General features: G+C 41.0%; 4 protein-coding genes and 1 long non-coding RNA gene across 27 annotated transcripts; 1 reads left to right on the top strand and 4 right to left on the bottom strand.

Moving 5' to 3' along the window:
• Positions 1-8,019: 8,019 nt before the first annotated feature.
• On the bottom strand, positions 8,020-67,172 carry LOC134536664 (uncharacterized). Of its 3 annotated transcripts, none has more exons than XM_063376490.1 (9): positions 67,033-67,171; positions 55,066-55,218; positions 36,276-36,381; positions 36,074-36,174; positions 29,738-30,668; positions 28,217-28,423; positions 21,091-21,208; positions 13,957-14,059; positions 8,020-8,445 (listed from the first exon to the last, which is right to left on the bottom strand). In XM_063376490.1, the coding sequence occupies exons 1-9, from the start codon at positions 67,073-67,075 to the stop codon at positions 8,438-8,440; spliced, it is 1,770 nt and encodes a 589-aa protein (XP_063232560.1). In that variant the 5' UTR covers positions 67,076-67,171; the 3' UTR covers positions 8,020-8,437. The 3 variants fall into 3 exon arrangements, with proteins under 3 accessions (XP_063232560.1, XP_063232561.1, XP_063232562.1); XM_063376491.1 differs by having other exon boundaries at positions 66,899-67,162; XM_063376492.1 differs by lacking the exons at positions 36,074-36,174; positions 36,276-36,381 and having other exon boundaries at positions 67,033-67,172.
• LOC134536662 (uncharacterized) lies at positions 49,467-53,626 on the bottom strand. Its single transcript, XR_010075834.1, has 2 exons — positions 52,715-53,626; positions 49,467-50,481 (listed from the first exon to the last, which is right to left on the bottom strand). It is a non-coding gene; the product is annotated as an uncharacterized LOC134536662 (long non-coding RNA).
• A 33,848-nt stretch (positions 67,173-101,020) lies between the features above and the next one.
• LOC134536661 (lysosomal acid glucosylceramidase-like) lies at positions 101,021-142,692 on the bottom strand. Of its 11 annotated transcripts, none has more exons than XM_063376482.1 (13): positions 142,233-142,674; positions 141,368-141,466; positions 137,465-140,524; positions 132,435-132,509; positions 127,061-127,273; positions 114,525-114,657; positions 111,672-111,828; positions 109,718-109,881; positions 108,968-109,199; positions 106,841-106,985; positions 105,580-105,641; positions 104,966-105,234; positions 101,021-101,510 (listed from the first exon to the last, which is right to left on the bottom strand). In XM_063376482.1, exons 4-13 carry the CDS (start codon positions 132,481-132,483, stop codon positions 101,384-101,386), a joined length of 1,551 nt encoding a protein of 516 aa, XP_063232552.1. In that variant the 5' UTR covers positions 132,484-132,509; positions 137,465-140,524; positions 141,368-141,466; positions 142,233-142,674; the 3' UTR covers positions 101,021-101,383. The 11 variants fall into 11 exon arrangements, with proteins under 11 accessions (XP_063232552.1, XP_063232548.1, XP_063232551.1 ...); XM_063376478.1 differs by having other exon boundaries at positions 140,290-140,524; XM_063376481.1 differs by having other exon boundaries at positions 140,290-140,524; positions 142,479-142,674.
• A 1,419-nt stretch (positions 142,693-144,111) lies between these two features.
• Positions 144,112-233,084, bottom strand: LOC134536659 (Bardet-Biedl syndrome 7 protein homolog). 5 transcript variants are annotated; one of them, XM_063376474.1, is made up of 16 exons: positions 233,015-233,084; positions 230,996-231,119; positions 229,621-229,744; positions 204,428-204,542; positions 197,276-197,405; positions 194,813-195,009; positions 193,440-193,632; positions 190,909-190,993; positions 187,940-188,048; positions 175,465-175,582; positions 174,360-174,512; positions 172,731-172,933; positions 157,290-157,454; positions 153,513-153,622; positions 146,619-146,837; positions 144,112-145,117 (listed from the first exon to the last, which is right to left on the bottom strand). In XM_063376474.1, the coding sequence occupies exons 2-16, from the start codon at positions 231,104-231,106 to the stop codon at positions 144,987-144,989; spliced, it is 2,163 nt and encodes a 720-aa protein (XP_063232544.1). In that variant the 5' UTR covers positions 231,107-231,119; positions 233,015-233,084; the 3' UTR covers positions 144,112-144,986. The 5 variants fall into 5 exon arrangements, 4 of the variants coding, with proteins under 4 accessions (XP_063232544.1, XP_063232546.1, XP_063232545.1 ...); XM_063376476.1 differs by lacking the exon at positions 233,015-233,084 and adding an exon at positions 232,852-232,987; XM_063376475.1 differs by lacking the exon at positions 233,015-233,084 and adding an exon at positions 232,865-232,987.
• On the top strand, positions 233,065-287,897 carry LOC134536658 (coatomer subunit beta). Of its 7 annotated transcripts, none has more exons than XM_063376473.1 (20): positions 233,259-233,417; positions 237,446-237,480; positions 238,151-238,242; positions 241,262-241,491; positions 245,417-245,586; positions 249,787-249,994; positions 253,293-253,430; positions 253,878-254,070; positions 260,016-260,164; positions 260,549-260,689; positions 265,947-266,081; positions 266,240-266,379; positions 268,002-268,204; positions 270,836-271,005; positions 271,433-271,718; positions 273,499-273,660; positions 281,393-281,538; positions 285,770-285,859; positions 285,970-286,122; positions 286,680-287,897. In XM_063376473.1, exons 3-20 carry the CDS (start codon positions 238,152-238,154, stop codon positions 286,752-286,754), a joined length of 2,880 nt encoding a protein of 959 aa, XP_063232543.1. In that variant the 5' UTR covers positions 233,259-233,417; positions 237,446-237,480; position 238,151; the 3' UTR covers positions 286,755-287,897. The 7 variants fall into 7 exon arrangements, with proteins under 7 accessions (XP_063232542.1, XP_063232540.1, XP_063232543.1 ...); XM_063376471.1 differs by having other exon boundaries at positions 285,770-285,871; XM_063376468.1 differs by having other exon boundaries at positions 249,787-250,018; positions 285,770-285,871.
• The last annotated feature ends 461 nt before the right edge of the window (positions 287,898-288,358 follow it).

Genomic DNA, 288,358 nt, shown 5'->3' with positions numbered 1-288,358 from the left:
GACCATTTTCCGTTGGGGCGTTTGCCATTTTTCTCCGCCGCACCTCTCATGTCCGGACAGAGAGCATTCTATCTGCAATTGCTTAATTTAAATAACGTTAGCACATAACATTTGTATATTGGCTATTTGTATTGCTCACGAGTACCTGTTTACGTAATTCTTTCATTCGTAAATCTTGTTATGTGTTGCCCCTCTAAATTCATATGGGGCTTGATTTAAAGAATAATAAAGTTGTATATTTTTGTATTTCTGATATTTACGCTTTTTTCTTTAGGTTTTTTTTTTGGGGTTAATTGTTCTCGCACAACACGTCTGGCACTCTGTCTGTCCCTTTACAAGGGCCATTGCTTTTTTTATGTTTCTAATTGTTAACGTCATTGAGGTAAAGTGAGGTGGATTTCCCCTTCCCTTTCACGATACTTCAATGCTGCCACCCGGTCCGAACACCGAACATCCCTCGCCACTAAACATCTGTTTACGGATCACGACCGACGCCAACCAAACCGACCCACCATCTGACACCACAACTGACGTCGACCAACGGGTCATGACCGTTCAACGTCAATCAACCGAAATGACCCGACGATGACAGCAAGCAGTAGACGAACTACACCCGACGTGGAGAGACCAGAACGGCCGGATCATGCACCAAGCGGTGAGAGAGGCTGGGTCGTGGAAGACCTACGTGCCCCCCGAGGTACGCGAGGCCGTCCTGAGGTTCTACCACGACCACGACCTGGCAGGACACCCCGGTACGGACCAGACACGACACGCGGTCTCCCAACACTACCATTGGCCCTGCGTGGCGCTGGATGTGAAGGAGTACGTCCGGGAGTGCGAGGTCTGTCAGATCCGTAAGGCCCGCCGACACGACGGGGAGCAGCAACATCACCCACGACAACCGACCCATGCCTTCTAGACCATCGCACTTGACCTGATGGGGCCCTACCCCAGGTCGCCCAGAGGGAAGAGGTTCATTCTCGTCGTGACGGATATGTTCACAAGGTGGACAGAGGCATATCCGTGAAGCAATGCCAGTGCGTCCACCATCATCCACCTCATGACGCAGGAGTTACTGCCTCGGTGGGGCTACCCACAGTCGGACTTGACCGATAATAGCAGCCAGTAAATCGGCAAGCATTGGTAGGACTGGTGCGCGCGGGAGCATATCCAGCACCACACCACCCCAGCTTATCATCCCAGAGCCAACCCCACTGAGCGCAGGAACCAGGACTTAAAGATCCAACTCCGACTGATGACCACTCAAAGTGTGACCAACACCTCGCCGACGCCCTGTTCCGCATCCGCCGTTGTGTAAACGCAGCCACCGGCCACACGCCCGCCGAGATGGTGCAAGGAAGTAACCTGCACCTCCCAGGCGAATGGGCCACCCACGGGACGCCGCAGGACGGAGAAGGTACGGAGGAACGCGAACAGCATAGGACAGACATGTATGAAGATGCACGACGATGACAAACGACCTACTCGCAGAAGATCACCTCCAAGACCACACGGGAGCCACCCCTAGTCCGAGCGGGAGACCAAGTTTACACCCGGGTCCACCCGCCGTCGGCAGCCCTCCGCAACTACTGCGCCGGATTGGCACCGCGCTGAAGCGGGCCTTACAAAATCCAGAGATGCGTGGGCAGGACAGCATATCTGGCCAGACTCGGGGGACGGCGCATCCGGAAGATCCACCGCGACGATCTACGACTGGCCACGACACCGGGTGAGCTGATGCCGGAAGAACCCGACCACGACGAGACAAACGACGACATGCACGATGACGAACAACCGGTAGCAGGCGAGCCCGAACCGGCTACCGGAGAGCATGACCACGACATCCAAACCAGGATACCAGAAGAGGCCCTCGACGACCTGGAAACACCAAGTGACGCACAAGATCCCACGCACGAGACGTCATGCCAACCGGGACAGATAACCTGCCACGGACAGGTGACCATCACCGACATCTCACTGAGCGACCCGGAGGGCCCATTGGGAGACACTGCCACCGTCGTCGACGAACCCGACGACGTGGTACTCGGCGCCGCCGGACAACTACAACTCTGTGCGGCTGGGCCAGTGATCGCCCACGCATCAGAGGAGAAGGGGCAACCCTACCTGAGGGCACCACACCCGTCGTGGAGGAACCCGACGAGGCAGGAGAAACCTCGGGTATACCCGAACGAAGGAGGCAACCTTACTCTAGCAGGCCATCCAACAACCAGGACGCGAGCAACCGCCGTACAACCCCGACGGAAGACCACAACTCGGACGCTTCACAACCCCCCAGGTGCGCCCGACGAACTGCCCACACGCCAAGTGACAAGACCCACCAGGGACAGGCGGCCCCCGGGGTACCTGGCCGAGTACGACCTCGGGAGGGCCCAGAGGGGCCACCACGGCCCCCACAACCCCGAGGGCACGACGGAGGAAACTCGACCACCGGTGGACACGCACTACCACCTGCGACCGCCCAGAGCCCCAACCACCTGGACATGCTGTGAAAACTAGGACACCACACCACCACGAGACCACAATACTGGACACCACCACCTCATCATGCCTCCACATGACCCCACCAGCCGCAGCCACCAGGTCCAGAGCGCCGGCCCCACCAGCTGCAGCCACCCCAGGTGCTAGGATGGGGAGTCAACGACATGCTAGGGGTGCAAACCGCCGCAGAGCCTGATCGCGTGCAAGACCGGGCTTCTTCAGTGGGGGGTGTTTGACGTCGTACCGTCCAAAGGCCATTAGCCCGGCCTCAGCCCGCAGTACTGGCTCCTGCTGCCGGAACGCACCCCTTGCCAAGTCTCCACCCAGTTGAGACGAGCGGCGTAACCTTGGCGCATGGAGGGAGTGTCTCCCCCTCTGCACGCCAACCCGAGACAGTTCTGATCAGCTCGCGGCCCGGAGCGGACGTGCGCGTACCGTGGGGAGCCTTCAAGTTTTATCTCTCCGATTCTTCATGACTGGTAACTATAGTCATCCCAAATACCTTTTTCAACGCTACTCCGGGTAGGTTTTTTTTTCTACGGTGCCATGATTAACCTGGCCGTCGCTACTTTCCAAGTCAAGCCACCGAGTCTAGGGAACACGCAGGGGCCGATCGACCCACACTCGGTTAGACGACAGAGCTAGCCTGGCGCCCTCCCGGAAAACACCCCAATTTTCACGTACAGCTCCTTAGACTCGCCGCGGGAATCGCACCCGAAACCCCGGCTGATGGCAAGATATGGAACAATACCGCATGTTATAATAGGCTTACTGGGGAAACTCACCTGTAAAAAATCCAGTAAACACTTTGTGTACCTACTGTACTGCTTGAGACCTGTTTCATAGGTAATTGTAAAAACCAGTGCATTTCCCAAGATGTACCTACCAATTTCATTAAGTCACGAGCTAAGATATGTTTCATTAATTTTTTTTGCTTATGTAAATTGCACATTTTTTAATTACATTTCTAAACTGCATCTAGTGGATTTTTTCTATGTAAAAGTAGGGTAATTCCGAAGGAGCCTTTTTTCCCCTGAATAAAATAAAAAAATATTTTTGCACCATAACAGGTTTTTCAATTTTTCTATAAGAGGGCATTGTAATACCTTAATAGTTACCGTATTTAACCATTTTAAGTGGTTAGATTAAGTACATTAAGAATACTCTGAAATTGTGCGTATGGTAGGTTAGGTTATGTCAGCCATATTAATAATACTGATATTGTGTGAATTTTAGTTAGGTTAGACTGACAGCATTAAAAATACTTTGAAATTGTTGAATGATTAGGTTTGGAGGTTAACTACATTATAATGTAGTAAGGGTGGATGGTTGGGTTAAGGTTGCAATATTTAAAATGGTAATTCCTATGAAACCATTTAAATGATATTACATTTTATTTATGTAGCATACCTAACTTAATCAATGAACCACATTACTTTATGGTATTTTTAATTTAGCCAACCATACTAATTTACCAATTATCACTATTTTAAAGAATTTTAATGTAGTTAACCTACACCAAACAACTATTCTCAAAATATCACACTTTTTAACTTCAGTAAAAAGTATTCCTTCAGAATTAGTAAAGGCAGTAACTTATCGACGTCCCCTCGCCCTAAGGTCCCTAGGTCCCTGTCAAAGAATGTCCTGAAACTCGCCCCAATTGCCAGCGCAGCTCCAGTCGGAGAGATAGTGGAGTTCAGGCCAACGTGGCCGGGACCGGAAAGCGTAGGACCGGGAGGGGTTATGGTAGAGATTGGAGGTTCTGGTGGAGGTAGTACGGAAAAGCACTTGATGTCCGTTTCCACGAGTGGGTTTATTTCGCGGGAAACCCTATATCGCAGCCTGGCCGACACGTTGCAGGACCAACGTTCTCCCTTGCCGCGACCCAGACTCCCGAATTACAAAATAACAAAGACGCGACCTTGTTGACGAGATATATTACTGGAATGCCTGTCACAGCCTGGACGACCATGTCGTGTGTCGGACGTTTCATCCACGCTGCGACCCGGACTCCGTAACGTGCTACTTCTCGCGGAGCGGAGCGAAGCAGGTCTGCTCCGTGCGGTAGCCAGCAGGCGACTGACACTCCGCCCGCCCGCTACGCACTGGCTGCGAAGGAGGGGAAGGGGAAGCGGGCCGGCCTGGGAGAAACGCGACTCGCGGCGGGCCAGGTTGCGGTTCACATGTTACACAAGTACTGAAATAACATTACATACATAAGATAAAAATACAAATACAAATGAATGACACAATACAATACACAACATGATACAAAATACGTGGGCAGTCCAGGGCGCACGCGGGTGCGTCCCTCATCGAAAACACTATCACTGCACTGGTAATGCAAGAGGGCGCTGACGAGGCATAACGGCCTGAAGGAGCCGGGGAGACACTTGGGTCGACGTCATTATCAGTCAATTTTTCTGTTGGAGTTGTTTTTGTTTAGGTACTTAACTGAAATTTCAAATGTTTCTTCATAGGTATAAAACATACAACAAAGTACCCTAATCAATAAGTTACATTGGCATTTTTCTGATGTTTGATTTAGAATCAAACAATATCATTGTGGCCTTTAACAAATGATAACTTTCAAAGCAGACAGTAATTATGCATGTACTAGATTTTATTTATGCAAGGAAATTTCTCATCTTTATTAAATTTCAAGGTGATCCTGGATTTTAGACTTCTGAGAAATACGTGCATTATAATTTAAGTGGAACGATCGTGTAGGTTAGGTAAGAATGGCAAATAAAATTTGAATTTCTATTTCAAAAGGATTTTATGCATTATTAACGTAGCTGAACTAACCAATCCAAGGCGGAGAGTCAAAAGTGTTTTCTTTGACGGTTATAAATGATAATTTTCTCAAAAAATAGGCAAGAATAAATATGTTACTTAAATTTCTATATGGAGAAGGGGGTCGGAAGAGAGCATTTGAAGACAATATAATAAATTTAGAAAGTAGAGGCTCCTGGAAAATAGCAAATAATAACAAAAGTGAATTGTTTTAAAGGGATTAAGAAATTAAATTTTTGCAAATATAAATAATGTAACCTCAGATTTTACATATTAATGTAACTGACATACTCAAGTTTTCATTTGAGCTATTATGCACTTTATTTCCTAGAGAATATACATATGTACTTAAAATATTTGATTAATAATAAATAAATTTTAAGACAACTCTTTGTTATTATTGTTCATAATATTATCACACGGTGGAACCGTTTGTGCTGCCAAATTTATTTTTATTAAAAATATACCTACATACCTACAATGATTAAAATGAAGCATATGCTAAGCTACAAAATTGTCATATACGTACTCATATTTATGGTGCAATGTTTATGTATTATCAACACACATTGCCTAGGTTTAGTTAGTTATTGCTGCAAATGGGTAAAAAAACCTGGTGGCAAGCATAACCCCTCTTTCCCTCTTTCTTCTCCTGAACTGAGCCACACTAGCCAATACACACTCCTCATCTAACATACTCCAATCCCCCATCGTTCTTACAACCATAGCATTTTTACCTTAGCGTTCTCCCTCCTACTTCTAGGCTCCCCCATCGCAAATACTTGTCTCCCCAGCTCTGCCTCTCCCTCTGCCTTCTGTCCTTTAGTATCTCTCACCCCATTTCCTTCATCATCTCTGTTGGACTACACCTCACCCTTTTCATGGCTACCACTTACCCTTCACCCACCTAGCACTCTCCTCTCAAACAGTGCTGCATACTCCAGCATGGGACGAACCATTGCTGTGTATGCCTTTTCTTTTAATAAACTAAGCACTCTTCCCAGCATGCCCAGTGCCTGTTTGCACCATGTGAGATAAAGTGTGTATAAAAAATGTAACCCTCTCCGACATTTTATTTAGTGTGGTTTATATATTTGCTTATTGTTTCCATCTTAGTGAAATGATAAAAAAATTTTTTTAAAATTTTTCTCTTTTTACATACATTTTGTCCTGATCACTCGAAATATGTAAAAACAAGGTTCTACTGTAAAGCAGTACACCAACTATCATTTGGGATAAACAGGACAGAACTTACACAATTTGTAAATTTCTGGATTTGTAATGGGCTAAAAAATGAGATAAAAGGGACGGGTCTAAAGGCACGTTAACCACAGTGTAAAATATTTTCAGATACCATTAACAATAATTTATTGGTCTAAACTATAAAATTTCTGAAAAGTGTAAACGAACGGTTAAGCTAATTCCGTATTATTTTTCACATTTGGTCAGACATTTACCAGGAAACAAAGCTTTTCTCCACTTTAACAACAAAATATTTTGTGTCACATAAAGTATTAAAAGAACATTTACGTAAAAATAGGAAAGAATATCAAATGCTTAGCAGCATATAGTGTAAACAAACCCCACAGATATTATGACAGGATACAGATGAAGCATTAGCCGTCAGACGTGAATTATCCCCCCCCCCCCCCCCCCCATTTTTTTTAATGATCTTCACATACAAATATGGCAGACATTTGTTTATATTTGTATCAGTTGTTTTAGTGTGCTTTTATAAATGACTAGTTAAGCTGTTTAGAAGAAAATTAATTCAAAATATTAGTGGTTATATGCCCCCCCTCCACACACACACATGTATATGCATGTACAGTAATGGTTGCAATACGTTATTTTGGGTGATGCAAGATGGATCTTACAACACCTGAAACTAAAAACCACAGGAGAAGTGATGCATGTTGAGAATGATAATGTAATTGTCCGAACCCCCTGTTGAAATAAGTGTTTTGAATACACAAATTATAATTTTATTAATTTGTTCCTCCCCCACTTTCCTGAAAAAAATTCCTGGATCTGCCACTTTGCACATGGTCATCTGAAAGTACATACCTACACTCATGTGCAAACAATTCCCTGTATCCAAAACACTTACAAAAAAAAACCTGGTTTGGAGACAGCAATGTAGCATGCATAGAAAGGAAAAAAAGATAACTTACTAGTGTATTTTTAAGCTAATGTATAGTACTACAGATATAGTACTACAGTAGATATGTACATGACGGGCAAGCTATGAAAAAGGTCTAAGGTGCAACTGAGGAGTTTGCATTGAGTTTCTTCCTCAGATTGATGTTGGTTACCATCTGAATCATCCCTGAAAGGTTGTAACATCAACCCCAAAACAGTCAAAGTATATATTAACTCATAGCAATTAGTATCATACCATCATGAAAAGTACTAAAAATAAGGGATTTAAAAATAAATCTTTTAGCATTTTTCATCTAAAATTTACCATTTTGTAGCAATTTGGAATTTAAAATAATCAATTTATAGCATACTTCAGCACATGTATTTTTCAAAAGTTTGATTAAATTGTAACGGAGAAACAGTTTGTAAAAATTATGGCTCCTTGTAAACTAATTTAAATTTGTGTAAATTTAATGTCTTGTTATTTAGCATATTATAACCGTTAACTGAACATTTGGCATCTATATGCATTTAGAGCTATTGCTATTTAAGTTCATTTTTGATTACAAGAAAAGAAAGTTTAAAAGAAAATATACTAACATATCTTTATTGAACATATTTGTAACCAGAAAATATTGTCACTGAAAAAAGAGCTACTCTTTTCTGTCAAGTGTCTGTATTAAAATGTACAGAATCTTGAAGTGAACAAATATTCAAAGTCTGGACACATTTTACCAAACCGATGAAGTGTCAAATTTCTATGTCCTGCAGCAATTACCTAATCTAAATAACAGTTTGAATAACTTCAATTCATGTGAGAAGAAAATAACTTCTCTGAGGTGCACCGAACCCTCGAATACCAATGTGCACAGCACTGTACTCATTTCTTCGACAAACAAACCACACAGATTTAACACCATAATATCACAATCACACAAATAACCATGATGAGACGGGCGAGGAACACAGTTTCACAGCATGCTGTTGGCACCCGTGTTCACCAATCTGTAAATGCAACAAACACCTGGTTAGTAATGTACACCGCCACCTTAGATAACATATTTACGTACTTTATTCTAGGGAACACCTTTTCTTTGATTTCTGAGTTTAGAAAATTTTGTTGATGGTATCTTACATATGACAAATTTATTTGATTTCAAGTTGCATGTATTTATTGAGCTATGAGGTATCTATTGCTAACAATATTTATGACTACATTAGCAGGCCAACTAATCAATGTGTTTGTGTGAGCACAAATAGAGTTGATAACTCAGCCAGATGGTAATTCAGGATGTGTCACAAAAAACATGGGCAGAAAGTCAACTGTTAAGTTAAAATGTTGATGTCACTAGCACATAATGTGAGGCTGGTGTTTACTTCAGAAACACACTGAGCACTGGACATTTCAAGGAATAACCTCTCCTTACGTAAGGTTAAAGAAGATAAATACCTAAATGATGAGTTGACCAGGAAAGTCTGAGCACAAAACCTGCTGGACAGAACTGTGGAATTAGCAAACTACTTGGAAGAACTAGTGCATCATAGTTAACTTTCACTTTTTTTAAAAAATAATAATAATAATAATAAAACTCTCTTAGTTATGTTAGTTAAACTGAATATCATCTTACATTTGTAACAACTTAAAAAAAAAAGAAGATAGAAACTTTAGGATCACAAGACGGATGAATCTTAGAATTCACTCGCCAGTCAAAGTAGGTAATAGTAATACTGTAGTAATAGTAATACTGTTCAATTTTCATGGTTTTGAAGTAACTGTGCCAATAAATTACTGCATTATTTGAAGTAGCGCTGTCATCAATTCAGAGTAATGCTCATTTTCAGCTACGTGAATTATTCATTTTCATGTATGCACGACGACAACGGCACTAGGGTAACATTAAACATGACGCAATGAATATTAAATATTACTAATTAACAAACAATGGTCTATACTTTTTCCTTAATAGCTATTTACTTTATTTACTGACTGTTTACTTTAGCTTAATTAACATAGTACAGTGGTTTATACTCAAAAAATATCTCCAAAGCCCAAGTGTTCAGCCACTGTTTAAATCACGCCAGACCACAAGTCAGCAGCAGCTCTGATGAGAAAGGCCAGAAGCTGTCAAGAGCTGGTTTATCTCGCACCTACCAGGTTTTGCTCGTGCAAGTCACATGGTTAGCCATTTAATTCAGACATGAATGTCAGCATCAGGAATTATGTTAACAGGTTAAATAACCATTCTTGTTCATAGAAAACATTAAGTTTATTATTTTAAGTATGTTTATTTTCTAAATGTAACTCAAACATTTATTTCAATATAAATTTAAATGTACCTATTTGACTAATGACCTCCCATTTCCTGATGTGAAATGATATTCGTTAGTAGTTCCTGAGCGTACCAGGTACCAACTAGCCTAAATCAGTGAACCATGTGGGCCAGTTCACAAGTTGAGCAGAGACTTGTCTCTGGGCATGACGTCACCTCATGGCTGGTATTAGTGATTTGTGTCAAAAAAAGCGGCAATTCTGATTCTCAGGTTCAAAAACAATAAAGAAACTCATTTGATAGCAATTACTACCTTAAAGTTGTACACCGTACTAAACAGGCAAACAACTGTGCAGCAGCACACCAATATGGGTGATGTGAGAACAATGTGTGGTGGTGAAGGATATAGTAGATAAATGAGCAGGTGTACAGGATCATTGAGAATGATTGCTGAGATTTTCAACTGTTTTTTTAAAGAAATAAGTATTTAATTAATATACATGTGGGACATCTCTAATATTAATATTGCTTAAATTTTGAGATGCAGCTTAGTACAATTAGAGATAAAAACAATTTTTAAATCTGGTGATTTCTAGATTGTGTTTTATGCCTTATGGCCACACATAAACTTTCCTTGTTCTGTAGGGATATGTTAAAAAGAGTTTGTACGCTAAGAACAAAATGAAAATCCAGCTCCTTAAAAAGAGGGCTGCAGCAATTGCAACTGTAACTGTGGACATAATTCAGAAGATGTGGCAGGAGATTGAATACTATCTATACATCACCAGAGCTACAAATTGTTCTGTTACAGCATTGTTCATTAATCAAAACAAAGCAGATAAAAGTTAATCACGCTAAATACTACCATTTCTGTTACTTTGTGGCAGTGTAGGTAAATCAGATTAAATACATAAATAATACCATTAACATTATATAATGCTGTAACGGTGGATCTTTTGGTTTCACAAGGACATGAGGAATGAACAGAAACAAGGTGTGATTCCGTCTGAATATAATTACTCCATATTTATTTAAGGAAACTTATAACAGATATTAAAATGTGTTAAAATACAATTTCAATTACGTAATTAAAGAGCTCTCTGATATGTTAAAAAAAATATGGGCCGGCCCTAAATTAGATTATTAAAGGTTTCCATTAAACATAAATAAACAAATAAAGAAATACGAGTCTCAAACAATCCCACTTTAAATTCTTGAAGTTCAGAATGAAAGTTTTATATAATTCTTATTTCTTCGAACGTAGTAATTTAAAGGTGATTCCAAAAAGTTCAAACATACTGTAGGACCGAAGTTCGGTGGCTCGCTGCCCGGAGTTCAGCAGTTAACATGTTGCCAGGGCGCCTGTTTGTTGAAGAGGAAGAGCGTGAAATTGCTAAGACTACATCAGGCTCTTGGACCCTGTCTGTGAACAGTCTGAATCAAACATGATCAGAACTAGTACACAGACAGTTAGCAAACTGGGCAGAAAATGCCCGCAAAAAGATAAGGGGAAGTCGGGAAATAAATCTGATAGTAACTCACCAGACAGGGAAGTTGCCGTCTAGCTTCTGAAGCGTAGCAAGTCCGTATCTGAAGACCGCGGATACGCGGCAGGCGCGGACGTTTCCATCATTTCAAAAAAATTACTTAAAAAAAATAACTACCATACTGTGTACTGTACAGACGGACTAAACTACTTCAAGAAATAAAAGGGATAGCATCCCTTGTCTAATCGACTACATCGTCGGTTACGGCCGGACAGAAGTCTAGTGGTACGTCTTGCTGATCCGCCGATCATCTCAAACAGTCCGTCTGGAATCGCGATGCGAAGCGGAAGGGCCACATCTCGTAATTAAAAGGTAATGCTCAAACAAAAGTTGGTGGGGGAGACTGGGGAGACTGAGGCGTCCGGACCGAAAGGTTCCGAAGTTCTCCGAGTGGGAATCACAAAAAAACTCTTTGACTTCGATATCTCGGAGTTGGTAGCACTGGCCGATTTTAGCACTACCTGTTGAGGGGTGTCTGAAACAAATAGGGATCGACTCGCCCGAGACGTTTGCTAAAGCCTGGGGCTAATGGCGCAGTCGGTGCTGCTCTCTGACGGCCTACAGGGGAAAGAAAGAGGAAGGTTGGCAATGTCGCCACCAGGTGTCGCGGGCGTTAGCTCCACGAACTGGCGACAAGAGAAGAAGTTACTATCTCTGCCGCTAGATGTCGTGTGTGGTCCATATTTGCACATATTTTTTCTGTGGCAAATCGTCCTTGGTCGGCCACTGCCTGGCAGGGTTCACATCAGGGCAATGATCCTGGGCTAAATTCTGAGAACTAAGGTGGGAACTGGGGGGTGAGGGTGGACAAAAAACGCAACGAGGCTGGGAACGAGCGTCCTAACGTGACTTTCTAGGAGTGAACCTAAGACATATGCGTGACGGTAAGCGCTGTTCTAAGCTTGTCTCTGAGAAAGGGTAACAACTCGTCCTGAGCTGTTGTGCGCAAATTTAGTCATGCAGGGAAATAATGTTACAGGCCGGGAACGTGACTGCAAGTGGGTGAAATATCAACCGGACTGCTAACAACGTCTTAGACTTGCAAAAGATCAGATTGGTCCCTGAGAAAAGGTGCCTCAGGCTACTGCAGCAAAGTTTAACTATGTAGAGTACACCAGCCTAACAAAGTGTAAATCACCCAATAGTAACCAAATTATATTGAAAATAAAATTTCCAACAATAATTAAAATTATAATAAAAATTAAAAAAAAAATTGCTGAAATACCTCATTTCCGGCACAGTTCTCATATCAAAGTGTACTAAGCTAAGACTAAAACTTTTAACTTGTTGAGTTGAGTGTATAGTTTTTTTTTACATATAAATCACATGTTATTTCTTTCTGAAACCTTAGTATAGTATTTAATGACAGTCTATGTGTAAATCTGAAAGAGACATCCAAAATAAATGTTTCAATAATAAATAAAAAAATACACAAAAAAATAAAAATTTGCATTTAGTCATTGTTTTCATGAAGCAGAGTACCTAAATATTAGATAGAGAAACCTAGCTTGAATTTCAAGGGAAAAGTACTTCCTGAATGTAAACCTACCTACATTGCTCAATCATAAGGCTAAGTGTGTACATATTGCACCACTTGTCATTTTGCCTCACATATACACCTCTAGCGAGGCCGGCCAATACACAACATACTGTGTTTTATCGCATAATCATCACACATTTTATACTAAAATAAAGTTTGAAATGTTGGGGTGCAACTCTTATGTGAGAAAAGAATGTTTATTGAGGTGAAGTTATTCATAAAAATAAAACCTATTCAAGGAAAATATATTTATTTAAAATGTAGAGTATACAACATCATGCCAAACAATTAAAATTAATATAAATCATGAAACAAAACAAAGAAAAGTCGAAAACCGTGCGCTAAACATGAGCCGAAACTAACGCATAGCTATCGTCGTAGAACACACTAACCACGAAATAGTGTGGGCTATAAAATGTAGCTTACTCTGCACTAGACAGAGTTTGCATGTTGCATGCTTTCTGCAAGCTATCGATATTTGACTACAAGCATGTACTCTATACGGGCATCAACGTAACCAAACATGAATTGTGCCACCTAGCGCTGGCTACATTTTTATAAGCAGTAGACAGCGGCGACAAAGACGAACAGATAAAAGTTATAACATTTGAAAAGTCTTTAAAAGAAAATTTACACTTTCGACAACTTTGTATTTCTGTTAAATAAGTAAGCAGTAATATCCGAACGAATAATAGATGTCAACATCAAAATACATCCTTTTATCTAAGAAAAGTTCATGGGCAACATTTTACATGGAAAAAAATAATGTATATCTTGCTTAGAAAGTGACAGGACCAAAACATTTCACCATATTGGATGTGAAATCGTACTGTGGGTACAACTTAAGTGAGTTTTACTGCAATTACGGTATTTTCCCATTATAACTACCAAACTGCCTGAAAGCAACTTGAAAAACAATAGCTGTTGCACGGTGCTTTATTCTCAAATTTTTACTACCTACACAAAGCGTTCGGAATCTCATAGTAGGACAAAAAACATCCTTCAACATTTATGAGAGAACTTTTTTTATCCAAATTTTGATGCCCTAAAATAACGATGCAATGATTATGCGATAAAACACGGTATTGTAAAACTCCTTAAGTATGCAGCACCCACGTAAAAAAAATACTGCAGTCAAGGATCAAGCTCGAAATATTACCTGTTGGAGATGTACTTCTGACAGGAAACTTATCTCGATGCCTTGAACATTCATTCATTAACCTTTTCTTCTCTGCTTCTGTCAAGTGCAGCCCTTCGTACAACTGGGTAAGAACAAAATCCACACAGTACTAAATGAACGACAAACAAGATAATGCACAATGTGGCTAACAGTTAAAAATTCTGTCAGAGTTAATCCATATCAAACCTTATTACAATTTAAATACAGCTAATTCTGCTTTAACATCACGGTAATAAAAGTTACACACACAAAATGCCTTCAATAGTCTAAATGAGGAAAAAAAACAGGGCCATAATTCTGCCTGTAGAATGGGCAACAACCATGCTGTCTTTTCACATTTTACACAAAAATAATATTTTTTTTTTGAGCAGTGAAACAGTAACTTCATTAATGTTAAAGTTCACCAAAAAAGCACACAACACAATAATTGTTTCTGAACCAGAAACATACAGTGTATTGTCATACATAGCTTCTCTGCTTGAAGAGGCCGAGGCGGTCGAGTGCCCGGATCACGTCACGGCCATCCCAGTTGGATTCACGGCGGGGTCGCAAGTGGACGGTCACTGCAGTGCGCTGATGGTTTTTTTTCCCCACCCCATGCCAACCATTGGCATCTCATCACCCTTCACTGTCTCAGGCCTCAATGACACGGAGCTTGTCAGCCCTCTCCTTCTCCATTTTACTGATTGTAAGAAATTAAGACATTTATCAGCAGGCAAGCACGCTCCAGTGAAATGACACACACCACGCTGCAAAAATCATAATGTGGCACTTTACGTAGGTCTAAGTACGGTTCACACAATATGAACATTTGAGACAAACTCAAGAAGATCATTCCTTTCAAGGGCATTCCATTTGAATTTAGGAAAGCCTGGCTTACAACTTACCCAAAGGAAAACATATTAAGACAAGTAGAAATAATATGACCAATACCTGCACGTCACATGTTTCACTGTATACACGAGAATTAAAATGCAGTATTTAACAAGTACCTATGTTGAGGCATAAAGTATAACTCAGTAGCACAGTTAAAATAACCAATTTATGTATGAAGTTAGTAAATTCCCCCCCCCCCCCTTTTTTTTTTGTTAGTGAGAAAATGAGACAGCAAATAAATGTTCATTTTTGGCAGGAACAATCATTCCTGTTAAAGCAATACCAAAATTTTAATATATATATATATATATATATATATATATATATATATATATATATATATATATATATATATATATATATATATATATATATGAGTCGTCCATTTCCAAAAGTGCCTAGTTGCCTAGGGAATAAATTTTCAGGAAACGAGAAAAACCTGAGTTATTTAACACTCAAGAGTTAATTTATGACTGTTATGTTTATAAAGGCTGTAAATAAATGAGAAACACAATTGACAAGGTCTAAGGTCGGTAATTATTGTATATAAAGCAGTAATAAACTGTTTTAATATGCAACTAGGCAGTTTTGGAAAAGTTTTTTGTAATTAGCTAGTTTTGGAATTGGACCTTTTGCAATTAGCTTGTTTTGGCACTGTAAATGCAACGGGTCAGTTTTGAAAATCAAAAACAACAATGAGACTGAATGTGATGTTAATAAGTTTAAAACAAATACAGTAATAAAAAAAGTTTTACTAAACGCATTAAAATAACACAGAATCATGTACAAAATGTCAAAAGCCTGCAATAAGTTATGCAAAATGTTACTGGCTTAAGTATAAACAAAAAGAAAACCTACTCAATCAGCCTATCATAAATCTGCCTCAAACTCTTTTATTTTTATTCTAACATTATTTTTAACATGCTCTCATATGCCATCAACTTAGTGTGTTAATAATTTATTAAGGGCTTATAAAAAAGAAAACATATAAAGAAGTCGCCCTTAGTTAAATCAAAAGAAAGAAAAAATTAGCAGGCTAAATGTTGCTAAAAAAAAAGTGTTTTCTTTTTACCCTAACATACTATATACACTTAAATTAGAAACTTTCAAATCAATACTACATGTGCTTGGTGCTTATGAAAATAAAGGTTATTTTATGAAATTATCAGAGTTTTGTTCTAAAATTAAAAAAAAATTGATAAATGCTTTTATAAAGTCTTTTCTCATTTTCATCAACATCGTGGGGTTTCAGTTGTTCTTGTTTTGATATAAAACTCTAAATTTTCTTTGGACGACCAATCTGCGCCATAGTGCTTCTCCAACAGTTTTTGAATGTCACGCAACTTGTCTTTGTTGACTGGCATTCCAACTGGTAAGATCAATGGCTGCATATGTTTGACTAGTTTGTCCTTCTTGTTGATTGGCAGAGCAACTCCTTGATCACTTTTATAAAACATCTCCCTGCGAACTAGTGCATTCTTTTTCTTGCTCCTAGAAATTACAAAGCGCTTGCACTTAGACAAAGTAAAAGCCCATGATCTGAGGGGTTTTAGGGTTTCAGAACAGCTTGACTTCCAATCAAAACATGAGAAATATTTTCCTAACTCAAAAACTGTCCCTAAAAACTGTCCCTACTTCTTTGAAAGCATTTATGTACTGGGCAGGGCTTGTTATGGATTCCATTTTTCTAAACTTTCTTTCAAGCGACCAAAAATCCTGTCTGCCGGAAGAAAAGAATGTCCAGTGACGGGAAAGTAGACATGAATTTTTTTCACATTTTGAGGCAAATTTTTAACAAGTATGTTACTCAGCATTCCTATCAATATAGAATTTTTGTTCTGTCCTGCGGCTCCATCTGCATGCAGTTCAATTTCTTTGGTATCTTAAAGTGTGGTATTCTTTAGGTGATGATGCACAGCAGATAGAATTTGATTGGACCCTCTATAATCGTCAGATTCAGCCCATGTATAGATGAATGTGTTTTTATTAGTCTGTTTGTCCTTAGAAGAGCCTTCGCAAATAGTCAGATTATATTGGTACAGTTGGCGAGAATAGTAATTGCTTTGGTCAGGCAACTTTGGCAAAGGAAGTTTCTTTTGGCAGTCAAACGAAAACTTTGTTACACCTATGTTTTTTTTTCTGAGACTCTCATAAAAAGCATTTGCTCTTAACTTGTGAACACGTAGTTCGGTCATCAGTTCAACTTTTTTGTTCCCTTGTGAACTTTTGATTTTGCTTTTTAACTGAAGGCACATGGAGCATCCAACTGTTACTGGAGTTATAAAACTTAAATTATACTCCCTGGTGACTATGGACCTAAAATCTCATACTCCACGACAAGCTGTTGTGTAGCACTATCATTATAAGCTTTCCAAAGTTTGGTGATTGATAAATCACTTGATAAATATTGTCTTTTACATTCCCTTTCCCGGCAGTAGTGAGATTCAAGAGGATTTAGAGATTCAATCAAAGCTTTCACTGATTTATGTCTGTTTGAATACTTAGCTTTCCTCCTATCACCACCGTGATTTTCTTTGGGGCTCTCTCCAGTAAGAAGATTACACCGGGCGATCCGCTGAATCCTATTCTTAGAAATTGCAAGTATATTTAAAAACTTTTTTTGACAAACCTGGACATTGTGTTTTCCACTTTATAGTCTAAATCGTGGCACATAGTACTTACTTACATCCACTCTTCTTATGACAGTTTCGTCACCATCATTGTTAGCATTACGTTTGGGCCTAGCAGAAGTTTGACTAGAAATGTACTTCAGTAAAAAGCAATCTTGTTGAACTTTGTCAACCAAAGAGTAGAATTTTTGATGAAATCTTCTATTATCCTGCAAGTTGAGGCTGTTGCATTCAAAAATAGACTTTTTACCTGCATCATGGTTGCACTTGGTCAAGGTTGGTAGTCACTTGGAAACATGTCTTTGCCACTTCAGTACATTATTTTTCCAATTACCTGGGTTCAGTTGTTTCTTTCTACTTTTATTTCCACTTACACTTTTCACAACACCTTCAACTCTCACTTCTTCTTCAACATTTGCAATATTTAAACTCATTTTCTTTTACAAGATCACTAGACAAGACAACATAACATGAGATATAACCTCATAGAAATCATTCAACTTTTACTCAACAAAGCTGAACAAAAATAAATGATTCCCTAAAAGAAGCAGGTTAGCCAACAGTTATTATTATTATAAAGTGTAAAAATATAGGTCTGCACTATAAAAATGTCCCCCAGTTTTTCAGAATAAACACTTTTGTGGAAGCTTACAATTAGCGGGTAGGGCTCTTTTTTACTGCAACTAGCACGTTTTGGAAATGACTTCATGAAAGCCGCCATCTTAGATGCTAGCAAGTAAGTAGTTTTGGAACAGTATCTGAGTTTTCAACAAGACAGTTTTGGAAATGGAATGAAATGCAACTAAGCCCGGTTTGAATTTGTACTCGATTTCCATTCTTTTTTTAAAACAGGATTTAGAAACTTTTGCCACTGTAAAAGTAATTTAACATGTGTATTTCAGTTGTGCCAAAATCATGCAATTAAAATCTCACTTTTCCAATTTTGTCAATTAGGCACTTTTGGAAATGGACGACTCTATATATATATATATATATAATTTCGTTTCATCATGGAAAAATCTATGCAGAACATTCTGTGCGTCATAGGCCTAATTTAAAGTCTGGAGTAGCTTATTGAACTGTGAAGTATTAGCTGCTCCAGACTTTAAATTAGGCCTATGACGCACAGAATGTTCTGCATAGATTTTTCCATGATGAAACGAAATAAGATAAAGGTAATAATTAAGGACAAGATTATTAATTATTAAATCAATTTCATAAAAAAAATAAAAAAACCAGAAGAATTCAGGGTTTGTTTTTGTTTTATAAAAGAGTTTTAGTAAAACTTATGCACTAAAATAAAGGTAAAAATTATATTCTCCATTTTTACGATAATATAATTTGTAATAAATATGTCTAAAAAAGATACATTCAGAAAAAAATACATTAGCAAGCATTTGTGGTTTAAGAATAATCAAATAAGATATGCATTATATAACCAATTAAATTAATTCTTCTCATCCATGCACTTTAAAACAATTCTTGTCTGGAAATAACATTCCTTGGGATTCAAACATTTAAAGATTACTTTTTTTTATATGATTTTAATTAGGTTTTGGTTAAATTCTACCTAACAGAACTTGCATTTCGGCGCTACATGGTGTATAACATGAATTTCGAAGGTATGCTGTGTGCATCGGTGGCTGGCTTCAGTGCGTGGACTCCCACCAACTGTTTAGTGAATTTTAATAAAACTCCTGGTCAAAAATCAGGTCCAAAGCCAGGTTTTGGTATCTTTTCAAGTCCTTTATCGGAGCTGTGCTGCTATCTGCACATGACGGTGGCAAGCTACGTTTATGATTCAGGCAGCGAATTCTAGCGGCGAGTGCAGAAAGTATGTGCGTAACTCGTGTCTCGCCAGTTTGGTATGTACTTGAAAAGCGAATATTTTATTTAGTGGTGCACCGATATGACTTTACCGATTACCGATTCAATTACCGATTATGAGAGCAATAATCGGCAGATACCGATTCAGTTACCGATTATAATGAACAAATTTTTTTAAGTGTAATAATGCACACAAAAATTTTTTATTCCCATGTGAATTTTATAACAAGATTAGGTAAAATTGAGAATACAGTTATAATAACAGTATAAAAATATATAAAATACACTATTAAGTCATTGAAAGGGGAAATTAAATTAACTTCTATTTAAATATTTGTTATTGTAAACAACTTGAACTACAGTCTAATAATTGTAATTTACAATGGGTACATAAGGTTGCATCAAGAAATTACCGTTTAACAATGTAAACATGCTGCTTTATTTTGTTCACTTGAGTTTATAGAAAAATGTTTCCACACTTCACTTTTTTTCTCCCTACTCGCCATCTCACTATAATTATATAAAAATGACTAAAAACCAATTCTAGCACATGTGATTGAATTTATGTTGACTGAATATATAAAATTATAAATACTTTTTCACTTTTCACGACACATACAAATAACAAACGGATAATGTTACCAAAGACGCCCATAACAAGTTTGTAAAACGCAGTGATAAAAACTAGAAGGTATCGGGACCACGATTTTGAACCGCTACTACGACTCGAAAAGATTGATTGTCATAGAATCCACTGCAACTGTTTGTGGTATTTTGATTGCGTGCCATATATTTTACTTCTCTGGCTACACGTAATGTACAAGGCCACTAAACAAAAGATGAAACGTAAATAAACGTGTAGGAAAAATGCATTTTTTATTGTTTGAGGCAATGGGATTTATTAAACTTAACGAAATATCTGTAATTATGATATGACACAGTTAGATGAATTTTGTAATATATACAAATATTACCGTTTTTCGTCCTAAAATGTGTAACAAAATATTACCTACTTAATTACGACGGGACGGAAATAATCGGCAAAGTAATCGTTAAGATAATCGCCGATTACGATTAATCGGTAAGTACCCATAATCGCCAATTACGATTCATCGGTATCCGCATCGGTGCACCACTAATTTTATTGATCAGTATATTTATCAAACTCTGCATTATTTAAAAAAATTCTACTCTAAATTTTGTATTTAAGTTTTTATTAGAAGTTCATTTGCAACATGTACAACATGAGAACACATTGTTACCGAGGTTAGATGTTTATACATCACTAGCGAGAACAGAAAAACCCGCTTACATTTTTTAAATTACTTATGTTTATGAAAAAGAATAGGTAAATAACGTCATTATAACTGTACAGTAGCCCAGTGGTTTGTGACCAATGTCTTGGTGCCAACCGTCACCACTCCTGCCAGAGAGCAATCATGGGTATGCTGTGCTCTTCATCGCTCGTGGTTACTTACTAGCCACGTGGCAAGGCCCGGGAGCTCCACGTGTTACCACAAAGAAACATCCCACTGATGGTATACTTAACATGCCCCACGCAGGGCACGAGCATTCATTGTGTAGTTCCAACATGGTGATGAAACACTAACATTCTTGTAATGAACTTTTCTGAACGGTTTACAAACAATGAACACAGTTTTTAATCTTTAAAATCATTAGTTTGAACCAAGATTCAAATTTCCCTCATTACTGTTTGTAAGACAAAAGTTGTTCTGCTACTTTGACATTTGGATGATACTTTCAACATGCTGACACTTACCGCTTTGCAATCGTGACATGACCAGCCCTTCAGCCTGCTGCGTGCTGCCTTGCCACGCACCGCATCCCGCTGGTAAATGTAGCTCGGGCTTCCTTTAGTGCGCTCCTTATCAGGGACTCTGCAACCAACAGGAGCTACCTGTATTACATACATGCCCAACACTTCAAACAAGACCCTTTCCATTCTTTATGTCCACAGATACGCAATTACGTTTTATTATAGACCATTCCAAAAGTCTATATATATATATATATATATATATATATATATATATAATCGGCGTACTTTGAACATTTTCAGACTAAAAAATTACTGCATAAATTATAAAAGCAAAAAATGAAACCAATTTAAATCATGAATAACCAGCTTGGCTACAAATTGAAAGTGGTATCAAATCTACACCACAGACACGATGTCCACAACATAGAGACAAAATTGCAATGATCACCTACAATATGATATATATATATATATATATATCAGGAACTTAGCTAGAAATTTCAAGTGTGGAGCTATTTTAGGTCTTATCGAGAAGTAAAAGAATCAAGAAAAGACTTTTGTAAAAATTACAAACTTAATTAACACACTTGAAACCACTAAATATTCAAGCTTCACGATTGGTTTTTGGTTACGAAGCATTATAAAATTTTCATTACATGTTTGCTTTGAGTCCATTATTTGTGAACCTGAACAAAAGTGTGACTGGTTGAGTTTGATATGAATTTTTGGGTTGGGGGAAAAGGCATTTTTCAAAAGTTATTTAAGATTTTTCATTAGTGTGAAAGTTTTTGTCCATGATAATGTTGCATTTTTCACTTCTATTTCAATTTTCAAAAAAATTTGTCTCCTCTTTTGCTTTGCTCAATGCTGAACTGCAGGACACTCTGTAGCATTGCACAATGATTTGTTATATACAGATATTTTTTTTTGGGTCAAAAGAATATTAAGAATAACTTTGATATAAAGGATGATAATTAATATGTAGATAAGGATAATTGTTCAGATCTGTTAAGAATTGTTATTAATTACTTTGGTTAAATTTCCTGGAAAGCCTTAAAATACTTATTTCCTTGAGATACTTAATTATTAATTTGAGGGTTAATTCCAATCCATAATAATTAATTTTGATATTTGATAATTAATTTCAGTAGTTGTTTTGTTTAAAGCAGTGAAGATCATAATTTTACAGGACATGATTTTTAAACTAAATTTCTAATACGGTATTAATTTCAACCTTGATTACTAAATTTTGAACATTGTATTTAAATTTGTTGGGTAATTTTAAATTCTATTGGATATTGCTAATGTAATATTTCGAGAATAGTCTGGAAGGTACAGAAGGAAGAGCGGACAGGCGCGACACCCTGGCGCCAGAAAGTTATTTTTCACCTTGTAAATGCGTGTTTGGGATTTACACGTCATATGGACGCACAGCTGTAGCGACCGTCTGGTAGGTTCTCTGGAGGCTACCACTAGCCAGCCAATCAGGGCGAGCCCTGGCATGGAATGATGCGCCCTTCCGAATTTCCTTATATGGTCATGTTTTGGAATTATGTGCGCTGATTGGTCAGTTGGCCAACGGGGTTGCCTCCCTTGTGTTCACCTTTACAAGGGAAGGTAATCACGTCGACAAGTCACAAGACATCATGGAAAGTTACTAAGAGATAATTTAACGCCTAGGGGCTGGGGCCAGGCCGTATTTTTTTAACCTAAGTTCATTTTTTTTCGGACTATGTAACTAGAAATTTAGGCCCTAGGCGTCGGCATCGGCTCGAATTCGTGTGATTACGGTCCACGATCGACGGTATCTTGAGTTATGTAGTTAACCAAGGGACATTACTAAAGTATTTTTTTTTTTTGGCGAGTGACAAGACTCCTCGACCGTCAACGGCAAGATGTATGGTGCTGTGGTATGTATTTGGACCTCATACTATCAAAATTCAAAGACATAGTTAAAATTTGTATAAGAAAAGACAAAAAACTGTGCAAGTAACGAAGTTTTCTAAATAAATTAATTTGTAAAATTGTGTACGGAGGCCATGTAACGATGAGAAAAAACATTTTTTTTGAAAAGATATAAACAAAGGTAATTTAATAAACTCTTTTATTTCCAAATAACGTAGAACGCAGCCACCGTAATGAAAAATTCCTAAAGAACATTGTTTGTCTTTGTTTTGTTACGTTTCTCTGTGTGCTTAGCCGGGCCACACATACAACGTAACAACTCTCGAAGATCAGGGTCTTGCAGTGCAACACAAAGTGGAGGATCCAGTGCTGACTCACCAAGTGTGTTTCTCTTGTACTAGCTTCATTTCAGAGAAGTCTCTATCAGTCATCTGTGCGAAGCAGAATGACTCTGTATGTCTGTGCTAACTTAGTAATGTTAGGAAACAAACTTGTGACAGTTATGTCATTGCGAAGGAAATGTACATGTTTAGTAGATGATTTCTTCTTGTTATCAATGACCTGTGTGTTGCTTAATCTTACACCTTATTTTTCTTCAAGACCACACATCTTGCAGACAAGTGCATGGTTTTGTGTCCATGTAAACCTATCAAATGGTGTTTCATGAAATTTTTTGCACAAGAAACAAAACATACTCACATCTGTATCACAAAAAAGCCATGCTCTGTTACCCTCCCATTCACATCAAAAGGTTACACCTTGTTTTCTTCTTTCTACAGTGTTTTAACTGCTCTAGTAGAGCTAGTTGATAGGCCAGTATCACAAACAGAAAATTCTGCAGGTTTACGTCTTCAGAATTCCATTGGTGTTGATTCAGGTGTCAACACTTTTTGATGTGACATTTCCACCATTTGGAAAAACCTTACAATTTTTCTTTGGTTGAGAACTGAAAAATGGTGTGATAATTTGGCTCCCCTTTTGAGTTTAGACACGAATTTTCCAAGCAAAAAATGTATTCTATACCTTTTATGTAGCGATTGCTCATGTTCAGCCACGAAAAAAAGTCCGGCATTACCAAAGAGATGTTACACACAAAAAAAGGAAACATTTGCCATCAGATTGACACTACTTTCTATTTGGTGGCATTATTTGCTGGAAAAACACACCATACAGGTTACATTAATGTCTATTACATATTAACAAACTTGTGTTTTCTGTGTTCAAGTTTTGGCTGCCTTATGCATGATTTTGAAATTAATTTTAGCTGCTGTGAATCATGAAAAAAATCACATGATAATACAACATATTTAAAGCCAATTAACGAAATCAGAAGTGCAGGGTGCACACACATACACAAAGTTCAATACAACTTATCTGAAAACATTTTTAAATCAACATTAAAATAATCTTTTGTCTCAGCTATGTAGTCCCTGATATGACCTGGCATGCAGACTATAAGCAGGCAAAAAAATGGGAAATGTATTTCTGTATTTAAATAGAAATTTATGGAACTTTTGATGTATTTTACCGAAAGATTTGTGATTGGCAGCGACAACCATGTGTTTAAAGAGTGATGCTCTTATTGGTTGGGCCATTTGGCTGTCTTCCTCCTGCATGAGTGAAGGCAGCCATGTTGACTGGCACTGAAGTCTCAGCAGCACCAAAGGACAGTTGTGTTCTTGCTTGTTCTGTGTTAGCAAAATGTTTCTGCCAACAGCACAGTCCAACATCTAAATTAAATGTGATGAAGCATTGCAGGCACTATTCTGATAAAGAAACCTATGTTGTAATTTTGATATATTTTCAGATTTTACAATCTATTTTGCACTATGTAACCTGGGCACTTGGGGTTCTTGCAGAAAGTCACTTTCCTTGTTGGTTCAGACACGAGAGAACTTCATCATCATTTAAGCGTAGAAATTAGACCCTTACCTTTCTCTGCCAAGTGATTTCTTTGTAAACATTTATTTTGAAAAAAAGGTATTTAATTATTTTATCTTAAATACATCAATATTTGTGTGACGGAAGTACTCTTCCTTTAGGAGCACCAACACTCTTACAAAAATATGTTTTCCCAGTCCAAACTTCCAAGTTTACAGCTTAGCTCTGAGGCTAGGGGTGTCCAAGATTAACACACCATCACTGTTACCGCATTTATCAGCGTGTGAGTCACACATTTTATCCAGATTTTTAGTTTAAAAAAATGTAATTGAATATGTGCGTAAATAACTAACCAATGTTGGTTTTTTACATTATTAATCAAAATATCTCAGCAGTGGTGAGAAGCTCCATGAGCAGCGCAGTCTGTGGCAGTGTTCACGGTTCTCCTTCCCTCTCATCGTTGTACATGTCCCGTGAACTGGCACCCACTCAATTAACTTGTCTATCTCGATAGGTGTTCATGGCACAACTGTGCCCAAACATTGTTTTTGCATGAGATTTTCCATGCTTTCAACTAAACATTCCATGACAAAACTGTAGCCATCATTGGTGTTTATAGGTGCTCATTTTATACCGCCCTGCACTAGTTTTCCGAATACGTGAGAGCTAATTTTTAGAAAGAAAAAAAAAGAAAAGAAAGTGTAGCTTTCACCCTGTTCTCTCTCCACAGCAAAGACATGGGTAAAAACATAAATTACAATAGACAAAAGGGAAACGAGGGTTTAAAAACCAGCAGTAGTCTCTTTTGTCATTTTGTTAGTTAGGGGGTCGTAAATATGAAGGGGTGGGGGGAGAGAGAAGTGGGCCTCCTCACATCCTCCCGTAGTAAAAAGACAAAGAAGAAACAAGGGTCATTTAAATAGTACAAATTGGCTCTTAGGCTCATAAATATTTTAAACCCTGTTCCTAATTTTAAAACTAGTGTTGTATTTATTACGCACCAGTCGCCCAGCCGGTGCTGGCAAGTGACGTGACTTGCTGGACTAACATTCGGCTGGAGGGGGGGATGGGGGGGGGGGGGGAGAGAGAGAGAGAGAGAGAGAGAGAGAGAGAGAGAGCAAAAAATACAATGAATAAATTGATGGATGTGTGGCTTCCACGTGCTTTAAAACTTAAAAGACTTAAAAACTGAAACTTCACACTTCAATAACCCAACTGAAAGATAAAACAAAATATTAAATTGTTATTTGGATGATCAAACTAAAAAAGTAAATTTTCCATGCTATAGTTGACGAGAATTAAGCTAAAAGTAATTACATATTTTTTTTAATATCAATCCTTTGCTTTGTTTATTAGTTCATGGCGCCTATGGTTCAGAAATCGAGACTGGATAACAGCAACCAAACATCAATGAAAGGCTAATGAAATCTTAACAGTTTTTAACAAATCTTTGCAAATCTGCAAGTAATATTTATTAAATTCCTTGTCAAAAATCATGTAGTATACCCAAATCTCTTATATTTTCATGCTGTAATTGCCAACAATCATCCCTTACTTGTACACACACTGTAATTGCAACATCCTTCAAGCAATCATTACTCGCTCACATGTTACCAAATAATAAAATAATTAAGGGTTTAATAGTATCATACTACTGGTTACTGAAGGCAGACACTGATTTGATATTGCCATTAGACTAAACCAAATAAACCTAACAGTGAAGTAAGTACAGTAGAATCCCGCCGATGCGACCCCCCTCTGATGCGTCCATTCCGTTTATACGACCGTTTTGTGAAACAGTGAAAAATTTGAGCAGAGAAAGTCAAAAGTTTGAGTAAAATCGGCTGAAAAACAAATCTGTTACACTTTGTTGGGCGCTATGTGTTCACGTTTATCTTGGCGAGCGCTGTACTGCAAGCAGGCAGGCATACAAAAGACGGCTAAAAATAGATACCACCCCTCTAGACTCTCCACTAGCCAATACCGGTAAACTGCGCGCATCACCCGATAGTATCTACGCGCGCGTCTATTGCCGTCCCGGTTCCATGCCTTTGTCTTGCGACTGGTTAGTGTGATGTGATCATGCCAGCTGCATCTCAGGTGTCACTGGCCACACAAAGCTGTGTTCACTGTGTTAACGACATCGCCAGGTGTTTGGTTCTCGGCTATTTTTCTATAACATCGCTGACTTCGCACGTGCGCAGATAAACAAAACAAAAAATTGCGTGGAATTATGCTATACACCTCGGACTTGCATACCCCGAACAATGGGTTCCAATAAATACTCACGCTAAGTGAACTCGCATCACGCGAGTTCGGCTATGCTAGCCGGCTGGTGGTTATTTTCGTTCAAAACGTGGCGAAGGAACTTGTGTGGATCAGGTAGAAAACATTCGGCTATAAACGAAAGATATAAGAACAATGCTATCCTGAAATGCTGTGACATGTTTTTGGAGTAGATAATCACAGCGACAGACCGACAGGATGCGCTCCCGTCCTTGCCGTCAGCGATGTTTATTTTGACAGCTCAAGCAATTATCTATTCCAAGGCCCTTCACAGAGTAAAAAAAAGAAAAAAAAAACGTTGAAATGCAGACAGAAAAGTAACTATGCAGTAAAATAAATATATTTACGGCCCTGCTAAATTTTTCTATTCAATAAAATTTGAGGTATTAGTGATTTTTCAGCAGAAACTGCTGTGTGACTGATAAACAAATTGTATCATAATAACTTATAAAGTATTTATTAACGGCAAAGGACAGTCGTATAAGCCCATAAATATATTTATTTTACCGAGAATGGACTATACAACCTGGCTTTTGACGCACGCTGTGTGAGAGGGGAGGAAATTGTTGACAGTTTCTCACGCAGAAGGTTGAAATAAGGGAGGGAATATGTTGAAATGTTAGTTGAAAAGGGGAGGGGGTGTTTTTACATGGTTTGTGGCTCTGGGAGGGATGAGCCTTGAAGAATTAGCAGGGGATGGGAGAGGTAAGCTTCGTGTCACGTCACGTCACATATGACGTCAAGCCGCCGCTACCGCCAGCCTGGCCGGAAGAGTTTCTTATGCTCTCGCAGAAGCTACCACAGCGGCTTTTCGTGCTGGCGGGTAAGATAACATGACAGCTGAGACAGCTTTTCGTGCGATAGTGGACGCGCCGAGCTCGGCTAGACACTGCCTGAGCGGCATTCACATTATGTATCCGACGATGCGGTGACACCCCGAATTCTCTATTGCGACAATTCCATTTATAAGTCCGTTTTTCCGGAAACCGTGAGGGGTCGCATCAGCGGGATTCTACTGTAACTGTAAGAAATGCACAACCCTGGTGACGGCTACCTGTCGGGGGCAGGTGTGGCCAGGGGCTCCACCCCCAAGCCGGGCCCTGCCGGGGCGGCCATGCCCAGCTCTGCCAGCAGCTCCTGCGTGGTCTGGGAGCTGCCGGCCCTGACGCGCTTCACGTCACCCCCGCCCGCCGCCGGGAAGAAGGTCTCGTCCGGGTCGCCGCTCCTCTTGGGCACCTCCAGTCTGCCGGCAGCCCGGCTCCTGCGGCCAGCACGCACTCGCTCAGCCTCGCGGGGTGGCAGCCCTTACCACCTTCCTCCCCCATCCCACCACATGCATGCACGCACGCACTCGCTCAGCCTCGCAGGGTGGCAGCCCTTCGCACCTTCCTCCCCCCTCCCACCACATGCATGCATGCACGCACTCGCTCAGCCTCGTGGGGTGGCAGCCCTTCGCACCTTCCTCCCCCCTCCCACCACATGCATGCACGCACTCGCTCAGCCTCGCAGGGTGGCAGCCCTTCGCACCTTCCTCTCCCCTCCCACCACATGCATGCATGCACGCACTCGCTCAGCCTCGCAGGGTGGCAGCCCTTCGCACCTTCCTCCCCCCTCCCACCACATGCATGCATGCACGCACTCGCTCAGCCTCGCGGGGTGGCAGCCCTTACCACCTTCCTCCCCCCTCCCACCACATGCATGCACGCACGCACTCGCTCAGCCTCACGGGGTGGCAGCCCTTACCACCTTCCTCCCCCCTCCCAACACATGCATGCACGCACGCACTCGCTCAGCCTCGCGGGGTGCCAGCCCTTCGCACCGTCCTCCCCCCTCCCACCACATGCATGCACGCACACACTCGCTCAGCCTCGCGGGGTGGCAGCCCTTCGCACCTTCCTCCCCCCTCCCACCACTTGCATGCACGCACACAAGCCTGTGTGAGCAGCAGTTCCTTACGTCTCATCAAACTAACTTAGTCTCAAATACAAATATATACATAATTTGAATAGTTAGAATAAAAACATTTTTAAAATTGCACTTTAGTTTTTTATTAATTTAAGTAATGATTATATAATTCACAATCTAAAAAAAAATCATAATTCAATTAATTCTATAAACTATTTAAGTTATCAAAAGTTGTTCCACTGCTACGGGTATTTCTATTTCATGATTATAAAACAATAATGTTCCTGCAAAGAATGCATCCTTCACATTATTTTGCAGTTATGGAAACTGATTACGTGATTACTGTTCGCTGTTTGCAACTTTAACACATTGAAAATGAGTACACTACATGGCTCATTGTCAACACTCACAATAGATATTTTACGTTGTATAAAACCACTTAATAAAAACCTTCATTAATGCAAAGTGACAAAATTTGGTACCTTCAGGTTTTTATTATTGACAGTACAAAAGATGTATCATTTTCAAAATATGATGCGAAATTAGCTAACATTTTTTGAAGGTTTGGAATCTAACCACAGTATGTACATGTTAAGAGAACATCTTCTGCCACTGTCAGCGAGATTGGACTGCAGAGTCGAGTTAAACAGAGGTGCGTGCTGTCACTCACCTGCCGTGTGAAGCCCCAAGGGAGCTGTGCAGAGACTTGGCACTGGATGAGTCGGGGCTCTCTAGCACCATGTCTTCGTTCTCCTGCATCCTCTGGTGGTCTTCCAGGGATTCCTGGAGGACCTTCTGCAGGACGTGGTCGAACCCGTCGGGCTGCCCGGGCACGGCCAGCGTGGACGTGTGCCGCACGCCCCCGCTGAACTCCTGCGTGGAGCACACGTCCACCCTGCTGGGCCGTCGGGCGAGCGACAGCTTGGCCTGCGTCAGCCTGCGGGCAGGCGGCTTGCCGCCTCTCGCGGAGGAGGTCGCCTCGTTGCTCGGCTTCAGGACCCACGTGCCCGCCCGCCTTCCGCAGGGACCTCGCGGCTCGTCCTCCTTCAGCAGCGACGGACTCTTGTCTTCGGCCGGCGGGGCACCACGGGGCGTCTCGGAGGGCCCAGCATCACCGGCTTTCGTCGGTGTCCGGTTTGATGCTCGACCGATGACGGGACTGCGGTTTTCTTTCGTGATCTTGACTTTTATCAGCTGCTTCTTTGGTGTCACCTGTTTATCAGACTCTATGTTCCGAAAGTCATCTGCATTATCGTCATCTTCTTCCGCCAGAGTTTCGGGAATAATAACGTTCACTCTGGGTTTCTCCGGCGCCAGGGTCTCCGGCACAAGCGTCATGTTATCGAAACACTTGAACGTTAACGTGTCGGTACGTGGTTTGCTCTCGGAAGAAACTATTTGGGCACCGCCAGCCACTTCCTCCTGTTTTCCTGGTACATTCTCGTCCACCTTATTTTGCACGGCCTTCTGATCCCCAAGGCTAGGACTCTCGTCATGTAGTATCTGCGTGACAACCGAGTATGCATATGCAAGCTGGCTTTGGTTTGCACCGTCTCCATCACTGGGGAGTTTCTGAGTGCTGCCCACATTCAGGATACGTGCTGGAACACCGTTCACATGTCTTTAAATAAGCACTAGCAAATATCTCACAATGAAACAATGCAAATACCCACACTGTCTCCAGCAATTATGTTGTATAATACCTAATTAAAAATCTATGACCAATCAACCAATTTATACAAATATGTTTTTGAAGTACATAATATTTTACTAAAGAATATAAACATAAGGACACAAAGACAGTGTTAGGTTTCGTTTAACGAAATAAAAAGGTTTTCTTTCTTTTTCATTCGAGAGTTTTATTGTCCGAAAGACGAAACAACCGCATCCAATCACTTTCAATGTTTTGTTCACGCATTCGACACGTACATCCGCCTGTCGAGAGTTGCTCGCAGCTCGGGCGAATAAGGATTAACGAAAATTAACGTAGGTTAAGTCCTTCAGTAACATCTTACTGTAAGTACACGAAATCAGTACGGCCTCAAACCTGGCCGCACCTGGCGAAACACAGTCGCCACGATTCTCCTACATATTTGGCGAGAAGCCACCGAACACGCCCTCCTTGTGCAGCGATCGACAGACGACTGTACATGTCGAATGCGTCAACAAAACATTGAAAATCATTGGATGCGGTTGTTTTGTCTTTCGGACAATAAAACTCTAGAATGAAAAAGAAAGAATACCTTTTTATTTCACTAAACGAAACGTAACATATGGCGCCCCACGTTGGGCGCCAAATGTTACCACTCACCCCCTCCGGCTAGCTCAAATTAGGTGATGAGTGGAACATACAGATTGCAGGTCACTAAGAAAGAAGAAATTAATAAACAATGTTCGATGTATTACCTGGTTTTAATTATTAATTTAAAAATCACAAAATATTTAGCGCAACACAGCACACAACAAAAATTTAACCAGTACCTCCATAAAGGGGAAAAACACATAGACTTATTACAAATTACATTATATTGCCCGGATAAGTTCCGGGCAGCGAACGCTGGACAAAACACTTTGTTGCCTCGCTGTGAGCTTTGCCTATGACCTATGACTACGGTAAACAATTTCTAATTTATTGAAATGTCCGAAGAGAAAAAAAAAAGTTGTTAGGCGTCACATGGACCATAGCCGTTAAGTTGTAGTTCAATATTACATTGTTAAATGATGCGAGCCATCGCCCGACCACGACCTCTTGGCACGGGCTCAGACAACGACTGATCTTACAGCCTTCTTTTCCTTCGTGCAGGCAGGGTCCTGGGCTCGCTGACGTAATTTTCAGCCAATCACGGTGCATAGCAACAGAAGCTCCCACGAAATGCTTACTTCTGTTCCCATGACGCAGCGATTTTGTATCTTTCTCGCACTCCCGTGACTGTGACTCACACGCCTAGTGTGTGAAACAAAGTCTCGGTCGTGGAAATAACGAAGGAAAATCACGTCAGCACGCCTTCCCACACAAAGAAACCAGCAAAAAAATTACTTCAAAAATAAACTTATGAATTTTAAAATTATAAACAATAAACCTGGTGAAATACTTTACGTGTAACTTCGAAAAAGAAAAAAAAAACTTTACATCATTTGAAAACCTAACCTCAAATTTGAAAAAATAATTTATGACAAAAGATGAATGCATGAGGAATGCATGAGGAAGGCTGTAATCTGGGTTGTTACAACAGTAATAATATGTTTCGTTTCACTAAAATTTTTGAAAACACTTTCTTACAACAATTTCCACATAGATTACTCTGTAATAATTGATAAATATTTATGGTTAAGATGATTTTTGGAACATTGGAGGTGAAAGTTTAAATGAGATGGTAGAATACACTATCTTGGCTTTTTGAGGTTGAGCTGTCCTGAAGTGGTAGGGCTCTACATATACTTGCCAGGGTCTTCTTAGATGGCCAATCATGAAACATGGTAGAAGTTAGAAGAATATTGATTACATATTATGACAGAATGGCTAAAACATTGATAGCCACCCAAACAGCTAGTAATTAATATCACAAAAGAAATATGCACTGCATTACGTTCAGAGAAACCAGAGGAGCAGGCATTACAAAAGTTAAAGTTTTGTGTACTGTTTCCATATGCATTCAATTTTTGTAACTTTCTGAGTTATAAAACTGGAGCATGTTTAACAACCAATGACATAACATATTCGTAGCAAAACTCAAAAGTATTTATACAACTGTTGTGTCCTTTCGTAAGTTGGCAGCAGTGCGACATGTTGTAAACAAAAGGTGATTATGGCGGGACGCGGCTACGACGGGCGCGGCAGGTCTTGTGTTGTGTGTGAACAACGAGGTGCAATATGAGTACCATGAATGCTGCGATGTGCGGCGTTAAAGTCATCTACATAACACTGGCGACGAGGTCGGAATAACGCGTTTTCGGGTCGCATCGGGCACGTGATAATCCGCGGCAGCATAACCTAGATGGCGTCGTGGAACTCGTTTGGTGAGTTTGTTCCGGGCCGGGATGCCTGGCAGACGTACGTGAACGGGTGAAATACCTGTTTATAGCGAATAAGATTACGGACAAAGAGGAGCAGAGAGCCATATTTTTTACGGTATGCGGGGCCGAATTGTACACTTTAGTGGCGTCGTTGTGCCTGCCGAAAGCAACCAGTGAAGTGGATATTAAGGACATTTTAGCAGCATTGTCCAATCATTTCAACCCCAAGCCGAGCGAAATCGTGGAAACTTACAAATTCCACAAGCGAGATCAACAGGAGGGTGAGTCCATCTCAGAGTATATGGCAGAGCTACGGCGTCTGTCGGCCCACTGTAACTTCACAGATTTGAACAGAGTGTTACGGGACCGCCTGGTGTGCGGGGTGCGCGACAGGACACTGCAGCACGCAATGTTGGGCAAGGTTGATTTAACCTTCCAGTCTGGCCAGGAGATGGCGACTGCGGCCGAAGCAGCGGGTCGGAACGCAAGTGATCTAAGAGGGGAAGTGAGCGGTTTGACGGGAGCAGTAAATCGGTTAGGCCTAGGTACCTCCAAGGACCAGCACACCGGACAGAACAAGTCTAACCTGGTTTGTGAGGACGGGCCACGCAGGCGCACACTCGAGCGGCAGGCTTGCTGGCGCTGTAATGGATTGCACAGTCCAGAGAATTGCAAACACCGTTCCTAAAAATGTAATTATTGTTCCAAGCTGGGACACCTTGAACGGGCATGCATATCGAAACAGAAACACGGTTCCAGGGTGCAGGGGACATCAAGAGGGGCCAAAACAAACCCTAGTAGCGGGGCTTTTCATGTAGCGAATGGACCAGATCCAGCCGGCGAGCACTCTAGCCTGTAGTCTCTACCAGTTACAGGCAAGCACCCCCAGGAATCACCCGCCATTCAAAATGTGGGTACAGGTGGACGGTAAAGACCTAGAAATGGAGGTGGACACAGGGGCCGGATTTACCGTTATAAGTAGTGAAACATTTGAGAGGTTATGGCCGAGCAGACCAGAGCTTAAGGCCGCGAATCTTCTTCTCCACACTTGGTCCCAGGAGAAGCTGCGGGTACTAGGGGCACTGGAAGTGCGTGTGCAGACGAATGTTGCAGATGTACAGTTGCCACTCTTAGTGGCAGATGGGCGTGGACCGAGTCGACTGGGGCGGAGTTGGCTAGAGCCCCTCGGAATTTCAGTGGAAGGGGTGCACACCATGCACTCGTTAGCAGCAAGCATAGCCGCACAGCACCCCAACATGTTTGTCAGCGCAGACCTGGGGCACTATGTAGGGCCCCCAGTGAGCATAGACATTGAGCCAGATGCCAGACCAATTTTTCGTAAGTGTCGGCCTGTGGCATTTGCACTGCGCGATGCCGTAAGCAAAGAGATAGACAGACTCGTGGAACAGGGAGTGATCGAGCCAGTAGCATATTCTAAGTGGGCAACACCCATTGTTGCTGTATGCAAAGCAAATGGTTCTGTCAGATTGTGCAGCGATTACAAGTGTACTGTGAATCGGGTGTGCCAAAGCGAGACTTACCCTTTACCAACTACAAATGAGGCTTTTTCCAAATTGGCCGGTGGTAAGATGTTTTCTAAATTAGACTTGGCTGATGCATACTTGCAGGTGTCCGTGGGTGAGTACACCGCCGACCTGCTGACGGTAAACACCATGAAAGGTCTCTATCGGGTCAGGCGGTTGCCCTTCGGCATCAAGTGTGCCACGGCGGTGTTCCAGAGACTGATGGAAACCTTACTAGCAGGGATAGAAGGAGTTGCTGTGCTGTTAGACGACATCCTCATCATGGGAGCGACCGCTGAGCAACACTGGCAGCGGGTCAACCAGGTCCTGGGTCGGTTAGAGGCAGCTGGGTTACGATTGAAGGAGAATAAATGCGTGTTTGCCGCACCATCCGTTAAATTTTTGGGGTTCAGCGTAGACAGTGCTGGCATACACCCAACAACAGCCAAAGTGGATGCTATACACCTTGCACCGGCACCCACCTGCAAAAGGGAACTACAGGCTTTTTTAGGGCTACTCAACTTCTACAACCGTTTCCTACAGGGTAAGGCCAGCATAGCCGAACCACTTCACCGTCTCCTGGATGCTGGGCATAAATGGGAGTGGACTGAGGTTCATTAAGAAGCTTTTCACGCTGTAAAAGAGCTTCTTCAGTCAGACGCAGTCTTAGTACATTACGATGCAACGAGGCCTGTGTCATTGACATGTGATGCTTCAGAGTACGGCGTGGGGGCAGTTCTGGCTCATGTGGAAGAGGACGGGAGTGAGAAAGCCATTGCTTTCGGGTCGCGCACATTGCACAAACATGAGCATAACTACGCAAAAATAGATAAGGAAGCGCTCGCAGTAATGTTCGGGGTGGTAAAGTTCAGGCAATATGTGACAGCGAGACCCTTCACAATTATCACAGACCATCAACCCCTGTTGCGGTTGCTGGACCCCACCAGGCAAACACCAGATTTTCTATCGCCGAGGTTGCTACGTTGGAGCCAGTTACTGTCCATGTTCGATTACAGGATCACATATCGGCCAGGACAGAGCACTGCGCATGCGGATGCTTTAAGCAGGGTGGGGGAAATATTCAATCCCCGGGTCAGGAAAAAAAATATATATATATTATTTAATTTTAAATTGGAAGATAATAAAGGAGAAAAACTGACCAAAAGAAAACAAAATTAAAAATTAATAATAGCATTGTAAGTCACGACTCACGAGTACAAAGATGCAGAGAGACTGCTGTTGTTTCAGTAGCAAGGGTGACAAATTATTCCAATATAGGATGGCAATAAGACAATAGGAATAATATTTTACACTCAAGGTAACACTTACTATCAAGGAGCATTTCCCACAAGGGATCAGTTATACTGGAACCTTTACAGTGCTTCAAACATATGCTGTGTCCAGTAATAATGAACTACAGCACTGAAACTGCGAGAGTTAAACCATACAAAGGATTGCCACAATGTTACCAATAGATCTCATCCGCTCTTCATTGAGAAGGGATTTCTTCTTCTGTGCATCAAGTTCATTTTCCAAAACCTTGCAACGCTCACATGGCTTCTCAGTCTTGCTGGAAAAAAAATCAATTAACAATCAAAACTAAAAGTTTAGGAGGAATTAGTGAAAACAACACAATCAACTGCTCTTCTTGAAAACTAATGTACCACTCACCTCTTCAGTTCACATTCAATTCTATTCAGGTCACTTAGGGTCACTTGAAGACGATTCTTCATCAGCTCACATTCGTGTTTTGTGTTAATATACTGAGCTCTTAGACCTGTAATCAAATGCAGTTATTAGATATGCATATCTTATGACTAGTGATCGTGTTCTGTACACTACGGATTAACAAGTTAGCTTTGTTTTAATCCAATCATAATATTTCTAGACGATAGCCCATTGGTATAAATGAGAAGTTGTAATGATATTTATCCAAACTCTCTCTCCTGGTCAATAATATAAATTCATGCATGAACAGTGTTATAAACTAAAAAATAATTCAATATAAGCATTTCATTATTTTTGAAACAGATAATGTTAAATTTTCGTGCTATAATTCTCTTCATTAGTTCATTTATCCCAGATAACTAACCAGATTTTAGGCACACATTGCCGTTGTCCGGGGTCTCGGGCTCGAGTCCCGGTGTGGCTCCTAGTGGGAAAAGGCGGTTCTTGATCTGTGTTGTCCGGGTGGGCGCCAGACTAGCTCGTTTCTAGTCGTGAATTTGGGGTCGTGGATGTATGTGCCCCTGCGTGGCCCACTAGGGCCGGCGGCGGTGTTGCGTGAGATGATTTTAAATAAGAGACGTGGAGTTGAGGTGGTGGTGTCGTACCTTTTATTCAGGGGAGCGAGTCGTACACAATACAACACTCTACAGAGGTCCCCGGGGGGTTTTTACTTGTTATTCCGTGGCGCCGTATTGTTTGTGTTCCGCGTTACGTGGCCTCGGATGCTGTTATGTCTCAGACGTCTCACTGGGTACGCAGGTAGCGTAATTTCGTAACACAAAGGCGGGACACAAAATACACTGAATTAAGGGGGCGCGTACAGGTTACGTGGCACTCGTTACTCGGGTAACGTAAGTTAGCAATACAAAATACGGGATACAAAAATACACTGAATTAAGGGGGTGCGCACAAGTTACGTGGCACTCGTTACTCGGGTAACGTAAGTTAGCAATACAAAACACAGGATACAAAAATACACTGGATTAAGGGGGCGCGCACACGTTACGTGGCACTCGTTACTCGGGTAACGTAAGTTAGCAGTACAAAATACGGGATACAAAATACACTGAATTAAGGGGGCGGGCGATTGGAGACGGCCAATCCCGTATGCAAATGTCTCGGCGCGGGTGTTGTGCCCACTGTGGTGAAACACGCACCGCAATTAAGTTTGTCCAAGTTCCCTTGCGGGTTTGTGGTCAGCGCCGTGCGCGTGACCCTAAATAAAGTTCTGTACGTTGCGGGAGACGGCCCGTGCCGTATGCTGAAGAGCAGCCCCGCTGACCAAGTGTGGTGCGGGGTGTCCTTAAGTTGATGCGGCCGGATTAGGTCCTGGACCGAAAAAAGGGACCGGGTACTCACGGAGAGGTTAAGTAATAAAAGGGGTTTTGTTAATTAGTGACTATATTTACCGGACGTTACTTTCAATGCAGACAAAGGATGTTGCCTCTCCGTGGGACGTAGGTCCGCCCCGGTCCGTGAGCTGCGCTGAACTGCCGAACTGGCATGGCGTCCGAGGGAGGCTCGGCCTCTCTCGCGCCAGGCGTGACCTCATTACGCTAGACTCCAAACGGGTGTGTCTGGAAGAGATTTTATTGTCGCTAAAATCCTAATTTAATGTTTCAGGAGGAATGGGTATGGTTCTTCTCTTGTCTACTCAGGTTTTCGCGGTTTTGCCTTTAATTGCTGTTCGGCTCGCCTGACTCGGGTGGGCCATGGCCAGGGGTGTGTTCCGTTAGCGGGAGCGTATACTGGCGGGTGCAGGTCGGGCTCTGGGGTGGTCGTCGGCCAGACGACGTCAAACGCCCCCCCCCCTGTGAAGCCCGACCTTGCGCCGCTTATGGTCCCGCTAACATGGGGCCACCCCTAGCTCCGGCCGCTCCATCCTGGCGTGGTTCGCGGCTCAGCAGCTGGTTGGCTCCGCGTACTGGACCTGGAGATCGTGGCCGACTGGGCCAACGTGCGCGCCGCCCCGGTTGCCGTCGTGGCAGGCGTGCCGGGGGCGGCGTCGTGGCGCCTGGGTGGGGTCAGCGGCTGATAGGGTCAGCGCACTGGACCTGGTGATCGTGGCCGATTGGGCCAACGTGCGCGCCGCCCCGGTTGCCGTCGTGGCAGTTGTGCCGGGGGCGGCGTCGTGGCGCCTGGGCGGGGTCAGCGGCTGATAGGGTCAGCGCACTGGACCTGATGATCGTGGCCGACTGGGCTAGCGTGCGCGCCGCCCCGGTTGCCGTCGTGGCAGGCGTGCCGGGGGCGGCGTCGCGGCGCCTGTGCGGGGTCAGCGGCTGATAGGGTCAGCGGCTGATAGGGTCAGCGCACTGGACCTGGTGAACGTGGCCGACTGGGCCAACGTGCACGCCGCCCCGGTTGCCGTCGTGGCAGGCGTGCCGGGGGCGGCGTCGTGGCGCCTGGGCGGGGTCAGCGGCTGATAGGGTCAGCGCACTGGACCTGGTGATCGTGGCCGACTGGGCCAGCGTGCGCGCCGCCCCGGTTGCCGTCGTGGCAGGTGTGCCGGGGGCGGCGTCGCGGCGCCTGTGTGGGGTCAGCGGCTGATAGGGTCAGCGCACTGGACCTGGTGATCGTGGCCGATTGGGCCAACGTGCGCGCCGCCCCGGTTGACGTCGTGGCAGGCGTGCCGGGGGCGGCGTCGTGGCGCCTCCTAGCTCCGGCAACAGCTCCACCCGGGTGGTGCTCGCGGTGGCCGCAGTTGGTAGGGCCCGAGCACCTGTCCCGGGTCGTCCCACGCCGAACATCCGGGAGTCGACTCGTCGAGGTGGCCTTGCGGCTGACAGGCTCTGCGCCCTGTTCCCAGGTCGTAGTCGGCCAGGCGAACTGGAGGTCTGTGGGCCCGTCGGGGTCGTTCCGCGGGCTCGCTGGCGGGTTCGCTTGTCCCCAGTCGATGTCCCGGTCCGCGGAGGTTCTCCTTCGGCGGCGGTTGACAGTTCGTGGACTGGTACGGAGTCCGTTCCCGTTCGGGTATGGCGGCTGATGCTGAGGCGGCGATCTCCGGGTCGGTCTCCCCGGGTTGCGTGACGATCGGCGTTGGCCCGTCGTCGTTGCATGCATCGGATTGACCTATGCTGTGCGACAGCTCGGCGATCTCCACGGCCTCTTCGTCCTCGCCCCGTGGGTAGTATTGCGGTGGGGGGCTCTCGTACACCACGCTCCCCTCCCAGGGTACCACTGCCGTCTCCGGTGCGTCCTCGTGGACCTCTTCCGGCTCGTCTGGCACGTCGTGGGCGGGGTCGCCCCCGGTGTCCCCCGTGGCCGTGCTAAGTGCGTAATCGTCAAGGTACGTGGGCGGGCGCCGCCACCGCCGTGGTTGTGGCCTCGCCTCGTCGTCTGACGCGGCCTCTGCGGGTGATGTCCCGGGCGTGTCCGCGGGTTCGTCGCGGGGCCTGTTGGACGTGGTGTTCGTGAACACCAGGGTGCGGTATGGGCGCGGTTCGGGTTGGCTCCTAGCGGGGGTCGCTTCTGGCGAGTCGTCCTCTTCCTGGACTACGTCGCTCTCCGGCGTACGGCGTCCGTTTTCGTCCGGAGTGGGGGGTCCTGCGTCTCCGTCTGGGTTCCTCTCCCCAGGTAGGGCGGTGAGCCGGATGTCGTCCCTGTGCACCTTTTTCAGGCGCCGTCCCTCCGTGCGGACTAAGTACGTCGTCCTGCCTAGTCGTCGCCGTACCGTGTATGGCCCGCCCCAGCGCGGGGCCAGTCCCGCGCAATAGTTGCGGGGTGCGGCTGAAAGTGGGTGTAGTCGCGCGAACACCTGATCGCCGACCTGCACGGCGGGTGGAGGATGATCTGTGGTTGGGGTGATCCGGTTGGCGTACCTCTCCTGCCTACGTCTTGCCTCGTCGTGCAGAGTCACCCGTCGTTGGTCACGTTCCTCCGTTGTCTCGTCGGGGTGTGGAGTGCCGTGTGTGGCCCATTCTCCCGGCAAGGGCAGGTTGTGGCCCTGTATCATTTCGGCCGGTGTGCGGCCAGTTGCGGCGTTGGTGCGGCGTCGTACACAGAAGAGGGCGTCAGCCACGTGCAGGTCCCACTGCGTGTGGTCCGCCCCCAGCCGGATCCGGAGCTGTGCCTTCAGTTCCTGGTTCCGGCGCTCTGTCGGGTTCGCTCTCGGGTGGTAGGCGGGCGTCGTGTGGTGCTCGATCTGGTGTTCGTCGCACCAGCCCTTCCAATGTCGCCCCAGGAACTGACTGGCGTTGTCCGTCAACACCGACTGGGGGTATCCCCAACGTGACAGGAACTCCCTGGTCAGCAGGCTGATGATGGTAGGTGTGCGCACGTTCCCGCATGGATACGCCTCCGTCCACCGCGTGAAGAGGTCCGTCACGACGAGGAGGAAGCGTGTGCCGCGCGGCGTGCGGGGGTAGGGGCCCATTACGTCTAAGGCTATCGTTTGGAAGGCGGTGGTGGGTTCCCTGGGTCGTTGTTGCTCCTCGCCGTCACGCCGCCTCGCTTTCCTCGCCTGACAGACCTGGCATTCGCGCACGTACGTACGTACGTCGTACGTGACGCGGGGCCAGTGGTAGTGCCGGGTGACTTCTCGTCGTGTCTGATCGGTCCCCGGGTGTCCAGCGAAGTCGTGGTCGTGGAAGAACCGAAGGACCGCTTCTCGGGCTTCCGTCGGGACGTAGGTCCTCCAGTCTTCCTGGTGTCCGGGTGTGTGAGTCTGAATCAGGCCGTCTATCACGCGCCACGCCTCGTGTCCGGCGGTCGCTTGCTGGTGGCGTCTTGCCGCATCTATTGACGTTTCCTGTGCTCGACGTACCCGGTCTTGGACGTCGGCCACGGTGTTGGGTGGGTCTTCGTCCCCGTCCGCATCGGCCGTGATGCGCGCGCATGCCGAGTCGTGCGATGCGTGTCCGTGTGGTGTGTCCGGGGGTAGGATCTCCTCCCAGTCGTCCTCGTCCGTCAGCTCTGTTCGGTCGTCGGGTTCCCGCGACAGTAAGTCGGGGAGCTGGTTCTCCATGCCGGGAACGTGCTCGACGTCGAAGTCGAACGACTGGAGGAATAGCGCCCATCGTATGAGTTTGCCTTTCCGTCCCTGCATCGTACGCAGCCAGGTGAGGCAGCTGTTGTCCGTCCTCAGTGTGAAGCACTTCCCCTCCAGGTGGGGCCGGTACTTTTTCATGGCCCAGACTACGGCTAGGCACTCTTGCTCGTTGCTGTGGTACCGGCGTTCGGCTGGTCCGAGCTTTGCGCTAGCGTAGTCGATGACCTCGCGGACCCCGTTCGGGTCCGTGTGGAAAAGCACCGCGCCCACACCGAGTGCGATGGCGTCGGTCTGAAGGTAGAGGCGGCGTCCGGGGTCTACTCGTGTGAGAGTGTGACAGCGAGTGAAGGCGGCTTTTATTTCTTCAAAGGCGCGTTGCGCGGGTTCGCCCCAATGGTACCGTGCCCGTGGTGACAGGAGGTCGGTCAGTGGTGCGATGGTACGGGAGAAGTCGGGGATGTACCCCCTGAGCCAGTTCACCAGGCCGATAAACCGTTGGAGTTGCTTCCTCGTCCGCGGTGGTGCCGCTTCAGCGATCTTGCGCAAGTGAACGGGTTGGGGTCGGTTGCCAGCCGCGCTTACTAGGTGGCCCAGGAATTCGACCTCCTGGGTCCCGATATGACACTTGTGGTGTGCGGCCGTGAGATGGTGTGTGGCCAAGCGTTCTAGGACCAGCGCCAGGTGTCTGGCGTGGTCCTCCCACGTCTCGGAGAAGACGATCACGTCGTCGAGGTACGCGATCGCAAACCGGCCCAGGTACCCCTCCAACACTCGGGTCATCATTCCCTGGAACGTGGCCGGTGCGCACTTTAGCCCAAAAGGCATGGCGCGAAATTGAAACTTCCGCCCGTCTGGTATCGTGAACGCGGTTTTCCCCCTGTCTTCCGCCCGTATGGGCACTTGCCAATACCCAGCCTTCAGGTCGAGCGTACTGAAGACTTTCGCGCGGCCGAGTCCGGCTACGGCGGTGTCGACGCTGATTTGAGGTGGGGGTGAGCTAATCGTGATCGCGTTTAGCGGCCGAAAGTCGACGCAGAAGCGTAGCGAACCGTCTTTCTTTGGGGCTAATACGACGCAAGCATTGTAATGACTGTTGGACGGTTCGACTACCCCGTCGCGAAGCATGTCCGCCACTTGCTCCCGGATGGCCCTCTGCTCCCGGAACCCGTAGCCTCTCGGGGCCTCGTGTACTGGGTTGTCGTGGGTGGTAGGGATGTGGTGTTCGGTGATGGTGGTGCGCTTCAGTGGGTCGGCTACCGCGAAGACGTCCTGCCTTTCTGCCAACATGCGTTCCACTGCTGCTCGGTACTCGTGGGGGACGTTGTGGCGGAACTGGTCTAAGGTTACTTTCTCCCCCTGACTCTCGGGGGTAGTGCCTATGGCGTACACCGTGAGCCGCTCGCGGGTGCCAATGTAAACTCGTCTAGGTTTCATTTCGATCACCGCATCTTGTCTCGCTAACCATGGTTGGCCTAGTACTATCCCTTTGTGTAAGTCCTCTACCACTAGGGCGGTTACCGTGGTGACGTCGTCCCGAATGCGTACCTCGAGTTCGGCTTGCCCCACTGTCCTTCCCGGTTGCGTGCTGGTTGCTAACCGTAACTCGGCTTGGTGGGGCTGCAGCGCGCCGGGGGGTACCAGGTGGGGGGCCACGAACACGTGGCTCGCGCCCGTGTCTACCAGGGCCGCCGTGGGTCGCCCGTTGACTTCCACGGGGATGCGGAGTAGGATGTCGCGGGGACGGATTAGCTGGTTTAGCTGCGGTGTGGCTGTTTCCGCGGCGGGTGTGGGTTGGCTCGGTTTGCTTGGAGGCGCGGGTTTTACCGCCGTGCCCCCGGGTGGGCGTTTCCCGACGTGTTGGTGACGGGTGGTGTTTGCCGGCGTGGGCAGTCGACATGCCAGTGGCGGGTACCTGCGGGGCAGCCCAACTGGCATCGCGGTAGTGGGGGTTCCTGTTGCGTCGATGTCCCATCGGGCCTACCAGGTGGTGGTGCGTCCTCGATGGCTCGTCGCGGGCGGTCGGGTGTGTAGCCCCCCGCTTCCCGGTTCTGGAAGCTGGCTATTCTCTGACCCATTGGGCGTCTGGCCAGGTCCCGGTCGGTGTTCGGGGGGTCGTAGTGCCGCAGTCCCCGGATGTTCCGTTCCGTGTCTATGGCTTGTCGGACGTAGTCCTCGACTTCCTCTGCGCGGTAACACCGCATGAACGGTTGCAGTTCATTGTGTAGGAGGGTGGTAATGGTTGCGAGCGCGGTGGCTGGCGCGGCGCCGGGTGCTACTCGATTGAACAGTTGCATTTTCTTGGCCAGAAACTGCTCGACGGGTTCGCCGTCGCGTTGGCGTTCGCCATAGAACTGTGTCGTGCATTGGACCAGTGCGTGTTCCGTGTCAAATCGGCGGTTGAACGACATGGCAAACTCCTCCCAGGGCATGCCGAAGCGTCCCCAGATGTTCCACCATTGGCGGGCGGTCCCCTTCAGCTGTTCGCTCGCTCGCCCCGACCACTCATCGGTCGGTATTCCGGACTGTGCCAGTCTGACCTCGCAGTGTGTTAGGAAGTCTCTGGGTACTTCGTGCCCTATTCCGCTGAACTCGGGTAGTGCTAACTTCCCTGTTAGCACGGGTTGCGTGTATGCATCCCCGTGTTTGGTCCGGTGCTTGCGCTTGGTGGTGGGATGTATTTGGGTGCCGGATTGGTCCGGGCACTCGTGAGGCCCATAGTCGGTAGTATGCCTCCCAGTGTGACGTTAGCTTGTGCCTCCGTCTTAAGCGGTGCCCATGACCACGGTAATTGGGTGTGCGGCTCGCCGAGTAACGTCTCGCTCCAGGGCTTGCCCCAGGTCTGTTCGGTGACGTTGTCCCGGGTGTTCGCGCATTGGCATGTCCTGTACCACGGCAGTGATCCCGTCAATAGGTCTATTTCCCTTGGTAATAGGCAACGCGTGCACACGAGGTCTGTAGGTGGTGCCTGCATGTTGAGTTGTATGTTGTACGTTCAAGTTCGCCGTCTGTGACGGGCTGTTTGTAGTCTGGGCGCGTGTTGTAGCGCGCGGGTTTGAGATCGGCGGCGGGCAGGTGCCCGGACAGCCGCACAAAGAGGAGGCGAAAACGGTCCGCGCGGAGTGGGGGTATCAGGATGGTTGCCCGAAGCGGAGAGCGTGAAGCGGGGTGACGAGGTAGGGGTAGGTGCCCGGACAGCCGCACAAAGAGGAGGCGAAAACGGTCCGTGCGGAGTGGGGGTGGTGACGTCGCTCCGTTGCTCGCCTCGCCGTGATGACGTGCGGGGGTGGGGGTGGTTGGAGTGTCCTTTGTCCGCTCGCCTCGTCGCGCCGGTCTGTCTGGCCTTCGACCCTTCCTGTGTCCAAAATGGCCGTTTCGTGTCTCCGCTGTCGCCTGTTGGTGAATTTATTTCGAAAATGTCCAGAAGTGAAAAAAAAAAATTTTTCACGTTATTTTCTGCCCCACGCAGCGGGCGCCAAATGCCGTCGTCCTGGGTCTCGGGCTCGAGTCCCGGTGTGGCTCCTAGTGGGAAAAGGCGGTTCTTGATCTGTGTTGTCCGGGTGGGCGCCAGACTAGCTCGTTTCTAGTCGTGAATTTGGGGTCGTGGATGTATGTGCCCCTGCGTGGCCCACTAGGGCCGGCGGCGGTGTTGCGTGAGATGATTTTAAATAAGAGACGTGGAGTTGAGGTGGTGGTGTCGTACCTTTTATTCAGGAGAGCGAGTCGTACACAATACAACACTCTACAGAGGTCCCCGGGGGGTTTTTACTTGTTATTCCGTGGCGCCGTATTGTTTGTGTTCCGCGTTACATGGCCTCGGATGCTGTTATGTCTCAGACGTCTCACTGGGTACGCAGGTAACGTAATTTCGTAACACAAAGGCGGGACACAAAATACACTGAATTAAGGGGGCGCGTACAGGTTACGTGGCACTCGTTACTCGGGTAACGTAAGTTAGCAATACAAAATACGGGATACAAAAATACACTGAATTAAGGGGGTGCGCACAAGTTACGTGGCACTCATTACTCGGGTAACGTAAGTTAGCAATACAAAACACAGGATACAAAAATACACTGGATTAAGGGGGCGCGCACACGTTACGTGGCACTCGTTACTCGGGTAACGTAAGTTAGCAGTACAAAATACGGGATACAAAATACACTGAATTAAGGGGGCGGGCGATTGGAGACGGCCAATCCCGTATGCAAATGTCTCGGCGCGGGTGTTGTGCCCACTGTGGTGAAATCGCACCGCAATTAAGTTTGTCCAAGTTCCCTTGCGGGTTTGTGGTCAGCGCCGTGCGCGTGACCCTAAATAAAGTTCTGTACGTTGCGGGAGACGGCCCGTGCCGTATGCTGAAGAGCAGCCCCGCTGACCAAGTGTGGTGCGGGGTGTCCTTAAGTTGATGCGGCCGGATTAGGTCCTGGACCGAAAAAAGGGACCGGGTACTCACGGAGAGGTTAAGTAATAAAAGGGGTTTTGTTAATTAGTGACTATATTTACCGGACGTTACTTTCAATGCAGACAAAGGATGTTGCCTCTCCGTGGGACGTAGGTCCGCCCTGGTCCGTGAGCTGCGCTGAACTGCCGAACTGGCATGGCGTCCGAGGGAGGCTCGGCCTCTCTCGCGCCAGGCGTGACCTCATTACGCTAGACTCCAAACGGGTGTGTCTGGAAGAGATTTTATTGTCGCTAAAATCCTAATTTAATGTTTCAGGAGGAATGGGTATGGTTCTTCTCTTGTCTACTCAGGTTTTCGCGGTTTTGCCTTTAATTGCTGTTCGGCTCGCCTGACTCGGGTGGGCCATGGCCAGGGGTGTGTTCCGTTAGCGGGAGCGTATACTGGCGGGTGCAGGTCGGGCTCTGGGGTGGTCGTCGGCCAGACGACGTCAACATGATAAGGGTTTACCATACATTTACTTATTTAGCAATTTTAATATGAAATGAACAGTACCCTTACTTACAATATGATGTGCATATGACAATAAATACTTTACCTTAATATGATAGCTTATTGTGCACCATCCCGATGATGTGTTGCCTATAAATGTGGTAGGATGTTTAAAACATATGCTGCATCTCATTTTCAGAACTCAGAAGTAATAACAAAGGTGTCCCTATCAATTAGTAAATTTGGTACTTACATCCCAGATATGCAGATATATATATATGTAATTGAACAAATAAAAGAAAAATATTTGTTATTCTGCAAAACAAGAAATACCTACCATAAAGTTAATAATTTGCTAGAAAATGTGATAATCTTCAGTAAAAAGCATTCCAAATAAAATGACACCCAAGATGTGTAGATGTAAGTAAAAATGAAAGAGAATAATGAAAACTGAATTGCAACACCTGACAAAGAACATTAACTTACACGTAGCACTCAATACACTCCACTTTTATATATACAAGAAAATAACCCTTGAATGTTCTGTTTAAAGTAACACACTAGGAGTACTACTATAAGAATTGTTAAAAGCAAATTATTACCAAAAAACCATGTTTTTAATCAGCCTGATCAGCAAAACATGACAAGACCGATTTTTTTCTCTTTTGCAAGAAAGTAAAAACTGTTTGGCAATAAAATGTTAATTCTTTAACAGATACTGTACACATTCCTGCTAAAATTATGTCCAAGAAATGTAGATAAAAAACAATGAATACATCAAAATCAATAAAAAGTAGGATCACAGATCAAGCGAGCATACGGCTCCAAACCTTGCAGCGCGTGATAGGTCCCACATTTACTTTTCCATAGATGTTTATACATAGTTATTGAATGTTAATGTTGTAACAAACAGCTGTATTTGCTTTAAAATATTGTCACGTGGCACCTAGCCGGTGCCACCACCATTTCTGTCACGATCCACCTTCAGAGGGGGGGGCGAGAATCGTAGCTCTTTACATAGAAACAACTCGCTTGGCATCAACTAGTCTTAACTTCATAAAATACTTTACTGTACCTAGGATCATAGGTTCGTCATCCCGTACAGGATGTCTGGTGAGAGCTGAACTAAGGAGATTTTGCAAAATAACATAATACTTAATTAAAATTATTTTATTCTTAAAGTCAAATACTCAACATCATTTTAAAGAACATTTAAATAGCAGGATTACAATTTAAAACAATAATCTCTTTACTTCCTTAACGATTGAACGACCTTACAAGAGAGAGAATGAGAGAACTTCACTAAACACTTCCCTAGTCCTTCCGAATACCTCAAATCATAATTAATACTTAAAATTAAAACAAAGATAAGTCCATACTCACATTTTCCGAAAAGCCTTTCTTGATCGATTACTTTAAAAAAATAACGTAGGGGCCTCTCCTGCCCTTGAAATCCCGAACGAACATTACATTTTAAAAACTATGACGCGTGACCCCTGACGAGGGCCATAGCCTCCGCCCGAAAGCTTGACGACTACATTATGACCTAACTTAAATTAAACGACTCGTGGCCTCTGGCGTCGACCATAGCTTCCGCCCGAAAGCTTGAATTCCTACATCACGAACGAACTAACAACTCGTGACCACAGGTGAGACGCATAGCCTCCGCCTGAGTGAGCCTGAATTCCTACATCACGAACGAACTAACAACTCGTGACCACAGGTGAGACGCATAGCCTCCGCCTGAGTGAGCCCCGAGTCACCAATCACTTGCGCTTAAATTCGCGCGCCCTGCCGCGCCTACCATAACAAAAGCTCGTTATTGAAGTCAAATTTACTAAACAACTAACTAGAACATCTGGGAAGACTACCCCCCCTCTACCCCAATGTGCAGGCCACACCGCGCGGCTTGTTACGACAGCGCGCCCCAGTAACTGCGGCCCGTGGCTGCGCCAGCGTGCGGCCAAACAAACAAACAAAATTCTGCAAGCCCGCAGCGCGCCGCGCCGGCCCCGTGCCCCAATTACATGGTCACGCCACTTGCGCTGACGAGTGAACAGAGCAGCCAGCCCAGAGTCCCGTCAGTAAAGTCCCTAAATTTGATTTCAACAACCCTGCAAAATTTCAACCCGCGACATAACCCTCCCCTCACAGAGCTCGAGCCCCATCGAGCTACCTCAAAATTACAAATTGTCTTTTTCCATTAAACCATAACTATAAATTCCTCATTTCACAAAAATAATAATTTTCTTAGTTCCTTGCTGTCTGAACATACATCTAGATTCTGCATAAGATTTATTTTAAAACAACAAGTATTCATAAAATTAAATGTAAAACTTTTATCTGGTTTGTTCTCACAGGAACCTTCAGAGGCTCGAGTTCTCAATTCTAAAAAAATTGTTCTGTTAGTGAAGCTCTCTTTACAAATTAAATTACTGTTCTTAGTTTCTCAGTATTCGTTAAACAATGTGCAAATTCTTGATAATTATTATTATTTTTTTTTTTTCGGTTTCCGTTTATTACCATACTTCTTTCGTTCTTCAAAAAAAATTAAGTGTCCTTACAGTGTTTCAATTAATTAAACTCTTATCTCGTGAAGGTTGGTGCAACTCCTCGAAGTCAGTGTTGTCGAGAAGAGTAGCTCCCTGGGCTGGCCATCAGCAAACACCACTCAACTCCAACAGCTACTGGACTGGCTTCCAGGGCAGCTCACAACTTCCCCCCACATCTGCTTCGGAGTTGCGCCATCCTCATCACGAACAGATTACAATTCTGAAACATCATCAACAGGCATTACCATCACGCCTGACAAATACAAAACTAACTACTAAACTGCAATCGATGGGCAAGGATGCAAACACACAAAAAAATAAAATTAATTAATTCAACTGCTAACATAAAGTATCCCACCCTTAGCATAATCTAATCAGGCAAATAATTTGATAGGAAAAACTTAAGGAAGGGAAACATGACCTCCAATGATTTTCCCTAACTCTTGAGTCTTGATCTTCTCTATACAGCAAATAGTCCCCACGAAGTAACTGGGTTGAAGGTCAGTTCACATGACCCACCCATAACCTCTTCTACTCTTCTTTTCTTCTGGGGGCAACCACAATGCCCACCAATCTCTCTCCATGGTGCCGAACCAGCTATCCCATGAGAGTAAACAACGTAGTCAATAGAAGCGCAGAGGGGAAACACCAATCTCTGGCTTGTCGAGTCATAAAACTGCTTTATCTTCTTCTTCTTCTTCTTCTGAGTAAAACATCTGATTAATCTTGCTACTATTCTTCCCAACAATAAAAAAAAAGTTCATCAGGTATCTTCATAAAAAAACATTCTAACTAATAATAAGTCTTCTTTTTCTTCTTTTTTTTTTCTGTTAGATGTAATAGAAGGCCATGTTAGGGAGGTTATAGGGAAAAAGAGTGGCCAATTCCCACCCCATCACCCACCTAGATCATGACTAATTAACTTTTAAACTTTCTATTTCAAACAAATAAAAAAAAACATTTTTTTATTCAAACTTTTAAATTATAATTACTTTTACTTCATAACCTCAAAAGCTAATCAATAATTCTAAATGAAATTGTGATTTACTGCATCCTTGTTCCATCCGATCTGTTTGTTTATAACCTTTCTTGTAAAGTATAAAATTTTCAAACATTACTAATTCAAAAAAAAATTAAATTCTGGTGTCCTTTGAGTTACAATTAACTTTACTATTTCTTAGCTTGAAATAATTTAAGTTTTCAGAACTATTTCATTGTCTAATTCACAACACCTAAAAATCAACTCAAAACAACAAATCATCAAAATCAATAAGATCATCTGACCTACCTATCAGTACTGTGAACTTGAACTGTTCGTACACATTTATAATAAGCTATTGTATTTAAATTCCAACCTAAATAAGGTTTAAAAAAAACTACTAATCCCTCTGTAAATTAAGAAAATTAACTTTAAAAATTAAACTTAAGGTATTAGTTCTTTTTGACAGCTACCACAACTCACTAGTTCCATTACATTACTATAACCTAAAAAGTTCTGTAAATAATGTTTATAACAAAAAAAAACTCCAGTTACTGTCTTCCATAAAAAAAATAAAACTTTACATGACCTTATTAATCTCCACTTGTAAGTCCATGGCTGCCAGCTTTCTCTTCTCTTGAATCTTCAGTCTTGGCTCTTGTTTCAGTGATCTTGTATCTTGTCTCTCGAACTCTTGTCATCTTGTAAACTGGACTGCTGCTCAGCTCATCTTAAGGAATCTGTAACAGTTTCAAAAATACATGTTAATTTAAATTACATAATTCCTGTTCTTTGGTCCTAAAAAAAAAATTGTATTATTAGTACACATTACCCTGAAACAACATTATTATTCATTGTTTATTACTTAAAAAAAATGCTTTACCATAAAATCCTTTTTTGTTCTTTTCATTAGGCCTATTTATTTTCCTTCTTCTTAATTAAATTCTGCTTCAAATGTTAATCCTAACTTAAGACCTACCATCTATTTATTATTCATTACCTACATTATTTATGTTACCCTAAAATTCCCATAAGTTTCTAATACTTCCTATCAAAGACATTCTCTCTAAAAAAAAATTTACTTGTGACTCTTAACTTAACAAACTTAAAAAAAACTTTTACACTAGACTTAACTTATTATTCATTCTTAGTTACTAAATTTCTATATGTAAACTTTAGTACTTACAAACAAAAACTGCCTATTTCTCTCTACCTCTTAATCTCTTTCAATTATTACAATAATAATGTTACCTTGCATCTTTAAACTTTCTTCTTTTCAATTAAATTAGACATCTCATAACAATAAAAATTCTGCCTATACTCTTCTTATGGGTGTCCAACCCAACAACAAAATTTCAAATTCTCAAGTTTCCTTATATTTAAATTATGCAATGCACATAACCTCTGTGGTGCCTGTACCCTTTTAGGCCTACCACCTTCTCCTCTCACAGCATAACTCTTATTCCTCGGGGTCTGTATTCACTGTTACAAATCAAATATCTCAAATAAATTAAAAACAAATTTATTATTTTAAGAAAACAAAAATTTACATTGAATTTACTATGGAGCCTGGAAATCTCAATGTCCCACAGCAGCTAACATGACTAAATCCCATGGAACCCCAGGTTTACATAACCTGTGCCCAAAAATTTAAGCATACCAGGCTTTCTCTGCACTGGTTTTACAGCATCACACACTATTTAGGGCCCCTGATCTGCCATCAGTCCCAAGGAGTTTTCCCACAACCCCTCTCTACACAAGCGCCTACCGCATTCCTCTCAATTGGCTATCGGTTTTACGGCATTCTTTTGAGATCCGACCATCAAGTTAGGGCTAATCGAACACTAAACCTCCATACTTCCAAACTAATGTAAATCAATTAAATTTTCTCTGTAAATTCTAAAAATCAAAAAAAATTATTCCAACATGCCAAAGAAACTTCCAAAAAAAATTCATAATCTTATCTTCAAACCATTAAAATAAAAATAAATAGATTACTCTGTTTTCTCCTTAATAACTGTAAACTGTCAACAAATATCATGTCGTAAATTTTAACTATGCTTACTGACTCTTAATCATAAAATCTCATTTGTCCTAATTAATAAACAACCGATTTCCTTAAAATCTCACTGTATCTCTCACACTCAAACTTCACTGGCTGAATATCTCAATAAATTCAAAAACAATTATCTAAACTCTTAAAGAAACTCCTCCCCAATTATTCAAATTACTTCACCTTATTTTATTTCATTACTTAAAACACCTTAAAAAAAAATTAATTAATTATCTAGCTATCTTCCATTATTATTTATTTACCGAACAAAACTTTCTCCTAAATTAATTTAGTAAAATTCAATTTCACATTAGGCAAGTACACTAACTCTCTACAGCAATGTTTCTCATTTCCCTCCTTCCTAACTGAATCCAATCTTACTTAACCTCCAGGGAATTTACCTCACAAAATAACCAAAAATTTCACTGTAGTGCCTATCTGCTATAGGCCCACTACACAGGGGGCTCTAACCCCACCAACAAACTTCATTGAAATGGTACCCTATCCCATACAGGATAGCCACTTCGGTACTACCATGGGGAACTCCTGCCCCAAACTACTCACAACTCTCAGGATTCTCCTGACCCTTAATTCCGTAGTCAGCCCATCTCCTATGGTCTGCGCTACAATTCCCTTTCTTCCCAGGGACACAACGCCTCACCTTAGGGTCCCTCGCCCTAATGAAAACATTAATTTTGTCTCTCTGTTCTTTTGGAGTAAATTCCCTCTACACACAAAAACTATCCTTCCCACTTTTCTCAATGCTTATCGATTTTATAGTGTACCTCCTTAATAATGTTTACAAATCCCAAAAAAATATTTTTAAAACCGAGGTAGGATTTAACTAACAAAACATAAACAACTTACAACGAAACACTTCTAGCCTATACATCATACACTTCTTAAAATAAATTACTTACATACTGAAAGTTACTCTTCTTCTAAAACACACTTAAATTTAAATTTATTTAACCAATAGTCTATTTTCTTATCGCTAAGTTACCGTACAGCTGATCAAAACAAGGTCACGGCCGTCCACGTCTCTGTACGTGCTCGTGACGTCACCGAATTCCATCAGGTGCGCCAACCCTCGCTTGCGGTTCCTCCGTTCTCCGCTAGGTCTCAGCACCTCCCCGTCACGTGTTCATTCTGCCACGTCCACTGACGTGTCGTTCTGAAACAACTCTCAACATTTTTCTAATTAAAACAAAACATCACTATAAATTCTATAACTCTCTTTTACATAAACTCTCGTTTTCTCTTTAATTCCTTTCTAACGTTTATCCTTCCCTCGACTGATTTAATTCGTACGTCTCGTCTCCTACGCGCACGAAAACAAAACAAACTTCACTTGAAAATAATTCCTATTTACGACAAAAAACTTTATTTTAAATTATAATTCTCTTAACCTACAATCTTAAAATGAACTTCAATTAAATTAAACCACTTGCATTATCTCTAATAAGCATTTAACTTATAACGTATTCTCCTCACGTAATAATCCCCGATATAAATCTACAATAAATTCAACGACTTAAAACAACTTATCACTATAAACTTTATCCTTACAAGTATCCTCAAATAAACATCTGTTACGTCAAAAAAAAAATCTCAAAGACTTCCTCCACTATAGACTAAAATTCCGTAATCCTCTCCTCAAGTAAACTCTTAATAACCTGCTATCAGAAGCTGAAACTAACTTAATAATAAACATAAAAATCTACCTCTCTCTCTCTCCAGAAATAGAACCTATCCGGCGAACTCTACCATTTCTGTCACGTGGCACCTAGCCGGTGCCACCACCATTTCTGTCACGATCCACCTTCAGAGGGGGGGGCGAGAATCGTAGCTCTTTACATAGAAACAACTCGCTTGGCATCAACTAGTCTTAACTTCATAAAATACTTTACTGTACCTAGGATCATAGGTTCGTCATCCCGTACAGGATGTCTGGTGAGAGCTGAACTAAGGAGATTTTGCAAAATAACATAATACTTAATTAAAATTATTTTATTCTTAAAGTCAAATACTCAACATCATTTTAAAGAACATTTAAATAGCAGGATTACAATTTAAAACAATAATCTCTTTACTTCCTTAACGATTGAACGACCTTACAAGAGAGAGAATGAGAGAACTTCACTAAACACTTCCCTAGTCCTTCCGAATACCTCAAATCATAATTAATACTTAAAATTAAAACAAAGATAAGTCCATACTCACATTTTCCGAAAAGCCTTTCTTGATCGATTACTTTAAAAAAATAACGTAGGGGCCTCTCCTGCCCTTGAAATCCCGAACGAACATTACATTTTAAAAACTATGACGCGTGACCCCTGACGAGGGCCATAGCCTCCGCCCGAAAGCTTGACGACTACATTATGACCTAACTTAAATTAAACGACTCGTGGCCTCTGGCGTCGACCATAGCTTCCGCCCGAAAGCTTGAATTCCTACATCACGAACGAACTAACAACTCGTGACCACAGGTGAGACGCATAGCCTCCGCCTGAGTGAGCCTGAATTCCTACATCACGAACGAACTAACAACTCGTGACCACAGGTGAGACGCATAGCCTCCGCCTGAGTGAGCCCCGAGTCACCAATCACTTGCGCTTAAATTCGCGCGCCCTGCCGCGCCTACCATAACAAAAGCTCGTTATTGAAGTCAAATTTACTAAACAACTAACTAGAACATCTGGGAAGACTACCCCCCCTCTACCCCAATGTGCAGGCCACACCGCGCGGCTTGTTACGACAGCGCGCCCCAGTAACTGCGGCCCGTGGCTGCGCCAGCGTGCGGCCAAACAAACAAACAAAATTCTGCAAGCCCGCAGCGCGCCGCGCCGGCCCCGTGCCCCAATTACATGGTCACGCCACTTGCGCTGACGAGTGAACAGAGCAGCCAGCCCAGAGTCCCGTCAGTAAAGTCCCTAAATTTGATTTCAACAACCCTGCAAAATTTCAACCCGCGACAATATAGCCCTTACTGATAAGCTCACATTGTGTGAAAAAATTTCCAAACCTCAAACTTTGTGAAATGAAACTATGGGAGCTATACCTCTTTTTAAACATCTGTTTTGAGAAAATGAAGTATTGTATTATAGAATATAAATTTAATTAGTACATGTATTTGATGCCACTTTGACATCTTAGCCATTAGAAAAAGGTGAAGGGAGAACTGGTGAGCTTAAGCAACAAAGAAATGCTCTGAGAAGGTGGGGGCTCAATGCAACATATAGGATAGACTCTGCCGGGATTAGCCACTCACGCTTGTAGCAGCTGGAGGTGACGCCCAGCAGCGCGGATATGCCCTGCAGGTCAGGCTCCTGCTGACTGCAGAACTCGACCACGGGGGCGTCGTACAGCGACCACCACAGCTCCTCCCCTTTGGTGGCCATCGCTCGATCACTTGCCCGCTCAGCTGCAACCAGCCCCGGGCATCACTCTCCACGTTCCCGGCACCTGGGGCTCATTCCGAGTGCATCTTTACATCCACTGAGTCACCATGACACGAGATGATTCCATGAATGAAAATACTATCATAACATAAGTCCTTAATAGGGACGCTACAGTCTCTCTGCAAGTAAGGATAGCTTGAATTTTCTCTCCTCTCTTGTGATACAAGGGCAATTTTAACTTCAGAGTGAAAAGTATGCAAAAATCCAATTTATACTAGACTTATGAAATACAGTGGAACCTCGTCAATCCAAAATTGGCAAAAATTTGAAATTACAAATGTGCTGAAAAGAGTAAATAAAAATATCAATGACAAACTCAGATAGTTTTTAAAATACATACTATGTCTTACAGATAAGTAAACAGTAAGGCAATTTCATTTACTTACAGATGTTATTATACGATCAATTTACAGTACAGAACATAATACTGTACTGTAATACACTTCTCACTTCTCTGTTGTCCTTTTGTACAAAATCAGTCATTTTGCATTGGGCGTAACAAATTAAACATAGCAGATGACAGAATGATCTTCCATCGCCCCATAAACATAGCGTCCACAAATGTAGCGCTAGCATTCTGCTCTGTAGTGTAGCGAGTAAAGGTTGGCGACAGTGAAAAGATGAACATGGCGGACTGGGATGCTGATGTGGGTCAGCAACAGTAATGTGAATGTTTATGATATTAGTAGTGATGTATTTAGTAGTAATACAGTGAAGAAATAAATAAACATTACATGGCGCAGTCGGTAAAATGTGAATTGGTAACGGCAACATGACTGTGGATCACTAGTTGACAATCTCGGCGCGGCGTGTCACGGTGTAAAGATGGCGAGTTCGTTTAACGTACCAGCAAAATTGAATTTAGAAGGGAACATCAGTGAAAACTGGAAGAAATTTAGACAGGCCTTCGAAATATATTTGGAAGCCTCCGATTTGAAGACGAAAAGCGAACAGAGGAAGATAGCAATTTTTCTAAATGTAGTTGGTGACGATGCACTAGACGTGTACAATACTTTCACCTTCACCGATGAAGAAAAAGAAAGAACCTTGGAAATAGTGCTGGCGAGGTTTCAAACGTACTGCAACCCAAAAAAAAACTTACTCCACGCACGTTTTTTATTCTACTCACGGACACAGAAAGACGGGGAGAGATTTGATAACTTCCTCACGGACCTCAAGATGCTATCACGGGACTGCGAGTTCAAACATCCCGACGAGCTACTGAGAGACAGAATTGTTTTCGGAACAAATGATAAAATTACTCAAGAAAAAATCATAAAATCTGGAAGTGTTGAATTGGAGGAAACAATACAACAGTTCCGAACAGCTGAAATAACCTCTACTCAGGCGAAGGAAGTGATGCAACCAACGCGGGACTCGACTTATGCAAGTGTGGATGAAACGAAGTTTCACAAAACTGTGGCCCCACCTTTCTCAAAACAGCCTAGTAGGCCCACACAAAGTACACCTGGTGAGGTACTGTGTAAGTGGTGTGGCTACCATCATATTAAAGATCCAGTGAACTGTCCGGCGAGAGGAAAAACATGCTCTTTATGCGGCCGAAGGAATCATTTTGCGAAAGTGTGTAAGTCACGTGGAGAACTCCACATAGGAAAATCTCAGAACTCAAAATTAAATGAGGTTAAAGAAGTGTACACTGGTAGGCATAACAACAACACACAAGCTAATCAACAATGGGAGGATTATTACTGTAGCTTGGTTTTTGCACTCAAAGAAACCGACCATATTGCAACAATTTGCTGGAAAGAAACAGGATGTTTGGAAAATGTAATTGATGTAACTTTCAAGCTGGACTCTGGTGCGTGTGTGAACATACTGCCTCTGGAAACATTTTCTCTTTTGAAACAACGTGCCCCTAAAACTGTGATACTTAAGAACTTAAGAAAGAAACTAGATCATTGGCTGCATATAATAACTCAGAAATCAAGGTAGTGGGATGCACTGATATCAACTTGAAAATAAATGGGGTTTGCTTGCGAGAAACATTCATAGTAGTTGATGAAAAATCTGTACCTATACTAGGTCTTCAAACATGTGAGAAGATGGGACTGCTACATCGGAATGTAATCAGTGAAGTTGGAGACCAGTCAAAGGACAACATAGTCACCCAGTATGCAGACGTCTTCTCAGGTATTGGTAAATTTAAAAATGACTATTCACTTAAGTTGAAAGACAGCTGTGTTCCCTCATCCAGTCCACCAACAAGGGTACCTTTGGTAATAAAAGACAGACTTAAAACAGAACTAGATAGGCTGTGTGAACTAGACATCATAGGAAAATGTACATCAACTACAGAATGTGTCAACAGACTAGTGGTCGTAGAAAAACCAAATGGCACCCTTAGACTTTGTCTCGATCCACAAGACTTGAATGATGCCCTGATTAAAGAGTATTTTGAAATACCTACAGTTAGAGATGTGACAGCCAAATTAAAGGATGCTAGGTATTTTAGTGTTCTTGACCTCAAAGATTCCTTTTGGCATATACAGTTGGACCAGCAAAGCTCAACATATTGTGCATTTTCAACCCCATTTGGTTGTTATTTTTTCAAGAGATTGCCATTCGGCATAAATATCTCGGCAGAAGTGTTTCAAAAATATAACACACAAACTTTTGGAGACATTGACGGTGTAATAATATATGTGGATGACCTACTTATCTATGCCCCAGATGAACAAACACATGACAGAATACTGACACAGGTATTAGACAGGGCACGAAAATGTAATGTCAAGTTTAATGTACAGAAATTTCAGCACAAGGTACAAACTGTCAAATATGTAGGTCATACATTTAGTGGTGGCTGTGTTAGTCCTGACAAAGATAAGGTTAAAGCACTAGTAAACTATGATGTTCCAAAAAATAGGCAAGATCTTCAACGATTTCTTGGTCTAGTCAATTACCTGAGAGATTTCATCCCAAACCTTACAGAAATCACGTCTCCATTGCGAAGTCTGCTTAGAAAAGACACTGAGTTTGAGTGGAACAAACTTGTTCATGGTAAAAGTATTGAGACATTAAAAACTGTTCTTGCATCAGAACCTGTATTACAAACTTTCGATAAGAGCAAACCCATATTAATTCAAACAGACAGTAGTAAAGTGGGCATCGGGTGTGTTTTGTTGCAGGAACACAAGCCGGTATGTTATGCATCGAAGACACTCTCCCAGACAGAAGTTAACTATGGACAGATTGACAAAGAGTTTCTAGCAGTCCTCTTTGCATGTCGACACTTTCACCAGTACATCTATGGTCATGATATAACCATCCAAACAGATCACCAACCATTGATCTCCCTAATGAAGAAAGAAATTTGCCGGATTCCATCAAAGCGCCTTCAAAGTATTAAACTTAAACTTAGCATATACAGGATCAATCTTGTGTATGTACCAGGATCAAAAATGCTCATAGCAGATGCCCTAAGTAGAGCATGTTCAAAAGCTCCAGAGCGTGATGTAGATGTCTCTCTGAATGAAGTTGTACACTCCATCAATATGTCAGATGAAAAGAAACTTTTGTTCCAACAACACAGTAAAAATGATGTTTTACTCACACAGTTAAGTACCTTGTTCCAGGAGGGCTGGCCGACGTCGAAAACAAAAGTTCCTGACATTGCAAAATTTTACTTCAAGTTCCGACACGACATCGTTGTTGAAGATGGTTTAGTGTTCCTAGGTGAGCGCATCATAGTTCCCACTGCACTGCAACAAACAGTGCTTAGGGATCTCCACCAATCCCATTTTGGCATGTCCAAGACTAAAGCTAGGGCAAAGACTCTGTTTTACTGGGCAAGAATGGACACAGACATTGAGGAGTTTGTAGCAAGGTGTAGGCTATGTGAGAAATACAGCGCAAAAAATACTAACGAGCCAATGATCACACAAGACCCTCAAAGGTATCCATTCCTGAAGGTGGCATGTGACATTCTTGAATTTAAAACACATTCATACCTTGTGCTCTGCGACTACTACTCAAAATGGATAGAACCGGTTCCCCTAACATCCAAAGATTCACCTACTATAGTACAAACTCTGAAAGTCATTTTCTCAACACATGGAATACCTAATACCTTGATTGCTGACAACATGCCATTCAGCTCTCGACATATGAGCCAGTTCAGCTCTGACTACAGCTTCAAAATCCAAACATCAAGTCCATACTACCCTCGGAGCAATGGCCTAGCTGAACGAGCAGTATGAATTTGTAAACAAATGCTAAAAAAAAGTACAGAAGAAAACCAGGACATATACATGATGCTCCTAGAATATCGAAATACACCAGTATTGGGTTCACAGTTCAGCCCCGCACAACTTCTGTACAGTAGGCGAACAAGAACAACACTACCGATCCATAACAACTTGTTAAAACCTCATATTGTAACAAACTTCCACAACACACAGTTAAAGTATGACTACAGAAATAAGAAACATTATGACAAAAACACCAAGTCCAGATATCTTGAGTTCAAAAAAGGGGAGCACATAGTATACCATGACCAGGGTACTTGGAAACCAGCCACAGTGATACAGGTGTGTGAAGCTCCAAGGTCTATCCTCATTGAAGATGAATTTGGGAGAGTCAAAAGAAGAAACACATTTCACCTCAGAAAATCCAAAGTCCAACAGGAACGCTCAAAATCACACCAGTCTGTTCAACACACACACCATGTACAACCTTACTGGACGGGAGAAAGAGTAACAGTGGAACACGCAACTTCTGGGGGAACAGAAAGAAAGGGTCAGGAAGGGGGTTTTAGAGGTTTTGCACCTGATGAAGTTATCCCAGTTGAAAGACAAAGAGAAGAACCAGTGCACTCACGACCACATCGAACTGTCAGAACCCCCAATTACCTTAGTAGTTACGTGTTAAAGTAAAGTTAACATAATAAATGAAACAGTACTGAAATTATAAAGAATAGGAAGATGTAGTGTAGCGAGTAAAGGTTGGCGACAGTGAAAAGATGAACATGGCGGACTGGGATGCTGATGTGGGTCAGCAACAGTAATGTGAATGTTTATGATATTAGTAGTGATGTATTTAGTAGTAATACAGTGAAGAAATAAATAAACATTACATGCTCTACATACTGCAGGGCTGCTTCTAATTAGTGCCTTTGCCACTTCAGAGCGGGAACTCAACTGAGATGAGTCATCTGATTCTTCCTCACATTCCCTTGCCGTAACTTGATGGTCATCTTTACTGATATCTAATTCCTTGTCCAAGCCAGTTTCTTTTGTCCCTTCACACCCAGGAATTTGTCGCATAAGCTGTAGAACATCTGCATGCTCCAGCCACCCTGTTGGTCGATCACATGTTTGATGTTGACCTTTTTAAGGATTTTAATTATGCTTAAAGAAGTGTCATCACTCTCAGTGAGATGTCTAAGAAGCATATTTTATATACATATTTTATGTTTTGAAGCACTGCTGGTCCATTATGAGGCAGAAAAACCGCTTTGATAGTTCATCTGTTGAGCTGTGTGCTGGGGTGTTATCATGTACAATTAATGCCCTCTGACATAAACCAATTTCTTTACCGGATTTCGTTACTGCAGGAACAAACAGATTATGAATCCATTCCTTGAATAATTCACTGGTCATCCATTTACGCTTTATTTTTGACGAGTGTAGAGCACAGAGAGCAAATTAACGTTAATGTTATTAAAAGATATGGGATTTTTAAATTTGCCAATGTCCATTAACAGTTTCTTGTTATTCCCAGCTGCATTACCGCATGCCAACACTGCCATGCTCCCCTCGCTCATCTTGAAACATAATTTTTGTCCTTTATCTTTGCCTCTAGCATTGGTCAGAATGTTAAACATTACCTACAGGTAATGTGGATTACCAGAGGAGGTTACCAACTTGTGAATGCTGCACAGAACAAGTGTGTTCTCCCACAGCAACTGCTCCCACATGAAGCTTACCCCCCTCCCCCCCCAGGTCTGTCGAGTTGGTATCCCCTGAGGGTAGGTCCAATGTCACAATAATCACTCAAAACAAAGATCTTTAACAGTCATGTAATTTTTCTTCATTTTGGAAATTTATGCTAAAAATATATTATTGAATAGAAGTTATTGTAATAGAAATATGGTGAGATCACTACTTTAGAAAAAACTGTAAAATTTTTTGACTGCCAAATATAATACTGTAGTGAAAGTTAAAATAAAAATAAATTTAATGTATGTGCGCACGCACACACACACCACACAAAATCAATTGCCGCATGTATGAAAGATCATCAATTGAGAACTGCTCGACTGATACTGTTATATTTTTTGTGTTTGTAATTGTCAAGTCAAGGTTTGTATGAAATAAATTTTTTGGAAAATCCACTGGAAAATTCTGAAAAATTCGTTCAGTTTGAGCGTTTTACCATCACAGGTTTTCATAATAACAACAAATTCTGTATTAAACATTTTAGTGTTTTATTAGTGATTACCATATCTTTGGTGCATTTAAAACTGTAACATGTTTTCATAGCATAACATACTCGTTAAAATTATCAATTTGGAACATTCAATTTATCAGTTCATAGTTAATTGATATACACACCACCAATGAAGCATTGAAATATCAGTTGGCATACATGCAACGCAAGCCAACTACGTGATCGCCAAGTACATGAGACTGATAAAGAGCGTAGAAACAGTTTGGAAGAAAATCTAAAGAGAATTTCTCAAGCATGACTCCAGAACAATGGGTATAGTCAAGTTTGACTCACTCAGTTGGAACCTACAAATAAAATAATATGGAACGGCGATAAAACAGAATGCCAAGGGTGACATTACGACAAACATTCGGCATTCAGCTAAGACCCAACAATCTATTATGACACAGAATTATAGGTGGACTTCGGAATATACAGGTCTGTGTGTCTATGGGTGTGTGTATGACGTCGATAAACTCAGACACCGTTTGACCGATCGCCATGAAAGTTGCCACATCAAAGTGTTTTTTCACGGAGAAGGTTTTTATGCTTCTAAACCGTTCAACCAATCACCATGAAAATTTCTATACATAGATATTTTAACACTGAGAATATTTTCGTGATATCCATTTTACTGTAACTCGCCACTAGATGGCGCTGCAGCACATCAACTTCTAAAACGTTCAACCAGATGCAATAAATTATCATCTTTTGGCACCGCTGTGTCACAATTATTGGTTTATTTTTCTCCACACAATTGCTCAGTTTTAAAACCACGATAAAACATTTATGCAAAATTACTATTAAAAAAGAACACTTAAATGCAATAGACTACTGGAATTCACACTTAAACAAATAATACCCAAGCCAGCAAAGTGAAAGCCAATAAAATTATCATCAAGAAGCTTTTCAAAATAAAATACTTAAACATTAAAATTAATTACAACAATATTGCAGAAAATAAAACAAAAGTTTAAAAAACAGGTCACTACTGTAAAGACTTATAATTATGTTGGTAGTGATGTGAAGATATATGTAGCTGAAAAGTTGTCAGCAGTGATTTTGTAAGATGGCTAATAAAGATGTGTCGTAGTCCCGGATATCACCCCCGTGATGCGGGTTGCGTCGTATTCTCAGGGAGGGTTCAGGCCTCGTGGCGGGGGAAATTAACACTATCCGAGCTACAATATTGTTTCGACAGTTTGACCACAAGTATTTATTGAGTCCTTCGCGTAATCTAGGTACATGGGCAATCCGCGGCACAACACCCGTCCCTCCGCGGAGTGAGGCTCGGCTGCACGTGTTTGGGGTTGGGCAGGCGCCAAGTGCGGACTGCACCCCCTGGTTCCGTATGCAATTGATGAACTGTCTCTGCCCCTTCCCTATGATAGCGAGAAACCAATTAAGTTGGAACGCCGTCGCCAACGACGTAAAGTCCGTCCCGTTGCGGCACGCATGTGTCCGCCGATGCGCGCAATGTCCCGCCTCAAAGAACCAAGAAAATACTTATTTACAATGGTGACTGATAGCGTAACGCCCGTGAACGTGAAAGTCCCGATCGCCCGGATCCAATCTCACCAGTCGTGGCTCATGTCTCACTGCCGCACTCGTCCCGCTGTGCGACCGCCTTGCTCGGCCGCCAGATGACTACTGCCCCCTCCTGCCGCGTCTCTGCCTCTCCGCCCGTCCTCCAACCCCCTCCCCCTTCCGCGACACGTGCAGCGCTCGGAGTGATTCTGGGTGTTGGCCTCGGCTTCGTCGCCCGGTTGCAGCAATTAACATTATACTTTAGAGAAACATATAATTATAATGACAAAAGTTTACGAAAAAATATAATATACACAAATAATAAAAATGACATGTTATCAAATGTAAAGTATGTTCCACATAACACACATTCACTGCACGGGGCAGGGGAGGATCAGAGGTTGGCGCAGCACAACGGACTTTATGAGCAGGGGAGACACTTGGGTCCACGTCAGATGTTTATAGTTAAAGTGTGTATTTTAATAATAGGCCTAGACAATGTATCATGTTCACAATATCCAGAATAAATAAAGTATCATTATAATCCCTATTAAATATTGAGTTATTACAACTACGACTTTGCGGCATATAACCAGCTGATCTACTGCAGTACTGAGACAACACAATATTTATTATTTTAACAAAAATACTTGTAACAGCTGGGGAGGGCAGGGTCTTGGAACACTTCTTACTGGTTTCTGAGGAATAATAGTTTCTAGGTTACATTAGGTAGCCTGTGCAGTGATGTGACCGCTGCCATTCAGCTTTTGCGTAGCACTTGATCCTGTGGTTCTCTGTATATAACTATGTGTATATTCTGTACTTGGATTTTGTGACATTTATTTATTTGTTTATTATTATATATTATTGTGATATTTATTTCTCTGTGTTTCATGCACCTAGTCACAACTGTGCATCCAAACAAATGTCAATTCTTGACAGGGATTTTTATTTTAGCAATGTGGAGTTATTACGTGTAACAAACATAATAATCCCATTTTGCGGCTAGTAACAAGACAGCGCTCCGCTCTTCCATACTTCTAAGGCCCATTATACAATGTCACATAAATGGAGATGGATCACGTAAATGGAGGAAGATCTCCAGAAACATTTCACTGTCGCGTCTGCTGCTTCCACAATGCACGGAAATGTAACAAATGGCAACAAATGAGATTGCATTTCAAGGTTACGAGATATATTTTAATAAAAAAATATATATATTATATGCTTCGAGATCATTCAAAATTTACATAGGGCCTATGTAATAAAAATAAACAAAAGTAATAATAGAACCCTAGATAATCTTAAATAATTTTTAATGTACCTATTTAGAACGGAAACATGGTTACCAACGAAGATACGTGAACAAAGAGCTCAGTATTGCCGAGCTAATCCATTCGGGTCCGTCCCCGTTTAGCGTGCTATTATAGAAACTTTGTTCCGTGCAGTCCCCTGTTGAGGGTTGACACGGGTTTGGATGCACACTAGTGACTCGTATACCAGAGCAGAGCAGCCCACGCCATACATCAAACACATATAATTTTAAATTTTTATTTACCTTCTACTGCATCACAGAATCCAAATACTAAATACACACATCCATATTTATGAAGAACCACAGCTACATAATTAAAGCACAAAATGGCGGTGGCCGGTAAATATTTACTTGGGCGGTATTTCCGAAAAAAAATGTTAAAAATCCGAAAATACCTTTATTATATGCTCTTCAACTTCCTCTTTCCATTAAAAGTGGCGGAGGTAAGAAATTCCAAATACTTTAGGAGATATCGAATTTTTAAATTTCATCATATGTAGTTGAGCGGTATTTACAAAAAAAAATGTTAAAAATCCGAAAATACCTTTATCATATGCTCTTCAACTTCCTCTTTTCATTAAAAGCGGCGGAGATAAGAAATTCCAAATACTTTAGGAGATATAGATTTTTTAATTTCGCAATACAAGACCTGTGGAACCATTCGAGCGGCGCTATTTTTGTTATTTTGCCGTGTGTTCGTGAATACGTGAATCGTGAATGCGTAATTAATAAAATGGTTGATTAGGTCAGGTCAGTTACATTATTAATACTTTCAAACTAAGCCGACATTAAAAATTATTTTGTGAATTAATTTTAATGGCTGTTTAGTTTTAAAATATTTATAATGTAACTGACCTAACCAAACAAACCCGGACAGAGGGTGAACAGTAAACTAAAATGGTCGATTAGGTCAGGTCAGTTACATTATAAATACTTTCAAACTAAGGTGACATTAAAAATAATGTGAATTAATTTTAATTATTCTTTAGTTTTAAATTATTTATAATGTAACTGACTTTACCTAACAAACCCGTAACAAAGGATGTACAGTAACAACTCACGTAAATTTTTTTGTTTCTTATTACTTGCGCAACAATATCAAAATAACAAATAAGACTTTAAAATTAGAAACGTTAAAAACTCACCTAAGTTGGAGGCGGTAATTAAACACCGTTTTAAACAATAATTGAACTAAATAATCACGTATTAGTTCATTTGAATTCTGGCCTATCACGAACAATCACGTGACATCATTATCCAATAAAAAAAATAGATCCTCGTACGTAAACAAGAAACAATGGTGCACGCACGCCACAGGAATGCGCTGGTTTTGTGCTGAAATTTAAAAATTCGATATCTCCTAAAGTATTTGGAATTTCTAATCTCCGCCGCTTTTAATGAAAAGAGGAAGTTGAAGAGCATATAATAAAGGTATTTTCAGATTTTTAACATTTTTTTTCGCAAATACCGCTCAACTACATATGAAGAAATTTAAAAATTCGGTATCTCCTAAAGTATTTGGAATTTCTAATCTCCGCCGCTTTTAATGAAAAGAGGAAGTTAAAGAGCATAAAATAAAGGTATTTTCGGAAATACCGCCCAAGTAAATATTTACCAATACTGTTTCCAGAGTAAATACAGGATTGTACTGGGAATCATGATTTTCAAAATGTTATTTTTTATAGAAAAGTCCCAACATTTTAATTTTACCAAAAAGGGTGCTGTTTAATATGTTAAAATACTGTTTATTAATTATTCATATTACTAAAATTATGATTTTTTAAGAAATTTAACCAATTCTATATTTTTTTGTGTTTAATAAATTTTACACAATTTCCCTAATCCTCATTGCTCTCACTTCATTCCATTTTTTTTAGAATTTAGTGGGAACTGGAAAAGTCCTTTTATGAGATAATTAAGCAAAATTAGTAATGCTTTAAATAATAAAAAAAAATTGTATTGACATAGTATTTGTTACGCCTAATAAATTTAAACCAGTTACTTCTGTATTTTTGGCAGCAATCACTGTATTGTAGTGTACATATAGTCCGGGTGAAGTGCTTTACTGTAAAATCTGAAAGTGACCTAATACTCTAATAGCCTTGTAAAAAACGAAAACTGTCCATAACATGTTTATTTCCGTTTTACCTTGATTGGAAGTTTCTGAGCCATTCATGCATGAAATTTAGGATCTTTAAGTTGTTTTGTTCTATACCCTCAATGCGAGACTCCAAAAGTTTAACTTGTGATTCTTTTTACCACGGCACATTTATACCGGATGGAAATGTAATCATAATACTAGTATTAACCTACCAAAAATTAGGTTTGGAATAATTCTCATATTAACTTACCCGAAGACAAAAACAGACACAACTTGCACCACAAAAAGGAATGCTACGAGCGATCAGTCTTAAGACAATAAGTAGCAAATCGAATAAATATATATAATTTAATATTGATTAATATTAAAAATATTATTTCCTACCTACGAAACAAGGCAAACTTCCCGCGAATTTTAAAATTCCCATTACCAAAAAATGTTCTCTACAAGAAACCGGTATGACCAGTCTTTGAAGTATGAAATTCTCTTGTGAAATACATAATTGCCAATTGACTACAACATAACCCACGTTATGTAAATAACAGCCATTAGAAAATATTAAATTTGGAGGAATATTAAATAGCTAAATTCTGAACAACAGTAACAATAACTTTCATCTTCTCTTACTAATATTAGCAGTAATTTTCTATCTGGGAAAAAGCGCACTATACAGGAAAAAAAACGCCGTGTTGATATCAATATATTTTTTTTTTCCAAATACATGGTCATAATTTAACATTAATAATTAGCCATTTTGAGAGATCATTCCTTAAAATATTCACTCATACTCAAACTAAATCCACGCATGAAAAAAAAAAAACGCAGTAAAATACTTGTGACAAACAGTAAGTTGCTCATTAAAGTACCAATCATGTTCCCAGAAATATTCAGGTTAGCAAAATATAATTTAATTAAATGACATTTCACGAGTATTTTTCCTAGACTGTCACATCCACCATTATGGCCTCGGCCAACACTTCAAGCCGACGACTAATAACCCCACCCACCCCCCACCTCCCAAAAAGGTAGTTCGTTGCCTACCACAACATGGCCACATCCCGGAGCAACCATCAACGACATTCCTGTCTGCTACTCTATGCAAACATTTGACGCTGCCGTCGGTGCTCCCTCTGAGAGCACTGGCCGTTATGTGTCCTCAACACCTGAACCAGTGTCAGTGCGACGAACACACCCGCGCGTGTAGCATTGTGCAGTGCCTCGAACGGCATGACGTCAGTCACGGCCGGCAAGGTGTACAAAGCGCCCGGCCAAGTGTGGCAATGTGCATAGGGAATCCAGTGCATATGTAATTCAAATAACAAACACAAACTAAAGCTTTTAATAAGCCTAATAATTCTTGTTAATTAATTAATGATATTGTAAACTCTTTCCATTCACAAAACTGGCCGGCATCATCTTCCCGCGCTCCGTCATTTTCCCGCGGGTTTTCCTCCCCTCCCTGGCCCGGTTGCCAGGGAGAGTTGTCAGTAGCCTTCCAGCACTCACCAGGGCCGGCAGCCCCGCGCACGGGGAGGATGCAACTTTCTCGTCAGATTCCACATGTAACGTCCATAGGTAATATTTCTGAATCTTCTTTCGTCAGCTCCACGGTCGGCCCTAACCGGCCGTACAGTGTATCGTAGGGTCCTTAACTAAAATGTGTGACTCGACAACAAGTCTTTCACGTGTGATACGTAAATGATAGTGTTTTTAGGCAGTCCACCGAGGTGCCTGTGCTTCACGCCTCTTTAACTCTCTACGGAGAACTTGTACATCGCCCACGCGGGGTGGCATTGTGCCTAACACGAAACTTAAATTCAGAACGCATTATTTCCTGGGATGTGCTACGGTCGCAGACGAGATACCACTTAGGGTTCCGCCGCGCCCGTACCCAGCTTTATTTGGCCCACGCCACCACGAGGACAAGCCTCGATTTACGTAATTCCCCTGAACAGGGGCCTGAAACCACCCCGAGCCCGGGACTTGCTTGTAGTGACTTAAGTGTTAGATTCTTATGTTAGTGTTAGTGTTCGCCATCTATCTTACGTACATGTCCATTCCAGTGTTATGTGTAATTCACCATTCAGTTATTAGCGTACCTTCAGTGTTACGCACCGTACAGACTGCCACGTGCTAAGCACTAGCCTTCCCGCTCACTCCAACCATCGTTACCGTAGTTCAGGGTAGCCTGCACCCCTCGATGTGGAAGTCTCCCGGAATACCGTCAGGCACTAACCAGTACCGCCACTCGAGGGCCGTGTGGGCGGAGTGGAGGATGACGATGATACGGCCAGTCACGTAAAAGTGCCTTATGCGAAGTGAAGTATTGTAACGTGTGCTTCAGTAATAAATCAGTTAAGTTCACGTGTGTCATTTTAATAGCACGGTGTCCTGGATGGCCATAACAGCCCAGGGGGCCCTTTGTAGACGCATCCCTGCCTGCAGCCACGAGGCAAAGAACCCCGCCCTCGAGACCAAATTTCCTTTCACGTAATTTAATTACCATAATTTCAGGACAGGCAGCGGGGACGGCATCACATTACATAGCAAGTAGGACGGTAGTGCTCCCGTTGTTCATTGATGGCAGGTCACGAAGAATGGGTATTAAGTGAAATCATCCAAATTTCATGGGACATCCAGAGCCATAACAGACATAATAATTGATCATTGATAATATTTATTGTCATTAGACACAGGGTGCAATAGACATTGTCACTGAAAATGCATAATAATAATATATAAATATACACATTTTTAAGTTTAAAGAAAAACATCTTAACAATAATATAACTTCACACGCTCGTTACAAGCCTCTAAATACTTGAGGTGTAAAAGTAACGAAAAAAAAGTGTACCCGTATGTATTTGTTATTATAACAATTAGTAGGTACTCGTTCTGACGTCGACCCAAGTGTCTCCCCGGCTCCTTCAGGCCGTTATGCCTCGCCAGAGCCATCTCTTGAGTGTGTTGTGCGACGCAAGTGTCGGTGACGTGCGACGTATGTTTGTTTTACAGTATATGACTTATTATTTTATTGTAAATATATTTTTGCTTTACGTTTTTGTACATATTTTTGCTTATATTTTATTATAATTAAATTTGTATTGAAGGGTTTTGTATTTTATAAGTTTTAATTGTTCACTGGGTGCCAAGGCCGCGGCTTCCGCCTGTGACCAATCAGCGTGTTCCGCGGGCTCGCGGAGAAGGGGGGAGACGCGGGCGCTGAGGCGCGGCAGGAGAGTGGGAGGGCAGTCGTGGACCCGGCACGAGAGGCGACGGACGTCTTGGGGACGTCGCTCCGGGACGGTGAGGCAAGCGGGCGCGGTATTTGCAGATCCACTAGACTTTTGCCATGTGGAGACGTTTTCATAAACTTTGCAGTCGAGCTTGTCGTTGAGCGGTTACGGTCGCGAGTTTTCGTTTTACTTTTCGCACACGCGTGTTCTGTTGTCAATTCGGGCGAGTTGCGATTCTTTGTTTCATCCTGGTCATTCGCAGTCTTAGGTTGCCGTCGTCCGGGGTCTCGGGCTCGAGTCCCGGTGTGGCTCCTAGTGGGAAAAGGCGGTTCTTGATCTGTGTTGTCCGGGTGGGCGCCAGACTAGCTCGTTTCTAGTCGTGAATTTGGGGTCGTGGATGTATGTGCCCCTGCGTGGCCCACTAGGGCCGGCGGCGGTGTTGCGTGAGATGATTTTAAATAAGAGACGTGGAGTTGAGGTGGTGGTGTCGTACCTTTTATTCAGAGGAGCGAGTCGTACACAATACAACACTCTACAGAGGTCCCCGGGGGGTTTTTACTTGTTATTCCGTGGCGCCTTATTGTTTGTGTTCCGCGTTACGTGGCCTCGGATGCTGTTATGTCTCAGACGTCTCACTGGGTACGTAGGTAACGTAATTTCGTAACACAAAGGCGGGACACAAAATACACTGAATTAAGGGGGCGCGTACAGGTTACGTGGCACTCGTTACTCGGGTAACGTAAGTTAGCAATACAAAATACGGGATACAAAAATACACTGAATTAAGGGGGTGCGCACAAGTTACGTGGCACTCGTTATTCGGGTAACGTACGTTAGCAATACAAAACACGGGATACAAAAATACACTGGATTAAGGGGGCGCGCACAAGTTACGTGGCACTCGTTACTCGGGTAACGTAAGTTAGCAGTACAAAATACGGGATACAAAAATACACTGGATTAAGGGGGCGCGCACAAGTTACGTGGCACTCGTTACTCGGGTAACGTAAGTTAGCAGTACAAAATACGGGATACAAAAATACACTGAATTAAGGGGCGGGCGATTGGAGACGGCCAATCCCGTATGCAAATGTCTCGGCGCGGGTGTTGTGCCCACTGTGGTGAAACACGCACCGCAATTAAGTTTGTCCAAGTTCCCTTGCGGGTTTGTGGTCAGCGCCGTGCGCGTGACCTTAAACAAAGTTCTGTACGTTGACGTCGTCTGGCCGACGACCACCCCAGAGCCCGACCTGCACCCGCCAGTATACGCTCCCGCTAACGTAACACACCCCTGGCCATGGCCCACCCGAGTCAGGCGACCCGAACAGCAATTAAAGACAAAGCCGCGGAAACCTGAGTAGACAAGAGAAGAACCGTACCCATTCCTACTAAAACATTAAATTAGGATTTTAGCGACAATAAAATCTCTTCCAGACACACCCGTTTGGAGTCTAGCGTAATGAGGTCACGCCTGGCGCGAGAGAGGCCGAGCCTCCCTCGGACGCCATGCCAGTTCGGCAGTTCAGCGCAGCTCACGGGCCGGGGCGGACCTACGTCCCACGGAGAGGCAACATCCTTTGTCTACATCGAAAGTAACGTCCGGTAAATATAGTCACTAATTAACCAAACCCCTTTTATTACTTAACCTCTCCGTGAGTACCCGGTCCCCTTTTTTCGGTCCAGGACCTAATCCGGCCGCATCAACTTAAGGACACCCCGCACCACACTTGGTCAACGGGGCGGCTCTTCAGCATACGGCACGGGCCGTCTCCCGCAACGTACAGAACTTTATTTAAGGTCACGCGCACGGCGCTGACCACAAACCCGCAAGGGAACTTAGACAAACTTAATTGCGGTGCGTGTTTCACCACAGTGAGCACAACCCCCGCGCCGAGACATTTGCATACGGGATTGGCCGTCTCCAATCGTCCACCCCCTTAATTCAGTGTATTTTTGTATCCCGTATTTTGTATTGCTAACTTACGTTACCCGAGTAACGAGTGCCACGTAACTTGTGCGCGCCCCCTTAATTCAGTGTATTTTTGTGTCCCGTACTTTGTATTGCTAACTTACGTTACCCGAGTAACGAGTGCCACGTAATTTGTGCGCGCCCCCTTAATTCAGTGTATTTTTGTGTCCCGTACTTTGTATTGCTAACTTACGTTACCCGAGTAACGAGTGCAACGTAACTTGTGCGCACCCCCTTAATTCAGTGTATTTTGTGTCCCGCCTTTGTGTTACGAAATTACGTTACCTGTGTAACCAGTGAGACGTATGAGACGTAACAGCGTCCGAGGCCACGTAACGCGGAACACAAACCATACGGCGCCACGGAATAACGAGTAAACCCCCCCCCGGGGACCTCTGTAGAGTGTTGTATTGTGTACGACTCGTTCCTATGAATAAAAGGTACGACACCACCACCTCAACTCCACGCCTCTTATTTAAAATCATCTCACGCAACACCGCCGCCGGCCCTAGTGGGCCACGCAGGGGCACATACATCCACGACCCCCAAACTCACGACTAGAACCGAGCTAGTCTGGCGCCCACCCGGACAATACGTAGCAAGAACCGCCTTTTCCCACTAGGAGCCACACCGGGACTCGAGCCCGAGACCCCGGACGACGGCATTTGGCGCCCGCTGTGTGGGGCAGAAAATAACGTGAAAATTTTTTTTTTTCTCCACCTCCTGGACATTTTCGAGATAAATTCACCAACAGGCGACAGCGGAGACACGAAACGGCCATTTTGGACACAGGAAGGGTCGAAGGCCAGACAGACCGGCGCGACGAGGCGAGCGGACAAAGGACACTCCAACCACCCCCACCTCCAAACGTCATCACGGCGAGGCGAGCAACGGAGCGACGTCACCACCCCCACCCCGCGCGGATCGTTTTCGCCTCCTCTTTGTGCGGCTGTCCGGGCGCTCTCGGCCATCGCCTCACACGCCCATCCGCACCCCCGCCCATGCCGCGGCCATTCTCGGCCTCTGTTTTGTGCGGCTGTCCGGGCACCTGCCTAGCCGGCGAGCGCGACCCCGCGCGCAGACTTGCACAGCGCGCACAGAGCCACGAGTGAAAAACACGACTCGACACAGCTGAACACGCACGATAACAAGAGATGGATGCAGACGAATGCAGTGGGTGTTACTACCTCTACCCGAGATGGTACTTAAACGGCAGGATCGCCGCGGGGTACGAGTGTGGCTATTGTCAAGAGTATCGCACATACGGGATGACAATGTGTGGAAGCCGGTCGTGTCCTGGAGGAAGTAGCATGGGCTACCACTGCGACGAGTGTACCGACCTATGGCATCGTGACTGCACCAACGAGCGTGAAGGTACTTTGAGGCGCGAGTCCTTCACGTTCACGTGCGCGCGATGTACCGCAGGACGAGCCACCCAAGTGCAGTATTCGGGAGCAGCGCTACTAATTCCTCCCCTACGATACGCCGCGACAATTCACGACATCGAGACGCCACTCACGCAGACGCAAGACGTATCACGAACTCACGCCCCGACGACATCCGCACCGTCACGTACAACCGTCCCGACGCCGACACTCACGCAGACGCAAGACGTATCACGAACTCATGCCCCGACGACATCCGCACCGTCACGTACAACCGTCCCGACGCCGACGACCTTCATCATGCCGCCAACAATCCCGCTCCCGTCGCCTCCTGTCCCGGAGCCACCAACCTCGGCATCCCTCGTAGACCTGACGCCTCCCGACCCAAGTCCGGAAACACCGTCACCAGCGAGACCACGCTACATCAACCTGACGCCACTCACGCCGACGCACTACGCCTCACCAAGGACGCCTTCCGTCCCGACGCCGACGCTCGTCACCCTCTCGCCGCCAATCCTGCTCCCTCCGCCTCCGGGCCCAACGCCACCAGCCTCAACACCCCTCGCAGACCTGACGCCACTCAACATGACTGCGACGACGCTTGACCCACCAAAGCCGACCGAACGACGCACGATGCCGACCGTCCCACCGCAGTCTGCCACGACGACCCGAATCCGCAGCGTGTCGGAGACACCTCACGACGCCGGGATGGCCTCGCCACCGCACCTGACCACTGTCACAGTGCCGCGAAGGACCGTTCCGACGCAACCCGCGTCGTCTACGACACACGCCTCATCCGGGACGCCACCAGACTCGGCACCGACACGTCGCGCCACACCGTCGCCACCGCCTAGCTTCAATTACATGCAGCCGTCGTCACTGCCACATGAGCGCGCGGTCTCAAAAGGGACGCTGGAAAACGGAATGCCCAGGGCCACGACGCCGAGACGCCTGTGCGAGGCCCCGCCACCGGGACTCGCCCCGCGGTGCCCGCCTGGCTTCGAGGCACAGGGGATGGAGCCCACCAAAACGAGACAGACGCGCACGACATCGACGTCGACGCCGTCTTCGGCACCGCCTGAAACATCAAAAACGCTAGAGGCGCCACGACGCCGCCCCTCGGCCGGCCTGCCACAGCAGCCACCGAGGCGACGCGCAATCTGCCCTCAAGAGGCGCCACGACGCCGCCCCTCGGACAGCCTGCCACAGCAGCTGCCGAGGCGACGCGCACACTGCCCTCAAAAGGCGCCACGACGCCGCCCCTCGGCCAGCCTGCCACAGCAGCCACCGAGGCGACGCGCAATCTGCCCTCAAGAGGCGCCACGACGCCGCCCCTCGGACAGCCTGCCACAGCAGCCACCGAGGCGACGCGCACTCTGCCCTCAAGAGGCGCCAGGACACCGCCCCTCGGACAGTCTGCCACAGCAGCCACCGAGGCGACGCGCACTCTGCCCTCAAGAGGCGCCACGACGCCGCCCCTCGGCCGGCCTGCCACAGCAGCTGCCGAGGCGACGCGCGCTCCGCCCTCAAGAGGCGCCACGACGCCACACCGTGACGTCACCGCGGCTACCGGGTCGCCTGAGCTCCCTGCATCTGCCTGACGCAATGCAGGTCGACGCCACGGCACCTGGACGCCCGACCGCCCCACCACCGCACGTGACCGTCACTCGGCCGATGACACCTGTCATCCGTCTGGCAAGACGAGCCGCGAAACGCCCGCATGTCAGCAAGGCTGAGCCGGGCCGTGCCGAGCGCCGCCCGCGCTTGCTGCCCGCCTGCCGAGAGCCACCTGACCTTGGTCGCCGCCGCCCCTGCCGGCCGGCACCCTGGCCACCACCGCACCGCCGCTCGCTGCAAGACACCGCAGCCACACTCGGAACCACTGTCACCCCCCGAGAACGAGTCCGGGGAGGTGCTTAGGGCACAACCGCACAACGACCACGCCGACACCACCCACATGATGATGGAACTGGACGACGGGGACGAGGAGGCCTCTACTCCAAACCCGCCCGGCACACCGGAACGGGAGAGGAGGCTGTACCCATCCACGCCGTACCAGACGCTGAGGGCCAACGTCAACAGGCCACCTCGACGAGTCGACCCCCGGATGTTCGGCGTGGGACGACCCGGGACAGGTGCTCGGGCCCTACCAACTGCGGCCACCGTGAGCACCACCCGGGTGGGGCTGTTGCCGGAGCTAGGAGGCGCCACGACGCCGCCCCCGGCACACCTGCCACGACGGCAACCGGGGCGGCGCGCACGTTGGCCCAGTCGGCCACAATCACCAGGTCCAGTGCGCTGACCCTATCAGCCGCTGACCCCGCCCAGGCGCCACGACGCCGCCCCCGGCACGCCTGCCACGACGGCAACCGGGGCGGCGCGCACGTTGGCCCCGTCGGCCACGTTCACCAGGTCCAGTGCGCTGACCCTATCAGCCGCTGACCCCGCCCAGGCGCCACGATGCCGCCCCCGGCACGCCTGCCACGACGGCAACCGGGGCGGCGCGCACGCTGGCCCAGTCGGCCACGTTCACCAGGTCCAGTGCGCTGACCCTATCAGCCGCTGACCCCACCCAGGCGCCACGACGCCGACCCCGGCACGCCTGCCACGACGGCAACCGGGGCGGCGCGCACGTTGGCCCAGTCGGCCACAATCACCAGGTCCAGTGCGCTGACCCTATCAGCCGCTGACCCCGCCCAGGCGCCACGACGCCGCCCCCGGCACGCCTGCCACGACGGCAACCGGGGCGGCGCGCACGCTGGCCCAGTCGGCCTTGATCACCAGGTCCAGTACGCGGAGCCAACCAGCTGCTGAGCCGCGAACCACGCCGGGATGGAGCGGCCGGAGCTAGGGGTGGCCCCATGTTAGCGGGACCATAAGCGGCGCAAGGTCGGGCTTCACAGGGGGGGGGCGTTTGACGTCGTCTGGCCGACGACCACCCCAGAGCCCGACCTGCACCCGCCAGTATACGCTCCCGCTAACGGAACACACCCCTGGCCATGGCCCACCCGAGTCAGGCGACCCGAACAGCAATTAAAGACAAAGCCGCGGAAACCTGAGTAGACAAGAGAAGAACCGTACCCATTCCTCCTAAAACATTAAATTAGGATTTTAGCGACAATAAAATCTCTTCCAGACACACCCGTTTGGAGTCTAGCGTAATGAGGTCACGCCTGGCGCGAGAGAGGCCGAGCCTCCCTCGGACGCCATGCCAGTTCGGCAGTTCAGCGCAGCTCACGGGCCGGGGCGGACCTACGTCCCACGGAGAGGCAACATCCTTTGTCTACATCGAAAGTAACGTCCGGTAAATATAGTCACTAATTAACCAAACCCCTTTTATTACTTAACCTCTCCGTGAGTACCCGGTCCCCTTTTTTCGGTCCAGGACCTAATCCGGCCGCATCAACTTAAGGACACCCCGCACCACACTTGGTCAACGGGGCGGCTCTTCAGCATACGGCACGGGCCGTCTCCCGCAACGTACAGAACTTTATTTAAGGTCACGCGCACGGCGCTGACCACAAACCCGCAAGGGAACTTAGACAAACTTAATTGCGGTGCGTGTTTCACCACAGTGAGCACAACCCCCGCGCCGAGACATTTGCATACGGGATTGGCCGTCTCCAATCGTCCACCCCCTTAATTCAGTGTATTTTTGTATCCCGTATTTTGTATTGCTAACTTACGTTACCCGAGTAACGAGTGCCACGTAACTTGTGCGCGCCCCCTTAATTCAGTGTATTTTTGTGTCCCGTACTTTGTATTGCTAACTTACGTTACCCGAGTAACGAGTGCCACGTAATTTGTGCGCGCCCCCTTAATTCAGTGTATTTTTGTGTCCCGTACTTTGTATTGCTAACTTACGTTACCCGAGTAACGAGTGCAACGTAACTTGTGCGCACCCCCTTAATTCAGTGTATTTTGTGTCCCGCCTTTGTGTTACGAAATTACGTTACCTGTGTAACCAGTGAGACGTATGAGACGTAACAGCGTCCGAGGCCACGTAACGCGGAACACAAACCATACGGCGCCACGGAATAACGAGTAAACCCCCCCCGGGGACCTCTGTAGAGTGTTGTATTGTGTACGACTCGTTCCTATGAATAAAAGGTACGACACCACCACCTCAACTCCACGCCTCTTATTTAAAATCATCTCACGCAACACCGCCGCCGGCCCTAGTGGGCCACGCAGGGGCACATACATCCACGACCCCCAAACTCACGACTAGAACCGAGCTAGTCTGGCGCCCACCCGGACAATACGTAGCAAGAACCGCCTTTTCCCACTAGGAGCCACACCGGGACTCGAGCCCGAGACCCCGGACGACGGCAACGTTGCGGGAGACGGCCCGTGCCGTATGCTGAAGAGCAGCCCCACTGACCAAGTGTGGTGCGGGGTGTCCTTAAGTTGATGCGGCCGGATTAGGTCCTGGACCGTAAAAAGGGACCGGGTACTCACGGAGAGGTTAAGTAATAAAAGGGGTTTGGTTAATTAGTGACTATATTTACCGGACGTTACTTTCAATGTAGGCAAAGGATGTTGCCTCTCTGTGGGACGTAGGTCCGCCCCGGTCCATGAGCTGCGCTGAACTGCCGAACTGGCATGGCGTCTGAGGGAGGCTCGGCCTCTCTCGCGCCAGGCGTGACCTCATTACGCTAGACTCCAAACGGGTGTGTCTGGAAGAGATTTTATTGTCGCTAAAATCCTAATTTAATGTTTTAGGAGGAATGGGTACGGTTCTTCTCTTGTCTAGTCAGGTTTCCGCGGCTTTGTCTTTGATTGCTGTTCGGGTCGCCTGACTCGGGTGGGCCATGGCCAGGGGTGTGTTCCGTTAGCGGGAGCATATACTGGCGGGTGCAGGTCGGGCTCTGGGGTGGTCGTCGGCCAGACGACGTCAAACGCCCCCCCCCCTGTGAAGCCCGACCTTGCGCCGCTTATGGTCCCGCTAACATGGGGCCACCCCTAGCTCTGGCCGCTCCATCCCGGCGTGGTTCGCGGCTCAGCAGCTGGTTGGCTCCGTGTACTGGACCTGGTGATCAAGGCCGACTGGGCCAACGTGCGCGCCGCCCCGGTTGCCGTCGTGGCAGGCGTGCCGGGGGCGGCGTCGTGGCGTCTGGGTGGGGTCAGCGGCTGATAGGGTCAGCGCACTGGACCTGGTGAACGTGGCCGACTGGGCCAACGTGCGCGCCGCCCCGGTTGCCGTCGTGGCAGGCGTGCCGGGGGCGGCGTCGTGGCGTCTGGGTGGGGTCAGCGGCTGATAGGGTCAGCGCACTGGACCTGGTGAACGTGGCCGACTGGGCCAACGTGCGCGCCGCCCCGGTTGCCGTCGTGGAAGGCGTGCCGGGGGCGGCGTCGTGGCGTCTGGGTGGGGTCAGCGGCTGATAGGGTCAGCGCACTGGACCTGGTGAACGTGGCCGACTGGGCCAACGTGCGCGCCGCCCCGGTTGCCGTCGTGGCAGGCGTGCCGGGGGCGGCGTCGTGGCGCCTGGGCGGGGTCAGCGGCTGATAGGGTCAGCGCACTGGACCTGGTGAACGTGGCCGACTGGGCCAACGTGCGCGCCGCCCCGGTTGACGTCGTGGCAGGCGTGCCGGGGGCGGCGTCGTGGCGCCTCCTAGCTCCGGCAACAGCTCCACCCGGGTGGTGCTCGCGGTGGCCGCAGTTGGTAGGGCCCGAGCACCTGTCCCGGGTCGTCCCACGCCGAACATCCGGGGGTTGACTCGTCGAGGTAGCCTTGTGGCTGACAGGCCCTGCGCCCTGTTCCCAGGTCGAAGTCGGCCAGGCGAACTGGAGGTCTGTGGGCCCGTCGGGGTCGTTCTGCGGGCTCGCTGGCGGGTTCGCTTGTCCCCAGTCGATGTCCCGGTCCGCGGAGGTCCTCCTTCGGCGGCGGTTGACAGTTCGTGGACTGGTACGGAGTCCGTTCCCGTTCGGGTATGGCGGCTGATGCTGAGGCGGCGATCTCCGGGTCGGTCTCTCCGGGTTGCGTGACGATCGGCGTTGGCCCGTCGTCGTTGCCCGCATCGGATTGACCTATGCTGTGCGACAGCTCGGCGATCTCCACGGCCTCTGCTTCATCGCCCCGTGGGTAGCATTGCGGTGGGAAGCTCTTGTACACCCCGCTTCCCTCCCAGGGTACCACTGCCGTCTCCGGTGCGTTCTCGTGGACCTCTTCTGGTTCGTCTGGCACGTCGTGGGCGGGGTCGCCCCCGGTGTCCCCCGTGGCCATGCTAAGGGCATAATCGTCGAGGTACGTGGGCGGGCGCCGCCACCGCCGTGGTCGTGGCCTCGCCTCGTCGTCTGACGCGGCCTCTGTGGGTGATGTCCCGGGCGTGTATGCAAGTTCGTCGCGGGGCCTGTTGGACGTGGTGTTCGTGAACACTAGGGTGCGTTATGGGCGCGGTTCGGGTCGGCTCCTAGCGGGGGTCGCTTCTGGCGAGTTGTCCTCTTCCTGGACGGCGTCGCTCTCCGGCGTACGGCGTCCGTTGTCGTCCGGAGTGGGGGGTCCTGCGTCCCCGTCTGGGTTCCTCTCCCCAGGCAGGGCGGTGAGCCGGATGTCGTCCCTGTGCACCTTTTTCAGGCGCCGTCCCTCCGTGCGGACTAAGTACGTCGTCCTGCCTAGTCGTCGCCGTACCGTGTATGGCCCGCCCCAGCGCGGGGCCAGGCCCGCGCGATAGTTGCGGGGTGCGGCTGAAAGTGGGTGTAGTCGCGCGAACACCTGATCGCCGACCTGCACGGCGGGTGGAGGATGATCTGTGATTGGGGTGATCCGGTTGGCGTACCTCTCCTGCCTACGTCTTGCCTCGTCGTGCAGAGTCACCCGTCGTTGGTCGCGTTCCTCCGTCGTCTCGTCGGGGTGTGGAGTGCCGTGTGTGGCCCATTCTCCCGGTAAGGGCAGGTTGTGGCCCTGTATCATTTCGGCCGGTGTGCGGCCGGTTGCGGCGTTGGTGCGGCGTCGTACACAGAAGAGGGCGTCAGCCACGTGCAGGTCCCACTGCGTGTTGTCTGCCCCCAGCCGGATCCGGAGCTGTGCCTTCAGTTCCTGGTTCCGGCGCTCTGTCGGGTTCGCTCTCGGGTGGTAGGCGGGCATCGTGTGGTGCTCGATCTGGTGTTCGTCGCACCAGCCCTTCCAATGTCGCCCCAGGAACTGACTGGCGTTGTCCGTCAACACCGACTGGGGGTATCCCCAACGGGACAGGAATTCCCTGGTCAGCAGGCTGATGATGGTAGGTGTGCGCACGTTCCCGCATGGATACGCCTCCGTCCACCGCGTGAAGAGGTCCGTCACGACGAGGAGGAAGCGTTTGCCGCGCGGCGTGCGGGGGTAGGGGCCCATTACTTCTAAGGCTATCGTTTGGAAGGCGGTGGTGGGTTCCCTGGGTCGCTGTTGCTCCTCGCCGTCACGCCGCCTCGCTTTCCTCGCCTGACAGACCTCGCATTCGCGCACGTACGTACGTACGTCGTACGTGACGCGGGGCCAGTGGTAGTGCCGGGTGACTTCTCGTCGTGTCTGATCGGTCCCCGGGTGTCCAGCGAGGTCGTGGTCGTGGAAGAACCGAAGGACCGCTTCTCGGGCTTCCGTCGGGACGTAGGTCCTCCAGTCTTCCTGGTGTCCGGGTGTGTGAGTCTGAATCAGGCCGTCTTGCATGCGCCACGCCTTGTGTCCGGCGGTCGCTTGCTGGCGGCATCTTGCCACGACTATTGACGTTTCCTGTGCTCGACGTACCCGGTCCTGGACGTCGGCCACGGTGTTGGGTGGGTCTTCGTCCCCGTCTGCGTCGGCCGTGATTCGCGCGCATGCCGAGTCGTGCGATGCGTGTCCGTGTTGTGTGTCCGGGGGTAGAATCTCCTCCCAGTCGTCCTCGTCCGTCAGCTCTGTTCGGTCGTCGGGTTCCCGCGACAGTAAGTCGGGAAGCTGGTTCTCCGTGCCGGGAACGTGCTCGACGTCGAAGTCGAACGACTGGAGGAAATGCGCCCATCGTATGAGTTTGCCTTTCCGCCCCTGCATCGTACGCAGCCAGGTGAGGCAGCTGTTGTCCGTCCTCAGTGTGAAGCACTTCCCCTCCAGGTGGGGCCGGTACATTTTCATGGCCCAGACTACGGCTAGGCACTCTTGCTCGTTGCTGTGATACCGGCGTTCGGCCGGTCCGAGCTTCGCGCTAGCGTAGTCGATGACCTCGCGGACCCCGTTCGGGTCCGTGTGAAAAAGCACCGCGCCCACACCGAGTGCGCTGGCGTCGGTCTGAAGGTAGAGGCGGCGTCCGGGGTCTACTCGTGTGAGGGTGTGACAGCGAGTGAAGGCGGCTTTTATTTCTTCAAAGGCGCGTTGCGTGGGTTCGCCCCAATGGTACCGTGCCCGTGGTGACAGGAGGTCGGTCAGTGGTGCGATGGTACGGGAGAAGTCGGGGATGTACCCCCTGAGCCAGTTCACCAGGCCGATAAACCGTTGGAGTTGCTTCCTCGTCCGCGGTGGTGCCGCTTCAGCGATCTTGCGCAAGTGAACGGGTTGGGGTCGGTTGCCAGCCGCGCTTACTAGGTGGCCCAGGAATTCGACCTCCTGGGTCCCGATATGACACTTGTGGTGTGCGGCCGTGAGATGGTGTGTGGCCAAGCGTTCTAGGACCAGCGCCAGGTGTCTGGCGTGGTCCTCCCACGTCTCGGAGAAGACGATCACGTCGTCGAGGTACGCGATCGCAAACCGGCCCAGGTACCCCTCCAACACTCGGGTCATCATTCCCTGGAACGTGGCCGGTGCGCACTTTAGCCCAAAAGGCATGGCGCGAAATTGAAACTTCCGCCTGTCTGGTATCGTGAACGCGGTTTTCCCCCTGTCTTCCGCCCGTATGGGCACTTGCCAGTACCCAGCCTTCAGGTCGAGCGTACTGAAGACTTTCGCGCGGCCGAGTCCGGCTACGGCGGCGTCGACGCTGATTTGAGGTGGGGGTGAGCTAATCGTTTTCGCGTTTAGCGGCCGAAAATCGACGCAGAAGCGTAGCGAACCGTCTTTCTTTGGGGCTAATACGACGCAAGCATTGTAATGACTGTTGGACGGTTCGACTACCCCGTCGCGAAGCATGTCCGCCACTTGCTCCCGGATGGCCCTCTGCTCCCGGAACCCGTAGCCTCTCGGGGCCTCGTGTACTGGGTTGTCGTGGGTGGTAGGGATGTGGTGTTCGGTGATGGTGGTGCGCTTCAGTGGGTCGGCTACCGCGAAGACGTCCTGCCTTTCTGCCAACACGCGTTCCACTGCTGCTCGGTACTCGTGGGGGACGTTGTGGCGGAACTGGTCTAAGGTTACTTTCTCCCCCTGACTCTCGGGGGTAGTGCCTATGGCGTACACCGTGAGCCGCTCGCGGGTGCCAATGTAAACTCGTCTGGGTTTCATTTCGATCACCGCATCTTGTCTCGCTAACCATGGTTGGCCTAGTACTATCCCTTCGTGTAAGTCCTCTACCACTAGGGCGGTTACCGTGGTGACGTCGTCCCGAATGCGTACCTCGAGTTCGGCTTGCCCCACTGTCCTTCCCGGTTGCGTGCTGGTTGCTAACCGTAACTCGGCTTGGTGGGGCTGCAGCGCGCCGGGGGGTACCAGGTGGGGGGCCACGAACACGTGGCTCGCGCCCGTGTCTACCAGGGCCGCCGTGGGTTGCCCGTTGACTTCCACTGGGATACGGAGTAGGCCGTCGCGAGGGCGGACTAGCTGGTTTATCTGCGGTGTGGCTGCTTCCGCGGCGGGTGTGGGTTGGCTCGGGTTACTCGGAGGCGCGAATTTTACCGCCGTGCCCCCGGGTGGGCGTTTCCCGACGTGTTGGTGAAGGGTGGTGTTTGCCGGCGTGGGCAGTCGACATGCCAGTGGCGGGTACCTGCGGGGCAGCCCAACTGGCATCGCGGTAGTGGGGGTTCCTGCTGTGTCGATGACCCATCGGGCCTACCAGGTGGTGGTGCGTCCTCGATGGCTCGTCGCGGGCGGTCGGGTGGGTAGCCCCCTGCTTCCCTGTTCTGGACGCTGGCTATTCTCTGACCCATTGGGCGTCTGGCCAGGTCCCGGTCGGTGTTCGGGGGGTCGTAGTGTCGCAGTCCTCGGATGTTCCGTTCCGTGTCTATGGCTTGTCGGACGTAATTCTCGACTTCCTCTGCGCGGTAACACCGCATGAACGGTTGCAGTTCATTGTGTAGGAGGGTGGTAATGGTTGCGAGTGCGGTGGCTGGCGCGGCGCCGGGTGCTACTCGATTGAACAGTTGCATTTTCTTGGCCAGAAACTGCTCGACGAGTTCGCCGTCGCGTTGGCGTTCGCCATAGAACTGTGTCGTGCATTGGACCAGTGCGTGTTCCGTGTCAAATCGGCGGTTGAATGACGTGGCAAACTCCTCCCAGGGCATGCCGAAGCGTCCCCAGATGTTCCACCATTGGCGGGCGGTCCCCTTCAGCTGTTCGCTCGCTCGCCCCGACCATTCATCGGTCGGTATTCCGGACCGTGCCAGTCTAACCTCGCAGTGTGTTAGGAAGTCTCTGGGTACTTCGTGCCCTATTCCGCTGAACTCGGGTAGTGCTAACTTCCCTGTGTAGCACGGGTTGCGTGTATGCATCCCCGTGTTTGGTCCGGTGATTGCGCTTGGTGGTGGGATGTATTTAGGTGCCAGATTGGTCCGGGCACTCGTGAGGCCCATAGTCGGTAGTATGCCTCCCAGTGTGACGTTAGCTTGTGCCTCCGTCTTAAGCGGTGCCCATGACCACGGTAATTGGGTGTGCGGCTCGCCGAGTAACGTCTCGCTCCAGGGCTTGCCCCAGGTCTGTTCGGTGACGTTGTCCCGGGTGTTCGCGCATTGGCATGTCCTGTACCACGGCAGTGATCCCGTCAATAGGTCTATTTCCCTTGGTAATAGGCAACGCGTGCACACGAGGTCTGTAGGTGGTGCCTGCATGTTGAGCTGTATGTTGTACGTTCAAGTTCGCCGTCTGTGACGGGCTGTTCGTAGTCTGGGCGCGTGTTGTAGCGCGCGGGTTTGAGATCGGCGGCGGGCAGGTGCCCGGACAGCCGCACAAAGAGGAGGCGAAAACGGTCCGCGCGGAGTGGGGGTATCGGGATGGTTGCCCGAAGCGGAGAGCGTGAAGCGGGGTGACGAGGTGGGGGTAGGTGCCCGGACAGCCGCACAAAGAGGAGGCGAAAACGGTCCGCGCGGAGTGGGGGTGGTGACGTCGCTCCGTTGCTCGCCTCGCCGTGATGACGTGCGGGGGTGGGGGTGGTTGGAGTGTCCTTTGTCCGCTCGCCTCGTCGCGCCGGTCTGTCTGGCCTTCGACCCTTCCTGTGTCCAAAATGGCCGTTTCGTGTCTCCGCTGTCGCCTGTTGGTGAATTTATTTCGAAAATGTCCAGAAGTGAAAAAAAATTTTTCACGTTATTTTCTGCCCCACGCAGCGGGCGCCAAACGCCGTCGTCCGGGGTCTCGGGCTCGAGTCCCGGTGTGGCTCCTAGTGGGAAAAGGCGGTTCTTGATCTGTGTTGTCCGGGTGGGCGCCAGACTAGCTCGTTTCTAGTCGTGAATTTGGGGTCGTGGATGTATGTGCCCCTGCGTGGCCCACTAGGGCCGGCGGCGGTGTTGCGTGAGATGATTTTAAATAAGAGATGTGGAGTTGAGGTGGTGGTGTCGTACCTTTTATTCAGAGGAGCGAGTCGTACACAATACAACACTCTACAGAGGTCCCCGGGGGGTTTTTACTTGTTATTCCGTGGCGCCTTATTGTTTGTGTTCCGCGTTACGTGGCCTCGGATGCTGTTATGTCTCAGACGTCTCACTGGGTACGTAGGTAACGTAATTTCGTAACACAAAGGCGGGACACAAAATACACTGAATTAAGGGGGCGCGTACAGGTTACGTGGCACTCGTTACTCGGGTAACGTAAGTTAGCAATACAAAATACGGGATACAAAAATACACTGAATTAAGGGGGTGCGCACAAGTTACGTGGCACTCGTTATTCGGGTAACGTACGTTAGCAATACAAAACACGGGATACAAAAATACACTGGATTAAGGGGGCGCGCACAAGTTACGTGGCACTCGTTACTCGGGTAACGTAAGTTAGCAGTACAAAATACGGGATACAAAAATACACTGGATTAAGGGGGCGCGCACAAGTTACGTGGCACTCGTTACTCGGGTAACGTAAGTTAGCAGTACAAAATACGGGATACAAAAATACACTGAATTAAGGGGCGGGCGATTGGAGACGACCAATCCCGTATGCAAATGTCTCGGCGCGGGTGTTGTGCCCACTGTGGTGAAACACGCACCGCAATTAAGTTTGTCCAAGTTCCCTTGCGGGTTTGTGGTCAGCGCCGTGCGCGTGACCTTAAACAAAGTTATGTACATTGCGGGAGACGGCCCGTGCCGTATGCTGAAGAGCAGCCCCACTGTCCAAGTGTGGTGCGGGGTGTCCTCAAGTTGATGCGGCCGGATTAGGTCCTGGACCGTAAAAAGGGACCGGGTACTCACGGAGAGGTTAAGTAATAAAAGGGGTTTGGTTAATTAGTGACTATATTTACCGGACGTTACTTTCAATGTAGGCAAAGGATGTTGCCTCTCCGTGGGACGTAGGTCCGCCCCGGTCCATGAGCTGCGCTGAACTGCCGAACTGGCATGGCGTCTGAGGGAGGCTCGGCCTCTCTCGCGCCAGGCGTGACCTCATTACGCTAGACTCCAAACGGGTGTGTCTGGAAGAGATTTTATTGTCGCTAAAATCCTAATTTAATGTTTTAGGAGGAATGGGTACGGTTCTTCTCTTGTCTACTCAGGTTTCCGCGGCTTTGTCTTTGATTGCTGTTCGGGTCGCCTGACTCGGGTGGGCCATGGCCAGGGGTGTGTTCCGTTAGCGGGAGCGTATACTGGCGGGTGCAGGTCGGGCTCTGGGGTGGTCGTCGGCCAGACGACGTCAAGGTTCTGTGTTATTTTTCTTTTAATTTCTTTCTGGCCTGTGCAGAATACAGTCAGACAGACATCCTATCACGCGCGGGTCTTAAGGAGTATATTCTTTACCGTGGGAGTGATAGTCATCACGGGCGGGACGTCCCGTAATTTTCTTAACTGGATCAGTGCGCGGAACCGGGTTTCGACCCACCTCGAATTAGTCACAGGCGGAAACGTGGCAGCCCCATGTAAAGTGTTCGGGGTCTTGTACATAAAGGACCATCAAACTTTATTAGAATTGTTTTCATTTAATCTCTGGAGACTAAGTTCCTCGGCCACGTGGCCTGAACCCCCTCTCTACCGAACCCTGAGCAGCCGGCAGTACAGCAGCATTGTCAGGAACTAGTCGACCAGACCACGACAGTTCCTTTGTATCGTTACGTTACTTGTTACTTCTGATACCACATAAAATGCTATGTTATTTTGCAGGAACGAATCGAGTCGTATTGCGTACGCGTACAGTATGACGTCGCGTAAATAATAACAAATAGAATATAAACAATTAACAATTATTGATAATTAACAGTTTTTGTTAACCAAGAAAAAATTAAATCTCATTAGAGTGGCTTTTTATAATATCTCTTTTAAGATAAGAACAAAAAACGTGAAAATACGCGATAATAAAAAACATACATATTTCTAATTTGTAAAAAATCCTTTCTTACGTTGTTTCTGTTCCAATCTCAAAATTTGTCTACACACAATACCTTTAATAAACAGTAAAAAACTTGGACGACGAATTTCCAAATTATACTTTACCTAATAAACAAACATCATTCTTTGTAACATTAATTCATCGAATATGCGCGCGCATGCGTATAACATACGAAAAATGCGAGAAACGAGATGCAGCCGTGTGTAACGTTTCGTTACTCGTTACTGGATATCGCACCCGTTACTCAGTACCGAATACATACGGTTTGCTACATCTCTACTAAAAATACAGACTTAAGTGCCCTATCTACTCTCTTTCATCTATGCTTTCATCGTGCTCTCTTTTACTAAAGGATCTATGGTGCCGAGTGGTCGCGCTTGATTTCGCGATTTTTCGTGTTAATAGGTCGTGTTCGGGCTTAAAACACGTGTGCCGAGAATCCTTGAAGACTTCAACACTTCCATAAATGAATGTGAGTCTTTTCCGGCTATAATTGTCTCATAAAACTCTTTTCACTTTGTACTTTTCTCGCGCCCAAAAAACATCAACAAACAATCGCCATGTAGCAAAACTGTGTAGAGAGGGCAATTGCGATAACCCTGGCGAGGCAGTTTTCAGCCATGTTTGTTTCAGTGTTTATTTAAATTATTATTTCTATTTCCTGTGACTTGTGCTCGCGAACTTTTTCAACTTATATATTTATCTTTATCGTTTTTTAACTCTCGTTTCACATATTTAATTTTGTTTCACAGTATTCAGACAATAATTAATTATTCGTTAAATATGTTTTATTTCTGCTTGATTTAACTTTATTTAGTTCGCATAATGTTTCTTTTAGTATACCAGTCATAGAAATTGTATTCCATTATGGAAAAATGCGGTAATGACTGGGAGGACTTTCCGTCATTACCAACTCTGACCTCCACGCCACCAAAACCGACATATGGAAAACCAAAAACTAACAGCGACCACCTCCCAGGAAACAAAATGACCCCGACAGCGACAGTGCCGAGACCCCTAGTGCCGAGAGAGACAATCCCCATTGATCTTTTGCACCGCGTGTGCAACCCAAACACCAGACTGCGTGTGTGAAGGTGTCCGAACTTCGACGACTGGATGGCCTCATCCCCATTTCGTCGCTACCAGAGACCTTACCGACCACCGCGCTCACCACCACCACTAGTGTATGCACCCCCCCCCATCATGTCAGTTACTATTCCTTTACTTCTGGATCTTCAGCGGCCCTGCACACCCCCCACCAGCCACACAATACCACAACACCACCCCAGCAACTCCACCAGCTGCCCCAATGGCACCACCGACTGCTCCTGTGGGGCAACCCATGAGCTCTGCGCTGCCCCAAAACCGCCCCGGCTGCCATGGACCTCTCTGATGTCTTCCAGCCACCATCGAAGAGGATGACCATCAAGCACTGCCGGACCACCTCGACAGCTTCGGACACCTCTGTCACGACCAGCAACCACTTCACCCCTGCACTGACACTTGACGACACTGACGACGACGACTCCACCGCTCCACCACAGACATTCAGCAAACCGAAACCGAAACCCAAGACTAAATGGACCACAGTACCAATGGACCACCAGCAACCATCCACCTCCCGTGCTTCCCCTCTCCCTCCTCCCTCCGAAACAACCACTCCCAAGATGCCCTCCCATTTCCTGCCTTGTCTCCTTCACAAACCAGCTCTTCCTAACTGCCGCAAAACTACAGAAGAAACTCACCGGCAAGCTCACCATCTCCTCCATCAGAGAAAAGACATTGTTTTACACCACTAACGCAAGGGATAACGACTACCTCTACAAGAAGCTCGCCGCAGGGGGCTTCCAACCTTTTACCCGCCTCCGCCACGATGAACGACAAGACTAGGTGGTCATCAAAAGACTACCCTTATCAAAGACACCCGACGAACTGATGACGCAACAACAACTGGATGGCTACCCTGCATCATCTGTCCTCCCCCTGCGGATGCCCCCCGACGCAGACACCAGGCCGTTCCTGGTGACCACGAACCGCCTGGGAGAGGCCTCCCAACTCCTCTGCATCAAAAACCTTGGCAGCTGGGTCGTCAAGGTCGAGATGTACCACGGGTCCGGAAGGGTCCCGCAGTGCTACTGCTGCCAGATGCCCGGCCACCACTCCATCAAGTGCGACCATGCCCTCCGCTGCTTCATATGCGCGGGGGGACATTGGTCGTGTGACTGCAAGGCCACCCCCGACCAGAGGAATTGCTGCCTCTGCACAAGCTTCACCCACATCGCCACCTCTCCTGAATGCCCCACCCTCATCAAATACCAACGACGCCACCCCCCACGCCAACCCGCCACCGCACCCACCAACACCTCCATCTCCTCGCCACCTGACGTCACCTCCCAGCACACCTTCCCTGCCATGAAGGGCAACACGTGGGCCAAACCTCCCTCCATTTAACACCCAACCCCCGCACCCAACCAGCCCAGCCAACCCACCCCGCCATCCAACCCCACAAACCCGTCACCCGCTGGAGAACCTGAAACCGACTCCCTTACCGACACCATCCGCGACATCATCACTGCCATCTGCACCTACCTCCCTCTCATCCAACGCACCATGGCAGCGCTCTCCCGTGCCCGCACTCCAGCCGAGAAGATAGAGGTCCTCATCCAATCTGTCCTGTCCCTCTTTGAATGAACCCACACTCTCCCTTGAAGATCCTCATCTGGAACTCCTTCTCCCTCCTTCCCAAGCTCCCCGACCTCCTCCACCTGATCCAAACTCACTCCCCTGATGCCGTGTTCCTCTCAGAAACCTGGCTTACCCCCAACGGCCAACTCCACATCCCAGGATTTGCCGCCCACCACGCCGACCACGATGGCAGGGGTGGTGGAGTGGCACTCCTGCTCTGCTCCTGCATCTCCCACCACCGCCGCAATGTCCAACTCCCCCGCGACTGAGGCTATTGCTGTGAGGCTGCACGGTGGGCCCTACTCCTTCACTCTCGTCTCCCTATACCTCCCCCCACAACATCCCTTTCCCACCGCCGATGTTGTTGACCTCGGCTGGCTCGACGCTCACGTTGTGCTGGCTGGGGACTTCAACGCCACCCACCCCTTCTGGGGGTGCGTCACTGCCAACCGGCGGGGTAGCTTCCTCCGCCAACTCCTCAGAATCTCCCACCTCTCTCAATGCCCCCCACCCCTACTCTCTTCCCAGCTCAAAGAAACCGCCATCCCAGCATCATCGACTTCGCCCTCTCCTCACAACTCCCTGTCATCACTGACCTCCGAACCATCACCACAGGAACCTCCGACCACATTTCCGTCATGGGCCACCTTCACTACCTCCCTCACACAAACCCCCACCTTCCCCGCTTCGACTTCCCAAAAGCTGACTGGCACGTCTTCCAGGATGTCCTCTCCGACTCCCTGGACCTATCCACCCACCTCCACTCCCCAGCCGACATCAATGCTCACACCACCATCCTCACTCAAGCCTTCACCTCCGCCACCCAAGCCCACATCCCCCTGACTGCCCCCGCACTGCCATCACCCCCTTCCCCCAACCCCTACGCGATGCCCTTTCCCTGCGGAACCGCTTCCGAGCCCGCTGGCAGGCCGACTGTCCCCGCTGCTCAGGAGAGTTTACCTTGTGCTGCGGGGCTGGTGCCGCCGGCTGGTGAGGGAGTGGAAAGCCCAGCAGGAGACTCGGCGCCTCGCCTCCCTCTCTGCCAACACCGGATCTCTCTGTTCCTACCTCCGCTGCCTCAAGTCTGCCCCCACCACAATTCCCCCCATCACCACTCCCAACGGAGTCGCGGAGACGGCAGCGGAGAGATCCGAGGCCGTGGCCACGTTCCTCCTCTCCATCTTCGCCCCCACCGCTAACACCACCCTATCCTCAGACTCCTCAGATGAAGAGGCCTCCCGCCCCTCCCTACATACCACACTACCCCTTCTTCCACCCACCCACCCACCCCATTCTCACTTGTCACACCCAAAGAAATCCGAACCATCATCTCCCGCCTCCGCATCTCGGCCGCTCCTGGCTCCGACTCCATCCCTGTGCCCCTACTCCTACACCTCCCCCGCAAAGCCATCGTTCTTCTCACCAAGATCCTCAATGCCATGCTCCTCCACTGCCACTTCCCCTCCCCCCTGGAAGATGGCCATAGTCTTCCCCATCCCCAAGCCCGAAAAACCATCCACCCTCCCCTCATCCTATCGTCCCATCTCACTCCTGCCCATCCTGTCCAAGATCGCTGAGCGCACCATCCTCCAGCGCCTCCTGCCATCAGTCATTACCCACAACCTGCTCCCCAATCACCAGTTTGGATTCCGCCCACATCACTGCACTTCCCACGCCATCGCCCGTGTGGTGCTCCTGGTGTTCCAAGGATTCTCCAGACGGCAAAACACGGGAATGGTGCTCCTCGATCTAGCCAGAGCCTTCGACTCCGTCCCGCATGCCCAGCTCATTCACCTCCTCTGCCACCGACATCCCTCCCCACCAGATCCGCCTCCTCTTCTCCTTCCTGGAGGACCGGTCCTTCCGGGTCAGAGTAGAGGGGACACTCTCCCAGCCCCGTCTCATCCTCGCTGGCATCCCACAGGGTGCCATCCTCAGTCTCCTCCTGTTCGCACTCCACATCGCCGATCTCATAGCACCTCCAGGCACCTACTTCGTCCAGTAAATGGACGACACCTGCATCCTCGCCTCCTCCGTGTCCGAGCAGATACTCGCGAGCCGCCTCAGTCACGGACTCAACTCCCTCCAAACACAATTCCTTGCACACGGCATCGCGATCAACCCAACCAAACACTTCTCCATCCTCTTCTCGCGGCACCACCCCACCCAAGACCACCCGTTCAGAATCAGCAACCACATCATCCCATGGTCCCCTACCGCACGCTACCTCGGCGTAACTCTCGACACCAAATTCACCCTCTTTCCACACCTTGAATCCATTAAAACCAAAACCCGCGCTGTCATGGGGCAACTGGCCCCCATCCTTTGCCCAGCATCCGGCACCTCCCTACCCAACTGTATCACAGTATACCGGTCCCATGTCATGCCCCATCTCACCTTAGCCTGCCCTACCTGGGCACACTCCTCACTCTACAACCTCCGTCCCATCATCCGCATCTTCTTCCTAGGAACACGCCTCATCCTCGGCCTCCCACACGCCACCTTCAGACAACACCTCCTCGATCTTACAGGACTCCCCACCATCCAAGACACTATATCCCAGAAGTTACTCAAGAAATGCTCCACCAGCCTAAACCCCCTCATCAGACTCCTTGCAGAACCCCGCCCCCGGAAGCTCCACACCCCAGACGCCCCCTCTTCTCCACAGCCCACCTCCTCCTGGGTGACGCCATCGACGTAGATGCGGCCGCCGATGCCGGGGGAGCTGACGGATGACACCGGCATCCAGCACATCTACATGTAGCACTGCGGACCTAATATCACCACCCGCCCACCAACCGGACCCGTACCGCCGACTACCTCAAACCCGGCCGCCGAACACCAGGCGGGGCCTAGCCAAGGGCCCCCCGTCACCGCTCCAAGGACTCAATTGTTGGAAGGGGCCCTGTGCCATGTTATGTAATATACTGTAAATATCTTTTTCTTGTTTAATGTAATCAAATTTTCTCCTCCATGTGTATATATTTTTGTACCTCTCATTGTAAATAGTATGAGTGAATTTTTTGGCGGGGCGGACCCCCTGGGGGGTTCCCCCATTTAAAAAAAAAAAAAAAACTCTCTGGACGTTGCTTTGAACGTCCAGAGAGTAGTTAGGGAACTTGTAAGTACAGCAGCTTAGGGGATCGCATAGGATCCAATCTTCTCTTTACACACCTGCCGATTCCCGTTAAACCTACATCGAGTTCCGACTTCCACCACCGCGTGGCAGCACTGTCCCTGCACTGTGCTGCTGCCTGGCAACAATTTTCTGCACTCCTTCGTCTTCTCGCCGCTTGCTGCTCGCCGCGATTCCTGCGCCCTGCCATCTATGCTGCCGCACGCGCCTTTGCTTGTTTGCTGAGTTCATCGCGCGCCACCAGTGCTGCTCTCTCTGCGATCGCGCTGGAACTGCTTTCGTGTCGCTTCTTCTGCCGCTCGTGATTTCGCTCGTTTGTGCGTTTTTGCTGTCTTTTTTGCGCCTTTGTCGTCATGTTTGCTGTTTTTTATGTCTACTGTTTGCTGTTATTTACTGTTGCTGTTTTTGCTTTCTGTTCATTGATGTTGTTTACTTTGAGCAGTCCTTGTTTTGTTTTCTTGCTGATTTTTGCTGTTTTAGAAGTCGTGTTTCTGTTTGCTGTGTTTTTCGTTTTTAGTGTTTTTGTTGCTTTTTTGCTGTTCTCTGCTATTGGTTTTCGTTGTGTGCTGTTCTCCGTCGCTGTTTGCTGACTCGTTATCGCTGTTCGACACCACAGACGACATCCTGCTGCTCCATCGCCTGCGTCGATCCCTGACTCGGAGGCGTCCTGTCTGCTGTCCACTAGCAACCGCTTTGCGGTGCTCTCCGTTGACGATTCCCTCCCTCAGCCTAGTTCGCAGGGCTCCCAGACCGCGCGCCGAGGCCGAGGGCTGTCATGCTCCCGGGAGGTGTCTTCTGTCCCTGTTTCTGCCTCTGATGCGGGGCATGGCCGCTGCCCCACTCGAGCTCTTCTGGTGCCGCCGCCACGTCACGCGCTGAGTCAGGCTTCTGGCAGCTCTCCAGACAGTGGTCTTGCTGGTTCCTGTTCCTCTTTGGATGAGTCTCAAGGCGTGCTTTCTTCTGCTGTGACGGATGGGGACGCGGGGTTCTTCCTGGCGGCGTCTTCGCCCCTGTCACCTTGACCACCAACACGACCACCACGACAGTGTGTTCGTCGCGGATGTCCGCCGCTGCGGTGTCTTCCAGTGTGGCCCCGCCTTCTGCGAGTGGCGCCGCCTCGTCTGTTTCGGACTTGCCTGTTTATCAGCTCTTGCCTGTGTCGGCCCCGATTTCTGCTGCTTCTCCGGACCTGGCCGAATCTCATGGTATTCCTGGACCCGATCTTTCTCTTCCTCTGGTTATGGTGCCCTCTGCCGTTCCGACTTTTCTTCCGCCACTGCCGTCGCCGCAGCCTGCTGTGATCCCGCCTGCGCTGTCTGATGCTGCCCCGCAGCCGCAGCCGTCTCCGCTGTCTGCGCCGGTTGCTGTCATGGTGCCGGCTTACCTGTACACGAACGCTCTGCTTGCGCCGCCTGCTGGACCAATGGACGTCGTCGTAGCGTTAATAATATTAGTAGGATCATGTAGTTGCTTAGTTATATAATTAGAGCAACCATAATAATCCTCTGAACGTGAATTACTTAATCTATTTATAATCTTACTTACATCTTTTATAGTTATTTCAGTCCATTTAAAGGTGTTTACACCAAGATTTAATTTTTTTATAATTTAAAAGTTGTAAAACAAGATCTAAATTAATATCATGGTCATTAGGCCTAACACTTTCACACACATTTGTAAAATATAAATTTAAATCTGAAACAGATATAGTTGTATCATTATCCCTATTATTAATGTTTATATCTGTATTAATAACTCTCCAGGCTGACTTACATTTATTTCTAGAATTATTTATATAGTCATCATTAGCTTTCTGTTTAGCTAGCCTAATTTGGGCCTTGTATTGAGATTTTAACTTATCATATGTTATTTTCAATTCATGTTTAGTTTTAGATAATTCATAACATAAAATCACAAAGGTTCTCAATCGATGTAATTCAGGTGTAAACCACTTTATTTTTATCTTTTTTGATTAATACAATCTTTTTGTATACTAGGACAATTTTTATCAAATAAAAAAGTAAGTGTATCTAAAAACTATTCATTACCTAGATTTACATTTTTTGCATTATTAAAAATCTCTAGCCAATTTAAATTGGACATTTCCTTATTGAGCATGCAAATGTTTAGTTTATTAATATTTCTGTAATTATAATATTACATTGTTTTTAAACAAACTTGTAGATTCAGCATTAGGCATAGTTTCTTCTTCTATTACATTAAGTTCTATGCTTAGACCAGAATGATCAGATATATGTGGATGAACCACTACACATTCTATTTCTAATAAATGATAATTCAATATTACATTATCCAGACAGGACTTAAACCAGGTAGGCTCTTGGTTTAAACAATATAAGTTTACAGAACGCAACATATTAAGAAATTCTTGGGTTTTGAAATCATTATTTCGAATAATCAATATTTATATCACCAGTTATAACAATATTATAGTTTTTATATTTATTTAAATTACCAAGAAATATTATCACACTATTTAACATATTTGTAAAGTCCTCAATATTAGTATCAGGAGTCCTATAGACAGTAGCAATAATTAATCTTTCGTTCAGCAAGGCAATACAAGTTACCTCAAATTGTTTTTCAATACAAAACTTACTTACATTAATCAACTTGATGGTCTTAAAGCAATTTTCTTTAACCAGAATGGATACTCCTCCATGAGTATTATTTATTATACATAATGATGAACATATCATATAGCTTACAGGAAGATATAAATTTATTTCATAATCATTAAGCCAATGTTCATTGATGCATAATATATCAAACTTTGTAGTTTAAAGATATGCTTCAAGTTCATACAGCTTATTCTTCAAAGATTGTACATTTATATGGAGTATAGAAATTTTCTTTACGTTACCTCGGACTCTTCTAGGGAGTGTCTGTTTAAAGTCATCTTGTCTTGTTGTTTTGGCTTCTTACTGTAGAACTTTGACACAAAAACTTTAGATGGCCAGTATGATGGTGTATAAATTTCCTCAAAGAGGTGAGATAATACACCAATCTTGAAGGATGAGTAATGCTCAGGATACTTAGAATTAAGTTTTTCCACTGTAAAATTGTCTACTTTACGGGAATTCAAAAAATTTTCAATATATTCTTTTTTTGTTTGTGGTGAAAGTCTAGATATAAAAAGAAACACCGTTTTCTCACTTGTTGACAAACCCAAGCCACTTTCGCTACAGTTACCGGTGATAAAAGAATTTTTAAAATTTCCTTTTTGATACATATCTTCTGTTTTCTGTTTTGTTGATCTTTTCTCCTGATGTTGTGTTTTCTTAGATTTGTATATTTTAAATTCATCTTCTGAGGAATTAGATATACCCTCAAAAGTGTTTCAAGCTCACAAGGTTCAATATTAAGAGTGGGATAAATAGCTACTAGAAATTCCAGCTGCTTGAAGCGTAACATGTGCGCCTGATATTGTACGTTAGACTGATATTGCTCTGAGTCCCTAGCGATAGGCGATACTTCTCAGTCCCACGATAAGGACCGAAAGGGGTGGGGTGGCACTGCGAGGCAGTCGGATTTAGTTTTCCTTGCTGTCACTGTGTTACCTTGGGCTATATGAATGGATGTTCATTTATGAATGGCGAAAACAAACGCATGTTTTTTAAAAGGTAATGCTCGTGGTAAATTGCATTTGTCTGTGCGAAGAAAACGGAATAGAGGTAAAAATCTAGCAAATTAGAGAGAGAAAAATAAGTAAGTACACAAATTATTTATAGTTTTCATGGGTCGTTTTCAGTGTATAGCTTCAGGCAGTGTTATTAAAAACAAACATTTTTTTTTACCTTGATTTAAGGTTAAAGGAAAGCACAAAGACTGAAGAAAGTATGCCAATTGCAGAAACTACATCTGAGAATGCTAAAAGCAAGAAGAAATTACATTATGAATAGTTTATGTTATGTATTTATTTTTTAATAAAGGAAAAACCTTTTTACTTCAGTAACTACTATTCATGAAATATACATGTGTTATATATGTGATACATTATATATAAAATACATTTTAGTGTTAAATGGGATACAAACAAGAGATACTTTTATATGCTATGTAATGAAACAACATGATAGCTTTGAAAACTTGTAATATTTTTATGTATATTATCAATTTGTATGTAACCGCTAGGTAAACTATTGTAACATGTACCTATTTTGTTTACAAATCAGCTTTACAGTTTTGTGTAATTATTCGTATTTTGTGCTGTGCTTATAGTGTTGGAACTGCAAAATCTGTAAAACTTATCCCCCAATAAATGCCTTGCAAAGTAATATCCCACGGTATATTTAGTTCATTTAATTTTTATACAACTATTATTATTTGGTTGAAAATAAGATGTATGCCAAGTAACCTAAAAGCAACTAAAAATTATTAATTGTATATCCACAATCCAGTTAAATATTTGTAAATAAACTGTACTATAAAATATATATGTGCAAAGAATACTCTAAGAATAATGTAAATGAGGTGGACGCGAATGCAATGACAAGAGAAATGCAAAGTAACCCGACAAGACATGTGTTATCGAAAACCAGACCTTCCTCTACACCCCTTCCACACATTCGTAAACAAGGCGACAGATAACAGCAGGAACCCGATCACTCTAGTGGCGAGGATTATCTACAGCGCTCGGGTCTTGCTGAAGGGATGGAATAAAAGTGACCTATCTCCAAACAGTGAATTGACAAATTTTAGGCTTAAACATGAATGTGCAGTGACTTACGCGTGTGCAAGTAATTCACAATTGTATGAAGATAATTATTTCCAAAAATCATATAGTACTATAAAAGAATGTTACATGTAAATCGTTCAGTTTTTACTCTTTTGTTATTCTGATTACTTTATTTTCTGCAAGTTGTCAAATTGGCACTAATATAAACCTTTTTACTAATTACTTTTGCTTATTAATAACAACATTAACCACATTCTGACAACTGGGATCAGTCATTATACCTTTCCTCAATGATGTGTAAAAATCTCATTCATCTGCATTAACTGGTTTGACCTCTACTTGCAGTCGCATTGACCACTAAAACAGCTCAAAATGAAGCCCTTCATCACCCTCTTAAGCTTCGGTTCCGATGATACATTTGGCTTAACCAACACTTTTTTACTCACACTTGCTGATTTAGACACATTATTATCATTTACAACAGACGCATAAGTCTCCCTACCTTTAGTAAGTAAATCACCAAGTGCGTCAGCTTGACTACTAATAGCTGACTTTGTCTATTTTCTTCTTCGAGTTTAACTATTCTTTCAACAAAATCTTTTTGATTGTTCGTAACTTCTAGAATTTGATCAGTCAATATTTTTATTTGAACACATACATCACGCTTAGAGTCAATGTCCATACCTTGTATGTTGTCACGTTTAGTAATAAAAACTTCAGTACACTTCACACACATCCAAATGGCTTTATCTCCAAGTTCACCAAATAATTTATATTCATGTTTGTTAATATCAACGCACGAAATATGGTACCAATAGTTACATAATCCTTGACAAAGCAACGCTTTACAATTCTTCGGGACATTATTTAGACATGCTCCACATTTACTTTACTTGTTACTCGGCGGCTCCAACGTACAGCCCCCCGCATTCCTTCGACTTCGCGCCGGTCCCCTACTCACCCGAGCACCCCAGTCAAACCACCCACCTGTCCCCTCATCCTCATACCCGGCGTCCCCCAGGACCCTGCATCGCTGGTGGTCGACCCCGAGACCCACGGCCACAGCCCGTCTCGGCCAGGTGCGTCGCACGGCTGCAGGAGATCTTCGACAGCGACACTTAGGCGCGCAACGCCCAGGGTTTTTTTACCCCCACCTGAGACTCACCACTGCCTTGTCCCGCAACCAGGGATAAGACAAGACCTTCCTAAAATGACTAACATGCGATGTTAAAATTTACGGCCGGCTCATGATGTGTCGGGCGTCGCGTTGGGATAACTCATCGCAGGAAAAAAAAAACCTTTTCAGCTTGAATAAAGCAAGAAAGTAGGTTGTAAAACAACTAGTCTGAAAACCTCTTCAAAATAATAGAAAGTGAGAGAAAGTACACAAGAAAAATAACGATTTACACACATCAGTGATGTGACAGTGCTGTGGTCGGCCACTAACTTCACCGACCGTAATTATAAACTGATTTCTATTCACAATAAATTGACAGTATTTAATTCGTCGTAATGTTAACCACACTCATAGATATCCACCAGCAGCATGGCTAAGAATATTGTCACCAATTATCCGGTGGTCTTGGTAAGGTGATGGCTACAGTACTGATTGCAGCGGCATAGACATGTGCCGGGCGAGGGTAAAAAAAACCTTCAAGTTCCTGGAAGAATATTTTGAACTGAGCAGAAGTTAGCTCTATCCGGCCGTCCGTACAGAGAGCTTGGGGCAACAACAGCATAAGTCATTCCACGCGTACCATATACGGCAATTTCCAACCAAGTTTTAATATTTTTACAAGAGAATGAGCAGTCATAACATTAGAGCAGTTACATGGTGACCTTCATACATGTGTTTTCTATCAATAAAAATTTAATTTAGAGTGTAAACCATTGTACAGGTTATCCCAGGGCCTCTGAAAACCTCCAAAGTGTTGTTTTCATGGAGTATATCACAAACATGATTTTTTTCGGCCACTTTGGCCATTGGTAACGATATAACTGATACATAGGGACCTTCCTGAAGGTATAGACTTTCAATTAAAAAAATAAATTACTGAGCAAACTATCGTACAGGTTGCACCAGGGCCTGTGAAAGCCTCCGGAATGTTGTTTTCATGAAATAAATCACTAACATGATTTTTTTCCGGCCACTTAGGCCATTGGAAACGATAGAGCTGATACATAGGTACCTTCCTACAGGTATAAATTTTACTAAAAAAAAATGCTCCCATCATGTTTATATATACTCCATTTAAACAACACTTGGAGGCTTTCAGAGGCCCTGGTGCAAGCCGTACGACGATTCTCACTAAGAATTTAATTTTTATTGATAGTAAACACACGTATGCAGGTCACCATGTAACTGCTCTAACGTTATGATTGCTCATTCTCTTGTAAAAGTATTAAAACTTGGTTAGAAATTGACGTGTACGCGTGGAATGACTTATGCTATTGTTGTCCCAAGCTCTCTGTCCCGGACGGCCGGATAGAGCCACTGGATGGAGCTAACTTCTGATCAGTTAAACTAGCCCAGCACCCGGGCCAGTCTGCCCCTCTTAAGCTACGGCCACACAGAGCGCTATGCTCGCTATGTTCGCGATGTTCGCTACGCGATCACAATATAGCCAGCTGCACCTCAGGTGCCACTGGCCACACAAAACTGTGTTCGCTATGTTCGCTATGTGCGCTATGTTGGCGACGTCGCCAGGTGTTTGGTTCTTGGCTATTTTTCTAAAACGTCGCTGACTTCGCGTATGCGCAGATAAACAAAAAACATCTGTTTTCGCGCGGAATTGTGCTGTAGGTACCCACTTCAGTGTTTACATTATTAGTACTATATAATGTCAACGGAAAATTTTATTGAAGAAGTAAGAAAATATCCATGTTTATGGAACAAATCAATATAAGATTATTGAAAGCAATACATGCGTGATAATGCCTGGGATTTGATTTCCAAAGAGGTTAATAAACCAGGTTAGGAGTAATTGCAATTTATTAGTTATTCAGTTAATGATCAAATTAAATTTCTGCTCCAATGTTTTTCCTGTAATTTAAATTCTTCTTCTCAATTTTATTCTTGATTAGAATAAATACAACTCAGTTTGATAGCATATTATTGCTAAAGTATTCAATAAATTTGGCCTCGTCCACACGCAACTGCTTCATTAAATGATGAAATTCACCAAATTCATTTCTTTTGAGATTCACTTCATGAACCCATTTCTTTTTTCGTTTGCATACTGTGAGAGCCATCAGAATATCATCCTCGTTGGAATCACTCGAATCCCAAGGCATGAGCCTCGTCGACGTCGCAAACTACACTATTCTGTGTGGCCACCTCACGCAGCATACATATCGGACATAGCGAACATCGCGAACATAGCATAGCTTTCTGTGTGGCCGAAGCTTTATAGCCCAGCACTTGTGGCAGACTGCCTCCTCTAGCTCAGCATCCAGGGCAGATTGCATCCCTCTAGTCAAACATCTGGGGCAGACTGTGATAACTGATAAGTAATGCTTCTTGGACACCTATCAGTTAAATGAATTTAAAAATTACTTCTGAGAATAACATAAAAAAATATTTCAGGGAATCATGTAAGAATACACATAGTCTTCTATTTGCAGTGGTTAACATTTGAAGTAGGTACTATTTATAATTTTCTTTATTTACAACCAAATAAAATATTGCACAAAATATAACAAACTTTAGTTTCTCTAAAGATTTACAGTTATTTCAATTGTAAGTTTAATACGTAACGAAATACTGGTGTATATGAGATCAATCAGTTTCACTTTCAGTTCATACATATTTATAGAATAAAACATAACCTTCTATGTAGCACTCATAAACTAGCATGTATTGAAATTGATGATAATAATAATTTGTAAAATTTATTGAAGATGCAAATTTTCAGGGCTGTAACACAACAGACATAAATCGTAAAGTTGCAGCTTGCACGCAGCTTGGTAGACTTGATGGTGCAAACTGCATATGTACAGCCGTCGTGGGCTACAGTTCTGATCGCACGTCCACATGCTGCTTGTAGACGACTGTGTGCATGCTGTTGGCTGGTACTCGCAGGGAGAGGCTGCCTCGCTCAGCATCGCTGATCACTGCCTCAGTATCGCCGTCAGCCCTGCAACGGGCAGCACATTCCTTCCGGTCCGACACGTGATACGCTACACACTTCAGTAGACAGCTCTTGTACCTCATCCAAACAGCAACTGGTAGTACATAGATACTGTGGTTAAATGCAACATAGCACACATCCATTTGTAGATGTTAAGTAGGTGTGAATATGAGTTTATATTCCTTTCATAGTTTCAGGTGAAGCATGCTTCTAGACAACCAAATTTGTGGTTGCAATTGAACTTAATGACTCTTGTAGCAGCTTTTTTTAAAATACGTACAGGTACTAACAACAAAATAATTCATCCTTATTATGAAGTATGAATAATGAAGTCATCAGTGTTTGAAAAAAAATTCAAATGCAGTTTGACGCCGTCCCCGCTACCTGATCTCTGAATTAGTGAATTTAAACTGTGGAAATTTAGAATTTTAACTCGAGGGCGGGGTTCTTTGCCTCGTGGCTGCAGGTAGGGACGCATCGACAAAGGACTCTCCGGGCTGTTTAGGCCACCCAGGACGAGTAAGGGAAAATACTTGAATGTAACTTAATTTATTGACACGTCACATGGTACAACACGCCACATGGTACATGGCGCCGTTACGCAACTGGCCGTATCATCGTCTACCTTTTAATCTCCGCACACGCAGCCCTCGAGGGGCGGCACTGATTTATGCAAAATCCACGGGGTGGCTACCTCCCCGCTTAGCACGCCCTTGGCATAGGCAGATAACACAAGTGGCTGATGGCCGAAACTAATACTAGAATTATCACCGTAGGATCAAGTCTGACATGGAATTGGTCTGAAGGGCGAAGTGAATCTGTTGCCGAAGTACAGTTCAGGTTGGATTGGAAATAGTTACCAGAGTTCAGTCCTCGCTGCGGCGTAGCAGACACGAATGCTGGGCGCGGGCGCGGCGGTACCGGGGCACGGAGACATCACACGCGACCGCGACACATCCCAGAAAACTGAGTCGTTAATAAATGTCACTGAACGCGTTTAGCTACTAAGCAGCCCCGCGTGGGCAAAGTCCAGACTCTTCGCGGAGTTATAAAAGCGTGAAGCGCTGGCACATCGGCGTGATACCCTTAACAAAAGAACTTACGTAATACAAGAAAATTCTCATGCCTGAGCCACATTCAATTAGTTAAGAACCGCGCGAAACATCGCGCGGTAGGTTTAGGGCCGGCCGTGGAGCGGATGAAAACAGATTAAGAAGATTGAACTATTGAAAACTACATGCTGGTTTTGGCACGAAAGTGAAGGCTCCACGTGCGCGGGGCTGCCGGCCCAGATGAGTGCTTGACGGCGACTGACTCCGCTACCTGGCAACCCGGCCAGGGAGGGCTCGATTTCCCGCGGAAAGTTACGGAGCATGGGAAGATGGTGACGGCCAGCGTTGTAACACAAAAGCACCTGAATCAACATGAATTAATTATAGATTTTAAAGACATAAAAAGTTTTAGTTTTCCTCTGAATTACAATTACATGTGCACTATGTTTTGATGGAGCATTGCCACACCCGGCCGGGCGCGTCGCACAACACAGCCGGCCGTGACTAGCGCCACACCATTCAGTGCACTGCCCTAACTCACTCTCCCTGGCCCGTGTGGGCGTGTTCATTACACTCGTCCTAATCAGGTGTTGAGGACATATAACGGCCTGTGCGCTCAGAGGGAGCACCGACGGGCGGCGTCAAATTTCTAAAAGAAGTTAAGTTTTAAAACTTTTTTAAATTAATTTTTTTGTAGTACCTACTTCGTCAGAAAAAATTAGTATAATTTTATTAAGTACTTTCATGATTATCCAATGTAGGCCAATAAAGTAAAAAGTTTTACTGACCACATGCCTAACATATTGTAAAAAAAATTATGAAGAATGTAACAACTAAAAGTTCTCACCACTAAATACGCCAAGGATAACTATTTTATCATGTAGTCCCTATCCTTCACGTTTCTATAATTTTTATTGGATTGTATCATCTGCATCATCATCATCAAGATGTTAACAATTAGTTTACAAAAATCAGCACCAAAATTTATGCTACAAACAAATATGCACCTAAGTATATTTTGTTAGTAACAATGTTACACATTTTGAAATCACCATTAATAGCGTTGATACCAAGAGAAATACGAGATGAGAAAAATTTGGGCGATAGCAATATTATGATGTAGAAAGTTCTGGGTAGGTAAGTAATGACTTCATTCATGAAGGACAAATGCCAAAGATGAATGACCATGGCTAGTCTTTGTAGAGCCTTAGGCACTACGCAAGCACGTGATGGATATAAGGTATGGGCATTATTCCTCGCTTGGAGAAGCATTCAACTGCTTGCCTTGTAGAGCACAGCTGACTCGAGTGGCAGAAGTTACTACGCTCGTCACACTGGCACTGCGCCGAGCGAAATCTGGCCTCACCGAGTCATACAGGTTACACTTGGTGGCTTGGTGACATTCGTCTCCTATAACTGTGCACGTAGGACTGCTGTGCTAAACCCTGCTCTACCCTCTCTAACCTTGTGGCTCTGTCTTTGACAGTAACACCAGTCTTTAGTTTTTATCTCACACCGTGGTCCCAGGGGTGGTGTTGCGGAGGGAAGGCCCGGTGACTTACGAGGTTCAAGAGGACGAAGGGCTGATCACCAGACGACATATTGACCAGTTACTGCAGCACTCTCCGGTTAGTGGTGCATCCGGAGATAGCAATCTGTTGTGCCATGCAGTTAACTCCACTCAAGGAGGTTGTAGCGGGACTTGCCAAAAAGGTACCCTAGGGTTGGAGGAAAGGTTGGGGGAGTTCTCCCAACAAGCAGCCCAACTGGTCTCACAAGGGGAAGTGCAGAGCTGTTTTTGGGGTTCCCATTGAATGATACAGAGCATCCAGAAGTCGGAGGTCTCCGGCAGGCTGACGGCAGAGGAGTGGCAGGAGGCCGTTTCCAGGCCGTCATGCAAGGTGTCCCTACACCCGTGGGCAGGATCAGGGGTTCTGAAGGCCTTTAGCAGAGGAATTATGCGGGAGTCTCCAATTCTCCCTACAAGATGTTCCTGGCTCGGGTGAATGGACCCAGGGCTGGGGACGGCACCAGCTGCAGCGAAGCACATGTCATCACGTGTCAGAAACCTAAGAAATTAAGTGATTATGTTCTACTTATTCAGGAGGAATCAAAATGTCAACATAGTAAGGCTGGCTCATTCTTGGAGGGAAGGAGTGTAATGTATGAAATTGTGTTGCAAAATATCTAGGTTGGCAGCCATGTAATGGTCAGGAGGCTGGAGGTTATGTTGTTGGTTGTGCAGTAAATAAACGGTAATGTTTGGAGCAACGAGAATCGCAACCCATCGGGTGGTTAAGGATTATGTGCAGACACAACACTAACCCATTGCTCTGTCGTTGCGCCACCTCGCACGGTGTGAGTCGGTAATGGTCTGAGCTGCGGTGCTGTGCCGGGGAGGCAGCTCACCTGCCGAGCAGCACGATGACGGTGGAGCGGTCGGGGGTGAGGAAGGCTGCCCCCTCCAGCGGCCCCTCCAGCCCCACGCGCACGGAGCCCGGCGGCACGAAGCGCGAGACGTGGGCCAGCGCGTAGAACATGGGCTGCTTGTAGAACTCGTCAGCGGAGGCGTTGGCGACGACAGGGGCGTCCACGAAGTTGCCGGCCCAGTTGGGGCCACCTCGCTCGTCCAGGACCAGGTTCCAGTCCACCCAGCCGACCCCCCAGTGTCTCAGCACCTGTCCCCGGCACGGCAGCCGCTACAGCTGTCTCCCGCTCCACTGCTGGACATGCACTCACAGCAGCCTGGCCCCACTTGCCTGCACCAGGCTAGCCAGGAGCGAGACACCACTCCTGCTCCGTTGCTTCCAATTACCTTCAGTGATATTGTAGGTCTGTGTCATCGCTATCACTAGCTTTTTAATACATTTAGTTTGCAATTTTTATTTGGTTCAAGTTAATTTACAGGTATTTTAATAATTACAGTAAAATAATAAGCTTACAGGACTGAATTTTTTTTTTTTTTTTTTAATTTCTTTGTGCTGGCAGGTATAATTAACACGATTACAGTCTACAAGGCTCACCTGGATGATGTTGGAGATGTAGCGAGCTCCTCTCTCCCAGGAACCCAATGCCACAGCATCTTCTAAACACACGGATTAGGTACCTACGTCAGAACAACTACAAAATTTCATACAGCCATACATCATTGAAACCCAACTGAAGGGACCATAATTTTGGCACTTTGTAATAATATGGTTTGTATTAATGAAACTATTAAAATAATTTGGGTTTCAAATAAAGTTTGATGCCTACTGCCTTGCAGTAGGGATGCAACCAGGGGTGAAGATATGACTATATGACTGTTTCACTGATTGGTTGGAGTTGAAAGATTGTGGGGGTCCTATGGCGCCAGCTGGCTAGGGAGAGGTGCCAACCCGGGTGAACAGGAGTTAGCGAATTTTCTGAGGGTATGATGCAAAGTATATATAAAAAAAATAAATAAATAAATTGAAACAAAATACCAAACCAAGGTTTGGGCAGCACTTCTAATAATTTCTTGTTGATTTATATAACTTAAGGCTTTGATGGTCAGTACACCTCAACACCAACGCAAGCCTCAACTCGCAAAGTGGAGTAAGTTACGCCACAAGGGCTGGCTACCCTGGCGGGGCAACATCACAGCTCCAGAAAGGCAAAAGGGTGGCAAGCTTTTTTGCACTGCCCTGGTGCTGCTAGTAAGCTACATTATGACATTACAAACATTCTCGGCATCAATAACCAAATCAGTTTATGCGGAAAGAGCTTTGATCGATAACATGGCACAATTAAGTTTGCCTTAAAAATAGATTCTGTGATTTCTTTAGCCACCAAGCTGTATGTTCGCAATGCTAGGAAAGCACGATGGTTAAGATGTGGAGTTCGCCCCGGAGGTAGGTTTCGATCTCCAACCATCGCCAAGGAGACTGGGCTGACCAAGAGATAACTGTGGTGGTTACCCACTGCCTTCTGCTGTGTGGAACACCCAGTTCTGAGCTCAAGAAAGGAATATTAAACATGTGAAAAATCCCCACCCTAACTGCGAAGCAAACTCAGGACATTTAGACACCAGCCAATGTGTGTTGCATTGCTAGATGAATGCAAGTTGTTGACGTAAAGCAAACATGCCACTGTCCAAGAATGCCATTTTCCATAGGTATTTTATAGTTTGTAAAGATCAAAACTTGGAAGATAAATTTTTTTTAAAATATTTCCAATAGAAAATGAAGTGTCTGCTAATACTCGAACTGCGATACAGCAACCTGCACTCTGGGCCCACACGGAGCGGACGCGGTGGTCGCTCACCGATGCAGGCCTCCGTGTACAGCAGGAACTTGTCCGGGTGTTGCTGGTGGACTTGCTCCAGAACGCTGTGAGACGTCTCGTCGTCCGTGTACCAGTGGACCGCCATCCCGGACACGCACTTGTCCAGCACCGTGTCCTTGTACAGCTGGGAGCCACAAGAGACGTATCACACTTCAGTACACATGAACTCACTGTATGACTCAGAGTTCCATGATATTTAGTGTAACTGTTTGGCATTAATTAACAATACATTTGCTGTCAATCCTGTGACATTTTCAACAATCTGTATTTAGATGCACCTTTACTTTTGGAGATAAAAATGTAACATTTTCACCATAATGTCACCCGTCTCCTATAGAATACAAGTAAAGTCTTAATGGTCCAGGTCTCAGCTTATTACCGCTTAAGAAACCTGATGTTTATCCTCGGTCCTTCGTCTCTCACCTCTCTGTCCTCACCCCTCACCTCCATCTGTCCTATCTAGCAAAAAATACAAAGGAAAAAATATTATTTTTTTATACCAATGTTTCCCTTTCCTTCTATTGTTTATTTTTTTACCCATCCCATTTTCCAAGAGAGAAAATACAGGACGCTATTACCTTGTCAATTTTTTTTGTCAGTTCCTTCAATAAAAACAAGCACGCCCTCTACAGCAGTTATATCATAAATAAAATGTTACAGTAAAAAAACATCGGAAATCTCACGCAAAAACAATGTTTGGATACAGTTGCCTCACAAAAACCTGTTGAGATAGCAACGTGATTGCCAGTTCACGGAAAATAACAACGATGAGAGAGGGAGAGAGCAACACTGCTGGACAGATAGACAGATACATGCACTCCACATGCACATGTGTTTCTCTCTCTGGCTGGTTTGTTTTCATTTCCCCCCTCTTGTCAGATGCCAGCAGGGCGGCAGACAGCCACGTCCCTTACCGTGGCGGCGGACGTAGCCTGACGTAGCAGTTCATGAAGCTTTATAAGCACTACTGAGATATTTTAATTAAACAATTTATACTTACTCCTGATATATTTATTAAAAACCAACAATGGCTAGTTATTTAAGCACATAGTCAACCACAACAATTCAATGTTAATATTTTTTACCCCAAAAAAAAATAAAACTAGCATAATGATTGCAGTAGATGATATACTAAACAAAAAATCTGCATAAAATGTAAGACCCATACACATGTAAATACGTTAGACTCTTCATACTACCTTCAAGCATTTCTTTATGAATATGATTATTTTTAATTAATTAAAATTATCCTGAACTAAAGCAAAAGGTTATAACTTGTCAGTTTCTCAACAAATAATAAATGTTATCAATACAGCAGAGACACTGATTGAATAAAGAACTGCAAAAAGGCAATTTGTAAATTGTAGCACAACTGCAGCTAAACATTTTGTTTGGAATCAGGGAAAGAAAGGTGATTATAATGATCAGCCTTTACACCATTTGAATATTTAATGTTATGGCAATCAAATAGAGTTCTAGAGAATTTAAATGTATTCTACTTAAAGTTGTGTTTGGTCATCCGAATTTTAATTTGAAAGCAAGCACATCAATCATATCTGACACAACTGTATGGTTGCTGGTGGCCCTATTTTGCACAAACCAATTAATTCGAGATGACAGGATTTTAGGTGACTCAAATGAAGTTACATCATCACACCCTTGGTACACGTATATTGAAGTGTACACATGGGGCAGAAACAGCGGCCAAGAATCACAGCCCCTCCAGCGACGAGAGGCACTGGACAGAGAAAAATACTCATGAAGTGTTTTCTTATGACAATATTCATGTGTAATTTGCCAAACAAACTGTTACAATCAGCGAATGTAAAAACTGACACACAAATCTGTTTACAAACGATTCTCCAAGAGTCACATATATTTTTAAAATTATTAATTGTAAAGAAGTACGTATTTTACAAAAGTGAACATAGTAGAGCAGTAGTCGTGGAATGGGAAACTGATAACTGTGACCTGAACAACATGTCATAGAAGTGCTATTGGCAAACGAGCTGTCCCGTGGGGCACATATATGCTGCCACGCGGACAAGCAGGCCTCAATGTCCCTGAAGTGGTCGAGGCTAGAAGCACGCAGCGCAAGACACGCACCTTCTGCCACGCAGACAGTCGGTTCGTGTTGTCGTCCCCCAGCATGACCTTGAGGTGGTCGAAGCCCGCGGCCCGCAAGGCAGGGCAGAAGCTGTGGGCGAGGAACTGCCGCATCTCCGCGGGCTGCCAGCCCATCATGTTCCAGCGGCTGGACCGCAGCCCGCCCGTGGGCTCGTTCTGGGGGGTGATGCCCCAGAAGTCCAGGCCTTCCGCCGCGTACTTTTCCAGGAACCTGGAAGCACACCACAGGACAGCTGCCAACGCCACAGCTCAGGAAACATAATTAATGCCAAGTTTACTCCCTATGTAAATATTAATGTGAATATTATTTTAAATTTTACAAATTTCTGTAAATAGTTTGAAACACATTAAAACACTGTTCATCGCACAAGCCTCATGACTGAGATGGTTTTTGGTGCTGACTGTTATGCTCCAGACAAACATTATAGCCATTTGTATCATTACATGGCTACTGAATTTTCACTACATGATAGGGAGTTAATATTGATTGCAATAAACTGAAAGAAATCAAGGAAGTGATGCAGTTTTCAGGCAGGGCATGTAGTTTTTCAACTAAACCATTTCCAATTCAAGTAAATACGGTATACCTATATGTATGCATAAACACAAATGTATTAGATTATTTTAAGCATGGTCTAGTGAGCGTGAGAACAGCTGCAGCACGAAAGACTCGTCGGAACTGCATTACCCGAACAGGAGCTTAACTTAGCGACGTGTGAGACGACGTACTTGACGTGGTACGCGGCGTAGGCATCGTAGTATTCCTTCTTGAGGCTGCTGGCGTTCGTTGTGGGGTCGACCACAAACTTCATCCACTCGGGTGCGGACCACGAGGCGGCCAGCAGCTTCACCGGGGCGGGGCTGACTTGCACGGCGCGCTTGATGAACGGGATCTGGGCACACCGGCATCTGGCACATTCTCTACACACATTCTAGATGGGTGCTGGTAAGCCACTATTTAAGGGAGCCGAGGGGTATAATGCAGGATAGTGTAAAAAGAAACATATGTGATAATATACCGTATTTACTCGTGTATAGCGCGCCCTCGTGTATAGCGCGCACCACGATTTTTGTAACAAATTCCAAAGAAAAAAAAAATTTGAAATTTTTTTTCCCATAAATAAATTTTACTAACATTTTGTGGTACCTGATTATTTAAATTGATGTGTGGTGATGCGTCAGGAAAATACTTAAACTCTGCTGTGTAGACGGAAGATAATGAAGCGCTGTATCCTCACAACTGGTACGTGGACGGGAGGAAGGGAGGCAGGCAGGAATGTGACACGGAGTAGATGACTCACCGGTAGCAGCTGCGGCGAAGCGAAGGAAGTGGTAGGGGGAAACTGGTGTCAACATTTTCTCTCTCTCTCTCTCTCTCTTTTTATTTTACTAGCTGTAGAGGGGGAGGTCTAAAAATAAACAAGAGACCTGCTTGCTTGCGCGCACGTGTGTGTGTGTGTGTGTGTGTGTGTGTGAGAGAGAGACCAGGTTGTGTGCGTGCGTGTGTGTGTGAAAGAGAGGCCTTGTTGCCTGTGCGTATGTGTGGGGGCTGGCCAGAAACGTCACCCGTCACCCGGCAGTTAACGACTTCCACTCCTCCCCGCCTCTCCCCCCCCCCCCAATTTTTTTTTTTTCCGTGTATAGCGCGCATCCTTATTTTTTTCCTTTACTTGAGGGGAAAAAAGGGCGCGCTATACACGAGTATATACGGTAATAGCTTAACTTAATGTAAGCTTTTGGACATATGCCATTGCTAAGCACATGTATGTCTGTAAAAGAAAACTACAAAAAACACAAATGACAAAAACACAAATAAAGCAAAAAATTGCTGTTCCTTTATTGAAGGTTAGAACATTTGGAAACATCTTTAAAAGAAATTTTACACTTCTGACAACTTCATATTTCTGTTAATTAAATAATAACTGGTAAAATCCTAAGAAATATTCAATTTCACTTTAAAATACATACATTACTTTATGGAGAAAAAATGTACATCTTATGGAGGAAATGGCAGAACCAAAACATTTTTTGACCATATTGGACAGGAAATGGTATTGTGTGGGTACATCTTAAACGTGTTTTACTGTAATTATAATTATTTTGTTTTCCCATTATAACTACCATACTGCCTGACAGCAACTTGAAATCTGATTGCTGTAGCACAGTTCTTTTTTCTGTGATCTTTGGTAAGGTCATGTTTACTACCTAGACAAAGCGTTCGGAATCTAACAGCGGGACCAAAATCATCATGCAAATTTTAAGGGTGATTTTTCCCCCAAAAAATTTGACACTCTAAAATAACGGGTTGACGATTACATAATTGCGACAACTATGCGATAAAACACGGTAGCTTTGAAATGATGATAGCATATAGTGTTATCTATTTAAACATGGTACCTATGAAATTATGTTACCATATACTGTTTTAAGTATTTAAAACATGATACCTAGGGATGATGATAGCATATAGTGTAATATATATTTAAAATCCACCACAGAAAGCAAGTTTTTAAAAAACCTGGAAAGCATTACTTATTTCTGGTAAAAGCAGTATTATAATTGATGAAGCAACTCGGTGAGACTCGCAGACTCTGCACCGAAGAGGCGGCCGCGTGCCTGGAGTACCGAGTACTACCTGTTCAGCAACACTATGGCACCTCCACCGGAGCGGCGGGAGCCACACCTTGTGCTCGAAGTCCTCCGCAGACAGGTTGAAGTGTTTGAGGTGGACGTCGCCGGGGTGGTCGTCCAGGTACTGGTACTTGTGGGTGGAGAAGTCGCAACCTCCCAGGGGCACGCGGAGGAACGTGTAGCCTATCCCCTCGTCCCCAAAGTAGCTCCTGTGCAGGAAATACAACTATTTTTCATACACTTTTCAAGTGACACTAATAATGTACGTATAAGAAGTGAAAATTCACAGACAGAGGTATAAGAATGGATAGTGTTGTTAGTTCGTAAAAGATCAAGTATTTGAGTGGGCAAGTATACACATGTGTAAGTATACAAGTATGCAAGTAAGAAATTGTGCAAGTGTGCTATAAGTATGGACAAGATTTTATGGTTTTATTTTTAGGCCAATTTCATTATTAAAACAGAAGATTTTAGGGTGATTGTATTTTATTTTTTATGAAGTCTGATTATTCATAAAAATAGCACCAATTTCAACAAATACGAAACTTACTTATTCAATAATACTTACTTCACCAAAACTGTGTCTAATGCACTTTTACAATATAATGATTTGTAATAAGCATGTCAAACTACTGGGAACAACCTAATTCACCAGAAATTATATGTGCGTTTGAAAATGTACCAATGTCGTAATTTAAAAATGGTTACTAATAACAGTTTGTTGTAATTTAAATAGTTTCCAATCTATTTAGTACATACATTTTGGTACAACTAAATGCTACATAATTTACATTCATTGAATTTAATATATTAAAAGATCACATTTTTATAACCTCAATTGTGCATTGATTAAATATGCTGATTGCTAATTTTTAGTTGCATTTAACTTTCATTTACGTTTTACCTGATGTATAGTCATTCTTTTCTATTTTATTTTTGGCTTTAACGCAATACGCCATATAATCTTGTCCCTAGCCATCCGGCACCCAGCTACTGAGCTCCCCGCTGCTGTTGTGTTTTAGTTGCACCTGTATGACAATCGCGACCTGTCCTGCCTGGTGTAAAGAAGTATCCATTTACAGATCCTCAACACAGTACATCTTGAACACACTGACTATCTCCAGTGAGAACTTTTAAAAATACATTTTTACCATACATCACCACAAATAGGTACTAGAATGGAATCACATGAAAACACAAAGCAAGAAATGGAGGATGATAACCACAAAGGCCTGCAGTGAGAAACCATATCAGCATTATCCTGAGGTGATCTTGGGTATGTATGGAAAAGGTAAGCTGAAATCAAATGGCTGGAATATAACTCAAACCAGAGTCCTTACAAATGCAAGTCAACTGCATGATCTTGCCTTTTCTTCAGCCAAGATTTTATATGAGTTTGAAGAGTTTTTTTAAACTATAAGTTTTTCCCTAAATAACTAAAAAAAAAAAAAACACTTTTATCATTAAATTAGTTTTATGTCCAACAGCCAAATAATGCACCACAACTCTATATAACTAAAATATTTGGGTGCTTGATATCATTGTCTTAAATTTTCTATCACTATTTTTAAGATATGTATATTCATTACACAAATGAATACACCAATTCCTCACTTAGCACATCTTCAAACTGCATGAATTCATTTAGCACAATGTTAATTTTACTGCCCCAGTCCTGAATAGCACGTCTGTTAATTTCAGTTAGCACGAAATCGCCACAGGCAAAAAAAAAAGTCGGGCATGATGCCACAATGTCTGCTTAAACTCGGTAAACAACATATGTACCGTGGCATACAGTTAGCTATATGAAGGGGGAAGAGATGTGTGCGCAGGTTTGACTACACTATTGACTGTTGTACAAACATCAGCTATGGAATATAAAAGAACAAATGTTTTTAGGTCCACACGTATGCCACTGGGCTGTACAGTTGTCGCCCGGCCACAGACCGGGTCGTGATGAACTTCAGTCTAGCCAGTGGCAGGGAACTCGCATGCACAAACACAAAGCAACGTGTCTGCCCATTCGTCTGCCAGTAACCGTACGTGCGCAAGTACTTGCAGTTGGAATCATAGTGGCATCATGACTCCCAATTGAGAGTGTAATGTATCGTGTTCAAGTACTTGAGACAAAACTAAAAGTATTACGGCATGCAGAATGTCATGAAGGCCACACTTATGTTGGTCGCACTTTAGTGAATAAACAGTATGTCCATAAACGAATGTCCCAGTTATAAATTTCAATAGTATCAACTGTAGGTTGTAGAGTTTTGGTTCAAGGTTAAAGAGTAACCCAAACAGTTTAAGAAAAGCGCATGCTCGAGTACTACTTTGTTATTTTCTCACTTGCAGCGCCACCTACGCAAAATGTCGACTCCTGAGCATGAAGCATTTTGTGTTCTGCAATTTGATCGAAGTTAATCTGTAATTTCAGTTCAATGAGTGTTTTGTTTAAAGTTTAATTGTCAAAGTCCCTGGTCTCCATGTTCACCTGACATAACGCCATGCAATTTTTTCCTTCGGGGCTTTATAAAAGATCAGGTCTACGTTCCACCACTACCTAATGATTTGCCAGAGTTGAGACACAGAATTGAAGAGGCTATTTCTTCCATAACTCTTGATGCGTTAACCAAAATGTGGGAAGAATTGGACTTTAGGTTGGATGTGTGCCATATAGCTAAAGGTGTGCACATTGAACATTTGTAAGAAAAACTAGGTTAGTTCACCTTTGATTTGATGTAAATAGTATAAATTAAACTGTTATAATATACCATTGAAACTGGGACATTATTTTATCGACATCTTGTATGATACTAAAAAAAAATATATTTTCCTGGCATTTTCATCAGTTATCAATGTCAATACCAGCATCACACACACTTGAAGCTAGCGTGAAGGCAGTGTTAACCTGACGAGTGAGTCAGCAGTAGCAGAACTGAGTGAATGTGTGAGGATTGCACTGGAGTCCGTTACTGCGCCTCCAAACCCCAGTACCTCCTGGAACCGAGTGTCGTAGTTCACTCGCAAAGTGGCCACCTTCTCTGCAAGTGAGCACATTACAGCGCTTCAGTAAATAACAATACCTATGAATAAATCTTCAAGCCATTTTCACAAATAGATTTGAAAGTGCTTGATGGTAGGTTTTGTGCTTTTGTTGACATAACAGTGTTTTTTGATTGTTATTTACTAGGGATGGGGCGACCGAATCCAATATCCGCCGAATCCGCCGAATCCTAGGGATTCGAAGATTCGGCGGGTCTGATATAGGATTCGTCAAAGGATTCGGTTTTTTACTATTTACGGAAAAAAAAATACAGTAAAACTCGCTTACGAGGTCCCGCATGGTAAGTTTTTCCATATAAAGCGTTTAAATTGCCCGAGGTCTCATCATTTACGCCATTAAATGTGTGATATAAAGTCCATTAAAATTTTTTCTGAAACTTCCTGTCTCAAATAATGGCGCACGTAAATATGAAGAAAAGACAAATGAACAACAACATACGAAGAAATATGGATGATGTACCATAACTACAGTACAAACCCAATAGTTATTTTAAGATAATTACCATAAAAAGAACTAAAGATTCTTTGTATAATACCATAATTACTACAGAAGCATGATAGCTACCATATTTGCACTATAGTTACCGTAACAACCGAGATGTATATTTACCGTGATTGTAATGTATTATTTATTTATGACATATTAAATTAAAGAACATTATTGAAAAAAAAGAGGATGTTAAACTTTGATATGTAAGGATGGCACATGTTGCTAAGAAATAATGCGATGTGAAAGAATGCAGTACTACTACGAAAAGTGAAAATGGTACTCGTGGATTTTTAGGTTATGGCAGTCTCTTTCGTTTTTCAGTAATATCGGCCGAAAATTAACAAGCGTACTGTATCGGAAGTCGGCAGAAATGCCGATTCAACTAAATATTGGCAAAATCGGTTTCTTCAATACAGCTCTACATTTAATGACATGAGTAAACATATTTCAGACTTCAGGATATTGAAAAAGACTTTAATTTCCATGTAGGTTTTTGTGTGTATGTTTTTTTTGCAAGTGTAAATTGAATGAAGTTAAATGCTTTTATTTTTATTACTTTCAATTGATTAAACTTTAATGACCAGTTACAGATATTTATGACACTAATTTTGAGGTTAAGCAATTTTACTAAAGCATTCCAGCCAAGCAGGTTGCCAGCGAGAGACGCTTCTCTTCTGCTGGAAAAACTATCTCCAATCGTAGAGCTAATTTAACTCCTGAACGTGCAGAACAAATTATTGTTCTGCATGATAGATTAAAGAACATAATTTAATACTCTGTGACAATCTCTCTCAGAATTATTGTGCTGAAAAGTGGAAATGTTGAAACAATGTGAATGTACTTTTCAAACAACATGATTTTTGGTGCTAAGTTTGTTGAAGCTCAGTAAGGACTCCAGAAAAATTGACAAGGATGAAATTTTCCCAAAGATATGTTACATTTACACAAACATATACTTGGTTATGTTAGTTGGATGATATCAGTTACTAATGAACCAATGGAAACAGGTAAGATTCAATGGAAAAAAATGTTATTTTTTTCTAGCAGTGCAAAATGTAAACACACACTGTAAATAGTTACCCAAAATTAATAAGCCCACTCCATTTTAATACTCTATTCAAACATTATACTAAGTTTAAGATAAAAATAATTTCCCAAAAGTGTAACTGTACCACATATGCTCGAGCTCGGCTGGAAGTAAAATTCTTAGGCTCGCAGACCTCTAGTTATTTATAGAAAAAATCCTAACCGCTAATCTGTACTAAAACTGAAATTTCTCAAGAAAAATTTTTTGTCTTTATATACACTTAGGCTATACCAGAAATGTACCAAACTACATGTGATAAAGTCAAGGGACTTTTAGTGCAAGCAGAATACATCTCACTTACATTAGATATGTGGACATCATCTGTTAAAAGATTCGGGTTTGGGTTCGAGATTCGGCAATTCCAGTCTAGGATTTGAATTAGGATTCGGATTCGAGGAAATCAGGATTCGCCCCATCCCTATTATTTACGAATTATTTTATACTCAAGTGCATAAATAGACCTCTTTATAGTTACCTATGGATTTAAATGCATTATAATATGGCGAAAACTTTTCAGCCTGTAAAAATATTTTTTAATTTTAATTTTAAAAAAAAAAAAAAAAAAAAAACTGAATTAAATTGGAAGGAAAATAAGTCTATTTAAAGAAGTTTCACTTGTATATATAAAATAATTTTCTTGGCACTAACAGTTAATGTTTTCTTTCCTAATATAGTAACGGAATAAATTAGATTGTTATGAAAACAAGCTGTAGACCTAAACTATATCTATATACAATAGGATTATAACACACATCAATGATTATGTTTTTGTTTACAATTTGTGAGCGAATTATCTAAAGATAACGAATAACATGTAATAATGTAATAACAGGGTAAATGGCATACACTGTACGAACTTATACATATTGGCCAAATGTCTTCTAGAAAGAGTTCGCAATTGCTGTATTAGGCAACAAATTATGTAATGTAGGGGCATAGAGACTCAACTATACTCCTGTCTCTGGCTATGATACTACCTATGTGACAGAGTTTTCTCAGTATCTTAAAAAAAAACTTTGATGCTAAAACCTTCCCCAATACAAGTTGTGCTGATGCTATTAATTTCAATCAAAGTTCATTTTGCAACTCCTACCCAAGAATAATGATGGACTAATATTGTAGATATCGTCCAACAACACTTGAATGGTGTAGAATTGAAAACGTTACAATAATATCCTTTCATGTACTTGATGAAAGCATGTTCCCAGTATGAAAGCAGTATCCACACAATATGTAAAGTTATGGTAAAGGAATTGTGTAAAAGTGTTGTTATAATTGCTCACTTGATATTAGCATTCCAATTATAACTGATCCTACCTATTTTCAATATTACTGCAGATATAACATATTTCCTTACTTCATTTGTTCTATATGATCTTAACACAAAACTACAAGATTTGATTCTGTATTAATCTACACACCTATAAGAGTACCTTATAGCTTATAGTATAGATAATAGTTTATTACGCTGCTATACTGCATTGAGCTTAGCTATTTCTTTTTATTTGCACTTAATTTTTTTCTTCCATTAATAGCAAATATTATTTACATGATTTTTTATTTTGTATGTGACTCAATAGTTAACCTACCTAGTTGGAAATGTTTAAATGCTAGGTTGATATTGAAATGGTAATGCCAATGTCTAAAATCTTCATTAGTGATTGAGATTGAAGTGTTTTCAGAATTTTCCCTTTTCTTCTGTTATTTTTCAGACAGCTCCAAGGATGAACGACCAAAATTTCAAAAGGGTGTGCCACCGTTGGGTGATCAAAAATTCTATAAGTATTTTCAGAATTACTCTATGGAGCATATTTCCTAAAATGCCAATATCTATAATGTAAAATGTGGTCTAGTTGGGCGCCGTGAAAACTCTATAAAGTACTAGTGCTGTGATTGTGTATGTAGCACAACTACTAACCTCTACAGAATATTAACTAAAATATGTCTTGTTATGTTGATAGTGAAAATAAATTATTCTCAAGTTGTATGTACTGGTGTAGTTTGACTCAGTGTGAATACCAAACAATAAAATGTCGTATAATTCCTTAGCAGTATGTCTCCTTCTCTTTGGTGTAAGTATTCTGACCTTAAAATCAACAAATATAAGTAGTGTGTTTAAAAGCATTAACTTCTCTATGACTGCTGATCTCAGTGTAATAAAAACTAATTATTCTTTCAAGACAATCCAAGCTAAATATTTCTGTCTATCTGGTTTAACATACACATGATATGTAAGTATGGTTATCAATCGGAAAAATAAAATATAATGAAAATTTAACTTTTTACTAGGGTCAAAATCATGATTGTATGGGTGACAATACTCTTTTGCAACATATCCAACTGTAACATGAAAAGTGACAGAGTCAATGATTAGCAAGCAACATACAAATACCTTTGAGACAATTATTCATGTTTAAATAGGTTTTTCATTAAACAAAATTTCAATATCCGTTATACTTAAATGTCTTTCAGAACTAATTACGTTTTACGTAATTGTATCACTGAATAATAGTTTGGTTATCAGTCAATATTTTAAATATTATTGAAACACATTTTAACTGGCAAATTAGTCTTTTCTTTGTTTTTACTAGCTCAGTCTCTTTCGGTAGATCAAACTGTCTCAAGACTTCTGGACCTGGGACTATTCTTTAAACATTCAAGACAATTAATGACTTTAACAGATTTTAACTTTGATATCGTACATATTACTGATCAATGTCAGTTAACCAGGTCCAGTATGTACAAGCTACAAGTCTTTACGTAGTTAAGTAGTATTAAGTTGTTTTAGCGAGTTTCAAATTAGGTCTTGATCGTAAACATCATAGTTTAAGATATCTTGCCATTAAAATAGGACAGGTAACTTCTCGCTGTTCTTGTTAATTCGGGGATGGGGCAAACAAACCTCGTCGCGTCGTTACAATACCAAGAGGCTGTGGAAAACCTCTCCGAACCCCTGTGTCTCCTCCGATGTTGCTGGTTAGATCTCACTCTCCTCCGATGTCGTTGGTTGGGTCTCCGTCTCGATGCACCTCCTCTCGTGCTGCTGGTACTCCAGCAGGACTGGCGTCTGTCACCTGGAGTCGTCTAGAAGGATGATGTCCTCCGGTACACCGTCTACGATGCCGTCTACCGCTGTCGAACTCCTTCCATCTCGAAGATTGATAGTCCTTTTCTTCTTTTCTTCTTAATTCGTCGTTGATCCAGTTCTATTTATGCTGTTAGTCAAAACTTATCGTCGTCGTCGATTCTTTAGTAGAGCTTCGAACATCGGTAACTACCTCTTCTTCATTGTGTAGTTCCGGTATTTATTATAAAATCATCAATTTCACGTAGATTCTAGCTATTCAGTCGTCGTACCAATGTTTTACGTGATATTCTTACATTCATTTATGACTAAATCACGGAGCTCTTTCTCTCTAATCCTTCTCCCATGATAGTAGAACAGAAACTCCCGTTCCAATTTGTTTCAAACAGTCAAAGCTTTCTCTATTGAACACTCTCCGAAATCACACTGGAAATACTAAATTCTTTAAATAAAATATATGCGCAGTCGAGCGTCCAATCACATATACTCTTTCCTCAGTAATGACCCAAAAACAATATTAAAAGGTGTAAGCTCATTTCCTATTCGTCGCCGTTTAACAAATGTTTGCAAAGACATTTCATAAAATTATTACTTAGATAAAACATGAAAATACTTAAAGAGTAAAACCAAATTGACCTGACCATAGAGATACAATACTGGTAAATATAATTCATAACAGGACTAAGACAAAGTCATAGAGGTAAGAAGTAAAATAATAAACATAAAATTCATTTCTATTGAGGGCTTCTCAAATACCTCTATAGAATAGTCCCCTTCAGAAATGTGACTAACGAACTATACTCTGATATAGGTCTTAGGACCATTTCTCATCATACAAACATCTCATCTATATTCTAATTATTTGCAGAAAATTTACATTTCATATTATTGACCTTATTTACATACTTACTTGCAAACATAGAGTATTGTCACCGATATATGTCTTCAAACGGACATATGTGTAACAGTGTATACTATTCTACAGGAGTGTAATATTTCCTCAACTGCGTTATATTATAGTGTCCTATTACTTGTTTCGTTTTAATGTCAGACAGTTCGTAACAGTTACTTCTAATAATCTTCGTGATCATATATGGTCCATCGAAGAGTAGAAATAGCTTCTTAGTAACGTACTTCCAAAATTGGCTTACTGGATTCGTTCTCTTGAGTACTAAATCTCCACAATTAAAACTCATCTTGCTGGAATCTTTCTGGTATTTTCTCCGAAGATCCGCCATGGATGTCAACTTGGCTGCGACCAACTCTTCAGTTTCCTTCAAATATTTCGCCGGGATGGGATACGACTTTTTATGGAATGGTTCACCGGGTATGACCTGAATACTAGCTGTATATAATTTGTTTAACCCAGGTTTTTCGGAAAATATATTTTGAAAATTTCTTAAGACATGAAGAAGATTATTTCTACCGGTTTCATTTACCATGGTAATTCCCTTTACAGCTTCTATTAAATCAGCTCCGGTCGCCATCAAATTTATGTCACTATTAATACACGAAGTTTCCTTATGAATGATTGCAATGCATTTTTCCGAAACTTCCCAATTTTCAGTAGTTTTCGTATTTTCTGTGTCATCCATAGCAGTTACCATCCAACCTGCAAAATTCAAAATTATTTTATGGCTAGTTAGAAAGTCTACACCGAAAATTACTGGTTTAGCCAATCCTTTTACGATTAATACATTAATGTACTTGGTGCTACCTAAACCTTCTACTTCCAATAAGGTCTGACGATTAATGATGGGATTAGCCCTTGATGTAACTCCTAGAATCTTTAAACTCGGTACTGGCATTCTCGGTAATGATATTCCGGTGCTCTCTATCATGGCTACGCAGTCTTCGCTGATGCAGGATATCTCTGCGCCGCTGTCTAATAGTACAGGCACTTTAACTCCGTTTAAAGTTAACGATATCTCCGGGCATAGCGCTTGTTTCGCTTGAACTTCGGTTTCTGTGGGCTCGCTGAGTAAAAATTCACGCTCGTTTTCTTTGAACATAATGGTGTGTATGCTTCGACAATTATTCTTGTCATTTGCGTCGGGATCCAATTTTATACTAGCCCCGTCTAACTTACAATTAGGGACTGACGTGCGGAGCGGGTTTTCGCCATCCCTAATTAGTTTACCGCACTGTCCTTAAATCCTCTAATTTGCTCTTGTGACAAATTAGCAAATCCATTATTTGCATTCGGTGAAATCAAAAATGTGTTATTACCTCCTTGGTTTGTATCTGAGCTTCTGATAGATTGCATGCGCGGCCATCCCGTGTTGCTTTGCTCGTGACTTGGCGCTATAGAATATGAATTTCTTTCTCCTTGTCGCGCGTCGTGAATGGTGGTGCTAAAGCTGTTCCCTTTTTCAGACGGTACAAACGTTTGTGCATTTATGCTGTACTGACCTCCGGAATGATTATTGTAATTTGCCGATCGTTCTTTCGTTGTTCGATTTTCGCCTGAATTCTCTCTGAAATTAACTGTCCCCTCCTGACGTTTATTCTCCCACTGTGATTCATTTTCGCGTCTGTCTTGTCGCTTCTCGTTTCTACGACGATAGTACTGTGGTTTATAAAATCCGTTACCATATCGCTGACCTCGATATCTATTGTGATACCAATTACTTCCGCAGTTTTCAACGTTCAGTGTGTGAATTTGAGGTTGTTTGTGTCCGCTGTTCTGCCCTTCATTTCGGTTGCGCCAGTTATTGTATAACGGTGTCTGTTGGTTCGTGTTCTTGCGCTCGTTAGTTTCTTTGTGCGTTACCGTTTTATCGAGCTTAACGAGTCGTTCATACGTTAACAGTTGTTCCTTGAAATCTACAATATTACTGTATTGCCGTCCACTAAGTTGTAATTGATAATTGAGTGGTAATTGCGAAATTATCATGGCAATAAACTCTTCGTCTTCCATACGGCAATCAAGATAACGAGTTCTCTCGTACATATCGCTGATATGCGCCTCTAAATTTTGAAATTTACGATTTTCGAATTTTTCAGAATGCAACTGTATTCGCAAATTGCTTTGGATACGAGTATTCCAAAATTGGGATATGAAAGCTTTCTGAAACGATTCGTATGCGTGTACCGAATCTTTCGCCAACTCCCACCAATAATATGCCGTGTTTTTCAAGCAGTGGCTAACGCATTTCCATTTTTCTGCGTCTGTTAACTTAAATGTGTGGCAATATTCTCCAAACTGATTTAAGAATCTTCGAGGGTTTTCATTACTTTTCCCTGAATATGTTGGAACGTCATCCAACCATTTCTTAGAAGGGTGGTGTAGTGTAAGTACCGGATCTGCTGACATAATTGCAGTACTAATATTCGCGGGATTTCGCTCGGCTTCTATCATTATCGATTTGTTTACCGGCGTGTCTTCCTTGTCGGTATTACATTCGCTAGTGTGGTGAGTCGTTAGTTGGGGCGAGAATGTTGCGGTGTGTCTGGATTCTCTTTCTATTTCCCCTATTTTCGCCTCTACCATATCTAACCTTCCTGTTAGACGCTCGCTTAAGTGTACTACTTTATCGTCAGTGCGTTTACTGAATATTTCTACACCTTCAATACGAGTGTGTACACTGGAAAACTTCTGTTGCATCTCGTGCTGTGTTTCAGTTAAGTCATGCCTGATTTCTGCTGTTTCATCTGCAATCCTGCCTAAAGTGTTATTTAAGACTTGCACTAAATTGTCTAGTCTTTCGGCGTTTTCTCGCTCCTTTTGTTCCCTTTCTAACTTCTCCTCCTGTTCTATACGCTCCCGTTCTTGTTTCTCCCGTTCCCGTTCTAGTTTCTCCTCCTGTTCTTTACGCTCCCGTTCTTGTTTCTCCCGTTCCCGTTCTAGTTTCTCCTCCTGTTCTTTACGCTCCCGTTCTAGTTTCTCCTCCTGTTCTTTACGCTCCCGTTCTAATTTCTCCTTATTCATGAACTGGAACAGTGCATCTAGGGTAACAGTTGGTGTCGGCGGCGAATGACCCAACTCCATTTCCTGCTGTGACTCCATACCAGTAGTCTCGATGTGCTGTTCTGGTACTACTTCTCTAGGTTCTCGTTCAGGACTAGAGTCAGAAGTGTCATTGCTACCTCTCAAAAAATATGACTTCCTACCTGTGTCTGTCATCTTGACCAAATAAAATTATTGTCTGTATTTTTCAAAGTGTCTTGAGTTGTTCAAAAAAAAAATCATAAAATAGTCCCTAACGTTGGCTTACACGTTGTGCGCCAAAAATTCTGAAGTGTTTTCAGAATTTTCCCTTTTCTTCTGTTATTTTTCAGACAGCTCCAAGGATGAACGACCAAAATTTCAAAAGGGTGTGCCACCGTTGGGTGATCAAAAATTCTATAAGTATTTTCAGAATTACTCTATGGAGCATATTTCCTAAAATGCCAATATCTATAATGTAAAATGTGGTCTAGTTGGGCGCCGTGAAAACTCTATAAAGTACTAGTGCTGTGATTGTGTATGTAGCACAACTACTAACCTCTACAGAATATTAACTAAAATATGTCTTGTTATGTTGATAGTGAAAATAAATTATTCTCAAGTTGTATGTACTGGTGTAGTTTGACTCAGTGTGAATACCAAACAATAAAATGTCGTATAATTCCTTAGCAGTATGTCTCCTTCTCTTTGGTGTAAGTATTCTGACCTTAAAATCAACAAATATAAGTAGTGTGTTTAAAAGCATTAACTTCTCTATGACTGCTGATCTCAGTGTAATAAAAACTAATTATTCTTTCAAGACAATCCAAGCTAAATATTTCTGTCTATCTGGTTTAACATACACATGATATGTAAGTATGGTTATCAATCGGAAAAATAAAATATAATGAAAATTTAACTTTTTACTAGGGTCAAAATCATGATTGTATGGGTGACAATACTCTTTTGCAACATATCCAACTGTAACATGAAAAGTGACAGAGTCAATGATTAGCAAGCAACATACAAATACCTTTGAGACAATTATTCATGTTTAAATAGGTTTTTCATTAAACAAAATTTCAATATCCGTTATACTTAAATGTCTTTCAGAACTAATTACGTTTTACGTAATTGTATCACTGAATAATAGTTTGGTTATCAGTCAATATTTTAAATATTATTGAAACACATTTTAACTGGCAAATTAGTCTTTTCTTTGTTTTTACTAGCTCAGTCTCTTTCGGTAGATCAAACTGTCTCAAGACTTCTGGACCTGGGACTATTCTTTAAACATTCAAGACAATTAATGACTTTAACAGATTTTAACTTTGATATCGTACATATTACTGATCAATGTCAGTTAACCAGGTCCAGTATGTACAAGCTACAAGTCTTTACGTAGTTAAGTAGTATTAAGTTGTTTTAGCGAGTTTCAAATTAGGTCTTGATCGTAAACATCATAGTTTAAGATATCTTGCCATTAAAATAGGACAGGTAACTTCTCGCTGTTCTTGTTAATTCGGGGATGGGGCAAACAAACCTCGTCGCGTCGTTACAATACCAAGAGGCTGTGGAAAACCTCTCCGAACCCCTGTGTCTCCTCCGATGTTGCTGGTTAGATCTCACTCTCCTCCGATGTCGTTGGTTGGGTCTCCGTCTCGATGCACCTCCTCTCGTGCTGCTGGTACTCCAGCAGGACTGGCGTCTGTCACCTGGAGTCGTCTAGAAGGATGATGTCCTCCGGTACACCGTCTACGATGCCGTCTACCGCTGTCGAACTCCTTCCATCTCGAAGATTGATAGTCCTTTTCTTCTTTTCTTCTTAATTCGTCGTTGATCCAGTTCTATTTATGCTGTTAGTCAAAACTTATCGTCGTCGTCGATTCTTTAGTAGAGCTTCGAACATCGGTAACTACCTCTTCTTCATTGTGTAGTTCCGGTATTTATTATAAAATCATCAATTTCACGTAGATTCTAGCTATTCAGTCGTCGTACCAATGTTTTACGTGATATTCTTACATTCATTTATGACTAAATCACGGAGCTCTTTCTCTCTAATCCTTCTCCCATGATAGTAGAACAGAAACTCCCGTTCCAATTTGTTTCAAACAGTCAAAGCTTTCTCTATTGAACACTCTCCGAAATCACACTGGAAATACTAAATTCTTTAAATAAAATATATGCGCAGTCGAGCGTCCAATCACATATACTCTTTCCTCAGTAATGACCCAAAAACAATATTAAAAGGTGTAAGCTCATTTCCTATTCGTCGCCGTTTAACAAATGTTTGCAAAGACATTTCATAAAATTATTACTTAGATAAAACATGAAAATACTTAAAGAGTAAAACCAAATTGACCTGACCATAGAGATACAATACTGGTAAATATAATTCATAACAGGACTAAGACAAAGTCATAGAGGTAAGAAGTAAAATAATAAACATAAAATTCATTTCTATTGAGGGCTTCTCAAATACCTCTATAAGATAATCTGTTTTTCTGTTTTTTTTTTATAATCATTATAATTTTAGGTGTTACATCCATGTAAGACCATTTAACAGAATAAATAATGGGTTTTATCATAATTCTTGAGTCAACAGCCATTTATTTTCAATCTCTATCTCAGATAAATATTGGAATCACAGGTAAAAATATTGTAATCTCACTTTTGTGCCTGATTGTTTGGTGAAGCATAAGATATATTTTTTTAACTTCTATGTGGGATAATTAATTTATAAGAGTAACTGTTTACTCTCTCTCGGGTCTTCTCGGCATGTCTCCTGACGCTCGCTGAATGAGGGTATCAGACCATCCACAAGCTGTTGGAACTGTCTTGTTGGTTCGAGAGAGGAGGCACCGCTAGGCCTCGTTTCTGGTTCACAGCGTGGGAATCTGAAGACACCCGAACCTTTCCGAGCGGCTCCGATCTCTTGACTGTGCGTGCCAAACATTGGGCGTGCACAGCATGTATTTCGGGTGTCGTTCTTACAACAGCAGGCGTTTCCATCGTTTCTTGTTCTCCACGTATGTTAACGGAAGTTAACATAACAATATAAATTTTTTTTTAAAACTTTTTCAAGTGTATTTATATAAGTGAGGTTATGTTCCCGTTTGTATAATATGTCAGGTTGTTTATAAGCTTACATTATTAATGGTTGGGAGTGTGTGTGGAAAGTTTATTAGCCTCCTGGCAGTTTTTATGGGGCAGTTTGTGAGGTTATGTTCCCAAACATATAAATTATTTACATTATAAATTATAATATTATGATTTAATAAATAAAAATTAATAAAATAGAATAAACTTTCAGTATATCTACTGATTCTCATTATTAAATAACATTTGTTTAGATTATTTTACTAAATTAAATAATTAGTTTTATACATGTGTTTATATTAATATTGTATACTAAATAATTATTTTAATTTTTTTTAATATGACTGAATTTATACTTTACCAACTGTATTTACAATATTACTCCAGTCCTTTTATTATGTTATTTATATTAATTATATGCATGCAAAATTAGAGTTAGTTTTTTTACTATGCCAAGTAAGAATACTTTCAATTCACGTACATACGTACATGCACCCATTTTTTTAAAACATAAATTTAGTTGTTTGTAACTTGTCTAAGCAGCGATGAAGATGTCGTAGACCCTCAACTATAGAGATAAGATTGACTGCTTCATCCTGGCCGCTATGGGTGAGCATGTTGGACCGAGCATCACAGAGAAGCGAGAGTCTGGGAACAGTTGAAGAAGCGGGCGGGATGTGGGAGCACGGTACCCTGGGTCGCGAGCGTGGGGAGCGGGGCGAAGCGCGCCATGCCGAGCGCCAGTCTCTCGCCGGCCTTGGAGGAGACGTAGTGCGCGGCGGCCCCAGCAGCCAGCTGGCCCAGGGGCAGCGGCTCAGGCACGTCGCAGTGCTCGGCATTACACACGCACACCACGCTGCCGTGCCCGTAGTCCCGAGCCAGGCATCCGGGGCTGGCACACCCACCTGCGCACAGCACCGTCCCTTCAGTCACAGTCTCTGCTTCTTACTACTCACACAATTATTACCTAGTGCCATAAAGCTTCTACTGATTGCTTCGTTGTTAATATGACAGGGGTGTTTTTTACTTGTATGGGAAAATTAAGAATGTTAAGGCATCTAGTGCGTGGCAACAATGTTAATAGGCAATAGGAAATAAACTTCTAGTGCCTGCGGCATTGTCAACACACACTTCGTACGTGTACTGCATGTTCAGACCTGCCAACATTCAAATTTAAAAAATCATGAGGTCCTCGATAAAAATTTTCAGGCCCATAAACACAGGTTAGATATAAAAAACAACAAATGAGAATCTTTAAATTTAAGTGACATACCTGTACATATGTTACATAGTCTCTGCTTCAAAATTTATTTCAACAAATTATAGGTTGAAGATTTAATTTAGATGAACATAATTTAGCGCTGTCGTGTAGTGATCATGCAGGGCCGCAACAAAAAAAGATGTTAAATAACATTCTGCTTGTGTAACACTATTATCACTGTTCACAGCAAAATTAATTTTTTTATTGGAAGCAATACACTTCACGTGTTAGTTGTGTTTTTTTGTAGCGACATGTTTCACAATGTCTCCTCTTCCACTATGCGAGATAGAAAAATCAGCACGGCACACGCTACAAAACGCAAAATTGCTTCCTTTACGTGACTCGAGTATTGATGGAAACTCGTTACTGTAAGCTTTCGTAAAACTTGTTTTGTAACTTTTACAAACAAAATCTTGGGGCCCAGAAAAATCGTGAGGAAACACTATTTTGGCGTGAGGGCGTGAGATGGACCTTAAAATCGTGAGCCTCACACCAAAATCGTGAGAGTTGGCAGGTCTGCATGTTGTATCTAACCCCCTCCAACGCATTTGATTCTAAATTGGACTTTTAGTAAGGATCCCTAATGTTAATGATAATATAATATAGCCTATAGCCTTCTTCGATAAATGTACTATCCAACACTGAAAGAATTTTTCAAATCGGACCAGTGGTTTCTGAGATTAGCACGTTCAAACAAACAAACAAACAAAAAAACTCTTCAGCTTTATAATATTAGTATAGATTAATAATGTACTACAGTGAAACCTCGTTAATATTATCCCGCTTATTACGAACGACTCGTTAATATTACCTATTACTATTTCCCCGTGAAATATGCCCATTAAACACAATGAAGATTTGTTTGGTTAATACGAAATTCTCGTTATTATGTATAGCGAACAATAACAATTCCCTTCCATATAAACAAACAGTCATGTTTACCGTTTAATACGAACCAAAGATTACCACAAAGATACGGCCCCGCCTGAGTGTCCGAAGTGTGTTTTTAACTCTTATGTTTTCAAAATCACTCGTTCGTGTGTTCGATATGTTCAGAAATCACTCGCGTTTGTACAATATTCGATATATCGAACTTCACGTGGGATTGTATTTACGTTCGATTTTGTACTTCCTTTGTATACATGAATCTGTGCCGGACCAATAAAATCAAAATATATATTACGCCTAACGTGTTTAATATTTGTGTACGTTGTAATGAAAGTTTAAGTGAATTATCTCGTGAGAATTTTATTAAACTTTAGAATTTGTACGTACACACATAAAAATGGAGGCAAAACGTAAACGCAAGGAAATTGCATTGAAGACGAAAATTAAGATAATAAATTCAGTTCGTCAGGGTGAAAAAACGAAAACAGAACTTTCTGAAGAGTTTGGTATATCAAAATCAACCTTGAGTACAATTCTAAAGCAAGCAGATAAAATAGAAGAAGCGGTCAGGAAAGGTAGTAATCAAACTAAGAAAAGGATGCGCGTCGGTAAACATTCCGAATTAGAGGCCAAACTGCTGGAGTGGTTTCATCAGATGCGCGCCGCCAGAGTTCCAATTTCCGGGCCTATTATCCAAGAAAAGGCTGATCAGCTGGCACTGCAACTCAGAATTGATGATTTCCATTGCAGCAACGGATGGCTTCAACGCTTCAAAGATAGGCATAATTTGGCCACAAAAACCATTTGTGGCGAATCTGCAGCTGTCGACCAAACAGCAACGAGTGACTGGCTTCAGTCAGTACAGACCATCGTAAGTAAATTTGCACCACAAGATGTGTTTAATATGGATGAAACAGGGCTTTTTTACAATCTGTTGCCCAATAAAACTCTAACCGTAAAAGGTGAAAACTGCCATGGCGGTAAACACAGTAAAGTTCGTCTTACAGTTTTACTATGTTGTAATCAAGATGGCAGTACTAAACTTCGACCCTTGGTTATTGGCAAGTCTGCCAAGCCAAGATGTTTCAAAGATGTTGCAGCAAAAAATCTGCCAGTAGATTACGTGGGTCACCACAAAAATGTTCCAGTTGTGGTTGTTAAAATTGGACAGGAAAATGGCGACTCTAAATCGCAAAATTTGGTTATTGTTGGACAACTGTGCTGCACATACTGCTCATGGTATGAAGTTGGAAAACATTACCTTACTCTTCTTGCTACCAAATACAACAAGTGTGACACAACCACTCGACCAAGGTATAATACAGTGCTTGAAAAGAAACTACAGACAGCGCTTGGTGAAATACCTTATCAGGCAGTGTGAAAAAGGAAAGACTGAGCTTCCTAGATGGTCAGTTTTGGATGCTATCCGCAGTATAGCCATGTCGTGGGACAGCATCAGCCAAAAGACAATTGTGCATTGCTTTGCAAAAAGTGGTTTTGGCCAGCAAACTGTTGAAGAACCTGACTGTGTTCAACCTTTAGAGGATTGGCAAGAGTTAAAAGAACATGTGCAAGTTGATAATGACTTCAATGAGTTTGTTCATATTGATGACAGTGTGTACACCAGTGCAAGATTAACTGCAGAAGATCTTGTTGGTTCACGAGGATTACAGGAAACACCAAGGGCTGACGCTGTACAGTCACTTTGTGAGGGTGGTACAAGTCAGGATAATGATGGTGATGACGACAATGGTGAGGTAGTGCATAAACTTCCAAGCAAAAGTGACACAATCAGTGTCTTGCTGCAAGTGATGTGCCAATTGACTTGATTGCAGGATTTGAGAAGATATGTTCTGCTGTAAATGATATTTACAGAGATAAGTGTGTCCAGAAAAAAATTAATGATTTTTTTAAACCTATGTAAATATATCTTGCATACTTTGCATAAGAATTGCTATACACTCAACAGCAATTAACTGTACGGTAAATGTTAATCATTATTGTCAAAACTTTGGAAGCAAATTAAATAAGAATACATACATACGTATATGTATACTAATTATCAGTCTGTTATAGTATATTTTATTAAAACTATTAAAATTGCTTCTAAGTGTATTTTGTTAGTGTGCATGTCAATATCTGGCTTCTATTACAATAATAATATTCCACATTTTTAGTGCTCTGACATGTAGGAATTCAATATTTCTTATCGAGTTCTTAATCTACCTATTGGCTCAAGAACCTCATTAATATGATACTCGTTATTACAAACTGAAATACTTTACTCCCCTTCAGGTTTGTATTAATGAGGTTTCACTGTATACAATACTAATAGCATTGTACCCAATATATGTGTTGTTTTACTTAATTAACATAGAGAAATAAAATATTTCATGAAGTGTATCATGCTAATATGTATATAAAATGCACTTGAAAAATTTTATTTTTCGAAATAAAAACAATTGCTGTTTTGCACAGTTTAAAACGTTTTTCCTAACTACCTAAAAATATTTTTGTATTATAATATTGCAAGACACCTGCCCTCCCAGCTTTGAAAAATAATTTTTTGCTATGATAGGCACTTCTCAGTAATGCAGTAAATTTTCTGATTACATGGTTTCACGGTCATAGTGACCTAGTTTTAATACTTGAAGGTTATCACACTTAATACTTATTGAAAGTAATTTTGATATTAGTTATTTTATTTAGAAAAGCCTTTAAACTGGATTTGTACTGGTTTTCATTTTGTTGGCTAGATTAATATTTATGTAAGTGCAATTTTCAGTAGTTGATTGCATTTAAATGTTCTTTTTATGATGAAAATTTTATGTACATATATGATTCATGGTGTGGTTGTGACGTGTCTTAGAACGCAAGACAGTGCTGTGGGTAGTAAGAAAGAAACACAGTGGCGCCGAAGTTATTTATCGTGTCCTGTGTAGGAGATAGAGACAGACGTTCACCATACTGAGAAATCCCAGAATCATGTCTGGCTACGATGATGAGAGGCTGAGGCAACTCATCCCAGCGTCACCGCCACAAGGAATGCCCTATCTCACGAGTATCGCAAGGCACTTAACCAGGGACCCCTCAGTCAACCCAGAAGTGCATCCCACCTCTCCTAGCTGTCCCGTCTAGCACCGGAGCTGTATCACCGCTCACGTCAGCTCTTCTCAGGGCCAGGGTGTCCTCCGAGCTTGCCCCAGCGCCAGGAGCACCACCTAGTGCAAGACCTACAGCTTGCACTGCAGTCTGAACCTCAGAGGGGATCCATTTACATAAAGGATCATCATGCACTACTACCAATTTTTAGTGGCTTTTGCGAGTTCCAGACTGTTCACTTCGGCTAGAACTAATCGTCAGTGCCATTGTCAGGTATGTTGGAGTACCTCGGCATGACTCGGTCACTCCCCCGACCTCCTGTACCTCGGCCAGAGGGTTTACAGCCGAGGCCCGAGCGTATCCGGCCCTGCCAATGGCATTCTGAGTCCTCTCTTTTGGTTCTTCATGGTGAGACAGAGCTTAGGGACCCAACGACCAACATGGCTTAGTAGTCGAACTCCCCAGGAAGGTTTCAATCGCATCTGCCGTTACCTGTGCATTCTGCCCATCAACCATTTCTGGTTCCCATTCTTCAGGCAACTGAGGACAGTTAAGGTATGGTTATGCCTGGCAGAATCCTATTTGGTAAACACCGATGGTGCGACAGGAGGCAGAGGTTTTGCTATTACTGCTGAGAGGGTTTATATTCGCTTCATGCACCCTTCCTGTGGACCTGTTGGGTCATGTCTTGGATGACTATAGCCGGCAACGCCTCCAACACAGCAGCGACAGTCTGACTGCAGGAGTCTGGCCCACTTGCGGTGTACAGTGGCGACAGTAGGAAGACAGTAACGTTGGTGCCTGGAGCTACTCACCGGAGAGCGAGCCCACAGCGATAACCAGCAACAGCCACGCTGCCAGCATCTTGTTCGTGGCTTGTTTCCTGCTCCCTGGAACAACAGGGCTCAGGTTTATTTGTGCATCGGAAAAGCCACGATAGGATACAGGACACCCTCAAGTGTATGACAAAAAAAAAACACAATTTGCATCTTCTTACATCCATAAAGTGCACTTCATTTTTACCCATAATCTATACAATTATAATCAGTATCAGATATAATTACCATATTGTGATGTTACTAAACTGGGTTAAAATAAGTAAATTATTCAATACAGCAAACAGTAAAAAACTTAACAGCAAAAGAAAGCTTTAAGCTATAGCCTAAATGCTGATACCATATAACAATAATGAAATTAATTTTTTGGAATTCTCTTAATAGTAACAAGGAGTCAAACAAATTTCTAGAATTTATTTAAGAAATTCAATGTTGAAAAAGTAAAGGTAAGGAAAAAAAAAGTTAACAAAATCTTGTAAAATAACTTCATGAAAACCCTATGAGATAAATATAAGTATAAAAATATATACTCATTTATATTACTAGAGATGTTAATGGCTGAAAATTAAATTGAAATCTGAAGTAGTTGGGTTGAATGTCACAATGCTGTGGTTAGTTGGCTGGAAATGTGATATGTTCGTAGATGAGAATCCACACGTGTGTGTGCTATGTGACAGGGGGCTTATTCTAAGTATATCATTATATCCATCGAGCCATCATGATGGAAAGTTCTCTCGAAAGGATTTCTAATGACAAAAAATATCAAGAGCAAGTAAAGTGTATTCTAAGTAGTTAATCGTTAAGACGCTATAGTTGCTTGGGTAAGTTTGGGTTTCTCGATTTCCTCTCCTCTTCTGAGACTTGAGAGTGGGCATGAAGTCACAGTGGCAACGAAACTAATGAAAACAACTTATATATTTCTTAAGTATTTTATATAAAACACTTGGTTCTGAAGCCCAAAGACTGAAATTTTAATGTAGTTCAAACCTTATCTCTGGATAAACTTTTTACTTTTTTAAATACCAGATTACTGGATTATACAAACTGTGATTTAAAAATGTATAAATACATTTTATTTGTTTATGTAATTGCTATAATAACATTAAATACATAGTCCAGTCCACTGATTTGAATTATTTTATACTAAGTAGGTAAAATGAAATAAAATTATAAGTTCACAAATATTAAAAAAAAAAAATTCTCTAGCTAAAGCACTTACATTTATTAGGAAATATATGAAAATAAATTATTAATGAATAAACTAACTCTTCATAGAAACTCAACACCTGTTAGCAGAAATTGAAATGCCAGTTAGTAACCAATCAACATATTTAAAATATGTTAATCTGATGCATTTTGAACTATTACAATGAAATTAACACAATTAATGCTTTGAATTAGCTGAATAAGATGTCCAATAAACATAATATCTAATCATAATAACATAACATCTAATACCATTCAGTACGATTATAAACTTGATAACTTATCTATCACAAAATCTCAACACGTCAAAGACTTAAGCATTTTAATTGATCAATAATTATCATCCCTAATCATATTGAATACCTTATCTCATAAGCTTATAAAATACTTGTGTCTCATTAATTTATTACCTTCAATACATAGAATATTTACTCTATTCTCTCTCTCTACACAGTGATAATAAGATCCAAACTTGGAATACATGTATAGATCAATAATATGGAACATCAGCAACAATACAGATAGTGTAAAGTTGGATAGGGTTCAATTAAAATTATCCAACTTCATTAACAAAAAATTAAATAACTGCAATAACATTGATCTAACGTACATTTATAGGTTCTTTATCAACTAGAAGATAGATTTTAGATGCTATATTTGTTTATAACTGTTATAATTATATTTTTATATGTCCTTACATGTTAAAAGATACTGCATTAAAATTTTAGTAATCATAACCCCCACCTTTTTTTATGTACACTTTCTAATACTAATTATATAACATATAGACTTAACACCAATTTTAATTCCCGTGTTGATTTTTTGCAACCTAACAGTGACAAAAAATTTGTTAAAAAAAGTTTTCTCTTGTGTTCCATTGTATTGCTAATCTTGTTATATTCTCTTTTTTATTTGTTATTAATATTCTATACAATCTTTGCTCAACCACAAATTTAATTATTTCCTGGTCTTTATTTCACCCCTTTAATAATTGATATTTTTCTTTTTTATTTATTATATGAATACTATGTAATTTTAATATTAATGTACTATACAATACTATTACTTATATTTTATTCTAACTAGCACTTGTATGTTAAATAACCATTATAACTAATATTGTCCTTTTGAAACCAATAAGTAAACACTAATATTTTCTTGTCAATTTTGTTTCTCTTTCATTTCTATGACTAATACTATATTTTTTGTATCAAATATTTCCTTACTGTACTATATTAATACCGTCAGCTGGGGTGACTTTGGCTCGATTTTCACTACCTTTGTCTGATAAACTGCATAAACCAACGAATATTTTTTATGTAATAGAAGAGATTCCAATGAACAATTTGACATCACAATGAAAAACATAAAAAAATTCTTCACCTTTTTAAATAACATGGGGTGACTTTGTCTCAGGGCATGATTTAGCTTGAATATACACATAGAATGACCAGTGGGACAATCTAACCCTTATTTTTACACTGCTTGGAAGCACAAAAGCCTTTCTGAGGTGTTGTGATGGTTGTCGGGTTAAAAATTGAGAGTTTAATTGGGTTATGAGGAGGGGGAAGGGAGGAACACAACACAATTAGCTTCTTTACTATGAAGAAAATTTATTTCTAATGTAAATTTGGATTGAACACATTAACAAAAGAAGAATATTATTGAACATATTAACAAAACAAAATAATATAATTTATTATTAAACATATTCACTCAACTCCGGAACTACAAACAGTGTTTCTTTTGACAGAAACCTGCCTTGCGAGGTTCAATTTTCTTCTTAATATGCTCCCATTCATACATCAAGATGTCACGCTTCTGAGGCCAATGCCAGTAATTCTTCCCCTGCTCCATGCAATCTACTGTTTGACCAGCTTCAGGGATGTCAACAATCTTTCCTGGATATTGTGAGTTGTATGTAACAATGACAAAATCGTTGATGCTTCACACAGATTTCAGAGATTCGCAGTTATAAATGATAACGGAGTTATCACCTGAGTTGAAAAATGTCTCTAGATTGCTATCTGAATCATTCACGACAATATCCTAATGATTCCCATCAATGTCTGAAGATGATTCTTCATGAACTGTTGGGGTCTTCTGTCGTTGATTATGTTTGCGCGTCTCCAGTTTATGTGGTTCACTTACTGATGACTGGGCAACATCTCCTACACTGATGCTTTCTGCAGGAACATTTAGTTTCTTCCTTTTCTGCCTAGGTGCATCACCACCAATCACCTTGTTCCTATGAGCAGTAAGTGATGCCATGAAAGCTTCTCTAATGAGAGAATAATTTGCCTCTTCATTTGGTAACCGTGCCAATATTACATCTTTGTCAACAGGGACAATGCCAAATTTCCTGAATCCTGAAACTTAATTTTCTTCTTTGTTCTGTTCAATCTGCTCCATCAATGACTTCAGGAGACTGGGCAGTTTATCCTTTGGGATATTTGGGAATTTTGACCCTTCAGCAGAATCATGCCAAGACGATAAAAGTGATCGCCAAGCTTTTTTCAATGGTGCATAGAAACTTACATCCAACGGCTGGAGCAAGTGGGTTGCATTAGGCGGCAGACAAATGAACTTGATTCTTTTTTCCTGGCAAATTTGCAACACTTGTGTGCTAATGTGAGAGGAAAGGTTGTCTCCAATGAGAGCAACGTCTCCTTGTAAATGACGCACGCTAGGGAGAAACAGACTTCAAAACCAGTCCTCAAACACAGCATTAAACCACCCACTTTCGGTGCGGTTGTATCTGGCTCCTGGTGGACCATTCACGATCCATGAAGACCACATGTGGTCAGCTTTGAATACCACATAGAGCGGCAACAGTTTTCTTTCTGCATTGCTGCATAACATCAAAGACGTGGAGGATTTGCTGTGGTTACATATGCGATCTACATATTTGGCTCCCCGTTTACAAATTACACGCTTGTTTCCAGGACTATCTGACACGTTGGTTTCGTCATAGTTAAATACCTATATGGATGGGAGGGATCCCCTCAATCTCCTTACTCAGATGATCTATATATGTCGTGATGGTTTCTGCTGACACACCTGCTCTAACTTTCTTGATATTTTGTGAAAACCTCACAGACAATTCAGGATGATCCCGGAGAAACCTTTTGACCCAGTCATAGCCTGGTGTGATATCTTTAAATTTTTTCACTGTCACACCTTTATGTTGAGGATAATTTCTCACAGTCCATCGAAAATCACTTTCATCGACTGAAAAACCAAACTCTGAAAACTTTATTAGATGGTCAACAAATGACTGTTCCTCCAGTTCATTAAAAACTCTTTGACCACCTGGTGTCTTGGTGTGAACATTCTTCTGTTTGTTTTTTAGTGTCGTTATAGGAATGCCATACTTTTTTGATGCTGTCCGTTGGCTCAATCTCTTCTGTACAACATCATCTATGGCTCTGACTAATGTTTGTCATAATTTTTATAGGGCCACCCACTACATGACAATACTTGCATGCCATAGCTACAAAGTCACTGTGAACAGACAATAAAAACATCTACATGTAGTACTGGTACACATAGTAAGGTAGATATGTGCCACCTAACCTAACCTAAAAAATGTGTTGCCTACCCATACAAACAAGTCATTTACAATTTGTTTGAATGAAACATTCTGACTAGGTATCTGTTTTGAGACAAAGTCACCCCTGACTGCAGGCAAAAATCCTATTGTTTGATATTTCCAAAACTGTATTTTATAAAACACTGAAAACACTTACTTTCTATATATTTTCTTAAAGTAGAGATATTACGGAATAAAATTAACTACTTACAAGTTTTCTCAATAAATTATAACCATCTGCTGCAATATAAAGTTTTCCAATGATATTAAGACCCCAAATATAAACAATAACATAACTGCAGTAGTATCCATAGATAAATAAACATTGCAATCGCCCATTATTTTTTTATTCATACTACCAACTCTACCTAGTGGTATCCATGATTGCCATCTTGTTTCTTCGTACTGGTAAAGGACATAGCATCAAGTAAATGTTTTTCCAAGTAGTGGGACAAAGTCAACCCAAGGTAGACAAAGTCACCCCAGTTGACCGTACTTAGATAATCATGAATTTCATATTATCTTATAAGTTGTATCCTGTATAAGTTCTTCCCTGTATAAGTTGTTTCCTGTATTATGTGGTTTATCTTTTTTATTTTTGATGATTTGTGTTGTTGTCTGTTTTTCTTAATGTTTTGCTTTATTTTGTATGTGCTGTTTTTTTGTAAATGTAGGTCATGCATATCCTCATAACCTTTTAAAGGTGTTGATATGTATGTTACAAATGGTAATTAAATAAAATCATAAATAAACCACATTAAAGCAAACCCAATTTCCCTTGCATCCTTTTAATTTTATATTAATAGAATTTGAAACTAACCTACCAAGGATAATTCAATCTCGTTTATTTCAAAAGTGCTCTAAATTTGTTTTTAAATACTAAACCAAATTTGTTATTTTTTTGGAAGTAAAATGTAGAAGATAAAATATCAAATATCATTCACCAGATTAATTAATATTAAAAATAAACAGCTGTAATTTTAATATATTTTCAGTATTTTGTTAAATGGTCAGCAGCATTTTGATCCTAACACGAAAGGTTGCTTTGTTTAGGAACTGTGTTGGTTGGTTTTCTGTCTGTCAGCATTCTATGTATTGCGTGTGTGGAGAAATGAATTATTTATTCTCTTCTGGTAAACCAACTTTTATGCTCACTTTTATACCCACCTGTATAAAAAAAGGTATAACAGAAATTGGGCATTGTGTGGGGTGGGCTTTTACAGTGGGATGTTAGATTTTTAAAGCCAAAATTACAGATGCGAACCATATGCGGGGGCGGCCCTTTGGCCGATAAATATGGTATTGAACGAAAATTTAAAATCAACTTATTCAGTGGAACTTTGAAACTTCAACTCCTTTTAATCATTTTTACACTCTTCAGTTTAATGATTCATGATTTAAAACTTCTTTATGGACATACGCCTGTGCTGGTTCACTCTGTACGTCACAGAGAAACCTCAAGAATGGACAGCAAGATAAACACATAAACACACACAGCGAAACGCCAGAATCACCTGATGTCAAGTGTTAAATACCTCGACGGCATAGAGAATTACGTGGATGTCAAAAAATATTACTCAGACAAACACTGTGGGATGACAGCAATGAGACCATGGTTTTTACCCTCTTGTGCAATCACACATTAAGGAGTTTTTAAGGAACCCTTTACCACTATACACAGGCACAAACCACTTGTGATATCAAAAAATACCTCACAAAAATAATGTTAAACAGTTAATGCACAAAAAAATTAATTTTGTTGGTTGGTTCAATTTTTACAAATAAGCCCATACTATGTAACTCAAGCATAGTGTCTATTTGAAATTGACAACCCTATCATTTAATTTGATCATTAATTAAATTTGCTTTATAAGTTCAAAGTAAGACAGTAAAACACACCTTTTTAGTGTAAATATAAGATGCTCAATATGAAAAACAAATAGAAAAAAAAATTTGTATACATAAAATCTAATCACTTGGCCTGAAATTGTACTGCACATTAATTTCAAAATTTTTAAAGGCCCTTATTCAATTAAAGACAAATTAAAGACTTTTTAAGGATATTAAGGAAATGTATGAACCCATGGAGTCACTTGCAAAAAATACATTTAAAAAAAAACCAACCTTGAACAAACACAGTAATAGACAGATGAACCCAATGATTACACTAAACAGATTATCTAGAGAACACAATGACAACACATGTTGACATTGTGTGCAGATGTTCCTGTGTTGTCATCTTGAAGTCTAGGTTATCTGTTTAGCTTTATTGTTGGATTCGTCTGTTTGCTGCTGTGTTATCCAAGGTTGTCTGTATTTACAGTTCATGTTTTACCAGTCTTAAGCTCATCCTACAGTGTTTGTCTGTGCTGTAAGAGTTCTCTATACATTGTAATCAGCTGATTTTGGCTTGTGTCCAGTGTGTTTATGTATTCATCTTTGTTGCTATTCTTGAGGTTTCTCTGTGAAATACAGAGCGAACAAACAATGTTGTATGTCTATTGAAATATTTTAAATCAGTCTTCCCCATTGCAATAACCATTCAAAGAAGGTACATCAAGGATTAATGTTTTATGTGCAAAAGTTGACATCAAATGTCTGCATTAGCATCTACGACAATTATTTTCCTATTCTTTCCCACGTCCCTCCTGCCTACCAATCAAGACATATTAAATGCAAAAAATTTTAATACTTATTATTCTGGGAAATATGCGAGCAGAAACGAAAATACCACGTTCGTTATTGCGACTGTTTAATAGTCTATGTCATGATCATGACTTATGGGTATGGAAGAAAAATTACTTAAAAATATAGTGTCTCAAACCCTCTCAAATATAGTAGAAAACTATAAAAACCCAAATCAATAAATATTTCAGGCTGCATAACATAAAATAAATATGATATTTTTACTATTTAAAAGTTTTTTTAAAACATATACATCTATGTATAATACATGCCAGAGTCCAAAAGCACGCTAAAAATATTTATTTAGAACAATGGGCCAGTCACATCGCTGGTTTGGCTGAAAATACTCACGTCACACACACTCACACACACACACCAAGCGCAGTGTTTGCTGCGTAATGCCTTGTCAGTGAGAGTCTCGCTATCTGCCTGTGTCGAGGGCCGAGCCTGATAAGGCGGGCCAGGGCTCTCCTGGGAGCACGCAGATAGCAGCAGCAAACACAGCACCACTTCACACTTGGCTCGAGCAAACAGCAGGCCGGCCAATCTCCACAAGAGTCAAGGTAGAGGTAGAGCGCTGATGAGACTGCACGGAAGCAAACATCTGAGGTGCCTCCAAGTAGGTCATACAATGGATTGACCAATCAGCATAAAGAAAAAAGAAAACTTATACTTAATATCATGTAAAGTAATCATAAAGAAACTACTTAATCTGTACATTACAGCTGCTAAACTCATTATAACATCTTATATTAAAATTTTATGACAAGAAAAAATGTCTACTAACATCTCATATAAAAAAAAAGTCACAAATCTTGTCAATACCTTAATTTCTCATATTTTCTCACACGGTTCTGTCCATTTTGCCACTGTGAGCAAAAGCCTACATTAGAGCCACATACCTATGTATTTGTATTCACTCTATGATGGTTACAGTTTGAAGTGTACCATTCCAAACACTTTACGATGGCTTAGAATGAAAACCTTGTATCTCATAAAATGCCAATTTTACAGCAGAGACAAAAAACCGTTTCTTTCGCCCCCCTCAATTAATGGTTGTACAATTCTTTTATGTGATTACTAATAAAATATTTTGGATGCCTGAAGAGGGTGTTTTCATGTTAATGTAATTTCATTCCTGCTAATTATGACATAAAAAACGTATTTTCGTCCACAAATTGAGATACGCGGTTTTCATTCTAAGCCATCGTTTAGGTCTCCATCACACAATAGAAAACATTACATGTTATTTTCATAAACGGGGAAAAATAAATCCTACAGAATATTCGTCACTGTATTAATCAATATTAATTAAATGAATACAATTATTTTGTACTAAAACTGATGCAGGATGCGAGCACAGAGTTGGTGTATTTCTAATGCGTGACTACTGACTACATAACTGCAGAAATGGTAAAACATAGCTCACAACAGTTGGACGCTGGTGCCAGCAGCTAGGCCAGGCATGGCTCAGCAAACACGTGCCTACGGTGCGGACTCCCTCCCACCACTCGAGGCTGATACAGTGCTGTGGACACTTACACTCAGTGACAGCCCCAACTCACTCACACCAAGGGTCGGACGTGGTTAAAAATATAGACTGGCCATGCAAAGAAATGCGCCAGAGTCATACCGTATTTATTTGTCTCTTCAGAATCCAACAAAATAATACTTAAACTAAATTTAAGCATGGATAACCCCAAAACTGTATAATCCGAACCCGGATAATTGAGAGTTTATTGTACTACAGCTTTCTTGAAAATATTGTGGGTCTCCAACACCTTTCACAGTGCTTTGCAAATCCTTACGGTTTCCTAGATTGCTGCTCAACACCAGAGCTACAGTTTCGGTAAAAGAGATGTTTACTGTTTGCTGCTCTCTGGTATATATGTAGGAAAATGAAAATAAGTACAGTAGAGCTTCATTATAAAGAACACGAAGGGACCAAAATTATGGCAGTTTGTTATAATGAAGTTCTTTATACCGAAATCACAATGATTGCCTGTTTTGGGGTTTTGAACATAACTCGATCTTGTTAAAAAACAAAGTAGAAAATCTAATACCAATATGAGTGGTACAAGCATCAATTACTTTAACAGCTATACTTTGGGATCAAGATACATACTACATACATACATACATACATACTAGTATGTATATGTACAATACAGAAATACGTAGGTAAGTTGTTTGCCAAAGCAGTAAGCCTACCTTTGGAATCAAGACAAGCTGTTTGCAAAAATGCTGTAATAAATCAAAAATATAAAATTTAAGAGTTAGGAATTTTTTTTTACATTTTATTGTCTTCCAAACTGGATCGCTGGGTGAGAATTGTGGATAATGTTGATTCGGAGATACCTAACTTTTTAGCCACATCAGTCTTTTTATTTTCTTTATCTACTGCTTTTAATATTTAAAGTTGTTTCCTAGAAGACATGTTCAGTAGTACGGTTTTTTAAACTATAAAAACAAATGCACCCTACACATGTAAAAATAAGTTATACATGTATAGCCACGTTTCTGGGAAGCCTACAACTCACGTAGTTTCGGTTCCCTGCAAGAATTTGCGAAGATTTCCGAAGTTTTGCGTTTTGGTATTAACGCCACTTCAGCCGCTAAATCAGAAGATCAAGCATGTTGTGACTAACCAAACACAACCCTTCGATTTTTATAATTTCAATTTTTGAGAGAAATCCGAAGTTTCACGAACGTGCTAGAGAACCGAAACTATGTGAGTTGTAGGCTACCGCACGTTTCACAAACAATAAACAAGAAAACGACCAGAGATGTGTGTGTAGCAACACTTTATGATGTAGCACTTCGCATCGGTTAAACACGTCGTGCGAGCATAGAACAAAGAGTAATGTCAGCGAACACCACAATGCAGCGCTTTAGTCGCTACACTAGTTTTGTGCATTAATTTCAACACTAGTCCATTGCAGCCTTCTATGGCGCGTATCAAAATAAATAAGATGGCAGTTTGTGGGTGAATGCCGACGATTTTATCCTTTTGTCGTTTACCGTGCCGGGCAGAAAAGTGTTCGTTCAAATGAATATTTATAGAATATTTAAAAAATTTGAACGAGAAAATTCGTACTAGTGAAATTTTTTTACGTTATGTTATATGGACGTCTGACGGGACCAAAGGCATAGTTCGTAGTAATGAATTGTTCGCTCTAATGAAGTTCGTTAAAACGGTGTTTTACTGTATTTATATGTAGCTCTCACACATAACAATGGCTTACATTAGTTTGGATGGAGTTTTCAGGGACTTTGAAAAGCTGTAGCACAGGAGGGACATATCAATGGATCAAATACTATGACAATATATAATAACAGATACCAACCAATAATAGACACAAAAAAAAGTATATACTATTAAGAAAATAAGTAATATATTTGCTGGTGTGTAACATCTCCCGAGGCTTACTGCGCCTTGGCAGCAGATGGATAAAAATAGTAAACTCCCCATTATTCGTGTTAATTGGGACCTGCCGATGCCCGTATAATTAAAATCATATAAAAAAAAAAAAAAAAAAAAAAAACCAGATAATTCGTTCAAGGTAAGGGCCGTTTTCGAATTAGTGTCTCTGCTTAAAAAAATACGGCACTGCCTAGCCATTAGTTCATGGTCATTTACAACAACCTAAGAGAGAAAGATAAGATCGTGCTGACCTTGCACACATAAATTTTGGGTAGGACCCCCCCCCCCCCCGGTCATTCGTTCAGCCGAATGCCAGCCAGACACGTCACTCACTCGCCAGGCGCCTGCCGTGCGTTGGCGGGTGGAAACAAACAAAGGGAGACGGGAAGCAGAAGTCAGGACATCCCTCTCAAGTTTAAAGAGTGACAAATGTGACAGCTGAAAGGTGGACGACACAAAGGGTCGGTACAAACAGCGTTGCAGAGTTTGGCACCCACGCGATGGCTTGCAGTGTTTGCCAGCCGCCGGCCCGCGTGACGTTAATTTTAAGCGTTGACAATTTTTACTTCTCTTTCTTTTCTGCACTTTTAAACCTTCCCGGATTATTCGAATCCCGAATTAGCGCATCACGGATTAACGAGGTTCTACTGTATTATAATAACTCAAAAACAGGGCACAACACAGTAAAATCACTTTGATCCATGGCAGAAATTTTTTCATATAAAATAAGTAAATAAAGAGATGAAGAATGCAAGAGCAATTGTTTATTTAATGTAGAATAGACAATTATTATGAGTTGTTTGAACACGACTCCAATCAATTGTTACAAGAGGTGTTTTCAGTACACACAAATACAGAACAATTGTAAAATATGTTTATGAAATAAAATAATTAGTACAGCCAAGATTGTATGGTGTTACAAAACAGCAAATTTCATCATTAAAAATAGTGGATTTCGTCTTTATCATCATTAAAAATTAAAACACACATAGGCTAATAATTACATATCAAACAGATTTATTTTGATTAGCAGCTATACCATTACATGCTAAGGTGCTTCAATTGTGTACATAAAACAATCTATGTGTATTGATGAAAGTTAAACAAAAAACTGCAGCTATAAGATTTAATATGTTACATAGTTCATGAGCGAGTAACAATTATAAAAATTATCTAAACATAAGTTTAACAGCAATGCCTTAAGCGAAGTTTTTGTAAATACTAATAAGAGTAATAAAAAAAACACGGAAAATCATTTTACTTGTAAGTTTCCTTCTGATTTTTCTGTGTACTCTTTTAGCCATATATGTATAGTATCAGCTACAGACTGCTTTTATTTACTTTTGAAAAATCACAAACAGAAACTAAATTAATATTTTTACTTAGTTTATACCATTTTAGGTTTTAAAATAAAAGACTAAAGTAAAGCTATATGAAAATAATTCTAAGTTTTTATAGGAAAAATAGGTTGAGGTTTTGTGTTTTGACATCCATTTCGGTGTTTGGTGGTGTAGGACTTCCTTTTCGGTGTTTGGCGGTGTATTGACTTCAATTTCGCTGCTATTTCGTGTTTATCGCTGTTTACCATATAATCTAATAACTAGTGCACATGCTCAGAGTCTGGTCACTGCTCAAAGAAGTCCAGGAGCTCTTGCAGGTCACCCTTCTGAAGGACTTCCAACAACTGCGGGGTTCTCCCCTTCACGTTAACACCTTTGAACTTGTACTTGTCGATGAACAAGTCCGTGATCATTCCTGGAACAGACACAAACAAATACACTTCAATTGCTGAAGGTAAAGTAAATAACTAAGAATAAAATGTTTAAGTCTTTAGCAAACTTACTGAACCAGGAATAGATCTTGTGTGACTAGTATCACATTAAAAAAAATACAATACAATGACTAAATATTACAATTGATTAAGTAAACACAAAATTTAAATTGGTAGTTTCTGCAAGGACCTCCAAACCAAGCCTGACAATCAGGTAACACACAAACTAGGTAGCACCTGTAATAACAAATTAAATTACTCATTTATGCATTGAAATGTGAAAACCTTCTATAATTTAATTTTTTTAAATATTACTTTAACAAGCTTACACGTAGAGCTGAATGAATTTAAACATTTACGTATGAACACTAGGTCTGACCGAACATAAGTGTTTTGAGTTAAATTTGACTATAATAAATTTGAATTAGTATTGGCAGAGAAAAATTTATTTTTTAACATTTGTTCTTGGTATTTCACATTAATGGTTATAATTATAAATACTTAGTCTTGATCAAAACTATAAAATAAGTACAGTCAAACCTCTCTGAAACGACCCCTCACGGTTCCCAGGAATAGGGTCTTAATAGAGGGGGGGTCGTAATAGATGTTTTCCGAAATTTAAGTTCATTTCAACCCCCCCCCCCCCCCCCTTCCCAAACCGCTACTCGCTAAGAAACCAGCCGTACAATGGCAGGATGCTGTCACTCACAATGCTAGACGGCTTTGCTTTAAACCCACTTGAACCTTCATGACAAGTCCGTCGCCCTACAGGCCACCTCTAAAGAAAAGATGTCAAACGACAGTTTATTTTTACTGGTTAGTTTACATGTATGTTTTATGCTTGCCGTAGTTAAATACACTAGAACCCCGATGTCACAAACCCCGAATTTAACGAAGCAGTGATTTTACGAATACATTCTCGGGAACCGTCAAAAAATTGGAAATTTTTACCAAAATGTGAAAATCAGAAAAAAAAAAAAAAAAAAAAAATGAAAGATCATTAAAATCTGTTAATTTTAACACAGCATATTTTTATGTCGGCTTTAATACTTCCAATAATGTTCATGTAAGAATAACAAAAAAATAATGGGACATTTCTTCTAAAAATATGGCAGCTGTAGGTTCTGCAACACGAGTGGGCGCACATGAAGCTCGCCCGGCTGGCTGGCGGCAGCGGCTTCACGACGCATCAGCTCACCCCTCCCTCCCCGGTATCATTCTTCAAGGTTAGCTCATCCCTCCCAGACACACAAACCATCTAGTGTCCTCCCTTGTAACACCCCAACTTCGCTCCCCTTTGAAAAACCTTCAGTGAGAAAATGCTCTTTTCACCCTCCCTTCTCCCGTAAAATTGGGCTATTATGAATGGGGTACTAAAGCGGTGAGGGAGGGGTCAAAATATGTCACTTTTCATAAGGATTCAGTGGGAGGGTGAGTGGACCACCCCCACCCACGTGGTCCCTAGCAATGCAGGTGCGTGCGGACCGTAGAGGCGGTCGAGGTGAGCGGGCTGCCTCTTGAACTCGGAGCGCAGGGAGGCCCGCTGGTCCAGCACGCTGCGGTAGTCCGGCAGCAGACCGCCGTCCTCGGCGCCCAGCTCCTCCAGGGCGCCCAGCAGGGCCACCTTCCTGGCCAGCTCGAGCTGAGCCTCCAGCCGCGGGTGGAGCAGGCGCAGCGCGTGGGCCGTGCTGCCCTCCTCCAGGGCTGCCGACACACCCCCGGCTCACTGCACTCGTCGTCATTCCAGTGGAAGGAAAACACTAGTTAGATACTAACTTAGTCAAGTTTTCCTCCAAGGCAAAACACTGTAAATCCTTACTAATATTATAAATGCGAAAGTAACTCTGTCTGTCTGTCGCCCTTTCACGCCAAAACTACTGAACCGATTTCAATGAAATTTGGTACACAGATAGTCCAGAGCCTGAGAAAGGACATAGGCTACTTTTTAATGCGGAATAAAGGGTTGTAAGGGGTTGAAAAGGGGGGGGGGGGGGGATGAAAAGTTGTATGGAAGTATCGTCATTTTTAGAGCTAGAAGCTTGAAACTTATTTTTTTTTAGGCATTCAAAGTTTGTAAAAGTTTTACCATAAAGGGTGTAAAATAACAACAGGGAATAGGGGATGAAAGTTTGCATGGAAATATGTAAGGTTTATGTGAATGTTTTATAAGTTTGCGACAAGAGACAAAATATTAGAGCTATTCTGATGTAACATTTACGGAGTCATTACAAAATGTGAAACTGAAGTTAATGCCAGTAAGAAACTTGCCAAGCACTGCGCCGTACATAATGAGCGCTATGCAGCCGCAGGGAGGGGGGGGGGGGGCGTGGTGTAGGTGGGGAAATATGCCTAAGTGTGCTTACCTGAACGGGCAGACACGTGAGGGCAGACGACTGTGTCACACGCATGCAAATACTGATTTTTTCCGCTGAAAATTCATTATTATTCACTGTAAATAGATTACAATTCGATTTGCTTACAGATTTTTTTTGTTTATTTAATTAATGCTCTTCGCGAAACACAAATAACTTTAAGTTTTTATGTAATAACGTAGTTTATAAAAATGTACTTAAATAAACTCATATTAATACTTTATACCTTATGTGCTTATGTACTTAAATAATTTAATAAGCTCTTTGCAGTGAAACACTGCAAATAACTCATTAAAGTATTTATACGTGTCTGATTTGTAAAATAATTAGCCTAAATAATTAAAAATGCTACCCAAAGACTCTATTCCACGCGGACGAAGTCGCGGGCACAGCTAGTCCACCATAATATTTAAATTAGCATTTGAATAAAGATTCCTTGATAACTTTAATGAGAATTTTTAACACTCACTCAATAACTTTAATTTCATAACTATTGATTTCATCTGATAATGATAGGTTTATTCTTTCCAAGTGGTTTTCTACTCAATTAACAATTGTAAAATCTTAGTTTATTAAAAAAGGGTTAATTTAGTTAGTTAGAATTTTTATTTTGCATTTAGTTTAAATAAATTAGAATGTGAGTTGTTCATAAATGATAAAAACTATACTTTACTGAGAATGTTTGCATATAATTTTTACCATTACCTACAACAGCTCACTAGACAAAATTTTGGTCATTAAAAGCAACTTCTTTTACTACAAGACACTAATAGTAATACCATTACTAGTAACAACAAAAAATGGTAAATTTTTTTTAAGTTTTCCAGGAAATTCAAAAATTTTTATTGACACACAAAATTTGGCACTGAACATAACAATTTACCATGTGCTGATCAATGACATTTCGGAAAGCATCATGCGGAATGTCATAGATTTGCAACACAACAAATTTCTAGAACAAAGTATTTCTATCTTATATAGTTTTTTTTTTTCCACAACAGCAATACAGTGAAACCTCGTTAATATTATCCCGCTTATTACGAACGACTCGTTAATATTACCTATTACTATTTCCCCGTGAAATATGCCCATTAAACACAATGAAGATTTGTTTGGTTAATACGAAATTCTCGTTATTATGTATAGCGAACAATAACAATTCCCTTCCATATAAACAAACAGTCATGTTTACCGTTTAATACGAACCAAAGATTACCACAAAGATACGGCCCCGCCTGAGTGTCCGAAGTGTGTTTTTAACTCTTATGTTTTCAAAATCACTCGTTCGTGTGTTCGATATGTTCAGAAATCACTCGCGTTTGTACAATATTCGATATATCGAACTTCACGTGGGATTGTATTTACGTTCGATTTTGTACTTCCTTTGTATACATGAATCTGTGCCGGACCAATAAAATCAAAATATATATTACGCCTAACGTGTTTAATATTTGTGTACGTTGTAATGAAAGTTTAAGTGAATTATCTCGTGAGAATTTTATTAAACTTTAGAATTTGTACGTACACACATAAAAATGGAGGCAAAACGTAAACGCAAGGAAATTGCATTGAAGACGAAAATTAAGATAATAAATTCAGTTCGTCAGGGTGAAAAAACGAAAACAGAACTTTCTGAAGAGTTTGGTATATCAAAATCAACCTTGAGTACAATTCTAAAGCAAGCAGATAAAATAGAAGAAGCGGTCAGGAAAGGTAGTAATCAAACTAAGAAAAGGATGCGCGTCGGTAAACATTCCGAATTAGAGGCCAAACTGCTGGAGTGGTTTCATCAGATGCGCGCCGCCAGAGTTCCAATTTCCGGGCCTATTATCCAAGAAAAGGCTGATCAGCTGGCACTGCAACTCAGAATTGATGATTTCCATTGCAGCAACGGATGGCTTCAACGCTTCAAAGATAGGCATAATTTGGCCACAAAAACCATTTGTGGCGAATCTGCAGCTGTCGACCAAACAGCAACGAGTGACTGGCTTCAGTCAGTACAGACCATCGTAAGTAAATTTGCACCACAAGATGTGTTTAATATGGATGAAACAGGGCTTTTTTACAATCTGTTGCCCAATAAAACTCTAACCGTAAAAGGTGAAAACTGCCATGGCGGTAAACACAGTAAAGTTCGTCTTACAGTTTTACTATGTTGTAATCAAGATGGCAGTACTAAACTTCGACCCTTGGTTATTGGCAAGTCTGCCAAGCCAAGATGTTTCAAAGATGTTGCAGCAAAAAATCTGCCAGTAGATTACGTGGGTCACCACAAAAATGTTCCAGTTGTGGTTGTTAAAATTGGACAGGAAAATGGCGACTCTAAATCGCAAAATTTGGTTATTGTTGGACAACTGTGCTGCACATACTGCTCATGGTATGAAGTTGGAAAACATTACCTTACTCTTCTTGCTACCAAATACAACAAGTGTGACACAACCACTCGACCAAGGTATAATACAGTGCTTGAAAAGAAACTACAGACAGCGCTTGGTGAAATACCTTATCAGGCAGTGTGAAAAAGGAAAGACTGAGCTTCCTAGATGGTCAGTTTTGGATGCTATCCGCAGTATAGCCATGTCGTGGGACAGCATCAGCCAAAAGACAATTGTGCATTGCTTTGCAAAAAGTGGTTTTGGCCAGCAAACTGTTGAAGAACCTGACTGTGTTCAACCTTTAGAGGATTGGCAAGAGTTAAAAGAACATGTGCAAGTTGATAATGACTTCAATGAGTTTGTTCATATTGATGACAGTGTGTACACCAGTGCAAGATTAACTGCAGAAGATCTTGTTGGTTCACGAGGATTACAGGAAACACCAAGGGCTGACGCTGTACAGTCACTTTGTGAGGGTGGTACAAGTCAGGATAATGATGGTGATGACGACAATGGTGAGGTAGTGCATAAACTTCCAAGCAAAAGTGACACAATCAGTGTCTTGCTGCAAGTGATGTGCCAATTGACTTGATTGCAGGATTTGAGAAGATATGTTCTGCTGTAAATGATATTTACAGAGATAAGTGTGTCCAGAAAAAAATTAATGATTTTTTTAAACCTATGTAAATATATCTTGCATACTTTGCATAAGAATTGCTATACACTCAACAGCAATTAACTGTACGGTAAATGTTAATCATTATTGTCAAAACTTTGGAAGCAAATTAAATAAGAATACATACATACGTATATGTATACTAATTATCAGTCTGTTATAGTATATTTTATTAAAACTATTAAAATTGCTTCTAAGTGTATTTTGTTAGTGTGCATGTCAATATCTGGCTTCTATTACAATAATAATATTCCACATTTTTAGTGCTCTGACATGTAGGAATTCAATATTTCTTATCGAGTTCTTAATCTACCTATTGGCTCAAGAACCTCATTAATATGAACCTCGTTATTACAAACTGAAATACTTTACTCCCCTTCAGGTTTGTATTAATGAGGTTTCACTGTAATCCATTGTACTGATGTCTGGAGCAAACATGATACTAAACTCTTTGTGCTTTGTGTTGCAACATAAAGGTTACACAGCTTGTATCTTTATATTTTTGATAATATATAGGAAAGAATGGGATGGATTTGTTTACAAGAAAAAACTACTGCATATTTAGGGTACATCCATACTTACTTTAGACACATTTTTTTAAAATTTGTCATGTGACAATAATGGAGAAAAAGCTTGTTTCCAAAATAAATTCAATTACCCTAATTTATAAATTTACACTTTTTGTTGCAGTAATTTTTCAGTAGATTCTCATAAATTGTTATTTATGGTATGTAAAGACTAATTTTATGTGTTTTATGTAAATTTTGTGCTGATGGTTATCTTAGGTTTGATTTAGTTGATTTCGTAACATCACAAACATACATATTGTGTATGTTCTGCTCTGTTTTTATGCCAAATTAGACTTTCATTTTCCAGGTTCTTGGTTTGGTTCACGTCAAACTTGTTCTCAGATTTAGGTTAACCTACACACAATGTCAAGTCTCATCAAAGATACAGTTGTCCTGATAAAAAGTGTGTTTGTTTAACATGACTTATCAGCGCCCCATTATACCATAATCCGACCACAAACCAGTCATCTAGACCAGTGTTTTTCAATCTGTGGGTCGCGACCCCGAGAGGGGTCGCGAAGCCTTACTTGGGGGGTCGCCGGCTGAAGCTAATAATCCTGACTCGTTAACACTGGATGCCTGAAAATAAACCAGACAATATAAAAGTGAATAGTCAATAAAAAATAAGTACGCGGAACCTTTGCACACCAAAATGAAGTACAATAAGAAGTTGTATGCAAACCTCAAAGAAATAAACATCATAAAACATCAACAGTAAAAACAGCAACAGAATAGACTCGACTTGAACTTATCGCTAGTGTTTTGAGGGTCTTAACAACACTTTGTGGAGACTAGGGAAACACAATATTATTACCTGAATCATAGTATTTTGCTGCTGACTAAGAGCTTTCAACTTTCGTTCAAAGAAATCCAACGGCTTATCAGCTTCTTTTTTATGCTTGGTTTGAGATGCCGCATAAGCTTTGACGGTTTCATACTCTCACACGATAAAACATCGCCACAAATTATACATTGAGGTTAATTATTTATGACTGTGAACCCGTATTTCAAATAACTGTCATCGTAATGTCTATTTTTTTTGGGTTTGTTTCACCACCACCGCTATTGACACTCATACCAGATGTTGAAGGCTGCGATATTTTTAGAAACTTATCCATTTTACAAACGCGCCGAGCAAGTGAAAAACAAAAGAATGACGTCCGTACTCATCGGTGACTACGCTTAACTGGGTGAGATGAGAGTTGAAACAAAAGAACATTGCGAGCGGCGGCGGGTGGCGCGCGCGGGTTGCTTCCTGTCGCCGCAACGACAATGCAGCGTGGCAACGTGGCCGTCGCCGACGCAGTTTGGCCCGCGCCAGTTGGCGTCCAAGTTAAGTCGCACGTAGCCTTACCAACTTACCTCGTACTTACTTTCAAAACTCTCGCGGCTTTCTGCAGAGTGTAGATCCGAATAATAGATAATTGTACCAAAATAGAAAATACCATTAACGTAGTCTTTTAATTAAAATATTTATTTGTCTTTCTGTGACACAAGGGGGTCGCCGGAATTTTCCAACTTGTAAAGGGGTCGCGAAATCAAAAAGATTGAAAAACACTGATCTAGACCCTAGTTAGCACAGTTGCTTCTTGTCTCACTAGAGCACTGGATAGCCTGTGCTGTAGCTATATCTAGTAACACATGTTAATAACTTTTTCTCTCTGGGTCAGTATTTAATTTAGGCAAACCAATAAAAAATTGCTTGAGGAAAATGTAAATATTTGTTCAAATGAGATGAAGTAAATTATAAAAATATAAATAATACAAATTATCTAATACTGCAGTAGCAACACACCAAAGCAATTGCAAGTTATGTATGTATCATAATGGGCAAGGGATGGAACTGGAATCTCACAGTTAACAGAGTTCTGTTAAAAGAACATGTACATGTACATTGTTTGCAAAAACCTAAATTGTTCTACATCTAAAATACTCATCTTTACTTAACTCAGATCACAGCATTCTATTAAATTAAGATATCACTAGGCCTGTGCAAAGCTTCAACTAAGTGAATCAATTGAAGCTCATTTTAATGTTTGATTTGATTTCGCCGGGAAATTTGCTAATCGTTTTATTTGAAGCTCTGGTTTTGAGGCAAAGCTTCCCATATGATGAGAAGCTAGGCCTTTGTTGCAAAGCTTTAAAACATGGTTGCCAAAGAATCGCTCATGGAAATAATTATGTAGTTTTGTTTTTGTGATGTATTCGCACAAATAAAGTTGGTTATTTAATAAAATCTAATGTGGCTCTCAGGTTTGCTTTTATGAGTACACAATATTAATACTAAGCATAGTGCCTAAAGAAGTAAAACTTCAAAAATCAGAGACTGCATTGAAAATAAAACTTCAGAGAACAGAACAAACAAGATGTACTAAACAGATCATTACCATATGAAATGTCGAGTTTAATCTTTTTCTTTGTAGCTTCCTTGGTGAGAATGTCTTTCAAGATTGATATCGTTGAAATGTTGTCAGACTTAAATTCTGCTACTCCCTTCCTGCAAATAATTGAAAATTGCATGAAACAAACCAAACAAACACACTTGTGCTACATGGGGTGATATTTAAGAAAAAATTAGAACAATGTATTAAAAAATTGAAAATATTTTCCACAAAAGATAACTTTAGGATATAAAATACACACAAAAATATTACTCTTAAGTCTTCTTTTTATTGTGACTCACGAAAAAATACTAAATTTACCATAGAAGGGCAAGAGGTGATATGAAGGAAACTTATACACTATCAGTTCTGTAGCTAGTAATGCAGAAACCACACTAGACTAGTCACCGAAAAAGTTTGCATCAAACATGCAGCTATATTTTGTATGGCTTCATTACGCAACATCGCCAATAATTACAGGACAGGATCAGTTTTGCATTTTTCTATGTGCTTAGGACACTGTAACATTTGGAACAGTTCATTATACAGAGATGGGATTATAGACTACCATGATACACTTAAAGAATTTTTTTTTAGATGTAAAATATAATTGCATGTACTCATGTAGAAATTTTTAATAAAAAAAATTACCAACATTGACGTCGACCGGGGCTACGTCTTCCCTAAGCTCGATGCTTCAGACCCCCCTCCTCTCACCAACACCCTCTATTCAAACCTCAAACCTCCCGCCAGAAAGTGTGTGTGCGTGCATGTGTTTGTCCGTCCCGCAAGAGGAGAGAAGAGTCTGTGTCACGCACCCCTAAAATAATATTTTAATTAATATAATTTGTAATTTTACTTATATTTTAATCCCCCTAGTGTCTTGTTTTCTTTCAGCCAAAATATGACGGAGCAGCACAATACACACACACTTTTGGAATGTACCCCTACACTACAGTTTATTTTAGGACTTAATAAATAATTACTAATACAAGTAAATGTTTTTAATACTATAATAAAAAAATAAATAATAGTTTAAAAAAACTAAAAAACACGCTTTTATATAAAATCCAACTAAAAATTAAAAAATAAATTTTAATAAATTTGAATTAAAAATAATGTAAAATAAAAAAAAAGTATGTTATATAAAAAAAGGGTGGGGTGCATGGTGTCAATAGTTATTTTATTGACAGATATGAGTAGAAGGATTATCATTTTGATAATATCTTAAAAAACACCCCACACTTTTTTTAAATAACATATTTTTTTTGTTTTACACTATTATTGATTCAAATTTATTAAAATTTATTTTCTATTTTTTAGTTGGATTTTCTATAAAAGTGTGTTTTTTTAGTTTTTTAAACTATTATTTATTTTCTACTTTTTAGTTTGGTTTATTTATAAAAGCGTGTTTTTTTCAATTTTTTTAAACTGTTATTTGTTCTAATCTACTATTAATTCCGTGATAACTATAAGTAACTGTAATTATTTTCCAAATTATTAATGTGTACAGCTGTATTGATAGTCAGTGAAGCGTTCCACATTTACGTAACAGGAATTTTGGGAAGGATAAGGATTGAGAAAGGATGAGGAAAGGACCTTCTCAATGAGACTGTTTAGAATATGTGAGAAAAATTGGATAGCCCGGACTGGGATTCGAACCCAGGGCCTTCCAATGACATGTCGGCTGCTCTACCATCGGGCGCTCGATGTACGATAAATATGGAACAAAGCGCCCCACGCTTTATTCAAAATAATACTAGTATTTTTCATTCATTATTGTTTTAAGCTTAATATAAAAATTATTTTTCACTTTTTAGTTCGATGTGCTTTAAAAGCGTGTTTATTAGTTTTTTAAACTATATTTATTTTTCACTTTTTAGTTTGAATAGAAGGATTGGCGAAGTCCCAGAAAAATTACAGTTGGATTGACGGCACCAATACCAAAATTTGTTGAAAAGAAAACAAAATATTTTATTGGACTTTGATTTGGTTGCATTTAAGGTTTAGAAGACCCCTGCATCGTACTTTTTTTATAACATACAGATTTATGATTCATGTAAAATAATTAGAAAGAGAGCTGGTTTGTCCCTTATTAAGAAGTACACAATTATCAAGGGAAAAGATAAAAAAAATATGCCGAAGACAGAGCTTGCCCGGCAGTATAGCATTGTGAAGAAAACAAGGGAAGAACACAGTTCAGAAGAAAAGTAGTAATGTGAAATTAAAATAATCTAAGGTACAAGATGCAAGCAGATCTGGAGGAAGCTAAGCTGGAGTGGTTCAAACAGCTCAGAGCGCAAAACTTGCCAGTAAGCAGACAGATACTGCAAAGAAAGGCAGATGAACTTGCCTTGAAGTTAGGCATTGAAACTTAAAATTCTCTTAACGGGTGGTTGAATCATTTTAACACATGCAACAATAAAGCCAGCCACACAATCTTCGACAAAAGTGCATCAGTCGACCTCACATCATAACACTTTGTAAGTAATTAACTGACTATAAACGTAGTTTATAATTTTATTAATATCACATACAAAAATATTTCTATGTTCACTGCTCGAGTCCCATTTTTGTACTAGTTTTATAAAATATAATAAACAAAATTTAATTACACATAAACAAACAATCAAATATTTTTTTTTTCTGATGCAACTCCCAAACACACTAGTTAAGGCAAGGCTGATTCACCTAGCCTGTAGTTAATAATATCTAATATGTAATGTTAACATTCCTCATGCAAAATGATATAACATTTCAACATTTGCACATGTTACATGGTTATGAGGTCACTCCTTATACACGCTACGTAATGGCCGATCAGAAGCTCGCAAAGGGGAAGGAAGTGGTCGAGTTCTGAATCCAATTACTCCCCCTCCTTTCCCCTTTGGAACTAACATTTACTGAAACGACACAATATCATTGCTGCATTTATTTATTATTATTTTTTTTACAAAACACAGCTTCTTAGGACATTCCAACACAGATCATGGTACAGGGTTCTGGGCTCTTCGATCTTAGAGGACCCAGCAGTCCTAGTTGTTTCAGTTGTTAACAACCAGGAAAGCAAACAACAGTCTTGAGCTTTAACTTGCTAACTGTGTTCTATGACTGCATGCAGAGCTGACTGAGTGATTGGCAGTTTTGTAACACTCCCGACGGCAGCAGGTTATACTGTGCAGATGACAACGGCGAGCAATGCATAATTTTCAACGCCTGGATGACTAATATCGTAGTGAAGAGCGTCAGAGCCAACCAGTGGTGTTCTGCACCCACGCTCCAATATGGCACACTAGGCGCGGAGATAAAGCTGTGGTGTACCACTGCTTTTTGCAATATAAACAACAGTTAAAACTACACCTACCCCCTAAAACAAAATCACTGACCCATCAAGTATTCTTATGGCAATAAATAATGGGGCGACTGAAATGCTGCCCCTTGGAAGGGGAGCCCTTCAGGATTTTTTTGACAATGGTTTATTTGTACAGCGACTAAAAGGGCTGCCCATGCAATTTCTGAAAACATGTTTCTTTAAGTATTTAAATAATCCTGAAAACTTGCCCCTTGGAAGGGCAGCCCATCAGGATTTTTCTGACAGTAGTGTGTTTGAAAGGTTGTCTGAATCATTACCACTTCAGGATTTTTCTGACAGTGGTTAGTTGGTAAAGTGAACTAACCTAACCTAAACTAACCACTGTCAGAAAATCCTGAAGGGCTGCCCATCCAAGGGGCAACAATTCAGCTCCCCCTACATAATTACTTCGAAGTGAAAACTGCACCGACCAGTAGCAGCACTGCAGCATGGTGTCGAGGAAGGTGGACACGAAGCAGAAGCTGGCCTTGTCGCCCGCGGGGGGCTTCTCCGGCACCTCGGGCAGGCACAGGCACACCCAGCTGTGCACCTCCGCCAGGCTGAAGCCACCCTTCAGCGTCAGCACGTTGTACGGCCTGCGGCAGAGACCCCCCTCCTGCCCTGCCACTTCCCGCCTTCACATGTGTTCGTACCTGCTTCCACATATGCTTATCTAGGGTAGAAACACCTGCGTGATAGGTATGAAAGTTTTAAGGATATGCAATTGAACATTCATTACTAACAGTTTAAAATTACGTTGACATGTTTTGTTTGTGTACGTGCCGCTATCTTTTGCTGTGACAAACTCTATTTACCATACTGAATATAAATCAGGTTGGACATAACTGTCCAAAACAAAAAAAAAAAAAGGTTTTTGGTCATCCGGGTTGGAAAAGATGGTTCCAGTAATGAAAACATTTGGTTCATGTATGTAGTTTGTAGTTTGTATAAGTAAAAATAAGATTGCGGGCTTAAATCTGTCACTGAGGTAAAAAAAACTAACAGCGCTGTCCATTGGTTCTTTGGTGTACTACGTCATGATGAGGTAAACATCTGAAAACGTCTGTGAGTGCAATTTAAAAAGCAACTTTTGGTTTTTCTATGAACTGTACTAAGCTGTGTAGACTCCTAAAAACTTTAAATTAAAATATATTTTTTTTATGTGAACTGATTTTGATGAAATTAAGCTTGTATGTTGCTCCACGCTACACTCAAGTTACCTATGAAAACCCCATTAAATTTATCTAGATTTTTTTTGGAGATAAGCCTGTTAAAATAGACAAAGTTTTAAAAATACATAGTCTTATCTTTGAATATATATACTGTATAGAAGTCGCCAGCCCAGGTTAAAATTTCTAATACGGTTTTGAGGTACTTGGTTAATTCACCGCCGCAATCGCCACCATCTCTAGGGCATCGACTTGTGGTGGTCCCTAGCGGACGAGTGTCTAACTCTTCAAACACCCTTTCCCCCTCCCGTTGAACGACCTCAAGCTGCAGTGAATGATGGGTGGGGGGTGCGGGGAATGACAGCGGGCGACAGCGCTGCGCTCTAACGTGTACATAACAACTAAGACGATACAGGGCGTTACGGCAGCGCACTGCAGCGGTGAAGTTCCCAAGCTGCTCTTCATACACTTCTGAAAAACGTAGAGTAAATCCTATCCACTCGCGACTTCTATACAGTATATATATTCAAAGGTCTTATTATATTCTGTTATACTCCCTACGTCACCCAAAATCAGTTTTTTGGCAAATATTTTCAACATACAGACATGACGTTCAACAGTTTTATTATAGTATAAATAATTCATAAAGGCGTTCCAATTTTTAACCCAATACTATTATGTACGCACATTTTTTTTGTTGGCTTTAGTTTAATAAAATGTAGTGTGATCATTATGCAAGTTTATCACTTGGGATGAAAAACAAAATTTTAATATTGCAGTATGTCATTGAGTACATGCATAAATAACACGCCTGTTAAGTTTGTAATATATTTAATGCCATGAGTAATTGAAAATTGTTTAGTTAAAATATCTCAGCAGTGCGTGGAAAGCACATGAACTGGCACCGTTGGAGTGTGTGCATTCTGCAAGTGCATGTGGCCATGTAGCAGTGTTTATGGTTCACCCTCCCTCTATCATCACTGTAAATGTCCATGAAATGGCACTGTACACGATCTTCACTTTTATATCTCGACAGGTTCTGACGTCGTACCGACCGGAGGCCATTAAGGCCGGCCTCGACCCACCTGTATTGGCTCCTGCTGGTGGAACATACCCCTCGCAAACTCAACCGCAGAGTAGATACGCACATACTCCCAGTGTATAAATTTTGTCACGGAACTGCACCTGACACAAACAACCGATAATAATTCACGGAGTAAGCTCATCAAGCCATCCCCTTAAATTAAAACGTGATAAGAAATGTGCATCGTAGAGCACGAGTGTTAGCCCCTCCGGGCACAGTGTTTAATGAACGCCCTTAATTCTCATCGCGGCCTAGAGCCTTAATTTAAGTAAGAAACAAAGTGCTGAAGCAATAACCAGAACAAACCCAAAAACATAAACATAACCAGTGGATTTACCAACTAGTCAGTAGTCTTTAAGTTGACTCATATTTTTAAAAACATATTTGTTTAATTTCTTAAACTAAAGCTTTAATCAATATTTCATAATACATTTAATGTCAGCATTAATATTCAAACAAGGTTCATGTACAATTAACAAGTAAGTTTTCAATTAAAAACCGAATAACTGTAATTTATTTTCTTCACTCGTGGTTTGATGCGCGGCAGAACTAATTAACCCCCCCCCCCCTTCCCCGGAGTGCCCCCTCCGGCAGTCCAGATCAGCTCGTGGCCTGGGGTGGATGTGTCCATATGTTCGTTCTGTGGGGAACCTTCAATTTAGTAACTCATTGATTCTTCAATCTGGTAAATATAGTCATGAACCAAATCCTTTGTAATGTCAATTCCCCACGCGACCCCGGGTCAGTTTTTACGGTGCAGGGCTTAACCCGGCCGTCGTAATTCCTGCCTTAAGGCCACGGGCCACAGGGCCGCCTTAAGGTCCGTCACATTATGGACCTGGCCAACCAGGACAGCCAACGAACTCCCCCCTCTAACGGACTGCCTTAGGGATAGACAATTATAATTAATCAAGAGTAGTGTCGTGCAATATCGTGTACCCAAATATGTCAGTTAATAATAGGCATGTGCGAAGCTTCGATAGTACAAACGAATTCAAAGTTTTTTTAATATTCGATAACACTTCAAAACGATATGAACTATGTATTCACATTAAACGAAGCTTCGTATCATTCACGTCTTTACGTCGCACGTACAATTTTTTTTCTGTTAACTTTGGAAGATTGACCTCTCGCACAAGTGTGACTTCATATTATGAAGTTCATAATCGATTAATCTAAAGAGTTACATAACATATTGCAGCTTATTAATTTCATCTAACGAAATTATAAATGTATAAAGGCGCAGAGGGATCATCACAATCTAGAGAAATACCGTCAAAAGGAAAAAACGTAGTGCAATATGGAATTTTTTTCACAGATGTTGGCGATTGTTCCGCACAATTCAATAAATGCAAACGATTGTTCAAATGCCCGCGTGGTAGGTTATGTTACAATGATAATTGTATTGTTTTGATAAATTTGTAGGTCGTACACAGCGATATAAAATATTATATGCGTGGTAATAACTGTTCTCCGATTGTAATGCAATATCCAGCGGTAAAAAAGACAAAGTAAAACGCAATTATGTCACTTTGCGACCACTCTTGAAATGTATTTATTTTCGTTCGTTTTCTTATGCCTTCAAACTAATAACGTTTCATGTTGACTACTTTTAGACATGATTTTCGTCGTTAACTTCGTTTGACGCCATGATGAAGCCATGATGAAGTAATTTGCTATAAAAGAGTGTTAATATTTGTGAAATAGATTGATATTGTTTAGATAGCGAATTTGGAAATTTTATTATCTTTCTACAATACCGAATTTCCCCCAAAACACGTATCGCAATTATCGCTAGTTTTTTGTTTTTTTGTGTAGTATTTTGATGTGGATGAAAAAATTGCAAATATTATTAGACTTTAGTGATCTGTGAAATTACTAATTATTCTAATTTTGGTGTTTTTCTAATACGGTTAGAGCTAATGCAAAAAATTAAAAATACAGAAAATGGTATTTTTGAGTAGACTACTATTTGTCCTAAAAACCACAAATAAGTATTTTTAATGTTGCTAACCTAATCTAACAATCAATGGATGCCAACTGACAGTATTTTAATTTGTAGCTAAGCTTACCTAACCAATGGTTCCAGCATTTAAATAATAGGGCCTATTTTATATGTAGTTAACACCCTAACCACCCATTCAAATGATTTAGAATAACTTAAATGTAGCTAAGCTAGCCTAGCCTAGCCTAGCCTAGCCTAGCCTAGCCTAGCCTAACCTAATCAACTGTTAAAACTGCAAACAATTGATTAACAACTTGAAATACTGCAATGCAGTTTAACAGAGTCATCAAATAAAATGAGCGAAACTCAAAAATAAAATTTCTATAATGTTGTTTTTCAGAATAACTATTTTATAGTATTGCACTATTTTTGATTGCCATCTGAGGGCAGTTTCGTTATTACAGATGATTTCCATTTAAAACATGAAAACAGTTGAATGCCCTGTGTTTAAATATTTAAAATATCACTTTCTATTTTAAAAACACATCTAGTACATTTTATATGTTATCCTGATTGTACAAAATAAATCAATTTTCTCAAGAAAATGAGTAAGACATAAAAAAAAAATATTTCTTGGACGGACTACGACGACACTCCTGAACCATTTGGGGGCCAAACACACTGTGTTGTACAAGGAGCTATTGAAAGATAAAGAAAAAATTCAGAAACTTCTGCAAAGAAAAAAACCACAATTTCTACAGTCTACTTTATCGAATATGTTCAGAAGTACGCAGAAGATGTCACCAACCGATCCTAAAGTACAAAGTATTACAAAACAAAATGCCAAAATGTTGGCAACATAACTTTTGCCTTATGAGTTTGTAGAAGGGCGTGGGTTTCAAGATTTAATGGGACACAAACATGTTGCACCTACATATACAGTACCATGCAAAACTACTTTCTCTAAACATTACATCGCAGCACTTTATTAGGAAGAAGAAGAAGAAGAAGAAGAAGAAGAAAGGGGAAAAAAAAAAACCTCTAGGAATTGGTTGTACAAGATTTACATCTGATAGCTGGACTTCGTGTTCATCGGACAGTTACATCAGACTTACCTGCAATTATCTCCGAACCGACTTTACTTCTGTGTCATTTACAATAAGCAACACTGTTGTAAATGAATCCCACACAAGTGTTCATGTGGCTGCTACCCTACTAAATGTTCTCATTGACTGGAGAATCGACCCAGCAGTGTCCCTATACCATTATTCTGTATCACTGACAATGCTCATAATTCCAGACAGGATTCTGCATAATTATTTAGAGATGGTTCAAGATCATGTTTTGCTCATACCCTTCAAATTTAAATTGAAAACAGCAAGAATGATTGCCCAGGTACAACCACACTTCTTAGTAAGGCCAAGAGTATAGTTGGTCATTACCGAAGAAGCACTCGTGCTAGGAAAAGACTACACACACTCCAGGAGCAGTTGAACATGCCTAAACTAGAGGTAATTCAGCATGTTGATACACATTGGTGCTCAGAGTACCAAATGTTCAAGATACTGCTGGAAATGAAACCTGCTCTTGTTCCCGACCACGTGAACTCTGGTGATACAGACATGCTGGCCGCAGTGGAATGGAAACTTGCTGAGAACTTTGTTCATGTTTTACAACCACTTGCAGAGGCGACAGAAGAAATGAGTGGTAACACTTACCCAACATTGTCTATTATCATTCCAGTACTTCACTGTCTTCTTTGTAACCTCGAATCGCACATCGCTGCCAAAAAGATGGAGTGACACTTGCAAGAGCATTGCATAAAAACGTAAGTCGAGATCCCAGATTTAAAGGTGTCCTTCTATCAAGAATGGAATCACAAGCCATTCTTTTGTCGGAAATTAAAAGTATAAAAACGGATTTCATTAATGCAGTTAAAGAAGTTCAATCTAACATTTCTAACTCTGCACCAATGTCTTCTTTATGGCCTTATGGGCTATCTTGGACAGTATTCCAACGCAAGACAATAAAGATTATGATGAAGGAGAAGAAAAGGTACGACAGTACTTAAAAGAACCCCGCATCAGCAGACATGAAAATCCATTGTAATGGTGGAAAAATTAAGGCACAAAGTACCGATATTTATCCTAAGTAGCGCAAAAGTATTTGGAGGTTCCTGCCACACAAGTAAATTCAGAGCGTCTCTTTTCAGCAGCTGGAAATGTTGTTTCAGCACGAAGAGAAAACTTGCTTCCTCAGCATGTAGAGCAATTGGTGTTTTTACATGCCAACTTAAAATAAAAGCTAAACTGCTGAGATGCTACAACTAGAACCTAGTGTTTAAATGTTATATATACTAAAAGATTTAAGTGGGGTTTTGTGTGTATATTTTTAAATAGTTTTTGTTTTTTGTTCTTGCCCCAAATGGACATGGGAGTTCAATAATTTTTCCCGGTTTAGTATAAAGTTAATTATACTTAAACAATGGACATTTTTTGAAGGCTCAAAAGAACAGTACTTAAATTTATGTTGAGATTATAAAACTATAATTAAATTTTACATATAAGAATTTTTTTTTTCAAAATAGTTGGTTTCATGTTGAAGCGTTAGGATCGCCGCTTCTTTCAAACTCCGCGCGTCTGCGCGGGCGGCGGCTCGTCGTCCCCTTCTTCCTTCCCCCTCCTAGTGTATGCCTGTTTGCTTCTCGCCTCCCCTCTCCTCCTCCGTTCGGCGCATGCGCGCTGCGCGGCACATATGTTATAAAAGCAGACGTTTTCAATTTATTCGGTCTTGTTCTAGTATTAACTAGCTTGCCTGACCTTGTTTAGAGCTCGAGTGGTTGTTAGGCAGCATGTAGTCAGTCAGTTAGACTTTAACTTTGTACGACGTGCGCGACCTCGGGGGAAAGAAAATGTAAGTTGGAGTGAGGCAGTGGCCCTTGCCATAATGTAAACGTTTCTTGAATTTTGTGTGTTTTGTCTAAATTCCCTTTCGATCTCCACCTGGAAAATTACTTTTGGAAATCATGTAAATTAATTTAAATTAACTTCACTTGTTTGTAACTGTTCTCCTCTGAGTCGTCGACGTACGTAAAACGTAACGTAATTATTCATTTTAAGATAATGTTACTTACTTTTTGTAACGCACGTAATCCGCATAAGGCAGTGGGTTTTCCCTGCGTTTTGACAATCTTGTAATTTGGCCGTTTCAATGCGTCTACCGCACATGTTTTGTACCACGATGCGCCGGCGTAAAATCTCACCTTTTTTGTAGCCTTGATAATGGCTCATTCTCTTTTGCTCTGTGTTAAGGGGGCGGTTCACGTTGAACACAGAATTCGTAGTATACGTCATTGGTGATATAAATCTTTTGTGTTATGGTAATGCGATTGTAACTAGATATTCACATAAAAGACAGGTATTACTTTAATATTTACTTTATGGCAAACACTGGAACAGTCCAAAAAGTTAATAAAAAAATTTTTAAATATGGATCTTTATGAGACAAGAACACGTCTTGTTTCTTGCATATTATGCGTAATTATGATGCAATGTTTAGAAAATATTTTTTTTACAAATATTTTATTCTTATAATATTTCATTATGTATAAAAAGTGAGTATTTTACTAAACGAGACCTTTTTTAAATCAGTTTTTAATTTTTCCAAGTACATCGTACCATATTGAAGAAAGCCGTACATAGTAGTTAATAAATTTATATCCCTATAAATACATGATCTACTTGTTAAGCTAAGTTTCTTCTTCAATTCTATAGCTCGATAATTGTTGTACGAACAGCAACTTAGACAACATGCACGAAATATTCCTTGCATGCACGAGAAAGCGGTTTGACTAGTTGATAAACTGCCAACAGAGTGCAGCTACTGCGCTGTCAGTAACCATTTCCTGCCTTCTCGTCCTCCCGCCGCGAAGCAGCACTGACGGTGCGCGGACAGCGTTGCCATAGATATTCACGCGAATTCATGTTCCGGTGTTACTAGCAAAAACGTTTTCTTGTGAAAAATAAATAATGGGTAAAAGAAAAATACCCTATCGTGTTAAAAAAAAAAAGTAAAAAAGCTTTAGCAGTTCGTTTGACCTGGTAAAAAAGAAAGGAAAATGACCTGACAAAAGAAAGATGAATCCAAGCAAGTTACTGACTTGATGTAAGTTTTTGGACATACGCTATTGCTAAGCACTTTTTCTGTAGAAGAAACTAAAAAATAAATAAATAAATAAAAATACCCAAAAAAAAAAAAACACAAATTAAGCAAAAAAATTGCTGTTGTCAACAGGATATAAACACCACAAAATATTCCGTAATAGGAATATGGTCAACAAACAAAGAAAAACAAGAATAATGTTCTAAGAGAACGAAAAAAAAAAACAACAAATGATGACACAAAAATATTGAACCCCCCAAAAAAAAAATCAGCACAACGGTTGAAACGAGACAAAAACACGACAAAACGAAAATACGAAACAAACACAATAGTTTTTCCAAAACAGAATAGAACAATAAAAAATCCACAAATGATGACAGCACAAAAATATTGAACCCAAAAAAATCCAGCACAACAGTTGAAACGAGACAAAAACACGACAAAACGAAAAGACGAAACAAACACAATAGTTTTTCCAAAACAGAAACAAGCGACGTTTCGGGAACTGCTATCTGCTCCCGTCGTGGCGTATGTCCAAAAACTTACATCAAGTCATGCACTCCCGTTGCACAAATCGTTCAAAGATAATAAGCAAGTTACTGAAGTAAACCAATTCCAGGATGCCCTACAGTAAGTAAATTTAATTTAATTTTATTAATTTTAAATATGTAATTCTTAAATATCACAATGTTCTGCCGGGATATGTTCTTGTTGCTTTACTAGACATTCGCGAACTGCGTATTTTTTTTTATCTTGCTGCAGTATAAACTCTATAAACCTCATTGTTTCTTAGCTGTTTTTGAGAAATTTTTTATATTTAGGCTCAGTTGTATACCTTTAAACTATAGTGATAATTAGATTATAAATATTCGCGAGGTCAGTGACAGACGGTGGTGTCACTTCAGTAGTGCTACATTATCTTTGTTCTAATCCAGTGAACATGTGATTGAACCCACATTTTTTAGTTATATTATTATTTACTTAAGAGTCTTGAGTATGCATATAATCCATTGACAGCAACGCAGACGCACAATTATATAACAGTATGCAATTCGTCTTGAAGTAAACTAGTGACACATAATTTTTTTCTAGTGTCGTAAACCTCAGTAACAAGAGGAACACAAGCGCACGTAGCGTCGTTTATATCAAAAAAATACCGTCAGAAGGCCTACCCCGAAGCATCAGTGATTGACAAATAAATAAAAAAACTTAACGTTTTCACTAAAAATACGAAAAATACATCTAATGTCTTTCTTTATGTAACTACAATATAACTAATATTGACTTTACCTGAGAAGGCCTGGAAAAAATCGGAGTTAATAATAAAACCAGCAAGAGAATGTAGAAACAATCGTATACTTCAAATGTGTTAACAAGTAACCAATGAATAGTTAACAATATTGTTTGATTAAGATAATACATATCAGTGATTAGTATACATTAAATGCCATCGGTCCTGGAACCTGTGAATTTTTCATGCCTCTCATCGTCTTGACAATTTGTGTTTAGTAGGTATATTAAAGATAAAAAACAAGTTTCAGGAAAATGCTTTATGCTTAGACTTTTTTTTATCAAAGACAAAAAATCTTGACTGACCGAGTTAAAAATATTAGGCATTATCCTCTTTGTGAGTGGATATTATCTAAGTACCTATAGTCTACCAATTTCTACAACATTCAAAGTACGGCCAAATAAACAATATTGAATGATATTAGTCAGAAAGTGTGTATATTGGTGTACCACAAGATTTTGAAACATTTTAGAGAAAATTAATATTCAAACAGGAAAATGTTGAGCTACAAATGTATAAAAAGGCTGCACCAAGAGGCTCAAGTTAGATTTTAGGCCGGCGAGGGGATCTTTAAAATATTCTCCCTGGGATCAGGACTAAGTTTTTGTAATCTCCCATTCACCATAATACCATGGAAGGCAATGACAAACCACTGTAGCATCATCGGAAAAACCTACGCCCCGGACACGCAGTCAAATTTCATGTTTGTGGGCAGAGTTTTATTGGGATCTCCTCTAATTTTTGTATTTTTTACATTGATACACTAGGTAATACATGAATTTCTTAAATAAGAATTATTATTTGTTTGTTTTCTTGGAGAGTAGTTTTAAATTTAATACACATCTGGCCTCGAAATGAAGCCCAGTAGGATGTCCCTTCAGAGTGGATGCCTATCCTGCCAATGTTTCTTTTGAAGAAGAGTGCCGTGCGGTCAAGCTGTAGCACATAGTTTTGATTACTAAATATTTAATGAAAATTTAAATTAAACATATAATAGAGTCCTTTATGTATTAAACCATTATAATAACAAATAAAAAATTAAATGGCCTACATATTACAAATGTAAATGAAAAGTTAAGAAGAAAACCAGGAAATAATAATTGGAAATGAATAATAATTGCAGTGAAAATGGCTAGAAGTTTTGCATGACTTTTGTTGCAGTTTTCAAGAAAAAAATTAATATGTTTATAGTTGTATATAAATGACAATTCTTTCAGACGAAAATACATAATTTTTAAATTGTTCAAAAGGTCTCGTCGACAGCGCGGAACTCGCACACAAATCTCGCACCACAAGATAGCTTCCAACAGGAAGATGATTTTAGTTTGGTATTAAAGTGCCGGTACAACAATAAACTGGAAATTAAGATTTTACTTATTTGTATATTGCTTGTTAATTTTAACGTCGTCGAACTAGATAAGCAAATCAGACAGGCAAACCATGTTCTAAACGTGTATGTACTAACTATTACTTTTATGACCATTCTTAGTGTGCAATTTTTACGGTGTTTTCAAAAACAGCTGCAAAATATTATTTTTGGAATGTTTATGATATTTAACTACCTACCTAGCCTCGAAACATAAATCAATTGTTTTAAAAAATTGGTTGTCTGTAAAGTCGGTTTACGGACGATAGTTTAACGTGACAACGTCATAACAAAACATTAACGAAATGATTGCATAATTTTATGAATAAAATTGAATCATTTTTATTGAATTATCACTATTTTGTATGGATACAAAGGAGTGAAATGAAATCTACAATTTAATCGATAAATTAACTTTTATTTGCACTCATTAATTCAAATAAATGTTTATTACTTTAACGAAGAGATTATTTTAACTATAACTTTTATACATGTATGCTATTTAACCTCTTCCAATCTGTGTTATTCTGTTAAAAGGATAGGACGATGATAGGAAAAGTAGGAAACGAATGGGAGTGTTTCAAGTTTAATGTGCCTGGAAAAAGTCAAATCGATGGTTGTTCCAATCGAGTGGAAGAGAGATAGATGCGGCGCAAGCGTACAATGAGCGTAACGGGACACAGCGTAAAGGAACAATGAGCATAACGGGACACAGCGTAACGTAACAATGTGCGCAACGGGACACTTTTTCGGGTGTGCAGCCGGTGTTCATCGATTTATTAGACGTTGTCACGTCAAAAAAAATCTTATTCAATTTAATAAGGTAAATAATGTTGGCAGCTTTATTGCCCATATGGCATGCACAATTAAATAATTTCAGTTCATTACATCTGCACAGTATATTCTCTTCTTTGTTATTACAACTTATTGTACACAATCATACTATGATTGAAGTAAATTAAATGTATTATCATTATTGCAAGTAGCATATCTTATCTGAAATGTTGTATGATTTTAAACATTTGTGATTTATTTGTTTATTTCTGTTATTCTATGAGTTGCCATAATTAACTTGGCAGTGAAAGATACAGTTTTTCAGTTTTGTAATCATGCACATTTTGAATGTTTTTTTTTTGTAAATTGTAAATATTTTTTATGGTTGGTACATGTTTCACAAATTACATATTTAATATGTTTTTGATATTTTTAAAGTCTACTTTGTTTGGTGCATTATTACTAATTTTCTAGGCTTATGGCAATAACATTTACATTTAGAAGAAAAATAAACAAAATACCAGAAAGTATAAAGTTTTGTAGTTTAAATATAAAATCTAGAAATAAATAAAAAAAGAACAACATATCTATCAGATCCAGGGAATTTTAAATATAACAAAAAAATATTTATGTTATTTAATTGTCATGACTGATACTAAACAAGATTTGTTTGTTGAAAAAGTTAAGCGAAATGAAGATTTTTGGAAAACTGAAATGCTGCCCAAACTCACGCGATTCTATAAAGAGTGTTTACTTCCCGAAATTGTTGAATCACGAGTAATTAGAGGAAAACAAGCGAGTGAGCCAGAGTAGGTATATTTCAAAGGCAAAAGAGGAAATGGATGCAAGAAAGTCCAGAAATCTTCTCTACGAATCTTTCAAAACATATGAAGTTAATATGAATATAGTTTTATTCTGTTCATCATGAAAACTTACCTAATATTTTTTAATATCTTGATGCTTAGAAATGTATGCTTAGTAAATTTGCCGTTTTTTCGTTTGTAATTTACAACAAAAATATTATCTAGTACGTTATAAATACGATAGAGAATAATAGAAACTCATATATGATATTCGTTAAACAGAATGCAACATATAATGATGTAGCTGCAGTTATGATAACTTGGAAATTAATGTTACAAATAAATGAAACTAGGTATCTTTGTAATCAAAGTCGTTTGATTACTAATGCAATGTAAATATAATAAACTGTTATTTTAAACCCTTTGATACAGATTTTTTTTTAAAATTAAGGTAATATAAAAATTCAAGCTTATCGCGGAATCAAACCGCGAATTGTTCTGTACTTTATCTATAAGGTGTGCGGGGATTTTTAATAGTAAAACCACTAATTAGACAATTTACTGTTGCAATAATTGATCTAAATTAATCAGTAAAGATTTTATTTTACACTTGTGCTAATCATTATTTATAAATTTGTTCTGTCATTATGATTCCTATTTATTTTACTCTTTAAATATCAAGTATAAATTACGTCTCATAACTTCAGGCCTTCCCAAATTGAGTTAATCGTAAGAAAATTTTAAATTATGATATGTTTATAGAGCATGTTTTTAACGTCTCTATTCTAGATACATATATGTTTGAAATGTTAGTGAAAATGATAATAAAAATATATTTGAAATTTGTATTATGATTTTATCTTGAACCAAATGTTAACATCGAATTATATGTACAGCACGTAAATGTGTTGATGTCTAAAGTGCGCGCGAAGGTATTTCCCGACGGGCCGTCAAACTTCGCTCGCCTGCGCGGCGGATTGTCAGTCTGGATCAGCCGCGGAGGTCATGACTCATGGCCCTGGTCTGGTGGAGTGGAACTGCAACACTGCGACTCTCAGCCCTTTCCTGCGCATGCGCGGGTGAAACCCACACATTCCCCGGGGAGGGGGGCGGCCAACCGTCTTCGCCTGTCTAGAGCCGGCCAGGAGAGAGGAGAAATACAACCTCCCTGTTTGAAGAGCCTGACTCGAATGACCGTTGATCCCAGCTACGCAGGTACTTATAATGACCGGGCGGAGTATTCGGGTAGTTGATTTCGAAGGTTTTATTCAGATTTTACCAAAATTATCACGATTTAGAAGAGTAGCGATTTTTAGTCTCTGAACCGCCCCCTTAAGCACTTGGTTTATTTGTTACGTAAATGATTACCTTGTTATTTATTTTTGTTAAGTTTTATTAAAACTTTATTATTGTTTCAAACTTGTTATGTTACAAATACCTGTTCGCAATCCTTGCCATGCTATGGCGTCCCACCCCGTCCTTATGCCTGTAGGCATTACAATGTTTTAAAATAAAACAGATTAAAACTGCAGTTTTTTTATGTGGGACACTTTATTAATAGGTTTGGGAAGTTGAGATAAAAAAAATGCAACTATTCGCATTCGATTCGACTTCGCACAAATAGTTACTATTCGCTTCGCAATTCAATTCGCAACGAAAATTTAACATTCGCACATGCCTAGTTAATAAATACGAGTACCACATGTTTTCAGTTCCAGTGCATGTATTACATCTGTAGTTAGGCACCAGCCACCTTATGCTGAACAGGGAGTGTCACCATTGTCTACTAGCAGTTAATACCACCCTTAAGATACAGCCACCGAGTCTAGGGAAGCACGCTGGGGCCGATCGACCCACGCCATTGGTTAGATGTACGAGCTAACCTGGCGCCCTCCCGGAAAAACACACCATAAAACACCACCAGCCCCTTAGACTCGTCGCGGGAGTTGAACCAGAGACTTCGGCCGAACGCAGTTCTTACGACGCAACTATGCTCCAACAGTATTGTTTTTGCACGATATTTTCCACCAATATTCCACGACAAAACTGCAGCCATCGTTGGTGTTTTGAAGTGCGACTTTTAAGTTCCTCCAGCCTCTGCACAAGTTTCTCGCTGACGGTAACATGCTGTAGCTAGTTTTTTTATAGAAGGAACCTACAGGAAATGGTAGATTGCTGCCTTTTTTCTATTAGGGAAGGGGACAAGTAAAAGAAATACAACAGTCTTCTCCTTTGTCCTTTTGTTAACAGGAAGAGTACTGTAGTTGGGGGGGGGGGGGGGGGAAGTGGGCGCTAGAATGCCGCCTCACTCCCTCCTACAGTAATAAAGTAGCACAGGAAGCAGAGAAAATTAGGACATGTTAATTAATACCAGTGTGGTATTTTTTACCCACCAAGCTGAGACACGAACAAAGTCTTCACTTGTATCTATGGATTTCTATTGAAAACATCTATAAAGTGTGACCCATATTTGAGTGCAACCCTTGAGGCAAAAATGTTGGATTTTTAAGCCTCGAAATATAAGTGTGACCCATACAGAAGAGCGACCCCTATGCAAGTAAATACAGAAACTTCATGTTCTATGGACTACATATAACTATCATATTGAGTGCACATTGTTAATGAATTATTCACAGAGTTGATACAGACTGGCTGGCCCAACTGCGGGGTTTGCCAATACTAGGACTTTAAAAGTGTTGTGATTCCTGTCAAGATGATAATAAAAAAAACACATAAAAAGTAGCAAAAACCAAAAAAACTGAGCTTAGGCCATAGGAATTGTTATCATTACATATTATTTATTACCAAAAGACACATTTTGAGTAATTATTCATCCTTAATTCATGTGGAAGAAAAGTAACTCGAAATTCAATATTTTTTCTCTTACTCCAGGGCTGATATGTCGGCAGTGGCGTAGCCAGGATTTGTGTATGGGGGGTGTTAAAAAGCATTGTCCCCTTTATTAAAGCGGGGGGTCCGGGGGTCCTCCCTCGGGAAAATTTGGATTTTAAGGTGTAAAATAGTGCTATTTAAATTTAAATTTAAATATTGTAATGGTAAAAATTTTATTAATTTTAATATGAAATTTGTTTGAGTGATGAATAAGAAATTAATTAAATATTTGGTGCTAGGGGGGGAGGGGGGGGGGGGGTGTTGAACCCCTAAACCCCCCCCCCCCCCTGGCTACGCCCCTGTATGTCGGAAAACTCATACAGAATTGTTTTAGGTGATCTTTAGCCGGGCAAATCTGACTGGTGGCAAGTGCGAGGCTGGACTCACCTGGCCTCGTCCACGGCATGGCAGCGGGCGTGCAGGGACAGCGGCCGGACGCGGTACAGGCGCAGCTGGCAGCACTTGGGCTGCACCAGGGGCGTGACGTAGGCGCGCAGCGTGCCGTGCTGGCCCTCCACCGTGCGCACCTTCAGCTCCAGGCGCGTCGTGTTGGCCTGGCAGCGGTACGTCACCAGCACGCAGTTCCCGCTCTGCAACGCACGTGACGTGCTGCCTTGTTGCCTCAAGCACATGCACACTAGGACTTAGACATCTGACCACCATCCAGCTCACGAGAGGCGGTGATGTGTGAATGGAGCACTGATAGACACGCAAGAATGCAGAAAGACGAGTACCCCGGGAAAACCAACTGGATCACGGCAACGCCCACAATATTTCGTATTTGCGAAAAAAAAAAAAAAAAAAAAAAACTACTTAGTTTTGACCTCACCTAGAAAGGAACCTGAATTGTCTTGAGAACCACACTCCAACTGAACTACCAGTGAGGGCTCAGCACACAGAGAAGATTCCTTCAGGCAGGTATTAATCATAATTGCGGTAATGCTCTAAGATTTCAATACCCAAATTTATATTTAAAAACTTGAGGTAGGTTTGAATTAAATATCTCGGGAGTGTACAGCGATCATCCTGCTACATTTTTTACTACCGTAGACTGTTTTTCATCTTCTGTACTACATCTCCCCAGCGTTAGCTCGTGCTAGACAACAGAAATGTTAGCAGTTCATGTAGTTCAGGTTACGTCAACAACAATGCATGAATCGTTTATGCTTGACACTCCAACAGCCTTATTAATAGTTTACATTTAAGTAGTACCATTCAAAAATACTGATCACATTTTGTATCACAACTTAATACAAAGTTCTTCAGTATTTATTACCCTTAGCCATGTGCTAACTGCACACTCCACAACACAATTTATAGAAATTATATTGACTAACTACGCTGTTCAGTTAGGGTCACAGACTACAGTATTTTCTGGGGAGCGTCCTACACAACCTCCTTCTACACTTCAGACACTAGAGTGCCCACCACTCCACCAGTCATAGCTTCTCTTGTGCATGGGTTGTAAGAAGGAAGGAGGGGAATCAAGAAGAACGTACGTCCCACCCTACAACCTTACTGCTGCTACCTGTGCTCAACTGTCTTGGCTCTCGGGCTTCAAGACAACCAAGTTGCTGCCAACTAGGCCTACATTAAGTAATTTACATATCTGCCAGTAAAATAAATTTTTCAAGACTCTTTCTTTGTAAGTACAGGTACGGTAATAAGGCTATTTCAAATGTGATGTTCCTAAACAAGCTTATTTTTCCACAGACTTTCAAATTAAAGCTCAAACATAATAAAAAAAATTTAATTTAGCTTTTGAGTTTTACACCGCACAGTTATGCAGAAAGGCTCCATGCGAAAGGACCTCCAAGATTTGGACACCGGCTCTGTGCTGGTAACTCTGTGTCACGCCACGATGCGGGATCAACTCCAAGACCTCGTCACATGAACGTGACGTGTTGCGATCACAGCCACCGAAGACCCTTACGGTCGCTTGCAAAAACATCGCACAAATACTTTACTTTGCCAACATGATTCAGTGCTATAGTCAGGGTTGAGAGCTTGGCTGACCGCGGGGTCGCACTCGCTGTAGCTGACGACGGCAGAGTTCTTGTCGACGTCCAGCAGGTGGAGCGGCACCTCGCTCTGCACCAGCACGTTGTCGATGGCCGTCTCCGCCTCCAGCAGCAGCCGGTAGCACGCCTCCTGCCTCACCAGCGTCATCTGCGCACACCACACACCGCGCTCTCGCACTGGCGCTGCGCAGTCAAACACTCGTGTCGTGGCGGGCACAGCTGGCACACTGTTCAGATTGAGATCAGGGGCGCAACAACAGGGGGGGGGGGGAGGGAGGCAATGGTATTTTGCCCCCCCTCTGAAACCTTGAAGTGGGGGCAAACGGGGGCAAAGAAAGTGCTGTGTAATCAATTTTTAGATAATAAAACTGCTTAAATAGCACCATTTTACACCTTGAAATACCAATTTTCTCCGTTCCAATAGGGGGGATAGATGATTCTTTATAAAATGGTATATTGACCCTCCCTTTGGAAATTTTGTTGTTGCGCCCCTGATTGAGATTATAACTTATAGAATCTCACAGTGCTTCATATGTTTAAGTTTCAATGTAGAAAATATTTTATAATTCATTACTAGTGCATTTAAATATGTACTGCATTAAATTACCACTTCACAATCATTAATTTTATGTATGCTGAAGCAGCATTATTAAAGTAAACAAACACACATGTCTTTTCTACATCAGTTAAAATAGACAGTTCCACTAGCAAGTCGTAAGCCAAGCTGATATATGCGCAGAAGACAATGATATGCCTTGTCTATTATTAGTTCTGGCGCATAGCAAACCCCAGAAGTCAAGGTTGCCCAAACAACCTAACCTTTCCTGAGGTTGAGATACATCATTATTTTTTGGTACGTATGATTAAATTCTTGCACCCTTAACATTATTAGCTTATCACCTAAGCAAAATATGTACGTAATATACAGGTGCACTACAAAAGTGTTCAATACACTGGTCAAGACAAATATACCATTTAATTAATGTTGTCATTCCAACGTGCCTACAAACCTAATTAATATTATGAAAAGCAAGAATCCCGCAAACCCTTGTCTCCAAGTCAGCTACAAACTAACTGATGGTAACACATGTGAGATTTACCTTATCATTTATAGTTATGTAAGGAATAGTGGAGACTCCATCAAACTTGTCGAGAGTAGAGTCCTGGTATTTTTCTCGTTCCTTTGCAACCTTCAGCTCAATCTCTTCGACTTCAGCTCTGTGAAAAATACAGAAACAGAGACTGAGTTTGATCGCTAACAACAATCATGGAATGCCGTGGAACGCTATGAAAACCACACTCCATACTATTGGGAAAGTACATAGCAACACACCCTCTGAGTGTGAGGACAAAAACTGTTTAGTGTTCTTATTATTTGGTGTCCTTTAAATTTTCAGAAGTCTTTCTGTTTTCAATATGCATTCCACTGCAAAGGTTTAAATATAAGAATTTTTTCTGTACGCCATAATGATAAAACAATCACAATACTTATATAAACATAAATTTTAGTATTAAGCAGCTGAAATACATGCTTGAAGTAGTTTTCAGTAGCTTTTACAAGTAAACAAAGGTTAAAAAATTGTATTATCACTATACGTAGTATGAACAATTGAAACTGTTTAAGAATATTTCTGAACTCAAAAGCTTGAGTGGCAATCACAGAGATTCTTGAGAATGATAGTCGCAGATATCGGTGCAGGAACGTCCCTAGCCAGAGCCAACCAGCCCACCAGGGCTACGGGAGCCGTGTCTGTGTACCCGTCCCTTGACGGCCAAACATCATCACAGAGGTGCACTTTAAGCATGTACAGTAGAACCCTGTTATAATGTTCCAGCTTATAACGTCTTAATTTTTATGTCCCAACTTTTTCAGCATAAGGGGAATACATATATTTATTATCTGCATATAATGTTTCACTAATAGTGCATTTCCTGCTTATAATGTTTGCTTTATAAATTTCAATATGTGAAAAAAAAGTTTAAAAACCTAACTACCTATTCTAACAATTATTCCATCTGTGAAGTTTAACATGTTAAAAGGATTACTTTATACTTTACGTGCAATTTAGTTTACAATCACTGCTGTACCATGGATGCAGATTGTTTAAGTAAGATTGTATGGAAAACTACTGCTACACATTAGTGCTGGCTAATGCTGTGTATTCAATATATCAAAGGTACATAACGTCGCAGTTACGTGTCTGTTGCATATCCTTCCATTCCTTACCAATCTAGTGTGCTTTCAGATGTACGTACGTAGCCCTACAATATTTTAGTTTGCCAACTATTCTACAGAGACAAGAATAAAAAACGAAATGTTTTCTACTGCTGATAAACAGTTATTTAATTTATTTCAATGTCATCATCACGAATTGTGAAATGTTTTACTAAATGTGGCAAAGTGTTTTTAAAAACAAAATAAAAACTGGAAGCACGATGAAGTTGAAAAATTGTTGACTTGGTTCAGCTAAACGTGCTGGTGTGTGTGCCCAACCAGAAGTGTGCACACGTGCTGGTGTTTGCACCCAGCCAGGAGTGTGCATATGTGCCGGTGCGTGTGCATGGCCAGGAGTGCGCCTACGTGCCAGTGTGTGTGCCTAACCAGAAGTGTGCACACGTGCTGGTGTTTGCACCCAGCCAGGAGTGTGCATATGTGACGGTGCGTGTGCATGGCCAGGAGTGCGCCTACGTGCTGGTGTGTGTGCCTAACCAGAAGTGTTCACACGTGCTGGTGTTTCCACCCAGCCAGGAGTGTGCATATGTGCTGGTGCATGTGCATGGCCAGGAGTGCGCCTACGTGCCAGTCTGTGTGCCTGGCCAGGAGTGCACCTACGTGCCAGTGTGTGTGCCTAACCAGAAGTGTGCACACGTGCTGGTGTTTGCACCCAGCCAGGAGTGTGCATATGTGCCGGTGCGTGTGCATGGCCAGGAGTGCGCCTACGTGCCAGTGTGTGTGCCTAACCAGAAGTGTGCACACGTGCTGGTGTTTGCACCCAGCCAGGAGTGTGCATATGTGATGGTGCGTGTGCATGGCCAGGAGTGCGCCTACGTGCTGGTGTGTGTGCCTAACCAGAAGTGTGGACACGTGCTGGTGTTTGCACCCAGCCAGGAGTGTGCATATGTGCCGGTGCGTGTGCATGGCCAGGAGTGCGCCTACGTGCCAGTGTGTGTGCCTAACCAGAAGTGTGCACACGTGCTGGTGTTTGCACCCAGCCAGGAGTGTGCATATGTGCCGGTGTGTGTGCATGGCCAGGAGTGCGCCTACGTGCCAGTGTGTGTGCCCAACCAGAAGTGTGCACACATGCCGGTGTTTGCACCCAGCCAGGAGTGCACCCACGTGCCTGTGTTTGTGCCTGGCCAGGAGTGCGCCTACGTGCCAGTGTGTGTGCCTAACCAGAAGTGTGCACACGTGCTGGTGTTTGCACCCAGCCAGGAGTGTGCATATGTGCCGGTGCGTGTGCATGGCCAGGAGTGCGCCTACGTGCCAGTGTGTGTGCCTAACCAGAAGTGTGCACACGTGCTGGTGTTTGCACCCAGCCAGGAGTGTGCATATGTGACGGTGCGTGTGCATGGCCAGGAGTGCGCCTACGTGCTGGTGTGTGTGTCTAACCAGAAGTGTGGACACGTGCTGGTGTTTGCACCCAGCCAGGAGTGTGCAAATGTGCCGGTGCATGTGCATGGCCAGGAGTGCGCCTACGTGCCAGTGTGTGTGCCTAACCAGAAGTGTGCACACGTGCTGGTGTTTGCACCCAGCCAGGAGTGTGCATATGTGCCGGTGTGTGTGCATGGCCAGGAGTGCGCCTACGTGCCAGTGTGTGTGCCTAGTGATGGGTAGTGGAAAGTTTCCAGTCGGAAATTTCCTGCAGAAAACTTTCAAAAATGGAAAATTTACACACCTCATGGAAACTTTGAAAAAAAGTGGAAACATTGGGAAACATTGAATTTTTTTTAGCTGTAACAGTTGAGTGCTGTTGAGTATATATGCAAAATTTCAACCGATATGAAACACATTGAATAAGGTATAGTTTTAACAGAGTTAGCTCAGTACCGAAGTAGAGAAGGTATGTGGGCCAAAGAATTTCTTTGGATGGTGCTTGAAAAAGGTAAAATTGAACCCTGTACTTGGTGGAAAGGTCTGTGTGGTCATACACAGCTGTCAAAAGTAGAAAACAGAATCTTAGGTATGCCAGTAACCTCTGCTGCTACAGAGAGGTCTTTCAGTACACATGATAGTATACATACAAAACTAAGAAACCGCTTGACCACTGAAAGAGCAGGTAAAATATCATTCATTGCCCACAACTGGAAATTGTGTCACCACATCCTGGAGGACATTGAAAAATTGGAAAGGAAAGATTCTATTACTGTCATTGTGGAAGACAAATGTGAGAAAGTATAGCAGAATAAAAAACTACCACAGTGTGTTTTAAAAGAAGACAGTGCATCTTGTTCTAACAATGAAACAGAAGAGGAAGAAAACAGATTTCAGTTATGAGGACAATGATGATTTCATTAGTTTATAAAACCCAATATGACTTAAATAAGGACATGTTTGTTTCCAATTCAGTTAAAACTGTAACATATGTATTATTTCTTATTATGAATGCAACTAATTGTTGATCAATATTTTTTTTAGTGTTATATTTGTTACAACTTATTTGTCTTTATTTCCAATCAGTTGATAAATTGTAATAATATAGTGTTAATATTTTCAAATCTATGTAGTCAAATATTTTAACTGTTATTGACCAGGTAATTGTTTTTTCAGAAGGAATCATTTCTTTTAAATCTGCAGTTAAGTATTCTTTACCTTAATTTTTCTTCCACTACATTAGCTTTTTGTAATGTTGAAAGCAGCTGATTAAATAATTTTCAGATTTAAAAACTGATTAGGCCTACTTGCAATGAATTTGTGAACTGTATTTGTAAAAAGAATAATTCCAACTAAATGTTGAAATTAATTTAGAACAGCACCCACAGTAAATTCTACATCGCTAACGAAAGATATTTTAATGTCCTCTTAATACTGCAACTATGAATATTGTATTTTACAATATGAAAATTTCATACAGTAGAGACAGTCACATGTCTAATTCTCTGAAATGGTTATTTATAAACCAACATCAAAGTTTCCTAAAATTTCCTGTGTTTTTCGGTTTTTGGAAAGTTTCCATGAAAATTTCCAGGAAAATTTCAGATAGATAAAATTTTGGACATTTACCCATCCCTATGTGTGCCCAACCAGAAGTGTGCACACATGCCGGTGTTTGCACCCAGCCAGGAGTGCACCCACGTGCCTGTGTTTGTGCCTGGCCAGGAGTGTGCCTACGTGCCAGTGTGTGTGCCTAACCAGAAGTGTGCACACGTGCTGGTGTTTGCACCTAGCCAGGAGTGTGCATATGTGCCGGTGCGTGTGCATGGCCAGGAGTGCGCCTACGTGCTGGTGTGTGTGCCTAGTGATGGGATTGTTACCGGGAAACTAAATATTGGGAAAATTCCCTGGGAATTTTCCCGGGAAAATTCCCATTTTGGGAAAAAAAAAAAGTGTTTCACATAATACTATGCATATTTAATTAATTTTCACTTGATAGGCCTTAATACAGTATTAAATGACTAAAGACATGGAATACTCTGGAATTTACGATCTCGACCAATATCTAATCTAATTACTAAAACTACCTACAACAGAGATGAACAATTATAATATAGGTAGTAATTTCATTGCAACTTGCAGAAATGTCAAATTATGGTGCACTATAATAGTTCGAAGCAATTTATTCATCTTCAGAAGTTTCGTTATCTGACTCAACTTAGGTAATTTCTTCACATGCTTCGGAGTCAGTTTCGTCTGCATCATTTGAACTGATACTGCTTAACTTTCGCTTGAAGCTTTAAATAAATAATTTAAAAAAAGTCAGTCTAATGGGCATGTCACAAAATAATTAAATAAATAAATAAATTATATAAATAAAACTGACAGTACCTTTGATTCTCTGCATGTACTATGTACTTGCATAGAGGAAGAGCATGCTGGGACTTCAGATAAGCTTACATCTTTGGAATATTTCCTCTGGTTATCTTGCTGTCACTGAGATGAGTTCTGCTTTTGCATTAGCTTCCAGTTGTGGGACAAGTAGGTAATTTTACCTGCCCTAGAAGTTGTGAGGCGATTCCTTTTCTTGCTATGAATCCACGAGAATGTATTGAAGGATCTCTCGGTGGCTGCAGATGTTACTGGAGCTGTTAAAATTCAAACAGCCACTTCTGATAACTCTGTGGTTCCAAATAATCCCCGCCACCATGATACTGGATTCAATGTTTCCACACTTATCCATATGAATTTCTTACCCCACAAGTCCTCCTTGGACCGATAATTAGCTAAGTCTTTCATAACATTCACCACGTCAGCTTTCATGTTAATGCAAAGAGAGTGGATGAATTCCATGCCATCTACCTGCTCTTCTTTTGTCAGAAAGTGACGTTGATGGATCCAAAAGGGTAGCAACATAATGTTAGGTTTGTATACTGTTAGCCTTCCTCGATTTTAACTTCACTAAAATACTAGACTCTTCTGAAGCTGATAAAGGGGATTGTGGAAGTAAGTCAACTAGCTTGTTTTCGATTTCACTGAATGCTTTGTAAACCTTGTGAATGTTACAGTCATTGGATTCTAGTATAGTAATCCATGAAACTATTGGTTTTAAAATATTGCTCATTTTTTTGACCCTGACCCAAAATACAGCTTCATCAAGAAGTTGTGTTTTCATTTACTGATAAGATCTGAAGACTAACTTTACAGTCGAGAAGACTTTCAAGGCACTGAAGGTAACTCCCCCAGCGAGTTTTACACGCAACTTCAAACTTACATTACAATTCCTTTCTGATTTAATTTTTTCCAATAAAGTATTTAAAACCTGTGTATTTTTTATTGTTTTGACTATGTCAACAACAGTTGCCATAAATGTTCCGGCAGACTTACATTTCAGAATATCATTACATAACAAATGCAGGGTATAGGCCAAACATTCTAAAGGATCAAACTTTTGTTGCACTAATGTGAAAGCTTTTTGCATATTTGCTGCATTGTCTCCTATTGCAACAAGAAATTTTTCGGGCCCATATTTTTCAATAACAGATGAAATTACGTTTCAAGATATTCACTTGTGTGTCTGTTTTCTTTTGTGCATATAAAATAAACAAATACTGGTTCTGGTTTAGTCAAAACAAAATTTATGATGCCTTCATTACGAACGTTGCTCCACCCATCACAGTGCAGATTTAGATATTTCGCACTTTGTAATTCTGCAGATAGTAGTGTCTACATTTCAACATACTGTTCATCTAAATGTGTCGTAGCCAGAGACTTTTGTGTGGGAAGCTTATAAGCTGGTTTCACTGCTTTGAAAAAATCTATTCACAAGGGATGTTCAACTAATGAAAGGGCTACCCCACGAACATATATAGCTTTTGCAAGCATCGTATTCAAGTGTGCATTCCATAGGCGTACCCAGGAATTTTTTTCGGGGGGTGTTCTTCCAGATTTTTAGGAAAAACTGCATAAACACCAAAAATTAATTATTTCTTGAGTAAATAAATAGAATAGTCTCACATTTCATTTTTTCACCTGGGCTATTGTTGATATGTAATTTGTACGTAATTTTTCTTTCAATTAACTTAAGTAAATTCACATTACAATATTAAAATACCTACAAAAATCCCAAAAAGAGATATATATATAATTAGTTAACTTAACGAATTTACGTACGTACTTTACAAACTTATTCCTAATAAGCTGACGGCATGACAATAGAATAATTGCTGTATAAATTGATTGTAAGGGTGTTAGCAACTAAGGCCGGAATTACAATAGCCCGTCCATCCGTCATCCGTCTGTCAATTACGTGACCTGCACCAAATAAGATGGACTGCAAAATGTCATCCACTCGTCCGTCTAAAGCTTGGTAACTTTATACTTTTGACGGGTGAACGGATGAAACTATAACCTCCTTATGTCTTCTAGGTGTTTGCATATCAAATATTATATTAAAATGTATTAAATTTTGTTTAACTGTTTAGCTGATTACAAAATAATTTCTTAGCTTACGTTTAGACACATTTCGAAAGCTCTTTTTTGAAACAAAAATGGTCTAAGTCACGGAAGTATTATAATTATGTATGGTAACTCTGGAAATGTGAAAATACATACCGAAAAAAAAAAACACTCCGAGTTTAATGAGTTTCAAGTACCTACTTACTTTACATAATATTTTAAGTAATATAATTACATATGATAATTTTTTTCCCCAAATTGTTAATTTTTTCAACAGTTGTCAGCATTGACATGGAGAAATATTATGACGGACGAGCGGAGTGTTGTAAATCGCCAGCCGACCTCCGTAGCGGAGTCGGATGCACACCGGCTTATGGTGGAAGAGGTTCTGGGTTCGAGTCCCGGGTAAGGCATGGGAGTAAAATTGAGACTTATTCAAAATATACACTTGCGATAAAAGATGATGAAAAAGAATAATTAAATTGATATTTCTGGCTAAACGGATACCGTTCAAGTCCAAATCCAAGCAGTGAAGTGAAGTGAAGTGAAGTTGTATATCGCTTGGTGGCTGACGGACGGATGCAACGGCCTGTTGTAATTCAGGCTTTACAATTCAAGTGTAGCAAAACAGAATTAAATCTTTATATATAAAAATCTCGTGTCACGATGTTTGTCCGAACTAATTTCCGAAACTACTGTATGATTTTAATGAAATTTCGCACAAATATTTGTAACTTTGTCTAACTTAATATATAAGCTACATTTTATTTCGATTAATGACAGCGTTTTCCGGAAATCGGCTCCCAAGGGTGGTTAAGCACTGGCAACAGTGGGTACTCCATCTCCATGACAACGGGATTTTGCATTGTTTATGCCTTCTGCATCTTCATGCAACGGGCATCGCTTAGATTGATTTTTTTTTCAATTCGAGGCATATTTCTGTAAATATTTAATTATTATTTTATGTAAAATTATTTAATTTTAAAAAAATATTTGTGCGAAATACCACTGACTGACTCATTACGATTGACTTGAAATCTTTCAACCGATTGAAACTTAGCTAAGTTACTCATTTTGTGATGTATGTAGATGCTCACTAAGATATGATTTTCCGAAAATCAGCTCCCAAAGGGAGTTTTGGGGGTGTAAAATATCAAAATTCCAGTTTTTGGTAGAAAATCACTATGGCAATGGTTGTTACTTTGTTGATGCTTCATTCGTTTCTATGGCAACAACTGATTCATTATTAGTGCAGTCCTCATCACCTTTGAAATTTTATGGGGACTTTAAATATCAAATATTGCCCTTTTTTTCAATTTTATATCCTACAGATTTGAACTTGACAGTAATGTTCCTCATGTTATGCAGGATGACGTTTTCCGAAAATCAACTCCCAAGGGTGGTTAAGCCCGGGAAACAGTGGGACAGCGGGATTGTGCATTGTTTATGCCTTCTGCGTCTCCATGGCAGCAAGCATTGCTTTGATTTTTTTTCCATTCGAGGTGCGGCAGTGGCTTACCCACAAGGAGGGCATGTATAATGAGCGGCGCAAGTGTTCTGCCTGTAGACTTCCGTAGCGAAGTACGGGTACATCAGTTGTACGTATCGGGAAACCATCGGTGCTACTCGTTTTCTCTCCGGTACATTACAAAGCATAGTAATAAATTTTTGTTGAAATTAATTGCATTTTATTTCATTTATTATTACTGTAAATGGGATATTTAGTCTCATTTTTTCCCCATTAGTATAGCCGTGCGAAGCTGGGTCGGACAGCTAGTATATTATATATATTAAAATATATTGTTCTATTACAATATTCACTAAAAACACCTACACATAACTTCGCAGCACGTTGCACTCAACGAGGTCCCTTTCATCTGAGGCGAGAAATTTACATTTCAGCGTTTCAATGTTTGTAACAGTCGTTTAAAATTACGCACCTTTCGACATCAAACTTTTTTCTTCGTGTTATACTTACAGATGTACAGTATTGAAATGAAAGTACCTGACTTGACAAAACAACCAAAAAAGTCCAATTCCCCCCCCCCCCCCGTTTTTAATACTTTTATAGAGTTTTGTATGAAATTAGGTCGCAATCACTACTGTTACTCAATGCCCAATTCTACTAAGCAAATATAAAACATAATCAAAGTAGAGTTGAACTGATTATTCCATAGACCAATCACAGCGATTTGAGAATTTAGACTAACCTATCAAGAAACAACCACTGCAATTCAAATTTGTTTACGTTTACTTACCAATTGGGCTGCTTGGTGACGTTATTTCTCTCGTTGCTCTGTGTTTAGAAATTGAGCTCGAATGACATGAGTGTTCATAATTTTCTTGCCTCATTTCGGGAGGGGTTTGAACCCCCAAAACACCCCCCCTGGGTACGCCTATGGTGCATTCTCTTCATTAGTCATGCTGTCCAAAAACATTCCCATTGCCTGTTGTTTTTGTTTAGCTTTAGCATTCCAAACAGGTATTGTACTAGTATTACTACTGAGGGCAGGTAGGTTTAGATGTGATGTTTCTGACAATGTTGCAGTAATTAGGCCTACATCTGAGTTTGATTGCATGGATGAAGGCACAGAAGCAGTCTCTAAATTGTTTGTGACATTTATAACTGATGTGTTATCTTCCCAACTCTTAAAGTACTGTTTTTTAAGTCCACTGGGCATTTATAGCATTTAACAATATGCTCAGACATTTTTGTGGCATTTGCAAATTTATAATGTTTTCCACAATACTTGCAGTCTACAGTTTTATCACCTCTTTTGTTGTACACTTTTCAAACACTACTTTTATTTCTTCCCATTTTTAACACTTTTATTTCAACTGGCTTTCATAAACACTATCACCACAAAGTAACTAAAGTCATCACAAGAGCACACAGTTTTGAGGATATGGTTTATTTACATTTCTAGCATGCTAACCAACAGTCACATTGAAAATGTTTGAAGTTATTAGTTCAAAACTGCCAACTGAAAATATTGTTCTTAAGTAATAATTATTGCAACCAAATGGTAAATAAGAAATATATAATATAACATATAATAAATATATTAAAACTAAAGAAAAATAAATACCCAGTTTTTGGGTGAGAAAATATAATTTGGGCAAATTCACTATATTTTCCCAAAAAATATTTTCCCACCTGGTGGGAAAATTTCCATGTCCCATCATTATGTGTGCCTAACCAGAAGTGTGCTCACATGTTGGTGTTTGCACCTAGCCAGGAGTGTGCATATGTGCCGGTGCGTGTGCATGGCCAGGAGTGCACCTACGTGCTGGTGTGTGTGCCTAACCAGAAGTGTACACACGTGCTGGTGTTTGCACCCAGCCAGGAGTGTGAATATGTGCCGGTGCGTGTGCATGGCCAGGAGTGCGCCTACGTGCTGGTGTGTGTGCCTAACCAGAAGTGTGCACACGTGCTGGTGTTTGCACCCAGCCAGGAGTGTGCATATGTGCTGGTGCATGTGCATGGCCAGGAGTGCGCCTACGTGCCAGTGTGTGTGCCTAACCAGAAGTGTGCACACGTGCTGGTGTTTGCACCCAGCCAGGAGTGTGCAAATGTGCCGGTGCATGTGCATGGCCAGGAGTGCGCCTACGTGCTGGTGTGTGTGCCTAACCAGAAGTGTGCACACGTGCTGGTGTTTGCACCCAGCCAGGAGTGTGAATATGTGCCGGTGCGTGTGCATGGCCAGGAGTGCGCCTACGTGCCAGTGTGTGTGCCTAACCAGAAGTGTGCACACGTGCTGGTGTTTGCACCCAGCCAGGAGTGTGCAAATGTGCCGGTGCATGTGCATGGCCAGGAGTGCGCCTACGTGCTGGTGTGTGTGCCTAACCAGAAGTGTGCACACGTGCTGGTGTTTGCACCCAGCCAGGAGTGTGAATATGTGCCGGTGCGTGTGCATGGCCAGGAGTGCGCCTACGTGCTGGTGTGTGTGCCTAACCAGAAGTGTGCACACGTGCTGGTGTTTGCACCCAGCCAGGAGTGTGCATATGTGCTGGTGCATGTGCATGGCCAGGAGTGCGCCTACGTGCCAGTGTGTGTGCCTAACCAGAAGTGTGCACACGTGCTGGTGTTTGCACCCAGCCAGGAGTGTGCAAATGTGCCGGTGCATGTGCATGGCCAGGAGTGCGCCTACGTGCTGGTGTGTGTGCCTAACCAGAAGTGTGCACACGTGCTGGTGTTTGCACCCAGCCAGGAGTGTGAATATGTGCCGGTGCGTGTGCATGGCCAGGAGTGCGCCTACGTGCTGGTGTGTGTGCCTAACCAGAAGTGTGCACACGTGCTGGTGTTTGCACCCAGCCAGGAGTGTGCATATGTGCCGGTGCGTGTGCATGGCCAGGAGTGCGCCTACGTGCTGGTGTGTGTGCCTAACCAGAAGTGTGCACACGTGCTGGTGTTTGCACCCAGCCAGGAGTGTGAATATGTGCCGGTGCGTGTGCATGGCCAGGAGTGCGCCTACGTGCTGGTGTGTGTGCCTAACCAGAAGTGTGCACACGTGCTGGTGTTTGCACCCAGCCAGGAGTGTGCATATGTGCTGGTGCATGTGCATGGCCAGGAGTGCGCCTACGTGCCAGTGTGTGTGCCTAACCAGAAGTGTGCACACGTGCTGGTGTTTGCACCCAGCCAGGAGTGTGCAAATGTGCCGGTGCATGTGCATGGCCAGGAGTGCGCCTACGTGCTGGTGTGTGTGCCTAACCAGAAGTGTGCACACGTGCTGGTGTTTGCACCCAGCCAGGAGTGTGAATATGTGCCGGTGCGTGTGCATGGCCAGGAGTGCGCCTACGTGCTGGTGTGTGTGCCTAACCAGAAGTGTGCACACGTGCTGGTGTTTGCACCCAGCCAGGAGTGTGCATATGTGCCGGTGCGTGTGCATGGCCAGGAGTGCGCCTACGTGCTGGTGTGTGTGCCTAACCAGAAGTGTGCACACGTGCTGGTGTTTGCACCCAGCCAGGAGTGTGCATATGTGCCGGTGCATGTGCATGGCCAGGAGTGCACCTATGTGCCAGTGTGTGTGCCTAACCAGAAGTGTGCACACATGCTGGTGTTTGCACCCAGCCAGGAGTGCACCCACGTGCCTGTGTTTGTGCCTGGCCAGGAGTGCGCCCACGTGCTGGTGTGTGTGCCTAACCAGAAGTGTGCACACGTGCTGGTGTTTGCACCCAGCCAGGAGTGTGCATATGTGCCGGTGCATGTGCATGGCCAGGAGTGCGCCTACGTTCTGGTGTGTGTGCCTAACCAGAAGTGTGCACACATGCTGGTGTTTGCACCCAGCCAGGAGTGTGAATATGTGCCGGTGCGTGTGCATGGCCAGGAGTGCGCCTACGTGCTGGTGTGTGTGCCTAACCAGAAGTGTGCACACGTGCTGGTGTTTGCACCCTGCCAGGAGTGTGCATATGTGCCGGTGCGTGTGCATGGCCAAGAGTGCGCCCACGTGCCTGTGTTTGCAGCCAGCCAGGAGTGCGCCCACCGTGCCGGTGCGTGCACCCAGCCAGGAGTGCCAACAGCCTACCTGAGTCGCTGCAGCTTCAGCCTGAGGTCATGCGACACGACGGTGCCGCCGTCTGCGTCCAGAGCCACCTGCTTGTCCACCAGCTCCGTCGTGAGCCCAAAGATCCAACCTGACCCACACGCCGGCGTGACTGACCACTCTGACACTCTGTGCCTTCGCCTGGCAGCCCTGAGAGCATGGCTCGAGGAGAGTGCTGGCTCTACACGCCTCCCCTCTCCAGCTGCACCAGTCATGGTTTAACCTCTGTCAATGAAAGACTTTATAGTTACAAGCAGTCTCTTGGGACTGCTGTGTAAACTGTGATCATGCACTGTATGTTCCTGTGTATAAGACTAGAACATATTATGTAACATTGTATAATTCCTGCCTCCTGCTACTATAGTATGTTGCTGAATATCTTCATGTTTCAAATTAATTTATACTCATGTTTCTTCTATTATGCATAAACATTTAAGGTTTTTTTGTTTGTTCTTAAATTTTAATTAATTATTAATCTGTGTTAGGTTTTATATAAAGTTGAATATAGTATTTATTTTTATTATAATTTTTTCTATTTTTCTTTTCAGTTAAAATTAGCATGGGTATTGATTACATTTTTACAATTTTGAAGCATCTTCTGGTTAGTGAGGCTGTAACACTCTAGAAGTTTTAAAAAGAAAGAAAGACACAGGCAAGATACGGGCTTGACCCTCTGTCGCCAGTAAGTTATTTTTTATGTCTATTAGAAGGGAAACCCTGCACATAGGCGCATGACTGCGCAGCAACGGACCTGAACTTCAGCTGGGCGCTACTTCGCCAGCCAATCTAAACGAACCTTGAGGTGGTGTGATCTTGTTGAACAAGGAAAATACTAGGAAAACTTTGTTTTCTGAAAGTCTGGAAAGACAACTTGTTCCTTTACGAAGGTGAAAACAAAGGGAAGCAACCCTGGTACATTGCACATAACTTTAGCCATACATTCTTTGTAATTCGATAGAGGACTTTCAGAGATAGGAAGTGTCAATTTATTATACCTACCGCCTGAAAACATGAGTTTTGTATTCTGGTGTGCAGTGCAAACACAGACAGAATGAGTGCCACTGGCACCAGCAATAATGCAGTTCTTGGGACTCAGTTCTACAAACAAATAATAGTTTGTTTTTCTGTGCTTGAGGGTTAAGTTGGACTGCTATTCCAGTAGATACTGAAAATGTTTCTTACAAATGCAAAATGGTATGTTCAAGGGTTTACTAAAAGTTACGAGGCAGTACGGAGTCTTTGGAAAGTTTGGCAGTAACACATGTGGTAGTTCTCTTTTTTGTGAGGCATCTGGGCAGCAGGGAGGTTAACTTTAAATGTGTTTTAGTGTGACTTTTTTTTTTTGCAAGGGCACCGAGTCTCTTCTCCTTTGCCAGTCCCATTCCTCATTGTTGAAGAGTTATTATTGTCGTTGTTGCTTATAGTTCAAGGAGGGTAATACTGATGATGATGAATAATGAATGTGAACATGTAATAGTATGTATAAGTTTTGTATCAGAGGAATGATACTGTTGTTTGTACAAGGGTAACATTCAATGAGTTTGAGAGCAAAGAGCTGGAGATTGTTATTTAGAAATATTATCTTGGAAATTGATAAGAAGTTAAATGTTTTGATTGAATAAAAGAGATGTCCATATTATATATTAAAGGTGCAAAATGTAATGCTAAACATTTCAGTTCCCTTTTAAGAAATATAAGATAAATAAGATTTTTTTTTTTTTCAATTATTGTCGAGTTGTAAAAGAAAGAATATATTTCTACTAAGAAATTGTGCTGTCCATTTGCAATATAACAAAGTGTATCAGTATGTTCTGATGATTGCAGAGTTGATTTGCCAGTTGCCCAATAAGATATCTTGCTGTCCAGCTTTTTCAGCATTTTGTTATCGTAATTTTTCGAGGCAGCTGGGAGGCAAAGGGCTTAAGTTAATGTAATCAGGCAACAGGCCAATTTTGTTTTTCAGGGAAGAGACCCCCTTGGCCGCTCCCACCTCTCTATTGAAGTGTATTGTGTATTATGTTGTTTTCAATGGAGTAATGGTAAACAGAAGCTCATGTTTATTGAGTTTGCATAAAGGAACAACAATACTATTTGTACTGTATAAAAGACAGCACACAAAAGAACACATCTTAGAAATGTTTGTCAAGTATTTTAAAAATTTATCATTGATGAAAAATATGGTGGCACATTTTGAGAATATTTGTAACCATGTTTTAAGAGTAATGATTTTTTCAATATTTGTGTGGCAAGAAATAATATTATAGTTTTAATTTTAATGTCGAAGATGAAAAATAATTTTTAATACATTGATGAGACTTGTAATGAATTATGTGATGACGCTGTTAACATGTTGTGATACTTTTCTTGACATTTTTCAATTTTTTTTTGTATATATATATAGGTATATTTTTTAATTTTACAAATTTAATCAAAGAGCAGGGGGGATTATGTAGAATAGCATAACTCTTGCCCACTTACTAAAAGTAACACTTTAACTACGAATGTATTATGTTGTTGATGTTTTTTAAGGAGTCATAATTACTTAATTACCATGTTTCACTCATTGTGCATAGGCATTTAAGGTATTTTGTTTGTGCTTAGATATTACTAAATGAATTATTACTATTTTGGATAGTTTTTACATGAAATTGAATGTAGTTTTTCGTAATTATATTTTCCTCTATTCTGCAGGGCCAGCTGCCCTGTGGCGAGCAGCTCCAAGAGAAGACCAACTTCCACTCCCTCTCAGCCCCTTAGGGTGGGTCATTACCTCAGTCAGGACGAAACTACGTGACTAATGTAACAATAGGCTACTCACACACTTTCAGTATTTTTATCACTGTTTATGAGTTTGGATTTTTACAGTTAAACTAACTAAATTACCCCAAATTTTATATTTGCAAACAGTTTTGTTTTTGAGTTTCCAATTGCATTATTAAAAAATAACTTACCCGTATAAGTAGCTGCGACAATCTCATCACATCCAGGGCTGCCAACAACACCTCCTTGGATAGAAGTGATGCTCTCATTGCAAGTCTGAAATACAGAGAGCGTAGCAAACGAAAAAAAAAAATTTCCAGCAATAATATTTCTATCTAATTATAAATCAACAGTTAAAATAAATATATATATTTCAATAAAATATATACTAAAAGTATTTGAATGGGAAAAATAATACAAATGTTTGGTTCAATGAAGCTTGGTAAGTATTATGTGTACAGAAATCAATTAAATAATGTAAACATTCTGTGAAGAAAGAAATAGACAGAGAATACAAAAAAAAAGACATTTAAATTTTACATGAAACATGAAACATGATAAGTGCTCTTGACAGCTGGCAGAGGTGTACTATGTTTCATGTCAGACAGCAGACAGTTCTGCCAACTTCTATGTCAGATGGTAGACATTGCTCCCAACTTCCACACTCACAATAACACTCTTAAAGCAAACACAATAAAGTTTACACAAAATACTAGACTCTACACAATAATTATTACTAGGGCCTGGAAAAATTAGCATCTATTTATTACATAATTAGCATTTATGATGTTGAAAATTAGCATCTATTTTCCAGAAATTAGCATCTATTTTTGAGAAATTTGCATAAGATATTAAAGTTACATAACAATACAAGAAGTTGTAATAGTGTTTATACCCATTATGACGAATTTTAACACAAACCAAAATCATTAAACGGTATTTGTAAACAAACGTTTGACCACTAGTAATTTCAGATGGAAACAAACTGACGATTCGAGTTGACCAACTTCAGTACGCTAAATGTGCACCACAAAATGTATGATTTGTCCCTATGTAAAATATTGATCAGAAAAAAAATTTGAAGACTAAAGTGATTATCAACGAATGTAAAAAACCGCGTACTAAAATATTTGTAGTAGTTTTCAGCATTTAAAAAATTTTCATTTTTATCTTTGCAAGTTCACTACGATCCCGTCAACGACCTAGATATTTTCTAGGTTGTTGGTTTCCGTGATGCGCTTCCCGGGAAATTTTGTTTTGTTAGGTTAGATACTCTTCATGAACAGGCAACACACGATGCAATGGCGAACGTAGGCGAACGTGATGTGATCTAACAAAACAAAATAACTGCGTCGATAAGTAGTGTGAACATTCTTTTCTAAACAACATTCAACGGTATCTTGAGTAAATCGTAAAGAATAAATTTACAAAATTACTTATTCTATACTATCATGCGTGATATTTGGTTAAGGAATGTTTTATAAATAAAGGTTAGGATTCGGATTTTATTCCTTCAACAAGCCTTGTCAGAAGCTATTGTTTACGGTAATTGTGTTATGGTGGCTATTTTCAAAAAAAATACTTTGAGGAATGTGTGTTCAAGCCATTTTGTTGCATTCTATAGTGGTTTTTCGCCCGATAATGGCAATTTTACCGCGATTTCGCAAATATAGCATTTATAACAACAATTAGTAAAAAATCGCATCTAACCTCAAAATTCGCAAAAAAATCGCATCTATCGCAAATTGCGAATTTTTCCGGCCCCTAATTATTACACTTGAACAGTAATAAACTAATATATAAAAAATTATTTAAAAATTAGACAGGTCTAAAAAACTTGAGGATAGATTAGTTTCTATTGTGCGCCTCATAAACTGAACAGGATTTAACCAAAACGATTATGCAATATACTGAATGTTCCATAACTAAACATCAAGTAGATAACAGTTGATAGCCCAATGAATAAACCAAAATTTAAAAAAATTTCATGATTATCAAGTTATAAGCATTTATTTCAAAAGTTTTTAAATCCACATTCTGCACCAAAAGATTAAACACTGTGACTAAAAAAGTTTGCAACAAAATAATAAATAACCCTACTATTGGTAACAATTCAAAATAAAATCAAGCATGTTATACTTTATGGAAAAGAAAATTCTTTGCAAAAGTATGCAGCAAAATTTTTTTAATCATTTACTTCGACTATCACACTGTAAAAAAAATTACTTTGCTACCTTAGCAAGTTATGTTCTTTAATAAGCCACCTTTTCATATAACTTGCTAAGTAAGCAAAGTAATTTTTTTTTTACATTATGACTAGTCCAATTTAACGGATTAACAATTTCTTACTGCATAAGTCAATTATTTCCCGTACAAGTATAGCATATTTTATTTCATTTTAAACTTTTATCAATAGCAGCATTATTTATTTTTGTCACAGCATCTAATAATTTGGTACAGAGTGGGGATTAAAAACTTTTGAAAAAAATGCAAACTTAAAAAACCATGGCACTTTTTGAATTTTCGTTTTTTGATTCTAGTTTACTGGCCTACCAACTTTTATCTGCTTTTCATTGTCATTGGACACCCTGTGTACGGCCTACAGCCAATCGGCTACACGCACGATAGCATTTATGGAACGGAACACTGATTGGACACACTGGTTTCTTGGCAGATACGTTGGGAAGCGGGCACAAAGGAAACGCCGCTGACCCACACTCACGTATGAGAGCCTGCTGGCCCCGAGCTGTGCCTCCTCGCCCGGGTCAGGCAGCGGGTACACCTCGAGCGAGCCGTCCTGCCGCCCCACCAGGAGGTCCCCGGTCCCGTCCCCCGTCAGGTCGTAGCAGTCCATGCAGGTGACGGCCGCGAGTCCCGCGTCGGGCAGCAGCAGCAGCCTGCTGGTCACCCCTGTCCTGCCAGCCACACCGTACAGGCATACACTCCTCCGTGACTGCTGCCTGGCTACATCTACAGGCATAATTCCCATATCGAACAACTAAAATAAATTACAAATCAAATATGTAATTTATCTTCATAACCCAAAAATTGAAAAATGGTAACATTCCATTCCATATAAGGTTCTCTTCTGATAGAAGAAATATGTTATAACATTACCACAACCTTAACTGTCCCTACATTTTTGAAATTAATGGCATTATATTTCCTTCCTTTAATAGCTGTAAGCCACCTTTTCTATGTACCTTAAAAAACATATGTTATTGTGTTTGGTTTGCATGTGCTGTCATCTATGGATGTGGTGAATTCACAGTAACAGCACACTTTTCAAATTTGACGTTGGTTTGTCAAGTTTTTTGAAACTTTCTAATTAATGGAATCCACCCGAAGCAATCTGACTGCGAGCAGCGGATTACAGAATGTTGCAAAAATAAAATGTTGGAATTAAGTTTAATATAATTTTATTGAAAAAAAGTTTATAACATTAATTATTTTTGTTTTGTTGCATGAACCAAAAAAAATTTAAAAGAACAAGTAAAGTAAAGTCATCATCAACGACTGCTTCCAGTCTGCGGCCAGGTGAGCAAAGTAAAATTTTCTTCCTCCTCCTTCACTCCATCCGAGTTTTTCTCCTCTCTCTCTCCTGAACTCCTTTTAACTATCTGCTCTTCCCCCTCTCCTCCTTTGGTTTTCCTTAGAACCTTCTTCCCATCCTAGACAGCCTCCCTTTTTGCCATTCTCTGGACGTGGCCATACCATCTCATTCAAGTCCCGCACTCCTACTCTTGATGTAAGTTTTTGGACATACGCCATTGCTAAGAACTTTTTCTGTTGAAGGAAGGAAGAAAAAAAAATTAAAAAAAAAATAAATAAAAAATAAAATAATTATTACTAATATTATATATAATATATATTATAATAATTATTTTATTTATTTATTTATTTATTTATTTTTTCTTCACCAGAAAAAGTTCTTAGCAATGGCATATGTCTAAAAACTTACATCAAGTCATGCACTCCCATTGCACAAATCTTTTAAAGATAACTCCTGCTCCTGCTCGTACGGTATCATTCTGGATCCCGTCTCGCCTGGTAGCTGCCAGCACGTAGCTACTGCCGTGGGTCGGCGGGGCTCACCTGCTGACCTGCAGCAGGCCCACGCTGCCGTCGGCGGCGCCGTACAGCACCTGGTCGCCCGCGTCGCCCCCGTCGCCCCGGTACAGGCCCAGCACGGCGGGCGCCGAGGGCAGCCGCACGCAGTGGGCCTCCTGGGAGCGGTCCAGCACGCGCACCGCCCCATCCTCGCACGCCAGCACGGGCACCAGCCGCCCCGACTGCCCTCGGCACGGCACACACGACACACCTCCCACGCTCAGCACGTTACCAGTTCACTACATGACTACATTCAGGGCCGGTGCAAGGTAAATTGGCGCCCTAGGCGAAAAACCTTAATGCCAACCCTCCACACCCCCTCCTGGACACCCCAAAAAAAAATTATCCTTGCCTCAAAATACATCACGTAAGCCTAAGATTTTGTCAACAATCAAATGTAAGCAGGCTTGCGTGTTTTTTTTAATTTTTTTAACTTATTACAAATCATAAACAGATCACCGTGGACTTTAAATAATTACTTATGTCAATATAAACATTCCAAACTGTTACAAAAATCCATTTTCATCTAGTTTCAATAATCGTTAAACATATTATATCAGCTGTTGTGTGTCGTGCTGCGCCGCCCCCAGCTACTTGGCGCCCTAGGCGGTTGCCTAGTTCGCCTGTATGGACGCGCTGGCCCTGACTACATTACTACCCGCGACGTTAGTGGTCGCAACGAACTGTTAACACGTGTCAAACTGCTTGTGGGAGAAAAAAGATAAAAAAAAAATATTTTAATGTATTAAAATATATTTTATTTATTCAAGTCATTTTTAATACATTTTTAACTTGTTATCTGAATCACATAGAACTTATGAGAACCATAATTAAGAACAACACAATTATTAAGACAACATTAAATTTTTTTTTACATAATCCTGAGTGAAAATTTTTTTATTCCCACAGGGGCCCTGCGGAATAACAGTCGTCATTCTAGCTTTAAAGTTACAATTTCACAAACAAAGGATCTTTCTGATTCCAAGGGGGGCCTCCCCTCTGTGGGGATTTACGTGCCTGAAGTATCTACAAACATAAGACTACTGCAAACTAACATACGTATGTTCAAAACTATCTCAAGTGTAAAGATGGATCATTGAATATAAAACACAATTTGAACTTAAAAAATTGTAAATGTAAGATAACTGTAATTACTATACAAAACCTCAAACCTATTTTCTTCAGTTAATTCTTAAGAAATTTTTTTTATTCTTAAATTAAAATTATTGTTCAGTAATAACTGTGTACCAATAAACTACTTTTGTTGTATGTTAAATGTATTTGTATTATAAATCATAGGTTATTACATTAATATTCAATAAACAAAAAACATAAACATTGAGCATATTTACTGATTTTCATTATCATATAAAGTTTTTTTTTGTTTTTAAATTAAATAATTAATTTTACACATGTGTTTACATGTATATTGAATACTATTATTGAATATTATTATTATTTTTTGAAATTAATTGATTTTATACTTTACCAATCATATTTATAATATCACCGCATTCCTTTTAATATTTTATTCATTTTAATTATTTGCATGAAAATAAAAGTTAGTTTTTTATCACACCAAGTAAGTATAACTTCTAACATACATACATAAGTAAATGCACTAATTTTTCCCCCAAAACTTCACACCGATCTAGCAAAAATTTATCCAAAATACAGTAAAATAAAAAAGGAGGAATATTCTTCAGACTGCGTAAAAGGTGTAATTTAAATGAAATTAAAAGAAGAAAAAAACATGCAAAGAATTTTCTTAAATCAATAAATTATGAGTACAAAATTTGTTTTGTTGATATGAATATATAGATTAAATAAATTATTATAGTAATTTTAAATTTTAATCAGTCATTATTTATCAAATATAAAATTTTTTGAATAATGTTGCATGATACTAAGTAAACTCTCTATTATCCGCGCATGCTATGAAAAAATACAGCACATATGTAAATCTGTATTTTATTACAAGTGAGCAAATTTGAACTCTACTGATGAGTGAATTATTGTGTGCAGTATCAGTAAAACGCCTCAGGCCTTCTCGGAACTCATGCAGTAGGCTGGCATGCGTTGCTATTTTTGTCTCTGTCGCACTTTGTTTCTAGTCTATGGTTGAGCACTTTTATGTTTTTTAAATTACTGAAATGTATTGTATGTAAATAATTCAGTAAAATACTAAAATTTTTTACTTTTTATTGTAACTTTTACTGTACATAAAGTATATGTAGCTCTAATATTTTGTGTCTTGTTGCAAACTTATAAAACATTCACATAAACCTTACATATTTCCATACAAACTTTCACACCCTATTCCCTATTGTTATTTTACACCCTTGAGGGTAAAACTTTTACAAACTTTGAATGTCATATTTATTTATATTGAATCAACATCCTAAAAAATATATTAGTAAGGATCACAGAGCCCAAGGATGTACCGACCTTCTCCGCAGGCAGAGCTACGACGTCGTTGATCTGGTCCCCACACACGTAGGAGTTGGTGTCCACGCAGTCGTAGAACTGACTGTACACGTGCCGGCCACACACCAGCAGGTTGCTGCCGCTGACGTGCCTGCGAACACACTCGCACGTATACTCACTCCCGGGCCTCGTGAGTCCGTCTGTGGTGCTACACGGCGAATCCTTCTCAAACAGGAGAGTAATCACGAGAAGACAAACACTATACTACCTATATTCATACAATATTTGTGTGTGGTGCGTAGGAAATTTCGGGAGCCTAAAAAACATTCAGGTTCCACCCTGTTGGTAGTGTTAGTCCAGAAAAGAGGCTCAGAGAGCAAACATGTGCAGGAATGGAGGCGAGTGCTAGTTAAACTAAAAACACCCTTGACGTTATTCTTGTCAACAGTGCGCGTGGCCCTCTGGACATTGTGATGGTAATGAAACACAGAAATGTCCAGTGCCTTCCCTGTTTGAGATGGAAGCGAGACAGTGATAACTATAAGGTTTACCATCTGAAACACTTGACTTTGAATAACTCAACACAACATAGCTGATAACCGATAGCAGTAGAAATTGGTTAATGTTGTTAGTATCAAGATATCTTTCAGAACCATAAAATAGAATCTACTATTTTGGTTTCTTGCTATGAGACATTTACCACGCCAGTTAAAAAATTTTGTTTGCAAAGAAAACCAAGAAGTCAAGTTGAGTCAATGAGAAAAGGCGCTAGTCAACTTGTCAGCGTGTTTATTTAGTTTTAAAAGAAAATAAGTTCTATGACGAGCAGCATAAACAACAAAATTTTTACTTGAAAGTAGAGGCAAGATTATATGGTTGTTACATTAACAGTGTTAGCGTACATGAAGATACTGTCTACGAGTGTGCACCTAGAAGCCGGACACCACTTGCTCGGCTTGCCGCGCGCAGTGGTTTTGGTGTGCAAGCCAGCAGCGGAGCAGCTCGTTTATATTCGGCTGTCATCGGAATGGCGTGCTCTGGACAGAAAACTGTGCCCACAGTCACTTCCCATGGGAACAGTTCAATTTATTTCTACCACTTTCTTGACGGACGATATGACAGTATAAATCCTCCCCTTCAGAGGCGAAGGAGAGAGAAGCCTTCCGAGACACTAGGGCTGCCCATGTACATCATCAAGAAGCTTGCCCACTGTCGTCGTCTTCCTTGCCACCTCTAGGACTTGAAATCGGAAAGCCCTCTCTGTTTTCATACTTGCTGTAAAGTATTGGACTTGGTTCCGCGTGTTGCTACAAGGCCTTGGAAGAATTTGCGAGTCAACGAGGCTAATGATAAGTGATACTTGTTCGGACTCAGAAATATTTGGGCATAACCAGTAACGGGCTGATAGATGTTGTGAGGCGTTTGCCACGCCTCCATTAACTTCACTTTTATTATTTGTTTGTTTTAAAGTCCTTTTGTAACAGTAACGTCGTTTTAAATTGATTTGGTATTAATTATGATAGATTGTTTGGCACTTGGTTCATTCTCGCCCTGAAGCTTGATTAAAACAAAAGCATTACGGACATTCGCGACGCTGCGCGTGTGTGTGTTTCCGCGAGCCAACACCGCGCGGCGCGCTGAGCCTTATGACGTCATGGTGAGGCGTTAACCTGCGAGGGTCTGCGGCTGGCGAGCGGAGAGACGGTGGTGGCGGCTGGTGGAGTCGACTTCGGGTCACGGGTGCAGGCGTGTTGCGCCGCTGCTAAAATGGAAAGGCTGTTCCATTCACCTTCGCATCGACCAGTGGCCAGCCCGGGTTATCGTCCAACATGCTGCGCGACTACAAGTAAGCCTCGACGCAACCGTTATTAACAACCAGAGACCGGGTTGGTTTTTTAAGGAAACAATAAGCAGAGAGACTTGAGTGATCATAAACTCAAATTCATATCTTGCTAGCATCTTGAATCGTAACGTGGCGAATTAAACTCTACTCCTTTTTTCTTTTACGCTACGTGAGAAATTACGTAAACTGCAAGCCAGACTTAACACGTTGCTGTGGTGCGGGATGTTAGACTCGCATAATAACGTCATAACTAGAGACCGGTTTGACCAAAATATTGGGAGGGTGCCTAAACAACTTTTATAGACAATTACGTCATCCAAGATTGTTATCAACGGACCTGTTAGGGAAAACTAGTGCTTTCTTAATGTTTGGAAAATTACCCGTATATGGTGGTTGTAATGAGTGATTACATTAGATGTATTTTTTTTAATGCGAGATCTAGATCTGCAGATGTGTGTAAATGGTTCTGTATTCAATGTACCAAGCCAATGCCAAGCGGGAAAATTAAATAGTAAACAGGCAGTGATGCTTTCAATTATTATTCAGTTCTTTTATTTTTGCCTAGGGATCGTACTTCTCACTGCATTTAGTTGGTACTCCCTTCTGCGATCTCCGACTTCAAACTCGAGCGCCTTAAGTAAGGCCTCAAAACTGCGCCACTCTGCTAGTCAGAGTCGCAGACGCGGTAGTTTTCGGTGTTTAAGATACTTATTGATTTTTTATATCACCAGTATGGCATTGGCTTGGATATATAAATTACATAAAGAGGAGATAATGACTAATTTAAGGGCTGCGTCAGTCGAGCACAGTGCGGACGAAAGCATAGATGTTTTAAGACAGAAGTTTGTGGCGCATTTGAAAGGAGAAAGAGTTTCGTGGCAAACGGAACAGGCAGAAGCGAGTGGGTCTGGCTCGTTTAGTACAAATTTCCTAAAAGATAAGTTTGCTTTGCGATCACTAGAAAATGTTCCGAAACTGCAGTCAGCAAATGTAGAGGATATATTAGAGTTTTGCATGGCCGTGGACAAGCTAGCTAACGCAAATTATTTTTCCAATGAGAGTGATTTAATTTTGGCTGTTGCTTCGCGTTGCACAGGCTTAGCTTACGATATAGTCATTGCGGGTTATAAGAGTCATATGTCCTGGGTTGATTGCAAGGAGGCGTTATGGGAAAATTTATGTCCTTGTAGAGTTAGAGAGGAACTTATAATAGAGAAAACCCGTCGCTTCCAAAGAAAAGGGGAAAAAACTTTGAGTTATGTGCATGACATTTTGGACCATGGTTCGGCCCTTAATGTCCAAATGAGGGAAATGGAGTGGATATGGTTAGTCTTAGAAAACTTGCATCCCCACATTAGGAGAGAGTGTAGCTTTGTGGAGAGGCCCACCAGCTTGTTCGATATTAGTAATTGGGCGGTGGAGGTGGATAATGTGTGTTGGGTTTCCGATTTATGCGAAGAGGAGGAAAAATCAAACATTTTAAAAGAGGGTGAAAGTAGCGTTGGGATAAATGGGGAGGCGGAGTTGAATGTCACGAGAGTGGATAGGTGCAACGAAGTTGATAAGGTGGGTGTAAAGTCCGAAATTTCAGCATATGATCAAAGTAATAAACATAAAATTAGAAAGAAGTGCTATATGCATGTGGCAGTGAGAGGCATCTCATTGCTAAATGCGCAGAGAAGAAGCGGAGTAAAGGTCAGGGGAATAACGTTAGACGAGTGTGTGGGTTTTGTGGCAAGTGGGGGCATTTGTCTCGCAATTGTTTACAAAAAAAAAGGGTTAGCTGGTTTCGTTTTGAAAATAAGCATCGTCTGGCGGTATTGAAAACTAGAAGTAATATGTGTGTCAGGGTAAGGGTTTATGAGGAGAGAGTCTCGGGTTTAATTGATACCGGGGCTAGCAATTCATTTGTACAGCAGGCGTTTTTGAGTAGGTTAATAACGAGACATCCCGAACTAAGAAAAAATTTAAAAACGGAGCCAGGGTTTGAGGTACATTTGGCTGATGGGAAAAGCCGGAAAATCTCCTTGAAAGTACGTTTGCGCTTTAAAATAGAAAATTTTGCCTGGACACGTGATTTTTGGGTAATGCCTGGACTACTCGAAGAATTGATTTTAGGATGGGATTTTTTAAAGGGCACGGGAGCTATAGTGGATTGTAAGAATAGGAGGTTATGTTTCGCGTTTGATAAAAAAGTCAAAATTAGTCTTGAGGCACCCAAGAATAAAATTGAAGTTTGTTGCGGAGGTTTAAAGGGGGTGGAGGAACACTTAACAGAAAAACAGAAGGACGAAATCAGGGATATTTGTTTTCGTTATCCCGATGTAATTACGGAAAAGGTGGGTAAATGTGAATTGATGCCGTACCGGATTGAATTAATTGATCAACGTCCGGTGAGGTGTGTGCCATATCAATGTGCACCTCCCAAAATGCTAGTTTTTCGGGAAATCATAGATGATTTACTTAAGCAAAATGTTATTGAAGAAGCGAGTTCAGAGTACGCTTCACCCGCCTTTTTAGTAAAAAAAAAAACACCGGGGAAGTATCATTTAGTGTTGGACTACCGGATCTTGAATGATCGCATAAAACTAGACGGTTTCCCGCTGCCCAAGGTGGAAACTGTGCTGCAATATTTGGGGCAAGCGAAATATTTTACGGTGTTAGACCTTAATGCTGCTTTTCACCAATGCATGTTGGAGGAGAGTAGCAAGAAGTTCACGGCTTTTGTTACCCCGTGGGGACAGTACCAATGGAAAAGAGTGCCTTTCGGGGTAAATTTTGGCTCACAATGCTTATCGCGTATCTTATCTTACATCCTGAAAGAATATCAATTTAAAAATGTCATTAGTTTTCTGTATGACATCTGTATATTTTCTAATTCTTTCGAGGAACACATGGAACATGTGGAAGGGGTTTTGCAAAAATTACGAGGTGCAGGGTTAACGGTCAATCCTGAAAAGGTTTGTTGGGCCAGAAAGAAAATTCGGTTCCTGGGTTTCATTGTTGGGGAAGGAAAAATTGTAATGGACCCTGACAAAATTGAGGCCATTGTAAATTTCGCGAGACCTCGTAATGTTAAAGGCATCATGAGATTTTTGGGCATGATGGGCTATTTTAGCCGCTTTACTGAGAACTATGCGGATTTGTGCCACCCTTTAAATAATTTAAGAAAAAAAGGGGTTAATTTTAATTGGGGTGAGGTAGAGGAGGCCGCTTTTCTCGGTTTGAAAAAAGCCATTTCCCACCCACCGGTGTTAGCGTTACCTGATTTCCAGAGGCGATTTGTAGTGCAGGTTGACGCTTCGAGTGTCGCGTTAGGCGCGGTTCTCTTGCAGGATTTTGGCAAGGGTCTACAACCCATTATGTTTGCTGGAAGAACACTTAATAGACATGAAAAAGGTTATAGCACATATGAAAAGGAAGCCCTTGCTTGCGTGTATGCTTTGGAACGCTTTGACACTTATCTGGAGCATGACGAATTTGACCTTTACACGGACAATCAGGCTTTGACCTGGTTGTTTTCGCATCCGAGACAACTAGGGAAAATAGGGCGGTGGGTAATGAGGCTCACTCGATTTCGGTTCAAAATAATTCATGTAAAGGGAAAGGACAATGTGGTCGCGGATGCCCTTTCGCGGATGTTTGAGGAGGAAAGGGGCATATGGCGACAGTGTGGTTTGGAGCAGGCGAGTGGGCATGTGCATAGCGTACCTGATTTAAGACTTAACTGCCATAATAATAGTTTGTGTGTCGTTACCTTGTTAAGAGACACAACCTGCCACAGTAAACTTAGCAGCAAGTAACGAGTTACCAAGACGAGTGCGGGCAAAGAGTGCTGTAGTTTCAGCCCAAGGTTATGTGTTGGCAACGTCCTAGTTGCCTGTTTTAATATTAGACCAAGACTGATCCAGTATCCGTCCTAGCGAGTCAGCGAGTAAGACTGTTGTATTCTGCACTCCGGAGTTGTGATGCACAGCCCAGTCAGCAAGTCAAAGGGAAGACTCTTATGGGACATAAATCGACTTGTGACTTCGCTTGCTGAGCAGAGCTGTCCTCGTTACGCCGACGCCCTGGTACATCACGACATCATCCACCAGACGTCGACCCGTAGAAGATATGGCAAGTTGCGTCCAGATCATAACTGCATTGCAGCGGTGGTTAGCATCAGTTATTCTCTATAAAGGCACACTGAATAGTCATGTACGCTGCCATATCTACAGCCTCTATCGAAGGACAATATAGCTGAATAGTTCATAATAAACTGTAAAAGGGCTCTCTACTGACTGATAAATTGTTTGCCCGCAGAATATTGCTGCATGATGTTGAGCTGTGTAAACACTTTCATAACACGGCATATTATACGTAATCCACAGATATTTAATTATCGTCAGTTTGTAAAGGGTTGTGTTTTGTGATATTTATGATAAACATGTTTCTGTTACTTCTTAGCATTTTGTACACATTGTCTGCCAGTTTTTACCTTCTTGTGCCTTGCTCTAGTCATCTCTGATGAGGGGAAGGGTAACATGGTGAATTGCGATAAAACAGAAATAACACTGAGAAGCATGTCAACAGACAGTACAACACCAAAATGTAAGTTTGTACACCATATAAAACCAAAATACAAGTTATATCATGGAATTAAGCAGTATGTAACAAAAACTAAAGTCAAACCACAAAACTAAAATTTCTTAATGTTTGAAATTCAAGGACTATCATTATTTTCTGACAAAATTTGTACCAAAGTTCATGGAAACAGAAAAAAGATTTAATTTCTTTGATAGTGGATCTCTTGTTGAATCACTTTTAAACTATAATGTTCACCAATTTATTTTTATTGTTCTAAATTACCTGTTTTAGAAAATTTGTTACAAATAATTTTATTGTTAAAATGCAGCATACATATAAGAATTCCACAATTTAGGTGGAATAAGAATTAGAAAACAGAATTTATGACAATAAAAACAATCACACCGAAATCTTCTGTTTTTAAAAACAAAATTGGACTAAAAATAAAATCCTAAAATCTTGTCTCCACTGATGGCTTGCAGCAATCCCTCCAGGAATGCTGGAATAACTACTTCCTGCAGGCCACACCACTTCCTCACACAATCCTTCAACTGTCTGCTCGAGTCTGTCGCTGTCTCATGACCCGTTTTCAACGAGACGTTAAGGCAGAGTAAGTGTATCAGGCACCTAGTGCTTTCATTATGTTCTAGGCTTATATCACTGCTAACTATGCCAATATAGCTCTAATGGATGTGTAGTTTGTATGGTTACAGAGGTGTGTCTTTAAACAATGCGGGAAGACCATCACATGTCTAACTCACATGGAGGAGATGTGCTCCGTTTGGTTGGTGTCGAAGGCCAGAAACAGCTTCCCCTTCTTCAAGTAGCCATGGACCTCGTTCTTCAGAGCAACAAATATCTTGTCTTGCACCGTCCCTGAAACAGTAGAGCCATGCCTTTACACTTCTCTTTGCAGAACTACAGCAAGCTTAGATTGTTCAAGATACCACTCCGATGTTCAAAGCCACCACAAAATCAACTCTTTTATTTCATTTGTAGATTTTGTAATAAGTCATCTAGCTACTCGTTTTTCCAATTATTGAAAAAACATTACTGCTTTATGCAGTATTTTTCCCCAAAACTGTGTAACTTGTTGCTAACACAAAGATTGACCAGTGCATTGCAATGCATGCAGCAGTTCTGCCAGAAACGAATGCAGCAATAGTCACAGCTGACTTTAAAATCTGGCAAGCGGTGTGCCGCTCTGACAACAGAACTGAGAGTGCTGTGGTAACACTGAACCACTGTGGCACAGGCTTATACCCTAACAGCCGCCACCTTCTAAAAGTCTTGATGACCCTTCCCGTCTCAATGGCAACTTTGGAAAAGACATTTTCTTGCTTAAGAAGATTAAAATCAGGACAGACTGAATGAATACATTCACATCGACCTGGTGACAATAATACTGAATTTTCACAAAAAAAAATTCTTCTGTAAACAGTTAAGTATAAAAACATCTACTATTCATTTTTTGTAGGCACTTCATACATCTAGGCACTTCAATTATGTAGGCACTACATACATGTAGGCATTACATACAGGTAGAAACTACATACAGGTACGCACTATATAAATGTAGTTACTACATACAGGTAGGAACTTAATACATGTAAGTACTATTCTGCTAATACAAGAAAAGTCACAACTAAGACTAACAATAAATATAAATAACAAATAAACACCAGAATACTACACATTATTACAAAAACATACTAATGAGACATTAGAAATTATAAATAAAAAAATAATGTAGACAGATGGTATTAATGTTGTAGCATTTTAAATTATAAAAAATTGAAATATTAAAAACTATTAAAATTCAGACCAGCAGAAAAGTAAAGAAAAATGGGAATAATACAAATTAAGTTTCTACTGAATACACTTAGTAGTACAGAATTAAGAGTAAAAAAAAATGCAAATGTATAGGTACCTTATATATTGGATTTGGTAATTAATGTATAAAAAACACAATTTTTGTTCTCCAAAGTACATATTAAGGGGGCCGCCTCATCAGGGGTGTATCTGTGTTAGTGAGGCGGGATGATAAGCACGAAGCTCACTGGTGCTTCTAGCGCGGTATAGCCTCTAAGCGCAAGGCTCTGAACTGGCGTGCAGCCTTCTCGTCCTCACAGCACAACTGTGAAATTTGTGCGGTGACCGTAACATTATACTGCGGAGAAATGAAGATAAAGGTATAATGCAAGTCCCTTAAGTGCTTTCTAGAATCTGTACTGGTTGTTTAACGCCTAAAAATTACCCTTAAAACATGTGTTTCAGCCATTTTAAATCTTCTAAAAATAAAGTTTAAAAACTTAATCCAAAATCAAAAGTACTTTTTGGTCCTCAGCGAACTCTTAAATGCTTTTTGTAAGTAGACCCCAGTTGGATATCTTGAGTAGTTTTGAAATCGCGTTGTTTTTCCTGAAGCTCTGCGCACCGTACGTGTTCCCGGGTGGGCGGGGCTCTTAAGGCGATTGGTGCACGGTAAAAAACGGTCACAGGCCCGAAAACAATTAATTTTGTATTATATGATCATTAAAGAGTCTAGATGCCTATGTGGGTGACTGTTACTATGTAGGGAGGTCAGAAGCTTAGTTCCAGCTCGTCAGTGGCGAGATGACCTTCAAACGGGAAGGGTGTCGCTGGCGGTCGCTCTGCGGCCTGCCATCTAGCGGTAACAAACATAAGGTTGAAGATTGTATCTCGCTCTCCCTCTAACACACAACCGATACAGTTCTATCGTGCCCGGAGGAGGGGAAGGTTTATCAGGTTTCTCTTTCACTCATCCTTCGCCATGGGGAGGCGGAATGGATTACTTTTTGTTCGCAACTGCGCACGTCATGTGGCTGAGAGCGCACATCTTCTCACTCAACTCGCTCGTTCTCTCACACTATTTCAATAAATCTTTTGAAATCTTCAACATCAATACTTTAAACCATTGCGCTTCCTACGGATTAATTATATTTCATGCACGTGCCCGAATTCAGCTGCAAAAAAATAAAACGGGTAGTAAATTTTTTTCTTTAAAAACCTTCCGAAACACTGTATGTTAAAAAACATTCTGAAAGCCCATTTTTCTAGATAAATGGAAATTCTAAATCACCTACGCCACAAGGAAACATTGTGCTTTAATATTATGTAAAGGTGGTGTGATATGTTTTAGATGTCGCACCATCTTATCATCCATGTAGAAGAGTTACCCGAAAAGCTAACAAGACTATTGCCATGGAAATGGAAATATGTTTAAGGAAATATTTTTCAAATGTTTGTGTACAGTAAACAACATATAAAAAATCTTATAACTGTAAATATAAAATACAAACAACCCTATAGCAAATTTAATTTCAATATGAAAAAGTCTACAATAATGTTTACAAGAAACGAAATTGCAATAGCAATACAAAAATATCGCAATTTTGTTACATTGTTAACATATATTTTATTTTTAATAAAGGCAATAAAAATGACATACTCAATATTTGGAATACAATAAATACCTTAAGCCCTACATAATTGCTGCGATATTCACAATAAATGCTTTTCTTAAATATAGTAATTAAAAAACATCGGAAATAAATTATGAACATACATATTATGGTGAAGGAAAGTGGACACTATCACACTGAAAAATCTTAGAGGGTAGTTTTCCTCATCTTATTTCTTTCTTTGCGTTTTTGGTCTTGTTCGTTAAAATATTTCATGTTCAAATACTTGATACGCATATACGTTCTTGTCCTGACAAAACAGTATATAACTTCTTCTGGATATTTATTTTCAGTAGTTCCGCAAATAATTTTAGTCAGTGATTCAAAAATCCGCTCTTTTTTGCACAAATTGTTGCCATGAACATTATCAAAACACATTTCAGCGATCTTTATTAATTCAAAAAATTCATTAGTGGGACATTTTAAGTTACCCTTTGATTGTACATGTATCCAGCTATCGTCCTCCGAATTGAAATCCGTAGTTCCAAGGTCGGGATATTTATTTCTGAAACGGTGAGCTATATAGCCAGAAACATATTTCAGCCCTTCAAGAGAAATTTCGTCACTTGAAAGGGGCCTGGCCGCTAAATCTAAGTATATTTCTTCCATGTCAGCAAGATCTATTTCATTTAAAGGTGATTTCTCTTGAAATGTCTTTGTAAAATGCATTTCCTTGCACAAAAGTAGTTCTGTACTTTCATTCTGATAAGCACTGCCCTGTTCCATTTCATTTGACGAAAAATCACTTACCAAACACATTTCGTCTGTCTTCTCATCCGTGTTTTTCCGTTCAGCAAAAACTGCTGCAGAATGTTTTCACAATATGTAGTTTATAATTCTGTATTTAAAGTCAATGGGCGACAGATGCGTATTTTGATGTCCCATACCTCTAATATACGGAATAAAAAAAAACACTAACACATCTTGGTTCAGTTTAACAGTTAACAAATATTTAGGTTAACAGGTCTTATACATATTTTCAAGTGTTTTACTCACAGAGTTATACAGGACATTAATAAAATTGATCGCTGATATTTATATTTTTAAACAAATTTTTGGATTTATCATTTTATGTGAACTCTAATGCGTTAAAAAGTGTAAAGCAACACTACACACAGGTAGTGATGTCTAGTGCACTGCCCTATGCACATTAGTTAACAAAAAAATAAAATAAAATATTAATTACTGATAAACAATACCTTGATGTCGTGATACAAGTAACACATGCTTATCCGATATTTATCTCAATTAGAATACGAAAGAGGAAGACAAAATAATTAACTGATTTTAAGACTGATTTATTACTTACACACGAATAAACAAATACCACGTATCCCTCAATACAGTAATTCCTTTTGACCAAAATATCACTCCGATTTTTTTAAACTATCGTTACATGGGCACGACTTCGCAAATGTCAATGTTTCACGTAGAGTTCAAAAATGGATTTACGGTTCGAAAAATTCACTAACTCATAAATTAAATCAATTGTCCGATAAAACATAAGACCTATAGACTCAAGACCACTAAGATAGTTGTGCATTGTATGTTCATATGATCGTGCCATTAATAATACTGAGAGGATAATTAATTTAGTAAATATAATATTTAATAGCGGCTGGTTTTAGTTTATCCCAGCAACATCAACAAAGTCATAATATCAATCGGCAATGTTAAAAAGTTGCAGGGCGTCAGTACAGCGTTAGTGATAGAGTATTAACAAAATGGCCATACCTAGACTAATGATATCTTCTGACGTTTATAACTTTAAAATCGCGTATTCCCGTTCGCAACTTAACATACCATCAGCAGTCTGATAACCTTTTTATACATACTATTATTACCGCACACGTAGCATAACTTATGGTAGGCCCGCGTCAGGAACGTCCTGACGCGGAGCTGCACGCACCAAAATGGCCAAAACCAAGCTTCTTTTTAGTAGCAACTTTTACAACAATAGGCTGGAGGCACTTTTTGAAAGTTCCGCCGAAACCTCGGGCAATTTCTGGCCGTGAAAAACGTAATTCCAAAAGCCGCAATTACTTAATAATTACATAGAGAAAAGCCCAAACGTCTGTAACAATGTCAGAAATATAGTTCAAAACCCAAAATAAATTAAACATATAAATTTAAATAACGTAGCACAGAATAATAAAACTGTAAACAAACATTTGAAGTATTAAGGTTTCAGTGTTCTGTGCAATGTAATATTACAAAAGGACATTTGTAATTAGTGTGCCCGGCATTCTGGCATCGCTAGCTAACATTTTATAATTTTTTTTATTTCATATAATGAGAATAGCCTAGTGTTGATTTGATGTTCTAAATAAATTTTAATAAATATAAAATCTATTTTTTTGGTTAAATTTAGATCTGTCATTCTAGTGTGCATATAGCATACCCTAACTAACCGGAATACACAACTGATGTTCTATGCTGTCAAAACATATTAATCTGGAGGGTAAAAATTTATTCATATGTGTAAACAACCACCAAAAAGAATAATCACCCTGTCAGTATTCAACTTCAAGTCAAAACATAACCGCTAAAAAGAATTTCGCTGTACGAATTTTTCTGTACAGGCCAATTTCCTTGCTTGAGCGAAGATACTCCACTAAGAAACGCGACCTTGACAGACCCTTCGTTTCTTGGGCCTCCTCTCTCGTCCCCCCTCTACACCCCATTCTTCCCCCTCCCCTCCCGCAGGCAGGGCCAGCCGGCTGGAGCTCCGTCGGACCACCTGGTTCCGACAAGCGCCGCCCTCAGCGCCACGTCGCGGGGACATTCTTCCCGGCGGCGGAGTTTTACACGCAGCACTAGAACTGCCACTCCAGAGGGCGTGTTTTGAGTCGGATCGTATAAAAAAAAAAAGGATATGAAAATATATACATAACTCAATAGTGTTCTGCCAATTATGTTTTCATTTTCATTTAAATTCATTCTTTAAATCGCTCCTGAAGTAGTCCAGCAATTATCAATGGAAATTGTCAATATTAAACTGTAATTTTGACGATGAAAAATTTTTTTTCTTACTTTTATAGGCGCAGAAACCTATTCGTACACTCGTTTCTTGAACTATACTTAAGTTTAACATAATTATGTGTTTTCTAAATAATTCTGGCTTGGAATAAAAATAAATGCATTTAAAATGACATAATTCAGTAAAAAAAGTTTATTAAATAAGATTCTAGGTATATTATGTCTTAAAAAGAAGCATCAAAAATAAATATGTACAGTTAAATTAGTTTTGTCGTAATATTTTCCATGCACCAATCGCCTTACGGAATAAAGACAACTATTCAATGGGGAACTCTGAGCCCAGTAACTTCAAGAAAATATTTGCAGCTAAGCTTATTATAATTAGTGGCAATGTTGTTCCATCAATGGTTGACGATGCTTTTCTTCTGTATGGAGTCTCATCAATATCTCCATAAAAATAAAGGTAATCTCCCAACATGGCAAAGGGCAGCCATTAAATATTTTTTTCTTAATCATTTTTGTCCATTATAATTCTTAAATTTCTGTCAAAATATGGCTCCATGTGTGAAGAATTACTATAAATAAATGAGGCAAGCAAAATGTGTTTCATGTCATAGTTATTCAGTTCAATATTTTAATGAATGAAGGCTTACAGTAATTTACTGAGAACAAAAACATAAGTATATAATAGTCTATGCTGTAAGAAAAGTAGCATGTAATGTAACATCATTAATAAAAATATGTTATTGCAAATATTCCAAACAAGAAATAAAAAATCTTTTTATGAATATAAATATAAAATTTGAAGAGACAGATTTATGTACTTAGTAAGAATGAAGTCATGCACTGATGGCTCTGCCTAGCTTCAGGCAGGAGGACAGGAGAGCTGGAGGGAACAGATGCCAGAAAAAGAAGAGAATGTAGTCACGCCCCAATGGCTCCTCCTAGATCCAGGCAGTAGAGCAGGAGAGCAGGAAGAAAAAATGCCCCGAAAAATAGAATACTATTCACACACTAATGGTTCTGCCCAGCTATAGGCAGGAGCGCAGGAGAGTTGGAAGGAACAGCTGACAGGAACAGAGAGAATAAAGTTACGCACCAACGTCTCCGCCCAACTCCGAGCAGGAGAGCAGGACAGCAGGAGGGTACAGGTGCCAGGATAAGAAGATAATGAAGTCAGGCACCGATATATTAAACAGAATTATATCAAATTTTAATAAACATGGATGCTATGTCTCTCTATCAAAAAATAATTTAAATATAAAACAATTTTTCTTATCTTAATTTAATTTGAATATGTTTAAGGTTAATGATGCTACCATATTTAATTTTTTTTATATAATCAGGTTCTGGATTATCATTACTGTTGTTAAAGAATTATGAAACTTGTTCTTGTTTATCTGTTAGTTGCTTGCTGTATTGTCTTGTGTATGTGTTATTATAGTATTGTCCTCAATGTTATTCATTTTGTTTCTTGTATTTGTTTTGTTTATGTATTTTTTTTATGTTTATCGTGCCTACCACCCATGGCCTTATGCCGTTGGTAGGCATGTAACAAATTGATAATAAAATAAAAAAATAAATAAATAAAGATATTGCTGGACAGCTCCAGGCAGGAGAGCAAGAGAGCAGGAGAGCTGGAGAGCACGTGAGCTGGAGGAAACAGAATGAAGTCACGCAACGATGGCTCCGCCCAGCTACAGTCAGAAGAGCAGGACAGCAGGAGGGAACAGGTGCCAGGATAAGAGATACTGAAGTCAGGCACCTATAGCTACGCCCAGTTCAAGGCAAGAGACCAGGAGATCTGGTGGAAACAGGTGCCATGAAAAGAAGAGTATGAATCTCATGCTCAGATAGCCCTGCCGAGCTCCAGGCTGGAGCGCAGGAGAGCAGGTAAGCTGGAGGGAACACAGGTGCCAAGAAAACAAGATAATGAAGTCCGGCAATAATGGTTCTGCCCAGCTCCAGGCAGGAGAGTAGGAGAGCAGGTGCTTAGGATAGCAGAAGGAATATGTTTCAGGAAAAGAAGAGAATCAAGTCACACACCAATGGCTCTACCCAGCTCAAGTTTAGAGAGCAGAAGAGTAGGAGGAAAAAGTTGCCAGGAAAAGAAAAGAATGAAGACATCAACAGTTCGCTCTCAGGGCAGGAGAGCAGGAAAGCAGGAGGAAAGAGGTGCCAGGAAAAGTAAAGAATGAAGACATCAAAAGTTCGCTCTGCACATCTCAGGGCAGGAGAGCAAGAGAGCAGGAGAGCAGGAGGAAAGAGGTGCCAGGAAAAGAAAAGAATGAAGACATCAACAGTTCACTCTCAGGGCAGGAGAGCAGGAAAGCAGGAGGAAAGAGGTGCCAGGAAAAGAAAAGAATGAAGACATCAACAGTTCGCTCTGCACATCTCAGGGCAGGAGAGCAAGAGAGCAGGAGAGTAGGAGGAAAAAGTTGCCAGGAAAAGAAAAGAATGAAGACATCAACAGTTCGCTCTCAGAGCAGGAGAGCAGGAAAGCAGGAGGAAAGAGGTGCCACGAAAAGTAAAGAATGAAGACATCAAAAGTTCGCTCTGCACATCTCAGGGCAGGAGAGCAAGAGAGCAGGAGAGCAGGAGGAAAGAGGTGCCAGGAAAAGAAAAGAATGAAGACATCAACAGTTCACTCTGCACATCTCAGGGCAGGAGAGCAAGAAAGCAGGAGAGCAGGAGGAAAGAGGTGCAAGGAAAAGAAAAGAATGAAGACATCAACAGTTCGCTCTCAGGGCAGGAGAGCAGGAGAGCAGGAGGAAAGAGGTGCCAGGAAAAGAAAAGAATGAAGACATCAACAGTTCACTCTGCACATCTCAGGGCAGGAGAGCAAGAGAGCACGAGAGCAGGAGGAAAGAGGTGCAAGGAAAAGAAAAGAATGAAGACATCAACAGTTCGCTCTCAGGGAAGGAGAGCAGGAAAGCAGGAGGAAAGAGGTGCCAGGAAAAGAAAAGAATGAAGACATCAAAAGTTCGCTCTCAGGGCAGGAGAGCAGGAGTGCAGGAGGAAAGAGGTGCCAGGAAAAGAAAAGAATGAAGACATCAAAAGTTCGCTCTGCACATCTCAGGGCAGGAGAGCAAGAGAGCAGGAGAGCAGGAGGAAAGAGGTGCCAGGAAAAGAAAAGACATCAAAAGTTTGCTCTCAGGGCAGGAGAGCAGGAGAGCAGGAGGAAAGAGGTGCCAGGAAAAGAAAAGAATGAAGACATCGGATGTTCACTCTCAGGGCAGGAGAGCAGGAAAGCAGGAGGAAAGAGGTGCAAGGAAAAAAAAAGAATGAAGACATCAAAAGTTCGCTCTCAGGGCAGGAGAGCAGGAAAACAGGATGAAAGAGGTGCCAGGAAAAGAAAAGAATGAAGACATCAAAAGTTCGCTCTCAGGGCAGGACAGCAGGAGAGCAGGAGGAAAGAGGTGCCAGGAAAAGAAAAGAATGAAGACATCAACAGTTCACTCTGCACATCTCAGGGCAGGAGAGCAAGAGAGCAGGAGAGCAGGAGGAAAGAGGTGCCAGAAAAAGAAAAGACATCAAAAGTTCGCTCTCAGGGCAGGAGAGCAGGAGAGCAGGAGGAAAGAGGTGCCAGGAAAAGAAAAGAATGAAGACATCAACAGTTCACTCTGCACATATCAGGGCAGGAGAGCAAGAGAGCAGGAGAGCAGGAGGAAAGAGGTGCCAGGAAAAGAAAAAAATGAAGACATCAACAGTTCACTCTCAGGGCAGGAGAGCAGAAAAGCAGGAGGAAAGAGGTGCCAGGAAAAGAAAAGAATGAAGACATCAACAGTTCGCTCTGCACATCTCAGGGCAGGAGAGCAAGAGAGCAGGAGAGTAGGAGGAAAAAGTTGCCAGGAAAAGAAAAGAATGAAGACATCAACAGTTCGCTTTCAGGGCAGGAGAGCAGGAAAGCAGGAGGAAAGAGGTGCCAGGAAAAGTAAAGAATGAAGACATCAAAAGTTCGCTCTGCACATCTCAGGGCAGGAGAGCAAGAGAGCAGGAGAGCAGGAGGAAAGAGGTGCCAGGAAAAGAAAAGAATGAAGACATCAAAAGTTCGCTCTGCACATCTCAGGGCAGGAGAGCAAGAGAGCAGGAGAGCAGGAGGAAAGAGGTGCCAGGAAAAGAAAAGAATGAAGACATCAACAGTTCACTCTGCACATCTCAGGGCAGGAGAGCAAGAGAGCAGGAGAGCAGGAGGAAAGAGGTGCAAGGAAAAGAAAAGAATGAAGACATCAACAGTTCGCTCTCAGGGCAGGAGAGCAGGAGAGCAGGAGGAAAGAGGTGCCAGGAAAAGAAAAGAATGAAGACATCAACAGTTCACTCTGCACATCTCAGGGCAGGAGAGCAAGAGAGCACGAGAGCAGGAGGAAAGAGGTGCAAGGAAAAGAAAAGAATGAAGACATCAACAGTTCGCTCTCAGGGCAGGAGAGCAGGAAAGCAGGAGGAAAGAGTGTCAGGAAAAGAAAAGAATGAAGACATCAAAAGTTCGATCTCAGGGCAGGAGAGCAGGAGAGCAGGAGGAAAGAGGTGCCAGGAAAAGAAAAGAATGAAGACATCAAAAGTTTGCTCTGCACATCTCAGGGCAGGAGAGCAAGAGAGCAGGAGAGCAGGAGGAAAGAGGTGCCAGGAAAAGAAAATACATCAAAAGTTTGCTCTCAGGGCAGAAGAGCAGGAGAGCAGGAGGAAAGAGGTGCCAGGAAAAGAAAAGAATGAAGACATCAAAAGTTCGCTCTCAGGGCAGGAGAGCAGGAAAGCAGGAGGAAAGAGGTGCCAGGAAAAGAAAAGAATGAAGACATCAAAAGTTCGCTCTGCATATCTCAGGGCAGGAGAGCAAGAGAGCAGGAGAGCAGGAGGAAAGAGGTGCCAGGAAAAGAAAAGACATCAAAAGTTCGCTCTCAGGGCAGGAGAGCAGGAGAGCAGGAGGAAAGAGGTGCCAGGAAAAGAAAAGAATGAAGACATCAAAAGTTCGCTCTCAGGGCAGGAGAGCAGGAAAGCAGGAGGAAAGAGGTGCCAGGAAAAGAAAAGAATGAAGACATCAAAAGTTCGCTCTCAGGGCAGGAGAGCAGGAAAGCAGGAGGAAAGAGGTGCCAGGAAAAGAAAAGAATGAAGACATCAAAAGTTCGCTCTCAGGGCAGGAGAGCAGGAGAGCAGGAGGAAAGAGGTGCCAGGAAAAGAAAAGAATGAAGACATCAAAAGTTCGCTCTGCACATCTCAGGGCAGGAGAGCAAGAGAGCAGGAGAGCAGGAGGAAAGAGGTGCCAGAAAAAGAAAAGACATCAAAAGTTCGCTCTCAGGGCAGGAGAGCAGGAGAGCAGGAGGAAAGAGGTACCAGGAAAAGAAAAGAATGAAGACATCAACAGTTCACTCTGCACATCTCAGGGCAGGAGAGCAAGAGAGCAGGAGAGCAGGAGGAAAGAGGTGCCAGAAAAAGAAAAGACATCAAAAGTTCGCTCTCAGGGCAGGAGAGCAGGAGAGCAGGAGGAAAGAGGTGCCAGGAATAGAAAAGAATGAAGACATCAAAAGTTCGCTCTGCACATCTCAGGGCAGGAGAGCAAGAGAGCAGGAGAGCAGGAGGAAAGAGGTGCCAGGAAAAGAAAAGAATGAAGACATCAAAAGTTCGCTCTCAGGGCAGGAGAGCAGGAAAGCAGGAGGAAAGAGGTGCCAGGAAAAGAAAAGAATGAAGACATCAAAAGTTCGATCTCAGGGCAGGAGAGCAGGAGAGCAGGAGGAAAGAGGTGCAAGGAAAAGAAAAGAATGAAGACATCAAAAGTTCGATCTCAGGGCAGGAGAGCAGGAGAGCAGGAGGAAAGAGGTGCCAGGAAAAGAAAAGAATGAAGACATCAAAAGTTTGCTCTGCACATCTCAGGGCAGGAGAGCAAGAGAGCAGGAGAGCAGGAGGAAAGAGGTGCCAGGAAAAGAAAATACATCAAAAGTTTGCTCTCAGGGCAGAAGAGCAGGAGAGCAGGAGGAAAGAGGTGCCAGGAAAAGAAAAGAATGAAGACATCAAAAGTTCGCTCTCAGGGCAGGAGAGCAGGAAAGCAGGAGGAAAGAGGTGCCAGGAAAAGAAAAGAATGAAGACATCAAAAGTTCGCTCTGCACATCTCAGGGCAGGAGAGCAAGAGAGCAGGAGAGCAGGAGGAAAGAGGTGCCAGGAAAAGAAAAGACATCAAAAGTTCGCTCTCAGGGCAGGAGAGCAGGAGAGCAGGAGGAAAGAGGTGCCAGGAAAAGAAAAGAATGAAGACATCAAAAGTTCGCTCTCAGGGCAGGAGAGCAGGAAAGCAGGAGGAAAGAGGTGCCAGGAAAAGAAAAGAATGAAGACATCAAAAGTTCGCTCTCAGGGCAGGAGAGCAGGAAAGCAGGAGGAAAGAGGTGCCAGGAAAAGAAAAGAATGAAGACATCAAAAGTTCGCTCTCAGGGCAGGAGAGCAGGAGAGCAGGAGGAAAGAGGTGCCAGGAAAAGAAAAGAATGAAGACATCAAAAGTTCGCTCTGCACATCTCAGGGCAGGAGAGCAAGAGAGCAGGAGAGCAGGAGGAAAGAGGTGCCAGAAAAAGAAAAGACATCAAAAGTTCGCTCTCAGGGCAGGAGAGCAGGAGAGCAGGAGGAAAGAGGTACCAGGAAAAGAAAAGAATGAAGACATCAACAGTTCACTCTGCACATCTCAGGGCAGGAGAGCAAGAGAGCAGGAGAGCAGGAGGAAAGAGGTGCCAGAAAAAGAAAAGACATCAAAAGTTCGCTCTCAGGGCAGGAGAGCAGGAGAGCAGGAGGAAAGAGGTGCCAGGAAAAGAAAAGAATGAAGACATCAACAGTTCGCTCTCAGGGCAGGAGAGCAGGAGAGCAGGAGGAAAGAGGTGCCAGGAAAAGAAAAGAATGAAGACATCAAAAGTTCGCTCTGCACATCTCAGGGCAGGAGAGCAAGAGAGCAGGAGAGCAGGAGGAAAGAGGTGCCAGGAAAAGAAAATACATCAAAAGTTTGCTCTCAGGGCAGGAGAGCAGGAGAGCAGGAGGAAAGAGGTGCCAGGAAAAGAAAAGAATGAAGACATCAAAAGTTCGCTCTCAGGGCAGGAGAGCAGGAAAGCAGGAGGAAAGAGGTGCCAGGAAAAGAAAAGAATGAAGACATCAAAAGTTCGCTCTGCACATCTCAGGGCAGGAGAGCAAGAGAGCAGGAGAGCAGGAGGAAAGAGGTGCCAGGAAAAGAAAAGACATCAAAAGTTCGCTCTCAGGGCAGGAGAGCAGGAGAGCAGGAGGAAAGAGGTGCCAGGAAAAGAAAAGAATGAAGACATCAAAAGTTCGCTCTCAGGGCAGGAGAGCAGGAAAGCAGGAGGAAAGAGGTGCCAGGAAAAGAAAAGAATGAAGACATCAAAAGTTCGCTCTCAGGGCAGGAGAGCAGGAAAGCAGGAGGAAAGAGGTGCCAGGAAAAGAAAAGAATGAAGACATCAAAAGTTCGCTCTCAGGGCAGGAGAGCAGGAGAGCAGGAGGAAAGAGGTGCCAGGAAAAGAAAAGAATGAAGACATCAAAAGTTCGCTCTGCACATCTCAGGGCAGGAGAGCAAGAGAGCAGGAGAGCAGGAGGAAAGAGGTGCCAGAAAAAGAAAAGACATCAAAAGTTCGCTCTCAGGGCAGGAGAGCAGGAGAGCAGGAGGAAAGAGGTACCAGGAAAAGAAAAGAATGAAGACATCAACAGTTCACTCTGCACATCTCAGGGCAGGAGAGCAAGAGAGCAGGAGAGCAGGAGGAAAGAGGTGCCAGAAAAAGAAAAGACATCAAAAGTTCGCTCTCAGGGCAGGAGAGCAGGAGAGCAGGAGGAAAGAGGTGCCAGGAATAGAAAAGAATGAAGACATCAAAAGTTCGCTCTGCACATCTCAGGGCAGGAGAGCAAGAGAGCAGGAGAGCAGGAGGAAAGAGGTGCCAGGAAAAGAAAAGAATGAAGACATCAAAAGTTCGCTCTCAGGGCAGGAGAGCAGGAAAGCAGGAGGAAAGAGGTGCCAGGAAAAGAAAAGAATGAAGACATCAAAAGTTCGATCTCAGGGCAGGAGAGCAGGAGAGCAGGAGGAAAGAGGTGCAAGGAAAAGAAAAGAATGAAGACATCAAAAGTTCGATCTCAGGGCAGGAGAGCAGGAGAGCAGGAGGAAAGAGGTGCCAGGAAAAGAAAAGAATGAAGACATCAAAAGTTTGCTCTGCACATCTCAGGGCAGGAGAGCAAGAGAGCAGGAGAGCAGGAGGAAAGAGGTGCCAGGAAAAGAAAATACATCAAAAGTTTGCTCTCAGGGCAGAAGAGCAGGAGAGCAGGAGGAAAGAGGTGCCAGGAAAAGAAAAGAATGAAGACATCAAAAGTTCGCTCTCAGGGCAGGAGAGCAGGAAAGCAGGAGGAAAGAGGTGCCAGGAAAAGAAAAGAATGAAGACATCAAAAGTTCGCTCTGCACATCTCAGGGCAGGAGAGCAAGAGAGCAGGAGAGCAGGAGGAAAGAGGTGCCAGGAAAAGAAAAGACATCAAAAGTTCGCTCTCAGGGCAGGAGAGCAGGAGAGCAGGAGGAAAGAGGTGCCAGGAAAAGAAAAGAATGAAGACATCAAAAGTTCGCTCTCAGGGCAGGAGAGCAGGAAAGCAGGAGGAAAGAGGTGCCAGGAAAAGAAAAGAATGAAGACATCAAAAGTTCGCTCTCAGGGCAGGAGAGCAGGAAAGCAGGAGGAAAGAGGTGCCAGGAAAAGAAAAGAATGAAGACATCAAAAGTTCGCTCTCAGGGCAGGAGAGCAGGAGAGCAGGAGGAAAGAGGTGCCAGGAAAAGAAAAGAATGAAGACATCAAAAGTTCGCTCTGCACATCTCAGGGCAGGAGAGCAAGAGAGCAGGAGAGCAGGAGGAAAGAGGTGCCAGAAAAAGAAAAGACATCAAAAGTTCGCTCTCAGGGCAGGAGAGCAGGAGAGCAGGAGGAAAGAGGTACCAGGAAAAGAAAAGAATGAAGACATCAACAGTTCACTCTGCACATCTCAGGGCAGGAGAGCAAGAGAGCAGGAGAGCAGGAGGAAAGAGGTGCCAGAAAAAGAAAAGACATCAAAAGTTCGCTCTCAGGGCAGGAGAGCAGGAGAGCAGGAGGAAAGAGGTGCCAGGAAAAGAAAAGAATGAAGACATCAACAGTTCGCTCTCAGGGCAGGAGAGCAGGAGAGCAGGAGGAAAGAGGTGCCAGGAAAAGAAAAGAATGAAGACATCAAAAGTTCGCTCTGCACATCTCAGGGCAGGAGAGCAAGAGAGCAGGAGAGCAGGAGGAAAGAGGTGCCAGGAAAAGAAAATACATCAAAAGTTTGCTCTCAGGGCAGGAGAGCAGGAGAGCAGGAGGAAAGAGGTGCCAGGAAAAGAAAAGAATGAAGACATCAAAAGTTCGCTCTCAGGGCAGGAGAGCAGGAAAGCAGGAGGAAAGAGGTGCCAGGAAAAGAAAAGAATGAAGACATCAAAAGTTCGCTCTGCACATCTCAGGGCAGGAGAGCAAGAGAGCAGGAGAGCAGGAGGAAAGAGGTGCCAGGAAAAGAAAAGACATCAAAAGTTCGCTCTCAGGGCAGGAGAGCAGGAGAGCAGGAGGAAAGAGGTGCCAGGAAAAGAAAAGAATGAAGACATCAAAAGTTCGCTCTCAGGGCAGGAGAGCAGGAAAGCAGGAGGAAAGAGGTGCCAGGAAAAGAAAAGAATGAAGACATCAAAAGTTCGCTCTCAGGGCAGGAGAGCAGGAAAGCAGGAGGAAAGAGGTGCCAGGAAAAGAAAAGAATGAAGACATCAAAAGTTCGCTCTGCACATCTCAGGGCAGGAGAGCAAGAGAGCAGGAGAGCAGGAGGAAAGAGGTGCCAGGAAAAGAAAAGACATCAAAAGTTCGCTCTCAGGGCAGGAGAGCAGGAGAGCAGGAGGAAAGAGGTGCCAGGTAAAGAAAAGAATGAAGACATCAAAAGTTCGCTCTCAGGGCAGGAGAGCAGGAAAGCAGGAGGAAAGAGGTGCCAGGAAAAGAAAAGAATGAAGACATCAAAAGTTCGCTCTCAGGGCAGGAGAGCAGGAGAGCAGGAGGAAAGAGGTGCCAGGAAAAGAAAAGAATGAAGACATCAAAAGTTCGCTCTCAGGGCAGGAGAGCAGGAAAGCAGGAGGAAAGAGGTGCCAGGAAAAGAAAAGAATGAAGACATCAAAAGTTCGCTCTCAGGGCAGGAGAGCAGGAAAGCAGGAGGAAAGAGGTGCCAGGAAAAGAAAAGAATGAAGACATCAAAAGTTCGCTCTCAGGGCAGGAGAGCAGGAAAGCAGGAGAAAAGAGGTGCCAGGAAAAGAAAAGAATGAAGACATCAAAAGTTCGCTCTCAGGGCAGGAGAGCAGGAGAGCAGGAGGAAAGAGGTGCCAGGAAAAGAAAAGAATGAAGACATCAAAAGTTCGCTCTGCACATCTCAGGGCAGGAGAGCAAGAGAGCAGGCGAGCAGGAGAAAAGAGGTGCCAGAAAAAGAAAATACATCAAAAGTTCGCTCTCAGGGCAGGAGAGCAGGAAAGCAGGAGGAAAGAGGTGCCAGGAATAGAAAAGAATGAAGACATCAAAAGTTCGCTCTCAGGGCAGGAGAGCAGGAAAGCAGGAGGAAAGAGGTGCCAGGAAAAGAAAAGAATGAAGACATCAAAAGTTCGCTCTCAGGGCAGGAGAGCAGGAGAGCAGGAGGAAAGAGGTGCCAGGAAAAGAAAAGAATGAAGACATCAAAAGTTCGCTCTGCACATCTCAGGGCAGGAGAGCAAGAGAGCAGGAGAGCAGGAGGAAAGAGGTGCCAGAAAAAGAAAAGACATCAAAAGTTCGCTCTCAGGGCAGGAGAGCAGGAGAGCAGGAGGAAAGAGGTGCCAGGAATAGAAAAGAATGAAGACATCAACAGTTCGCTCTCAGGGCAGGAGAGCAGGAAAGCAGGAGGAAAGAGGTGCCAGGAAAAGAAAAGAATGAAGACATCAAAAGTTCGCTCTGCACATCTCAGGGCAGGAGAGCAAGAGAGCAGGAGAGCAGGAGGAAAGAGGTGCCAGGAAAAGAAAAGACATCAAAAGTTCGCTCTCAGGGCAGGAGAGCAGGAGAGCAGGAGGAAAGAGGTGCCAGGAAAAGAAAAGAATGAAGACATCAAAAGTTCGCTCTCAGGGCAGGAGAGCAGGAAAGCAGGAGGAAAGAGGTGCCAGGAAAAGAAAAGAATGAAGACATCAAAAGTTCGCTCTGCACATCTCAGGGCAGGAGAGCAAGAGAGCAGGAGAGCAGGAGGAAAGAGGTGCCAGGAAAAGAAAAGACATCAAAAGTTCGCTCTCAGGGCAGGAGAGCAGGAGAGCAGGAGGAAAGAGGTGCCAGGAAAAGAAAAGAATGAAGACATCAAAAGTTCGCTCTCAGGGCAGGAGAGCAGGAAAGCAGGAGGAAAGAGGTGCCAGGAAAAGAAAAGAATGAAGACATCAAAAGTTCGCTCTCAGGGCAGGAGAGCAGGAAAGCAGGAGGAAAGAGGTGCCAGGAAAAGAAAAGAATGAAGACATCAAAAGTTCGCTCTGCACATCTCAGGGCAGGAGAGCAAGAGAGCAGGAGAGCAGGAGGAAAGAGGTGCCAGGAAAAGAAAAGACATCAAAAGTTCGCTCTCAGGGCAGGAGAGCAGGAGAGCAGGAGGAAAGAGGTGCCAGGTAAAGAAAAGAATGAAGACATCAAAAGTTCGCTCTCAGGGCAGGAGAGCAGGAAAGCAGGAGGAAAGAGGTGCCAGGAAAAGAAAAGAATGAAGACATCAAAAGTTCGCTCTCAGGGCAGGAGAGCAGGAGAGCAGGAGGAAAGAGGTGCCAGGAAAAGAAAAGAATGAAGACATCAAAAGTTCGCTCTCAGGGCAGGAGAGCAGGAAAGCAGGAGGAAAGAGGTGCCAGGAAAAGAAAAGAATGAAGACATCAAAAGTTCGCTCTCAGGGCAGGAGAGCAGGAAAGCAGGAGGAAAGAGGTGCCAGGAAAAGAAAAGAATGAAGACATCAAAAGTTCGCTCTCAGGGCAGGAGAGCAGGAAAGCAGGAGAAAAGAGGTGCCAGGAAAAGAAAAGAATGAAGACATCAAAAGTTCGCTCTCAGGGCAGGAGAGCAGGAGAGCAGGAGGAAAGAGGTGCCAGGAAAAGAAAAGAATGAAGACATCAAAAGTTCGCTCTGCACATCTCAGGGCAGGAGAGCAAGAGAGCAGGAGAGCAGGAGAAAAGAGGTGCCAGAAAAAGAAAATACATCAAAAGTTCGCTCTCAGGGCAGGAGAGCAGGAAAGCAGGAGGAAAGAGGTGCCAGGAATAGAAAAGAATGAAGACATCAAAAGTTCGCTCTCAGGGCAGGAGAGCAGGAAAGCAGGAGGAAAGAGGTGCCAGGAAAAGAAAAGAATGAAGACATCAAAAGTTCGCTCTCAGGGCAGGAGAGCAGGAGAGCAGGAGGAAAGAGGTGCCAGGAAAAGAAAAGAATGAAGACATCAAAAGTTCGCTCTGCACATCTCAGGGCAGGAGAGCAAGAGAGCAGGAGAGCAGGAGGAAAGAGGTGCCAGAAAAAGAAAAGACATCAAAAGTTCGCTCTCAGGGCAGGAGAGCAGGAGAGCAGGAGGAAAGAGGTGCCAGGAATAGAAAAGAATGAAGACATCAACAGTTCGCTCTCAGGGCAGGAGAGCAGGAAAGCAGGAGGAAAGAGGTGCCAGGAAAAGAAAAGAATGAAGACATCAAAAGTTCGCTCTGCACATCTCAGGGCAGGAGAGCAAGAGAGCAGGAGAGCAGGAGGAAAGAGGTGCCAGGAAAAGAAAAGACATCAAAAGTTCGCTCTCAGGGCAGGAGAGCAGGAGAGCAGGAGGAAAGAGGTGCCAGGAAAAGAAAAGAATGAAGACATCAAAAGTTCGCTCTCAGGGCAGGAGAGCAGGAAAGCAGGAGGAAAGAGGTGCCAGGAAAAGAAAAGAATGAAGACATCAAAAGTTCGCTCTCAGGGCAGGAGAGCAGGAAAGCAGGAGGAAAGAGGTGCCAGGAAAAGAAAAGAATGAAGACATCAAAAGTTCGCTCTCAGGGCAGGAGAGCAGGAAAGCAGGAGGAAAGAGGTGCCAGGAAAAGAAAAGAATGAAGACATCAAAAGTTCGCTCTCAGGGCAGGAGAGCAGGAGAGCAGGAGGAAAGAGGTGCCAGGAAAAGAAAAGAATGAAGACATCAAAAGTTCGCTCTGCACATCTCAGGGCAGGAGAGCAAGAGAGCAGGAGAGCAGGAGGAAAGAGGTGCCAGAAAAAGAAAAGACATCAAAAGTTCGCTCTCAGGGCAGGAGAGCAGGAGAGCAGGAGGAAAGAGGTACCAGGAAAAGAAAAGAATGAAGACATCAACAGTTCACTCTGCACATCTCAGGGCAGGAGAGCAAGAGAGCAGGAGAGCAGGAGGAAAGAGGTGCCAGAAAAAGAAAAGACATCAAAAGTTCGCTCTCAGGGCAGGAGAGCAGGAGAGCAGGAGGAAAGAGGTGCCAGGAAAAGAAAAGAATGAAGACATCAAAAGTTCGCTCTGCACATCTCAGGGCAGGAGAGCAAGAGAGCAGGAGAGCAGGAGGAAAGAGGTGCCAGGAAAAGAAAATACATCAAAAGTTTGCTCTCAGGGCAGGAGAGCAGGAGAGCAGGAGGAAAGAGGTGCCAGGAAAAGAAAAGAATGAAGACATCAAAAGTTCGCTCTCAGGGCAGGAGAGCAGGAAAGCAGGAGGAAAGAGGTGCCAGGAAAAGAAAAGAATGAAGACATCAAAAGTTCGCTCTGCACATCTCAGGGCAGGAGAGCAAGAGAGCAGGAGAGCAGGAGGAAAGAGGTGCCAGGAAAAGAAAAGACATCAAAAGTTCGCTCTCAGGGCAGGAGAGCAGGAGAGCAGGAGGAAAGAGGTGCCAGGAAAAGAAAAGAATGAAGACATCAAAAGTTCGCTCTCAGGGCAGGAGAGCAGGAAAGCAGGAGGAAAGAGGTGCCAGGAAAAGAAAAGAATGAAGACATCAAAAGTTCGCTCTCAGGGCAGGAGAGCAGGAAAGCAGGAGGAAAGAGGTGCCAGGAAAAGAAAAGAATGAAGACATCAAAAGTTCGCTCTGCACATCTCAGGGCAGGAGAGCAAGAGAGCAGGAGAGCAGGAGGAAAGAGGTGCCAGGAAAAGAAAAGACATCAAAAGTTCGCTCTCAGGGCAGGAGAGCAGGAGAGCAGGAGGAAAGAGGTGCCAGGTAAAGAAAAGAATGAAGACATCAAAAGTTCGCTCTCAGGGCAGGAGAGCAGGAGGAAAGAGGTGCCAGGAAAAGAAAAGAATGAAGACATCAAAAGTTCGCTCTCAGGGCAGGAGAGCAGGAGAGCAGGAGGAAAGAGGTGCCAGGAAAAGAAAAGAATGAAGACATCAAAAGTTCGCTCTCAGGGCAGGAGAGCAGGAAAGCAGGAGGAAAGAGGTGCCAGGAAAAGAAAACAATGAAGACATCAAAAGTTCGCTCTCAGGGCAGGAGAGCAGGAAAGCAGGAGGAAAGAGGTGCCAGGAAAAGAAAAGAATGAAGACATCAAAAGTTCGCTCTCAGGGCAGGAGAGCAGGAAAGCAGGAGAAAAGAGGTGCCAGGAAAAGAAAAGAATGAAGACATCAAAAGTTCGCTCTCAGGGCAGGAGAGCAGGAGAGCAGGAGGAAAGAGGTGCCAGGAAAAGAAAAGAATGAAGACATCAAAAGTTCGCTCTGCACATCTCAGGGCAGGAGAGCAAGAGAGCAGGAGAGCAGGAGGAAAGAGGTGCCAGAAAAAGAAAATACATCAAAAGTTCGCTCTCAGGGCAGGAGAGCAGGAAAGCAGGAGGAAAGAGGTGCCAGGAATAGAAAAGAATGAAGACATCAAAAGTTCGCTCTCAGGGCAGGAGAGCAGGAAAGCAGGAGGAAAGAGGTGCCAGGAAAAGAAAAGAATGAAGACATCAAAAGTTCGCTCTCAGGGCAGGAGAGCAGGAGAGCAGGAGGAAAGAGGTGCCAGGAAAAGAAAAGAATGAAGACATCAAAAGTTCGCTCTGCACATCTCAGGGCAGGAGAGCAAGAGAGCAGGAGAGCAGGAGGAAAGAGGTGCCAGAAAAAGAAAAGACATCAAAAGTTCGCTCTCAGGGCAGGAGAGCAGGAGAGCAGGAGGAAAGAGGTGCCAGGAATAGAAAAGAATGAAGACATCAACAGTTCGCTCTCAGGGCAGGAGAGCAGGAAAGCAGGAGGAAAGAGGTGCCAGGAAAAGAAAAGAATGAAGACATCAAAAGTTCGCTCTGCACATCTCAGGGCAGGAGAGCAAGAGAGCAGGAGAGCAGGAGGAAAGAGGTGCCAGGAAAAGAAAAGACATCAAAAGTTCGCTCTCAGGGCAGGAGAGCAGGAGAGCAGGAGGAAAGAGGTGCCAGGAAAAGAAAAGAATGAAGACATCAAAAGTTCGCTCTCAGGGCAGGAGAGCAGGAAAGCAGGAGGAAAGAGGTGCCAGGAAAAGAAAAGAATGAAGACATCAAAAGTTCGCTCTCAGGGCAGGAGAGCAGGAAAGCAGGAGGAAAGAGGTGCCAGGAAAAGAAAAGAATGAAGACATCAAAAGTTCGCTCTCAGGGCAGGAGAGCAGGAAAGCAGGAGGAAAGAGGTGCCAGGAAAAGAAAAGAATGAAGACATCAAAAGTTCGCTCTCAGGGCAGGAGAGCAGGAGAGCAGGAGGAAAGAGGTGCCAGAAAAAGAAAAGTATGAAGACATCAACAGTTCACTCTGCACATCTCAGGGCAGGAGAGCAAGAGAGCAGGAGAGCAGGAGGAAAGAGGTGCCAGAAAAAGAAAGGCATCAAAAGTTCGTTCTCAGGGCAGGAGAGCAGGAAAGCAGGAGGAAAGAGGTGCCAGGAATAGAAAAGAATGAAGACATCAAAAGTTCGCTCTCAGGGCAGGAGAGCAGGAAAGCAGGAGGAAAGAGGTGCCAGGAAAAGAAAAGAATGAAGACATCAAAAGTTCGCTCTCAGGGCAGGAGAGCAGGAGAGCAGGAGGAAAGAGGTGCCAGGAAAAGAAAAGAATGATGACATCAAAAGTTCGCTCTGCACATTTCAGGGTAGGAGAGCAAGAGAGCATGAGAGCAGGAGGAAAGAGGTGCCAGAAAAAGAAAAGACATCAAAAGTTCGCTCTTTGGGCAGGAGAGCAGGAGAGCAGGAGGAAAGAGGTGCAAGGAAAAGAAAAGAATGAAGACATCAACAGTTCGCTCTCAGGGCAGGAGAGCAGGAAAGCAGGAGGAAAGAGGTGCCAGGAATAGAAAAGAATGAAGACATCAACAGTTCGCTCTCAGGGCAGGAGAGCAGGAAAGCAGGAGGAAAGAGGTGCCAGGAAAAGAAAAGAATGAAGACATCAAAAGTTCGCTCTCAGGGCAGGAGAGCAGGAGAGCAAGAGGAAAGAGGTGCCAGGAAAAGAAAAGAATGAAGACATCAAAAGTTCGCTCTGCACATCTCAGGGCAGGAGAGCAAGAGAGCAGGAGAGCAGGAGGAAAGAGGTGCCAGAAAAAGAAAAGAATGAAGACATCAAAAGTTTGCTCTGCACATTTCAGGGCAGGAGAGCAAGATAGCAGGAGAGCAGGGGGTTTATTCTAAGTTTCTCGGAAAAGAGTTCCCGATCGTGATGCCACGATTATCGGAAGCTTTCTACAATATGGTATTCTAAGTTACTTTCATCAACTCTGAACCTTTCGATTCTCGGAAGCCAACGATCGGTATGTTTCGAGTATACAATTGCTGTCGAAAAACCTTTGCCGATCGGGAATTAGCAGCCAGTTGAAATCATGTCGGATGCATGATTTATGTGTACACCAATAGTTAAACATTGTCGAAAATAGTACATTTTTGGCATGATCTATTTTTATGTTATTTTACGTAGGTGTCAATTGTGTTTAATATTTTGTAAAAGGAAATGTTTTCCCAGTAGCATTGAATATGTATGATTTTGGGGTGCTATTCAAGTAGTTGACCTAACAGTCACGAGAGGGCAGCAGGGCTTGCAGGTGTGCGAGGCAGTAGCGCGCGCTGCGGCGAGTAGGACTACTACAACACTTAATCGGAATTAAGTTTCGCGTCCATTACCGTTTCCAGAGTGGTAACAGAAATTACTGAAGATGTTTGTACATTTATTATGTATAAAATATTGATCCATAATACATGTACAAATATCTTCAGTAATTACTGTTACCACTCAGGAAACGGTAATGGACGCGAAACTTAATTCCTATAATGTGTTGTAGTAGTCCTACCGGCTGCTGCGCGCTACTGCCTCGCACTTCCGCAAGCCCTGCCATCACGTGACTGTTAGGCCAACTACTTGAATAACGCCCCAAAAACACGAAAGTATTTCTTCATAAGGAAGCGACTTCTATCCAATCAAAGAAATTGAAAAATTACATAATGTAAGTATTATGCCCGGCAGATATCTTGGCGTCTGAGCTCCCTAGTCCTATCTGGAGGGGAGGGCGAAGAGGAAGCGATACCCTATTGTCAATGTCAGCGGCCAGGTTTGTACTAGCAGAACAGAATACATTCGGCGCGTGACTTCCTACACTACGTACATCTGTATCCACGTCCGTGGGGGCCCCAGGGCGGTAAGGCCTTTTGGCTAAGAGCGCTGGGTTATCAAACCAAATGTGAGAAATCCTATGAATTGTACTTGTATTACATAAGTGTAACATTGTGTAAATTGCAGCGGTTGTGCTCGAATATTTGTACTCATCTGTCAGGAAAAGTAACAAACTATTATCTAAACCTGCAACGTTTTCTTTGTCCCATTAAATATACTTACGGGGTCTTCTAATTATTATGCTAACCAAAATTAATTGAAATGTTAACTCAGTAACTAGCGAAAACCAGACACAATTTTTTTGGAAAACTAGGTCACTTAGTATGTAAAATAAATTTAAAACTATGCTTATCAATTCATTGTGTTCTCAAAGTTAATTAAAACAAAAGTCTTAAAAGAAAAAGCAAACGACCAAAACATTACGCAATTGTAGCTCTCCGCGTGAAAGCTATCTCACAGTTGATAACGCAGGAGCCAGTCTAGCCCTTATCGTTCTCCGGTTTCCGTACCTAAAACGTTCCAGCGATGTACATTTAAGTAAACATGGAGCTTGTTATGTTATATTTGCTGCTTTAACTTCATGTCAGTCGTTTAGGAAACACCTGACTACCAACGTTAATGGTATTTAAAAAATGCTTGTGTATGTGTGGGTTTATATTTTAATGCACCTATAATCGATTATTTATTATAAATGTAAATACAATTTGCATTGTACTTCCACTTTAGAATGCATATTATAACCTTCAAAATCTCCTATATATTATATGATTTGTTTAATTTAAGTGTGAAGTTCTCTTTCCATGATAATTGATTGAGCAGACATTTATTTTTTGCTTCATCACAACACTGCATCACGGTTTTTATTATTTCCCGCTCTCCGCTATGTATCACTTTACCGCGCCTCTGCGAGCTGCCACCTTCACCTTCCATTTTCGGGTATACACTGAAGGGCGATATTTTCCTAACAGCCACTACACGGCTCTCGGCTACGTGTCGCCTTCATACCCCCTCTTCTTTCCTGGTCCCGCTGTCCCCGCAACCCCGCGCTGAGAGACGCCAAGATAACTGCCGGCCACAGTAGTGCTCCAGATACATAATAACTAAGTGGGAATGTAATGACGTTCTTTCTATAATAACAATAGTATAACGAAGATTTTATGCAGGTACATTGAAAAATAACCCAACTTTCAAAATACATATTCATAAATTATTCGCCTGTTTCAGATATCAAAAGTTTCAACAATAACTCAGCGTGTGTATTTTCAATGTGGAATTGGATGAAAATTTTCTCCGCAAGAATTCGGGGTGCTCCTCCATAAAATAAAGCAACATTTTAATTTGCCTCTCACTCACACGAGATCGCCGAGCAGCCATTATTTCAATAATACAATGACCGACCACGTGCAAACAATTCTAAACATTTCACTTCAAATATCCCGTAAAAATAATTTAAGAAATAAACATGTTTTCGCTTGCTCGATCACTTTTTAAATTACTTAAGATTTTTATGAATACTTTTATCAACATTTAAACATCTGGAAAGTATATTGTCTTATAAACTCTGTGTTTTTATTTATAAATTTGTTAGAAATATAAAGTGTTTTTTGTTGTTATGTTGCAGTTTTCAAATCTCATCTTCGCTGCCAGAAAAATTCTAGAGAGGGAAATCGTAACCCGAACTTTGCCGAGATAGTTAGGCCTCGTAACGATACCGCGCTTAGAATAGCAATTTCAGTACCTTTCGATTACGATCGTTCGGAACCGTGTGTTGCCGATCGGCCAAAGAGCTTTATGTCAGAATCTATATCGAAATGTTCCGATAGAAAACGCTGGAAATTTAGAATAAACCCTCAGGAGGAAAGAGGTGCCAGGAAAAGAAAAGAATGAAGACATCAACAATTCACTCTGCACATCTCAGGGCAGGAGAGCAGGAGGAAAGAGGTGCAAGGAAAAGAAGAGAATGATTCCACGCACCAATGGCCCCGCCCAGCTCCAGGCAGGCGGCAGGCGGCCCCGGCAGGGTCTTGAAAGCAACCTGCACGTCGCCGCGCTTCAGGGAGAACACCTGCACCACACCATCGCGGTCTGCCACTGCCACCTGCAACCCATCAGCCAGGCCACAACTTTACTCCATTAGGTCTGGCATCTTCCCATCCTTAGTCCTGCCTACAGGCTCTGTGAACTGAGAGGCAGCACACGTCTTACCATTGCATCACAAATAGAACAATGATAACATTATTTCAAATATATTTAATGGAAGTTCTAATTACGGATATTGTTTTTGTAAAAGTCGAAAAAACTAGACACTGGATTGTTTGGGATCTTCATGGAGATGTCAGGAGGGTGTAAACAAGATGTCTTCATGTTCTAACTTGCTGGTCAAATGTCTGCCTGTACTATACATAGCAGTGTATACTGTCACAGTCGGGCATGAGTTTCACTCTTCGGTGAGCTCTGTTTGCAGCTTGTATTAAGTTGTCTGTAGCCTTACAGTCATAATGCCTTTTATTATCCCATTCCTGTATTAAAGTTAGCTGATTTGTACATATATATAGGCAGTGTTGTGTTCAGAACCGCTTAAGAATTTTATATCTACAGTGTATGATTAATTTTAAGTTTTTTTTTTTGGATGAAGTATTTGTTAAAGGAAGGGAGACAGATTTTAAGATATCCAATGTTGTTAGATTTGTAATTAAGATAAACAAAGACAACAGCATAGTCAACCAGGTAACATGCCTCCCTCCCCCCTTCTAAAGCAATTCTTTAACCAGTATAAAATCACCAATTTATCGCTCAATTTGTGGCCACTGAATCTGCAAAATCTTTAATTCCCTGTTTTCGACATAATGGTATGCAGTTATACTGTAATAATATATATGTTGAGGCACGTTCTTCCATGCCCTCGTTATTAATTAATATTCAGTAAGATTCAAAATATTGACAGGTTCGTCCAACTTTGGGTCAGTGCGGGATTGCTCGGTTCCATCTCTATTAAACGTTTAGAATTACTTAAATTACGTTTCCAGGGTGCTTACAGCCAGTCTGTTGAAAAACAAATACTATTGTGGATCAAAAAGAAAGGAATACAATACTTATTTAATTAAAAGGGGTACGTAGCACTGAATGGCCGGATGTCTTCCAGGGCTGTGGCACGTTGTTACTCACAAGGCACTCATGTAATACAGTGGTACGCATGTTGGAAAAGGATCCGGAAGGAAGCAGAGTCTTACCGGGCTCATGGGGGGCAAAGCCCTGGTTTACGTCCAAAACCAAAGGGGAATAAATACAAATGCTAGTGCGTGAGCGTGCTGCGGAAGCAGGAGGTCTGCAAGTGGCTGAGCATGCCTACCTTCTGGCTCAGCTTGGCCCCCTGATTGGGCAGCAGCTTCATGGTCTGGGGCGCCGTGATGCCCACCACCATGTAGTCCACTCGCGACAAGTCCAGCTGCACGCTCGTCATGGCCGATCACAGACTACACAGGCACCACTGCATCGGTACACTCGTGGAGCCAGGTCCATGCACACTATTACCAAAATGGGATTGTAATGAGGAATATAACTACCGCACATAATTTCTATCTTTCCTATCTTGTTAAGTTTTCACTTTATTATAAACATAAATTTATATAGTGAAAACAAATTAGTTTTTTTTATACCTAAAGATTTTTCAAGTACATACAGGGTTTATTTATTTATCTTTTAACTTTCAGAATGGGAAGAATTTCACACACTAAACACCTGCATTTACCAAACCTGCCTAGTCATGCAGTCAGATGGTGCAACTAACTTTTCTTTTTTATATTTTTTTATATAGTTATGTGGCCTACAGCTTTCGCCCATAGCCAAAGGGTCATTATATGCACCGTGAATCTCAATTTTCCAGTCGTTATCAAATATTAGAATATATATTTTACACCCATGCCTTACCCAGGACTCGAACCCAGGACCCCTCGCACCGTAAGCCGGTATGCATCCGACTACGCTACGGAGGTCGGCGTGCAACTAACTTTCACCAACATAAGTGGGTACAAGAATTTTTTTTTGGGGGGGGGGGGGGGGGAGAAAGAGAGAGATTTCAAAAACTAAAATAGTAAAAATTTAAAATTAATATTGGAGTATTAAAAAAACTTACAGTAATATTGCCACTAACATTCTGATATATTGGCCCACATTAGTAGCCATAGGCAACGTGGCTTCAAACACAGTAACAAGGGCTACTATCTTCACTGATATTTTGCACATTTTTTCAAACTTTGCGCATCCACTACTGTTCACCTCTTTGTTAGGAATGCTTCCATCATTATTTTACATTTTCATGGCCTATATTAATGCATAGCCTACCTACTACTTATACTTTAAAAATCCCTAGGTACACAGTCTAAAATGTAGCTTTTGAAACAATTTTTTTTTTTTTAGGTTTAATGTGTATTCAAGCAATACTTTAAGAAAGAATAAACTAACCCGTTACCCTTCATTGCTGACCTAATTTTCCTGCCGTCCCCTACCAAATGAAAAATATATGCCAGGCCTAATAATAGTTGTACTACATTAATGAATGGTTACAAAACCTACTTTCCATTATTTAGCATACAAAAAAATAATCACCCTGCATATTCCAAATCACCTCATCTAAAAATTCTATTTCTCACACCACTTCAAGTAACTAAGGCTACAAGGAAATTTTATCTTAAGATCTGGGGCGCAACAACTAAATTTCCAAAAAGGGGGGGGGGGGGGGGGCAATATACCTTTTTATAAAATATCATCGATTCCCCCTACTGAAGCGGGGGGTTCGGGGGGTCCTCCCCCGGGAAAATTTGTATTTCAAGGTGGAAAATGGTGCTATTTAAGCAGTTTTATTATCTAAACATTGATTACACAGCACTTACTTTGCCCCCGTTTGCCCCCACTTCAAGGTTTCAGAGAGGGGGCAAAATACCCTTGCCCCCCCCCCCCCCCCCCCCCCCCTGTTTGTTGCGCTTCTGCTTAAGATAGTACATGTGTTATAAATTCGTTTCTGCATTCACCGGGAATCAAACCGGAACGTAATGAGTGATAACAGGCAAGTGATTATATGGATTCCACCAGCTCCTGGTCACAGGCGAAAAAGTGCATTATTTCGTAAGTTGTGCGGTTTTACGTACATACGAATTGCAGGCGTATAGCAAAGTAATGCAATTGTTCAAAAAATTAATGTTTACGTACATAAGTACCCTACCTATGGGCAAACCTATAACGTCTCGCATTGATGAAGTAAAGTATCCATTGCAGTAGTTTCCTAAAAAATAATAATGTATTTTGTGGTTTTTATAACAGCTAACGAAATTGAGAAACAGAAGGTTTAATAAATTTATTATATTAAACTAACCGAATGCGAGAACAGTACGTCAATAGCCGACTGCGTTTGTTATTTGTTTACATCCGTCCATTGAACGCGCGAGTGGTTGACTTGCGCGTGAAGGTATTTTATTAATGATTAAGCAAAACTTCAGGAAAGAGTAACAGAAAAAAATTGTTTCGTTAATAAATCCCGTTTAAAAAATATCAGGAACAGTACAAAGTACCTTAGAAATATACAAAATACAAATGGGACATTGGGGGATATTTTGTAAGCGTACTTCACTTGTTTACTAGGATGTACACGAATACGGAATTGACAGATTGATAAATTAAAATTACTATTTTGGGTAGTTGTGAGAGTGGTTCGGCCTTTGTTGTTTTATTTTTTTGTGCAGAAATATTACCGTCCAAACCAGGATTTGCTAACTAGAGTAAGTAAACTATTATATCATAAAGTTATTAAATTAACAACGGTACAGTTTTCTAACCTAATTGTTAGTTACATGCAATGCAGTATTTTGAGGATTTTACCTACTGTTTGGACGCGTCACGTGTGCATATAAAATTTACATCGTGTATTTCACCAATTTATTCGTAATTTAATAGAAGTAGAGTAAATTTTGTAGTAAATTGCATAATTGAAGCCCTGCAATCTGAAAGCTGATTGGCTGATTGTAACGTCACTTCGGCGTGCCGGAAAGCTATGTGGTGAGACGCTACGGTCCTGATGGCCAACTTTCATCTTTGGGGCCGTCAGACTAGACTTGTGTAATTCGCGAACAAACTAGTTCGGAAGAGCGCTCCCACAGACGAACTACGCGAACTAGTTCCCAGATCCCTCGCTCCTCAGTTCATAAGTTCGTTCTTTTTCCGATCTCCTTCTTTTAGTTCTGTGCACATGATCTGGCTCTTATCAAAAGTCGACACTCGTTCTCCCTTTCGGGTATTAGTAACGGCTTTGTCGCTGGTCTTTTTGGCTGGCTATCGTTATCTGCTCGGGTCGGATAATTGAAATTTCAGACGTCTAACGGATACTGACTTTACAAAAATATTGACTCTTGATCGCTGAAAATGTTTACTGCAATGAAACATTTTCAAATATAATCGTTTTGTTGATGATGATAGCTTTATACTCGTGTCCGAGCACGGTATATTCGTGGTGGGGAAACCGTGGTGTATACTGAGAACAAGTCAGACATAATTACATTAGGTAGTTATATCAGTGTTTACAAAATGATTTAAATATTCATAAAATAATTTTGACAACTGATGACAACTTTAATATTAAAATTTTGACTTATATAAAACCATTGTTAAATAAACTTATTTTTGACGTGACGTCTAATAAATCGATGAACAACGGCTGCACGCACGAAAAAGTGTCCCGTTACGCACATTGTCCCGTTACGCTCATTCTACGCTTGCGCCGCATCTATCTCTCTTCCACTGGATTGGAACCATCGATTTGACTTTTTCGAGGCACATTAAACTTGAAACACTTCCATTCGTTTCCTACTTTTCCTACCATCGTCCTATCCTTAACAGAATAACACAGAATGGAAGAAGTTAAATAACAAACATGTATAAAACGTATAGTTAAAATAATCTCTTCGTTAAAGTAATAAACATATTTGAATTAATGAGTGCAAATAAAAGTAAATTTATCAATTAAATTGTAGATTTCGTTTCACCCCTTCTTTGTATAAATACCTAATAGTGATAATTCAATAAAAATGATTCAATTTTATTTATAAAAGTATGAAATCATTTCATCAATATTTTGTTATGACGTCACGTTAAACTATCGTCCGTAAACCGACTTTTAGAAAAACAATTTTTTGTTGATTATTTCTAAAACATAAAAAAAAATATTTTTATAGGTCTGAAACGGTATTTTATTCACTAAGTTAAACACATTTCATAAATAATATTTCTTAAACTAGCTAATAAATAAATTCTATTAGAAATTAAATTTTTTTGATTATAGTGTAAGTTAAGTTATGAACTTGCTAATATTTAATTATTGAATTATATATAGGTCCTAATGAACATACACATTCTTAAGCAATATTAGCATACAATCTTTCTTAAGAGTTTTTATTAGTTTTTCTATGTCTAATTGTAAGGTAACAAATTAGAAGCGAAATGGGTCTTTTTTCATAATAATTTACGTAATTGTGTGGCCTGTACATAATAACGCATTTTTTGTTGATTATTATTATTTAAAAAAAATTAAAATTTGTATATTTATAAAACTGTATTTTATTCACTAAAATAAACACATTTCATAAATAATATTTCTTAAACTAGCTATAAAATAAATCCTTTTATAAATTAAATTTTTTCGATTATAGTGTATGATAAGTGAATAATAAAAACTTAACTTATATACGCCATTTTACCCAATTATGTAAATTATTGTTTTATTTACTCATTTGCTGTATAATAACCCAAAAAAGGATAATAATCTTGGCGTTCACAACACTGATCATTATAAAAAATAACTACTATAACATACAAAGAAGATCGCCTGCAGTAGCGGTAAAAAAGCGAACGAACTATCTGCGACCTGTCTTTGAATTCGAGATGGGAGCGGACGAACTAAAAGAGCGACCTAGTTCGCCAAGGAGCTGCGAACTAAAAGGAGCGCTCCCGGTCGCGAACTATTATGCGCAAGTCTACGTCAGACGGTCCAGCGGCCGTCAGCAGACCACCAGAGCGTGCGTGATTGGGCGCTTAATTGTAACGTCACGAATGACGTGCACTAAACCTGATCTGCTTAACTGAATTTGGAGTTATAGAAAATAAATACCATGAAATTAAGAAGCCCCTCACTGAAGGAGTTCGCTTCGTTTATACGTAGGCTAGTGCATTTGATGACACTTGTAATGTTTCGATATTCATGAAGGTGAACCTACAGTGTCAGGGTTTCTACCTTTTCTAGACTGAGAATATATATAAGTGCTAGATACATTTGTTGATAGAGCACAAATTTACTCATAAAAACATTATTCACTGATTGGGTTACAAATATCACCCTGGCACACACACAAAAACAACGCTCAGTGAACTTGTAAAGGTAGTAACCCCGGGCGCTAGACACTCGGGCTGGGTCGCTGAAAGCCCTGTTTACACGAGCTCCTGGAACGTGATAATACACAACTAAAGTCACGTTGTATATCCCAAAATTAAACTAAGACACGCCTTGTTTAAGAAAATGTGTGTACCAAATTTTAAGGAAGGCTCTTTTACAAACTGCACTTTATAAAAAAAATATACGTTTACAAAATATTAGATACCAAGTGCTCATGTTATTAAAAAAAAATTTAATTTTACACATTTATCATTAAAAGAAATATTTACACGAGAGACACCCTTTTATGAACATTCTGAATTACAACTTATACAGCAAAATCAAATTAAAAAAATTAATAAGTTCACCCTTCCCCCCCCCCCCCCCCCCCAAAAAAAAGGACTTAGAGTTTGAAATTGTTCAGATCGTACTATGGCTCACAAAGCCAATTCGGCTGTGACGTGTTGTGTCATCCTGGGCCGACCTGAAACCTGAAAAGTCCAGAAAGGTTGTGTTTATTCGCGCCACTCTGGTGAGAACATTCCAAGTCCTAACATTTTACAGCTCCCGAGTACAAAAGAAGCTGAGGAATCAACGCTTACGATAGCTCCAGTAGCTTCAGCTTGTACCAGATTGTACTTATGACCTGGAGGTCCTAGCTTCTGAGTTCTACCTCCCCAATTACCTTAGTGTCTGCACTTCTAACCTAGTGTAGTGAATCATCGTATTGACATCACAGTATTATAGTTTGCTGTATTATCCAACCCAGGACACATTGAATCTGGTGTTACTGTAATCAGATCCTATTTCTGACATCCTAATAACACTAAAGATTTACCAGTTAGTGTGCTTAAATATAAGTAACTTCATGAAGGAAATGTCAGAACTGTCACTTGAAGGCTTTAATAGTTTATGTAACAAGTAAATTCTATTATCATAAGTTTGTTTCTTTATTTCAGGCCTGTCAAACAGTTTAATTTGATACATTATAATAACATCTAGCATCTGTAGTTTTGTAGCAATCAATACAATATATATTCAATTTCTTTTAGGTAATGTTTATTTTCTTCTTCATTCCCCCCTTGCATGTGAAAGACGTTAATTATCACTTTTAATAATTAATCCAGCCAGGACACACATAGTTGAATATACACAGGTATTTTCAGCTTGGGCTGAACCATCACAGAGGAAAGTGACATTACACATTAAAATATATAAGTGACATTAAATATAAAAAAAGGTTAATTACTTGCAAAGAACTTTATCAGTGGCAGTTTTTTGTGGGATGTGCTTTGTCTGAGATAAACTTGCAGCCTGCCTAGTAAAATAATGTTGAGATTTTTGATTGGGAGGTAAATTATTTGCAGGCAGTTTAATCTATTGCAGGTCACAGGAGCTGGTGACTGCCCGTCTCAGACGCAGTGAGTGACAGCTACGACACCTCGCTCTGTTTGAACACTGTGGACCTACTTGAGATTTTACACTGCCCTTTAAATCGCTTGCTGGCACCTAACTATCACTCACTCTTAACTTTATTCATTGTATGGGTAAAAGTTCCGTATCACATATCCAAGTTTATCCCTTCATCCTGATGGCGTGATCTTCTATACATTGATCCTGTGGTACATAATGCTTGCTATTTTAGTTTAGTACATCGGAAGAACCTCGAACATAGCAAAAATTTCAATGTAGCAATCTATTATGATCATATTATCAAATGAAATAAAAATCTAAAAAAAAAATTTTTTTTTTTTTTACTTGTTAGTATTGTGATATTTTCGTTATGTCCAGGATCTTTTGATGCACTAAATTACATAAAACAGCTATTATCATGTCCCACAGGATAAATTATACAGGATCATGCCATCATGATCAAGGGATAAACTTGGATACGTGAAATTGAAACAATTACCATCTTTATGTTTAACCTTAGTTGGATTTCTGTCGTGCCAGATTATCGTGAGTGCCAATCTGATGGGCACTCAGTTGCAAATAACGGGCTCCTTGGTGGCTCGACCTTACTGTCTCGTGACGTAGAGGTGACGGATGGCTGAGCGTGTGTGTGTGTGTGTGTGTGTGTCTGCCGTGCAGGATGACGGCCATAGAGCAGCCATGCTACACGCTCATCAACCTGCCGTCGGACAGCGACCCTCCCAACGAGATGCAGCTGAAGGTGGACCTGGGTGAGTGGCAGTGTGCTCTCAGTCAGTTCCCCTCACTTCTCTGCTGCATTCTGTGAAAACATTTCTGCTATTTTCTTTATAAATATGCATCATTCTCTTCAGAAATAGCAATTAAAAATACATTTGTTCTGTGCCAAGTATTTATTAAACTTCTTTCAGTAAAGGTAATCATTAAAAGTTTTTGAAACTACAAAAGTTCATTTATAACAAGAACAACCTTACAAAATTTTGAAAAATTTTAAAATAAATGTTCATTTACAAACTTTTTTAATGTATCTACACAACATTGTTAGATTTATTTGGTGAAAAGATCTTTTAAAAAAAAAATTACTCATTAAAAGAAATTAAGTAACATTTTTGTGAAAGCACGTAATAGCTATACCCATTGCCAAAGCTATTTTTTTTCCTTAACTGAAATATTATTGTAGACGTATATACGTGATGTATCTTAGTTTCAAACGTGCTACAGTTACATCTTCAATGGTGGAATATTTGTATTAATTAGCTCAAAGAATTGCAAATGTTTTTAACTGTAAAACAAGTTTGTATTTTATTGACTTTTCAAGTTTATTCATGTACAGGATGTTCCGTGATACAGCTTTGTGATATGTTTGTTTTTTAACATGCTTTTATTAGCTTCACTTCTACTAACTATGTAATCAAATCTTTGAAGTCAATTTTAATCTACTTATAATTATTGTATCGATTTGAAACTTTGCAAGTGTATGTAATCCGAATGAAAATACAATAACTTCATTACTTTAATCTGAAGAGTGAAAGGGGGAAGGGAACAAAACTATTTTCGTGTTATGGGCAAAAAAAAAAAAAACACTATTTCAAGCTATGTGCAATAACCACCCTTTTTGTGTATCTATGAAACCGTGGCCTGGTAAAACATTTCCTGGGGGTCGACCCCCAAAATTTCGAAAAATTCAAAAACTTAAATCTCTTTTGATTTGAAGTTTTTCCGATCCAAGAGGCCGTGCCATGGTGTAAAATGTGCCAGGGGTTCGACTGCCCCCCCCCCCCCCCTCCACTGAGAGGGGTCATTTGCCTCCAATTTTTTGAAAGTTAGGAAAATTGAAGTTCGTTGATTCTGATGTACTCCTGAGGTCTTCGAGCACCATCGATCCCCCTTGGATGGAGCCTCGGGTGGGGGACAGGGGACAAATGCCCCCAAAATTTTCGGGTCTCTGAAATTTTTTTTTGGTGCATTTCGAGGAGTATTACGAAGTCAGAGAACTTTGGTGAATCAACCCCCTCCTTCCCCAGCTTCCATCCATACCCGAGAGGGTTGGCTACTGGCCTTTTTTAACTAAATGTTCATATAAAAAAATACTGTTTACCGAGTCACTCTTCAAGTCTAACATGTTTCGTTCGCCGGACCACAAAAAAGGTTTTCGGTGACTGTTGTGTCGTGTCTCACAAGAGAGTATAACTCTCAGGCAAGGGCTTCACAAACGGGAGAGAAAACTAAATGGTAAGGGGAGGGGAGTCATAGTGTCAGTATTAACTAAAAAGGAAAAAATATTATATTAAAAAAAATTATACTTTTTTGTATCAGCTATAAAGTAAAATAATCTTTAAATTTAAGTAATTTTTTCAACAGCAATAGAATGAACAGAAATGCTGCATAATTTAATTTTTTGTTCACTTTAAAATAAGAATCAAGTAATAAGCAAAACCCATGATTTAATGAAATAAAAAGCATGCTCTCTTCTTTCATTTTCATAATGGCTCTATCCTATTGTAAAGTTATTAGAGTTAGAAATTTTAAGATAACTAATGTCAAGCACCCCATGCTTTTGTTTCATAAAAATTAATTGTTTTGTATATTATTTGATGATTATTTTAAGGTTAATGAAAAAAATACATTATACAGAGTTCCAGTTCATTCTATCACTCTTGAACAAATTACCTAAATTTAAAAATTATTTTTTACTTTTTAGTTCGCACAAAATAAGTTTTTTTTTTAGTTTTTTAAAACATAATTTTACTATAATAAATATAACCCATATTAGCTAAGAGAAGGTACTGAATTAATAAAAATAATTTCAAATTTTTTATTCTTGCAAAAGGGATTAATAGTATTATCAGAAAAAAAGTGCTGAAATTAGTATTGTTAGTAGAATTATAATATATGCTATTTTTTTAAGGTGTCTCACATTAAGATGAAAGCTGGCAAGTTTTTTTTATTTAAGATTCATCACAATTTTTTTATTTTCCTTTTGCACATCAACCACAGTCAACCAATTGCATCGCGTTTGTTTAAAATTATAAAGTAATTGATATCAGGTTTGTCTTGCATTGTTAAAATTTTACTATGTATTTCTTGCACTAAATTTCTTTTAGGGATCTATAAATATTTTTGAATGTTCTGAAAAACAACATGACAAAAAGGAATCAAGCATGTCTTCAGTAAATAGCATTGACATTTCAGCTATTTCTAGCAATTAATCTGTTTAAATTAACAATTGCACGAATGTGAGCTTGTACGTAGATTTTACCTGTTACTCGAATATTTCCTTGTATAATATATGTAGCCTAGTTATTAATTTTGTAAACTATCTCGCAAATTTGTAAGCGAACGATTCCAAATTTCATTTTTGGAAATTATCTGTTCCTTATTCAGATTGAGCCCATTTTTCAATTTCAAGTACTTCAGATTAATCTGGAATGTTTAAAACAAGCATGTTTGTGCAAAATGCAGCAGCACATTGAACATGTCAATATAGGGTATTTGAAGTATTGCTGTGTTCATGTATCTAAATGTATGTGTGACACATTACAATTTTTGACTTGCAAAATATTGAGATTACTCCTATTTCCACTGCTAAAAAATTTACAGACATTATGTTAATTGTCTTGAGTGAAGAAATTATTTCTTTATTAGTTACAGATTGATTATGCTTGTGTTAGTATGAACAATCTGGCATGAAAATTGGTAGTAAGATAAAGTTCCCTGTCCCCGTACAGAAGTGGTGATTGCTGAAGTTGTCGGTGGGCGTGCGGTGCACAGAGAAAGGTGACGTGAAGACGAAGATCGAGGCGCTGAAGAAGACGATCCAGCTGATAGCGAGCGGGGAGCGCCTGCCGGACCTGCTCATGACCATCATACGCTTCGTGCTGCCGCTGCAGGACCACATGATCAAGAAGCTGCTGCTCATCTTCTGGGAGATTGTGCCCAAGACGACGCAGGACGGCAAGCTGCTGCAGGAGATGATCCTGGTGTGCGACTCCTACAGGAAGGTAACTGTGGTCCCTGCTCATCACATCTACCTAGTTTTTGTACATACAGTACAGGAACCCCGTCAATGAGATCATTTGAATACAAAAAAATGTTCTGGGTACATAAAATTAAATTCAAAGACCACACTGGAAATGATTCTGTCATTTGTCTGCCTCTTTTTTCTTTCCGTTTATAGAAGTAAGGTGGAAATAAATCCTCTCTCTCTCTCTTTTTTTATCTCTCTCTCTCTCTCTCTCTCTCTCTCACACACACACACACACACACACACACACATACACACACACACACAGATAACTGTTTTGTGTTTTGGTCTTGACAAGAAAACAGGGCTGCAGGAATGTGCAGATGTACAAATAGCAGGGCTCTGGAAGTTCTGGCAAATTCAGGCATGAAACTGCTTTGTGATCAGTTGTGACTTCTTTAATGGCTTTGAGGATCTTTCCAACCCATATTTCCAAGAGAGGGAAAGGCAGTTAACATTTTGTGTGGTGTGTACACCACGTTTACATGACAACATGCGAAGGCAATGTATAATTCTTTATGAAACACAATGGTAGTTAATTTGACTGTACCTATTAAACCAATTATATTCTGTTTCAAAGTTGCCTTGGACAAACTACAAGACTCTAATGTATGCAAAATGTGATTCAGATTTACTATCATGTACCAGTATCACGACTCTGCATGTGAACCAGCAATCAATCTTCAGACGGCCCAAGGCCTTAGGTGTGACCAGGGCATGGGGCGGTGATTTTTTAGCTATAATACTTTGACATAAAATCTGTGTATATGAAAATGGATGTTGGTATATATATATATGATGTCGTTAATCTCCGACACAGTTTTGACACATCACCATGAAAGTTGGCACATGGAAGTGTTTTTATTCATGGAGAAGGATTTTATGGTATCCATTTTTTGTAACCCTACATTAGATAGCGCTGCATCACATCAATCATCATGGGCAAATGTTTTTTATAACAGAAAATCGTAGGTTATAGACGTGCAAACAGTGAGTGTGTGTAATTTCTCTGTGTCCGCCATACGGTCAAACAGTAAGATCTGGCAACTTCCTATCCTTCTACTTGACAAGACCTGCCCACCTAGTGGAGCTCGTGGCGGCTAGCGAACAGTGCTAATAACAATTTAGTTTTGAACTTCGTCAATAGATGGCATTGTCTGGAATTTTAAACACTTGATGTTCAAATTAAGAAGACGATTGTCTACATCTGATTATGAAAAAAAAGTTCCCTTCAACCTGTGTTCAGCCCGGGCAACGCTGGGTACTGCACCTAGTATGGTATATGGAGAAACAAATCTGTTACAATTGATTATACTATACTTTATTTCCTATATGTCCATTGCTAAAATAATATCAAAAAGCTAGGTGTCTAAATCAAATTGTGTTTAAGTCAGAGTTTATTACATTTCAGTTACTTAATAAGTTACTTTAAGTATTGAAAACCATAAGAACCAGGAAAAGTGAGAAACCGAAATAATCTGAAACAATACAAATGGAAATGAAATACATCCACATATACCAAAATGAATTGGAAACCTAATATAACAAACAAAATCACTTGATACAATACAAATTAAATTATTTTTACCCAAATGTAATTAAATAAATAAAATGAATTTCTTCTTGTGATTGTAAAAGTGAAACAAATTATGCAGTTTTTCCAGTGACTAGACATTTTATAGTTTTCAGTTAATAGCAACCAATTACAATATTTCAATGCACTTGCATCACTTGTTTACATTACAAATCTGAGTGTACTGGAATAAAGTCATGGCTCGTAACACAAGTATCATTCAACACTGGATAACTTTGTAGCAACCCAGGTTACTGTCCTCTCACTAGGTAAATGACTTTATTAGAGATTTTTTATGTTTTATAATCAGACATGATGCTTGCTTAGATTTTCTATCATTATGTAAATAACAGCTGTTTCTTCTTTTGAGAGGTATTCATGCAATTACAACAGGTTTAATGACCATAATTTAAATTAATTAACTTTTTGAATAGTTCATGTTGGTTTATTTACTTCATTATGAAAAAGTCCCTGAAAGTATTTTTACTTAATTTTGCTTACTCGTTTAAATGAAGGTTGAGAGAATTTTGATATATGTATGGTTGGTCACCTGCTTCAAATTTTGTTAGTCATACTAAGATGACTCTACTCCTGGCTAGACAAATCAGGTGAGTCCACAGATAAGCTGGCAGTATGGGAATTCGTAATACAAATTAATAAATTATCATTAGCATATGATTTTCATTTGGTAACTAATTCTTTCTTCAATGGCTTGATATATTAGTATCCATATTACCTTAAACAATACTTCACTGCCATTGACTGCCAGTGCGAAACTTAGTCTGTATATAAATTTATGTGTTAAAGGGTGCCTTGAAACTACTGACTTGTGAATCAGACAAACGAAAAGGATTCCTTCGTACAATTAGTATTTAATCTCGTTTACTTCTCACAGTAATCAACCATATAGTTGAAATTATTCATTTATATTTCCATTATAATTTAATATTACTGTGAGAGTCATAACTTCCTTTAGTACGCAAGAGTAAAGCCCTTCCTAATTAATAGTATTTACACCTCTGTTTTGTGTGTTTAGTATTGTCTAAATCACGTCAACAGTTTACCGACTAAACTAGTGTCTCGGAGAACATGAGTGATAAACTAGGACTACTGGGTTATTCCTGTATTTGGGTAGACACTGGATTCGAACCGGAAAGAGGGTTCAAAGCTACGGCGAATTCGTCGTCTCTTTCTTCCGCGACTGGACATCCTTCTGGCTCTGTAAAGTGGTAAAATCAGAAACGGATGGACCTCACCAACAGTCTGTTCACTGAAGAAACTGCAGTCCCATCTGTAGACAGCGCAATGTCGTCACGGCCAAAACTCGTCCTCCGGATGTTCGTGGTTGGCATCGCGAACACTAGGCACACCTGGTGGTTTCCTCTGGAGCTCTTCCGAAGATTTTAAATGTCTTTCTCGTACATAATCCCTAACGAACGAAACGAATGACGCGGTTGTATGGTTTTCCAGAAGTTCGGAAATTTCACTAATTCCGTCACTAAAAGTGCAGAAGTTTCTATCCACTCGTCGTTTTCAGCTAAAGAACGGACTGCGGTTGTCTCGGATCAATATTATAGTATTACGGGTGAAAATAATAGTTCGACCCGAATACATGTAAATTCCCTTTAGAGATCTTTACTAAAAGCTCTCGAATCCTTCAAACATTCTAAAACAAAACCAAATTATTTTGACAACCATCAACGTTAAAACTTTCATAAAACAAAACTAGTAAGGAAAAGAAGAAGATAACAGCGCTAAATTTGAAATATCAAAATTTATAAATTCCATAGAAGACATGAATGACTAATCAATACTTCAAAACTGTTTTACCTCCTTAAACCATAAAATAAATAAAATGTAGGCTTCACTCGTACGTCTTCCAGAACTATAACTCCCGTACATAATTTGTTACATTAATTTTATCAAGTTAGTTATCTATAAACAAATTGAGCATTTACATATGTTTGTTCTTTGTTCTGGAATTCTCTTAATTCAACACAAAATGGAGTATTCCTACTGTTGAATGCGAAGAATACTTAACTGAATAGTGGTTGTTAGTTTAAGGAAGGGTTAAGGTGTGGAAGTGAAGCGACAGATTAAGGAAGAATGGTAGTACAAGCTTGTTAAGATGACAGAGGAAGTAATGTGTGAAGAGGAATGCTGTAGGTGACCTGGGGGAAGATGAGGAGAGCACGTACATTGTGGGTGAAGTGCGGGCAGATGAGTTTCCTTGTCGCGTAACCCGCGGCATGATGACCGACGAGGACTTGACTAAGAATCAGAGTCCCGGGAGAACGGCGTGCAGGTGAGGATGTGTGTGGCGTCGCAGGACCTGCAGCACCCCAACGAGTTCCTGCGCGGCTCCACGCTGCGGTTCCTGTGCAAGCTGAAGGAGCCGGAGCTGCTGGAGCCGCTGATGCCCGCGATACGCGTCTGCCTCGAGCACAAGCACTCGTACGTGCGCAGGAACGCAGTCCTCGCCATCTTCACCATCTACAGGTGCGTTCCACACCCTCATTGCCTCACAGTAGGAATTTAAAAATAATGAAAATATTTGTGTATTTGGATGAGGTTCCACTGTGTGAAACTCATTTTAAATCAATCTATTTGTATCATCCTCTTGTTCACCAAGATTATTACCATTTTTTCCAGCTCGTAACGCAATAATTTCATGCCTGTTTGCAGGCTCGAAGCTGCTGCTGTACCTCGCTCTATAATGTGGAGGGAACCATACTGCAAATCAATTTATGTATAGTGAAATGTTCAAAAAGTTTCTGAAACTACAAACAATTAGGCTTGTAAATGAGGAAAACTTCTGGAAAGATTAAAAATAATATGTAGTTTTATTGCTAACGTACATAATTATTAAGAACAGGAAATATGCACAAATGGCAAAAATCCATTAAATTAAATAATATCCACCAAATATTTGAAAATTTTATCATTTGTTGGATTATGATGTAAATTGCAATTTTTTTAAAAATGACTGGTTTCTTGAAAAAAACTTTATAGTCTGGAGGGCTGTGAAGTTTAGGGAAATAATACTGAAGAAAAGCCATTATTAATTCCAAATTATTATATGTTTACTTCATGACATGTTTTGATTCCTTATTTTTTAGGGTGCTCTAATACTTAAATTAGGTTAGCAATAGTTCACAATTTCAACAAGTGATTAGGTTTGGTAGATGAAAAATAGTGTGAAATAGTGAGAACAATCGGTTAGGTTGAGATAGCTTCATAGCTACATTAAGAATACTGTGATACATGAATTTATAAGTTAGCTTTTTTAACCTTGCCTATTACTAGGTATTTTATGTAATTTTATTACAACTAACCATTGAAATAATTTTTCAGTAATTTTAATGTAGCTATACTAACCTAACAAACCATTGAAATAATTTTAAAGTAACCTATTTTTAATGTAACTAACCAAGCAAATCATTCACACCATTTTTATTTTAGCTAACCTAACCTAACCACTCTCTAAAAACATAAATTATGGGTAAACTACTTCATGTATCAGAACGCTCTCTTAGAAAACATGATAGGAGTTCCAAAAAAAAAATAATTTTGAATTTTTTTTAGGGAAATTGAACGTTTAAAATAATTTAAAATGAGAAAAACTTTTTTTACACTATTACCTATATTTTGTCATATTTAGGGCACTGAAATTTTCGCGAACCGCGAAATAACGCAAAATGTTAGCAATTTTAATTAAAACACGAAATTTCACACAAAAAACCCTTTTCACGAAATTGACCCGAAATCTACTTACTTGTACACGATTTTTTGACTGGAAAGGTCAATTAAATTAATAACAACATAGACAACATTTTAAAATCAGTACAGATTCCTAAACACCAATTTCCCACCTAAAGACTACTTTATTAACCACTTTTCGTCTTCGTACATGTATCAAAACAAACATAATTGCTTCGGTAGCAACTGTATAAATACGACTTTTGCGAGACGTTTTGAGTTCGAAAGTATCGATTCAAGAATCGAGTTGTATACTTTATCACGTTTACGCTTAAAATCATAGTTTTCTTCCTGTATTTCATGAGTTTAACATTTCCATACGACTCGGTCCCATTTACGGTTTATTTAATATGAGAATCGATACCTTAAAATGAAATTACCGCCTGCGAAAAACGTGTTGTAAAACGTGAGTTAGTCTCTGGCTGCACAGATTACTACTACGGCCATGTCACGAGGAGAATAAGAACAAAGGCAGATGTGTCTAGATTATTGTTTACATAGATCGTGACGCTTTCGTATGAAAGAGATTTTGTGTTAATGTAAGCCTTGTATGCTCAAAATGCCTAAAGTAGTGACTGTTTTCGATTGTTCACTCGAATTTGAAAGTGAAGGCGGTAAATATGTAGTTTAGCGGTATTTGCAAACAAAAATGTTAAAAATCCGAAAATACTTTTATTATATGCTCTTTCACTTCCTCTTTTCATGAAACCCGGCGGAGATAATAAATTCCAAATACTTAAGGAGATATTGAACTTTTTAATTTTCATATTTGGGCGATATTTGTTAAAATAAAAAATTCCGAAAATACTTTTGTTCTATGCTCTTTAACTTCCTCTTTTCATGAAACCCGGCGGAGATAAGAAATTCCAAATACTTTAGGAGACTGAATTGTCAATTCTGGAAACACATGTTTTTTTATTCATGTACATAGGCCTATTCTTTTAATGATTTTTAAACTCTGATAGTGTTAAAATTACTTTTATGGAACTCAAATTCACTAGTATAATTTAAGGATTATGATTGTAGTATGGTTTAAATTTTTATATATTGGTTTTGTATTTTTACATTTTTCTCCATGATTTTAGAGAGCAGTTTTTTATGACGAAATGAGACTATTTTTATGATGAAATCAAGATATTTTTATGACGAAATCTGTTAATTTTATTTACCATGAAAGTGGGGCCCTAGTCATATTCAATTCACATAACTACACAATTTTCCTTGACTTTGAAAAGATGCTTTCACATCTATTGAATTTTTCAAATTTTATTGGGAATAAAATATGTACTCAGATTTTAAAGAAATTGTAAGTACTAGGTACGATTGATGGTTATATTTTACATATTTACTTGACACAAATGACTCACTCGTTGAAGACAGTTAAATTTAAGATAATACCAGTTGTAAATTAACATTAACACCAGGATAAAAATGTTCTCTAAAATCTCTGTAATTACTGGAGCTTCCTCAAGTTTTAAGAATTTGACTTGACTCAACTGGACAAAAAAAATATCAAGGGTGGAATCGACTCTGCTCGAAGGTATTATTACTGAACTCAGCTTGACTCGACCCGAAAATTTTCAGACTCGTCAATCTCTATTTGTAATCCAACTTCAATAAGCAATAAGTATTGTAACATTGCAGAACCCTGCCCTCCAATATAAATAATTTTTCTTTTAAACTATTTTCATGAATGTAAATATTTCTTAAAAAGTCTTTCTAATGATATTTTACCGTTTGTTATATATTTTAGGGTTGATATTTTTCACTTGCTGTGTTTTAAGAAGGTATTTTGTATTTTATTAGACATTTTTAATCACTACTATTTTTTATGTAATTATTCACAAATGAGCCATTGTACTAGATTTTTACCTGTTTAGGTCTACTTTTTCAGGTTTTTTCTCAATAAGTTAAATTTTGTAAAGTAATTTGTATTATAATTATTGTTCTTAAATTTTATTAACGTGTTGTAATATAATTATAAATCACGGGACTGTGTCTGGGCTTGTGTGATGCTTAGAAAGAGAGGCATGAGAGGCCTGTAAGTGGGAGTGAGAAAGGAACAGTGCTTCCCCGCCAACCGAGATAAAGACGGTAATTTCCCCCCTGTATGGGAACTGAGTGATAACTGCTCTCTCACGGTGTGGGAGAGAGAGCGAGAATGGGAGTCCCCGACTTCGATGTGAAATTGAAAAGAGACTGATCAGGGGAAGCCCAGAGTTCTGTGTGTAAAAGGTTTTTTCATGTAGTGTAACTTGTTCTGTGATTGGCTGATATCTGTAGCGTGAATGAAGAGTGCGTGTGATTGGTCGGTGAGGTCAGGTGACTTCTCCTCCCTGCGTGGAGAAGAGAGTGGCCAGATTTCACCAGTCGTCTGTCGAACGCTGGACGAGTAGGTCGCGTTCGATGGCTTCTCGCTAAATTATCATGTAATTTACGAAGAGATCATTTCACGTTGGTGGTCGGAGCCAGGCCTATATTTAAATCAACCTAATTTTCTTTTTTTTCGTTTTGGATATAACTTAATTAGAAATTGCGGCCACCTTCGTAGGCATGTTGGCTCGGGGCGGAATTCGTTTTCGCTGGGTGCGGTCCTCTTCGAGGTCGTCCCATTTTCTTGTACTTGCAGTAAAACATTACTGAAGGACTTCAATCTACGCGATTATTTTCCGGTAATTTTTCGTCATGCGAGCTACCAGCAGTTTTTCGACGGGCAGATATATGTGTGGAACGAGTGAATGAACTATTTTAAGTGTTTGGATTCGTCGGGGCATTCTGTTTAGAAAAATAAAAATAATAAAAAACATCAAAATTTGCAATCGGCGTTGAACTGTTTTATTTTGTATATAACGAACCGTTATAGTATGTATGGTATAAAAGTGGTGCTGTAATCAAGATGCAGTGCTCGTCGTAGTGTACGGGAGGGTGCGGTGCCGGCAGGAACTTTGAGTTCCTGATCCCGGACGCCCCGGAGCTGATCGCCAGCTTCCTGGAGGGGGAGCAGGACATGTCGTGCAAGAGGAACGCCTTCTTGATGCTGCTGCACGCCGACCAGGAGCGCGCTCTGGCCTACCTCGCCTCCTGCCTGGACCAGGTCACCTCCTTCGGGGACATCCTGCAGCTCGTCATCGTGGAGCTCATCTACAAGGTCTCCGCCCCTCGCCGACACCTCGTGAGTTTGTCACGTACCAGCCAGCGGTCACTCATGACATCGAGTCATTTGTGCCATATACATACCCTGTGGGACTTTGTTATCAAACACATGAACGATAAGTGACGTTTTAAACATGCAGCAAGTATTCAAAGTTTTTTTTTCTGCGCTACTGTCTCGCTAAACAATAATGGAAAAAAAAAAAAATTATATAAAAAATTCAAAAACACAGCATTTTTGTCATTTCAAACTTGAAAACAAAATATTATTTGTATCTTTAATTCACAGTCACCAGAAGTGTAAAAATAAACAAGCATCAAAAACCATGCACTGCAACACCACGAAACTCAGACACTCCATTGAGATGGTGATTAAAGAAAGTAATCATTAAGGACAAGATTATATGGTGAATTGCGATAAAATCAAAATAGCACTGAAAAGAATATCAATGCACCATATAATACTGAAATGTAAGTTAATACACCATAAAGCACCAAAATGCAACTACTGCCATGAAATTAATCAGCATTTTTAATCAAAATGTAACTCAAATCACAAACAGCTAATATTCAATCAATGTAATGTATTCAGCTTTCCATGTTGACTGGCTTTTGTGCCAACACCTAATTACTGGCAGCTGAATGCATCTGCAGATTGTCTAGTCTCTTTGGATGCAGCTGATATCTACACTTACTTTGGAACATCAAGTAAACTAACATCGAAACAGAAGAAAAATTGTTTTGAAAACTTATGGCACCAAGAGTTAAAAAAATATACATGTATATGTTAGGCTTGTATATTTTACCAATATTATTAGTTTTCTGGGTAGGGTTTTACATTGTACAATTATGCAGGGACCTTCAAGATTATAGTGGGCCCAGAACCACTTACATTCAAAGTCGGGATGTTGGGATCAAACTCTCAACCTCCTTCACATGAGTGTGTCCCTTACGGAATCATGGCCACTAAAGAACATTGTTGCAAAATATTAACGATGAAACTGAAAATACGCTAGCTGTGGTACTCGTTGATGGGTTTGAATTGTTTTGTCACAAATTGTTTTAATTATGCCTGTGCGAATATCAGTTCTTTAATTTGAATCAAATGCCAAATTATTCACAAATACAAACATAGAATTTGAATAGTAAGAATGATAGTTAAAATCTCATTAAAAAGTTTTTTTCAAATCAACAACTTAGAAAAATTATACAAATAATATAAAGTGTAAGATTACCTAGTTAGGTTAGTCTGCTACAATAATTATATGGAAAATAATTGACAAAATATTTAAATTCTAAAACAAAACGTGTTTGTAATCATGCAGCTAACCTATCTTTACCTAACCTAATGTAACTTCCAACCAACCTTTCATTTCAGTTCCTTATCACTTTATTTTCCAGAACCTTATACTCTACATGTTGATCCAGAAAATTTTTGCGTAAATTAAAATACTGTAATATCCAATGCAATCAATTTCACAAAAACAATTTAAATATTTTTTTAAAATACTTTATTTCCAATTAGAATGAGCTAATATTTACATATTTGAACCCTAGTCATTCATGAGTTTTCGTTGTTAAAGCTTTAAAGCAGTAAGGAAATAGTTTTTTGGTTCAGCAATATTATAAACACAATTTCTGCTAATTTCACCTGGAATCTTAAACCATTATTTACATTTTTTATGTATGTGTGTGTATATATATATATATATAGTATATAAAAGTCATCTTTATCATAGATACATACAGAAAGGAAGCTGCTACTGTGATTATAACTACTGGTTTATTCACAGTTGAAACTGTGATGTCTATTATTATGTGTATTATTAATCTTTTATTATTTTTTTTTCTACTCTGGTGCGTGAGACCATGATATTTGATGTGATGAAAAGAATACATATACGTACTTTGTTTTCAAGTTCGAAATGACTAGGGATGTGCGAATCCTTGATTTTCAGTTCGGTTCGAATCCGATTCGAATCCCTGGCAATATTTTAGATATGAAACCGATTCCGAATATTAAGCACAGAATAATTAAAAATAACTGATTAATTTAAAAATAATGTGTGTTCTCTTTTTTCTAACTGTAACTACTGGCAATTAGTTATTACACTGAGATTGAAATGTTTATAATTATGTAAACTTAATTAATAATAAACACTTAAAAATATGAAAACCAAAACATATTCGATTCTCCAACTCGATCGTAATAAACTGCACGCCACAGGGAAATCTCAGTTTTATAAACGTTTCAGCAAACGAAACCATTTTTTCTCCAATAAATAGCCAAGACGTTTTTTTCTTGTAGGTATGTAATAGTTTTTAGTTTATAGTTTTCTATATGACGAAATTCGTAATAATAGTTTAAGTTCTCTCGAAATCTCAAATTTTTTTAAATGTCACTGTGTTAATTATTTAATTTACATATCTTTCTTTGATACATCATGTAATAGTAACCTAATTTTATTATTCACTGCTAGTATTTTTGAGCCATATTAAATTAATTTATAACTTTTGTGAATATTTGTAATAATGTTCAAATCAATGTACGTACAACAATTCCGGGTTCGGGTAATTGTGGATTCGAACCGTACCCAAAAATATCGGGTACTTGCACATCCCTAGAAATGACACATGTATTTGAATCATTCACACAATTTATTCATTACTGTTTAGTAAGACAGTATGTACTGATAAAAACTTTGAGTAGTTGTATGTTGAAAACATTGCTTATTGTTCATGTTTTTAATTATAATTTCCATTTGAACTTCAAAAAAGGGTTTTTGCATCGCACAAATGATTTGATTGCAACATTGAACGTTGGTTTACGTCAAACTCATGAGGTATGTATGCTGTGTCCAATATTCTAAAGGAAATGAGAATTCGTTATTTTGAAGTTATTTTTTGAGGTCGAATCAAATATGAATAGTTTGTTATTCATATTCGTATATTAAAATTAGAATATTCGTACAGATATAGTTTTTGTGCATTTACTAGCAATATCACCACCATATAGTAGTGGGAAAAAAATTTAATTTTTTTAATATATAATAAACTAAATAATAATGGATGCAAAATGTTTATTGAAACTTAAAACATAGGTAGTAAGCTAATTCATATGGCTATTACTATTGCTGCCTGTGTCACAGAGTGTTATCTTTTTTAATGTATTTTAATTGTTATTCTCTATCGAACTGTGTCTAGTATGAAATGAAATATGTCTTATTCAATATAGCGACACTTTTATTCAAAATATTCATCCAAATTGGTTTACTATTACAAATGTATGTCAGCAGGTGTGCCATGCGAACCCGTCAGAGCGGTCCCGCTTCATCCGCTGCATCTACAACCTGCTGAACTCAACCAGCCCCGCTGTTCGCTACGAGGCTGCGGGCACCCTCGTCACTCTGTCCAGTGCACCAACCGCCATCAAGGTCAGTATCCCCCCTCCACTCTCATCACCCGAGCAGATACCAGCTGATGGATCCTGATGCCTTCAGCATACTGGGGTGGTTCCAACTCCTGGAAGTCAGCATCTTCTTCAGCTTAAGACTTTTTTAAATTAATTTTTATAGCAACATTCAAACTAATTACCATGTTTTATCGCATAATGAAGGCACTTGCGCTACTTATAATACTGCAGTATGAGGGTTTTATAAATATAGAAAAATAATACTGTGTTTTATTGCATAATCGTCGCACATTTTATACTAAAATCAAGTTTGTTTAACATAAGTTTGTAAGGTTGCTATTTTTTGTTAGTCAGGTAATGTGCTTGCAAGAATTGCTGCATGTAGGAGAGTATTGAAAGGAGAATCAGAATGGCAGAAGTACGGTAGGTAGTTGTGAGACGTGAGGTTTGCAGTGGCGGGTGTTTGCAGGCAGCGGCCTCGTGCTACATCGAGCTGATCGTGAAGGAGAGTGACAACAACGTGAAGCTGATAGTGCTGGATCGCCTGATAGCCCTGAAGGAGCATCCCGCCCACGAGAGAGTCCTGCAGGACCTGGTGATGGACGTCCTGAGAGTCCTGGCCAGCCCCGACCTCGAGGTCCGCAAGAAGACGCTCAACCTAGGTCAGTGCACCACTCTTGCTGCTTGCATGAAAAAATCGGGATTTTTAAGGTGAGGGTAATAACTAGATACTTGAAAAAGGGGAAGTTATTTTTCTCAAAAGCTGTGTTATTTTTCACAAAATTATTACAAGTTCTCCTGCCTTTTAATACTCTCGCCTGAGAGGGGAGTGTTTCCTGATTGGCTGCAGCTGTGTGCCAGTCACAGCCTTCCTTTCGTCTGGTTGGCCTGTTGGTTTGGCCAATTGGAGCTGGCTGGCTGAAAGTGCTGGCAAATCAGTGGCCTCTTCTCTTCTGATTGGTGGGGCTGTTTGACCATCCAGAACTAAGTTTTCAGGGTGTGCCGGGGCCACCCAAGCCCTTCATCCCTCCTCCGCCGCTGCTGGCCCTGCACCCTCTCTGGCCAGGACGGAACAAGAGCCTGCACTCAGGCAGTAAGCACTGAGTGTTCCTGGGGCAGCGAGCCCTGCAGCATCCCTTGAACCAGCTCTGCCCGCGCCAGCCTGCACCAGCTGCCTGCCGCCACCAGATGCTGCTCTCACAAACACTTCACCCGGTCATTAGTTAGGGCCCTTCAGCTCAGTCCTCTAATGCAGGTTGACGCTTGCCCACCCTCTCTATATTAAATATCACGTTACTTTACGTTATAATTAAACCCAAAACGAGTTTTAATAAGTTCAGAAGCAATTCAGGGAAAAAGGTATTTCGGCAATAGGCCTACTCACGTAATATGTGGCGACGAATCTGTGCGACATCGTAGGTTATAAACAAAGCAACGAACAATAGAATAATTCATTAAAGCAACCAACCATATTCGCCCTTTATTTTTCACGTCGCTATAACCACACATATTAATGCACTTCAGAATATAATAGTAAATATGAACGAGTTAATATACAAATGGATATTTTTCTTTTGCCACAGCTAAACATGTACATTGTGACGCCATCTTGTGACCGGCGAACTACCAACTGTATTTATATTTTATAAAAATATAAAATTAACTAATTAAGTTGTGAAAGCAAGTTTAAATACTTTTTAATACATAGGATTGAATATATATGTATGTACATATAATTATTTATGCTACATTTATCTTTTCTTTTTAATTATTAATATCTAGTTTATACTTCCACCACCAGGGCAGGGAAATTTCGGCGAGATATGCGCGCGCATCTCATCCCTTCCAAAGAGGAGTTAGTTCGCCCCTCCCTTCCTTTTCTTCGTTCCCGCGCATTTATCCCTATATATAAGGCGAGGTCATCCACCTGAAAGCAGTTGATCGGCCCGACGGCCAGTGAGGCTGGAATCTGCCCACTGACCATAGGACGATCATAGGGGGAGCAGCAGAACGACTGGCTATCCGTTTTCTGCTGCTCGCACCCCTCCTTGGCGAGTCAGGTCAGGCCATCCGAGGACCTATCTCGGCCTAGGGAATTGTCCTCCCCCCCCCCCCCCCCCGCCCCCTTTTCTTGACGATAGGGTGTACTGTGTATAAATTCTGTGTATGTAGTGAAAGCCGACGCAGGCGACCAATTGAACTGTTTGACATTCAGGTCAATAAAAGTTCCTTGTAAAATACCGACTTTTTCAATGAATGGTTTAGCCCCATCCCTCACCCCATTAGCTATTCGCCTTCGCCAGCCAACTGCGAATCCTGCCGCAAGACCAGCTCGACCTTCTCTACAGGATACCTGGCTCTCACCCAATAGGGCTCGGTGCGAGAGAAGAAGGAGCAACAAAAAGTTCCCAACGTTTTAGCAACTGTGTACCACTTGACATTTTTAGAAACGTTGGTGTACCACTCGGCACTAGGCCTACTTTAGCTATTAGCTTTAGTTATTAACATCTAAACAATAGTTATTTTTGAGATTTAGGAAAAAATAACATGTCTATTGCAAAATGGCAGTTCTATTTATAACACATAACAATATTAGACATCAATTAAAATTGAACAGTATTACAAAAAAAACCCTTTTCAATTACAGTAGAATCTCGTTATAGCGAGCACGGTAATAGCGAGAACACGGCTATAACGAGGTATTTTTGAGGAATTTACGGCGTGATCGCTTGAAGCGTGCTTTTGTTATTTGTCTGCTTTATCTCCACCCCTCTCGCTCGCCACTAGACATCTTGCCGTTGACGCCTGTCACATTCTTCAGCCGTGCAGTCGCTACCTAAGTGCGTGGCTTTAAAAATAGAATCCCATCCTTTCTATCCTTTATCAAACTTCCGTTAGTTATCTGTGCCGTGTGTAGACAAAGTTTGAGATTGGAACAGAAACAACGTAAGAAAGTATTTTTTACAAATTAGAAATAATATGTTTTTATAATAATATGTTTTTATAATTGTGTATTATCACGTTTTTTTGGTTGTTATCTTAAAAGAGATAATATTAAAAAGTAGTGGTGCACCGATGCGGATACCGATGAATCGTAATCGGCGATTATGGGTACTTACCGATTAATCGTAATCGGCGATTATCTTAACGATTACTTTGCCGATTATTTACGTCCCGGCGTAATTAAGTTGGTTTTTACCGTGTAATATTTTGTTACACATTTTAGGACGAAATACGGTAATATTTGTATATAATACAAAATTCATCTAACTGCGTCATATCATAATTACAGATATTTCGTTACGTTTAATAAATCTCATTGCCTCAAACAATAAAAAATGCATTTTTCCTACACGTTTATTTACGTTTCGTCTTTTGTTTAGTGGCCTTGTACATTACGTATAGCCAGAGAAGTAAAATAGATGGCACGCAATCAAAATACCACAAACAGTTGCAGTGGATTCTATGACAATCGATCTTTTCGAGTCGTAGTAGCGGTTCAAAATCGTGGTCCCGATACCTTCTAGTTTTTATCAGTGTTTTACAAACTCGTTATGGGCGTCTTTGGTAACATTATACGTTTGTTATTTGTATGTGACGTGAAAAGTGAAAAAGTACTTATAATTTTATATATTCAGTTAACATAAATAAAATCACATCTGCTAGAGTTGGTTTTTAGTCATTTTTATATAACTATAGTGAGATGGCGAGTAGGGAGAAAAAAAGTGAAGTGTGGAAACATTTTTCTATAAACTCAAGTGAACAAAATAAAGCAGCATGTTTACATTGTTAAACGGTAATTTCTTGATGCAACCTTATGTGATAGTCGATAATAATGCTAGTTTTCCGCAACAAAAACTTACCCATTGTAAATTACAATTATTAGACTGTAGTTCAAGTTGTTTACAATAACAAATATTTAAATAGAAGTTAATTTAATTTCCCCTTTCAATGACTTAATAGTGTATTTTATATATTTTTATACTGTTATTATAACTGTATTCTCAATTTTATCTAATCTTGTTATTAAATTCACATGGGACTAAAAATTTTGTGTGCATTATTACACTTAAAAAAATTTCTTCATTATAATCGGTAACTGAATCGGTATCTGCCGATTATTGCTCTCATAATCGGTAATCGAATCGGTAATCGGTAAAGTCATATCGGTGCACCACTATTAAAAAGCCACTCGAATGAGATTTAATTGTTTCTTGGTTAACAAAAACTATTAATTATCAAATATTGTTAATTGTTTATATTCTATTTTTTATTATTTACGCGACGTCATACTGTACGCGTACGCAATACGACTGGATTCGTTGCTGCAACATAACATAGCATGTTATGCGGTATCAGCAGTAACGAGTAACGTAACGATAGTAACGAGTACTAATTGTTATAGTAATGAATACATACAGGTACACATTTTTTCGTTACTTTTACACCTCTAGTAGGCACTACCGTATTTATTTCCGAATCGCTAGGGCAGTTTTATTGTAACTTTTGTTTCGGTCAGTTGTTGTGGTATCTGTCCGGGAAAGGGGTGGTGATGGTTTGAGTTTAATCCCAAATTTATTTTCTAAAAAAGTTGACAGGTTTCTTTAAATGAAAAAAGTACAGTTTTCCAGAGACTATTAAGTTTGAGGCGTACGTAGGTTGCCGCAGCCGCACTCTGCTTTTTTGTAAGGAATTAAATCGTCGCGCTACACTAGCACCACCTGTTAGCAACATCCTGAACCAACATGGCTGCTAGCAGACAGCCCGCGTCAATAGATAGCAGGACAATGCTGTGTCGGCCGCGGGCCAAGATGCTACACTTACGTGGCGTGACAGGAGACAGGGTATTCTGGTTATTTTGACGCAATCGGTGATCGCATCCGTACTTATGGGGTATCTTTTTAAAGAGAATTCACACATCTGCTCACAGAAATTAAGATTTCGTTAATGTAACCTGTTATTTTCCAATTATACAGGTTTAAACACAATTTTTATGCTATGTTCGGTTAATTTTTATTTTTTGGGGGCCAAAATTTGTCCAATTCGGTTATAGCGAGGACACAGTTATAGCGAGGATCAAACCCGGAACCGTGACACCTCGCTATAACGGGACTCTAGTGTATTTCAAATTGAGTCCAAAAATCAAGTCTCATAAGAAAAACATTTATTTTTAGTGGGAAACTGCTTGCTGTTTTCCCATTATCAAACTTTCAGGGTCAGTGGAACTTAACTTGACAGCATATGATCGCATACCACCTGCAACGTTGCCACGTACCACTAGTGATATGCGTACCACTGGTTGGGAATCCCTGCTCTAATACAAACTAGAGAAGGCAGGTCAATTGCTTATTTTATTTCAGTATATACCCACCACAGACTTTATGCCTTCTCAGTTCAGTTGAGTAATATTCTCTTTCACAATCTATTAGCTGTCTCGTCCACATAGACCCTTGCCGGCACCTTGCCAATCCCGAGAGGGGGGACAGGTAATATGGCTTGGTGGCCTGGGTTCGACTGACTCTCGCACCTTCCCACGTTCCTTGCAGACACAGCCGTGAGGAACCTCGCAACATTGGGCTGCCGGGAAACAACCCACTGCGTATCTGCCGACCATAGCCGCCACATCCTAAAAGCTTTGGCAGGACTGTTTTCCACTGGAAAAACAGTTTCACCTGAGGACGAGATGGTCGGCCAGGAACGCAACCTCACCACGGGCCTAGTCGACTGGGCGTCGGCAGCTACCAGTTCCCTCTCTAACCACCTCTTCCTTGCTCCTACCCTGCATGGCCTTATGTCCTACCGCAATGGAAGGGGAAGTTGAGAGTAGCCTGTTTCCCTGTCACTCAGAGTGTGGACATCACTGTCGCACTGTACTTGGCAGCACACCAGCCACTCCCACACCAGTACTAACAAGAGGCCCGACGGTATTGGAGAAGCCTCTCCCGCAGTAGCCTGCCGAGCCACCCGCCACCCAGCTGCCCGTGTCAGGTCAGCACAGAACCCCTCCCCCTAGGAGTCCACAGCTGGCACACCCGCGTAGGGAATCGAGATGGCCACAATGTTAAAAACATTGTGTACAAGTAGGGGATAATTAACATTCAGCACTTAAACGGAGGGCTGCAGCCAATTACAACTGTAACTGTGTTGACGGGATTCAAGATGATGATGGGGAATATTAATTACCATCTAGAACACACCAGAGCTAAGAGTGTTTCTTATATCGAAGTGTACTGTGCTAAGTCTAAAAACTTTAAACATTTATGAGCATTCGAAGATGCCACGCCACACATGTATCGATGGCTTAGAATGAAAACCTTGTATCTCATAAAATGCAAATTTTATAGCGGAGACAAAAAACCGTGCTACTGATATACGTGGTTTCTTTTTTTCCCGATAGAAAGCAGTAGGATGCACATTTTATTTCTTTCAGCCAAACATTTTGTGAGATACGAGGTTTTCCAGCCAAAAACATAAAAAAAAACGAATTTTCGTCCAAAAATTGAGATACGAGGTTTTCATTCTAAGCCATCGGTATATCCATTAACGATGTGTTGTGCGACACGAGTGCACAGGGCCGAGCGAGTGAGTGAGTGAGCGTGTGCCGCAGCCATGGAGCTGGTGAGCTCGCGCAACATAGAGGAGATGGTGCTGGTGCTGCGCAAGGAGGTGGCCAAGACGCACAACGTGGGGGAGCACGAGGACACGGGCCGGTACCGCCAGCTGCTGGTGCGCACGCTGCACTCCTGCTGCATCAAGGTGAGCTGCGCCACAGATCACCTCTCAGCGTCGGGGTTTTGCACATTTTTAAGGCTCACTCTCAAATGCTAGGTTGCTTATTTAAGTTTTTTTGTTACGGTTATTGACTAAGGGTTTTTTGGTTAATGTATGATTATAGTTGTCTTGCATTTTTTACTGTGTAAAATATTTTTCACCTACATTTACCACAATATATTTTCACACTGCAAAAGGTCACGCAAGTGATAGTAATTATGAGCTCTTTTATGATTTTTTACCACTATAAAATATTTTTAGTAAATGTCTGCTGACAAAGTTAGTATATATGTATATATTTTTTTATTTTGTGTCGGGTTGCTTAGTTTATAGCTGTGTACACTATTAGTTTGTATTATGTATATTCAGTTCCCAGATGTCGCTGCCACAGTTATCCCTGTTCTGATTGAGTTCTTGTCGGACACCAATGAACTTGCTGCCGCCGATGTGTTGGTGTTTGTGCGAGAAGCTATCCAGAAGTTTGAAGCCCTCAGGCCTTTGATCATCGAGGTAACATTAGTTTTTTATTGCAAGTTTTCCTTAAATTTCCCTAAATTCAAGCCCTATTATTATTTATTGCCTAAAATTTTTTGGCAATATGTCAAAATAATGAAAAATGGTTATCAACAAAATTAATCCAAATGGTATTAAATAAACATAAGTAATCACTTTTATAATAATTTCTATAAGAGAAGTGGTTTTTATTTGTGGTAGAGTAAATTTACATGATGCTTTTAATATTGAGAGTAGGATGCGGCAGATCTACTTTGTCGAAGGCGTCATCAGTTTTTTAGATAACACATTCAGGTTAATTAGTGAAACACTAGTCAAGCAGAGAATTTAGTGGTTGATAATTATTACATTGAGTTAGGTTCATATTGATGGCATATGTTAAGTAGGGATTGAGCCTTGTATTTGGTATAGCCATGCGATATGTCAAAGTAATGGTTATTTAACCAATCTGCACCTGGGAAAACCAGTTTTTAAGAAAACAAAAGTTCTTTCTATTGCACACTTTGAATCTTCCGTGCAAGAAAACAAAATTACAGACTACATCACAAACAAACTGCATATCTCTCTCAAGTGAAAGTGACTAAACTATGCATAAGGTATGACACATATGAATCTTTCCATATCTCAGTCTTAGAAGAAGATTTATCAAGAATAAACAACTCTGTTTTTTTGGCCTAATTGGTCTCTCGTAAGTCAATTCTACGGGAAATTGCATCCCGAACAGATCCCATGTGCCAGTACAAAAATTTTTACTTTAGTTCACTTTAACAGTAATACTGCTAAGCTGATGATGTCAGATGTTATCTCCATCAAGACGCCCTGAGGAGCGCCAACTTTGAGTGTATGCCTTGTCTCCACAAGTGAGAAATAGTTCGTCAAAATGTCTTTGGCCTCAGAAATAAATCTACTGAATGTTTTCATAATCTTGCCCTTGCCCAACATAATATAATCTGCCTTACCGAAAATTGTTTTAATGATTCAAGTATCAACACTCATTACTTTACTGATCAATATCTAATTTTTATAACTGTCAGAACTGCAGATCTTACAATACTGGAAAGGGCGTGTTTTAATTGCATTGAATAAAATTTTTTTTTCCTGAAATTCTTACTACATGCTAAGCGGAAAAAGGCATTTTTGTTTTTCATTTGGTATCATACCCCCATCCTTACTATTCTCAATTATTATCTCTTGTTCAATAAAAAAAATACTAATACAGTGAAACCTCGTTAATATTATCCCGCTTATTACGAACGACTCGTTAATATTACCTATTACTATTTCCCCGTGAAATATGCCCATTAAACACAATGAAGATTTGTTTGGTTAATACGAAATTCTCGTTATTATGTATAGCGAACAATAACAATTCCCTTCCGTATAAACAAATAGTCATGTTTACCGTTTAATACGAACCAAAGATTACCACAAAGATACAGCCCCGCCTGAGTTTCTGAAGTGTGTTTTTAACTCTTTTGTTTTCACTCTTTCGTGTGTTCGATATGTTCAGAAATCACTCGCGTTTGTACAATATTCGATATTTCGAACTTCAGTGGGATTGTATTTACGTTCGATTTTGTACTTCCTTTGTATACATGAATCTGTGCCGGACCAATAAAATCAAAATATATATTACGCCTAACCCGTTTAATATTTGTGTACGTTGTAATGAAAGTTTAAGTGAATTATCTTTTGAGAATTTTATTAAACTTTAGAATTTGTACGTACACACATAAAAATGGAGGCAAAACGTAAACGCAAGGAAATTGCATTGAAGACGAAAATTAAGATAGTAAATTCAGTTCGTCAGGGTGAAAAAACGAAAACAGAACTTTCTGAAGAGTTTGGTATATCAAAATCAACCTTAAGTACAATTCTAAAGCAAGCAGATAAAATAGAAGAAGCGGTCAGGAAAGGTAGTAATCAAACTAAGAAAAGGATGCACGTCGGTAAACATTCCGAATTAGAGGCCAAACTGCTGGAGTGGTTTCATCAGATGCGCGCCGCCAGAGTTCCAATTTCCGGGCCTATTATCCAAGAAAAGGCTGATCAGCTGGCACTGCGACTCAGAATTGATGATTTCCATTGCAGCAACGGATGGCTTCAACGCTTCAAAGATAGGCATAATTTGGCCACAAAAACCATTTGTGGCGAATCTGCAGCTGTCGACCAAACAGCAACGAGTGACTGGCTTCAGTCAGTACAGACCATCGTAAGTAAATTTGCACCACGTGATGTGTTTAATATGGATGAAACAGGGCTTTTTTACAATCTGTTGCCCAATAAAACTCTAACCGTAAAAGGTGAAAACTGCCATGGCGGTAAACACAGTAAAGTTCGTCTTACAGTTTTACTATGTTGTAATCAAGATGGCAGTACTTAACTTCGACCCTTGGTTATTGGCAAGTCTGCCAAGCCAAGAGGTTTCAAAGATGTTGCAGCAAAAAACCTGCCAGTAGATTAAGAGGCAAACAGTAAGGCTTGGGTCACCACAAAAATTTTCCAGTTGTGGTTGTTAAAATTGGACAGGAAAAAAGCGGCTCTAAATCGCAAAATTTTGTTATTGTTGGACAACTGTGCTGCATATACTGCTCATGGTATGAAGTTGGAAAACATTACCTTACTCTTCTTGCTACCAAATACAACAAGTGTGACACAACCACTCGACCAAGGTATAATACAGTGCTTGAAAAGAAACTACAGACAGCGCTTGGTGAAATACCTTATCAGGCAGTGTGAAAAAGGAAAGACTGAGCTTCCTAGATGGTCAGTTTTGGATGCTATCCGCAGTATAGCCATGTCGTGGGACAGCATCAGCCAAAAGACAATTGTGCATTGCTTTGCAAAAAGTGGTTTTGGCCAGCAAACTGTTGAAGAACCTGACTGTGTTCAACCTTTAGAGGATTGGCAAGAGTTAAAAGAACATGTGCAAGTTGATAATGACTTCAATGAGTTTGTTCATATTGATGACAGTGTGTACACCAGTGCAAGATTAACTGCAGAAGATCTTGTTGGTTCACGAGGATTACAGGAAACACCAAGGGCTGACGCTGTACAGCCACTTTGTGAGGGTGGTACAAGTCAGGATAATGATGGTGATGACGACAATGGTGAGGTAGTGCATAAACTTCCAAGCAAAAGTGACACAATCAGTGCTTTGCGTACACTGGAAAATGTACTTGCTGCAAGTGATGTGCCAATTGACTTGATTGCAGGATTTGAGAAGATATGTTCTGCTGTAAATGATATTTACAGAGATAAGTAGGGGTGTGCAAATACTCTAAATTGCAAATATTCGTGCAAATCAAATATTTGATTCTATTCACATTCGAAACCAAATTAGGTATTTGAAAATTTCAAATATTCGAAAGTTTTCAAATGTATTAAAATATTACTTTTGTTTGACAAAACGTGTAATACAATAATATGTCGAACCTCGAGAAATAATTTTCAGAGAGACTTAATGGAAGAAAAAAAAACTGTAAGCGGACCTTTACTTACATCAAATTTTAGGTTAGGTAAATGGGCATACTGAGAACAGTTAAAGCCAATGTAGCGTGAAAATTATCATAAATGCTTACGATTTTACTGCAAACTTTAAGTGATGTGTAGCATAATTAATTTATTATATCCAGTTGTCAGCAGAATTTTTGGGCGAGCCATGTTTGTGCCATATAGGTAAAAGTGTAAAACTATTTAAAACAATGCCAGCACATCAGCTTTCAATAATAACCATTAAAAACTAATAATGCACACATACTCTTTGGCCACCATTCTATTAATTTTACTAATACAAATCTAGAGAATTTTTTTTACGATAGAAAAATAAACACAGCGGCCATCATGGCTACAGCAAAAAAGAAAACGTGTCCGTTTGTGGTTATGGCCAGCAGAGCGGCCCATGGCCAGAGAAAAGTGTTGCTAGAATTGCTCCAGTGCAATCGCTTTTTAAACTACCGAAAATGTTACGTAAATAATTAGATCAAATTAATGACAAGATAAACAAAATTCATTAAAAATTATTTTGCCTAGACACGTTTGATTCCAAAAGACTCTGAGAACGGAATATTGACCATGCTTACGAGCAGTTGTAATAAACAACTCTTTGATATATTGATTGGTAATCACTTTACTATTTATTGCAGAAAATAAAACTGATACATCGAAGATCTGTTTACTTTCATAAACCTTTTTTGCCGTTTTTAATTTTCAGAAGAATAAGTGAAGTTCAGTACGTATTTTTTCTGCTTCTGGGAACATTGTCACTTCCAAGAGGCAATGCCTGGATCCAGAACATGTAAAGGAATTGGTCTTTTTGCACTGCAATTTACGTAATGTTGATGGCAAGGTGTAGGCTTGGCTTTTGATGAAGACATTTCTGTATCACTGATTGTGTTTTATTACTAAACCATTAGAAGACATAAAAATTTTACATGTTACTTGAGTAATAAAAATGTATATAAAGCTAAAGAACATTACTTTTTTAAACAACAATTTATAATATGCCAAATTTTGACTGTAATTATTCAGATTTATACCTAAAACTTAATTAGAAAATATTTGCAAATTATTCGCTATTCGCAAATATTTGCAATTATTTGATTCACATTTGATTTGCATTGAAAAAGTCACATTCGCACAGCCCTAGAGATAAGTGTCTCCAGAAAAAAATTAATAATTTTTTTAAACCTATGTAAATATATCTTGCATACTTTGCATAATAATTGCTATACACTCAACAGCAATTAACTGTACGGTAAATGTTAATCATTTTTGTCAAAACTTTGGAAAAATATTAAATAACAATACATACATACGTATATGTATACTAATTATCAGTCTGTTATAGTCTATTTAATTAAAACTATTAAAATTGCTTCTAAGTGTATTTTGTTAGTGTGCATGTCAAAATCTGGCTTCTATTACAATAATAATATTCCACATTTTTAGTGCTCTGACATGTAGGAATTCAATATTTCTTATCGAGTTCTTATTCTACCTATTGGCTCAAGAACCTCATTAATATGAACCTCGTTATTACAAACTGAAATATTTTACTCCCCTTCAGATTTGTATTAATGAGGTTTCACTGTAATTAACTCTATCTATACCTCATAAACAAGAAGTTTCATGCGTAAACTCCATTTACACTTTTTTATTGCGCTATTTGTGATAGTGAAAAAAGTGTATAAAGATTTTTTTCAGTAAATAGTTGAATACTTATTACTTTATTAGTGTTGTTTTTCATACGCAGAGATTGCTGGATGCATTCCCAACCATCAAGTCCGTGAAAGTCCATCGGGCCGCACTATGGATACTGGGAGAATATGCCTGCAGCCCGGATGACATCCAAGCCGTCATGAATCAAATCCGCCAGACTCTTGGAGAGGTACACAAGTTTCCATAGTGCACTTTCTGTTTTTCTTTTGTCCTTGCCGTAGTATGCTGTGTGCACTCGTATGGTGGCCTGGCTAAAAGAGTAGTTTAAGGAGTGATTGTACATGTGCAAGGAAGGCTACTCATGCAGCGTTGTGTGTGGTGTGGCAGATCCCGCTGGTGGATGACGAGTTACGCAAGGCGGCAGGGGAGCGAGCGGATGACGATGCGACATTAACACAAACACCAGTCCAGAAGCTGGTCACCTCGGATGGTACCTATGCCACCCAGTCTGCTTTCAATGCCACCAGGTATGACCCATCAACGACCAAAAAACTTTAGAACGTTCGGAAAGTATGACATAAGAAAACTTTTATCTTGCAAATTCCCACACTGTGTAATAATGGTTATATCAGTTCCAAATGGCTTATGTTTAGGGACAAGATTTTATGGTGAAATGTGATAAAACCGAAATAACACCAAGAAGCATGTCAATGCACCTCATAACACCGAAATGCAAGTTATATTGTGATATTAAACAGTATTTAACCAAAACTTTATTCAAATCATAATAAAAGTAATCGTCTTATGTTGGAAAATAAAGGTAAAGTCGTTATTTCTGTTCAAACAATTATACCAAAGTGCATGGATCAAAAAAATAATAATTTAAATTTTTTTATTGTGCATTTCTTATTGATTCACTTTTAAACTACAACGATTCTGTCCAATTTATTTTTATTGTTTTGAATGTGTCTGTTTTGGACCAATTTATTTAAAAATTTTATTGGAAACATGGAACATATAAATATTACCATTGTTTTGTGAAGTATTACAAAATAACATTTATAAAAATAGAAACAATAACACTGAAATATTCGGTTTTAAAAACAAAATTATACTAAAAGTAAAACAAAATTGTGTCTCTACTTATGTTGTTATGTTACATTATGCCCACTTTCCCTTAAGCTTTCAAGATAAGTTTCTAACATGGCTTCTTATGGCACTTGAATGAAGAAAGATGTCAGCAAGAATCAACTGCCTAGCAGTGCGTTGTTTCCTCATTGTATACCTGTCTCTGTCTCACAGTGGGGTTTTGTTTGAAGGCAAATTTATGTATTTATTTTTTGCTTTATTGTAAGCATAGCTGTGTAATTATCTGACTATCAAATTAGTGCACTGCAAACACTTTGGTTTTTTCTCAGTAAACTCTCAGAAAGGTTCATTATTTCAAAGGAATTTTGACTAATTTCAACTCATCTCCAACCCTCAAAAAAAAAGTTTTTCAATTTGCAACCTTTTTCATGAAAGTGACATGTTCTACTGAAATATAATCTAATATATTTTAATCAATGTATGTATTGCGTTGCATGGTTTTTTTCGTTAAATAGAATATTCTTTAATGGAGGTTTGATTGTACTACTTGAAGTAAATACAAAGGTATTTCAGGTCTGTTACCTACCTTATCTTCGTGTCCATTTGCATTCCTCGATGTAGGGTTGGAAAAGGAAGCAAAGTCAATGCCGTGATACATGAAACACATGAGGAGGATGCAAAAATTTCTGTTATCCTGTCTCTTTGAAGCAAGGTGAAACTGCTCTTAAATTAAAACAATTTTTAAAATACTAATTAAGGAACTGAATAAATGCAAATGATAACTTTGTTGTTTTAAACACTACCATGAACTGCTTGAGGTTATCAATTTTTATATATCATGAAGAGTAATTAATTATGTTCAATAAAATTTGTGGTGAAGATTTAAATAATCATTTTAAATAAATAAAATCTACTTTAACTAATTGACTGCTATCTTAGTTGGGCATGTAGCACACAATGTTTTAGTGAAAATATGTTTTTTTTTTGCACGCAGGGTTGTGATCAAAGGCCTGTGTATCACTGTGGTTCTTGACTTGTTGTGTGTGTCCGTGCGTGTCAGCTCGTCGAAGAAGGGGGAAGCGCGACCTCCGTTGCGGCAGTACCTGATGGACGGAGACTTCTTCATCGGGAGCTCTCTGGGCACGTCTCTGGCTAAACTGGCCCTCCGCTACTGCACTTTGGTGGCCGATCCCCGCAAGCACAACCGCTTCACTGCCGAGGCCATGCTCATCATCTCGTCCGTGCTGCACCTCGGCAAGTCGGGTGAGAGTCCTTGGCTGTGTTGGGGCTCTCGCTCTCCTGTCAATGAAAGAAACATGAGATATCAGGTGTAGCACCACATTTATAGGCCAGTTATTGTTGTTGTGTTACTTGCATTTTACATAAAATATTTACTGGGACCATTTTTGCCTAAATAATAATATGTTTTTCATGAACATTTTTTTGGGGCAGCCACAGCATTTGAAAAGTCATTAAACTTCTCTCTCACTCAAACTCACTTCTCGGCTGTCAAACCCTTAAATGAAATAATAATAAAAAAGTTAACATCGCGTAGACATTTAAATTGAAATCGGTTTACATAGCTCTATCAACAAAAGTTGATATAAAAATATGTAAGCTATTTATAACTTTGTATTTATGTGACCTACAATTGATATAATTTATCTTGATGCTGAGAAAAAAATGTTAAATATAATCAATTTTAAGATTTCACTGGTAATAATAATAACCAGAGGTACTTGTGAAACATTGTTTTTTGTAATATTTAATTTATTATATATCACATCATTTGTCTGCTGCTCTGACTCTTTAACTGCTGTTTAATAATCAATTTCAATAGTTGGTTGAGCAGACAAAATGGTTTTTTGTTGTGGCCGAGGGATACATTAGCGGAAGTTTTAATGAAGTTATTGGGCGCCACCGTGTGTAGGGGGCACGGACCCAACAGAGATACTAATTGCGAGGCCTGATGTTGCCCATGTGGGGACATGGCTCTTTTCCCCTTGTACTTAGGCTAAGACCACCAGCACCTGGTCCGCTCTCAGCATCAGGCACGCCGCTATAATAATACTCATGTGGGCTGGTATGTCGTCCCACACGCTGATAGGTAATTGCAGACTCACAACTGGTCGCGTGAATAGGCAAGAACATGAGATGTGCAAAGCTGGTATTTATTGCAAGACATTACAAGTCACGTCCCTCATAAAATAATTACGATGATAAAAAGGAAGCTGTGAAACTCCTTGTGGCACAACCGGTTTACTGGGAGTCTAGGCCACCGGGTGGCTGGACGATATGTTTGCATTAGTGACAAAGTTCAGACGGGCGTATTTCTAATTAATTAAATAAAACGGCTGTGCCCCCGTGGTAGCCTCGGGGGGTAAATGTAGCAAATGATTTGGAGTGAATATATATACATAAGTATAAAAATCAATAAAGACAAAGGTTGAAGTCCTCGGAGTGCGGAGTGTGTCCTACCTCAAGTGGCCACAAAAGGTGATTGGGGCAAGTCATGGCTGCCGAGGTGGTTCATCAACACAATGGTGCCAAGCTGTAAAAACCGTTAAGGTGATTCAGAGTTGTGCCGCTGACCTGCGCAAGTTATAAAAAGAATATACAGTAGAACCCTGTTATAATGTTTTTCAAGGGAGCACAAGAAAAAAACATTATAAGCAGGAAAACGTTATAAGCAGGAAATCTCAATTTAGCACTTAACAATGTTCGAGCTTTGTACCAATGGACTCACCAAGCTATGTAAACAACTTTAATGTTAAAACCAAAGATAGTATACTTGATACATGAATTTTCTGGAACAAGCCAACAATTTTTCAACTTCGTCTTGTTCCCTGGTTAAATTTTGTTTGTCTTTAAAGATACACTGCCACATTTTTTGTAAAATTGTCTCACGATTCATGATGACAACATTAAGAGTGAGAACGTCTACTCCTTCGCCACCTGAAAATGTTTAATTTTGGGATTCCTACGTATAAATGAAAAAAAAATTATTTGTAAGCAATAGAAAACACTTTTAGTTATGCCCTCGCTCAATGGTTGGCAACTTAAATATCGTAGGAATATGTACGTGCATCTGAATACCCAATGGAATGGCAAGGAAGAGAAGAGTTGACTAAGGGTACCAACTGACACATAACTATGAACATTGTGTACCTTCAGTATATTGCATAAAATTGTATTTTAACAAACTTCATGTATTGTATGACAGTGATTGCAAACATAAACATACATAAAGGAAACTTTTTATCGTAAGTGTTGGAATAATTTGGTTTTAAAACATTTTTTCCCCATTTATTGAATGTTAGAAAGCAAACATTATAAGCAGGAAATAACACTATTTATGAACGTTATATGCAGGAAATAAATACATTGTCCTTATGGGGGAAATATTGGGACTTTAAAAATATGACATTATAAGCAGGAAAACATTATATGCAGGAACATTATAACAGGGTTCTACTGTATATAACCCTCGAAAATTACAATGTAACTAGTTCGGGCTCAAAACCCTTTACAAAAACTATATTTAGTGTATAAATTCAAATTAATGTTTTGAATGGCCATCGGCAAGTTCAACTCCATTGCTGCGAAGGGGTAAATTAAGTTAACGTGATTGTAGCAGATTTAAGGCATCCCTGAAATAGCAGATACACTTCTGTTGAACAAAAACAAGGTTTACTTATTAATTATTATTTATTATTTATTACACTGACTTGACCGCGCCCTAATACTTCAGGTTTTTGGCGTGCTAGCACATGCACAATGCCATGAGGACGGGAGGTAGGAGGAGAGGGCTCTGTGGGGTGCAGACCTGGACGACGTCACAGTGTGAGTGCGCTCTCACTGCAGCTGTGTGTATGTGCGTGCGTGTGTGCGCAGGCCTGCCCGCCAAGGCGATGACCAACGACGATGCAGACCGCCTGCTGCTGTGTCTGAAGGTGCTGTCGGACAAGTCGCCGGTGATCACGGAGATCTTCAGCGAGAAGTGTCGCCAGGCGCTCTCCATCATGCTGGCAGCCAAGGCGGAGGAGGAGGCCACCACGCAGAAGGTTGGTCCCGACCCCGGCATTCCCGGCTGTAGTGCTTCTTTAAAGTGAGTCAGGTCACTCACCTCCTACAAAAGCGATCTGGGTTCGATGCCCTGCAGGATCAAACCTCACTTTCCACAATTGGAAAATGGTCTGTCTTTGCAGTGGGCTAGTGGGTTTCCTCTGGGTCCTCCCGTTTTTCCCACTGATGTATTCCCCCGACACTCCAGCTCATCGATTTACCCAGTGTTTTCGTATGACATTGAAGTCTGTAAGATGTTAAACCAATATATATTAATTTATGTATTTCAATAAGATGGGATTTTGGGACTGTGACTATGCCATAGAGCAGCAACATATGTATAGACTGTGTGTTTGCCATCACAGTGCTCTGTAGAAAGGTACTCATTGTTTTGTTCCTTGTTCGTCGGTGGAACGCTGCCCCCAGGCGAAGGAGAAGCCCGGCTCTCTGGTGCATGCGGACGACCCCATCTCGTTCCTGCAGCTGTCGTCGCTGCGCGGAGAGCTGGGGGCCACGGAGAACGTGTTCGAACTGAGCCTGAGCCAGGCGGTGGTGGGTGGCGGGCGGCAGCTGGGCCCCGACCCCGGTCTCCCGGGGAAGCTCAGCAAGGTCACCCAGCTGACCGGCTTCTCGGACCCCGTGTACGCAGAGGCCTACGTGCACGTCAACCAGTACGACATAGTGCTGGACGTGCTCATCGTGAACCAGACAGGTGACGACCCCTCTCCGCGCACCGCAACTGTACCACCTGGCGTACCTTCGGTGCAGCACGCGTACATCTGCGATGTCAACATCACCACTGACAAGACACACTAGGAAGAAGTGTGGGCTCTCAAAAATAGTTTACTCTGCACTTGACAGAGCGCACACATTGCATGCATTCGGCAAGTTATCGATATCGTTCGGCTATGTCCGCACACTCTATACAGGCATTAACGTAACCAAACATGAATGATGCCTACTAGCGCTGGCTACACTTTTATAAATGATACTCAGTGGCGGCAAAGACGAACAGAAAAGGTATTAAGTGTTAAAAGTTTTTGAAAGAATATTTACACATCGGACAACTTTGTATTTCTGTTAATTAAATAAGTAAGTGGTATATCCTAACAAATAATAGTTTCTTCTTTAAAATAAATAGATTTATATGGAAAAAAAAATTTTATGGGCAACATCTTACATTATTTATTTATTTATTTATTTATTTATTTATTCTATTAATTAAAGAATGTTCCATGTGCATGTAGGGCGTTACACTGAGGGAACTGACGTGTGGCCCTCAGATAGGTGTGCAGGCATGCAACACGGTAATTCATAACCAAACATTCAAACAATTTCACAGTAGTTTTAATGTAATTAACCTAACCTAGCCAACTGTCCATACTATTTTAATTTAGGAAAACCTAACCAACTGTCCACATACTTTTAAAATGTTTTATATGTAGCCTACCCAACCCAACTGACCATTCTTACGACATCACATTATTTATTACATATAAAAGCTATCTAACTACTCAGTAGATCGGTACACTATTGGTAGACTAATTTAAATATTACAACTCCCACTTAGAGAATGATTGGAAGATATTTCAGGAAGTTAAAACAATGGAATTTTTTTCCTTGTAAAGAGCTTTACTTCATAATTAAAAAAAAATTAAATAAGGTCTGAAAACCTGAAAAGTCAGGGAATTTTGGAATTCCAAGTTTTTAGCAACTCTGTAAAACCTTTTACACAATAGCCATTCACTTCTTTAACTATATCAATACTAAAGCAGTTTAAATTGTAAAAATATTTATTATTTTATGCGAAGATATAAATCTCGACATTTTAACAAACTCACAGTCCTGCTATTGTTTACATTACTCTGTTCCTCAAACAACTTGGAAGCTTTTAAGCCATGTGTAACTAAATTGTTTTATTCTTGAAACTACTTTATATAGTCTGCTGCTAATCGTAGTTAATGTATACCTAACAGGCTTAGGGTTCCTAGGTGAATAGCACACAAAAAAAAAAGTTAAACAAATCGACAGAAGAAAAAAAAGAAGGAAAGGACATTTTTTACAGTGTTTGTTACATAAAGAATGTAATTCTGTGCATAATATTTGTTCATTAGCTAAAAAATAAACATCTATAGCTTAATGTAAATTCAGAGTGTAGAATGTAAGTAAAATTTTGAAAATTAATATTTAATACAAATTAATAAACAGTTTTAAGGTACTACGAACCAAGTGATATGCAAAAAAAAAATTTTTATTTTGATTCTTAATCAACAGACTATTAAATTAATCTGACTCGTGTCTGTCACGGTAAATGTCTCACACGAAATCTGTTTGGAACATGTTGGCCTGTATTTGTTGGATGGGAACAGTTAACTAGTTTCCTAGGAAACCCACGCACGAGCCTTAGTGAGGCTACGTGGACGTGGCTGGGTAACCCTGATGCAGTGTGTCGAGCCGGGCCACCGGTGCTGCAGCGCGGCGTGTGTGCGCAGGGGACACGCTGCAGAACTGCACGCTCGAGCTGGCCACCCTCGGCGACCTCAAGCTAGTGGAGAAGCCCCAGCCCGTGGTGCTGGCCCCCCGCGACTTCTGCAACATCAAGGCCAACGTCAAGGTCGCGTCCACCGAGAACGGCATCATCTTCGGGAACATAGGCGAGTACGCTGTGTGCGCCTGTCCCGTGTCGTGGAGGGTAGTGCGAGTGTCGTGAGTGTCGAGACAGAGCCTGATTGCCCTTCAGGTCTGAACAACTGGTTTTGTTTTCGTAAATTATACCTTCAGTATTTGATGAGACGTCATGGCCAACATCCAATTATTATTCATTTGGGAACAGTAAGGAATCTTAAATTTACTGGTGTATATCCTGTGTGTGTGTGTGATTTAAACAGAAAATTTAACTTTTATAGCCATTCTTTATTTTTCTTTAAGCAACGTGTTTCAGTTATTTCATTACTAACATTAATGCTAGACATAAATTTAAGTATTATGAAAAACTTTGATTTAGGGTCTCATTTCTGGAAACGGTGTGACAATTACAATGAATTCTCGGTATAACTAACTTGATGGGACTGATTTTGGATGTGTTTGTTATGGTGAGGTTTCTTTAATTATTGTTTAATTCAAAACTAGAACAGCTTAATGTTTGTTTGCCTTGTTTTGAACTTATCAAAAAATTTTTAGATTACAGATTGACTCCCATTCTAAACTTAAGCTTAAACTGTTTACTGTGCCATGTTTAAATAAACTGGGGATTTTTTTTAAATGTGCCAACTTTATATTTTAATTTAGATCTGCACATTAATATTGTACAGCAGTGACTCCTAACTTTAAATATGATTGTTACACGAGGTGATATGGAACAGCTTCACTACACTATCAATACAAACAAATAATCATCATGTATTTCGAAGTGTGTTTGAAGTTAAACCTAATACAATCCATTAATTATTTGTTTTTATATTTGCAATTTTGAAATTTCACACAGCGCTGCTGGTTAACAACACAGTTTTCCATAATTTCATTATAAAATTATTGATTATAGTTTTTCAACATTCACATTAAGAAATGTTTGCTGTATTACATACATGCCAAATACCAATCCAAAATTCTTTCAGTCAGCCTTAACCGGTTATGGTTAGTGAACTGAGCATATTTATTTACTCGTATAGCCCTAACCCCTCTTTTAAGTTATTTTATGAAAATAAATTTATACCGAAGCAGTTTTTCTTAATGGCCTGAGTAACGTAACCCAGCAAAAGGAACATGCTTCCTTTTTCCTCTTACTGGATAAGCTCCTAGCTGCAGTGAACGTGTCACAGATCATGTGAGACCAATGAAAGAAGTAATAAATTAATTGCCTACAGCTTCATTTGGTGAGTCGGAGTGTCTCCGCGCCAGTGTGTACGCCCTGGACTCACAGAATGCTCACGTGCATCTTCCTGTACACCACAGGTTTCATAAACAGAGTGATTAAGCATGGAAGAGGGGAATTTTCATGACTAAATTACAACTGTACATCCTGTTGGGACCGTACCATTTGACCTTGGCTGTTGCCACCGTTCCAGAAGACGGGGGTGAGATGGCGGGAAGGAACAAACCAAGCAGTTGGTAAAACTGTGCGAATATTCAAATTTTCAAATACAAATACAAAAATAAAATATTCGTATTCAATTTTACCTGGAATATTAACACTTCAAAATAACAAATATTCTAGTGGTGCACCGATATGGCTTTACCGATTACCGATTCTATTACCGATTATGAGAGCAATAATCGGCAGATACCGATTCAGTTACCGATTATAATGAAATAATTTTTTTAAGTGTAATAATGCACACAAAATTTTTTATTCCCAAGTGAATTTAATTACAAGAGTAGGTAAAATTGAGAATACAGTTATAATAATAGTATAAAAATATATAAAATACACTATTAAGTCATTGCAAAGAGTAAATTAAATTAACTTCTATTTATATTTGTTATTGTAAACAACTTGAACTACAGTCTAATAATTGTAATTTACAATGGGTAAGTTTTTGTTGCGGAAAACTAGCATTATTATCGACTATCACATAAGGTTGCATCGAGAAATTACCGTTTAACAACGTAAACATGTTGCTATATTTTGTTCACTTGAGTTTATATAAAAATGTTTCCGCACTTCACTTTTTTTCTCCCTAGTCGCCATCTCACTATAATTATATAAAAATGACTCAAAACCAATTCTAGCACATGTGATTTTATTAATGTTGACTGAATGTTTAAAATTATAAATACTTTTTCACTTTTCACGTCACATACAAATAACACAACAACGGATAATGTTACCAAAGACGCCCATAACGAGTTTGTAAAACGCAGTGATAAACTCTGAAAGGTATCGGGACCACGATTTTGAACCGCTACTACGACTCGAAAAGATCGATTCTCATAGAATACACTGCAACTGCTTGTGGTATTTTGATTGCGTGCCATCTATTTTACGTCTCTGGCTATAGGTAATGTACAAGGCCACTAAACAAAAGACAGAACAAAAGACGAAACGTAAATAAACGTGTAGAAAAAATGTATTTTTTATTGTTAGAGGCAATGAGATTAATTAAACTTAACGAAATATCTGTAATCTTGATATGACGGAGTTAGATGAATTTTGTAATATATACAAATACTAGATAATACCCGGCATGCGTTGCAATGCCTCAATCCATTTTTTTTGTAATTTTTTAAACGTATACTAAGCATCTCTCTTTATCTCTCTAATTCTCTATCTCTCTATGTATATATCTATAACTCTCTCTATCTTTCTATTTATATCTCTATCTCTATATATCTTTCTAGCGGACCCGACAGACATTGTCCTGCCCAAATGTACATATGGCGGTAAGTATTTCTACGCTGGACATTTTGTATCTTCTCATTATACATACCCCTCCTCTTGGGCACGCCACTGCCGTTACCAAAAACCTTTCCGATGGTTACGCAGAAGGCAACAACAATGCAAAAGCCCGTTGCCATTGAGGCTAATTATCAACAATGCTTAGTTTGTTTTGCTTTTAAAGCGTGTATTTTATTTTTTCTTAACTCAGAATCGAGATAAAATATCCAATTGTGAATCTAAACCATCCTCACTATTTGTGTGGCTATGAAACATGATTTTTTTTCTGCAATTTAAATTGTAATATACAAAAAGGTGTAGCCAACACCGGACTCGAACCCAGCACATCACTCCCCTCCGTCCCACTTCCCCCACTCCAACGGGCAGCCTTTCCTCACCTACCAGTGCCCCCTCCACCATTCCTCCTCCCTTCCCCTTTTTTAGGTCGACAGTAGCGCCTCTTGTGGCATAGATTTAGTGGGGTATAAATAGGGCCGCCCGACCGGTCTTCCTGGCAGTCCTCGCTCACTAGGAGTAAGGCTGTCCATCTGCGTAGGCACGCTCTTTGGGATCATTTAGCTAGGTATATCTAGGTCGTCAGTATGCTCGTGGAAACCGCACATGCTTAACATGGGTCCCAGTTAAGAATTATTCTTCGGTGTGAAGCTTGCTTACTCTGGATGCACTCAGGCAGTGGCGTGAGCTCCGCCTCTGACTGCGTGTTGCGGGATTGTCGGCGTTTGAACTTTCTATCAGGTCGTGGGTGGTTGTAGGTCTTCCCTTCATTTGTTTAGATGCGTTTTCAGTCGCTTTACACTGACTTAGTGTTGTTTCTAATTCAGTTAATCGGGTCCGTTTCATCCGTCATTGTGTGCCTACGTTCGATGTTAGATATTGATGGTTAATGATAGGTAGAATCCTTAGTAATGATGTAATGGTGTATGCGTACACTCAGTTGGAGTAAAATTTACGTATTTAAATGTTGCTATAATAACATTTATATCGCAAGGTTTAACGTATATTTTTTTGAGAGGTGTTTTTATGGGGTTCTGCTATACACGTCCTAGGGTTGATAATACTAATGTACCTGAGATTACGTAAGGGTGGATACGTAACATAGTTTTCTTATCCTGTGTTGTAATGAAGTTTTTGGTCGAGTTAATAAGACGTCCATTAAGTTTGGATATGCACCTAAAGGCGAAACAATTCAATTAAGACGATTCATTGTTATGTTTGTTGTTCAAAAAAAATATCGTCATAACTATTCTTCATGTACCTAAGACTATATCTCTAAAAAACTAACTATAAGCGTGTAAGATGATATAAATGTAAAGAACTAAGTGATAAGATAATTTGTAAATCACTGCTTATGTTACCTTTTTTTTTTAGAGAATTGTAAAAATAATATTTATAAAAAAAAAAAAATACATGATTAAAGTTACATTTATATGTCACCGTTTTTAATCTTTCATTTCATAAAAAGAATACCTTAAATTCTTCAAAACAAACAGAATACTGTATGCTAAACTAGCCTTCGCTAGTATTTTGCTCTGGTCACGTGTTATTTGTTCGCCCAGCTAATGTAATCAATCCGGGTGGTCCGGGGATTGGTTACACACTTTTATATCACACGAACAAAATCCTAACTTCCTTCAGACATAATGGTTCATATTTTCTTTTAACGGCTTTTCGGGAATGATTATCTCGCTGGACAGCTTGCTCTGGAATCCTGAATCCCATTTACAAATATCTTCGCTCTTTATTCTTTTCTGCGATTTAAATCACATTAAATAAAATTTGAGGGGTAAAAAAAAAAAAAATTTAAAAAAAAAAAAAAAAAAAAAAAAAAAAAAAAATATACGTTAAACCTTGCGATATAAATGTTATTATAGCAACATTTAAATACGTAAATTTTACTCCAACTGAGTGTACGCATACACCATTACATCATTACTAAGGATTCTACCTATCATTAACCATCAATATCTAACATCGAACGTAGGCACACAATGACGGATGAAACGGACCCGATTAACTGAATTAGAAACAACACTAAGTCAGTGTAAAGCGACTGAAAACGCATCTAAACAAATGAAGGGAAGACCTACAACCACCCACGACCTGATAGAAAGTTCAAACGCCGACAATCCCGCAACACGCAGTCAGAGGCGGAGCTCACGCCACTGCCTGAGTGCATCCAGAGTAAGCAAGCTTCACACCGAAGAATAATTCTTAACTGGGACCCATGTTAAGCATGTGCGGTTTCCACGAGCATACTGACGACCTAGATATACCTAGCTAAATGATCCCAAAGAGCGTGCCTACGCAGATGGACAGCCTTACTCCTAGTGAGCGAGGACTGCCAGGAAGACCGGTCGGGCGGCCCTATTTATACCCCACTAAATCTATGCCACAAGAGGCGCTACTGTCGACCTAAAAAAGGGGAAGGGAGGAGGAATGGTGGAGGGGGCACTGGTAGGTGAGGAAAGGCTGCCCGTTGGAGTGGGGGAAGTGGGACGGAGGGGAGTGATGTGCTGGGTTCGAGTCCGGTGTTGGCTACAAAGGGTATTGAAAATTGAAACAAATATGGCGACGCTATAAACTGTCAGGATCTTTATTTTTTTCTTACTCTCTACTTAGTTCCTTACAATAGCAAAACATAATGGCTTCTAATAATGCGTTGCAATTTTTGCTTTTAAAGCGTGTTTTTTTAGTTTTTCTTAACTCAGAATCGAGATAAAATATCTAATTGTGAATCTAAACCATCCTAGAATCCCCGTGAACTCACACACAAAATTTCATCAAAATCGGTCCAGCCGTCTAGGAGGAGTTCAGTGACATACACACGCACACAAGAAATATATATATATAAAGATTACCGTATTTCGTCCTAAAATGTGTAACGAAATATTACACGGTAAAAACCTACTTAATTACGCCGGGACGTAAATAATCGGCAAAGTAATCGTTAAGATAATCGCAGATTACGATTAATCTGTAAGTACCCATAATCGCCGATTACGATTCATCGGTATCCGCATCGGTGCACCACTAAAATATTCTTTTGCTTATGAATATTTGACATAGCATACCTAACTCGTAAGTTTGTCATTTACCAACATTTACTTTTGAGATTGTCATTTGTACACTATAAAAACCCTTTTTTGATGTTTTAACAGGACATCATAATCTAAAACATGAGCAATAAGCAATCTTTTAAACATGCAACAGGTATGCAAAGTTTTTTTCCACTACTGTCTCACCAAACAGTAATAGAAAAATTGCATGAACAATTCAAAACACAGCACCTTTCAAGCTTGAAAACAAAATATTGTTGGTATTCGTTTCATTACGTGCACCAGAAGTGGAAAAATAAATAAGCATAAACAACCATGGCCTACAACACTACAATGCACAGACACTCTATTGCGATGGCCATTAAAAGACTTAAACACCGTAGTTTCAACTACGTATATATAAATTGTCTAAATTGATAGTCTCAATTGATCTCGTACCATGCGGCACATTAGCAGCTTACTTGTATGTATCTATGAGGAAACAGACTTTGCGAATCAAAACAATTTCTAAACTCTGTAAATAATGGTTTTAAATTCCAAATGAAATTAGCAGAAATTTTGGTTTATAATATTACTGAACAAAATAGAGTTTACCTGGCTGCCATTAACAATGAAAATGTGTGAATAACTAGGTTTTAAATATGTAAATATGAGGTTATTTAATAACTAATTAGGGAATACATCTTTGTAAAAAAATATTCACGTGTTTCGTGATATGGATTGCAGTATTTCACAGAATTATGCTGTTTACAATAATTGTCTGGATCAGACTGTAGATTAGCAGGTTCTGTAAAATAAGGTGAATGGGAACTGAAATTAAAGGTTGGTTCATTAGGTTAAATTAAGCTGTATTATCTGCATAATTGAAAACCACAATTTTTTAATATCATAATTTAAGTTATTTAAACATTTTACATATAATTATTCTAACTGACTTAACCTAACCAACCTTCACTTTAGTATCATTTGTCTAATTTCCCAAAAACGACTATATTTCACATTTACTTTTTCAGTCCTTATGAATTGTTACATGAAGTGAATAAATTTTTATATTGGGATTTTAATTCTCTTTCTTACTTTTCAAAATCAATATTCATATTCAAGAATAATTTGGTGTTTGTATTTAATTAAAACTAAAAAACTGACATACGAGAAGTTGTGTGTTTCATGATTCATCAGTAGTCTATTTACACTTCAAGTTTTTAGGTAATATTTGAATAAAAATGTCTGTACTGAACATGAGAAAATTGTTTTTCTTGAAGTAAATGCCACATTAAGATATTAAACCCCTTTCTAAATACATCAGAATTAATAATAAAAATTTAGTACACTTAGAAAGAAAATTTGGTACATAAAAACAATAAACTAGTTGTTCTAGTGCACCGTTAATATTAGAAAGGAGAAGGTTGATTAGAAAGGAGAAGGTTGATTAGAAAGATTTTATATTAATGAAACACTTCTAACTACTACTATATTAATGTCATGCCAGTCTCTTCCCGATATATCGAGTAAATGTGCTTCAAATTACTTTGATTGAATGTTTTACCAAAACGGTCCTAATTCACGCAGCGCAATGTAACATGCGCAGTGTATTTTCTCACGTGCTTATTATTATGCTGTCAACTTAAATAAAAGCTTTAAGTATTATAAAGAAATCATTTAGTTTGTGCACGTTGATGTATAGAATAAATGAACATATTCTTATAGTAGGAAGCATTTCTGGTTCCTGCTCAGGTGTGTGTGGTGGGCCCGCGAGGAACGAGCCCAGGCATATGTGCAGTGGGCGTGGTGTCTGTTGGAAGAGGAAAATATCCATTGGAGCTTGCGATTATTTAGTAGAAAACTGGGAATTTTTCATAAATTGTGTTTCACAAGGCGTGAGTTTTGTAAGAACGTAGGAGAGTGACTAGTGGGAGTGTTGCGCGGTGTGTGCAGTTTACGACGTGAGCGGGGCAGCGTCCGACCGCAATGTGGTGGTGCTCAACGACATCCACATAGACATCATGGACTACATCGTGCCGGCGTCCTGCAACGACTCCGAGTTCCGCCAGATGTGGGCAGAGTTTGAGTGGGAGAATAAGGTGCAGGTTCCAGCAGCTCTGTTGGTTACACTTCCAGATCGTGCAAGATGCAAGATCTGTCTTGTTGTGCTTATTATTTTTAGAAATGCCAAGTCTCATTACTACTTCCCAGAAGAAACCCACAGTTTTGGTACTTAACATGAAAGTTTTTTTATAATGAACTGTTAAATGGGAAACATCTTTTAGGGACCAGAAAATATATATTTAAAGTGAGAAATGTTTGAAGTTATACTTCTTTAAGCGCGTTATGAAAAAATGATGAGAGTGAAATTTTAAGATGCGCGCGCATCACTGTAACACAAAATTAACAGGTTGAAGCTGCCCGCTAAACTGCTCATTAAGTCTCGAAAAAAGCTACCAACAAACGAGAAATAGAAGCTCTATTAGTTGCGCATGTTGGCACGCTTGTCGCCTCTGATCACTGTTTTTATATTTATATTATTTATCCACATGTTTCTAGTTTCTACATTCACAACACGTGTTTTAGTTTCATACAAGTGTGAATTATATATGTGCTAATAAATTATATTCAGTAATTTAAATTGAATATTTTGATTAATATTAGTAAATATTAGTAAAAAAAATTGTGCGTCTATACCTTTTTCAAGTGCTCCAATATAATTGAGGTTAACTATCCGTATGTATTATTTATTGATGTAAATTAAAATATTATTATTTAATATAATTAATACAAGTGGTGCACCGATATGACTTTACCGATTACCGATTCGATTACCGATTATAAGAGCAATAATCGGCAGATACCGATTCAGTTACCGATTATAATGAAGAAATTTTTTTAAGTGTAATAATGCACACAAAATTTTTTATTCCCATGTGAATTTAATAACAAGATTAGGTAAAATTGAGAATACAGTTATAATAACAGTATAAAAATATATAAAATACACTATTAAGTCATTGAAAGGGGAAATTAAATTAAGTTCTATTTAAATATTTGTTATTGTAAACAACTTGAACTACAGTCTAATAATTGTAACTACAGTCTAATAATTGTAATTTACAATGGGTAAGTTTTTGTTGCGGAAAACTAGCATTATTATCGACTATCACATAAGGTTGCATCAAGAAATTACCGTTTAGCAATGTAAACATGCTGCTTTATTTTGTTCACTTGAGTTTATAGAAAAATGTTTCCACGCTTCACTTTTTTTCTCCCTACTCGCCATCTCACTATAATTATATAAAAATGACTAAAAACCAATTCTAGCACATGTGATTTTATTTATGTTGACTAAATATATAAAATTATAAATACTTTTTCACTTTTCACGTCACATACAAATAACAAACGGATAATGTTACCAAAGACGCCCATAACGAGTTTGTAAAACGCAGTGATAAAAACTAGAAGGTATCGCGACCACGATTTTGAACCGCTACTACGACTCGAAAAGATCGATTGTCATAGAATCCACTGCAACTGTTTGTGGTATTTTGATTGCGTGCCATCTATTTTACTTCTCTGGCTATACGTAATGTACGCCACTAAACAAAAGACAAAAAGTAAATAACCGTGTAGGAAAAATGCATTTTTTATTGTTTGAAGCAATAAGATTTATTAAACTTAACGAAATATCTGTAATTATGATATGACGCAGTTAGATGAATTTTGTAATATATACAAATATTTCAGTTTTTCGTCCTAAAATGTGTAACAAAATATTACACGGTAAAAACCTACTTAATTACGCCGGGACGTAAATAATCGGCAAAGTAATCGTTAAGATAATCGCCGATTACGATTAATCGGTAAGTACCCATAATCACCGATTACGATTCATCGGTATCCGCATCGGTGCACCACTAATAAATACTAAATACTATTAAATTATTGATGTTAAATTTTTATTATTGGTTATTTAATATTTACAAAATAAAGAAATAAATTTAATAAAACATTTAATAAAAAATGTGTGATGAAAATTAAAATCAAACATCAAATTAAAATATTAATTTTTTATTTTTATTATTAAATTGAATAATAATAAATAATTATAAAAATAAATGAACAATTTTAATGAAAACTTTTTGATAAAAATGAAAAGTGAATATTAAATCAAGAATATAATAAATATTTAAAAAATGAATAAACTTAAATTAAATTTTTAATTTTATTATTAAATTTATTTATTTTCTTTTAAAATATTAAATAATCAATAATAAATATTTAAAATTAACAATCTTATAATATTTTGTACAAATTATGTCATTTATATTTATTATTCTCTCAATTTTATTTATTTAATTTTTCAATTTTAAATTGTACTTTATTGACTGTGTTGACTCTTTTTTTCCAGCCCTTTTATTATTTTATTATTGTATTTAATTATTTGCATGCAATTAAAAACTATTTTTTAATGATGCCAAAGAAGTATAACTTCTCACGCACTTACATAAGTACACGCACCCATTTTTTTAAAATAGTAAAGTCAAAGTAGATCTCCAGATTTTTTGATTTTTGCAATTACATATTTGTTACTACATATCTAGATGCAAAGTTTTTTTCTCTCTAACTTATGCCACTTTTGACCCAATATTGTTTACTGCCATATTTACTTAAATTATAATTTTGCAGGGGCAACTCTTCTGTAAGACATAAAAATCCTAGGTAAGGGTTGCCCTCTAAATTGGGTCACATCATTTAGCTGTCATCTGTAGAATTCCATAGATTGATAGATTTTTTCCAAATACAGCACTGGTGTTAACCCTCTGTCCTCTTTTTGCTTCTTTCTGTATTACTTTATTACTGTAGGAGGGAGTGATGCTGCATTCTTGCACCCACTGCTGCTATTTTTTTTATTCTAGTGTTTCCCTTCCGTGCTATTGTTTTTTTTTTGCCCATCCCCTTACTTTATAGAAAAAGTTTTTTTTTGTCAGTTCTTCTATAAAAACTAGCACACAGCATCACGTTACAGTCAGTGAAAAACTTGTGCGCGACTGGAGAAACGTAAAAGCCACATGGAAATCTGCATTTTAAGCTGAGAAATTTCACCCATAAAACATAATATTGGTTCAAAGTTGCATCTTAAAAACGTCACAAAATAGACAGTGAAAGATAGTAATAGAAATATGTAAATGATAAGTATGATAACATGTCTGCAAAACTAATCTTGGCACCATTTAGAATCTTAGTTTGGTTTTCTATTTTGCAAGTTACTTTTTCCAGTTTTTTTGGACAGAAGAGGGCAGGTGGTACACCATAGCTGGGATTAGGGACCTACATATTTGTTAGGTTTATATACAGTAGAACATTGTTTTGTTTTACCAACTTCAGAGTACCAAAACAAAAATATATAATAAATGGGAATGCGAAGAAAAATTTTTTTTAGTATTATCATTTTACTAAATTTAAGTTGATGTTTGGGATTGTCATTCATTTTTTGTTTTCAAAAGTTGTACGTATTATGTTAAAATTGAACCTTTTATTAATCACAATTCAGGTTCAAGAGTACATATTTTAAGTGGGTTCCTCCAAAACTTTGAAAAATTTATTTTACTAATAAAATTACAATAATCAAAAAATATATAATCAGTAAATATATACAATCACAGCACTGTGATTTCAGCAGGGTGGTTGCATATAATTTGTTAAGTAATCTTTTTCAGGTGATAGTAATAGCCTATGAATGATGGATTGTAACAATTTAAGTTAAAACTGGTCGTAGGTTTTGCGGTTGTTGTCGTGGCAGTCATGGCTTTTAGGTTGAAGCTGCTTTGCAGTGTTGTGGTGTTGAAATAGACAGCTTCTCACTGCACTTTATAATCAGTATTTTTATTTTGTTACCTACCTACCACATTTCAAACTGAAAACTACAGCTCCCAATTTATTAAGTATTTCTCTCACAAAGTTTTACTTTTGCTAACACTGTTTTACATGTCAATATAATCAAAATATCTTTCTTCATTTCAAAATTTTGATATATACATTTTTTTCAATATATACATAGACTGATATGGCATATTATAATATGTCCACCATAATTATATGATAGCCATAATATACACTCTGTTGCCTTTGCTGCTGTTGCTTTTCCAGTTGTCTCTTTCAGTACATCGTTACTTATTCTTATTTTGTGTTTACAAACATGTGTCTGTTTACACTATTCTTCGCAGTACAAATGTTTGTACAATAATCCAGAAATTCAAACATTCAAGTGTGTGAGGTAATGTTCCGCACATGAACATGACGCTAGTTGTGGATGTGCAGGTGTCGGTGAACACCAACATCTCGGACCTCCACGAGTACCTGCGCCACCTCATCAGCAGCACCAACATGAAGTGCCTGACTCCTGAGAAGGTAATGCGGACCGTGAGTGAAGTGTTCCCTGCTTGCCTTGTGTTGGAGTACGCTGGGGAGGCCGGAGTGTGAACGTCTCGCCGTGTGTGTGTGTACGTGTGTGTGTGCAGGCCTTGTCCGGGCAGTGTGGCTTCATGGCCGCCAACATGTACGCACGCTCCATCTTTGGGGAGGACGCCCTCGCCAACCTCAGCATCGAGAAGCCCTTCAACAAGCCGGACGCCCCCGTCACCGGTCACATCCGCATCCGTGCCAAGAGCCAGGTCAGTCACATGCCGGTTCACGTGGACCTGAGCAAGGCCCGAGGTGTACCCCAAGTGAGCCACCACGTGGTTGGAGGTCTTTTCACCACGTGACATGAGTCTAGAAGCTGCAAATACAGGTTTTTCAAATCATGTTAATTTTGTGCAATTAATAAAAAAATTTTTTTTTTTAGTTTGAGTATAATTTCAATTTCAATTTCAATTTGGCGCTTACAAAATTTTGTTTGCAATAATTTTATAAAATTTTGTTTAAAATTGTTAATGGTTTTCTCTGTATATGTTTCTTTTTGTATTTGTGCAGATTTATAAGTTATTTCACTATTATACTGAGGACCTAAAAATTCAACAGATAAAACTGATCAAAATTATGTTAAATTAAAATAAAGGCTGTGAAAAATTTAAACAAACCTAGAAGCAAAATAATAAGCATTTTTTAAAGGTTGATTTGTCGTAAAGACTGTCATATAAACAACTAATTATGATTTTTTTTAGTGCTTCCTACCTTTATGTACCTATTTGTGCAGTGCAGTTCAGTGCGAGGGACTGGGTTCTTGCAGGGCATGGCTCTCAGCCTCGGAGACAAGATCAACATGACGCAGAAGGGACCGCAGAAGACCGTGTGTGGGGCATGAGCGACTGCCTTGGTCGCAGTTGCGGGGAACTGACCGGTCTACTGCAACACCGTCTACACATGGTTCCGCAGTGTGAACATGATAATACACTTTCCTGCCCACTACAGTACTTTTACACTAACTCTCTTCTTACCTTACATGGTTCTTCATTCAGCAACTGGATTTGTTATTTATTTTAGACATATTATATGTGTGTTTCTTTGTATTTTGGTACTAACCAAGTGATTTTCAGTAGCTTACCAAATTGAATTGGTGTTTTTGTTAACTACTGTGACCTGCTGTGTAGGTGTCTAAAAATGGAAATTGGAAAGAGATGTTGTTGGCCTCTGTTGTATTTAGGAGCAACTCACTTTTTGAATCCAACTTAGTTATAACTCCTGTACTTTTATAGGGACTAGAACTAAAATATCAAAAAATGCAGGAAAGTGTAATATTAAAGAAATTTATACCCTAGGGTCATTTTGCATTTTGTAGCCACAAAATAGTAGTGTAAAAATGCATAAAATTTTGAATTTGAGTGTGTGACCTAGAGTTGCTACTGTATGTATGACATTTTAGAATCATACAAGCATTCCTGTATACAGTTTGTGTTATGTGGCTTTATGCTAGGTCAGCTTTGATTATCTATATAGTTCTGTCACATTTCAGTTTTGTTAACACGTCTTTGGCTATCAAAAATTATTGTTTCTTATGCCAACTTGTCACTCAAAGAAATATAATGCATTTTCTAGTGAAAAGCGTAAAGAATTCTACATGCAAGCATGCTTGCTGATTAAGTGTAATCTGGTGAATTAATGTTTTATTGTATGAATACATTTCTAAAATGTGTGTCTATAGTGATTGTATATTAGAGGGAAGTGTAATTTAATTTATGCTTTATAGAGTTGGAAAATATTTTTTGGAAGCCTTCTGCAGATCAGAGGGTTATGTCCTGTATGTTCACCAGATACTGAAACTGTTTAAAAGTAGTACTTTTTTGATAATTATTGGAATGTTACTGTTTGTGAATAATACATGGTTAACTGTTGATTAAATTCTAAGCGTAGTGTGTGTATCAGTGAAGTACTGTTTCTAAATGGTGACGAGGCAGTGAAGTGTGAACCTGTATCCACTCGTGCAAGAAATATATATTTTTGCCCATGATTTAATATTTATTTTTTTTAATAAATAGTAACTCTTTAAGAGATTCTACAGTCTAGAAGAAATTCAAAATGTAGAAAATAAATATTAAAAAAATTAAACAGAAAATAACTACACTAAAAAATTATTAAAATGATACATTCATTATGTTTTGGGATTTAGATTCTACACTCCAGGGTTTGGTTTTTTCATATTTACCATCAGCTCACTTGGTATTTATTTAATTACTACAGTTGTGTTGCCATGTTTTATCGCATAAACATTATACTTACATAATCGTCGCACTGTTATTTTAGGGCATCAAAAATTGGGTAAAAAATTCTCGCATAAAAGATGCATGATGTTTTTAGTCCCGCTGTTAGATTCCAAATGCTTTGTGAAGGTAGTAAACATGACAGGGTAAAGAACAGTGCAACAGCAATCGGTTTTCAAGTTGCTGTCAGGCAGTTTGGTAGTTATAATGG

This window comes from Bacillus rossius, chromosome 11, assembly GCF_032445375.1.
Source record: "Bacillus rossius redtenbacheri isolate Brsri chromosome 11, Brsri_v3, whole genome shotgun sequence".
Lineage (NCBI taxonomy): Eukaryota > Metazoa > Arthropoda > Insecta > Phasmatodea > Bacillidae > Bacillus > Bacillus rossius.
The sequence above is the reverse complement of the archived record's forward strand: the minus strand, read 5'-3'. Positions and strand labels throughout refer to the sequence as shown.

Bases quoted from the DNA above. Each gene is read 5' to 3' on its own strand.
- LOC134536659 (XM_063376474.1), bottom strand. From the start codon at position 231,106: ATGACGAGCGTGCAGCTGGACTTGTCGCGAGTGGACTACATGGTGGTG. The intron at 157,455-172,730 runs GTGAGTCCAGCC...TCTCTGCCGCAG, and splicing joins CATGCCGTGGACGAGGCCAG to GCCGTACAACGTGCTGACGC. The intron at 145,118-146,618 runs GTCCGCACGCAC...TGTCTGTTCCAG, and splicing joins TCACCTCGACCGCCTCTACG to GAATGATCACGGACTTGTTC.
- LOC134536661 (XM_063376484.1), bottom strand. From the start codon at position 132,483: ATGCTGGCAGCGTGGCTGTTGCTGGTTATCGCTGTGGGCTCGCTCTCC. The intron at 127,274-132,434 runs GTGAGTAGCTCC...TGCTGTGCGCAG, and splicing joins CGCTGTGGGCTCGCTCTCCG to GTGGGTGTGCCAGCCCCGGA. The intron at 101,511-104,965 runs GTGAGCTGCCTC...TGCCCGTTGCAG, and splicing joins GTCATCGTGCTGCTCGGCAG to GGCTGACGGCGATACTGAGG.
- LOC134536658 (XM_063376467.1), top strand. From the start codon at position 238,152: ATGACGGCCATAGAGCAGCCATGCTACACGCTCATCAACCTGCCGTCG. The intron at 245,587-249,786 runs GTGCGTTCCACA...CGGTGCCGGCAG, and splicing joins GCCATCTTCACCATCTACAG to GAACTTTGAGTTCCTGATCC. The intron at 281,539-285,769 runs GTGCAGGTTCCA...GTGGATGTGCAG, and splicing joins AGTTTGAGTGGGAGAATAAG to GTGTCGGTGAACACCAACAT.
- LOC134536664 (XM_063376490.1), bottom strand. From the start codon at position 67,075: ATGGGAATTTTAAAATTCGCGGGAAGTTTGCCTTGTTTCGTAG. The intron at 55,219-67,032 runs GTAGGAAATAAT...GGCTGGTTGCAG, and splicing joins AAGTTTGCCTTGTTTCGTAG to CTGAGCGGGCAAGTGATCGA. The intron at 30,669-36,073 runs GTAACATTGTGG...ACGGTGTTCCAG, and splicing joins AGAGCGGATGAGATCTATTG to CACGTATCCTGAATGTGGGC.